The sequence below is a fragment of the Labrus mixtus genome, chromosome 10, assembly GCF_963584025.1.
Source record: "Labrus mixtus chromosome 10, fLabMix1.1, whole genome shotgun sequence".
Taxonomy (NCBI): domain Eukaryota; kingdom Metazoa; phylum Chordata; class Actinopteri; order Labriformes; family Labridae; genus Labrus; species Labrus mixtus.
This window is the reverse complement of record NC_083621.1, coordinates 9,259,516-9,527,559: the sequence shown is the minus strand read 5'-3', so window position 1 is coordinate 9,527,559 and position 268,044 is coordinate 9,259,516. Positions and strand designations below refer to the sequence as shown.

Below are 268,044 nucleotides of genomic sequence, written 5' to 3'. Positions count from 1 at the left end.
GCCCTAAGATTGGTGAAGCGCATTCTTGTCTCATTACGTTGAGTGAGAGGTATCAGACACATCCCATCTGCCTGACGCCTTCCGCACACATGCCGCCATGCTTCAACCGCACAAGCTGGTACAGAAATACAGCATGAACCTTATCTGAAATTCTACATCCCTGCTTTGAGAATGGTATTCCTCTAAACACTGCTGCTGACTAAAACACTGAATGCTTAAATCTCACTGAATGCTGGCTTACTCTTGATTGCACACACGGCTGATTTGCAGTGCCAACCGTCGTAGAGCCAACTACTGTCAGACACGCGTCTAGTCTGCTACTCTTATCATCATTAATATTGCAGCGTAACTTGTAGTTTACTTCTTAATGGTTTTAAACTAGTACACAAAGCCCATTTATCCCCCGGCAACTGGCTGCAAGGCTTTTTCTGGTTGCTTCTGACAAATGAAAAGAGAACAAAATTCTGCAGTCCCTCCCAATTTTCCACTTTGCAAACCGTCTCTGGGGTAAAGGAACAGCACTGATAGAAAGAAGAAAATCAGAGCACATTACAGAATCACACACTGATGCAACAGCACCGCATATTGCATCAAGAATGAATATGAAAAGCCGTATACAGTCGCTGAAGCATCCTTTTTTAATTTTTCAATCTAGACATTCAGTATAATTAAATTCAGGGATAATTTTAGGCCTTGGTTGACTATTCTTATTGTGCCCGAAGCCAAACGTGAACAATAACTTGTGACAGAAACACCAAATTGGTCCCAGTTTCTCTTGACTGGCTTTAACAGATGTCATGGGCCGATTGCCAAAGCATCTTATCGTGGACACAGTAAAGTGAAACCACAACACTGATCTACATGATGGATGTCAGATCAAAATGAATCCAGCCATGGTTTTTACCAGCTTTGAATTCATGCATGGGGGAAGCCTGTCAGGGGCTAGAGATGATGTGGACACTGGCTCTCACTGTTTGTCAAGATTTTACATCCCTCCCCCTCGCTTCTCGTTTGAAGCTAAGCGTCTGCCGTCTAGCAGCTTGCTGCCAATACGCCTGAGAATCTAGATCCAACATTTGTGGACTTCATACGGGAATGAATGCAATTAGACTGTTTTGTGGGTGCTCCGCATCCCTTTGCATACACCCATGCAATCTATCATTTTAATGGGCCTCAACTTTGCCAGGCAACATTGCTTTAAATTGGTAACTACACTTGTCTGTTCCGAATTTTATGTGTCAAATTCAGACAGGAAACTTGTGACCCATCAATGGTGCATTTTTCACAGCAGTTTTGCTTCTCTGAAAGGCTGTGAGGAACAAAGAAACACAAAGCAGACTTTGGAAAGCATCAAACACTGTTTTGACATTAAATGGAATAATGAGGAGGCATCAAAACCTGAAAAGGATCACCTACGCAAACTGCCCAATACTTTAAATGAGATCTGTTGTTCGTTTTCTGATGCAGCTGCAACTCGCAAAGTCTCTCTTGTTCAACTTGCTTGCAGCCTCCATAATTTATAAAACATCATGTCCACTTTAATAACACAAGATCTGGTTTTGTGAAGGACACACACTATATATGTTTTATAGCCTCATTTTTTCCGGATAAATCTTTGCAATACGAGAAAAAAACATCTGGTTGATTGTGTGTCACCATTGTGTGTGTTACACCTTTTACTCCATGATCTTTCTCTCTGCAAATTAGTGACCCTGCAACACCTGCTCACAAATTACCTCTCGAATTATATCACTTCTTTTGTCAGACACGACTGCCTTTCTTTCCCTGAGCCACTGCTTACCACTATCGTTAGTGAAGATGAACAGTCCACGACAATTAAAGGTGTGGACCATTACTTCTGTTGGAGAGAACGTTAGGCCTCATGCTTTACAGCCTGCGGGTGAACCCTGTCGTCTATATCTGTCATCCAGACCAGAGCCATTATGGAGAGCCTTGGAACGGATGAAGAGCTAACAAATATCCATGACTCTGAATTCATTGGGTCCGGAGGTCTGAAGAATGCAGAAAGAGAATACAATGGAAGGTAATAAAAATTGGTAAAAGAAATTAAGCTTGCGGTAAATAAAGAAGACATAAGCAAAATGCTGCATTGTCTAGCAGATTACAGATTAACAGGTGACTTTGTGCGATTAATAAATTAGGCTATTACATAAAAATTTAAAAATACTTTTGATTGCCAACATCCACCAAAATTTCTCACAATTAGTGGACATTTCTTGGTTCTACGTATTATTTGGTGTTAGTAACAGCACCATATTTATTTGTTAGCAGCCTTCTGCAAAGACCAGCAGAGGGCGTTCTGAGCTAAGACAGGTCAGTGCGCATGCTAACAGGCGCGACTAAGAGAACAGGTGAAAATGTACCTTGAGGGATTACCTGTGTGTACCAACCGTGTTTACACAGGTAAGAGTAAACAAATAGACTTCTATTGTGGCAAAACACAGTATAAACTCTTGTTAATTTTATAAATGTACATTATTTGTAGGTAAAACAGTGATTGTCAGCTTTCATGTGAGGAGGTCCTGTTTTTGCTTCTTGCTAACCTACGACGCAATTAGCATTGAGGTTGAAACTAACAGCTTGCGATGAGTTACTAGCGTTAGCGTTTAGCGTAAACAAATTACAGTTAACGTTTCGCATGAAGAGGCATATAAGTCAGTAAAGTCGGTCAAAGGTGAAGTTAATGGTTACCATACAAAGAAATTTGTGAAGTGCTATTTTATCACTTTAACAATAAACCATCTATATGTTTAGAGTGAGTGAAGTTAAGGATATGGCTACTAGACAGGCAATAAGCTGGCATTGTTAAGCCTGTAAAAAACATTTAACTGTAACAGTTTATCAATCAGGAAAGCTAGATATAGTCCATATATATATATATATATATTATTTTACCACAAGATAAACAAGGAAACAGGGCTGGCCAATTTTACCAAGGATATTCAACTACCTTTGAAAAAGCTATTTAACCTATACAGGTTTAATTCATGTTCATGAGACAAGTAGGTCTATTTTTATTTTGGTTGTTGTTGGAAAAGTTACTGCAGAGTGCAAATACTATGTGTACTTTAATTATGTTGGAAACCCAGTGGTGAAAACTAGGTCTTGTGTGAAGTTTGTCACGAGAAGGGTGATGTAGGTGTTAGGAAGCAGCATCACAGTGTTTGCCTTAATATGAATGTGTAGTTGGATACTGTCACAATTTCACCGAAATAGCAAAGAAGCACATAACTGGTGAACAGAAACCATAATGGAGCAGTTTCATTATGTGCATGGAGATTGCACTGGTGGTGTGCAGGTCACAGGATATAAACGTCAACACGCCCTCCCGCTCGCTCATGGTGAATTTTCTTGAATATTTCCTGCTGCATTCTCACATCAGCTCACCCTGACTTTACACTGTCGATTAACAAGGGGGTTATGAGGGCTGGAAGTAACAAAAATTAAACGATAAAAGTGGAGGTGATGAAAACTCGTGAATAAAAAAATGGAGTGATAAAAATTCATTGAAGTTGAATAATTCATATCAAACATGCTTAGTATTTCAAATCACATGAATTTTCATCCCCTCCTTTTTTATCGTCACTTTTTGTTACTTGTTGCACTGTTACACTGTTGAGGCCTCTTTCCTTAAATGATAAATGAAAATGTTTGTGTTGAGAATGACAATTAATGAACAAAAGACAATCAAAATTATCAAATGTGGCTCTATTATCATCAAAACACAACAATTGTTTGATTTTTTTAATTCAAATGCATTTTTTTCTCTACATTTTCTAATTCACCATTGTTTTCATCACTGCTGGTTTTATTGTTTATTTTTTGTTACTTCTACCCCTCAGGAAGTATGCTGGAAAATTCTGGATAAAGTCTAATTGAGAAATTTTTTTTTTTTTTGCGTTCACACATGCAGCATCTCATCTTAAAATTTTCAGAAAGTTTTCAGGAGTTTTGTGCAAGTGTGAAATTTTAGTGTATTGTTTATTAAAGATGAATGTTACTTCCACTCAGAGGGCTCTGTAACTCTAGATTTAGGAGTCACCTGGGGTTTGTTCATATTTGGGAGGTAATCAAACTTCTAATAGGGCTGTTAAGCTTTGTGTTTGATGGTCAGTACGTACCAGTTAATGTAGTCTGGCTGCTTCTGCTCTGTATGAATTTGAATTTATTCAAGAATTTAATACTGAAGGTGTGATGTTGTGTTGTTTTGTTGTGTAGCCTTTTTTCAGGTCTTGACAGGGCTCAGCTGAAATGAATAAAGAAACAAAATTAACACATCGCTGGTATTTAATATATTTCCCAGTTACTGTACTTTCTTGTGCTTTCTCATCCCCTCGTAAGGGCATAGGGGGAGAAATATAGAAATCTTATCACTAGTGATGTGTGCAATTAGTCAATTTAACAATTCAAAGGCACGAACCTCTAAAATTATGTGGCTTTCCATTTACCTCGGAAGTCGTAACTGGGAATGATGTCACACCGAGTTAACTGTGTTCCAGTTGCAAGTCAGAATTTCTGACTTCCGAGATCAACTGGAACACAGCATTAGTCAATTGTCAATTAGGTCCACAGTGCCAGTTAAATGCTGTGTTTAAAGGAAGAATATGCGACTTTTTGATCCAGTAGATGTCGCCCTTCAGCACGAAACCAAAACAACTCGCGCTGCATTGTGGTGTTAGCATGCTAATGCTAGTGCTAGCGCTGGAAAGGTTTTTCAGTGGGTGGACTTCATAGACTCGGGTCTAAACTATCTCCATAAAATGTTGACATTTTCATTTTGCTGAACAAAAATGTTTTGGAGTGGGTTGCCGGTATCGAAGTTGTGGGTGCACGCACCGCATGTACAGTATGGAGGCTGAAGTCCTCCAATCGAACGAGCGGGGTTTCAATCCGATCTGTTTTTTTGGAGTCTAGTAAGTACCACATAATGTGTGTGTGCTGTTTGGGGTTGTTTAAAGGGGATTGACAATATCAGGCAGGCTGTTGTTTAAAAGTTTAAACATGTTAATCCAGGCCTGTCATCATTTTGTAGGTCAAGCTGTATTTTTGTTGTCCGCTGCTCACATAAACACTGTTCCATGGCGTGAGTGTTTGTCTCTGTCACTGATTGCCACGGCGTTGTTGTGAAAGAAAATACTAAAATAAGTAAAAGTCACAATCAAACTAATCTTGCGGGCCAAATAGTATTTATGAGGTGAGAGCTTAAATTGGATGTGTTTCCTGGTTTCAGAGGGATATTTTTGGCACAGATTTTACAAATTGCATAATTTAAATTTGTTGGTTCTGTATTCATAAGGTTAGGTCTGAGCTGCCTACAGATAGCATCTGAGCAGACACATACTACGGCTGATATAGTCAACTTTTTCGAACATTATGTTTCTTGCGTAACCCCAGGCAATCAGCATCACAAAGACAAAACCCACAGGGCAGCCATATTGCCAGGAGGATTGCCCACGGTGGACAAAAACTGAATCTTTCTTATCCTCCTATAGCCCGGTGTCTGAATCTGATAGCATACGCATGCAGATAACAACTTGAAAAGATTAATTCCCATCTTACTACACTTTTTTTTGCAGGAAAATCTCTTGTACTCAGAGTAGCCTAGGTCTCTTGTAACATAGCCTTTGGCTTGATAAAGAACTTTCCCTCCAGATTCATCCTTTGGCTCATGCCTGATGCTGCTCGACGTGCAGAGGTGTTAAATAATGTAGGCCCAATCTGTATTTTGTTACAGGATGGAGTTTGAAGGAATACTAAACTGCTAAACTAAAAAGCTATTAAGGCTGCTTCAGTATATTAAATACATGATATTTTACCATGTAAATAGTTGGTTTGTACACCTGATCATTACATAATGTAATGCTTTCCTGCACTGCCCCTAAGCACATCCCATTTCAGCAGGTGTTCTAAAGAAAAATAAAATCTCAAGTGATTACTGCATGTGAGCTTGATATTAATTACTCTAAAGCCAATATCCACATCAGCACTTTCCAGATTTTTACAAAATTGCAAATGAGGTTATGTCAAAACATCAATGTTTGCAATGTAACACTAGAATCAGTCTTTCAAACATTTAAAATGAAAAAAACAGGACTAAAAATTACATGAAAATACAACTAATAAACACAAATATTTACCTTATATGTTTTCAGGGCAAAAGGTGAATATCAACTTTTTTATGAATGTGCAGTCAAGCCCGTTTCCACTTCTGCTATACACTGTATGCCTTATGTCCTTCACAACATAGCAAACCATGCATAAAGACCAGCCTTCCCAGCATGCCTCTGGCTTCCCAACATAGTTGCCAGTAGGATGCAACACTGTGAAAGGTGCTGCCTCTTTAAGTCTCCTGTGTGGCATGTTAAGCAATGGTAATCTGCCGCAGTGCAGACAATAAATTCCACTGCATAACTTAGCGTCGCCATGACATCCTACCTGGATGGAATATCATATGGGCAGATGGAGCGATAGGTGGGTGGATGGATAGAGGCCATGCCCCTTGCAGAATAAATATGTGTCCTCAATGTTGACACAAAAGGGACAAAATCTGACTACTCACCGCCGTGTCACCACTTGTCCATGTTCTGAATTAGAGTGAAAAAAAGGACTGTGAATAAATTATTTCCCCCTGCTTAGAGACGTTTTGGTCAGCATGCGATTCATCTGTTCAGTGCAACAATGGAGCTCAATGCAATGACAAATCTGAAGGCATGGGCTGTCTTCCCAGCTCCCAAAAGCTTAATAGTGTGCCATGTGGAATGATGTAATGCTAAAACACTGCAAAACTTGAGTGCTCAACAGCTTTAGTGAGGGCAGGGAGAAGAGGGAGAGACAGGCTGGAGAGAGAGAGGGAGAGAGACAGAAGGAGACTCAAAGGGCCTGATTACTGCATATCATCTAGAATACAACTTGTACCACACAAATCTCCAGTGAGATCCCCATACTGTTGGAGGATGATAACAGAAATGAAAAGCTAGTTTGTGTTGGGGCTCTCTTAACGCTGCCGCCTCGCAGTGTTGAGGAAAGTGATCTTCGAATGTTCACTGCATGACTTAGACAGCGACTCTGCATTTATTTGACAAACTGAAAGCCATTTCAGGCTGTCGTAAGCAAAATTATTTGGAACACCCTGAAGCAAGGACCTATAATCCCCAACAAAGAAATGTTATTATTCATAACAGTGTGAAAAGAGACACACCAAAGCTGCCCTGCACTAACTGCGGCTTTTTGCTACAGGGTTTAGATATTATTTTATTCCCCAAATTTTCATGAAAGATATTAGACTGGCTTTTTATTCTTTTCCATTCTTGTAAGTACAGAAGATTAAATGGTGGTACTCTATAAGCAAGCACAGTAACACTTTATAAAACAGCTCTTTGCATACATATTGCTTCTTACGTAAAGGAAGCCAGTGAGTGTTATTCCACACGAGACAGCATGATGTCAAATGTAATGAGAAAGACTTTATCAGATGCAAAAGAAATAAAGGCATTATTGCTAAATTGTTCCTATTCATTCATGTTGGTTCTTTCAGAAATGAGAAATCCAAACCTCACATGTGGGCGGCTGTGGCTCAGTTGGTACAGTCGTCTCCTCTTAACCGGAAGGTTGAGGGTTCGGTCCCCAGCTGACCGACATGCCCAATGTGTCCTTGGGCAAGACACTTAACCCCGCATTGCTCCCATTGCTTCAGTGGTGGTGTATGAATGGATTAGTGTTGTACTTACTCTAAGATGTACGTCGCTTTGGATAAAAGCATCTGCTAAGTGAATTGTAACATTGTAACAATGCAGTTCTGATCAGGCAGATAAGTAACTAAATTACAGCATTTTTAAAGAAACAATAATGAATAGTTCTTTCAATTGAGCTTTTTAAAATTGTAATTTGGTTGGTCTCTCTACTTCTATGAAGCTCACATCTAGTACTGTGGACAAAATAGCAGATTTCAGGGTTTCTTTTGAGCATTGGGAAACATTAAATTAAATTTTTCACATTTTTCTCACATATTTATAACCAAAGAACAATTTAATTAATCATGAAAATAACCTGTAGATGAATTTTCAATGAACTAATCATCAGTTGCAGCCCCGATGAAATGCTACACTTACAGTTTTCAATGAGTAGATTTAAATCAGTAAAAATTCAGGCTAAAAATCTCCATCAGGTTCACCACTTATGGGATGCATTGGTGAGCTGTTAAAATAATAACATTTTGTTCTAAGAAGTTCATGCAGCCCCTGTTACTGTGGCATTTAAATCACGTAAAATGGAAATCTGATAGAATTGTCTTTATGTACCACTGCAGTCTGGGACTAATTTCACACCGAGCAAAATATGCACAAGGAATACTTATCAGGTGTCAATTAAAGAAATACAGACAAAAAAAACCTCTCAACACATTTCTACATTTGCAACAAAATGACATTATATTATTTAACAACATAAAGGCAGTTTGTTATTTAAATGATGATTCAGAGAAAAACATTAGATCAGCGGTGTAATGAGGACTGCTTCTTAAAAGGTCTCACAGGAGTCGTTTCTTCATGGTGAGTCTTTATTATAGCTTGGGACTGAAATCAATTACACTTTTAAAGGGAATCTTGATCCCTTATGGGAAATTCATCAAGGAACATTTTGCATTTTCACAGGTCTTCAGGGTTGAGAGAGCAAAGCAAAATGCATGCCTGTACAAGACCTTTATAGGATAATATTAAAAGTAATGATGATCATACTAATGAAAAACTAACGCCAGTACAAATCCTGCATCTGACCAATAAAGATCCAGCCAGTAGTACATATTTAAATTCCCTTTTTGTGTATTTTTGGTTGCTGTATGAGTGACTTGGTATCCCACATTCGTGGTCGATTTTCTATTTCATTTCAGATCCCAAACCAATTTGTTGCAGCCCGTAGAAACACGCTCTTTACTATGCATGGCGTTCTAATACCCTTGGCCCTTTTTGGACAAAAGGCAGAGCAGAGAGCCAGGGGGCATTTCATTTCATGCTCTGCCTCCTCACCCCCAGATGTTCACCTGGAAAACATCTCCACTGATACAGGTTGAAGTTTAATGGCCTGCAAATTGCCCCAAGCTCAGGTAATGAAATGCAACCTCTGTATAATTTTAATTGAGAACTCTGGATGGAAATCAAATGATAATGTGCTCCATGCTTGGGAAGTTTTCAAGTAACAGTGAAATTTGTGCCTGGTGTGTAAGTGCAGCTCGGGCTAAGGTAAATGGCTTTTTCCTTTTCAGCCTCTCCATTTTAATTGTGGATTGCACGGTGTAATAAACGGGTTGGTCATGACTTAGCATCTGGTAAATGAAGCAAAGGATGTACACACCTCTGGATGCACAATGGTGCTCCATATTTACAATTCAATCTGACAGGGTGCCTATTAGAAGCCATAAAGCTGCTCAAGTGTTAGATAAGATACCCTCAATAACCTCCACTCCCCTGGGCACAGACAGTGTGTGTGTGTGTGTGTGTGTGTGTGTGTGTGTGTGTGTGTGTGTGTGAGACACTAATTTCTTGCTCTCAACATTGATCCATCTGTGTGTCGTCATTTTTTTTTTTACATGTTTTTGCTATGTTGAGTAACACAAGTATTTAATGTACTGTGCCCCTGATTTTAGCCTTGTGTCAATAGTTGCAGTTTACAGCAACCCCAACAGCCAACAGTTGGGAATGAATTCAGCAGATGGGTTGAGTTTCTAAAAAATGTTGTTATTTTAGCTTTTTTTGAGGGGAGCTTTAATACCTACAAGTTAACATTAGCTTCCATTTTTAGTTCAGTCAATTTGCCGGTGTTACATTTGGAATTTGCCATGTTGTCTCCTGAATTTACCCAGCAGTTATTACTTTTTTTTTTTTTTACGATTTAGGCATCTTGCATTATATCATCATGGAAGACATAGATGGCTTCTAATAAGCACCCTGTCAGATTCAATTGTAAATATGGACATAGACAGCAAAGGCAAAGCAAAGGCAAAGCTTTTCAAAAGACAAAACATCTCTAGAAACTGCTGATACGACCAGGGTTCCAAAGTGTAAAATCTTTATATTTTGCATTACAAATTAATAAAGTGAGCATCCTCTGTGTTGGGTTTTAGAAAGTGTAGCCACACCTTGGCCGCTTTTCTTTCACTATTGCCCATGGCACACACCTTGAGTGCATCAGTGTAAGCAGAGCACACACAGGCTAGTTATCCTAGCCTGCAGATACACCAGATCTGAGGCTAAATATGAGCCCCCTAGGCTGACATTGTTGTTGATTTTTTTGTTAGGTGACATTTATGTGGTTGCTGCCCCTGGCTGAGAGATTACGGCTCAGTTAAACAGTTATTCACGTCCTCGCCTGTAGCAGTGCATCAGTGAACCAAAATCCAGCGGACTAATTGTGACTTGAATAAACTGCAGAGGTGACTTAGTCTCACTCGCCCTCTCTCTCTGTATGTGACATGCTACAGGTATGACATTTGTCACCATTATATATAAAGGTAGTCTGTACTTTGTAGTACTGAGAAAATACTTCTGTATGTGTGTCAGAAGACCTCACAAATGTAAGTCCAATATTCACTCCCTTTTGTACCCATTCGGTGACAGCTTCTTGAGAACATAGTTGTTATTTTTACCTCCCAAATGCTGTACTGTGGCCACTAGCTAGTCACTAATGCTGCCTTACTTCCTCATGCTGGTGGGCAAGCTACTAACTGTGTCTTTATCAAACATTTTCACTTTAAAACTTCTACTTGGAACAGTGTTGATGGGAGTAATCAGACTGAACCAAAAGATTCCAATTGTGAGCTATTAGACTGAAACACTAAGGGCCAGATTTACTAAAGGTTTGCGTGTCTTAAAACGTGTGCAAACTTGATACCACCAGCAAAAAAGTGCTATCTGATCTACTAACGGCGCGCAGTGAGGATTGCGTCTTTCAAATGAGCAAAACAACACGCATTGACTACTTAGTACGTTTGCCTTAATGTATATGCAGTATGGGGCGTTTCTGCCCTAACGTGCAAAATACTGGGAGGAGAAAATGCAAACAAGTTAAGTTAGTACACGCATTGCGATTTACCAAGCCTGACAAAAATTGCGGTGATTGTGACAGTGTCTGTACACCTTTAACACCTTTGAAAAGAACGTGCTAACCCAGGAGACAGGCTGCTGTTATTGTAGTTAGGAGGAGACATAGGCACAACAAAAGAAGGCATAAAGATTGCGTTTTTCCCCACAACTGTTTACATGTTTCAAATGACAGAAAAATAAATGGCATTTGATTCAATATTCTAATCGTTAAGGAAGAGAAACACCATGATTAATCTATTGTTGCCATAGCCTACAGCCAAAGAAAACTGAACATTCACAGCCTCTGCATTCTATAGAATTTCAACATTTACATTTATGTCTTCCTATTTCCCTCTTTTCACCAACATCACATTTTAAACTGGGGATTTCCTTTTTCTCTCCCCCAGCTCGTGCCCTCTGGTGAGCTCCTCTCCATAGTGCGTGCGTCTCCTCCCTCTACGGCCCGCTGCTGCTACTCCGTAGGACGCTTGGATTGGGGGACCTCACCACTGTTTGTACCCCCGTCTTCGATACCTTCTTCCAGGGCATTTATGTCCGATCAGACGCAGCGCTGGCCAGCTGTCTGGTGCGCAACAACGGCGAGTGTAGAGCGCCCGTGCCACAGAGGACACAGCTCGCACCTCCTGCGCAATGTATGACACTTCATTCTTAAGATTAAGGGAAGAAAAGAGAGGCCCTGTTTAATGCCGATGTTTTCTTTTAACCAAAATGTTCTTTGTAATATTCAGATTTATATCCTATAACTTGAAAGTATTGAGCGTTTATTTGCCTCTCCCACTAATAGCTATTTTGCGCTTGCAGTCATCCTGCTTTCTGTCCAAACTCTCCGTGATGTAAACCAGTAGAACACACAAAAGCCTAACTTAAATAGTACCGCCTCCACAAGGTTTGCGCCTGGTGTCATTCACGCAAATATTCTTAGTAGATCACCCGCAAAACGCCCATCAACCAAACGTGCAAACTTTTGGAGCGAACACGCAATTTAGTACTCTTTAATTGGGAGCTTAGTAAATCTGGCCCTTAGTATTAAGTGCAAATTTATTTACTGTAAAATAATATAATTGTTTTTTATGAAGTACACATGAGATTTTTCATCCTCCTTTATGCTAAAATAAACAATGATTTATACCACTTGGTTGTTTACTGAAAGCTGGTTACAGTCAACACATGCCGTGGGTGCACTGCACTGTGGGAATGGCATAATAAACCAGATGTTGTCAAACTATCATTTGAAGCCCAACTGTTGCCACAGATATAGTATTTGAAGTTTAGTAACAAAGGAGTGATTGAAAAAAAAAAAAAAAAAAAGGTATGTATGTTTAGCTCCAGTGTGTGTGAAATAGTAACTTGAGGCAGCCTTTGAACAGTTTACCAAAAAGTAATCTAAGAGAGAAATTTATATGTCTTCTTGGCTGTCTCATTTGACATGAGGTGCACAAGTGCAAACTAACTGAAGTACTAGCATCTTCTCCAGACACTACTGCTTATTTGTCACCTGTCTCACCTCTCCCAGATGTTCACGGAAGCCCTAATGATGTGCACGCTCTCTCTGTCTCCTTCTCTAGTCTACTTCAAGAAGAAGATGGAATTCATGCCGTGCCTGAAGTTGACTCAAGTATTTTTTCCACACAAACAGGCACACAAACACACACATATACGCACACATAGGTACGTACGCTTAGAGCGTGGATGGACCTTATTCGAAAGGTTTCCGACAGGCAGCAGGTGATGGCGCCAGGGCCAGCTGCTCCTGCCCCACCTCTGCTCAGCTGTCCGAGCCCAGAGCAGCCTTTGAACAGCCTATTACCCCGACACAGGACCGGGGGAAAGCAATCAGCTCCAGAGGTTCACCGCTCTCACACCAGATGGTGTGGGAGATGAATCGAGCCATTATATTAGTGCTGGATAATTCCTCAGATGAAGCTAATTAAAAAGAAAAATAAGTGCTATCCTCCCTCTTCTTACCTCTGTTGCAGTCTGAACGGAAACTCCTCTGACAATCTTTCACTTCACGGAGAAAAAAAAAGAGAAATAGCCGTATTTGAGATTATGCTAATATCTGCTCTCAACGTCAAGAAATGAAACGTTTCTTCTTCATAGCAAGTGTTCAGAAAACACCTGTTCTTAGGAAAAATGATTGACATCACAATCTGATGCTGCTTTTTCAGGGAATAAAGGATGCTGTTGACAAAGTAGATATGCTTTAAAGCCTGTATCTGCCATGACAATTTTAATTAAACTGAAAAGATCCTTATCTGACAAGATCATCTGCTCATGATATCCAATATGTTTAAAATGCTTTTAGATTTAAATCTCCAACTGCATGAGCAGTTTGATTATGTAGGGACATATCTAGACAGAAATGAAGCCAATTTGAAAACATCAAATTCTTTTGATATAGGGACACTTTCTGCTTCATTTTTTTTAAAGTTACTTATTTCTGATTTACACTGAATGTTAAAGGAAACAATAATAGATCACTATTCAGTATTGCTTACATGTCTCTCATTTTACAAACGACTGGATGTAGTTCAATTTCACATAGACAGCTGTGAAATTAGTTTTTCCTACAATTGTTTGTAGTCGCACCTTGAAAACTACAGCTGAAAAAGTATGTCAAAAAGCTCAGTAAATATGGTACCTGCATTGGCTTAAGCCCAGGCAGACAGAGACGTGCGACACCGGAATGTGAATTTCAGTTAGCTTTAAAGGATTTAGGTAAACTCTGAAACAGTGCTTATTGCTCTCTTATCCACTTTTGTGTTAATGAAAAGCATGTCCTGAATCTGTCAGGGGAGATTAGGTGAATATCATTACTATTGTCCTTTTGCCAATGTAGATTCACTGTATTCGCAGGGATTACAGTCCAAACCATCCGAACGTGTATTACCTCTCTCTGCCAAGGAAACTTGAAAAATGGTTGAACTGTTGATAAGGACTGGAAACCATGTGTGACAGGAAATTCAGACTTTATCAAATTCTGACAGGGGGATCTTCATTCAAAGAACTGAACTTCAAAAGGAAGGAAATCGTTGAGGATTGGTCGTGATTTGTCATTGGTTTCTAATGCAGCAGCAATGGTGTTGTTATGCCCCCAAATACTTGATCTCACTAATGATAAGATTTGTGTTTTCTGAGTTGGGATTTGCTGCAAGTAGATCTCTGTCATTAAAAGGCTTTGACTGTTGTTCATCTGTTAGACCTTCTCTAGTCTTATTGACTGAAACTTCTCCTTTAACGAAGGTGGCTTTGTTTGTAATGCATGCGTAAGATGCAGTCTGCCGTGTGTTTGTTATGGGATGTGAGTTTAAGATGTGTGTAAATTTAATTTAAAGTACCAGGATGTATCACAGACAAAGTGAAGCATGCTTTCTTTGAGTTGGTGAGTTAAAGAGGTCAGCAGAAAGTTTGGAGGTAAGCTCAGATCAGGTGTCGTAGTTGTGAGGTGGCATTGATGTGTTAGCTTTCCTGTGTCACTAAAGCAGTGGATTTATGCAGTGTGACAGTGGTGTTTGTGTATGGTTGTCAATTTAACACACAACATATATTTATTTTATTTAATCTCGATACTCTTTCAGTAGTAATTAACATTACCTTACCTAATATTTCTTATGATGTCATCTTTTAGGGATACTTAATGTCTTGATTTATTCCATGAACTTTAACTCATGTCCATTGTTTCCTCCAAGCAAGAACCCGCTTTTTTATTTTATCAGGCATATCAGAACAATTTTAGATCGATTTTCCACCCTTAATGTTAGATGTCAGTTCTACCTCTACTATAGTCACTGTGTCCTGGGCTTACTTTTGTGAGCTTTAAATGTAATAAAAGTTTATTGGACGTCAGCTCCCCACAAAGAAATATGTGCAGATTTCCACGTTCAGCCTTTCAGCTGCTGTGGAAGTTGATCTCTCTGCAGCCATGAAACACCATGAAACAGACTCACTGCGTCAATGTTTTCTTTAAGTGTGCCCAAAATCCATATCAAGGCAAAATTATTGGAATTATTTGTATAAAGAGCCATGCTGTGCTGCAGCTTACCTCTCATATTGGGCACAACATCAGAAATATTTAAATCCGTCACCCCTTCTCCTGCCCCATAGCTGTAGATATCAGGGGCAAAAAGCTCTTGGCCTTAATTCCAAGAAAACAAACAGGTTAACCTGCCAATGCCCGGAGATACCTTGATGCTTTTCCATGAAACAACAACAAATTAATTCTATTTTTTAAATGTGTTACATTATCTCTTTGAATTTCTTTACATGGAACCATATGTAGAGCACACATTCAATACATTTTCAATTATCGATCTGTTTTCTGGTCTCTTACTTTTCCACGGATTAAAAATACCCTAACAGTTTAATTTTCTTTTGAAATATATTCAGAAAAAAAAGTCTATCCTAAAATATTTGATGGCAGGCACTCTAAATATTTACAAAATGATTGCAACAGTCAAAAGTATTTTCCAGAGCTGAAGGTACCTCAGTTCCAGCAGAAATAAATGATGTCACCTGTCAGTTCCAAGGACTGAATCCCGTTTAAGAAAGGTCATACTGTGAAGTCGGATGTTTCCACCGTAGCCAAAACAACGTTTAGAGTTGAGAGAAAATGTTCTCTCCACATGTGCAGCATTTTAAAAAAAAACAACTCGATGTTGTCAGCCCAAAATAGTTGAAGTCATCCCTAAAATGCAAAGCAGCCAATTATGTAGTCTGTGTAAGGCTGTGTTAGTCGGAAGAAAACATCACAGGCATGCCACTTGCTGTCTGTGAACTGTTGCATCACAGACTTTATTTAAAGGCAAATGTTCAGTGGTCAGCAGTACAAAGTACAAACCTGTGCCCTGTTGCACCAGCTATGCATAAGTTATGGTTTAAAGTCCACACACTAAATCTAACGTTGAAACTTTATATGTTGAAACTTAAGTTTTGTCTTTGTTTGGTTGCACTAGGGAGACATAGGGTTGGTCTTAACTAGTGGAGCGTAACGTCCAAACTTACCAAAATATTGTAGCAGATATGACAATTTCACTTTGTGTGACCGATGAGTGAAAAGCATTTTAGAAAAAGGAGCTTTCATTAGAGTGCTGCCTCTTTTACGTAATTGTCTCTGAACTGACGACCGGCTGCAAAAAAACTTCTGTTAACCACCGTTAATCAACAAACAGCGACAAAAACGTATTTCAAATATGACGAAACCATCATGAAAAAGTGATAACAACAGCTACAACCTTAATCTACAGCTAGTGTCAAACAACAACAGTGTCATTGAGTGGTGGAATCTTTAACTAAAACACAAGGTTGTTTAACAGAAGGCTACTAATTACAAATCAAAGTCATGATACATTTCTGAGGGAGAGAACACACTGCTGATGCAAAACAGCTGGTAAAACCCTCTGCTCCCCCTCATCCTCCAAGTTATTCCACCTTTTAAAACAATACATGGGGTATTGTTTTAAAAGGTACAACCATATTTTACGGAGGACTTCACACCTACTAGGAGCTAGGTTTAAGAATTTATAACTTATGCCTCATCATAAGAACTATCTCTTCTGGTGCAACACCTAAAATATAAGTAGTGCGTAAACTCTCTAGGTAGAACTTACGTTCAAACAAGGCTACGTTTAAACTTACACATAGCTGGTGCAACCTGGTGCTGTCCTTGGCTGATGATCTGCAAAGCCTTGACCAGCAGTTTGATTGTTTTACATTTAACTCAAATGGAACAACATAAAACCAAATCAAGCCTTCTGCTTTGCTGTTTCTTATTTTACTGACAGGAATTTAAAGAATAAATACAAATATTTCTTTGTAAGAATGTCCACATGTTTCCATCTGCAGACAGTAATTTGTTTTAATCCACAAATTAAATCAGGAGAAAGATGATCTACTATATTTATAAAGAACGTGTTACATTTCTTTAATAATTCCTACATTTTTCAAATGATGTGTGAAATCACTCGCCACACCAAGGGTCACCTGCCTGCATCGTGTTAAGATAAGTTTGGTGCTTCAAACTCAGTCCAGAGCTTTGTAGAGGACTGAAGGCACAAATGAGAATGTCAGTGCCACAGGTTATAGGCTATTCCCTCGAAGCTAAGATGCGCTTAAAAATTCATAGAGTATCGATCTTTACACTCGAGCAAAGTAAAATACCACGTTCAAAGGCAATATTGATGTATACAGTACCTGAAGTATGATGTTTTAGATATAAGTTGAGGAGAACATATATCGTAGTTCCAAGGGGAGGTCTGGTCAGGTCGTAGCTATTACTCATGATGTGAAAGTTCTCTAACCTGTGTACAACCGATTTTTAGATGAGAAAAAAGAAAAAAGGGCTGAGCTAAGATATGAGGGCTGTGAATGCATGATGGTGTTTTGAGTGGGTTCAGTTTGCACATTAGTTTGTAGATCAATTGAGAAAATATTAATCAAATCATGATTGAAAACTTATTCTTTGAATAGGTTTAAAAAAGTACAATATTCATATTTTTTTAACTTTGGTGTTAGAAGAAACCCGTTAAGCTGGTTGTTTGCTTTTCTCTGCACATTTGTAACAGGTCATCACTCATCTATGTTAAACAATAAGAACTAATCATGCAAATGGCATCAAGAGTGCCACTTTTGTCTGCTCACAGAGAACGCTCTGTGCCCACACATCACGCATGTGTATCTGTGCATGCACATGTCTGTGCTTAACTGTCACATGCACAAACATACGACTATATACTGTAGACGAACATCAAATACAGGTGTTGTTATCAGCCCTTCCATCATGGAGGAGATGTCATGCTACATGAGTGGGGTACAATCAGTAGAAAAAGTAATCCATAAAATAACCATGCACTTGTCCAAGGTGTTATTTCCATTTCAAGATGTGATTGCAGTTTCTAAGATTGCAACATTGTCACCACATCACCACACACATACTGCATGATTGTAACCATAGACTGTGCATACATTTGGACAAAGTGTCGCCATCTCCTTCCTTTGTCCAAAAATAAAGTCAAAATACCCCCAGTGACAGGTGCTGCAAAATAAATAAATGAATAAATACGAACCCTAAGATCGGTAATGTCCACAGCAGAACAGATTCCTATGTAGGTTTGAAGCAGACACGTTTATATTCAAAGACCCTCGTGTTAGTGTTCGTTATGTTTCTTCTCGCCACTCCTCCGCTGTACTGCTTCTTTGGTAAAGAATACTGCCGGAGCCGCATTTGCACAAGCTGTGAACCATGATGTCATGCGCTCTTCTTCCTATCAAATAATGAATTAAAACTAAACTTTGAAAAAGTGGAGCATTGGACATAAATCAGCATGATTTGAACTGATGATGACAGAAAGCCGGTGTGGGAAAAATGTATTTGATGTGTATCTGGACAAAATGCTCTCCATCCTGGACGACGCCCACCACCCTCTGCACAGCACCTTCACCAGGCAGTGGATTGTGTTCAGTGGCAGACCGCTGTCACAATCCTGCTCGACAAACAGACTTAAGAACTCTTTTGTCCACATGGCCATACGACTGTACAACACCTCACTGGTATGGCGGGGGAAAAGCAAACTGTGACTCATAGACTAAACTTTCACTTTTTTTTTTTACTTCAGAAGGTCTACACTTTTATTTATTTATATGCACAGGTCTAATTTTTCCAATGTTCCTTAAACAGCTTCCACTTAAATTGCACATAATATATTTTTATTCCTGAACAGGGTTATGTACATTTTTCTTTATATTAGTCTAATGTTCTAATTAGTCTGTATGTTTTTAATTGCACAGCTTTCAGTTTATTTCATGTTGGGGCTTACTTAAATCTTTTTTTCCCTCGGGATTGTTAAAGTATCTATCTATCTATCTATCTTAATTTGAACATTTGCCCCATGTTCCTTATGTTAAAGGCTTTATATGCGATTTGTCACACTTAAATATAATATAAATCAAGTATATCCTCTGAAAATAACTCTGTGAGTAATGACTGTCTACAATGGGTGTAACACCCGAGTCCCACTGTCTGTGATGCTTTCCGTATTTTCCGAGTCCTATCTTCAGTTTGTTTACATCGCCGGGACGGTCAGCTGACTCCTCCCCTCGCGTTGTTTAATTGAGGGACTAGAGAAAAGAAGAATAACATACTGTACTCACTGCTTAACTGCGTTTCTATGCAGTGTGAAGACACGAGCATAATAAAGATCACTAGCATTAGCACGCTAACACAACAATGCACCGCGAGTTGTTTTGGTTTCATGCTGGTGCTCAAGGGCAACATCTGCTGGATCAAAAAAATCGCATATAAAGCCTTTAAGCTGGAGGAGGCGGGGTTTATGAACCTACACTGCAACCCGTCGGCAAGGGGAGCTCAAAATTGTTTTTGACTTTGCTCCTCTTGTGCCGGCCGTTCTCTTTACAGTCTCTAATCTTAACACACATGCTACCAATTTATCGATTGTTTCTGTTGAACATGTAAGGTGGTGTTGCTTCACAGACTCAAAACTTCCATTGCTAGTGAATCAACGATGAACTCATATCTGAAATCTCAACACTTTGGTTTCGGTCAGAGCCACAAGCAACCACACAAATATAAATTAAGAACACACAAAAATAGTATATGTAAAATAGACATGAACATAGTGTAAATGTAACCTTGAAATGCTAATATTTTGCATAGTCTCAAGAGTTTCCCTGACAGATAGTCATAAGCATAGTTTGATGTTTATGTAAATCACATCTTGCTGACAGATGTAATGCTGTCTTTGGAAGTGCAAACAAAGAAAAACGGGGAAGCACTGAAGAGCATGTCTATTGTTCCGACAGCTTGTGTCCCCAGCATCTGGCATCAAACGGGAACAGCATGTCAACATTAATGAAATGTAACTTTTATTGATCTACAGTATGCAGTATATAAATATATTCTTCTTAAGAAACAGCAAGCACTCTTATAGTACCCAGCAGCGAGTGCAAGCTCAGTTTGCAAAGTTTCAGAAGTTTTAAGGCTGCAAACTCAGAAGACAAGAATTCAGCCATACTGTACTACAATTTAAAAACAAATGTTCGGAACACGGTTTAGGGAATAGATAATCTTAATGTCTTCCTCGCTATATTCGGGGGCTTTAAATTCCAATCAATGAAGTGAAATTAAAGACCATGTGAATGAGTTTCAGTGCGAGTCGACCGAGTGGACTTGTTAGTGGGAGCAGGGGCTGGGTGACAAGAGCGTGGCAGAGACTGCTCCCTCACTCTCCTCTCCCCATTTAATTTTCCAATCCACTTCCTCCACATAGTTAGGAGAAGTGAGTTTTGTTCTGGTTTGATACACCATCTAATGAGAGCTACTAAGAGCCTGTTGAAATCATTCCCTAATAACATATTCTGAAGGCTGCAAATGTGGAATATTTTTCCTCTATCTCTCCATTCAGGGTTTAATATATTCCCTCACTCACCTCTGTCCCATTTCCCTTTTTCTACTGTGTTTCTTCACTTTCATTAACTGTACTTCACAGGAAAAAAAAGCTTTTGAACAATCATTACACTTTGATTCTATGTAATTTTAACAAGCATCAGATTTTGGTTTTAAACTATCCAGTCACTGGCGCCTAAAAAAAAAAAAAACCCTAGAAAGAAGTCTTTGAAAAAGCACCCGACCACAAAATGAGTACCACATAGTTTGAGATTTTCTATTCAGAGATTCAGAGATACCAGTGTTGTCGTAGGCATAAATTCTTATCTCAATGCGGACAGCAGCTTGACTTGTTAGCCTTGATTTGGTCTGAAATTGGTCACACGACTGCCATGAAAATGATTTCAGATCCTGTTTAGAAGCAATGTACTGTGGAGGAAGGTGATGTGTTCTTCAAATAATTAATTATTCCATTTCTATATAAACTGAGGCCCCATTGAACTTAATTGTACATAACAGCATAACCTGTCCAGCCTTATTCCATTCTACTTTCTTGACACACATCCCATGTAAAGAGAACAATGACCTGACCTGTGCTGCTGTATAGAGCTCTTATATCTCCTATGTGGTTTAAATGTTATCTGTTTCAGAGATAAAGCGCCCTTCACTTCCTTGGGCTGAGGGTATTAGTTACAGCTGAAACACTGGTTGGCATTTAGCTTTGAATCCTGGAATTGAGTTGGCACCTTGACGTTTGATTGGATCTGTGCAAATACATGTATATGCAAATTTGCCAGATACCAGCTTCTTGCTCAGGGCGAAACGGGATACAGCGGTTGCTTTCTGACGAGCCTCCTGCACGGATTTTCCCTCTCTCTCTCTCTCTCTCTCTCCTTAGAGAGTAGCATTTGGCGATCTATAAATTTCGAGCAAGTCTCAGAACCTGGGTGCCTTCCCTGACATTTCCACGCTCCCACATAGCATATTTTTAAGAAGGTAAAATCCATAATCTGTGTCAATGGTATCACACGGTGTATTTGCAAGGAGCCCCATGCAAGATAAACTGGCCAAGGATGCAGTACAGAGGCTCAGAGGAGGTAAAAATGTTTGTTCTTGAACCCCGTTGTCATACTGGCGCCTCAGGGCCTACACCAGTTACTCATACCTCAGCAGAGACAATCCAATATTCTGCTTACTATACTACAAAGCAGTTCATGCAATGAGACTAAATGCAACCATATTTATAGAAATGACGCAATTATTGATGCACTGAATAGAAATTGTGCAAGTCTATAAAATATTAACAGGGGAGGGTAAAATGAGATTTAAAATGGGTCTTTTTTTACATTTTGTCTTTGATGATACACACTAACAAAACACAAGTTACTCGCACTCTGAGGGCTTTTGCATAATCAACGTCCTCTCTTCAAAATCACACACTGCTGCTTTAATTTATTTCCAATCCTCCTTTCATAAACTAGACCATCACTCTGGGTTAATGCTAATAGTTTAGTGATGTTAAACATCAGTGTACAGAAACATATAACCTGTCCCTAAGAGATGTTCCGATACCATTGTTGTCTAGCTTTGACTGAAATGAAACTTTCTACCAGTACCACACGTGATTTATTATTCTCACAGGATCATTGAAATTAAACCAGTTGAATTTTTGGGTCTAATTGGTTTTAGTTTGAAATACTGTGATGACTGGCAGACTAACTAACCGTAATAACCCTATGGGATGTTAAACTATGTTTGTCTTTATCATCTTCTGTTACTCACATCTGGATTTGTTGACAGTTTCTATGTGCTGTAGTTAATGACGATGTATTGCATCACCCACTACATTTGTAAGCAGAGTAGTGTAACTCACTGTGTGAGTAATTCAGTTGAATATAAAAGAGCTCAGTAATACTTCCACGCCGGGGTCCCATTATTCTGTAATGATGGCTCAAAGTCTACACATCCTAATCGTTTGTGGAACTTGGATTTACACTCGTTGCTACTCTGACATTCATTCTTGCAGAAAAGAACAGATAATTGTATATGATACCCACTAAAACGTGGTTATGCTGCCTTGTCTGTGGGTCTTTGCATTCTGACAGTGGTAATCATTAGTCTTTCAGCGATCTTTGCTATTAATCTATCTTGACATGATAATTTGCGTCAGTTCTATTTGAGGTGTTTTTGTGAACCTTTGCTCAGTAGGATGGCTCGGCGAAGCGCGTCTGTAGAAGAAACAAGAGGCAGATGCATTCAGTGTTCCAGTCTGTCAGCTCTACACAGGCTGTTAACACCCGAGATCAGAACAGAACAGGCCTTCCAGGTTTTTGTTCATTGTGTCACCAAATTACACTTGACAAGCGGAGGGAAAAATGACTTGATTGATGAACAAAGTAATACCCTACATGTAATTAATACACTACTAATGGCTATCCATTTGTCATCCATTCTGTGAGGTTAAACCTAGAGGAAGGTGGGGAAACAAATCCTGCTGAAGGCTCCAAACTGACCGCCCTGCGATGTGAAAGATTGGCTTGCCTTTGTGAGATTTTGTTACCTAATGGCCTGTTGGGAAGCCTTGGGGACGATGTAATGGACCATGTAATGGATAGAGGATTGCATTGATGGGCATGTGTTTACTTAACAATATTGATCTGCAGGATTTATATTGATAAATACAAAAAAATTGTATGATAAAACACTAATGCTGTTTGTGTGAATGAGATAATAAAAGCTCAAAGCTTTTGCATGAACACAAATCATCTGTGACATTTCCATAGAAAACAAATATGAGTTCTGTTTACTGTTATCTGTACACGATTTATGATAATGTTGAGGCTTTTACATGTTCTGCTCTGAATGCAAGGGTCTCTCCTAAAAAAAAAAGAAATCTCTGGTGCATAGAATTCGATGCTTTGCATTTCCGTAAAGAGAGACACCATTTGTTTGGAAGATAAAAGAACTAAGATGCAATAATGAGCAGTGAAGCTCACTAAGGTAGGGCACCCTCCACACAGTACCACAAAAACAGAAATTCAAACAATATAAATAGAAAATCAAAGTAAAATGAAGCAATAGAGCTACTGTTTGATAGAGAGGATATCTCCTAGGAGCTTAGTTCAGCAATAACACAGTGATGAGCACTAAGCAACACATCAGAAAACCACCATCACTATTTGGCATCCTTTGGTTTGAACTTTAGGGGGACTTGGAATGCTCCATCAAAATTGAAGTGGTCAGTTAAGCAGATAAATAGATAAGGGAGCACCTTATCAAACAATGTTAGCCTGGTATGATGTTATAGAGGGAGACAGAGGAGAAGAAGAGGACAGAGATTGTGATGGACGACACAACATCCAGCATAGTTTCATATCTCTGTGGATTAAATGCTCTGGGAAGCTGGCCCTGGAGTGTGCTTGTGCATATCATTAAGCCCCATGAAGAGGAGGAGGGCACGCCGGAGCTGCTGCCAGGCCAAGTGTACGGAATCGGCCACATCTCACAGCTGGAGCTAGTGAAACTCCATAGGCAACTGTTTCTAAGAAGGATCAGGTTTTAGAACTTATATATATATATATATATATATATATTTTCTGAGTATTTGAGATGATAAACATTTCAGCTGGACAGAGGGAGAAACATAGCCCTGCAGGTCCTGGTGGTTGTCTGTTTGTGTGTGTGTGTGTGTGTGTGACAGCATGTATGGGTTGTTTGTAAGCATCTGCGAGGGTTTGCACATGCACGCATATCCTTGTATGTCGTTCAACTTGTGTGCTCTCCAAAGTGTATTTACCTGTGTGCGTTGGTGTGTGTGTCATTCTTCCGGAAGGCAGTTTTAAAACACACTATGTCAGATATTGGATGGCTACTGTATAATTTGACGGGTCTGTGCACAGAGGCCGGCTGTGGTATGAGTCATTGATTACACATCAGCTTAGTATGCTGCAGTGCAGACCCCTACATTGGTGGAGAGGCAACCTGAAGCCCCCAATCAATAGCTGCAGGCCTGTGAAGCTTCCATCAGGTCCAGAGTGAAGAACCCCCTCCCTCTCCTCTGGGCCCAGGCCTAACCTTTTCCAAAGAGAGGTGATGAAGAAGCTCATCATTTCTAATGAAGAATTAGTGATCGGGCCAGAAGGAATGACTGTCAGCACCGCATCGCGGAGTCCAAAAGGACTGGGAAGGGTCAAACAGTATTCATTAGGGACCTGGAGGTTTTCTTTGCTTTAAGCAACAGACAGCAGGGTCAACTATTGAATGATTATATATGTGTTTTCATGTCAGGACATTTTTTATGTAGGGATTACATAGAAATCCCATTTTACTTGAAGATAAGCCAGTTTTCCCCTCTCTAAGAGGAGTAAAGGGAGCAATATCAAGAACGACTAAAGGTTTTATGACAGAACCTTTCCGAGCACAAAGCATACACTTGTTCTGAAAATCAGACCTAGTTTACCCTTTCTGAAATCACGTGATACATTTCATGTAAAAGAGATGAATCACTCCAATTGACAGAAACATATTCACAGCTAATTAAAAACGTAATTGCGTGCACTTTAGCCATTTAGAGTAAGATGAATGTGGAATCATTAGACATCCCCACAAAACCAGATGTTCATTAAATTATGTCAGTACAAATGCCATTGTTCAATAGATGGCGAGAATATATGCTACAGTAAAATGTGGGATAATTCATCCCTTAAAGCGCTTTGATTGATTTAAGCCTGCAGAAGTACCCCACCACTGCAGCACAACATTAAAAGCCAGAACCGGCATGACAGTTCAGTGTTATTTTCTCTGAGTTGTTCTATAGCTCATCTATTATTAAGATCCGTTTAACAACTTAATATGAATTGTGAATAAATAAGAAGTCTGATGAATCTTAAGAATGTAATCCAGTAATGTTGCTTTTTAATAAATAATGTTGGTAAACCTAGAAATACTCACGCGTATAATCTGCTATTGTCACACGCATGGTAATCACAGCAGCGATAAGGCAACATTCCCCTTCACCCCGTCTCAGACAAAACCATCTCTGGAGAATGCAACAATTCATGCCTCGGTCTCTCTCTCTTTCTCTCTCAATTAGCCCCCGCTGTGAAATTCATTGGGTTTGCTGTAACAGCCCCTTAACAATACTTACCCAGGCTAGTCATTACTCAGTCCTACAAGACAGGGACTGCTCTCTGCTTATTTAGAAGACATAATGTTCAGTTTGAGCTAAACTATCTAAATCTGATGGCTCTGACTGAAACATAGGAGACATAGAATTATCCAGTTTCATCAAAACTAATTGGAAATAGTTCTTTTTTTTTTGTTCAAGCCACCTACACGTTATTTATTTCTTGTACTTTTTGGGAAATTAAGCTGTGTTGGCCACAAAACACAAAATCTTTGTTTGGCCTGCCAAATGGCTGTGACAGGCTTGAAACAAAAACTCCTCACAATGTCTCCCTTGCATTTCTTTTTTTATTTGGATTCCCTTTTCAGATTTAAAAAAAGATACAAAAAAGTTGGACCAACTATTTTAGTTTGCACAAACTGTACTTCCTGAAAGAAAGCATATCCAAAGTTCTGCTTCAGTGGAGGGATATTAGATATTTTACTGGTGGAAAAGGGGTCCCTGACCAATCACATAATATTATTTTATCCTGCTCATATACTTTCTTTTATTGTATACAAGCACTGAATCCTTCCTTTTTGGGGTTTTTAAAATGATCATGATCATCTGTTTGGCTGGTAAGGAAGCAAACTCCCTGTAGTTTATGTACCTGAAAGCTATATTGAGTAATTTTAACTCATCTGAAGGCTTAACAACAGCCGCTGCCTCTGCCTTTTTACATTAGACTACTCTCCCACTTCCAGCAGCTGTGGACTGGACTAATGGAAAGTGTACTTTTGCCTTTTCCTTGGAAAGATGGAGGTATGAAGAAAGAGTGAAAAGTGGGGGAGGCTGAGGAGAGAGTTAGATGTTGAGGGTGACAGATGGGACTGCAGTTCTAATTGGTGTTGAAACAGCATCATGTTAATTAAATACAGATTTCTGCATATTTAGCTCATATTATGATTAGTCTCAAATAACAGCCAAATCTTTCACTTTGTATTAAAACACCTTACAGTACTCTCTCTTGTTCATTTCTCATTTTTAAAAAGTATTTGAAATGTCTAGCAAAGCAGCCAGCTGAAAACAGTTTGGACTCCTTATTGATATTTACAAACCTGCTATTCATTTTTCTGTTACTGCTGTCAGAAGCTTAAATGTGTTGCCATCAAAAGGATTCTGTTGAAGACCGGCTTAGACACATCGCTGAAAGCAGCTGCATCTATCAGGCACTTCTCATGTGGAAACCAGATGGGGCCATTTTTAGAGCATTCACTAGGTGGCAGTCAAGTAGCACAAAAGCTATGGACTGGCATTGGCCTGTACACATACATCAAGGCAGAGTGAGATGAGCTGATAATATAGATTAACAAGAGTTGGCTATTTTACAGCTGTATCAGAATATTTTATTTGATGTTTGGTTTGAAAAAAAACTTGACCTAAAGGAGGAAGTTTTATACATGCAGGATGCGACTGAGCATGGTAATCAGCCTCTTTCTGTTTTCAATAGATCACTGTGCCTGTCGATGCAGTTGGAAGGGATAGAGGGTGGGGAGTGGTGAATGTTAGGGAGGGTTCATTTTACTTTAAGGATCTGTAAATTGTCCAAGCTGTGTTCTTTCCTCTGATACCTACCCACCTGGAACTGCTGTTCCTACACTTCACTGAAGCAATTATAGAGAAGGACTTTGGAAGATCAATGAAATCCCCTTTAGATGAGAGAGCCATACAGGCGTTTTGATCAATTCAAGATCAATTCCACTGTTTTCCCCAAACCTTGGCCAAATAAAAAGTGGGACTCCTGGTTGAGGAGTTGTACAAGCCAATAACGATAACAACGTCTCTGTCGATGGCTGCCTGTATCTGTTTTCTGGCTCGTGTGTGGCTGTAGTATATTGTCTACACTGTGAGATGTAGCTCACACCTTTCTTCTCTCTCTCTCGCTCTGTCTCTACATCGTCTTCACATCTCCTCTGTTTCGAATGTGGAAAAGTGACAGGTGCTTGAATACAATCTGAGTTGGCAACTCACATCAAAGCGCTCAGTAAATTCTAAAGAGGAGCTGAAAGTCGTCATTAAAGAGACTCTGCATGGCTAAATCTGACAAGACTAAGTACTGAGTGTAATTGAGACAGCAGGAGATTGAGTGATAGAATAGCTGTAATTTCTCCTGAAATTCACTGTCATTGTACAGTATGTTCATTGTCAGAAAATACAGTCCGTACCATTTTTATGGATCCCCATGATGCATCCCATTGCTCTTGATTTATTGTCGCACATTTCCATTTTAGGAGTAAAAGCTGCTGCTCTGCACAGCTCTGCTGCTGTGTTTCTAGGTGGCTCCTCGCAGCAGCTCAACATAACTGTCTGAAAATTATAACCCAATTTACAAATAAAAAACAGAACAACATCTGAGCGTATATGTATAATTAAACTAGCTTTAAAGAAATATAAAAATGCATAGAAATAGCTGCAGATTTTTGGTCTTTCTTTTTCTAGACAGATTCCTGGTTACTAGAAATATTAATAATAGTGCCAGAGTTTCATGAGGGCAAATATAGGCCAAATCAATGTTTTTTCAATTAGAGGGGATGGGGCTGTCTTCTCTAATGCAGCCTCACTCTTTGATGAGCCTGGTAAAATGGGTGTCTTTTTACATTATAAAATGCCTTATGCAGCTTAAAAAATATCGACAACTACTGCAGGACTTTTTTTTGCCAACTGAAAACCGCTTGGTAAGCTGACAAAATATATTCGTCTAATCCATGTTTAACCACTCCCATTAGATATTTGTTTTCCCCCTTTCCCTTACATTTTTAACCCTCTGGACACGTGAAGCTCTGTGCTCTTAACAGAGTGAACATAGCAAGTGGGAATGATGATTTCATGCACTTATAATACAAACTCTGCTCTGATCACCACACAGACACACAGATTCGCCTCTTCTCCTGTACACACAGGGAGCAGAGGCAATATTTGTAGAGTCAAGCATACTTATCCTGTACTTTGCGCCAGCTTTGAGCAAGTCAGGAGCTGTTAATACATTTTCTGTGCTGCACCGGTTTTCCACAGCTTCATGATAATATATTTCCACTAGTTGAAAACAAGAAAAACACATCTGAGGCCATTAATAATGTAGATGGAGAACCACTTTGCTCCACCCGCACAATGCATCCAAAAATGAGTGTCAAAAGCATGCATCTTCTCAAATAGCTTAGCCGCCAAAGCAGTCTCAAAAATAAATATGTCAAATATATTGGCGTTCTGTATGAATAATGGATCTTTTAATACATCAGCGTGTTGTATTGTATTACTAAAGAGCAATATGAAATATACATCATCTAATTAGACGATGTTCTCAGACGTGGCACAGCCTGTGCTTGATCAATATGTAATAAGATCTAGTATCAATTAGTGATGGTTGTGGGTAGAGATTTAGCAGCAAAAAATGGCTACTCCAAAGGTAAGTAAAATAGCAGTAAAATCACTACAGCTCCAAGAATAAACAAATCACACAATAAATGTCTAAAAGTACCATTTTGAAAGCAGAATATTGAAATCCCTAGATTTACTGCATCATTATTCTGCAGCTCAGCAGTAACTACTCTATTGATCAAAGGAATTATGTCTGCTTGGTTTTCTATTTCACATTTACAGTGCATGTAGACTTTTCCAATCTGTCAGAAGATAACGGAAAAGTCGAGCTAGCAGTGAGAAAAAGCATGCTGGCATAGCAATAAATCCAGTCATTTCACTTATTGGGTTTATTCACAACCTCATCGTTTTTACATGCAAAACCCTTATTCTTTGTTATATAATTGCTGTACAAATACAGTTTTATTGCCCTTTTAAAAACAAAACAAAACAGATAAGATTATTTTAATGGACAAAAAAACACAGTGTCACTGGATGACAAATCGATGAACTTGTCATGTAGGGCAAAACGACACTAAATGAACAGTGTTATCGTAGAGGTTATAGATACAATCCATATACCAGTTAATACTTGTTCCTCAAATCAGGAGATTAATGTTGAGTTAAATACACTTCCATCAATAACGACACTCATAACGACTAGCATCTCAAAGCGGGGGGATAGTAAAGGAAGATAGTGTTTTGACCTGCTCTGCGGCTCATGGTTGTGGCAGCCAGCATATCTGTAACACGGTGTAGTGTGTGTGCATGCCTCTCTGTGTTGAGGGAAGTCACTGAAGCAAAGACAGAGCATGCACTTGAATGATTGAGGTTACCTGGCTGACCTCATAAACCAAAACCCATGGCAGTCTCCCAAGGTGAACGCTGAATTATGCCGTCATTAAAGGACAGGCCCAGTTGCCAAGGTTAGTATGTAAAGTATAATCATCTTCCTCCCCCTTCTTCCAGTCACTCATTAGCCCCTCTCACGGACCAACAGAGATTATACCTTGAACTTGCTTGACTATCGCTATGTGCCCAATGGGAATGATTCCGCCATGGGCCATTTATATCCCCTCCTACCACCTCGCCGAGCTAGCCATGCCTACAAATTCTGCAGGTGTAGTGTGTGTGCGAGAGTCCCAGTGTACTTGAGTGTGTGTCTTCTAGCCCACACTCGGCACCCAGATCATCGAGTTTGTTCCATTAAAAAATGAGGGATGCCCTGACTTACAGACGCATTATGTCCCAATTTATAAAAGAACCACTGGGAAGAAGCCCAGTGCGTTGCAACAATTTGTTAGTATTAGGGCCATTTGTTTCGTCTCCTCAGTGCTGATTCAAATCCTTTGCTTTCAAATGTGTCTACGTCACAATTTAAAGTGCAACTATGTCACACAAATATGTGCCAAACATAACCTCAACCCTTAGCAGGAAAGGAGTATCTATTAAAACAATTAACAATCAGCACAGCAGGACCTCACATTAGTGTGTACTCAGAGTAGCCAAGTTGAATTAAGCCCTGAAGAGCAAAATGTTTAGATTAGCAGCTAAAGTCAATCTGACCATTTTCACATTATTTCTCTTGTTGAACTGACTTCCACCACTCAGAATCAAATGCCATTCACAAGAAGCTAAAGTATACACAGTGATTTAAGTTATTAAGTGGAGTTTTGCCTAGTTGTTCCTTTTTTTTAAACATTCAAAGGTACTTAGAGATGAGCTGTACTCTTGTTAAAAAATGATGGCAGTTATTTGAACAGATTGTTTATGTTTGCATAAAGTAATAGATAATGTTCAACCACTTTCCCATTTACTCTAGCCAATTGCCAGCTAATGTTGGTGTCGGACGATAAGAGAGGGTATTCATTTCAAAATTGGCAGCGACGCTAAGCACACTTCAAGCTCAGAGTACTTCTGGTTGGATGTACAGTACAGCTGCTAAACAGTAACACATTTTGATGTGTCTCCTTTGAGTAAGTTAGCTGCTTTGTGTGAACGGTTTTATAACAATAGAGAGCGTGCGCATCAGGTAGCTATTATATTGTAGGATTATAGCATCAGAGTGTCTGTCAGCACATCTCAATCCCCTTTAGAGATTAAAGTGCCGTTTTACGCCTCTAAAGTTTGAAAAAAAAGAGAGTATGATCAAGATAACTGAGGGTTTTGCTGGACAATGGTAGAGAACTAAAGGGGAGACAGGAAAGGTGTGCCACACACTATTAAGAACACTAAGCTTCATTATCAAAAAGTAGACTTTGTATTGTCAAATAGTGCTTTGTTATTGCCTTTTTGAAAATACTGTCTTGTGATGTACTTTTCTTTCAAATGGATTAAAGCAAACTGACATGTGCTGTAAGGCAAAGACTAGTCTTTTCATGGTTCCAACAGGCTTTGATGAACTGGTTTTTGAATATGAGCAAAGTCCTAGAAAATACACACATCACTACGGCATGTGAAGCTGAAGTATTAACCCACTTTCCCATTTTTATACAATGATAGTGTAAGAATAATGAAATGCAACACGTTTGTATTTTAATGACCAGCGGCAGGACCCAATACAGCACCAGCAGCTGCATCCCCACTAGTTCACTGCGTCTCTTTGACTGCTCGCTAGCCACTTTCAAAGTCACCATATGAGAGCATTGTACCTGTCTGTTTGTGTAACTCAAACAACATACAGTAACCTATTACAGTATCTCTATTAATACAAAAAATGGAGGCATAAAAAACACAAGATGGTTGAATTTTTCACTGGAGTTGAACCATTGACAACCCACCATGAGCAAATATGTGGGTTTTTTTGTGTACATCAAATCCTGTTTGACACACGCATCACATCAGAGAGCAATAATCTGGTCAAAGACATCAAGGTTGTGCTGAACATAGAAGCTCCACTACACTAGACAACACTTTAAGTTCTTAACAGTGCATTAGCACACTAAGACTCTCTTGCTTTGATGCTAAGCAGAGCCCTGAAAACAAGAGCCAGACACGTCCAGCAGGTAAAACTGATGAACGGACAGAGGAATCAACCACAACCCTCTACAGAGGCTGCACTGAACGAGGTTTTACGTTTGAACACTTCTCAAGGAGCATGCATGGACAGCTGCAGGAGGATCCTGTTCTGATACTTTCCCATTACAAATCTTGCAACCTCTTTGCATCTGTCCATGTCATTCTTATGTAGGAAGATTGAGTGCATTGTGGTGATGCGACAGAGTTAAACGCTCTCAGGCAAGAGGGACGAATTCTGTTTGAGGCACCATTTAAATATGTTCTTTTAAATATGCAGCTCAGGTATTCTGAAAGGTACACAAATCACTCGCTCTCTTTGTATAGGTGACAGCAAGTAGTAACACAATCTTAAATGCCAGTGACTTGAGCAAGTGACCAAATGTGCTCAAAGATCTATTTTGTATTGAACTGAAGATATAAAGGCAAACCATGCTGAGGGAGGATCTGATCAGCTGAAAATCCCTCAACATCTTTTTATGAAATGCTTCATGACTGATTTCTCCAAACTCCTTATGCAATCAGAGGATTCCTAGAGCATGCAATTTTACCTGAACAAGAAATCAAGAATTTAATCAGAATGTACCAGCCATCCTTCTATCAGAGGCTTCATAAATGGCACAGGTTCTGTGTTTTGAGACTGCACAAAAACCAGCCGATGCCGAGAACAGGGACCGCCAGCAGAGGGTGGTAGGATGTCTCTAATTGGTTCGACGATGCCCCCTGGGGGGATTTGAATGTTATGGCTTCAAAATATTTAAACGAATAGCCCTGTTTTTGCACTTTTCAATTGTCATATTTATAGGAAGCCACTTAGTTTTCAGATAGAATCAATATGCACAATTCTCTCGATCTGCTTGACTCCCCACTGTTTGCTGATTCTTGTTTGATGAAGTTTTTTATCGGGTTTGGCACCACAAACATCACCTTTCCCAGAATCAGCCAATAGAAAAATTAAATCGCAGGTTTCACCTGTAGAGGGCAGTTGCTATGCCTATTTCTAACACAATATTCAATACTTTGTACTCAAATGTCAAGATTTGGACCCTAACAACACTTCTAAATACCTCTAAATGTAGGTTTTAAGCTGATATAAAAATGGTCTGGATGATACTCTTAAAACATATTAAATGCAAACTATTTAAAACATATTCATGTATAGAATTTGTATCCATCCAAAGATTACAACCATTAACTGTCATTTTCGAAACAGACAATACATTTTTTATTATTTTTATTATACATATGTTATTTGTCTCATAGTATGGATTCACACTAACAGATGGAACAATGAATCCCTGTCTTATGATTTGTGTTAATTGTTTTCAAGTTTAAGTTTAAATCATTATTTTCTGAGGCCGGACATTTTTTTCCATTTGGTTTGATAAGGGTACAATGAAGCCTGGACACCCAGCAGAAATCATGACATATTTTGAGGCTGACCAAAATGAAAATGACAGCTCTTTCCCTACACACCCTTCAAACTCTTTCACTTTTGCACAAACAGAATAGTTGCTCTATTGATAAGGTCAGTGTCGGCATGCAAAGTGCTCTGCACATGCACTGTGACCGATGGAGAGGTTGCTAGTGTGACTGGATTTGTACGAGTGTGGTGGTTGATTGTCCTCACCCTGCTTCATGTTTAGACCTATCTATCCTTTTTTGATTCTGTATAAATATTTTTGTAGCGCAGTGTACAAACTGTTATAGGTGACAGATGTTTGTAAAGATCACTCTATCTGATTTAAAAAGGCAGGAGCCATAAAATGTTGTGAGGCCGTATGAGAACTTTTCAGTGTGTCATTTTAGTACTTTGTCAGAAATGGATTGACTTTAGCTACACACTAATAAAAAGCACTTTTTTTTACAGTGATGGCCAAGTGCATTGTTGCTAGACACTTGAGAATAATTTTAGGAGTGGCAACTTGAATTTAATTGTATATATTAAACAAAGTAGGCATGATTTTCCTTTTCTCATATAACAGCCTGTCTCACAGAATGTGACCCAGTAAGCTTTGCGACAAAATCAGGTTGATGTAATTATTTCCTATTTGAGTGTCCTAGCAGCGAGCAAGTGACACAGCGCGAAGCTTTACCTCGATGCCCTGTTTCTACTTTCCTCTCAATCACTTACATGGACGAGGCACAGAGAGAAGGGCTTTCTATGAGGCGCTGGCTTTTCTCAGAGTCAATCAACAGAGCTTGTCAACTTGTTTCACAAAGTGGAGATAGTGGTACATTAATAATATCCACATCTGTGATTGAAGGCTTTTGTTTTAACTTCTGTCAACACTGAATAAATATAATGTAGTATGAAAAGCTGCATCGTTTCAATAAGACTATTTGTTGCCCCCCATCAGGGACTTCAGCTGAACAAAAAAAGACAAATACATCTTTCTGTGACTAACCAGTTTGCATTGATTTACAGAGACACGTTCTTTGTCTTCTATGAGCTTTAACAATGTTGAACATTGAAACACCCACTGTTCATTTAGCAGACGTGTTTGTGCTTGTGCACTGGCTGCAGAGCGTTCTGTCTAGGCAGACACAACTTGCATCTGGCAGAGCCTCGAAGCTTAAACCAATAGCGAAGCCCGTTAAAGGGCTACGCACTTACTCACAAAACTGGAGTAACAAACAGTATCTATCAATTTTTGTTTTTTTGATACCTGAATGATAGATTCAGACAGTTAGATAAAATCTAACTGAATTTAATAATGAATCCCTTTATTTGCTCTGTGTAACTCTGACTTCTATCATTGAAATGAATGAATGAAATCCACTGTATTCTGTAAGCAGTAATAACGGTGACCCCCGTCTCATGAACGATCGTTTCTCTGGCTGAACATGCATCCAGAGATCTGAGTAGAATATTTACACTTTTGGGCACAATTTTTGGTAGAGACAATTAAGTGGTAGCTTGATATTTGTAGAGGACAGTGGTTCCCAAACTGTATCTGCCAGGCCTTCCTTTGGAAGATGAAAACATTTTCAAGCCGCTCCTCACTCGCTTCACCATCCATACATGCGCAATGAGCTATACACAAACAGACACACGCTACTCATATAACACTAGGTAAGAGTTTGTAAATACAGACTGAACAGTTCGTATATAAACGTAACCAGATCCAAATGTGTTTTCAATGAAAACTGCATTTCTGAATCTTGTTTTTTTACATGTGGATTTTTTTTACATTTATATAAAATGCTAAATATTTGTGTGTGCAGTGAAAAATTAATTTGTCTTTTTTATATAAATCACAAAATACATTTGTGAATCGTTCTGTGTGCATTCATGAGTATTGAGACTGATCTACCTTCATACTAGTGAGGGTTTGTTTTGTCCTAAAGATTTTCTCACTCGGGGTGCAGCTGTGAGACCGACGCTCTCACTTCATTTTCAATGTCCAGCTTTGATCTGTAAGTTGTGTTGATTGGGCCAGCAGCAGTAAACCTCTCTCGCACAGGTAGGATGCGTCAAAAGGAAGAAGTGTGGCTCTCTTCATTACCCACTGTTGTACAGATGAAGTCGAGGGCAAGATATGACTCATCCTAATTTCTCGTCTTTGTTGAGTAGTTGTGACGTCTGGTGTAGATTAATTGTCAGCCATACGTTTACCTGGAAGTCCTCTGACTTAATTTGCCGTGCTTTGCTGTCAGTGCCAAACAGTGTGCAATGGTTTTATTTAGCTTTGCCACAGGGGGTTCCGTCACAAAAACACATGGTCAGTAGGGGTGTGGGGAACAGTTGATTCATATCAGAATCAGAATTAATTAGTACTATTCTGAATCGATTTAGAATGTCCAAAAGTTGATTTCACTTTAACTTTATTTTGCCTTAAGAACATTGATGAATCCTCAATATTACCATCACCTTACTAACGTATTGTCTGTTTTTTTTTACAAATTAAAATCTTAATTTGAAGCGACTCTTGATAAGCACATTTGTCATCTGAACTGAAACTTTTCCCTCCTTCCAATCTGCTGCACTCCAGAGTTCATGTATTGACCACAAAAGGTATTAGAAACCGGCATTTTTGCGTTGGCTGTCGGCTGACTGATGGCATTATTTTATTAATGATTTAGCACTGAACTTTGCATTGTGCTGACACCAGAGATGGGGTAGCTAAGCTGCGAATTAAGCCCCAAATCCCTTCGATTCCCCCTGGCTGGCAGTATGCTCATTACTTATTCACCAGAAATGAAAAAAAAAAAAAAGGGACTTCCAGTGTGGTAGCAGCCCTCTACATACACTATATTCTCCAAGTCCTACCTACCTGTTATAATCCTGCATAATGGAAAAGTGGAATGTCACCTTGTGTGAGAGGCAGCTGATATCTTTCAGCGAGCTGAAAAAAAGTCATTTAGCACAAGTGCAGATCACATTTAATTAGACGAGAGGATTTAAATTGCCATGCATCAAACACTGTGGATGACCAAAACGGAAAGAACTTGGGCTGAGGGCCAAATTCCATGAGCTCCTCTATAACCCATCAAAATCCCTTGAGCTACGGGGGTCAATAAGTCAGAACACAGCCGCCTTAATTAACGATGACCATAGCTGGGAGGTGCTCAGAATTTCAATGCCTGCCACCTGCATTCCTGTGAAATATGGAGAAAAAATACAAATGAGCAACTTTAGCTACAAATTGCCGTTATTATCTTATTCAGTGCAGGGTTTAATTTCGAATGCGGGTCCAGGAATGTGCCATTAAAAATCCTCCCTGCATGGGCAACATCGTCAGAGGATTATTCAGCAGTTACTCATTACATGCACAAGATGAATATCTCCATGAGGCATCTCAGATAAAATGAGTTTGAGGTCCCTAGTTCTCTAATGACTGCAGTCTTGGTGTGGTGGTAATTTTTTGATACATGTTAACTTGTCATAGCTGGCGAATATTTTCACCATTTAGCTGCCACCTATTGTCGGGGAGTGATTTCACTTTCATTATGCTTCGCGGGGACATCAATAATAGCCACACAGCTGTCAGAGTCCATTAAGACACATCTACATGAGGATGGGAGCAAATATTCATAAGCATATCAGTTTTCTGGGAACTGCTCGGTGAGATGGATTGGAATGACACCAAGATGAACTCCCTTTTGAATCCATTGTGAGACAGGGAGCCACACAAGTGCCACATTGGCTCAAGGTAAAATATCACCCACGCATGTATACAGGTAATGAATAGCACATGCATATGTACCATACACATGGAAAATTATTCTTATATAGCTGATCTGTCAAAGAACCACTGCAGGCATATGGAGTCACAGATTCTCTGGGTATTTTTTTTACTGTTTAAATTTGATTAGTGTAATTCAAAACCAAAGTAAAAGATGATGTGTACAGAAATATTTATCTAGTGATCCGTATCCAATCTCTGTGTGCTCTACTGACCAATATTTAATGATTATGCAATCAAAAGTCTTTTTTAATATTCACAGCTAAATTTACTGAACAGTTCTTCAAAAAATGATTCACCAGAACTTCACTATTATTTTTTTCCCCCTGCTGTTGGGTCTCCCGTTTAAAATACGGTGTCCCACCTAAACATTTAATTTCATAAAGGAATGTCCGAACCCCAGAACTTTAAAGATGAACAGTGAATTATATTTCATCACAAGGTTTATGATGGAGAGGATCTGGTATGCTACTAAGCATTACCTGCAGTATAAAGAAGTCTTTTCTTGAACATAGGAAAATTCAGATCCAGGGCATATCTCAGTCTAAACAAATCCCCCTGCTGGTCTGAGGCAGCTTGGAAAGTTCATCCTCGCCACACTCCTTCTCTGGTTTATAATAGCAACATCATACAATATGTTAGCATCAACGAAGAAAACGATTAAAAAGGACTTCAATATTGATGGATCATCTTTGTATCAACTGTCATGTTTTGATTTGTTGCTATGAGAAACCCCATCTTAACAAAGGTTTTGCAACCAACACTTGTTATTTTCCAATTATGGCAGTTGACTAAAAGCCCATTTCAGAGTCATTATTAATGTCAAAAAGAAAGCATCAGTCTGGAGTGGACTAGATAGGAAAGGAAAGCAGATGGGAAACAAGGAGAGGACTGAAAGGTACAGGCTAGAGAAGAGATGAAAGAGGAAAGTGATACAGGCCATGAGAGGAAAGGAGGAGATTCAATTAGAAAGACAAAATAATTAAAAGAGAAATGAATACAGAAGAGTAAAGGAGAGAAAATAAGAGATGAGAAGAATAAAGAGAGAGGAATGGACAATGCAAAAGCAGGGGTTGACATTAAGTTAAATTTACCACCGGGCCACTGGGTTTTTTAAGATCACTGGCCCCACTCTTGTAACCGATGGTCCAGGAACATGACATCATTTCAGTAACGGTAGCCTATTTGTAACCCCCGATCAGAGACATCAACTTTACAAACATAAAACATATCTTTCTGTGAATAGTTTGCTGTGGTCTTCAGAAATATGTTTGAGATTTGTGTGTTGAACATGTAACATACACTGCTCATTTAGGGGATGTGTGTGCCTGCACACTAACTGCTCCTGCAGCGCGTCGTATTTAGGTCCAAAAAACAACAGACAGGGTGCGTGCATATTGGAACTCTATCTTTCGTTTTTGGACGTAACATGGTGCTCTGTAATGGAGTTTGTTTGGCTTAGTTAGCAGCAACAGGAAACTGCAGGCTTAATCATTCCTAACATTAAGTTTGTGATTGATGTAATATACAGACACCGGCTGATACCTGCATGATAAATATGGACGCGGTGAGATGAAACGGAGAAAAGTGAAAGTGAATCGAAGTAATCAAACACACTGTATGATCCACGCTTTATGATCTGTTACTGTGTGAAACTGTTTGTAAAAGACTTAATTGTCTTCATGTTAAAGCTTCCTCTGCTCACAGAGAGACCCGCGAGAGAAGGAGATTATCTGTTAAATGAATTCAAACAGCTTTCCCCTCTGCTCACTAACTGCTTTACTAATTCACATGCAAAATAACGATTGAGAAAGTCCTGTGTCCTGACTCCGAAGTCAACTTCTGTGTCTATCGGATCACTGGCCGTTTTTAAGCAGTCAGTTTCCCAGAGTGCCTTGCGGTCATGACCAAAACTCAGTATAGCTTGAATGCATTACTCTTAAACACATTCACACACTCAACTATATCTACAAATAAGTTGTATCATTTTTGTAGTTTAAACAACTTTTTAAATGAAATTTTCAAGTATAGTGCTATGAAACTTAAACAATTTAGTTAGAAAAGAAGTACATTTGAAAGTGTGGTTTACAGTGTAAGTGACTTCGGTCTCATGGAGCCAGCCGTCGACTAAAAGTAGAGCTTCAGTTATTGAAAATACTTTTAAGTTAAATAAACACAGTCTGTTATTCATGTACAGATTTACTCTTAACATATTTAATGAGAGCATCAACCAGGGCCATGTGCCACTGATAAAGGAATACACACAGTTTTACTGACAGTGGCATGTCCTGCACTGTGACTATGACACACATGCACATTGTGATGTTGATCCTTAAACTATATATCATGCAGATTTGTTAACGTTCTGATTTTGATGTTTTTCATGTAGCATATACATCATGGTTAGATTGACTGTCACTTCATCTGATATCTAAAGAGAAAGAAAAGTCTGAACTACCGTGCAAACTGACTCTCATGCAATTTCTCCTCGAGCACAAAGCCATGTGTTTTCATTAGTAGCATAATGCTTTGTACAGTTAACAAGAACTTGCCTCATTGTTCTTGATTCACATCTGTGACACATTGAGCAAAACGGCCAAACGGAGCATTCACTGACATTATTGCCTTGATAGCCTCATAGCCCCCAGCAGTCTCTGCATAACGAGAACAATGTGCATGATGGTCTCACGATTGCTGCTTATTGCTTTGACTACACAAGGCCTCAATTACACTGTAAGCCTACATGTAAGTTTGTATGTTGTACATAAACATTCAAAGGGCGGCTCTCTTTATTGCCTGAGCTCAGCAAGAAAGTGATAGAGCGAGAGAGAGAGAGAGAGAGAAAGGAGGAACAAGAAATAAATAATGCTCTGTTTCAGTATTACACAGGATCAAATCCCAGATGAAACACTATCCTTACAGTGAGCGACTATCCTAACCCATATCCAGGTGTCCAAGCACTGGTATTGACCATCACAACAGTGGCGGAGCGAGAACAAGCTTCCCTGTGGGGCCAAGATGAGTAAGGAGCTGTCAAGTTTGGCTCCCCTAAGCGTTAATAAGACCCCCTGCATGCACCCATCTCCAGGTCTGCACCTAGCCTCCAGCTGAGTTCTCCAAAACTCCAACTATAGAACCTGATTACAAAGTCCCATCCATTTTATTCTGTCTCACAGATGACAAAAGAGATAAAGATCCTTCACAGTCGATAGGATGGATGGTGACGGCTGCAAAAGAGACCCTTTATTGTCATAAGATTGACAAATATAATTTAGTGAACAACTTTTAATTAAAAGCAGGATATTGTATTTTAATATGGGCAATGCATGAACAACAAATTTTTTCAAAAGACACTGCTGCTGTTGACTACTGCACTGCATAATGTATTACATGGTGTTATTATTCTTAGTTGTAAAACTATTCTGAAAAGTGACTGAGAGCATTTTGGACTTCAGCATTATCAGTTTTGCTGAAGCAGACATGTTGTGAGTTTGAAGCTGCAGTAGCTGAATACACATTGCCTAACATTGGCCACACAGCAGAGACTTTGCTTTAAACCATTCTGCTTTTTAAAAGTGAAGTATGTCTCACAGCTTCTCCTTACTAAAACACATTAAAATGTTTAGAATATATTTTATCTCTTGGAATACATATATATTCAGCATTGAGAAAAAGGAGAAGTGTTGTGCTTAAGATATTCATGTTATGATTAGTGGAAGGTGGACCAGGTGGAAGGAGACAACCAAAAACTGTTTTTATACTCTAAATTTCAAGATTTTCATAAAATCAAAGCCTGTTTTTATTCTTACAATTTCAGCCAAGCCTGCTTTTCATCTTATTTTGCTCTTTATTGAAATTGTCGTCCTGTGTGTGAGAATTTCACTGTTCACTCTCTTGCTGCTGTTAGAGCTGTTTAATACTTCATGTTTGTAGCATTAAACCAATGAAACATATATATATATATATATATGTATATATACATATATATATATCATTTTGAATGGGGGTGGGTATAGCTGTCAGTAAAAATCACAGTTAATTTATCTCGCGTTTGAATAATGATGAATAATAATGAATTTTGATTGTTGGCATGTTTTTCTCAAGCAGACATGTTTTAAAGAATGCAGGGGGTAATAGAACAAGACGCAGTAACCACAGTGAGCTGTCACATGAGCTGCAGGCTACAACCTGCACAGCTCCGCGGCGAGGTAATCAGCTCCTGTCATTACTGCTGGGCAATACTGCTGTTATGTAGACAACTGCTCATAATCCTTTTAACAGGTTAAATGTTAGAGTCCTGATTTAAGGGAAGCTAAATGTTATTTTTAGAGTAGAGTGGGAATCTGGTCATTGTTAAGTTGCTAGAGAAACAACAGGTTGTTTTCTTGAGTTGAGCTGTGAGCAGGAGAACATAAAAATAAACCAAGTACAGTTGTACAACTGTTCAGCAACCTGTTCCTTATACATTTGATTTGTAGGTTGTGTTATTTAAGACCTAAAATAATACTATAATGCACAGAATCAATAATTCACACATGAATATATGAAACGTTACTTTTTTTCAATTATATGACTTCTAAAGGGACACATTTTACAATAAAGCTTTAGTCCAGGTAAGGCTAAATGTTTTCAGTAACTGAGTTAGGGCTGAGTTTTCTTGGTTTTTTACCCAGATACTCTTCAAAAGTCTCTCTTTTTCATTTAATTCTTGGCCTTAGCCTTGACGGATTTCTTTTCCTACCATACCTTCATTAAAACTATCCCGTTTTCTCTTTTCTCTCACCAATCCAGATATTAATTTGAACAAGGCAAAGAAGCTGTAATTGGGATAACAGTGATTTTGGCGGTTTTAAAATAGAGGAAGAATTCTGCTGCACATATTTGAGAAGTCTTCCGTTATATCCACATTCATAAGATGCACCAACATGTCAGTTAAGGTTAATCTAAACGTAACATAGTGTTAAAAGTAAAGGTCTATGTATGGAGTACTCTTTCTGGCTACCTGTCGTTTTAAGTCCAGGACATCATCTGCCAACCCATACGATAAATTAGCCTTAGCCTACACCTACTTTATGTTACAGCAAGATTTGTTTTAGCTTGTATGCTAATATAGCTTAACTATTTAATTTCAGATGACAAATAATGAGCCACAAGCTGTCATTTTCATTTTGGATGTTGATTCTCAGTGCAGTGAGCGATAGTTGTAGCTCTTTCACTTCAAGAAGTCATGTAAGTTATAACGTCCTTCCATTAATTTTACTTCCTCTTTATGCAGCTTTAAACTATTTATTACAATGACATTTCAGTTAATAATTTATCAATGCACTGATTTCTTTAACTAGTAAACTAACAGTCTGTATGAGATATAAACTGAGGGTATGACATGAGCCTATGATATGAGCCAGCTTACAACAGGCATTGAGATGGTTCAGAATCAGAAATACTTACGATCGATACAGTTTCTCCAAAATATACAGTATAGCAGTAGAAATATAGTAATGAAAACATTTACAGACATATTTACTTCAACACATGAGGCCATTTCCTCAACTGATTCCGAAATTTCTTCCAGAATTGATCTTGGAAATTCCTGGCAGAAAACAGGAGACTCGGCCGGCGGCGGCAATATAGCAATATAGCCGCGAGACAGTTGCTGCCGACAGGCCGGTCTTGTGTCGCGGCCAGTTCCCGGGGGACCGGGCTCCCGGGGGCCGCAGCAGCCATAACACTAGACCAGCCTGTCGGCAGCAGCCGTCTCGCCGCTATATTTATATTTTTTCGCCATTATCAGCTTTCTCCATAGAGCCTGTTAGCATAGCTTCCAAGCAATATGGCGGACGTTAAGTTTCGATTCTAGGAGTGAGTTCCCACCCACTGATCTGTGATTGGTCTGTAGCTTCAGTGGTTGAAAATATGAGGAACTACCGTTGTAGTTTCACCCTGCTAACCGCAACAGTGACGCAAAAATCATCATTTTGCGTCACTGGAAGCTCCTTTTCAGACTCAGAAATACAAAGATTTCCCTTCTCAGGGGAAAACGAGGGCGGGATGCACGACCATTCAAAAATACTACCAGGTTTCTAATGATACAAAGCTTAATGCAAATGGATGAAGTATCCCTTTAACCTTTCATTCACATATCTTAAAATGAGGGCTGTCAAATGATTATATTTTTGCACTATTAATGACATTTTGCGATTAATTGTTACATTTCATTAATAGCGATTAATCACATTTAATTGCATCTTTGAAATTCCATTAATTCCCATTTACAAATAAAAAATGTTAGGCTTTTATTTTGAAATAATGTGAGGACCTCCTGGTAGCTGAGCTGACAGTTTATTTTTAACATGAAATGAGATACTGTATTTAAAGAGCATCATGGTCGTTCTTTTCTATCACTGTGAGTACAGGGAGACACTGAGGGGGCTCATCCACGGTGCGCCTTAAGGGACAAAATAGCATTCGATTAACTAGTTAATGCTGACAGCCCTTCTTAAAATATATTGAACCCAGACTTTTTAACTATGAGATTGGCAGAAGCATTAACACAAGTTCACTGATACATCATTAATCCAGATTTTTTTAAATATCTACTAGTAGGCTACTTCCACAATTGATGTGTAATTTAACAAGAAAATGATGGGTCACTCAGTTATTAACAACCAAAAGCTCTGTTGAATGAAATGAAACTATGTTGATGGTCAGACTTGTGTTTTCACAATGCTTTGTTTTCTCAGAGACTTTTGTTAAACAGTTACAACATTGGATAGATGGATGAACTGAAATCTCTCCTGACAGCTTTTAACATGTTTTAAACTGGATTCCCAGAGAAACCTTCAGAATGAATACGCTGTAAACCGCTGAACCATTAAAGAGAAAACTTAGTCTATTTTGTTTTTCTATTAATGTTCTGAAAAAATGAATCCTCCATTTATGAAATAGTGTATGATGTGACAGGATGGCATTGACTGGATGTAACACCTTGGAGCTGTCAAACCTAATGTGCAGCACGTTATGAAAAGCTCTATATGTATGAATGCATATTACTTTACCGCATTCCTATTGGATCTCCCGTTGAATCAAGGTTAAAGTCCTTGAGCCAAGGTCCCACGATGACTTGCTCAATGTATAGATCTGAGTTCATTAGCTCTTACAACCCTGTTGTAAGTGTCTCGTGTTGAATACCATCAGAACTCTGCCTCATTGAGATGGACAAGCACAAAAAAACACAAGTGACAATAGGAAATGTAAAGGGTGAAAAGTTTCCATGGAAACAAAGAGAAGGCTTTGATACCTCTGGGCATGGAGTGATGAAGACAGAGAAAAAAGCCTGCATGGATTTGCGCCTCAGTTGTGCACCTTGTGAATAGAGCTCAATTAAAATTCTTGTCGTCTGTGATGAAACCTTCAACCTGTTGAATTTAAACTTCAACATTACTTTTTTTTTTTTTCATCTGTTCAGTTGTGCCTTTTGAATTTAGAGAATGGAATAACCCTTAAGATAATCTTTTCACATAGAATCTTGTATGTGCTGCAAACACAATATCCTGCTGAGGCCTTTCTCTACTGGCTTATCCAAAGTGTCTGAAATACATTACTGGACCCCCTGAGCTTTATTTAACACAAGAAATCATGAACAGTTCAAAGACTTCTTTTTGATTTTAGTTGGTATCAACAGGTGTTTAGTTTCTCCCCCAGTCTTGAAAAATGAAGCTGATGCAGAAGTGTGAAATCCTTCAGTTCATCAAGTGTCCTCTTGAGGCTGGCTCCAGGAGCACGAGCATCACATACAGTACACACCACAGCCCAATCAGCCTGTTTTTACAGTAGACATTAACATGTTTACAGCCTGGTACAAAAAACAAAATTGGCCTGATTAGTTATTGTCATCATGAGCACACACTGTACGAGGGGTGATTTCTTCAAATGGCTCCATTTTGATTTTATGAACAATACATGTTATTGTTACAGTTGGGCGAGTGTCTGACCTGATTGACAGGTCGGCGCGATGTAAAGAGGCTTTTAACCCGCCTCAGCTTCAGTTCTCAGCCTGTCCTTTTGTTGACTGAAAGTGAGGCTGAGACAGCATTTCCAGAATGGCGGCTGCTGCCGAAGAGCCTCCGGTGCCCCCTGCCCTAACAGGTGGCTGACGTCACTCAGGCTTCGTCCATTAATATTATGGTATAGTAGGGTAAATAAATGTCAGAGTTTTTTTTTTCTATTCAGAAAGGATTCATACTTCCATCACCTAAAATAAATTGATTGAAAATGTATTTCTTATTCAACACCTATCTAAAGTCATTTGAATAGATTGTTTCTTTCTCTGAAAGAACATAGTATGCCATGCTGAGATGTAAGAGTGACTGCCCTTTTTTTTTATAGCCGGCCTGTCACAGAACATTATTACAAGCCTTAGTGGTTCCCTGATTTTCATTTAATCTGCCTCCGAGATGCATTATTGCTCACCCTTTACTATCTCATATTGTTTTATTGAACATGCATTGTGCTTCTCTGATAGCGCTTGCTTTTATGGCACTGCAGTAAATTCCACTCTTTTTAGATGAAATCTTCAAATACTTTTTAAAAGTTGGTGCTTAGGAGCACAGAGGGCACAGGGTAAATTTGGAAGCTGCGGTGTGGCAAAGTGTGGTTTCATGTCAGGTTCATGGGAAAATTCAGAGCCAACTCTAACTGATAAACCAGTTGAGCTTCACAACAGGATCCAGCTGCTCTCCAAAAGTTGTCTCCATGACTGCTTCATTAGAACTGATAAAGCTGCGGCCCTCATCGCTTGTGCTGCTCTGGCTTGAAGCATCCTATATAAAATCCTGTCTAGAATGTGCCTATGTATTTAAATGACTGATGAGGCCTGATGACATTTCACCTGATGCCATAAATGAACACATTTCAAATTCTGATGATGGCGGTTTTATAAAGGACAGTAGTTAATACGTGAGAGGGCATTCTTTACAATGGGTTGTTATTGGCAGCTCATCATGCCTGCAGCATCATTAAAAAAAACCTTCATTTTCCATTTTAAACAGAAGATCAGACACCGCACTGAGAGGGCAGCAGATCAAAGCACAAAGATCCTCATCTTACAAAAGTGGTACAAACCAGTTTTGATGTAATCTGCAGAGAGATTTTTATTTGATCAATTAGATTTTTTTGACTCAGTAAGTTTCCAACAACTGCTGTTAGAACTTCTCGATACAGACCCTGACTGTTTTGGAGGATAATTATTCTAGAGTTGCTTTGAGAACAGAGATCACAATTAATACATTGTTAAGTAAAATTAGACATTTAATTTGTTGCTTTCTTGTTATTTTTTTTGTTGTATGCTGGTGTCCTCTCACACAGCAATTGCATCTAATTGCCCCTGTATGTGTCAGCCTCACTGTGTGCATTAAAAATGCATGTGATCATTAGTAGTCCTCCACGCAAACGACATCCTGTGAGCTCCAGCCAACATATTTAACAAGAAAGAATAGATATCCTCACTTTGCTCAGGGTCCCACAACACCCATGACATTTTCTTTTTACTGCAGTCGGCTTACTTGAAGTCATTACTCCTATATAAAGTACAAGACCAGAAAGCAGGGCCTGAATGTAGCAGACCTTGTGTCCAAATGATCTTTCTTTCTTTCTTTCTTTCTTTCTTTCTTTCCTGTCCAAGTTCTTCATGATAACTTGAAATTCCTTCTTTTGTTCTTGTTCTTGTTCTTGTTCTTGTTCTTTGATAATAATTTTAAATTAACATCCACGTTAAAAAAATAAATAACTAACAAAATGTGCATGCCCAACTCTACTTATATTACACGAGAGGTGTTTGTGTGTATTGGTTGTTCCAGGTTACAACAGTCAGAAATGTATCGTCAGTAACCTGCGTTTGATCCGAAAACTGAAGATATGATAAATTAATCACATCATCTTCTCACAAGCTTAGATTCTATCTATATGTTTTTTTAATATTAAGTAAAAATCTAACCTCCTTCCACATTATGTAAAGATCGAGGCCGTCCTGCGGAGCAGTCTGACAGCCTGCATGAAAGTCAGCATCAATGGCCCACCAGTGGCTGACTTAAATTACAACAGAACCCTGGAGCTGTTCTTCTCACAACCACGCAGGATAGCATGTAGCCATGTAGCCATGTTTCCTGTCAGCTCGGCCATAAAGAGGAAAACTACTAACACAAACAGTAACTACAGACACATACTCAGTGGATAGAAACACATTTTTATGTATTTATTTAGTCTACATTTTGTGTCATTTACTTAACTCATAAATTACTCTTTCTCAATGAATATGTGCGTGACAAGTATGTCCAAACATGTAACGAGTGAAAGGTTTCTTTGAAGGAGCACAAAAACAGAGTACAGACCAGGGAAGAACAAAAAAGTTAACTTAGGGAATACTTCCATAAGAACTGGCCACACTGGCAAAACAGTAAAGCACGGCTAGTTGTGCTTTATGGGAATCATCGGCTCAGTTGGAGCGCGTCTTTGACCAAATAACTTGGCCCAATCCGCACTTTATATCACGGTATATTAACCACAAACAATGAGTCAGCAAAAATGTTATCGCATAGATGTCTTTTTTAGCAATGAAACGTAAAAGGTAGTACATTATTAAAAGGTATGAGATTGGTTCAGTCAGAGATCTAAAACATCCACATTTACCTTCAACTCTGTGTTTCTGAAACACGTTTGCTGATAGAACAATAAGCTCTCACACTGTCGACCTTCAGATACAGTACGTTGTCTAAATGCAAATCTGAGTAATATGCATATGTTAAACAACATTTTTTTGTCTCAGCACAAAATCCACTGGGTCTTAATCACTGATACTGAAGTCTGCAAGAACAACGTAGGTGATGCTGTGTATGTCTGTTATGCAGACATCCTGTTGATACTTACTTCATGTTATAAGTCTCAAGTATTCCTTGAGACTTATTCTTCATGCTCATGACTTCTAGCCTTATTACTTTGTGCAGGGGAATTCTTTACAGTGAGAGGAGTCATATGGACATATAAATCAAAAAGTGCATTCTGAACCAATAAAGAGGAAGATAAATAGGCCCAATCCAATAGTGCCTGTGGAAGGAGCCGAGAGCTTGAGGCATTCAAAAGCAGCCCACCCCCCTTCAATAAGCCGTGCGCAGATGAATGGACTGTTCTCCCATTCCAGGCTGATTGGTGCTGACAAACTATAGATCACCTGTGAGCGAGCAGCACCCTATTTCACCAGGACTTGTCTCACTCTATTCCTCAGCTGCTGGAATCACTTGACTCAGGACTCAACGACAACTCAGGCCTTTTGTGTGACTTTGACTTTTTTTTTTTCTACCCTCAGAGCCAGTTCAGTTCTGATAGAGGCTTCTAGGTGGATACAGCTCATGTTAAATAAGATTTTAATAAGGTTAAATTATTCCCCCCTTTTAATCCCCAGCCAGGCAGTTATATTTTTATCTGAACACTGCAAAAAGTGGAATCTAATTAAAGTGAAATATTTTGAATCAAAGCGATATGTGATCTTTTCTTTTCTCACTGAGGTTTTTTTTTTCTCTAGATATAAACATTTCCTTTTCATGACAGAGCATTTCAGTTTGCTCAAGGATGTTTTGTTCTTTTGTTGTCTGAAGATGTTGTCTTTGTTGTCTTATCTGAGATTTTAAGTCTGGGTAACTTAAGGCAGAATTGTATAACCATTTCATCAACACTGACAATTTAAAAACAGCTTTAACGAAGTCCGATTTCCTATTTCAAACATTTCAACATTTTCTCTTTAAATACGAAGAAAATGGATTCCAGTGTTTTATTGTAAATTTTGCACCACAAACTCCCTGTTGTATGGACAAACCAAACAAAGACAGTGCACCTGTTATATCTGCAGAACTCTGTGAATCATTTGACCCTTACTGTAACATCACTAATGAAAATAATTTGACTTAAACATGCGTTTGGTGAAGAGATCAATTTGATTTCTTCACTTCATTTAAGGGCTGCCATAATCAATTATTTTAGTATATCGAGTATACGATTATCCTGTCGACTAATCCAGTAATCAAATATGGAATATTAATCATAAAAACCCTTTTGCTTTAATCAAGAGCAAAAGTCATATACAAAAGAGGAAATAAGACATGTCTCTTAAATGAGCAACTAATTTAGTTTCTCTTGTTTTTTTAAAACTTGTTTTCATGCTTTTTTACTTTGTTTTACTGCTGTAATCATAGCCGCGGGATCGTATTTTGAGCGGGGGAGAGAATAAAAAAGAGGAGGTGGGTGGGGTCGAGTTTAGCCAGGATTGACGTTGACTGTGCATTGCCTATAGCTTAAGTAAAACATTGATAAATGACTAGAATGCAGTATTAGTTGCTGCTGAGGGACAAATAGACAACCCCCCCCCCCCCACACACACACACACGTTATGGGCCCTGCTTTTCTATGCTTGTACGCTGTCCATGGTGCTGAACATCAACACTCATTTATGCATGCCACATTAAAACCACATCACCACACAAGTGCAGACTGCTCGGCGGCAGCATAAAAAAAACAACATTTGTATGCCTAAGCACAATCTCCAAAACACTTCTGCAGGGTGCGTATTCGGAGGTGCTACAGCTGCTGCTGCTGGTAGGATTACTCGGCTCCAAGTCTGCTCCCTCCTCCTCCTCTTGATCCGCCAACTTGAGGCTCAATCTCTTTTTGTCTGTTTTGGGGTTTCCAAAAAAAGTCAGACATGCGTTTTTTGCGCCATTTGCACTGCTGTTCAGAACATATACTGTATTAGACACTTGATCTGACTGAGTCACCGATGGGTGCTGTCATGAGACAATTGTTGCTTATTGTTATTATTTTTACTCTTTAAAGTTGCACTATTTAGATTTGGTAGTGTCATTTGAAAGTTGGAGAAGTTAAACAATTTTCTGAACTGAATACACAAACTTTACTCGAAGAAAAATTGGGTCCCTGGAACACTGTTTGGAGCTAAAAAGCTACCAGAAGCGTTAATGTTGCAGCCCTCCACCATAACTTCTCTTGTAGCATTGTATCTTCAAACAGTGTTACAGTGACCAAATTTTCCTCTGAGGACAGTTTGTGTTTAGAGTTATGAACATATACCACAGAATCTGTACACTTCTCCAACTTTCACATTTCTCTACCAAAACTCCATAGTGCACCTTTAACAGTTAATTTACTTTATACGTTTTTTTTACTGTAACCTTTTTCAGATATGTTATTGTTAGGAGTTGATATGATTAGTGGGGCCAGTAAAAGTAAATAAATGATGAATCAAACTAAATGCCTCCCCCGCACAAGTCTGCGCTGTATAGTTGTTTGGATTTTAAAGAAGCCTCCAGGAAAATGATTTGACTCGAGGCTTTTTAGTAACTGATTGGAGGAACAGTTTCAGGCCTACTTCATTTCCATCTGTTTAGTACAGTTTATACTGTAATATTAGGAGAACTTATTTGAACAACTAGTTTCTGTTGTAAATTCATAAACATATACCCTTTTTGAAAGCTTATTTAAATCAGAATGCCTGACATGCTGAGAAAATAATTCATAAATGCTTTCTTACTATCAGAAATCCAGTAGCAGTTATCTGTATACTTTAAAAAGTATTTAGTGATGGCTAGTGCTGCCACAACAAACCGATAAAAATGAATATTTAAAAGGTTGGCTTTGATTATAAATTCATTGTGTTGCACGATTATTACATTATTTGCTGTGGTGTGGAGGTCTTTACGTCACCTGCAGATAGTTGGGTGTGCTACAGCGTTTGGTCAGCTAAAGCTGCGTTTAAGGCAACATTCACACGACAGATCCGCTGTAAAGGAAAACATTTTTCGGTTTTAAATAAGGTCCACGTTCAGAGAGCAATGTTACGACTAACCCTAACCCAGGTTGGTAGTTGCACTATGACTTTGTAATGAATAAATATGCGAATGCACACATATGATCCTTCTGCAGAGCGGTGAGGTGTAAACATACAAAAATGCTAATGCAGAAACATTTATGTGGATGGACGATGAGGTGTGTTCGCTTCTCTAATACCCTTAACTCCAAATCGAGTACATTTCAAGAAAACGTCGACTGGCCGAGAGCAGACTGTGAGTGTGTCAGTGAAGAAGAGCAAAAGACACAGCACGAGCTGACGCGATAACGAACTCCCGATATCCTGAGTGACTCAGGTCTGTACGGTATCACAACGTCAGTGACCTTTGAAGGCTAAGGCTTCCCCTTATAAAGACGTATAAAACAGTCTTTTAAGCTACATCAGGTTGCTGCTTGAACGTTTGTGTTCTGTTTTTGAATAAATGGAAATCATCGATTAATCAAAAATAATAATCCAACGCATTATCGATTATTAAAACAATTGTTCTTTGCAACCCCAATGATGAAGTGACTATTGCTGTGATGTGTGTTTTAGAGGTTTAAGTTGTATATTTTGAATTTTATCATTTAGAAAAATAATTTGTACCATTAAGGTACGTCCTGAGGTGGCCGTTTCATTTCTTAATCTGATCTTTATTTTGAACACAATCTGTTAAACATTGTCTCTGGTATCGCCTGAGGCCATAAACTACATTTTGCAATAATCTGCATGTCCCAAATAATTGATCAAACATACTGTTATGATACCACAACAGAGTTTTGCATCAGTAAAAATATCATTTTTGAGTAGCTTGTTGTTTCCTAAACATAAAGCATTATTTCATGTATACTCTGATACTCCAGTTTCTTAATTTCTAGCACACTTAAATTAAATAAAAACATTGTTTTTTTAACTTTTGAAAGCTCCTGTTGTATCTATAAATACAAGATTTTACAAGTTCTGTGGGCTTCTTAATATTTAACATTTTTTTTGTCTTTTCTTTGTTTCTGCGAGCTGGCTTTTTAACAGTGACAAACAAATGTGATATTAGGCAGCTTCTTGTGGACATGAGTGTGTGCTAATTAGAACAAAGTCTCGTTACACAAGTGAGAAACTCGCCACTGATCTCAGCTGGTTCATGTCTGACATCACTCTTTGTCCGTGTGGGCGATGAAAGCACTCAAATTAAAAAGTCACCCCATGCGGAGACTGTAGCCAAATTATCCTAATATACAGTCTAAATGAATTTCGCATGTATCATCTAGTTGAGAACTTATGACAAGTGATGTAATGAGCCCACGCCATCAGTGACTTTTACTTTGAAAAACAGCTCATTAGAGACAGGAAAGTGTAGGTTTCTAGCAGAAGCGATGAATTGTTGGTTTCGTAATTATCCAGGAGATTTATTTGTGAATGATGAAAATAGTCTGTGAACTACAGGCAATGCAGAACTTATCAATTGAATGAATTGCAGGATTTTTATCCTGTTAATATCCTTCAAACTCATTTTTAATACATATTTTTATCGCCGGGGGCAAAACTCAGTTCCTTTGATCCTCTGCAAGTCTGTGCATAAAGGATCATAAGGAATTGTGCTATTAGGATTAGGGGAACAGCTTCTTTTATCAATTACATCAAAGTTTCAACTGGGGCCCATTAATGCTCAAACACACATACAAACACACATGCACACCATTTAATTCACTGGACATCCAAAAGATTGTTGTTAAAAATCTAAGAAGCACATATTTTGTACTTGACTGGACTCAGTGTCTGCATAGTAATTAGCTTGTAAATTTGGGTTGAATCACAAGTCAATCCTCAAAGCATCATGCTTGTAAGACCCGTAGGCTGCAGGCTACGAGCTTGGAAGAAAGCCAGGGGCATTTTAAACAGTCTTCTATCCAAAGAAGGGATGAAAGCTACTTTTAACTCCTGCTATACTGCCAGTGTTGAAAGCACACTGTTGTCACTGTTACTTTGTTATGTCCAAACATGCAGATGACGCTAATGATAATAAAGCAGCTGGGAATATCTTGTTATAACCTATGCTTAGACTCTCTGATTAGCAACAGAAAATGCGGCTACCGCTTAATGTAAGAGGAATTTTACAACAATAAAAGCATGACTTGTTTCTGTTCTGTTTCTGACAGAGAACATACTTTGGTATTTACAGTCATTACTGGGAAGACACCAGTTGAATTAACAGTCAGTTGCAGGGTGTGAAAAAGCACAACCTCTGCAATGCCCTTGTGAGACGGTAAATTTTATGATGGAGCCCTCTGTGTTGGGCATTCATTGAATATAATCCCTCATGACTTGTTATATGGCAGCTAAGAGGAGATGGATCACCCGCTCAAAGCAGATGCTGCCACCACACACTGGCCCCTCTGAAAACAACAGTGATCCTTGAGGACCAACTAAAGCACACACAGAGGCAGACAAACAAAACGCAGAGACACACTGATCTTAATATATTACATGGATGTGCCTCCTGCGCTTGTAGTATATGTAGACACACACACACACACACACACACACACACACACACTAATGCAAACACACCGCTTTTATATGCTTTATAAGTACACAGAAACACAAACCCCGCCACAGATACACAATGGGATTTGCCAGCCCACGAAACACACATCAGCCAAGCTTTATTTGTTTGCGTTTTATTCTCAGAGCCGCTATAGCAGAGAGGACATCACACAGAGAAGAGCTGTCGATAAAACCTGCTCAGCATGCCCTTTAGTGTTTATTTTAGTATGAAAGGTAAGGTCATTCCTGGTTGCAGACAGCCAGTTCCTATAGAGCCAATACATCCTGAACATTGAAGTCATATGTTTTCTAACTTTAAAGCTTTATTCTATAGTTAATGTTTTACAGATTTGATGTACTCCAATCTTGTTTGTTGAAATGTTTTTCATATTCAGAAAACAAGGCAGTTCAATTGTCACATGCTTTAATAACTTTGCAAATCTTTGGAGCTTCTTTCTAATGAAGAAGCCCCTCTTTTGGGACCATCTTTAGTCCTCCTTAATATCCCCTTTTCTTTTAGAAATTCAGATGCTGGCATGTTTTGTAAAGTCACCATTGTCATGGGAATAGGAATGGAGTGTGTGCACACACAGAGCTAAATGTCAACCTGCCTCCCTTGAGTAAATGACTCATATGGAGCTCGGAGACTGAAGCAGAAAGGTGTGTAATAGAGCCAAGCTGGACCAAAGTTAAGAGAATGGGTCTAGCTTGGCCTATTAAAAAACACTGCTGTATTTTTTTCCAAAGCAGTCTTTTTTTTTTTTTTTTTAGCTATTCATCATATACTTTATCTTAACCTTGCTTTATCAGCTGCAATTAAATTAATACAAAGAGAGATGCAACATGAGCAGACATGATGTAAGCCTACAGACCTTTTTAATCTAACAGTTTCAGGTGAAAGTCCACGTCTATCCAGCAGGAAGGACAATGCTACGCGCCCTGTGTTCAAACTTCTCTCATTGTCTCCTTTGTGTGATCTGTAAATGAGAGACAATTTGCATTACGTGGCATTGGTAAAGGGATTAGGAGACATGATTTATGCTCCAAAGACATTTATCGTTCAAAGCAAATGAGTTTCTTTTCTCAGCGGAACAATGGAGGACTGCCTGACTCCTCCCTTAATCTTTGTGGACAAAAAGGGCTCACTAAACTGGAACTGAGGGTCCATGTAATTCAGACCCTGATTAAGCCGTTTCTCCTAATTTTACATTCGCCTGGCATTCTATTCCCCAAGTTATGAGCATTAATCACGGTTACACAAGCTAATCGCAGGTTAAAACAACCTGATGGGTTACTTTTTTAATGGTTATTGCTTAGACAGAACCAAAGGTTGGATCAAAGGTTTTCTTTGTTGTAGAAATAGAAAATTTAGAAAAGCCAAGGTACAGAATAAATGGTTTTCAGTTCTTTGTTCTTTCTTTTTCTCTTTGTCCAGAGAGCCAGTCGTAGACCACGAGCTGAAGGTGCCTTTCCTTTCTCTGAAACAAGCAGTTACAAAAACAAAACCCTCTACTGTTTACTACTGTCCCCTTTGAAAATGATTTGTTGGAATTGGGCCCTGACACAGCTCCAGGATATTTTGTCGTTAACGTCCCAAATCCGAAAATGGTTTTTAACCTCCTCCTCCTCCTCTCAATCCTTCTGCAGCACAGCACACCTGCAACACAGATCTGAAAACACAACTCCTGTTTGAACCTCGGCCCAGGAAAACAAACAGTGAGACAGGAGGGCTTCCTGCACACTGTCCATAATCACGCCGGGCCTGAGGGGACGTCAGAGTCAAAGGAGTCAATATGATTGGCATGACTTTCAACCTTGGTGGTGGTGCTTGGCGGTGAAGCAGAGGCGAGGGGTGGGGTCTTGGCTGTTAACACATGGCGTGGTACTCAGCCAGGGAGATTAATGGTTCTGACTGCATCAGCCCAGTGACTGGGGATCAGAGGATGTAATTGGGTTGAGCCCAAATATGGGCATTCTAGACAGCTGCTCATAGCGGGAGCCAATCGCACTCCCATCCCTGCTACGCTTCCAGTTGTTTGCCACCTTTGGTAGAGATACTCAAATCTCTTACGCTCTGAAGGATTTTGCTCTTGAGTACTTTGTCTTATGATTTAAGAGGTCCTTTTAAAAATTAAACATCAATCAGTTCAGACCTTACAAGGAATAAACTGTCATTATATTCACAAGGACCTCTCAGCAGAGAATATCCATTGAATTATTTAAATTGTTACAGTAAAAGCGCCAGATGTTACCAATTTCAGAAACTTTGAAAGAAAAATAAGTGTGGCACATCTTTCACATCTATCCTAAAGTTAGGTGTCCAGGTGGTTGAGTAGTTTAGGATATCTTTTGTTTCCTCCTTTACAGAAGATACAGGTACATGGTGTATTATTGTCTACAAATTGATGATTAAAGAGTTTTCTATGCATACAAATTTCATCTAACTGTACCTAAATGGAGTAATAATCTTTACTTCAAAACAAGCCAACTTGAAACGAGCCGGTCCTGCTCCTTTGACATTGTCACGCTCCCCTAATTCCAGCAAAGTCCCCACTCTGATCCCAGCTGTAGCAAGGGAAGAAATCATGTAAATTTATTGGTGACATTGAGATGGTTCTTTGCTATTCAAATGAGGTATGCCTTGTCAGACGCTAAACGGTAGTGCGCATTGGCTGGTAGCGGTAACCTCCCCGCAAACAGCTGTGACCCCATGCAGGAAGTCAGACATCCCACTTCCTGTGGCAAGCTGTGCCGCTGGCTCTCTTGGCCGAGGATGGCTTTCTAATTGGTGTCCTCTCACCCCTTTACTCTGAGATGCTCCTGCCTGACAGGTCTTGGCAGGGGAGAAGATGTCCTTGGGGAGAAAAAAAGTCAGATCTGAGAAAATGCCAGAGTACAACATTTTAGAAAACGTCCCTCAAAGTCTTTTTCAGAAAGTAAACTGAGGGGGAGTTTTATAAAACATAAAGAACAATGAAGAAAAGAACTGAAGCGAGCCCCTTGTTCGCAACCTCATATTGATGCAATTATCTCGCTTTGGTTGTGGATTTTAGAGCAGCTAATAGCCTGTTAGTTCAAGAGATGGCAATCAAATATTTTCTTTGTATGAGAGGCTGAATAGGTTGGCATGTGTTTGAGTTAATTGATAAACTTATCCAAAGTTTCTTATAGGTTTAACATGGTTATGAGCTGTTTTTTTTTTCATTCTTGAAGGTATAATGCTAAAGAATTTCTCAACTTGTGTGAAAAAAATATTATTTGTTGTTGCAAAATGGGTTGCCACAATGGTGATCAAGCTTCTGTCCCACTTTTTAAAACATTTTCTGAGCGCATCAACAGGTTTTGGGTTCAAGTACTTCAGAGAGAAATCTCAAGCAGCAATTAATTAGTGCTTGGTGGGTCCACCAGAGAGAGTAAGAAAATTTAACAAACTCTTCAGCTCCCTTTTTTTTTGTAATAAAGAGCTGTATTATTTTGATTTGTCTCTGCTAGGTTTGCAATTCCCTAATAAACTCATGAAAAACATATAGGTTGCTGTGACCAGACAAAGAGAGGATATAACACTTCCAATATGATGATGCTGAGTGAGGTTAAAAAAAAGTATATTATAAGTCAGTTACTTCTTATCGTAATCTACTTATTTGTGAAAACAAAGTCTTTGAGGTTTTGTACCTAAGGTTTGAATTAGTCATTTAAAATAAAAAAAGAAGCAAGTATAGAAGGTTACACTATTGGACATTCTTTGATTAGTAATATATTTATATATATTTATTTTTTAATATTAACGAAATGTAAGTATTATAGGAAAGTGGAGGCAGAGGCAAGCTGAGAGGCGCATCAGTGCAGTATACTATGCTGACCTACTCTATTCTCAGAACATCCTTTGCTTTGTAATTGACTGTTTTCCAACACACTTAGTCATATGCATCGCTGCAGAAACAAATACTACCCACTTAAATTTACAAGGGTCACTTCCTTCATGATTCACATGCTGCACTTTGGAACCACAGGTTCAGTTCCGGATCATGCACCCTCCAGCATTTCTTTGATGATTCTGTTATAGTGGGTGTCTGATGGAGTAAGAGAAACCATCTGGGGCTAAATGTCAGTAAGATCAAGGGGCTGGTTGTGGATTTCCGACAGAGGGAGAAGCTACTGACACCTGTCATCATACAGGGTGAAGAGGTGGAGATGGTGCAGACCTACAAGTACCTGTGCTTGCACATCAACAAACCAAGCAGAGCTCTCAAAAGGGAGACGCTGGACAAGAGAGGGCAACACAATCTCCTTTAAATGCTCCTCTGAAGGAGACTTGTCTATGCAGCAGACTGCTCTTCATGACTAATCCAGCCACTGAGCCCAGGGCAGTTTGGTTTGTGTCTCTACATTCAGGAATTAAGGTTAAAGGTTTAATCACAGGAACCAAAAAAACTAAACAAGACTGTACATCTTAGACAACCCATGGTGGTCAGCATGACTTTTAAGCATATAACAATACACTATATTCATAGCTTTCACGTGATGTCACACACTTATGAAACCCCCCCAACTGGCCGGAAAAAAAGGCTTCCTACTGCTGAATGCTTCAGAGACGTTACTGGTCTCAGTTACCTTCATGCTCCAACCAGTTTTATTTATTTATTTATTTTGAAACAGGAGACAGTTGTTTTTCAATTGGATGGCTTAACCGACGAGGAGACAAGCCCAGGTTGTACTTATCCACAATCCCTTCAGAGAAAAAAACCTCAAAGAGGGATAGATTTATTAACGTTCGCAATATATCACTGCCCTTTAAGATTACTGCCACAACACTGACTCAAAGTGACAGCTGACAGTGATCCTCATAGTAACGATATCTTGCTAATGTAAGCTAATTAGCACTTGACTATTCTTTGATGACAATTTAGCCCCTAACTTCCCAAACGGCAGCATTATTGACCCAGCCACATCGAAAACTCAAAGCTGTCCACATTTTGTATACTTTCATCAGGAGGAATCTAAGGCCACATTCAAAGGTAAACCAACAAATATGACAACGTGTTAGCTACTGTTAGACAACCGTTTACATTAGCATTCAACTCATTCCTAGCTTACCATGCCATGTCAAAGTGTTACATGATACCAAATAAAGGTGTCATTTACTTGCTATCACTTAATGTTAGCTTAACAGTTATTTTAGCTAGCTAATGTAATGTTGTAATCTAGCATACAGTCGGCTATTGTTAGCGAGCTAACAGTAACATAAAGTATGAATGCTAACATTTCACCAATATAACTCTTCCTACATGTAAGAATATTTTATTTAATACACAAACAAATCTTAATAGTCATACAATGAAATATTTTAAGAAAAAAATAGTAACTATGTCTACATTTACACAAGCCTGTTTATTTATTTTCATTCAGCCACAAAAGGGCCGAAACTAATCATTTGTATTCTTTGTGTGCACTTGCATAATTTTCTTTTGCTCTATGTGTGTATTTATTAATACTTTTCTTCTTCCTGTGGCTATTTTCTTCTTTGAGCCAGTCCCTGTGGTGATTATTAAATATCCATCTTATCTTATCTACCTATTGACAGAACACAATATTTTCGACTCAAATGTCTGCAACCTATATGAAATCCAATTGTGTGTGTAGAGATACTGCAGTAAGAGTTAATAGAATAGAGGAATGCAGTGTGTGGAACATACAGCTTCCCTGATATCCATGGTTTTGATATCGAGTGCACTGGCTGAGCTTTCAGACTTTATCTGATGATGCACAGAGGAAAGAAGCACTATCTATATTGTTAAAGCCAAAGCCTGTGAGCATCAAGCATCGAAATGTCAGGGTTAGGCTAAATTCAAAGAATAAATTATTCATATGGCCCCAGTAAAGGCTGTGCATGAGGTCACCAGCAGGCCTCACCAGCAAAGGAGAACTTGACAGGGAGCAGCACACAAGTAGTCTTCCAACCCCTGTTGGGGTGGGGTGGGGGGGTTAGGAGCAGCTGTTCAAGCAAACAGGGGAAGTGACCTGCTCAGTAAACCATAAACAAGTGTGAAGAATATGCAAAAAAAGACTTCTGCAGTGAGCACTCAGTTGGATCTGGAAAGATAGCTTGCTCACCTTGTGGAAGTGATGAATTGAGATGAGAGAGGCACGCAAAGTCAAACACACTGATGTCACCGCCGTTTTATGAAAGCGTTTGATCCCACTGTTGTTCCTCAAGTCCCGACAGGGCCCTTTGCCACCATCTATCAGACGACAAGAAAAAAGATCTCAGGTCAAATGAAACACAGCGTTGTTGATTGACTGCAGGTACTTTATGTACATGTCAAAGAAAACAGCACATTCCAGTTATTTCCTCTCAACTTCATTTAGATAGCAATACAGCTTAGAGGCTTAAAGACACAGCAGGAAATAAACAATAAGACATGGAACAAAGATTTGATCTAACAGTGTGTTGATTGGGGATAACTCCAAAAAGATTTGTAGCTTATGAAAGATGATTCAAAAGAACAGACTCAACCTGAGGGTAAAACACCAAGTTATTATTCATATCTGAGAACATTTAGATTGATCACATAGCCAGAGAGGGCAAAAGTGTTGCAGACATGAGTTAAAAGTTTGAGTCTAATAATATTGAGCTTACAAAAAGACTACATTTGATAAAATCAATCACCCATTTATTTCTAGCGCCAGAGGTCAGGGCTCTCATTTCTTTGATACCATGCACTTTTTTAAGATCCATTTTCTTTTCAACAGTCCGATATAAGTGTCACAAATGATACTAAATTCTTTGAGTGAATAGTATTTATCTTCAGCCACAGTCTTTGTTTACTTTACCAGCGTATGTAAGAGAATAGGTTGTTTGTACTCGGACATGTGTTCACATTCAGGACATACTGACAACCGTGCTGCTCTAAAGAGAAAACCTTTCTGCAGCCAATTAATCCCTAAAGACAAAAGCAACCTCTTCTCCACTTGCGAGACCTTTTTCTTTCAAAAACACGGATTGCTATATTTCTATCGTGCATCTCCGTCGCAGTGACAAGGAAACCAATGCTGACCTTCATTTAGACTACGGGATGACAATACCGGAGGGGAATAAGAAAGTGAGGGAGGAAAAAGAAAAACGGAAAATCAATAGCTCATTTTCTGCTTTTTTGTATAGGGATTCTGATGTTTGCTGAGATAAAGGTCGACGAGCCTGAGAGATCTCTTGCGCCTTCTCAACTTGAACAACCCTGAAATTGCTACTGTGTCCACAGCAATTTAAAACTGAGAAATCAGATTTAGACCATTTAAAGTGTCTCATGAAAATAAGGCTCAGCTTTGTGTGTATTTTGGAAAATGTGTCTTTATTTCTAAGAAAAGTCAAGGTACACTATACCACAAATCTACTTCTGTTCATCTGTGACCAAACCAAACATTGATTCAAAGGCAATTCAAGCAATTTAAATCAAAGATCTGCATTGGATAAGTTCTTTTGATGAAATGATTTTATTCACAACAGTTGTTAGAACATCATTTTTTAAGGTAATCCACTTTTATAATATGAACACATATGGATCAGAGCAGAAGAAAACCCACATCGCTTCTTACACAAGCATCCACACAGCTGGTAAGGTGTAACTTTATATTCAACATTTGATACGTGACACTTAAAGCAAAACATCAAACACTCAACAAAAAAAAAACCCAGCTTGTATGAACAAGAAGATGTTTGATTCAGTATTATGAATCATGTTTGATGAAAGATTGTCTGTTAAGTAATTCTATGGACCAATATGAAACCATTTACCTTTAGAAAGATGTGTTACTTAGTGATTATAAACAGTGATCAGATAGAGAGTGAATGAAAGTAAGAATAATTGCAGAAGACCTTTGATAAAACATTGGGAACAAAGGAAGATGAAAATTCAGATGTTTTTTAAATCATTGCAACAGAACTTTCTGATACGTACATATCTGTCTAAAACAGAAATGAAGTAAGCAGTTAAACATTAAATAACAATCTACTATATTTTAGAATCCTTCTTTATTGTGTTTATCAGATAGAATGGCTTTAATTCTTCACTTGTACGGTAACGATCAACAAACTAAATGTGAATGTAAAATGGATTCCTGCCTCACATGTCAGCAGAGCTGTCCGTCCCTTTCTTCCCAGTTGTGTGTTCTCACTATAATTTGTCGTTTCTTTGGATGGTGTGATTACATCCACAGGAGACTTCCACAGCCAGCCTCACTTCCATCATTTCTCCCATTCCAAGGGGACAGGTGTCAAGTTCACAGCCCTGGGTTATTACAATGTGTTTTCTCAGGAGAAAGGACATGTCGTCATGGGTCAGGAACCTCCAATGCAACTTACAGCAAGGCTAACATTTATTTTATTTTTTTTAAAGTAGGCGGAATCTTAAATTAACATATCTTTTGCATGATTGTGCGCTCGTCATTACAAAGCCCCGGCACTGCAGATTCATAAACTGGATATGAGGTGTTAAGAAATGAAGTCATGAATTGGAACAGTTTTGGATTGGCCAAAACATAAAGACAACTTTTGTACCTGCAAGCTACTCATGACTGTAATTGTGCATTTTAATGCAACATCTTAATAATGAGAAAAAAAAATGTAATGACATACTTCCATGAACTTTCCATCGTGATGAAGGCTCTGATGAGCTGAAACGTGTTGAGTTGAAATAATTAAGGCTTTTTAATTTTTGTAACACATCAGAGGGCCGGATTGTGTTTATCATTTTGTGTTTGCCTACTCGTCACTCAAGTGACAAACACATCAACGGTTTTCATCTTAATAAGGTATTGTGTACACGGTTTTCATCACTACACGCATACACATTGCTTTATTTCCAATAAATAAAACAAGTAGTAAGATAAACCTGATCTCCCTTTTTTAATTTAGAGAATGCAACAGTTTAAGCACTGTATGATAGAGGAAATGCATTTGAACATTTTTTTAAAAGTGCTAAAATAAAATACACAAATTTGTATTAACAGCCTCATCCTTTACAATACAATCAATCAAATATAGTTATATTTGCATGTTATCTCCTTCAAACCCTTTAATGTGAAGCTCTAAATAAGACTCTCCTTAAGTGATACATCCTCCACTTCGAATGAAGCTCAATCCTTCAAAACCTTAATAACATTTGTGATAGGATGTGGCACTGTGCCAAGGTCTACGCTTTTAAATCTATTACAACACAGCTAATAGATAAACTATAACAACTCCTCCTAAAGCAGGCCATTCTCATTCATCTTCAGTAATGCCAAGATTGTGTTCAGGCCCTTCAGAATGGTGAAACCGAATACAGCAGGATGGGTGCTAAAGTACCTGTGGCTGTTTAAACCACCTGTTGTATGTGAGTACTTGTGACATTGATGGCATAAGGACGGGAACCAGATAACAGATGCTCCCATCTTACCAGTCTGCCGGGCTACTAATGAATCCCAAAGCCCTTGAATGCTAAGTGGCATGAGAAGTCCCAGGGTACACTTGTTTTTTTTCGTGTGCATGTTTTTTGTTTTTTTTTAAAGTCAGAATAGTTTTCCCAGTGCACCTGCTCTATGAAAGCCCAATGCCTCCCGTCTAGTGCCTCATATGGTCAGCCCGTAGAGTGAGTGATGAGGAATTTAATTTACTAGTCGGGGGTTAGATTTTTAGCTGGTGAGAAATCCAACAAAGTTAAAATCAAGCCGTAACAGGCCTAATAGTCACATTTTAGCTGGAGGATGCGTGCCAGATTTCTTTCCTGTCGGTTATTGCGCCTACCTTTCAATGAAGGTGACTGGTGGGAATGCAAGAGATCAGCTCTCCGAATGAGCAGCATCCCTTTGCCCCCCTACAATTGACTTGCACACATCAGCTGTTGTCTGCTGTGATCAATTACCTCTGATAAAAGTGACAAGGCTACTGCACCTTTACAGTGCAGCATTTCCTGTGCAAGCCCCAGCACAAGGAGTGATGGGACATCTCTGTCAGCAAATCTATCTCTTGAAATTCAAGCCTCTCAGCTGTGACACATGCTCAAACAGCAACAGAGATGTGACTACGGTATGGAAGAGAGGTGTCAGTTATTGAATGACCCCCTCGTATATTGGTGGAAAAGAATGAGGTGTCAGAACAAAAGTGGTAATAGACTGGAATACATTAAATGATGTGAAGTGTCCATCGGACTGGAACCAATACCGCCCGTTTCTTTAAAGCTCAGTTGCCCGAGAATCAGCAGCTAGGAGAGTACTGTGTGTGTGTGTGTGTGTGTGTCTGTATGTGTGTGTGTGTGTGTGTGTGTTATAGTTAGGGATTATGGGGAGGTAATAGTGATGTGAAATGAAATGTAAACAGCCTCATGTTAGAGCTCAAAATACGTTTTGCATTTTAGTACTTGTGTGTTGATTTTTTTTTTCTCTTTAAAGAACTAAGAGTACATCTGAAGTACTTTATTTTCTTATAAATCTGTAGCCATGAAAAAATCAAATAGTGTTACTGATAACATACTATATATGTTCTTTAAACTGCACAGTGTCAACGTCGATTAATCAAATCAAACACGGTTGTTTAGCTTTTGAATGTATTTTAATATTTGCTAAGAGCAAAAATGCGATGGTAATTTGCAGCAATTGATGAGCTTGACACTTCAAAGTGCAAATGGTGAAGAGGGGAGAAAAAAGCCCGTCATCCATTCCTAAGCTTTTTAAAGGAAAAAAAACAAACAAATGTCACCGGTTTGTTATCTTACAAATTTGCATGTTGACGCTACCCTTAAGCTTCACCGCATCATCATTATGGAAAACATAATGCCTCCTGTGACTCTTATTTGTTTGACATTTCAAAAGATTTCAAAGTACATCTATGCTCCTCCCCTTCCCGTCCACACACACACACGCACACGCACACGCACACACACACACACACACACACACACACACACACACACACACACACACACTTCCACCCTCTCCTCTCTAGTCTTGTAAATCTCATAGCATCGGCTATGAAAGCTGCTGGGATCTGCTATTTTGTTCTCTTTGGGATTGCTGCCTCTTCCCACTTGATCCAAACAGTCAGCTTAGGGAGCTTGTGGCACACAGGCGTACAAGTTGCCAAGGAGCTGTCATGGAGATGTCCGCACAAAGGATTTCTGCTGCAGACTAGTGCAGTTTGATATACAGAACAGCACTTTCCCCCGGTATTTGAATGTACGTAGCGGTAGGGGGTGATCCAATTGCAGCCCCAGGAAATGCTGAAGTTTATACCAAAGGCCCAGTTTAGTAACAAAATGACAGCTTGAGAAATAAACGTGTGTTGATGAGGTACAAGATGCAGCTTGACAACATTGACAACGGGATTTATTTCGCAGGAAATCGTTGATATCTGATGCCATCCACATGAAAATGGAGCAGAAGTAGGAGGAGGCAGTTGGGGATGATAGCATGGTAATCATGTATTTTTCAACCCAGCACAAGAGACAGGGTGAGAGAAAGTAAATAAAAAGCAAGATGACAACAACACAGAAAGGCAGGATTTGAAATACACAGAGATGCATAGTGTTGTCGTGAATTTTGGATTGCAAACAACAATCTGGACTTTTTTTTTTTGTTTCATTTTTTAACAGAACTCAAAAATAAGCCTTCTTCTGTCCCTTCAGGATTCAGCAGGCTTTTGGTTTTGATTGTTGCAACCTAAAGTGCTGTTTTTTCTTTTTTCAAGTTGTACTGCAAGTTGCAAAGTTTTGAGGATTTTTTTTTCCAATGAAATTGCTGGAGCATATGACTGTTACAAAAATAGTAGTAACAGAGTTTTCTAAGAAACCTGAAGAGATAGATAATATAATTGCAATTGTGGATAAATAAGCACAACTGTGAGGTATTACTCAAAGCACAAACATCTTTTTAATCCCAAATAATAGAGAGAAAAAATACAATTAAACAAACATTGTTCTTAAAGGAGAGCGTTATTCATAACATTTACACATGCTTTAAGAGAGCTGATATGCTAAAATAAAACGTTTCATAAGAAATGGGGAATTGCCAGGCCACTCTACTGCGACTCTTTTATGTTCAACACAAAGCATCGGGGAAACGATAAGTGGATGGCTAACAACGTTTAAAAACAGTTTTAGAAGTAGGGCTGGACGATGTGGCCTAAAAAAAAGAAATGTCAAATTTTTTAACACAGAATTTGAAAAAAACAAAAAAACTACTATAAATGAAAAATAAATGACTTTTATTTATAACTGATTCAACAAAAGCAAATTGAATTTCTGTTTAGGGTTAAAAATTAAGCTGTAGGGCGCTGGTGGCGCAGTGGTTAGTGTGCTCGCCCCAAGTATGGCGGCTGTAGTCTTCCAAGTGGGCGGCCCAGGTTCGAATCCTGCCTGTGGCTCCTTTCCCACATGTTTCCCCACTCTCTCTCCCTGGTTTCCAACTCTATCCACTCTCCTATCTCTCCATTGAAGGCACAGAAGCCCAAAAATAACTCTTTAAAAAAAAAAACGAAGCTGTAAACTTGTCTTTAAAAGTGCAGTTACATGGAACAGCAAAAGAACAGATAAGGCAGGGAAACATCAGCAAAATACAAGCGGCTAGTTAGCACATGCTTGGGGCAACTTAGCCATGTAGGAAGTACACGGGGGGCAGGATGTGAACTATGGGAACACAAGGGGAGTGAAGGAGTAAGGTGAGGGGAATATCTCCATCTATGTTTTTGGAAATCGTGATATTCCACATAACAGATTCATTGATAAAATTGGATTATCGCTCAGCCCTAGCTAGAAGACATTGAGTATTGGATTCATGAGAATGGTTTTACTCTTTAGTCTCTGAAAACCACTATAGACTCAAAAACAGGATCAGGAAGTTCCTGTAAGAGAGACGATCACACCAGAAGTCAGTGTTGCCTATCTGTTTGCTTGACAGCAAATTAAAGACAAATAAGAATGAAAATAAATGCTTGTACGCAGCATTTCAAATATATGAATTATACCAAAGATATATAAAGATAAGATTCAAAGATAATAAATAATACAACAATCGAGTTTGGTACTGAACACAGTGACATGAAAGGGGGAAGTGAAGAATTTTGGTCAAATTAGATGAAATCTTGCAGTGATTGGACTAGCGCAGAGTGCACAGGACTGGGTTGAATTTCTGTTCTTTGTTGAGAATGGGACATCTTTACTTCCTGGAGGGATTTCGTCTTGCCCTGTGATTATTAACCCTGATGATTGTTGTTGATGTTGTTTCCGTCAGCATGGGCTTGATGATTACTGGCACACTACTGCCCTTCAGTTTGGACAGGTTCGGTTCAAGTGTTGGAAAAACTCTGGAGTGAATCTTCAGCTGCTGTCCATCTAATGGCATCAGAGGCTGCAGCAGACTCCCCGACCACAGACAGCACTCAATCAGTCTGAGCCTTCAAACTGACCTTGCTCTGCAATCATCTAGCTACAGGGGATTAGGCAATCACTCAAACCACCTGGAAAGGACTGTTTGTTCACATCCCACAGCCTTCATTATATCACGTATATACTGTACGTCATAGCCAATTTTTTGGAAAAATTCTTTTAAGCTTTCAGATTGATCAATATCTCTCTGATGAGAGAGCAGCCCCACAGTGTCATCCAAACAAATTCACAGTGTCAATTGTTCATTTATCCCTTTCATTTTTGAGATGGAGACATGCCTGTGCAATCCTAATTGGACATTGTTGCTTGATTATATCCATTATACAATCAGGATAATGAGGGACTTCACAAAAGACATTCTGCCTCGACTGCTTTTGGCAATAACACGAACAGAATATCAAGTTTAGCTCATTATTCTACATCTCTCTCTCTCTATCTCTCTCTCTCTCTCTCTCACTATATTTTTTTAAACAATTGTTTGTCTTCATAATCGCTGCAATTGTCAAAAGCAATCCCGCTTTTTGACACTTATTCCCACCAGGGGAAAGGGTGTCATAGAAGTCCCCCCCCCCCCTCCACCCCTACCTTCCCCCATGACAGCATCATCAGGTCGCTTTGTGACAATTATTCCCCCTTCTCCTCCCAGTGGCTTTCATAGTTTACAGTTTACTCTTTTATGGCAAACGAGAAGATCAAAGACACGCCTGAAAGTCACTGATATGGTTCTGTTTTTCTCGCCTTCACTGTTGTGTTTGGTGTCATCAATATTATTAATATATTTTTTGAATTCATTATTTAATTTCAAGTAGCCCTCTGAGGAGTTAATACAGAGTGTGCAATGGATACATATTTATATTAAAACACAAGTAAATAGTTTCCACTTGAAATCCTTAAAACCTTTACACAGTAAGAGTTACATTGGAGAGTTAGTGAAACAACATCCATGATCAGATCCACGTGTGAGAATAAACATGTGTCTTTCAGTTAAAGCACTTGGAACAGATCAGCGTTTAATGAAAAATGTGGCTGTGCTTTTAATTCATTCTTTTCATTAGAGCACTTGCTCACTTGATGTAGCCTTGAGCGAGGCATCGCTGAATAGCTGAATGAAACGACATCAGAGCAAAGCACGTAGCAGCGCAGCCCGACTAATTGAGGAAGCACCTAAAAAACACGCATGTTTCTACACTCTAATGTGGGAATGAAGGATGAAGAAAAAAAAATACCCAGCGCTTTGATACAAATCAAATTTTAGAGTTAAATTGGCGACTTTATTTCCAATAAACTTTAGTCTTACAAAGCCATTTCTTTTGAAGTGGATGCCCTTGAGAAGTTAAAGTGAACTCGCAGCTCCAGTCTGAACACTCACTGACAAATGTCAGTGCATAAAATCCGTTATGCATATTCATTAAAACCTGATGCCAGCTGTTTGAACGGAGCACCTAGAGCACCTACTCAAAGTCAAGCCTTTGCGAAAATGCTAATACATCTGGTGCTCAGGTCCTAATGCGGCATCCGGAGATAATGTTAAAAATGCGTCGACACTGGCGTCCTTTCTTTGGTTCGAGATTTGGTTCGAACCTTCCGCTGTAACTTTTTCAACTCAAGACACCGAACACCGTCTCACTGTTATTTGTCAATGTGTTACAACAAATGAGAAGCTTCCAACCAAGCCTCAGCGTCTCTCTTGTCATCTCTGTAGTGTTCTCTGTAATAACACTTTGTCTTAGATGCATGTACTGATACTTCCTTCAACCAACTGCAGGTCACATGAGGCTAATTTTCTCCCAGCGCTCCATTTGCATTCTGTACTAGACAGGCGACAGTGATGTCAGTCATTAATCATGGCCCAATGAGGGCTGTCAGAGCATTGTCATGCTTGTCAAATGTCTGCTCTCTAAACTCCCTCCAGTTATCAAATCCAGATCTCTGACCCACCTGCAAAGCTTGACAGGGCTGGAGGTGACCTCTTTTTGAGCAGGTAAAAGCGTAGAGGAGGCCTGTGTGTGTGTGTGTGTTTTTATCTGTCTCCTTGTTCTTCTCCTCCTGCACTTGGCCCACATCACTTTTCTTTTTTTTTGTGTGTGTGTGTGTGTGTGTGCATTTATATGTGTGGTTTACATTGTCTCAGATCTCAATTAGCTAATAGCTGTGTTTGTTGCGTACGCTTTCAGGGTTTCTGTGGGCATGATAAAAACATAATAGCGTACTAAGTTTAAACAGAGGTTGGTGATTGTGTGTAAACATAAAGAAGAGCCCAGTGATTAGATCGTGTTAAATTATTCTAATTCAGCCGTGGCGATGCAGGGGAACAACACAAAACACAGTGTTGGTTTTCTGGAGACTGGCGACACTTAATCCATGCCAGAAGCGCCAGATGCGAGACAATGAAATGTTTGCACTATTTGAATTGGCTTTATGTCACTTCTTCTTTTCGGTCACTCCAAATAACACCTTGATGTCCATTATCTGTGCACATAATTGCTATATTGATTTTCCCTGTTGCTTCTTTCTTTTCAGCCCACCATGCTTTCGCTTGCCATTGTTCAATAGATGTTCTTGAAAGTAAAGGTTGATTGGAAAGAATAATACTGCTTTTGGAACGAGATTCAAGGACCATTACCAGTACCTTTTGCATGCATAAATTGGCCCTCGTACTCGGAATCATATATTTCATGTCATTGCTGTCCAGATTTCAGAGCGAACAGCACAGGCATGTTTTACATTTTTAAAATTCTATCCTGGTTCACATTGGCTTTTGAGCTGGAATTCTGTTTTACAATCCATCAGAGGTTGAGTTTAGTTGTTGTCACAAGGTTATGAACAGAAATGAAGAGCCAAGATGATCGGTATGGTATGGATAAAGGGTAAGGGTAGATTGATAGATAGATAGATAGATAGCACACAAAAGCTAAGTCAACAGACTTTATCTTATTATCACATTCATTATCAATTTAGTAATCTAGCAACAATACAACAACAAATAGAAACCTCTAACCATGGAAATGGATTATATATTCATACCACAAACACAACAGGCCCTGCGTCAACACTGTTGTTCTGTTTGATCTTCTGGATTTCAAAGAGGGGAGCGTGGCGTCCTACCATCGGAGAGACTCTGACAATAAACTCCACGGAGGAAGAGCTTCAGGGACTTGCTGCCTTAACTGCAGGAAAGCTGCGTGTGTGCCGAACGTGAACAGACTTGTCAGGCACAGTGGTTGCCCTGTGATACTGTCTTTAGATTTGCACAAAGAACTCGCAGTAGAAGCACTTTCTCTGATCTACTTCCTTACTGCGAAAGGGGCATGGTATGAACTTAGTTTCTCTTTATTAGCTATCAGGAAAGCCAACACTATAAAGTACACGTATCATCTATTTATGTTACAAAGGCAGGAAAACCCTGAGAGGATACACCACAGTGATAGTTGTTATTAAATCATTTTTAAGTAGCATACATACGTTACTCTTTCATTTTTTAATTTGGCTTTATGGTTGGGAATTGTATTCAGTCGTCCTCCCAACACAGTGACCAACACTTAATTTATTCAACACTTTTGAATGCTTTATTTAATTGACATTTCATATAGCCTTTGAAATCAACTTAGGAAGGAAATTTGCTACAGACCTTCAACATTTCTTGAGATGATGTTTTAATGACTTTAGTGGCCCTTTGAGTTGTTGGAGCTCCTACCAAGGCAGCATTGGTCCATTCAATGTTTTACCAAATAGACCTAGAAAATCCTCAAAAGTTTCCCATCAAAGTCAGCTGTTCTTTGAGTTCAGTACTCATAAGTAAATGTTAGCATACAATCTGGAAACATTTAAATACTTGACTTCAAGGTAACTGTATGAGAGTTAAATAAGGTAAAGAAGTGAATTTGAAAACATGAAATTACTTTTGATGTTAGAAATAACTTACATTGACTTTTGGTCTAACATTTACACCCCCTGTCTCCTTGGTGAAGATCCTGTTTGTTTGACACAACTATCCAACTCAACCTCCTGATTCCGACTCTCTTGCTCTTTGTTTCAAATCATTCCTCTTTTTGCTTTCCAATTATTACAATGACCACTAAGCACTTTATTTAGCTTTGTAGCCTTTTTCACGTCCAACTCAAGTATGGCTTGCACAGAGGCCCTAAGCTGTGGCATATGATGATCTTGGTACCACTCTAGCCAGTGGCGGTTTGAGTGATTTGGAGGCCCCAGGCAAACACTTATATGAAGCCCTTCCCTATTTTTCAAAGATAAATCATAGCGAGTGGACTCAACATTTTGAGGCATCTCCTTTCAGGTAACAAAGCCAAAAACTACACAAAAGAGCCAAATGTTCCGTATAAATAAACACTCACCTTACCTCCTGTACTACTCATTACCTCTTACAAGAGCAACAGCATAACTCAGTCACAACATTGTACAAGTTAAACATGTATGTAGACATTTATTGAATGGCATGTGGCACCAAAAAGCAATCAACTAATTAATTTATTGGACATTTCTATAGCCTATAAATCTTATTTAATACAATTGGATATGAAGACATTTTGGGAGTTTTTTTAGGGGGCATGAACATAGTCCGGGACAGGGATCATTACCCAGGGGAACTTTATGGATAATCAACATCTATTATAATACTTTTTTTATGCACTCTGGGCACCTTATTGACGTTCTTAATTTGAGGTATGTACCTCTCATTTGATGCCTGCTATCATTAAATATTTAATGATATGTGTTGGAGAAAAAGCTGAATGCCGCTCACCTGCTCGCTCCCTCGCTCTCTCTCTCTCTCTCTCTCTTCTGTCTCTATCTATTGCCTTCTGGTGTTTCTCTCTCCCCTCTTTATTTTTCATCTGCAGCTGTCAGTCTCTGAATGGATCGCATAAAAGCATACAGAGTGTGATCACAAAGTAATGGCACGCTAATTAAACAACAGCACCCCCGATTATGATTAGGAGAAACGTACATAATCTTTTTAGTCGACTTTTGTGGCGGAGTTCTCACTTCTTACCCTCAAACTCCAACTATTTTTGGATCAATCAGGAGAGGCTCAGTTGTACTTTTAAAAAAAAATTGTTTTACTTTTTCTGCAAGGACTGAACTCTTCTACATGTCACTTCTCCTCCTGTATCTTGAGTCAGGGCGTACATAGTGTGAGTGGTTAAGCAGTAAGTGTGAGAGAGAGTGTGTGCAGCAATGTGACTCTGAACAAGCTGAAGACATGGAATGGGGCGGGGAAATTGACATTCTGGTAATAGATTTTCATTTTACGTTCATTCTGGGCTAAATCAAAACCTTTCAGGCTCTAAGTTGCCTGTGGTGGGTGGCATCCAGGGCGACAACATTTCGGCTATCACTTGAGGTCCACTAGGCGTGGGAAAGTTAGCAAAATTAAATATGCAATATGTAAAGTACTTTCAATAAGAGCTTACAAAAAAATTTGAATTGTAAGGCATGGATGTACAACAATCTTTTACACAAGGTTAACAAAGCTAAACAGTAAAGTGTAATAAATCTTATTTAACATAGCTAATGTACAGTTTTTAATACTTACATATGTTATATACCTTTAAACAATCAATGGCTTCAACAATTTGCTTCATCTTGGAATCAAACCCTGATCCCTGTATGAAAGTCCTATTTGCTTGACTCATCCATCGCTGAAGGATGGACCTTTAACCTCTTTCTCATTGATTTTAGCAACACATGATGCTGCCATATTGACAGTCATATTGAGTCACTGAGCTGGCTTATTTGATGTCTTGGGAGTGAAGAGGGACTGAAAAAAGGGTTCTTCCGCCTTAGACAATAACAGTCTACTCCTAACCTTGGGGCGGCTGTGAATTAGTGGTAGAGCTGGTCATTTGATGGCCGGAAGGTTGGGGTTTGGATCCCTAGCTCCTGCAGTCACATGTCAAAGTGTCCTCGAGCAAGCCACTGAACCTGTGTGAATGTGTTTGTATGGGTTAAAACTGTTGGACACTTAACATAGCTGCCTCTGCCATCGGTGTGGATGTGTGGGTAAATGTGACACGGGGTGTAAAAAGCACTTTGAGTAGTCTGAATACTAGAAAAGCACTAGACAAGCTCAAGTCCATTTATCAGGAAGTAGAGTTGGGCCCTCATATCCATGCTAATGACAACTGATAAGGACCATTTAATTGGATGATAACGCAGAATAGTCTGGCATTTAGCTCAAAGCACCACTGTACAGACAGACAGAGCTGCTAGTGTATAGACTCAGTTAATGAAAGTTATGTGCTGTGGGTCTGGTATCTTGTTCTGTGCAGAAAAAAAAGACTCTGGTTCACAGAAAATTGTTTGCTTTTTGGGCAACGTGAATGTGTATGAACAATACAGCGAGTCAAGTTAGCATGCTAACAAGTGCACTGAATGCGGCAATAATATTTAAGACATACTTTTGAGGCACACTTAAGAAGAACAGAGCTGCGATTATTGGTTTCATACCAGGCAACAGAAGATGGTAGGAAACTTCATCTTGTTTTGTTGGGGTAAATTAAATGATTATATCCTAAAGGTTGGCTTGACTTTAAATAAATAGAAATCAATGGTGACATTATTATTTAAACAATTGACTCCAATTTGTACTGGGTAACATAGAATTATTATAAAGCTTTCTAATTTCCCCAAAATGTAACTTCTAAGACTGCTTCTTTAAAATATTCTCCCAGACCAGAATACTCAATCATAGCTGTTTGCATTGTTTGAAAGTAGAACTACATTTAAAAGCAGCCGGGAATAGGACAAGGAAGAAGAAAGCCCATTACTGCAGAAGTGACCATTCAACATCAACAACACCATTGAAATAAAAAAGGGAAATCTAGCAGTTTAATGTTTTTGAAGTATTGCATTAATGAGATCTATGACCTTTATAACATTGCAAATCTTCTCACATCAGGTTTCCAGAAGAGTCCACTAAGCATTTCAATATAACAACCCACACAGCTGCATAGACTTTATTTTGCGGTACGGTCAACTGTCTCCTGTTGGTAATTGCTCTATAATGACAGAGGGAGATTTTCTGGCAAGGCTTTGGTTCTCTAATGTCCAAGAGGACAAGGTCAATGTTAATTACTACCAATTACACCAAATATTGAGTAATCATTAGAGTCCTCTATGATGGCAGTGAAGAGGGCTGTCTCTGACCCTCATTCAGAACCTCCCATAAATACTCGACTGAGATCATACTGAATGCGGTTATTCAGAGAGCAGGGCCATATGGTTAACATCATTGTCATGGTGCTCTGTGAACACAGGGACTACTTATGCCTCAGTTACAGTGACAATGCCATCCTGGAAGAAGCTAGCCTGTGTGGGAAAAAAAATGGATATGCAGCCACATATCACCCAGATATTTCATACACTAAAGTTCATCCGTTGTCACTTGAGTTGTTTTTTCCACCAGTGAGTACTGCTGTTTATGTATTTATGCTGCATAGAGATGTGGAGAGCAGCAGTGTGCAGGGTCCCAGGAGTGATTTCTGCAAAGTATCCCTAAAGGTTGTGCAGAGATGGAAAAGAAACTCTTCAGGACCTCTGCCCTCTCTGTGCAGAATACCCCACAGAAACATTTAAAGCATGGGGGAGTAGACGCCCGTTAGTGGTTTTGAAAGGCACCGCAGGAGGATGAATCTGTTGAAAAATGTTGCCTCTGCTTCATCGCTCTACTCTTTTTCTATTCCCCATTGTTTTAAATCTTAGCTCCTCTTCAAAGGAATTCATTTCTCATTAATATTTCTTTTGTTCTTCTAAAATCCAGTTTTTTAAAATAATATATCAAAACTCTACAGTATAGTCAGTATGCAGTATAATTATTCCACAATTACCAACATTGATTATGATTTCTTGTTGCAAAGTCATTTCTTGACTATATTCTTCATAACCTTTGAATCTATAACTAGGCATTAAGGTGTAGTACCTTTAAGTACCAAACCATAATGATAACTGTTTTAATGTTGTCCAAACAAAATAATTCTAATTATGTTTTCATCATATTTTGCTATTTATTTATTTGTTTTAAGATTTATTTTTGGGCTTCTTGGGCCTTTAATGGAGAGACAGGACAGTGGATAAAGTCAGAAATCAGGGAGAGAGTAGGGAATGACATGTGGGGAGATTTTGCTAATTTAACACGCAAATAATACTGATACATTATTAATGTACGTCATGGGCAAAAAAAATCATGTTTCTGAAATAACATAAGGTTATGCATTTGTATATATGAGACATATGCTCATTAAAGAATAGGATACAAACTTGTCCGGCCTGCCTCATTCGATAGCTTTGTTTTTTAAGTGTTTCTGCTCTTTTCAAAATGTTCATTAGCAGTACGCTAAAGAAGCTCAAATAAGATTACCTGCATTTTTTAAACATTTCACTCTATATTCCGTTATCACTTTGTTAACACAACAATCATCATTAACTACGAGTGACGGACAACATTGACAGCAAAAAATATTGAAAAGAAGGCAAGAGAAGCTTCAGTTTGAAAGTAGACATCACGCTTAATCAGGACATTTACAGGCGGGACATACTAGTGGATTTCTCTCTGTTTTTCTCTGTCAACCCACCCTCTCTCACACCGGTGGTGATAATATACAGATTAAAAAAGATTGATAATTATACTCCTGTAGCCATAACTATACCTGAGTATACCCGAGTAGTAGATCACTAAAGGTGTCCCTCGGGTCCGTTTTTGAGCCTATTCTGTTATGTATTTTTATGAATGACTTGGGTAAGGACATCAAAGCAACACTTACATGCTAAAGACACTATCATCTACACACATGCTCCCTCTTAAGCAAAAGCAGTGCAGGTGCTTCAGGTAGATTTTTATTCATTACAAACTGCTTTACTGAGTTTAAAATACACAACAAACTAAGTCATCTCCAAAATGCACTTACAACAGCCAAATGATTGTGTTGTGTTAACATATAAAAGAAGAAAAGTCATTAATTGTGACATATTCAAAGTGAAGGAAATAAAGCCTGCTTTGCTCTTAGTGCTAAGAAATAACTTGTGGAAGCAGCTACATTTCTGATTGTGATTGGTCGTGGTGACATGATGTATGCATCACTTCACTTAACAATCAACGCAATATTCCTCAATCACCACTGCATTCTTTATGATTTTGGATTTTGCACAAATTAAGATTTTACAGGCAACAATGCTGGTGTATTTTTATTTATAAAACAATACTGCAAAAACTCCTAGATTACCCCTGTAATCTTCTTTATTTCAGTCCTACTGGTTACCAGTTGCACTCCTCACATTTGTTGCTCTTCACAGTACCCAGAGTGCTGACATCTGGGGAGAGCTGCCTTTTCCTTTAATGCATGATCAGCATCGGTCAGGTCTCTCTTGTAACAGAGATTTTTAATCTTAATGGCACCTTCTAGTTAATTAAAGACATAAGCATGTTTATATACATACATCAATCTTTTCTTAATTTGTATAGTTAACTAACTATGAAGCACTTTGTAAAGAAACATACTAATTATTTATAAAGATTATTCAAATAAGGGTTATTGTGAAAAGAAAAGCCTTGGTTTTCTGTTGGAAATAAAAGTGATGTTTTTTAGCTTCTTGTTTGGATCCATTTTTTCATGTACAAAATGATCTAATAACCTTCATAGTGTTGTCACACCTTAAGTAGCCTACAGTTCACTGAATTAAACATCATCATGCACGCTCTGGAAACTAATTTAAATGAAAGTATGGCTTATTGCTTTATCGTATCATCGTAATAGAGGAGGACATGTTTTTTTTTTTGTGACTGTCAGCACAGCTGATTCAAGTTTAAAGATCCATGTCATCTTGCAGCAGGACGATATTGGTTTTTAAGCCACCCTGAGACAGTTTATTGTCACTTTTCAAAACACTTTACATTAGTTTTACACAAGTCTGGTTTTCTGGTTAGAAACATTCCTCTTTGTGTTGGAAAACAAGTAATTTGCTTTTCAGGGGTTTATCGCAACCATCACATTTTCTTACACTAAAAAAGCTTTAGTTTCATCCGTGTGCTGACCTCATTTTCATGGCGGGCCGAAATCTTTGAATGGAATTTTTTGTGTGTACACTCAGCTGTCCCTTGGATGTCGTTGGCATGTCTCCGAAGCAATTTTCTCAACTATGAATAATTCACCAGATATTATTCCAAAGGTCATCTTATAGTAATTAGTACCCTGCTGTTGACTAAACAGCCTCAAGGTACCTGATGGCCAGTTTAATTACAATTTGAAATGAGCGTACTGTTTGACAATCTCTATATGTTCTCTTGACACTTAGACAGACGACACCTTGAGAACTAAGTAGGCTTACAATAAGTTGGCTTGTTAGCACATGGAGAAAAGGTGTGTGTTTGTGTGTGTGTGTGTTGAGGGAACAACAACACCATGTCCTTTCTGTTCAAATATGCAGCAATTACTGGAAATGCAGATTGGTGTAGCAGGGTATGCATGTGTTTTGACAGCGTGGACATCCTCTGCACTGTCACTGTCTCATTATTAACCAACTACCATGGAAAACTAATGGGCCAGGTCACAGCCGGGTCTCTTAAGGAGATTGGGGACTAAACATATGCTGAAGATGCCGCAAGATGACACAGTCCAGCGAGCCTTTGGCGCGTTACGAGGGACATGACACGGCTCTCTGTGTCATACAAGTTAGAAGTCGGTAGCAAGAGATCCTGTCATGTCTTGTTGTCCTGAACATCAACCCCGCTGCCCTATACTGTACGTTTCCTCTCTGAGGGCTTGTGTGTGTTCATAAGAGAACAGTGGATGAAGCAAAAAGGCAAAAGGGTGTCAGGTATAGCCCAGGGGGAGGCTGTGTGAGTTGTTGCAGAGTTTGCCTTAAGGGTATTAAAGCTCAAGGTTGGATGGATACATGAACTGTTGGATAGATGGAAACATGGATGGATGGATGAATGCATATATGCATAACATAGAAATGACTAAAAAAATGGATCCTCCTGATTGTTGTATATGAGGCTAAATGGCCACAGGTAATGTAGACAGCCTCTGGGCATCACTGAAGATGCTGAAAGATGATGATGCACAGTGAGTTTAAATAAATTAAAGTAGTCATTCTGAACAGCAACAGCACTTAAATAAAAAAAATACCTCATTCTTCCTCATCTGACTTCGACTTACATTTATTTCTTGGCCCCAGACAAAAAGACTAAAATCAAGCTTAATTGTGTTCTATTGATTTCCCTCTGAAATTTATAGGCCGCTTCCTTAAGTCTTTGGTCTATGCGGATATGATAATGGCCGGGCAGTCTAATGAGTGGAGGAGTGACCTTGTGACGGGAAGCTCATCGGTTGTATTGTTGGACCAAATCAAAAATGTGGGAATGATCGATGAGTGCTCTGCCCTTCCTAAACAAAAACCATCAAAGTGCCCATTTACACTGAAATGGCCCAAATCCATTGTGTTTGCACTGCCAAGATTTTGTCATATTTTTCTACAAAACAAGGCATTTAAATTCAAGATTACCATGCAGCATTTTAACAGTTTGGCTAAAAAAAACAAAAAACACCTTAAGTGGTGTGAAAATGCATGTCGGTAAATGCAGCTAGATGTAATGTTCACATAATGTGGGATGGAAGATAATATTCTAATGGTTACAGCTGGCACATGTCATGATAAATTACACGTTATGTTGCCATAATCAATAATTTCAACAAACAATGGATCACATGACTAATTGCATGGAGCAGCAGTCGCTGTCGATAAAAACCCACAGGAAATGATCACCTGGCTCTGCAGCTTCCTTTTGCTCTTCAGATATCTAAAGTGTCTTTTAGCTCAGTTGTTTTCCAGTATAGGACGGGAAACGCAATGTACAACACAGTAAAAGGACATAGTTAGCATCTATAGCTGGTACATATAGTGGAGTTTTAACTAGCTGAAGATGAAGATTTTTCAACTGCTCATCTGTTTCATTCAGTTAATGTTTGACTTTCATCCACCAGGTGGCCGAGACTGTCTTCCAAAAATGAATGCTTATGTTATTGTGTATCTTTTGGATCTGAAAGTTCAGCATATCAGCATTGTACGTTGACCTGTATGCACAAAAGTGTGTTTTGGGTGTAGCATGAATGAAACCAATCAGAGAGTCAGCTCTCATTATTTCTCATTACCTTTGAGAGCCGGGTGTCTGCAGGCTGCCGTGTTGGTATTAGCAGAATTCAGTCTTTATTCTTAGAAAGACCGGGCTCTGGCTGGCTAATCTAATGTCTCTCCATACATTGTGCCCCTGAAACACACAGAACACGCACAGGACATTGTATGAGATATGTCAATGGATGACTGATTATATTTTGCTGAACATTGCTACAACATCAGTTAGACACGTTGAATATTTTTGCATGATGCATAAAAGCGTAGCTTCAATAATTATTAAATCTCCATACACCCCGACAGGATAAGGCATGGTCTCATAACCAATGCTCACCATCGTGTAACGGTAGGCTTTAAACATTAATTTACTTCTTTTCTCTGCTGGAATCCTCTGCTATATTCTCTAACACATGCATGATCGACAACATATAGTCTGTATTAATATCTTTGGGCTCAAGCGTCGATGGCACTCATTGCCATTTACAAGAACTTGTATGTATCCAACTCTCTGATACATGAGCATGTGTGAGTGTATGTGCTTCTGTGTGTTTCTTATTGTATTAGACAGAATGCGCACTGGAGTAAGTGGCCTTGTGCAGCACGGGCAGGACTCTCCCTGAGGTGTAGCAGACATCCAAGAGTAGCCTTAGGGAGTGCGATATGATATCAGATTGTGAAGAATTAGAATGTGACGATTATCTGACAAAGCAGAGCAATCGTACAATCAGGTTCAACGACCCAGCGTTGAGCCTGGCCACACCTGATTTTTAAGACAAACCCTGGGGACTTTTTTGGGGCACAACTTTACCAGCTATTTGAGACTGGGCGAGAAAATGACAACTGTGTCAGGTAGAAAATAGGTGCTGTAACACACCTGGAGTACGATATGGCCGTATGCCAGTGTTACATTGAGGTTTTTTTCTTCTTCTGGCCCTAGTGGCAAAAAACATTTCGTGAAGTCTTGGATAATTCACAATCTTGAATCATGGATTTTAGGCATCCATTTATTCTACATTTCTGACCCACACTATTTGTTCTTTGAGTTTATTTATTGAGAATGTTGGAAAAATTCAATTTGCATACATTTTATATACCACACACATTAAGTGAAAATGATGCCCTAGAGGAAGAAAAAGAAAAGCATTTGTTTAGGGAGTCATTTAATGTTGTCATTATTTAACCACACTCAGGGGCAGTTCAAGGCAGTGGCTTGGGCCACCCTTGAAATCTGATGGGCCATCCCAAAATCCTTAGCTATGATTGACTATGCTCCTTGTCAGAGGCAGGACTTGTGTAAAATCAACTATTTTGGGCTGTGTTGCAACAGGCTGCTTGTAGCTTTCAAGCATTTCAGTGTGGCAGGTTTCCTTCTGTTAGTACTTTGTGACAGTTGACATAGATCTTTGATTCCATAAAGAGTTAAGTTTATATGTTGCCATTCTCTATGTTATTTTTTATAGTGATATAATTCAACTATAACATATGTATTCTGCACCTGACTACACTGACAAATGATTATTGGAAGAGCAGTGACAAGAACTTTGTAGCGTCCAAAGGTAAGTGGCAGATGACAACTAATAGACTATTTCTTCCCTTTTTTTGTCCCCTAGACATGTCGATGCAACATGGCCAACTCCATGGATGAGACCAGCTCCCCTGTAAATATAAAGAGCATATCCTAAGGTAAGAAAAAACAAACAAAACACTTTGTCTTTTCATGTGATTATGCCCACAGAGAAACATACTTATGAGTGCTATTTTTTCATTTCTGCCAAAAAGATTGCACATGGATTTCCAATCTTACAAACGGAACCAATTACCACAAAAGGGCACTGCTTCCCTCGTTTGCAGGACATACAAGGCAACAGATTTACTAAAATGTTTGCGACAAAAGCAAAAAGGTACTACATGTATTTGTCTCTTAATATCCTCTTTAAAAAATCACAACGCATGTTTAACCATTAGCTGCCTTATAACTGAACAATGATACAGTGGGAGGAAATGGCTCAGTACTTTAGTTGAAGTGTAAAAGTAAAACTGTTTAATGAGCCTGCTCTCCATGGCATTTCCGTGTTTAATAAGGGATCCATTTTTTTCCTTTTCCCATAAATATACAACTATATGTCATAGGTTGAATTGCTTCCCTGGGGGTATTCATTTCCACAAATGATGAAGGTGAAATGCCTTGTCCAATTTGATGGGTCTTATATCATTGCCTTGTAATTGCCATAATTGGAATACAGCGACAGTATGCTCTCACGTCACATCTATCACTCATGCGACAATGCTCTCAGAATAACCCAACAGCACAACAGTGTAGAGTGAAGGACAAGCATGATCCATGGATACTTTGAGGACTCAATATTTAATGGCTCAAGTAAAATTCAATGACAAGAAAAATCATTTCACCATATGGAAGGTCATTTTTTTCATATATTTCAATGGGATATCTTACAAAGGCATGACAACACAGACTGTATAGCTTTAACTGACCAATACAGATTTTCTGGCAAGCATTGAAGCCTTCTCTCAAAGCAAAACCTCACTCCACCTCACTTACTGGTGACTATGTTACAAGCATATACTTAAGTCTTATATTTTGATATACTTTTTGTACAAGATAACATTTCTGTACATAAAACATTCTGGCAAGGTGCATGCCAGGATACACAAACACACTCACCATCTCACTCATGCAAGGAAACACACACACACACACACACACACACACACACACACACACACGCACACTCTTTCTCACAGTCATACAAGTTCACCTATAAACACATTCAGACACACTCTCATCAACATAATGCATATGTATCCATTTACATTACCACAGAGATTGTCATCTCATTAACCAACGTGTTTTCCTTTTTTTTTGCTTTTTATAACTTTGCAAATTCCAGTAATTAGCCTGTAGCCATTAGACTCTTCTGTATGAGGCTTTCCAGTTTGGAACCATTGTTGTACCTTTTTAGGGGAACTGCTATATACAGTTTAAAATCCAGTTGACCTGTCAGTTAAAATATTTGAGTGTATGTAGAGGCATAAGTGGTACGCACACTTCCACAAAGTTTGAATGTGTACACTGTGTAACATTTGTTTTGTTCCATAAGACAGACAAACAGGTAGAGCAGTAAACATCAACACTGACACTGAATCTAACGATGGATGCATGAACTACACAGTCAAGTGTCATAAACGCCTTCTGAAAGTCCAGACAGTTCATGCAAATTATGGAAATCATGACACACATTTGGAATAGTAAACGCCTGATAAAAAAAGAAATAAAAGCAAGTCTTCAGCTTTCTGGTAACTATCATTACTCTTCGGGCAGAAGGGATTAGAATAGTATGGAAAATAACAGTGAGAGCAGAATCATGCAAAGTAAAAAAACACCTATCACCCTTTTCATTTTGTCCTTCCAAATACGGGTTTTGTAAAAGATGAAAAACAAAACTAAACCAAACTCACACGGGTATGCTCTTTGTCTGAAAATCAAATAAATAAAACAACACTAGCTTAGCCTCTCAGGGCAAATCAAAATAAAAACAGGACTGCCGTCAACAAAAAAAGTCATGTTAGTATAAAAAAAAGCAACATCCTACTGATACATTCATGCAGTTCTTAAACTATTCCCTCCAGAAGTTGTTTTCTATGAATGCGGCAGCTGCAACATTACAGTACATCAGAGTTATATGAGCATAGAAAGTTCAAACACAGTGTGGGTTACAGGTAATATTGTGCTTACTGTACACATGTGATTGTATAAAATATTTCAAACAACCACATTCCTATTTACGTGTGACAGTGTAATATCCCATGTATGTCCTGAAAATGTATTAAGTAGAGAAGGGCAAACATCCCACTTCAGCTGCAGGTAGTGTCTTTACCTTTTTAATGGCATCATTCTTAAAAAAAAAAACATATCGTGTCGTTTAGAATTGTGTCTTTGCTAAAAACATGGAATATTTTCCCTCCTTTTTCTCTCGACTTTTTAAGTTGGATTTAACAATTTCAATGCATTTTCATTGACATCATAATATGTGTTCCCTTTGATATTTGATCCTTTGATGAAATATGAATTGTTTATATCAGTCGCTTTCTACCATAATAATGGAATGAGATGAAGAGATAGATGAAAAGAAAAAACTCTTCCAGTATCTGAGATTAAATTGTATTTCCAAACAGCGAACATTTCATCCACCGGTGTGTATAGTGGGATTTGTCTAAGTTGCTTGTTTTGAATTAATTTCATTTTCGTAATTGACTGAGGTGAAATTGAATTGCTCCTTTTCCGTGTCCTTGACACAGTGTTCCTTTAAGTGATCATTTCTTTGAGTCTCAGATAAATCCTCTCTATCATGATAAGAGTCCTGACCCTAAGTATCTGGGAGAATAGGTGTGGTAAGAGCATGCAAACACAATTTGCCTCGCACCTTCCCCAGAGAACGCCACAATGCATTATAGATTTAGGCCTGTTCCCAATTTGCAAGATGGTACAAGAAAATGAATCGCATGAATCATATAGCTTCTGATGTAGACACCGGGCTGGGATGTTACTGGAAAGAAAAATGGATATCAGCAAAGTCACTTATTGCTGTAGCAATAGATTATACTGGGCCCAATCTGTTACAGAAGCAAGTTAGTCTGAAGCGGTTATCATCATCATCAGTGCGTTGTACACATAGAAGCAGAGAAGCAGTGTGTGTGTATGATAAAAAACCATGGTGAGGGGCAGCCTGCAGGGAGGTCCTTTCAAACAGTGCCAATGCCTATTCTAATGATAACTGCAAAAATAACATTAACATCAATAATTTAGTTAGACTCGGAGCCCTGCAGAAATTCTTGCACCCTGGCCTTTTATTTCAGTGTCAGTGGTAAAAAATGAAAACTTAAACTTTGCAGCCAAACTGATTTGCATGAACTCACACAAAAGTAAACAAAGCAAGAACAATATGGGTTATTAATGATATAATGGGAGTAGAGAGAGTGTATACAGCGCTATAACTGAGTCACCTTTTCTTTGTCTTTGTACATGCAGAGAATGTTTTTTTTTACTAGCAAGGAGAACCAATCCAGACCTCCAAACCACAATAAGGATCGCTACAGAGATCACGCATCAAAGAAATTAGATTTAGAGTTTCATAATTGGCTTCATTGCTGCTATCGTGCGAGAGTTTCTAAGCAGCAAAATGTGAGAGATAGAAAGAAAGAAGGAGAAACAAAGGGTATGTTTCTACAGCACATCTGTCTACGCCTTTCAAGGCTAAGCTACAGAGATACTGAATGAACATTTTCTTAATAGAGTTGGCAGAGATGGAGCAACCACCATATGGAACCCATCTTTCTTGGGTACTCGTGTGCGTGTGCAGTAGATAGTGTTGTTTTCGTGTTTAATTTGTGTACTTGTCCATAGTGAGAATGTAAAATGCAAGAGATTACAGGTGTTGTCTACCATTGGCCTAGATATGCTTTTAGACTTTTTTTTTTCTCATCCTTCTGCAGTCCCCTGACCAAAAAAATACTTCTGAAATGTGTTCAGGCAAGACTAAAGAACCATCTTTCACCACCAAAGGAGTTTGTGCTGCGTGTTATATAGAGCAATATTTCACTAGAACATGAACAGAAACACATCCACCCAGAGCTCATAATTAACATTTAGCCCAATTTAGCTCACTCCACACAAAGCACTGTATTTGCATGTTTTCTGCATGTGGAAATGGTCTTTTAGGATATGGTTTCACTAAGCTGGGTCCAAAGAAGGAAAAGTGTACATTGCCTTTTCATGTCACTAAGCAAACATCAAAAAACTCAAGCAAAATGTATCTTCTTCAGTGACAGAACTACTTTGGTATAGAACTACCATTATTCATTATACATGGGCCTGCTGTGTTAAGAGCCATACATTTCCTTTTAAATGCTTTAGCTGTCAGACTGATCCATTGTGATTTTGTCTGCGCATCATCACAGTGGTGGAATCCATTCTCAGACGTCTTCATTAATGAAACAGAGCTGGAGCTGGTCAAAGTAATTCAAATGATGCATACCCCCGCAAGCATACATACTGAGCATAAAGTCACTGACAAAAAGCCGTCTATGGATCGAGTTCACATTTATGTCGGGGCAATGAAGGTCTGTCTTTTTACTCTTACAGCTGGTGCTCATGTAAGAAAGACCCGCTGCCTACTCCAGTAGGCGTGTGCTGCCCGGGGGCAGAGAAGCTCGCCAGGGGGATGACCTTGACGGGGTCCTCCTTCTTACTGGAGTGTCTATCCAGGGTGTTGTAGAACTGCGGCCGGTTCATCCCTTTGTCCAGGTCTTCTTTTTTGGGCACAGACCTGCCCAGCGTATGGCGACCATCCATGACCCCCATGCAGCCCATGTTAGCTTTGGCCCCCCTGGAAAAGCTCTGCTGGAAGCCAAAAGAGGACATTGTAGCTGTGATGGCGGCGGTGGTCGGGGTGGTGCTGGGGCTGTTGCTACCAGACCCTTGGAACTGGGCCAGGGCTGGGGGCATCCAGCAGCTGTCGGAGTGGCCCAGTATCAGACACTCCTGGGTGCAGGTCTCAGAGGCCTCTGCCAAAGCTTTCTGCAGGTTCACCTCTATGGCTGTAAATAAAAGAGAAGAAAACAGAAGAAAAACAACATGGTTAATCCAACAGTTCAGGAAATACAGAGAGTAAAATGAGAAAGTAATTATTTTACATGATTGCTGTAAAACAATTGAATGAACTCATAAATCAAAATGTTCACAGAAGGAAATTGTCACCTTATCAGTAGTTGACCCACAAAATGTCAGCCTTTTAGCAAAATGAAAGTCAGAGATAAATGTTTTATTTCATCTTGTAATGAGAAAAACAGCAGCAGAGCATTTAATTTCCATTGGTATTCCCATGCCTCGCTCTGTTTACCTACAATATGCAAGGAATTCCCTGTAGCTTAATTAGAGTTTGAAAAAAAATGTCTTGCTGTTTGTGTCTTGCATTGGCTTTACTGTGTTAAATATTTAATGAACATCTTAACAAAGTATTGTTTATTTTAATCTCTGTCAGTGTGGCACACCTTAAACCCGTCTGATCTTTGAGAATACAAAATAATTCTTGTCAAATAAGAAAACTCAAATACAAAGAGCTGAGAAAAATCCAATCATCCCAGGATCTTGTGAGCATCTTTGGAATATTCAGAGGCAATTAACATACGTGGTTAATTGTGACAGCATTTAGGTTGTGAGCATAGAAGAGGAGGAAAGAAAACCTGAGAATTGAATGAGGGTGCATCTGGCCAAGGGTAAGCACTCAAACTATCTTATCTCATTATCCTGGCACTGACATCACGTGTGGAATGAGTCTGGGATGAGGCCTCAGCATTGAGCCTCAGCAATAAAGCCTGTCAAGCCAGATAATTAGAATGTAAAACAGTGGGCACCAAGGCAACCAGGAGCCTGCAGTATTATGTTTCCTAGGCCATGCAAAGGAAAGACGGTCCTCATTCAAACATCACATAGCTCCTCAAGCTCTTAGCTTCAAGCTGTCATGTAGAAATTATTTAGTATATTTGCATAAGTAAGAATGCTATAAATAATTAAGCGTCCTAAGACCCTGGCACACAGGGACTACTATTCCCTTCGTGCACACAAGTTCTGCTTGCTCAATGTTGTCTGCCGGAATACGCAAACTGTCCTCACCTTGTTTATTGTTCTAGTGCATTTAACACTCACAATGTATAGTTTTCGTCGTCCACACAAGTGATACTAGTCAGATGTCCAAAAACGATCTAGATTGAACGACTCAAGGCACTCACTTTTTTTTATTTTGTGACACTGCAGATTGAACAGCACAGCGTCATCTTTAATTACGAGCGCAGTGTCTGGAAATGAATCACTGGGTATAAATTGTGAGGATATATTTGGAGGGCCCACGTGGAGTCAAATCTGTCCTCTCCATATTGAACTGGAGCCTTGGAGCAGGAGTGTATAAATCCCCCGGGCGGTAAATGTGTCACCTTTCAGAGGGTCACTAACTTCATTAAGGCAAAAATGGATGCTGCTTTCTCATTCTCTGAGCAAGCACAATAGGACTGAGCCAAGTCTCAGCCGTGCCCTGACTCAATCTCTCTCTTCAGGCTTTTCTGCTGTTGGTAATGCCTTTTATGTGACACTGTCATTTTTGACGAGGTAATGCTGTTAGTATGTACTTTTTATTCTCCAACTTGCACAAGGACACATCTAAGAAAGTGGCCGTGTTCCCAACAGAAACATTCAAAAGCGCTTCTTTGCCAGATTTCCTGCCTTCCCTCCAAACTTTAAATTATCAGTGCAGCCAAGGGTGAAGCTGTCTTTAACCTAGCGTACTTTCAGGTAGTCTGTAGCTCCGTGACTTCACACAGCTTGAACTCACAGCAGTTCCGTGTCAACAGCCCTCAGTGCCTCCAATTTTTTATAAGCAATATTTCACATCCAGCCTTTCTACAAGACATGGGCCTGTACTATTTTCTATTCCGGGGGGATAGTTTGAAAAAGCGGTGGCGGGTTTGGGAGGGTGGGAGCGCGGTGTGAGTGATGTCGCTGACAGCTCTGGCTGCTTTCGTCAGCTCGAGGTACTCCGCAGCCTGCTTGTGATGCCGCTGTCTTTTGTATTCAGGGGAAACAACTGTACCCTGCGGAGCTTTCGGGAGGAATCACACATCACTGACGCCCCGAATCCCCTGATGCTGAGAACATTCTTTTCTACTTTCCTTCAAGGAAATTTGAATGGCAGACAAGTGGGGATAATGGCAAACAATTGGGTGTAATAGACAGCACGACTCGGATCAGACCTACTGTTCTCATTTGAGATGTTTCATCTTCACGGTGATGCGGTTGAAACAGAACTGTGATTCCTGCTCAGCTCCTCTGTAGAGTTAACAGAACATCTAAAACAAGCTCACCTGCCATCACCCTGCTAAACTGACTGCTGTTGACACCGGAAATGAAGTAGTATTCAAATCATGTTCCCATTCCAAACAGCCTGCGGGTTAATTTGACTGCTCTGTCATAAGCTAATCTATTATCCATGGTCCAAGTTGTGCGTTTCTAGACACCCCGCAGCGGCACACTTCTCATTTTCCAGTTGATCTTTTGGTCATATGCAAGGTCAATACCAGTGTTACAGCCTACAGCAATCTTGTTCTGCAACATCAACACATCCCTTGGCCAGCGAGAGATCGAACACGGCTGCATCCACCTTCAGCTGACCTTCTGCTTGTGCGGTCAAACATTACAGCTTGTATAAACATTGAGCATTAAAAGAGAGAGCTGTGAGAATGCTGCATGGCATGCAATGCACAACAAAAATATGTGTTTTGCACAGAAAGAAAATACTGGATTTCATACAGCGTGCTGTTTGCCTTGACACAAGGTAAGGAGAACATTTTGAAAATGCATCTTTGCAATGTGAGCATGAAATCTTTGAATTTAAAAATATAAAGGTGTAAGAATGAAGACTTCCTTATCAAGTCCAACTCATAATACCTATAAAACCCTTTTAGGCTCTGATTTATTTTTACACTTGTAAGTATTTATAGTTCTTAAGTTTTTTTGTTGTTGTAAGCAGGGGACATTCAAAGGAGCACCAGGATCACATACACATCTTTCAATCCAATGAAGTGAAGTACACTCCCAAAAACATAAGCCAACTTCTGAAAATGCATCTTTTGTATTGGTTCAATTTACAGCGTATATGTATTCATGCACTTCGGGGATGTCTCCATCAGCGGGCGTGCAGATGATTCACTGATTATAATGTCTTTTTTTAGTGTAGCTTTGATACCGAACCATCCCAGAAAACAAATTCATGCTCTACTTTAAAACAATTAACGGCCCAACAGGGCACACCTGTGCCTGCACTATATTTTTCTATAACAGTGGTGTATATACTGCAGGAACACTCTGCTTACAGCTGCTGTGTGTGTGTGTGTATCACCATTCCTGTTTTGGATATGAATTCAGGTCGCAATGCTAGAATAATGAGTACACGTTTAACAGGCTCACGCTGCTGCATGCTAATACTTTACAAAGTTCGTAATATAAAGATAATTGGTAACATTTTGTCATTGAGATCATTTTGTAATGATTTGATTTAACTATAATAAACAGTGCGAGGCTCAATCCCGTGAGGATGCTCAAGCGCTACATAACCCAGCTTGTATGAAGACATTTTGTGTCTTCATTATTATTATATTTTTCTTTTTCACTGTACTAGTATCAATCTCACTTTCCCCCCTCGATGGTCATTAACTCAACTAATGCACATACATGATTTGACAGGCAGGAACACTCACACACAGCCAGGATGCACATTAGCCGGCTGATCAGGACCTCTCGGCACAATGGCATGAGATATTTAACATGACACTTGATGATATTTACTGACAGAGCTGGTTACATCTTGATGAGCTTCACATTAAGGTCTGCACACATATCACGGTTCCACTTATTATTTCAGCATGCACAAACTCATTATTGCTAATTAAAAGGATAATTGCATGCATCTAGGCCATTAAAATCCTCATACAGCCATCTGAAAGGTGGACTAGGCCCCTGACTCATCCTACTGTGGTAATTGGTGCAGTCTTTTCAATTTTTTAGCCTGAAAATGAAACGCAGCCAACTCAAGTGCAGTCTAAAGCGAGCTTTATCATGTATTGCAGGATGCCTCCATGTAGACATTGTCATCAGAATATTAAAAATATTTACTTTTAAAGGTCTTATTTATGCAGGCTGCAGTACGGCCCCCTCTGCTGAAATCGTGTAAATCTATATCTTTGATCTATTGGACTGAAGGTTTTTTTCTTTGCTTTCTCTTTATTGTCTAGTGTCGTGATACATGGCCTGTCACTATGCTGCATAGTTGTTTTCTTTAAACATTCCCTGCAAAAACTTGAAAGCTCAAAAGTTTCTTTTTTCAACTCACAAAACCTTCACAAAAGTGCAAAAGTTCAAACAAAATCCACAATGTAACTCTGCAGAGAAAAATAAAGCCTTTCTCCACCCAAAGCACACTATCACCTGCAGCCCTGCCCCTCTGAGTGTCAATTAATTTAGACTCAACAGGTTTATTAGTAACAGGAATCAAAAGAACCAAATATGCAAAGAGGCTTACGCTCAGCATGTTGTTTAAAAAATGAAGAACTCGTCTCTTATCGAGAGTTTTTCGAGCCGTCAAGGAGAACTACAAGTGCTTCAGCTATCATGAGTGCAAAAATATGATCATTATTATATTATGCGTCTGATATGGGCTAAAATGAGATGGAGTGTGGGGGGGGGGGGGGGGGGGGGGGGGGAGACACGAAGGGTACATGAGCACGTGTCTCACGTCTGGAGGGAGACCAAAAAGACAGAAACACAAGAATATGGAGGATTCTTTCAAATAAATAGAATCTCAGTAGAAATAATTGGGTTTGTAATTACCCAGACTTTATCGCTTCACTCGGCCTTACGCTCACTCCAAACGTACAATCTGGATAAGCAAATGGATGGCCATTAATAATAATAGCACTATTAAAACCCCTTGGTGTTGCACTGAAAAAGAGAGATGCCATTACTTTCATCACAGCTCTGGCAATCATCATTTGAAGGAGAGACTAATGTCCCGCTTTCACAGAATTACAAATACAAGACAGGCCGCTTAAACACATGATGCATTTCACCATTCTTCCTGCTTTCTTGGGGCTCATTCTTATGATGCACGCTTATGACTGATTCATAGCCTTGATGATGTGTGCTTGCACATGAATTCATGTTCTATTCACAGCATCACAGAGCTCGTGAGAGTCTGCTCTCTGCCGGAGTCAATACTATATGCAATACTTATAAGTGCTGCATATACATGACTTTGACAATGAAATAAGAATGCGCAGCCTAGAAGACAAGGTCTGCCACTGCTCCAGGAGAAAAAAAGCCTGTCTCTATGGCAATGAGTCTGAAAATGAACTTTTCTCTGCCTGTCATACTCAAACACTATTTGGTTTTCCTTTACTTTTATCAGGAGGAGGTACAGTATAATCCCTTGTGAAGGCAATAAGAGCTGTCATAGTCACAGCTGACAAGGGCGTAGGGGAGGAAGTAAATATTCTATTGTAGCAATAAAAAACTTGCTGTGCTCCTTAGAAGGCAAAGATCAACTGTGCTGCAGAGGTCAGGGGTGCTCTGTAGGAGGCTGACGTGTATTCACTTTTATAAGGAGCCATGCTGGGTTAGACAGCCAGTGTTGAATGTTATCAACAGGACTTTTTTTGATAGAATGTGGGGTGAAACACTCCTTTTACCGCCTGTCTTCATCTAATGGCTGTTCTCATCAGCCAGAGAATGGTAATGAACTACCTACCATAATGGCATAATGGATTTTTTTTTTCCTGCTGAAACATAAATTCCTGAAGCAATTCAAAGTGAGATATAAGAAAGTGGCAATGCCATAGCTCCTCTTTTCAACTTTTTAAAACAAACAGTGCCAGATGTTATGAATGGCCTTTCTGAAAGGAGACAATGCCATGCAGATAAGAGGGGAGCGAGGTTGTCCATATATGCTCAAGCCTAATTACTTTTGATGCATTTACTGAAGTCGGCGAGTCTCCGAGCCACATACGTATTTATCAGCACTTGCGGGACCTATACAGTTTCTCGGCTGTAATCCATCTAGCCTTGTCTCCTCTCGACCCCTTTTGCTTTCCCAGTGTTTGACCCATTGTAGCTGAAAGTAATTGCAGACAGAAAACAACATCTAATGATTACTTTATCTGGGAGTCTGAGAGAGAGTGAAAAGTCACAGACAGGTACTTTCAACAAAAGGAGGAGGCCTTTTTGTTCCCGACACACAATTTCAGACAACAAAGAATATTATTGACTTGGCTGAGATTAGAACACCAAAACAAATGACAAAGCACAGAGAGAGGACAAAGTGCACAAAGAAAGAGAAAGGATCCCTTGAACAGCCCTGAGCGAGCACTTGCTTTTTTTTTCTTTTTGTTACCATTGATTAAAAGTAGGTTGAAGTACCCATTTCTACACCTAGAATATACAACACCAACACAATGCACTGATTCAATTTGATGTAAATTCCTTTATCTCCAAGTCACCTTTGTTGTCTGCGGGAGAAAAAAAGAAACACCGAAAAATTTCCATTCTGCCTCGGCATAAAATGTTTTCCCCGACATCAACAGCAGCACTTGTGTTATTTCCATCAACAGAGAACACAGTCGGGAAGGTAGAACACAGAATAAGCTTTCTTCCCGACACTTGACTTTTTTGTTTGTGACATTGCTTGATTACATCTCCTTCATTATGTGTGGACCACTATTGGGCCTCCCCTCCTGAGGACAAGACGACAGTGTCACCATCAACACAATCAGGCTTGGCCAAATACCCAGCATGGGCCAGCTAGATGAGAGGTGCAAACACCATAACAATCTGCAATCAGCGCTCATCACTGCAGTGACACACAGAGGAGAAGGAGGCACACACTTTGTATGGGGGGGCAGAAATGCACACACACACACACACACACACACACACACACACACACACACACACACACACACACACACACACACGCACACACACACACACACACACACACAAACACATTTTCACAAACACATTTAAAATTTAAAATATCCTACAAGGAACACCATTCCGTCTTTTCTTTGTAAGTCTGCACAAACGCTGACAATACTGTGATATACTGTAGCTGTGCTGTCTCCGACAAGGAAGCAATACATAAATGCATATTTATAAGATTAAAAAAAAAACTGTGAATCCACCTTAAAATTCATTGCACATGGATGGATGTCTGAAAATTTCCATATTGTGTAGATAATGTGAGGCCTGGGAAAATAAAGTAAAAAGAAAGCAATGAAAGGGGAAGTTACATTTTTTTAGAAGGATTTGAAGAGAAAGAAAACACGACTGATTAAGTGCGACCTCACAAAGCTCTCTGATATTTGCAAGAAGATTGGATTGTTCCAGCAGGAATACTTTCTAAACAGGCATGATTTTTATGAAATGACTCTGATCTCAAAATGTAAATGTCACTTATGACACTCTTAGCTCCCTCTTTAAAATGGAATTAGAAGCTGATTTGAGGCATAAGCAGCTCCTCCAAGAATTGAACCTGTTGCATTAGGAAGAGCTGGATGTAAACGATAAAAATGAGGCCTCTGCTTCACACGATGGAGGGGATACTGCAGAAAGACAAACTGCACAGCAGCCACCAGTGTGCTACATCCCGTGTCATGTAACAAGCAAATTCATCACACTGACCCATTGCCCCCAATTATTATGGAAAACAAGAATGAATCAAATTAACATTGAAGAAGCTCTCGGATGTGGCAGCATGTCTGTATTGCCGATGGATGCAGCAGCAGGAGAGGAGAGGGTAATAAAGAAGGTGCCACTGCATATGCCATATATCTTGCAGTCATTGATGATTAGCTGTGTTTTCCCTTAGCCATACATTACTGTTATTGCCTCCATGGCCAGGCAGATAGGAAGTGGATACAAAGGCATCGTGAAGCCCATCTTTCAACGGATAACTGGCAGGCTGAAAACCACTCAGCACTGGCGGCGGCGTGATTTCAGTGCATGAGTGATCTGGTCATGCTGGAAATTGTAATCTCTTATATGACAGAGCTCAGAGGGAGACCTGCTGTACAGTTTTGTGTGCGTGTGTGTGTGTGCGTGTGAGTTTTCAAGTGCGTGTGTGTGTTTATTGCACAGCAATGTATTTCTAAGTGAAATCATTCAGTCTGGTCTCAAAAAGAGAGCCCCTCTTCAGATGTCAGCAGCTCAAGTCTGGATGTTTTGTCCCTCCAGGCAATCCTGAAAATGTGTAATCTATATGAGGTGTCAGTGTCAGGAGCAGACACGCACACCATCCTTTTTCTCGGTGTCCCTTTTCTTCCCCCATCCTCTAAATATTTTGAGGACGGCTTAGGCATGAATGCAGACTGTGTACGGTATTAGTCACAGTCATTAGTGCTGAGCAAACTTATATTTGCAGTATCAGTGTGTAGTGTAGCATGGCAAAGGTTTTAGTATGAGGGGCACACTCTCCCCAGATCCCCCTGTGCATGTACACTTTAAAGGTTTTCCTTTTCCGGAGCGCCACAGAGCCTCCTCTGGGGACAACTATTAATTTTTCACCGAAACCTCCCCTGAATAATGAATTCTGTCCTATTTATACGCTGTGATAAGTCTGCTGAATGTCTAAAAAGGGGTTATCATGAAAAGGGTAAGGCTTTCAGAGAAAGACCTGTTCCTGCTTAACATGTTTAATTCATCCGCATCGCCATGTTCCTGAAAGCACAAGAAAAGTCAAATAATGTATCACCGGCAAACATGAAAGTGGGCGCAGGCGGCACTTTCAATAAATCACGGCTTTACTTTTACTGTTGTGATGTTGACAGCCACAATCCTCAACCCAAACACCAGCCACTGAAAGTTCAGATAGATGCCTTCTACTCCTTCAGGCCCATGCTGACAGATATACTCGAGCTAAAATCACAGAGGTACTCAGTGGCTTGTGTTAATGTCTCTGTCACTACGCACTTCATTTGGGGTGTGTTGAGTGCAGGCATTGTCAACTAACATTTCCCACAGCGAGAGCGACAGATACCAGGGACACACGGAGTGATGGAGAGAGTGTGCAATAAGGCAGCTGCTGGAACATAAGCAAAAATAGCAAGTTAAGCCCATAAGTAGTGCATTGAGACTGAAATATATCACAAAATATGTCTGGAACAAAAACTGGAAACTTAAATTGATTAAGAATTTTTTTTTTTTAAATACTGTGATAATTGTAATTAACCAAAGTTCACCCTGGGAAAAATAAAGTCTGATTTTGATAACGATAATAACTGTTGTAATGACTACAGTTTAGCTAATTCCAGTTCATTTTAGTCATTTTATTGCTGTTGGTATCTACATTAAAACAGGATTACTTCAGTTTTTTTACAATCAATTCAAGTTATTCCCAGTATATACAAGAACGCCAAAGTGTTCACAGTACAAATGATCTGTGGCATGACGTAATGGTGTGGAATTATTCAAAAATATAACTCAACGACTGCAACTGAAAACATTAATTCAGTTATAACAGAATGTAATTACAAGTTAATCCCCATGTGGCTCAGTTCAACCTGTATACCGAGAAGTTGCATAAATAAAAGTTTTGCTCAGAATTTCCTTTTTTAAAGAAAAAAAACTGTCATATTTAGAGTTTTGAAGTTGTCTCAGCTAATTCAACTATTATTTTATATTTAATCAAACGACTTTGTCTAACAGTATGCAAGTTGGTGTCTAAACACTCTCAATGTGAAAAATAATGTTCATCAAATCAAAGGGTAGAAGCAGAAAGTAGGTTCTCTGATTGTGTCGTCTGACTGTGAAGATGAAGAGAATCCTCCAGTGGCTCAGGCAGTCCGCAGAGGAGGAGTCGGTGAAAATAGCCACGGCACTACTTTGCTCTAGAGACTGCTGGCAACCCATTGACCTCAATGTCTTTTATGCTATTTAGCCTCGAGCTCTAACTACCAGATATTAACATCCCATATCTTTGATTTTGTGCGCCTGTCAGGCCCTGAGGACACTTGTATATATTGTCTGTCCCCGGGTGTCATCCTCTGTGTCAGATGTTTGGGCCTGCTCGAAAACGACAAACACCCACAGAGAGGCAAGGGTAAGTCACATTTCTTCTCCCTGGCATGCAGTATCGACTCTAATGTAGACATGTCATATCAGAGCCCTGGGATGGCATGGAGAGAAAGGAATTTTGGCGGAAATAAAAGCACTAAATGTCACTGACATATCCCAGTGTTTGTAAAATTGTGGGAGAAAATTGCCATCCGTATGATGACATCATTGTGGCCAATTTTACCCCGCAGTTTATTTCAAGCTGCTGTGTTTGTGTGTGCATGGGCGTGCTTGTGTGACAGAGGGAGAAACAGGCTTGCTCTCCACGTAATTCAGTGTGTGAAGGCACCAATACCCATCTCTATGATAATTTCCTATTCACTATGAGCAAAGATAGCAATGTTGATACAATTCATTTCCCTTTTATTAACTGGTGCAGAAATGTTGGGCCAGGCCAAAGTGACTCCAGGAGTTTTACAGGGCAGCAGGGTGGTGGAGTTTGTTTTACGGGTGGGAGGCGAAGGCTAGTTGTACAGGGTGAGGGATATTGCGAGCCATGCAAGCACAATAGTTTATTTGCCAGATAGTTTACATGACCCTTGTCTGACCTTTGCAAATGACCTTAGGTCAGAGCTTATATGTTTAAGAATATCCATGTTCACCTCTCCAAACTTATGTCAGCTTCAACAAGTTTCAGTTTCTGGCGTCTTGTTTGCAAGAAGTTTCAGTTTCATGTGTGACAACCAGAGACAAGTCCAGTCAATCACACTGACACTCAGTTCTCTAAACCTGACGACAGCTTCTTCTTTTTTATTCAGGGCTGATGTCCACTTTCTCTTTCCTCTCTTCCCCCTCTCCACTCTGATATTGCTAATTATTCCAAACTATCAGATAGACGCTTTCAATTTCAATTAAATCTTCTCCGCCGACCTTGGGGTTGGGGAATGGTGTCGCTCTCTCAGCCCAGAACAGTCCCTCCTGGCATTATGGGTGTCATTTAAGAGGAAATTTAAACTCCGTTTTTTACCAAGACTTCAGAGAATACAGGCTGAGTTCACACTTGTCAAGACTGAAGTGTGCTCAGTGTACGTATTCCAGTAACACACTTAATGTGATAATTGAAAGGGGTCCAATTAAAGCTTGAAGGCATAACTGGCTACTCTGATACACCCTAGGGTGGCTGTGAAGGACAGATTTACAGCCATATGCAGCTAATCTAGCCGTCTAGTATGGGCTATGAATCTTAATGCACTGATGTTACGATGACATATTGGCTGGTGGTGGCGTTCAAATATATATTTTTTCGCTCGCTGCATCAACAAGAGGGAACATTTTTGCCGTAAAAACATCACTGTGAAAAGGAAAAAAAAAAAAAGAGACCAAAAATAAGCATAAAATATCCACAGAGTAGCAGTATAATATCATCGAGGCAAATACAATAGTCGACCCTGCTGCAAAAGAAAGCAAGGGCACCATGTATGTAAGAAAAAAACAATTACATGATATTGACAGCTTGTGCAATCAAAGGCTCCCCTGCCAGACTCAATGAGGTGCCAATCAACTGAGTGTCTCTGCCTCCGCCTCTGCCACCGCCGCCGCTGCTGCCTTTCATTTTAGAGTCAGAGGAGATTCTGCCGTGGTGAATCATCAGTCAATAGCTCAGAGCTGATGGTTAATGCTGATTGATGACATTCACCCCTTCACCCGCCTCTCTTACTACCCAGCGTTATCAGCAAGACACAGTCAGTGGGCAAAACAATATTTGGAGGAAAATTGAAGATTGGTGAAGATATTTTAAATATTTCTCTTTTAATTAGTAGCAATGATTTTGATCTGTAGTAGCAGCTGTTTTCTAGCGCGGAAGCCTCTTGTCACCTTGTTTTGATGGCTTCATTGTTTCACTTTGCGAGGAATGTGTTGCTCATCGAATGCTACCAAAGGTCACCTGTGATTGATTCAAGCCGTAATTAAAATGATTATTAAAATAAACGATAAAGCACCAGATGCTTTCTCTTCATTGTCCCATCACATCACGTGAATTAGAATGTCACTCAAAGCATGGCACTAGCCAACACAATGTACAGGCAGCGCAGAACAATTTAGAACAAGTGTGTAATTAAAGTGATTCCATCAAATGTGACATTTCTATCAGAGCGCTATATTCAGCTTCTCTTCACCTGTGGCGGCTCGCTAATGACCGGAATAAAAGAAAGGGATCACTCTTCAACAAGGAAAAGATCATCTTTGTAGAAATAGCTTCCTGTGAATTTATGGGAAACATGGCAATGGTGAGTTGTAATAGGTACTTTTTAACCCAGAAATGTCAAGCTGTTGGAGGAACACTGCAACAAAACATAGTTACAATATTGAATTGGATAGAAGTGTCACCCCTTGAAAGAATATAACATTACTTTCTCTCCTTCCTCCACTCTCATTCGCTTTTTATTCTCTCGCTTATACCTGTTCTTCTAAATGTTTATTTTTTAGACTTCATTCCCATCTTCAGTCGACAGTTTGAAGTATTCTGCTTTATTATTAAAGCATGCTTAGCAGCAGGCTACTTCCTCTTTAACTTGTCTGCACAACAAGAAAAAGGCATTATGGAACACAGGCCAGAAAACAGACTTTATGTTGGGCATCATCCTCGGCTGCTTTACAGTACAGCAGGATTTGTAACATTTCATTCATTATCTCTCACTTCCACACATCCGCTCTTATTTACAGTGGCTCTCAGGGAGTCGGCATATTCCAGTCAGACCTAAGGAAGGCCGGGTGTGAACCATCCATCTCTCTGACAAGGAGAATAAACTCATTTTCTAATTTGCAGGAATGTGACCCCAGTCTCTCTCTTTATTATTCATTAAGGAAATAGAGTCTGACATCATACCTTTACAAAGACAACAATTAGAGTTTGAGAAAAACACTAACATAATTCTCTAAGAGACACTTCATGACAAACTATGTGCTCTGCTGAAACAATCAAATTAAAGCATTTCTGAGATTTATATACAATTAAATCTGCTTCCCATTCTATTCATTTACATTTTTTAGAAAAAACAATTATGAAAAACCTGACCTGCGATGAGGACAGCAGATGTTTATTAGCTACAAAGCATGGCAAAATGTACGTTTATTATTGTACATAGTTCCCTTACAAATATCATAAATTAAAGAGAAAGGTGGGATGAGGATTTCAATTTTTAGGTTGTTGACAAACCCTTGCTGCTTTTCTGCTAAACTATAATTTACTCTTATTTTGAAACTTTTTAAGAGCCATTCTTGGAGATTGGTTACATTGTATTCAGCCTCTATTAGCACTAAACAGCCTTAAAGCTTGCAGACTTGTGTGGCAAGAGGGCATAAATCGTAAAGAAATTGTTTCTTAGAAACACTTCTTGGTCAAATTCAATTATTAAGAAACGTTCAACCATTAGGAACACATCACAATGATATTTTTATATACAATACTTAACTCCTTGTCTTTTCTTTCATTCCCTCCACACTTCACAGAGCGCACTGCAAAATAATCGTAAACTCTCCTGGCAGAGGAAGAAAGGGTATTAATTTTTCCAACCTGGAAACTGTAAACTGAAAATACCCGAGAAGTGGATAATTCTGTCTGAGGGAGACATGCATTTCCCCCCTTCCTTGTGTCAACACAACTTCTTTTGAGGTGTGCAGCGATGTCTGTATGGGCCTGATAAGTCTCTTATTCTCAGCAAAGAGTAATTTGCAAAATGCAGACGGCTGTACACAGACTCTCCACATTGTTAATTAAATCACTCTGCCTTTGATGTTTCCTCAGGTTTTAATGGGAAAATAACAAAATTAAACAGGATGCTGTCTTCCCGTCTTGTGAAAAGAATGATCCATGGATGGTGCATCAATTATTATAGCTGAAATACTGTAAATAAATTAAATTATCCGTAAATAAAACTGCATGGCTTTCATGTGAAAGCAAGTCATTGTTTTTCTTGAAAACTGTCAAGGCACTGGCATGTGAAAACAGGAACATATTATTCACAGTTGTTAGCACCTCATACCTGTTGCCAAAGCAGCTTTGACCATATGGTCATGCAACAACAGAAAGGTGTGATGGATTTAGGTGATGCATGTCCTGCCATTTTACCTTTATTTTATCATGAACATTTATCTAATGATGCTGGAACTACTTTTCAGCCTTTGTTTTGAACCTAATCTATATTACCCTTAGGCAGTTTAAGTTTTCAAACTCATCCTAATTTAACATTAAACCAGCCACTGAAAAATAAATTACTCAAAATAACTTGTGCATGTTTAAAATTAAGCAATCACCATTGTGGTCTTGGGGAAAAGGAAAACTAGTCCATGTGCTGTAAGTCTGTAGACAAAATCAAGATTTGGCCAAATCCACTCAGTATTTATGTTAAACTTACACTTTTAAACATTAAGTTGGGTAGTCAAGGATGAGAATTAAAAATAAAAAAACATTATTGTATTGGATAGAATATGGTTAATGAAAACAATCTAATGGTAAATGGACCTCAACTTGTATAGCGCTTTGAGTAGTCGGAAGACTAGACATGTCACACCTACACATTCACACCCTGATGACGGAGGTCTCTACTTAAAGTGTCTATCAGTGTTAACTTATCCATTCAAGTGTCTTGCCCAAGGACACATCGGACAATAGCTGGGGATTGAACCGCCAACATTTCGATTAAGAGACAACCAACTCTACCAACTGAGCCGCCCCACGATCAAAAAGTAAACTGGTTCAGACTTTTGTTAAAAGTGCAAAACAATATGGAATAGGATAAAATTTGATTGATAATATAAAACCCTACAAACATTATAAATGTCTCATGCTTAATCTGTAATTTTTAATTATTAAATTACTTCAATCTTGTCTTTTGAAAAATCCTTAGTGTTTTTTTTTTTTTTAAACATTTGTCTACATTGATTTCTCCACAGAGTAGCAGTATAATATGATTGATTTCTCTATTTAAGCTTGTCCAATTGTTGGTTGTTGTCGTCTGAGCTTAAAAAAAAAAAAGAGCTAATAATTGGAAATGAAATGAGGGGTTTCTTGGTTTGAGACGGTGGTTTGGAGCTCAATGCTTGTGATTACATCCCCCAGAATACACCTGTCACTCCCAATCCCACCTCCCCCCTCTCCTGGAACCTGCCTCTAAATTTGATCGATAATGATGACTTTCTCTCCATAATGAAAGTCACACTCAATCACAAGTTTGTCAATGGCCGCCGCAAAAGATCAAACATTAAAAGTAAACTTAGTTTCAGGGGGGGGGAAAAAGATACTGCCTCGTTCATTTACTCTACTCGACATTTGGCCACTAAACAACAACAACAACAGCTGCTGAAAATTACTGTGAGACGCCATCCGTTTTGTTGGGGTCAATAACTTCCTGGACCACATATATGCTGTGAGTCCTACACTGTGACCTTTGCACTAATCAATCCACCAAACACTTTGTGTCTAAAGAGAAATGTCTGCAAATCAGGCCGAGAAGAGAGAATTGTTTTCCAAGAAAGGGTCAAGCTGATAACAGAATACAGCCCCCAAGGTGTTAATGGCATGCTGATTATCTAAATGGTTAGTGTTTTATACTCCAACCTCTAATTACTTCAAGGCTAGTCTTTGAAAAAGCAATTATGAGCTGGGCCGAACTGTACATCTCACTTTAACGGTTCAATACTCTTATTCATTTGTTCTCATTTGCAAAATATCAGCATTGTGTAGATGGAAAATACAGGGAATCTAATTTGAGTTAAACCCTGCACATTCCATTCAAAGTAAAACACCTTTTATAATTCAAATAAGCAATAATGAAACCTACTGAACCTCTACACATTTGCTCCTATAATCATTCCTGTAAATACAGTTAATTTCAGAAATATGCAAGGCTTTTTGATATACACCTGTACCTTTAATTTAATATGAGTTAAATAAAATACAATTGTAAATGCAAAATATAAAGTATATTATATCACTTTAGGAAGTCTTAACCAAGCCCCCCAGAATTCTGTTCTTTAGTCCACCAGTAGAGGGCACATGGTCTCCCTCAGTGTCCCTCGTCTCCTCTCTGTCCTGCTGAATTGAAAAGTTACTTAAGACCTCACTAATGCTGCAGCTAAGCCCCCTTTGGGTCTGAGGTAGCTCTAAGGGGCTCTCTGTTGCAGCCTGTTAACAGCAAATACCTTCACACTACAAACATATGCAGCATTGCACCAGAGGGAGCAACTGACATACATAAAGCCCAACATCAAGCAATGTGCAATGGCTTTCTTTAGTGCTCACTTGTCACAATGTGGAGCCTTTCTCTTGCTATACTCCTTGAACAATGACTATTTTCATTTCATATATTGGGTTTTTCAACTAATGTGCATGTACTGAGAAAAACATGGAGCAGGGTTTTCTTTTATTTATCATCCTCACTCAAACAAAAAAAACATTTGATGTCTTTCAATTAACTTGGACAAGTGGGAGCTGCAGGTGAGGTCAGATTATTTGAAGCATGTTTTGTAAGATTGGGAAAGGTGTGAAGTGTCGCTTAAACGATGTATCCTGCTTCTGTCTCGCCACAGATGTCCAAAAACAAGTTGACAGCGTGGCCCCACAGACAAGCCCCGAGATTAACGATTTGTGACAGCTTCAACGAGCCAGGATATGAACAGTCATCCTGCAGCCACTACATAAGTAGAAACAGCTGTTGTTTTGAGACCGGGCTTTGATTTCTTACTGTACTTGCTCATCATAGAAGAGTGTCGGGAGAGAGGACCTCCCGTCACACACAAAAGGCCTGAATGATATTGTAGAGGCAGCAGGTTTTTGTACCGGGCGAGCCACTAGCTGCCGCTATGGGTGCAATCTCAATAGGGCAGAAAAAAAACTTTGTGTGTCCACTCTTTGCAGCTCTGAAATATTGAGACGTCAATACAAAAACATCTGACTGTATCCATGCAGTTCATATTTATTGCTTCGGGGACTCCTGCCAATGCCGTTGTGTAATTCTAACAGCCTTGCAGTAATTCTATGGCTATGTTGTGATTAGCATGAGCATGAATGGAGCTAGATTAAACCCAGCCGTAGAATATAGTGAAGGAACTGCAATTAGACACAACATTATTCCTTCTCTATTTGATTGTGTGAACATTGCCTTGTTCCGCCACAATAGAATTTAGATAGTGCCATTGTGATGAAAGCCTATTCTAAAAAAAACCTGGTGAATGTACAGAACATGATGAACCACTTTGTTTCAACAGGACAAAAGGCAGGCTTGGCATGTGTTTTCCAACAATTGGCATTGCTTGCCTTTTTCAAAGTCTTTTCTTTTTTAGATCACCCCAAAGAGCCATGCACAGGGGCTTTGAATGGGTGTCCTGAAAACAGGCAAGAGATTGTCTTTGTATTGACGGCACAAATGCCAGACTGAATCCCTTTGAATGACCATCTAATCTTTTTTTTTTTTTTTTTACATCATCATCGCCCTTTTATTATCCCTTTTATTCATTTATTTTCATTCAGAAATAAACACTACTATTCAAATTTCCATTTCATAAAAATTGTCCGATTTAAAAGGTTATTATGTAACATTATGATGTGCTGCTTAGCCATGGCTAAAGAAAAGCTCCATAACACATCCCGACAACAATAATGTATTCATCCCATTTCACCTTTTGTATAATTCTACATCAGGCTTACAAGATGTCGGTGTCTGGCTTTGCATGTCTGCATGCACTGTCCTTGCTTAGGATTCAGCAGATGGAACCATGGGATGGAGGTTATCAGCCATCCCATTCCCCTCTGGACTCTAATTCGTTGTCGACAATGTGCTATGGACCCTAAAGGCCCGCCATCTGCTTACTTTCTCTCCTTCCAAAGGTGAGATATTTCAAACCACCTGGTTGATGTTTTAGCCACTCGTGCCACCTAGTTACCAGTGTCCATGTTGGAGTTGATGTTTACATGGAGATAAGGACTCAATAACATTACAATACAATAAAAGTAGCTCTGTAATTTACAACCAGAGTTGTACATGCTCAGTGATTATCAGATAATCTTGACGTAAACCCCATGAAGGTTTACAACACATAAGTCAGATTTATATTCTTAAAATACCACTATGATTGGAAATTCAAAAGAAATAAAAACCATGCTGTCATAGTTATGGAATAAGATTATCGGGACCTTGGTCTGCAGCTAGACTGTCTGCAAGTTTGAAGTAACAGAAAGCATTATGTCTGTGGATAATAACACACACAAACACACTAAACATATTTTTTTAGTACAGGTATCTACCTTTTTAAATGTTTGTTAATTCAGAGCAACATTGAAGTTAAGCAAGTGACCACATAATACATGCTCACTCACACTCTGCCCATTCATAACATGCCCAGTCATTCACGTTTTGCTCAGGCCTCCTCACAGAGGGAAAAAGGACATTTTCAGGCTGTGAATGGATGTCTCCTTGCTTACCGATCATCACTGTGTGCAGAGATTGCGTTTTGACAAGCAAGCCATCCTTAATCCTTGGTCACATCCAGTTGCCAAGTCAATGTGACCAAATTCCTTCTCCCTGTGTGCATTTGTGTGAGCACATTTATTTGTTGGTAGGTTGTAGATTTTACAAACAATATAATATATTCATCCGCCTGGTAAACTGGATCTTTTACAGTACATTGTGTTTCCTTGTAAACAAACCAACCAAGAAATTCTCACACTTTAAAGCAGCAATTTCAAGCAATTTGAGGATGATTATCAAAAGAGACTTTTAGACACTTTGTCTAAGGCAGTTGTTATTGCAGCTGTTGGACTAAATTACATAAAAATGGAAAGAGAATTACTTAATCACTACTTTTATAGTTTTCCTATGTCAGATGTTTGGAACAGACAGTATTTGTTTACATGTCGGGCCAAACAAGTATGAACTGATCACTACTACTGTACATTTATAGCAGAGCCGGGGTGTTTCGCTGATGCAACGCAATGCCACTTTTCTTTTTGCTGACTTGTGCAGATGTAAAATGTGCACAAATCAGAGATGTGACTTAAAAGATCCACACTGTCCCTTGTGTCTCTTTATGCTTAGATATCGAGCTCCTATCCCAAGCTTAGTGCCTGCCCCTCTATACATCATCAAATTGATCTAGTGAGGAAGATTTAAGCCTTAGCCCGGAGACAGAAACCTTGTTCCAAGGTCAGGCAGTGGGAGGCAGAGTTCATGGGTCACCTGTCTCCTCACACCTGCCCTTGATGTATCCCCACCCAGAGTCCCTGAGGACCTGAATGATTCCTATTCTGCTGATGAGTTAAACCTGCCTGAGCCATAGAAATCCACAGGATTTCTATTGGCCTTGTCTGCTGCTGTGTAGGACAGCGATTGCACTACTTAGCTACATCAATCAATACCAACGCAACACGGACACAGCATGTCGCAGCTGATGTAGCCGATGCATGACGTCCGAAGTTAGTCCTGTGAAGCAAAGTTCATACTGCAAAAAAACTTGAGGCAATTCATCATGAGATGGATTTTTCGAAGAAACTTTGACTCTGCAGGGCACATGGATTCCTCAGGAGAAATAATCTCATTTCACTCAATCACTCATTCCGTCCTTACAGACATACATAGATGGATAGATAGATAGATACAGGAGCGGTAAACTGTGTATCTATACAGGAAGAGTCGGGGTTACTAAGTTTAGTGCATGCAGCAAAAAGAAGCTGTGGACAGAATGTATCCTCTGGGCACTCAGAGAAATACTACGCATTAAATGGAGCAGCAAACGTTCTATCTTTTTTTTTCTTCTTCCAAATAAGGGCATTATGTATGCATGTGGGGATGTTTGTTAAAAACCCTTGTCTGCTGCCAGGCTTCACCTCCTTTCCCCCTAAGCTCAGAGACGGAAATGTAAGCTGTTTACAAATACAGTATGACAGGTCGGATACTGCTAACTTAAGTTTTCATGTCAAAACCTGTCAGTGACATTTAACAAGAAGAAAAGCATGTCAGATCTAAAATGCTTCCCGAAAGTAGACCAAACACAGCTGACATGTGCATGAAAATAGTGCTCAACCTGGCTTGCACTAAAGCTCAGTGTTTTAATGCTTACAGTATAATTATATGTTGTGATCAGTGTATTTAGACTTGTTTTATGTGAAAAAAAAGGTATGTGTATAGTCTTTTGATTACTCAGAGGAGAAGCAAAGCAGACACTGTTTAACTAAACGAGCATTTTTAGAGCTATGAACTTATCGAGGACCATGTCTTCATCTTATATGCAAATCTGCAACCCAAACCACAATCTAAGTCTTTATGCATTCCTAAAAGTTCTGTGAAATATGATTGTGCCTTGCTGAAGGTCCATCATCCTAGCTGTTAACATATGTCTGTATGAGCATTTTCACATGGTTAAAATACAATACTAAAACCAAAATATATATACATAAAATATTAGTTATCTATATAAAAGGCCCACACTGAAAGAGCATCATAGACATTGAAGCTTTTGTATAGAAAATAAAATACATTAACAGAAAGCTTTTTATTTTTCCTCTAAGTCAGATCTGCAACTTATTTCACACCATTATCACACTTTGGACTTTACTGTTGATGAGTGAGATCTTGTTCTGATTCAATATTTTCTTGCTATACCCCTGTTACACCCTTTCATAAAAATGGGACCATAAGTTCTTCTGTAATCCGGCAGACAAACATAGAAACGGACAAACAGACTTACGAGCGGAACAGCAACCATTACCTCCTCTGCAGAGGTGGTAATGACTTATCCTAGAAGCAACAGGATTTTCTTTGTATGTGGCTGTATAGAGTATATTATACTGAAGGTGTCCTACTGTTATTCAGTGTCACAAAAGCATGTTTCTTGTCCACCTATAGCAGAATGTATACAGGGAAAATATTGAGTTTGGCGAGAAAGGCTCCGGGCTGTTTTGGGTTCAACTGGGAATAGAATTTTTTTTTTTCAAGGGCAGCATGCAATCATGGAGCTGTGTTATTCCCTATGATTGCCAGTCCACTGGCAAAATACACGTACACACAAACCACACATGTGCATGTGACATTCACAACATCAACAAAATATTCAGAGGGAAGATCAGAGTGAGGAGACATCAGACACCCAAGTCTAGGTGATATTACCATTTTGTGAATCAGCCTGCCCTTTTCTGCGGCCCAGCAGCTGTACCCCTTGCACTATGGATTAGCCAAGTCTGTTGTCAAGGCAACATGGTGGACATATAAAAAAAAAAAAAAAACATTAAGAGGCTTTTACAGTTACAAGAACTTCTCAATATGAGGCCAAAGCAACTTGGTTCACCGTGAAAGTAAACAAAGAGCAAGTGGAGAGAGGGGTCACAGAGAAGGAGTCAGAGTGCAGCCGCCAAGGTTATTGTGAATGGTGGGAAACATGTCACATTATGACTTGATAATGAGGTTAAAAGACATTTTAACCATGATTTTTTGTTCTTCTTTTTTTGTGAGGAAAATGTTGAACTAACAAAAAAAAACAGCTCATGAAACATTGGTGACCCATTCTCAGAAACATTGTCTTTACTTATTTATGCAAATAAATGAACAAATAAGGTATTATGTTATATTAACTGTGTGCTTCTGTGTGCAGGAAAACAAGTATCCTTGGTACATCTGGTGAAGAGTGTACTAAAAACTAAATATTTTCTTGTCCTATGAATGTCATTCATGCATATTGCTAAGCTCTAGAAGTCAAATGAATTTGTTTATTATTTAACATTTTTCACATTTTTAATTTTCCTTACTTTTTTGACTTGTGTGTGTGTGTGTGTGTGTGTGTGTGTGTGAATGTTGCCTGTTGTGCTGTATGGGCTTTAGTAATGAAAGGAAAACTACTTCAGTGAGATTAACTCATCAGCGTTGTATAATAATCAAACAAAGAGATAGCGGGGCATTGTTTCCTCCTCCTGTAGCAGCCACTGTGTTAGAAATCATGAAAAGTATTTTGTGTCATATGAATATGCCTTCTCTCTCTCTGTCTCTTTTTTAGCCTGATTTTATTCCTATGAAGAATTCAGGTCATAGATAGAATAATGGCTAACAGCCAATAAACCCAACTGTGTTTTTAGGAAGAGAAAACCCACTACAATTGAGCCTGAGATCAGAGGCTTTCGTTCTTCCATCACTGAGAGCAGCAGTGGAAAAAGTCAAGGTGCAAGTCAAGGCAGATCATGAACTTACTCATTGTGAGAATGATTTGCTTTCCTCTGTATCTTCCAGGAGCAGCCAAGTTTGTTATTCAGGAACTTGGCCAGTAGCTTATCGGGGCAAAGTATATTACAGAACGACACAACTGTGCAGCTTCCTCTGTGGGTGTAGAATGGCTCGGAGCTTGTTAAAGGGGCCTGGTCAAGTTATGTCAGACTTTAACAGCCATTCGCACAGATTGACCTCTCCGGCATCCTGAAGGCCCATAAAGCCTGATTCATCGCCCCCTTTCCCTGGCAGAGGGCACGACGAAGCAGGGAAAGAGCAGCACTCAGGTATGCTAAAGTCATCCATGATGGAATCTGTCAACTCTGCAAATGGCTCCCTTTCACCCTGCTGCTGTGTGTGTTTTATCAGCTGAAGGAGCCGATGACAGAAAGTCTATTGAACTCTGACTGTCTCTCCATACAAATGATTCCTTTTCCGTTGAGCAACGTTTGTGTTAGGGCAGAGCCTGCTTATCAGTCAAATTTGGGCCCGGCATGACGCTAAGAGGGAGAACTAGAGAGGTGTTGCTGGAAGCATCTTTATTTACCTCACATCGTCTCTTCTTTTTCACCTTCCCTCTAGTAATCATAATTATATTGGGAAATTCTATTTGTTGCAAAGACTGCTGACAACCCTTGAGGATGAAAAATACAATTTAATAATTTGCTGCTGCCGACACATCTTCAAGCACAGCGGGATTTGTGGGATGAAAACGACGGGTGGGCTTTAGAAGCATTATGAATGCTATTGGATCAGTTCTTGAGTGACAGATAACAAGCTCAGAAGCCCAAATGAAGTTTTCCCCTGATAGATACTTTGTGCTGGTAAACAGACCTGTTTATTCTTGTCATTAAACAACAGAATCTCCAGACTGTTGATTTAGAAATTAGATTGACTGATGGTGAAATCAGTGTGAATACATTTTAAAAACACTTAACTTGTTGGTTTTGGTTGATCAATAAGTAGGCTTTGCATATGTTTTTTTTTTTAAATATTTATGAACTGTAAATCATTCATTCTGTCTTCTAAAAGCCATTCTGCTTTCTTAGCCTGCAGACGCTCTGATATGTATTGCAAGTATTTATGCCGTTGATAGCAAGGAAAACTCTCAAAAGGTAGAGTAGCCTCAGGATTTCTTCTGTCTTTTTTTTTTTTCTCCTGAAAGTCTCAGCCCGTGTTGCTGTGCTGGAAAATGGAGTGTTAGATTTTGGGCATAAGGAGTGCTCGGCTGCCTCCTTACATTTTGTTTCCCTCCACTAGTCCAATTTCATATTGATGAGCTCTGCAGCAATTCAAATTGCATGTCTTCTTTAAACATTTAACTAGCAAAGAGAGCAATCACACTCTGTGCTCAAATCCTGCCTCTGCTGAAAAATGCAAATGCTATTGCCGTGAAAGAGAAATCAGAAAGAGGTACCTGAAGGAGTTCAGATTTCCCAGCTAATCCCGGCTACAGTAGGCTTAGTTTTACATGTATGACCCGGACGCAGGAGGCTGAAAATGCAACCACTCCACATGACGGAGCCTTTGTAGTTCCGCTTGCTCTGAGGATCAATACTAATACTTAACTGTATTTTCAATATGAAACTGCAACTTGCTCTCATGGATTTGCCCTGCTTCGTGTGTATTGCTCCATATATGTCAACTGCATAAAACAATAAAGTGGAAACCTCTCTGATATTTGCACAGAAGTCTGTGGAGAGATCACTGACACTTTCCAACAAAAAAAAAGACAGACTCCTCACTGCGCCTGCAGAAGCTCAGTTCTTGAAATATCCTTCAAGAAAAGAATACATAATTATTTGCATCGGCAGTTCTTATAATATTGATATTCCCTCATCAAAAAAAAACATCCACGGCAAAAATGCATTATTCTGATGACAGCTCTGCCTCTGACTTTATGAAATGCAAAGATAGAGCAGCAATGTGCTGGGGCTATAGTGGTAGTTTCAGCTGGTACAACACAGCTCATAATACTTTTGCTTTTGGGAGAAATCAGTGAGAAAAAAAAAAAGAGAGAAAGCAGTAAATTTCGCAAATCATATGAAAGGAAGTAAATTGGTGAAATAACTAAATTGGTAAGGTCTTTTTTTTTTTTTTACCCTGACTGCTATAATACTCATTCTGCAAGCTCCCAAGGAAGCTGCTTAAAAATGATAATCCGGGAGAGGAAAGGAGAATCTCAGCAGACCTGCCTCAAGCCCACTTTCAACCCTATTAAGAAATATTATGCAGCCTTCTAAAGAAAGCCAACTCCTGCCTTAAACAGTGCTGCCTGCATGCCCTCCCCTGGACTCATCCTCTATGGCCGAGCCAACTGGAAATCTCACAGTGCTGTTGAAATGACTTATTCGTCGATTATTGTTCTATGACATGAATAACGCACATTGTAGAATATAATGTAAACTTAAAAATAAACTATGAAGTCATTTTTTTGTTTGACATAAACATTTAATGTTAGAATGCAACAATAAGACACACAAAAAGATCCCCTTTCACTTTTCAAATGTACCTTTTTCAGTTAGGTTTAACTTTGATTTACAAGATCTGCAAAATGCCGGAAAGTTGTTCTAGTCCTCGATGTACCTTCAAGAAGGTGAAAAATACACATCTTAGGTTTCTCACGCCGCTGAACCAAATCCCAAAACTTTGCCGCTGTGCTCTGCCAGGCTGCAAGCTAAGTACATGAGGCTGCCTCAAGGCAAAATGTGGGACTGTGCCTCATTACACGTAGCAAACACTGCATGCTGGTTCAGAATACATTGCTTATAAGGGCTTTACTTTTGGGCTGGTTGGTGTATAAAAAGCTTGATGCTCTTCGTTTTATCAGTACGCTTCAATCTGAAGGTAACCTTCATTGGGCTATTTTAAAGGACATTGATGAAAATACTCTTTATTTAAGAAGTCAACATTTATTTATAATGTAATGTTAAGAAATTACAGTTAATCAGAACCGAATCAGAATCAGAAATATTCAAACTTAAGGCTGTGTCTTTTTCTTCTCTCCTGCACAGTAGGTTCACTGCTTGTTTACATTAAACATCTTTTGAGCAGCAGTAGCTTGTAATGTCAGTGATATGTACAAAAAGAAAATTATGTAGAGATACGATCAGGTGAATAGATGTAGGGATATAACATCTAAGCCCATCGGGGGGTCTTGTTTACCCAGCATGCGTCTCTGTAACTGGGTGAAGTCAGCCAGGAGGATCTCCAGAGTTCAAAACTCGAGTATCAAGCATCTATGCAACCTGAATACTCATTATTTAGATCATAAAGAATTCAATGAGTGCATCAAAAGTGTTATATATTTGATTTGAGGTCTTAGGCTGCCGTCTATGGGCATGCACAGCCAGTGGCCACCAGGCATACAAGTATAGTCCCTTGTAAAGTTTAAATTCAGTGCTTTGTCAATATCTATCATGGCCGAGATTCTTATAGTACACGCAGTGTTCAATGACTCCTTTGAAGACGATCTCTCCTGTGGCATATATGTCAATTTGTCCTGTGATTTATTTGTTGGCTAACTGAGCTGGTATCACTTAACTTGTTCAGGTAGGACAGAGAGTGTGTGTGTGTGTTTGCGTGTTTGTGTGAGTCATGGCAAGAGACAATGAGCGAGAGAGAGAGAGACAGAATGTGCAATGCAATCATACTTGGCCTGCATCCACTCCCGCAGTAATGGGCGAAGCAGTGTGCAAGCAAAACTCTCCTGAGAAAACAGGGAAAGATGAGAAAATAAGTGGGTCAAGCGCTGGGTGTGAGGGGCAGGACTGGTGAAGAGGACCCCACTGAAATCAATGCACTTTTGCAGGCCCGCTTTGGTGGGATATCGAACACCAGAAAAGTGTGCTGTGGTGCTAAATGACGGGCTGAAAGCTGGAGGAGCCCTGTCTGACTTTGATTATATCATTCCCAGGGCGTTTCTGCGTCATCAGATATTGTGAGATAAGTATCATAATAGTTGTGTATTTTTGCTGTTACAGTAAAAGCTACGTAAACTGTGGCCATTACGGTGTCTGTCTCAAGAGATAGAAGCAAAGATACATCACGTGTGCTGGTGTTAAAGAAGCTAATTGTTCTGTCAGTCCCCGAGCAAATACACAATGGTTCACAGCAATTACCAGGGGCTGTGAAGGTGTAACAGCAAACACTCACAAAAACAAGACATTTCTAACTTTTTAGTTTGGCCTCTATATATTGTCACTGGTGTTGCTTTGTTTTTATTTGTTGCAGTGGTCACCATTTGGAAAACACCTGACAATACTCTTTGGGCCAGATCCACTAAGAATGGATAGCGCCCGCTGTTAGCACCATGAATGAGGCAGAAATAGCACCCACCCGTCTTAGCACCCTGTCCACAAAAGACAAAAGACAAAACACTAATGATATGCCGACGCTAACACGCCCACAGTGTTGTCCTGCTCTGTGCAGCTTGCTCCTTTTTTGCCGGAGATGAGCTCTCATGCTGTCGGAGCTGTTTTGACAACAAAAAAAATTGATGAGCAAGGAGGGGAGGGGGAAACCTTTTTCAGGGTTTATTTTGATGCCAGACTGGAAAAATGTAAAATGAGTTTCACTGTTTCGAACAAAGCTTCTTCCACCGAATGACGCAAGCAAGGGCAACTAGAAAAAACAAAACAAAGAAAACATTCTCGTGCGTAACTGCTCCAAACCTCTCGACAGAACAGATGTGGGTGAAGTGTCTTGATTTATCCGCGGGTTGTATCAATAATAGTGCTGTTAAAGTAATATTTGCACACTTTGTTAACTGATCTTTTGAAGTCGTACAGAGGCAGAATAGATTTTCTGATCACTGGAAAGTTTGCGTGTGTCATCTCTTAGAAATACTGCGCCTCATGATACCACCAGCTAAAGTGCAATGTGCCGACCTTTATTCTTTAGTGTTTATTTGAGTGAGCAGAGAGAGAGAAAAAGACAGAAGGAGAAATTTTGGCGATTTAATACGCGGCTCTCAATGGCGTGAAATAGCACCACTGTAACTCCCTGTGGCAATTAGCACTGGTCTTTGTGGATGAGATGGTATTTGTAACAAAGCTTATTGGCTAAAGCAGGGGTCCCCAAACTACGGCCCGCGGGCTGGATACGGCCCACATTTGGCCCGGCCCTCAGAACAATTCAGAATGCATTTTAAAAATAAAATTGTAATGTATATATATTTTTTTGTCATAGGCCTATAAAAGTTTAGCATTTCAAATAAAATGTTCTTTAGCTGTGAACTTTTATCATTATTAACTCACATGTTAGGGAAGAGAAAATTTGATTCAGAATTCAGGGTATTTAACCAACAGTGGACTAATGATTTTTTTTTTTTTTCAATGCAAAGAAAAGGCTGTTAGCTCTGCAAACTAAATTTGTACGCCAAGTTCAACTGAACCAATCTCCTGGGATAAAATCCATCTCCACGATAATACCGGTAGTCATGCCTGCACGTGTTATTTTCTGTTACATACAGACCCTGGCCCCCCGTCATGGAAAGGTGAAGTTATGAGGCCCTCAAAGAAAAAAGTTTGGGGACCCCTGGGCTAAAGGAAGGGGAAAATTTTGCACTGAGTTTTTTAATTTTCAGCAATTGACATACATGTTAATGAGACAGGCACGGCCACAAAGCTATCTGTGTGCAGTCTGCATGCATTTTACCCTTTGCGCGTGCTTCATGGATTCCACACATTTTATTTTGCATTCACTTTAAACACCACTGTATCCCATAGCAAGTTCTTTCATGTGTTTACTTCATGTGCCAACTTCAGTTTTGTAGATTTCTCTGCCATAGCATGCTTTTCTTTTTAATATCTTAATTTCATTACTGTTACTGTCTCATTCACTTTTTACCCTACAGTAAACTGACTGATGTCAAGGTAACTGATAACAGTTAGTCCTCCTGATGGAGTCTCTGATAAGAGCTGCGTCCATAGAAACCGTCCGCTCTTCTTAGTAACACTTTGTTCTTCCTATCAATGTGCTATCAAAGGATAGCCGACCATTGCTATGTGCAATTGGCCAATCAAGTTTTTAACATAGCCAAGTAACAATATAAGAATAACTCAATTCGTAGTTTTTGTAAATTTTAATTGTTGCATGTTCTCTTATGAAGACAACAGTTTGGCATAAGGAGCAATAACTGATCTTCTTTCCTGCCGGTTCCCATGCTATCCTAATCTGACCCTTTACTACACTGTCTTATCCTATCCTATACTTTCCATCCTCTCCTGTTAGCCCTTATCCTCTCACAACTTACTCACTGTGAAGGTCTGATAATAGCTTTAAATTTGCAGACACTGCACTCAACTATAAATGTTTACGTAACCTGGCTGCCGAGGTTTTCAGTGACATGTTGAAACCTTTTTGGGCTTTTGGCTCAATTACCAGGCCCGCTGCTGAGGGAAATTGCATAGTGCTCCGTCACAAAACCTCCTTCAGACGGAAAGCCTCCCCCCCCCCCCCTTTCTATAAAAGGGGATCAACATATGGGATCCCTTACGCACACAACGCTAAATTGACCATAATGGGGAGCACTTTAAATACAAAATGGAACACTTTCTGAAGTGCAACCAGGCTTGATGGAATCATTGCTGACTTCAACGCCGTATCTGTTCGCTGAATCTCTGTTTTCGATCTCACTTTCTGTCTTTTTCTCAGACTAAATTGCACTCTGCATATTTTACATGCTTTTTTTGAGGTCAATCACCATGTCCTTGTACTGTAATTTAACTACTGTATTGAATCTATATCCACATTGCACTTAATAAATGTACAGTACGTGCACTGTGAAATCAGAGGGCTTCTTTAGTCAACTGTTTGTCAAACTTAAATATAGACTTAAAAACTGTATAAGTCTCATTCCATTTTTCTGCCACTATGCACAAAATGTAGCCATCAATGCCATGTGCTGCTTTTACACTTGAGCTTCTTTGAAATGAGGCGCATGATGAAACAGACACATAATAAGAACCTTTCCTGATTCCTCACAGGAGAATGTCATATCTTCACACAGTATAGTGTATCAATATGATTTGGTGAGCGTTTTAATGTGGCATAAACACCACAGGTCTAGATGGAGGGGGGAGAAAAATCCCATTTTCAAATTGTGTCCTCGTTTGTTAGTGGCACGGCACCTCAATTACCCAGTGAGCAGGTTTTTATTTATTCATGCAGACAAAGTCACGTATTCATGAGGATTAACCCGAAACTCGCTCATAGACTGGCAGGCACAGATTGCATATTTTACCATATGAGGAATAGCTGACGCGTTTACCCTCAGAAGATTGAGAGAAAGCAAGATGAGAGAAGCAGGAATGGCTGAGTGAGCTTTTGGGTCACTGCATGGTCAGTTTCTCCAACTTTATTCCGATTTGTGTTTTTCAAGAATGTATAAGAGGGTATTTTTAATAATGTGTGTGCAGCAGGGAGCGTTCATGTTTGGGAGAAGTGGGGGAGCATATGGCGCTATAATACAAGATAGGAAGTAGTGTTAGACTTTGGATTTGTAATGCCTGCTTTATGCTTTTCCCTCTGGAATAAGAGCTTTGTATCTTAAACTGCAGGAGCTATTTGAAAGATAGAGATATCACCTCAGCGAATTCTAATGCAACATCCACATTCACAATCACAAACAAGCTGAGAAACAAAACAGAAGATATACTGTAAATATCAATTCCTGTTTAAAAAAAAAAAGCCGTACAATGTTACATAAAACTGTAACAAAAGAATATCAAATCAGCCTAATAGCCAAACTTCTCTTCAAAAATTGTTAGGGAAATCCTCTGTCCCCTGTCATATTACCCACATTTATCAGGATGCAGCATAGCCATTACGTCTGGGGGTTTATCAAATTATCTGCTCGCAGAATGGCCGAAAAGGGACACATTACAACCAGTCGACTTTGTCTGAGCCGCTGCAGAGCAATATTCCGGGATGCTGCAGCAACCAAAAGCAAATTATGGTGAACATAACGCAGAGTTCAGTGGAGCGTTAACAGAATGGATGGCCCTATCCTGATTCTCTATCTGTTGGGACAGATGTCCCCAAGTCCCTGTGACTCGTGAGGTGGACGGGCCTGTAAGCGATGGCAGATGCTCCAAAGGTAAGACAGATGGATTTTGCCAGAGTTCTGTGAAAGTATGCACATTTTTAAATAGGAAAAAAAGTAATATTAATCATTTACAACACAAGAATAATGACTGTAAGCCAAGGTATGAAATAATAAAAAAATGTCTTCAATCTTCAAGAGATTTTTATGCAACAATAAACAAGATATACCTTCACAAATAATGTACAAATCATAAGGATGAACAGAGGCTGGGACCTTGAAGCCAAAACATGTTCTATAACACTGAAGACAGGATAGAAATTCGCAGTGAGTGTGCATCCGATGTGTTGTTTCTTTTTTCGAGAGCCGTAAAAAAAAGCAGACAGAAAGTCATTCTTCTCCAAGCAATAAATGAAACAAAAGAAAGGGAATTCATTCAGTGATTATGATGTACGGTTGTCTCTCTGACTACAGTGTGTGAGTGCAAGGACGTGTGGGTGTGTAAGTTTATTTCAGTAAATGAATGCCCGCTTCAGAGCACACAGCTATGTGTCTGCTGCTGCACATGCGATTATGCATGCATCTATGCCTGTTATGTTCAGATCCAGGCAGCTGCTGACAAGAAGCCCAAACAGCAATATTTCACAAGCACCATGCCTTCTAATACACTGTGATAGCCAGCCCTCATTGTTGGGTAATTGCCACTGATGCAGGGGGAAAAAAAGAACAATGTTTCATTCAACACAATCTGTGGTAAACTGAAATCAATGAGGCTAAATGGCATATTAAAATTTGATCGGATCACTGATGACCAACAATGACAACAAACACGGAACAGCCCCCCCCCACCCCTCTTTTTCTGTAACAGACGAAAGCCGCTCAGTGGCTTAAATGTTGTTCAGTGTGGCCTGGATAATGGCAGCCTATTGATCCTCTCGGGATTTATTCTGAAACCTTAACTTTTCCACTGCTTCACGTTATTTTTTAAAAAGAAACAGTGACAGTGTTTGAGCTGAGTTTTTGGAACGTTCTTGTGTTGGGCGGCTGTGTTTATGTTTGATCTCCTGCAGCAGGAGAGAAGGATCAGCGAGTGGAGGCTTTCAAAGACCCTTAGGTTGTCAATGGTAGTGTTTTGTGCTCCAGATTTGTGTTCGAGTTGTACAACGTGGGAGGTTTGTTCTGCTACCACAGATCAAGGTGGATGTATGTGCTTGTTTATGGGTTTCATCTTTGTGTGCCTTGTGTGTGAAGTTTTTGCATGCACTGCGTACGTGGGGGGAAATAATTGTGATTAATCAAATAAGCAAACACCAAAATAATACTTTTAATTGATGTATTTTTGGAGAGGGAGAAGATTTAAAAAGGAAGGGATAAAAAGTAGGTCAGGTATTAGGCTCAAAGTACGATGAAGTCGGACTTTTAAAAAGGGAAATTCCTGCAACCCTTTCTCCTTTATTCTCCACAGAATCATTTAAATGAACCATTAGGAAACAAATAGCTCTTCTTTATACGGAACATAAATACTCTGCATGTTTGGTCCGTAGGCTCTGTTTTTACACCGTCTACACTGAACTGCATCTCTTTTACTTTAAGACTAAAACGATCCCAAATTGAGATTTGAGCATCTGCCTCCTCCTTTTTACTCTTTATATCTACTTTTCTCCATCTTGCACATTTATTGCTTGTGCTTTTTCCTCTCCATTGTATGTTTAGACAGGCATAATAACAATAAAAGGTCTAACAAAGCTTCAAGGAAACAAACATTTAAAAGAAAGCTTTTAGTAATCACATTTATTCAGCTCCTTCAGGGAATATTTCAGCCTTACATTCAACCTGAATAAGAAGTTCAGGTGCAAGAAAAGCTTTTCTACGGTGTGTGATATGGACCTGTATTCCTTCAATCAAACCTTTATACCACATGAAATAGAAGCCAGCATGAGACCCCATGGCACCTCTGTCCACACCACCATGTGTTGCATTAAGGGTGTATTACGGCATGGACCAGTGACTCCCAGATGCGACAGCAGGGCTGATCATCAATTATTATACCTCAGTGGATCAAAATGAGCATGTCTGCTCATTCCAACGTCCCGGAGCTGGCCTGTGGCGGCTGAGCGACGGCTTAGTGCACCTCCAACACACCCCCCCCCCCCCTACCCACCAGCCCACCATCCCCTCTGCACCTGTGAGCTGAGCAACACCAGCCGGAGCCCTCACAGAGGCGATGGGACATGCCTCGAGACAACATCTGCCTCCCCTCGGTGACCCGCCGAGTTAAGCCAACTACAGAATCAAGGGCATGCTCGTGGAGGTCCCTGATTTTATCATAACAAAGGGTTTGCTGCCACCGCTGCCTGTAAGTGGCTTCAGGAGACGTTCCAGTCTATTTTTCTGCTAACACTGTGCACTTATTGAGTCCAACACTCTTGTCTCTTTCACTCTTTTGCCTTTCCATCTAAAACAAACAAGGGACTTAGACACAGATGTCTATGTGTTAGGATGTGAGTCCCTACTGTTAAAGTGGTTAGGTCACACTCAATGTATGGAGGCTATAGTCCTCCAAGCAGACGGCCGGGATTTGAGTTCAATCTGCAGCTCCTTTCCCGCACGTTATTCCCCACTCTCTCCCGATTTCATACTCTATCCAAGATTTTGGTCAGTCTGAAAATAATAATAGTAAGAGTAGATATTCCTCTTTGTCTGAGTAAAGACAAGAGGGAAATGCAAGAATTATTAGAATACATTTTTTTATATTGAGTATTCCCATTCAAATACAAAATCTCTTTACAAGGGGGGATTGGCTGGAACGACGGCCACATGTCACAATATGATATTTCAGTATTTATATTTTGTAAGACAAGAAAAATAAACAATAGATTTTCCCACAGACCATTTTGAAAAAACTGTTTCCTTTTGATCATGCACTTGTGTTGTGTATTCACAATCAGTTCCGTGAAGATTTAGGCCCTATGAGCTAAATTAGCCTGCATGAGTGAGCCTTTGTATGACAGATGTTTGACACTTGAAATCCAGTGGGACCCGTGGCTGAATAGAATCAGGACAAATCAGTGCAATCACGCAGGTGTCTGGAGGGAAAACGAGGACAAAGGGACACGGTCTGGCTTCCTGCTCGCCGGGAGCTCCTAGCTGGGGCTTGTGCCCCGGGTCTGCTTCTGCATGGAAAAGCAGACAGCTGACTGACCTCACGAGCGCTACATCGCCTTGAGGTCCCCACAGATGCCTTGCAAAGAGCCCGGGTGGAAGCACCTTGCGAACTCCACCACGGCGAATGTGATGAAAGCCTCAGCTCTCTTGCTGAGGAGGGTACACAACAGCCAGGTTTATGTGTTCAGTGGCGAGCCCCTGAAAAGCCCCCCTGTCATTTTCTGTTAGGCCAAACATGTCTTGCAGGGCCGACGTGAAAATCTGCTCCCTCAGCATGTCCCATCTGAAAACCTCATCCCTCTTTCTTACTTCTTTCTTCCTTTTCTTGCCACACTCTTTCACCATTTGTCACAGTTACCCACCAGTGAGTGGGTTCTGATGTGATCCATTTGTTCGTGAATACCAATTTATCAGCCAGGCAGTGCATACATTGATCCGTTGGGGGATAGTGTCCTATACAGTATAGTGGGAGATAATCCTGTTCATGTGCATGCATAAAAAACCTGGATTACATCCCAGCGGTTGCTCCTAATGGAGATTAAAAAAAACATACTGTAACCAGCATGCTTCATTATATTCCACAAAATGGAATTAACTGCTTGTAACTTTATCAACATTTCACAATGTGTGTGTGTGTGTGTGTGTGTGTAGGTGTGCGTACTATAACACATGAGATTTATTGCGATTTTTATGCCCATGCTTGTAGAATTAATGATTTCACAGGAATATATTGCATTTCTGGTGAATGACACATTTTACTTGAAAGATGCTAATACATGAAATATAGGCAGATGGCATCATAGCTGAAGCTGTCTGTCATCATATCATTGATGTCATTGCAGCAATACTGCAGCCATCATTGTGAATTGCATCTCATCAAAAGTGCAGTTTATCTCACAGTGATTTCTTATTGAAAAATAAGGCACAGAGAAGCAGCGAGCAACATTTGCACATCGGTCACAGCGTGCTGTTCTCAGATTGCAAATTTCTCCTGTTTTTGTTTCTCTCTTGTCTCTGTCTGCATACTGGTTGCGTTCATTTCGCTCTGATGCGTCAATAAACATGCTCTTTTTAGGACAACAAGGCTTTAAGAGGGCTGTATGTTTCCAGTCTGCCTTTCTGCAGCGCATCAGGACAAGCCAGGTCAATAACATTAAAGGCTGAGAGAGTTGGGGAAAATACAACCCCCTGTGATGCTGTGGTCGGCTCAGCCTTCAGGAGACATATTGATGCACAGTTATTTTGGTCAATAAGTCCTTCTGAGCAGAGGCCATCCTTATCCTTGAGACTAGACTGCATGTGAAAAATGAGAAAGGGATGAGACCATGCATTTTAATCTGTCTATGGTGCTATATCTTGAAGTGGGGAAGAAGGGATGGGAGTATTTGAGAGGAGAGAAAGAAAAGAGAGAGATGCAGAGAGAGAGAGATGCACTTCGTCTCACCCTGTCTCAGCCCCGCTAATGCTGTTGTTAACAATAAAAAATACCATTGGTTATACTGAAATACAACACCCCCAGGCCAAGGCATAATGGCTTTATTGAATTACGGAGCAAACTGACCTCTGATCTTAGGACAGAATTTATTGACAAACATAAAAACTCAAATGAGAGGATTTGGCCGTCATACATCTTCAAATAGAGATGTTACAAATTTTAACCATTTAAAAACCCAAGTATAAGACAATAAGAATAAGAATAGCACAACTACTGTGACTTTCTATTAAAATGTACTAACTCACATACATGTAGAACATTTGAATGGCAGTGGAAGTTCTTATCGCCTCAAAAAAAAAAAAAAAAAAAGCACGAGCACATATTTTGGGAATTTCCAGCAACAAGCCATGTCATGGACAAAAAACACAAAAATGTAAATACCTTTTCATTTTTGCAGTTTCTCCTTCTTTACAAAAGTTGATCACTTCAGTTTTTACTTTCTGTACCTTCTGTTTATGTGGTTTTGCATTTTAAAATGTATTAAACTGTCTCCCAACATGCCAATTCCTGTTAGTGTAACCACTCGCCTATTTTCAAAGAATATGTATCAATATTTAACGTTTAATATAATACATAAACACTGTTCTCTGTTAGTTGTTCTCAAACATCTTCTTGATAAAGAAATAAAAAAGAAAAGTAAAATCCACCTCAGTTTCAAAGATATTGATTAAATGTTAGTTTTCAAAAAAGAAAATGAAGTATGGCATATAAAGCATTATTCTAGGGCTCAAGTTTAAAACTTCTGATGTGGACGATGTGTATGGAGTGTGTGTGTGTTAGTGTTCAGGTCAGTGGGAGGGACAGGGGCAGTTGAAATGCAGGAAAAAATGCTAATGCTAACACAAACTCTCCAGCTTCAAATGAAAAGGGAGTGGGACATTTGTTAAAAGCTATCTATAACAAATGGCCGTGCATAAAACATTAGCACATCTATATTTCATGGCTTCCCATGTTTTTTTTTCCTCGCGCTTCTGAGGGGAGGGAAACTTTCTGCTCCTTCAGGCAGGTGTAACCTCAGCTCATCACACTGAAAAGGACTGCATGCTTCCTTAGAAATGAGGAGAGGTTTTCTTTTTTGTTGTCCAGATCTGTGGTGAGATTTATTCAGTGTTTAAAAGAATAAGTAGGGGGGTTCAGACTTTGAGGTTAACTTGTGTTCTGGCTGCTTAAATGCTCCCAGAAATGAAATGAGGAAATGAATGCCTTTTGCACAATATGCCAAAGAAACTTTTAGCATCCCAAAAAATAGCTTCCCTGTTTTGGATGGCAAGTAGTTTGTTGTTGTTGTCGTTGTTTTAAATTGTTCCTGTTACGGAGATCGTATCAGCTAGATGGGCTCAAGGACCAAAGTAGTTCACCTCTCTGGAACCACAAGCATTTCACAGGTTTAATATGCAGTCCGAGCCATATTCCACTTTAAGAATCACAGAGTCAGTGAAATGGAACAAAGTGAATCGCTGGCTGGGGCCTTTGAGCCTCTACGTTTGTTTGAAGTCTCTCTCTATCCCTGCCGAGTTCAGAATACATCGTCCAGAGACACGATCAAACTTGGCAGCTATTGATCCCTTCCAAAATCAGACACAAGACTTACTGAACATGTTAACAACTTCGGAATGAGCATTTTAACTGTACATGTCTTTGAAAAAGCCCACTCAAGTCACTGTGCTGCTGAGTGAATCTGAAGCAGGCAATTTTGGACAGTCAAACACTGTGTATTCAGCCAATGTTCATATTTTTCTCCCAAAAATCTAAAACTTTGAGCAGTCAAGTTACATCTTGGCGCACGAGAGCATTGACAACTGTTGAATTAAAGTATTAATGCATTGATACCAAAAATGTGTTTCTGATTTAATAAGTCTCATCCGTCCTTGTCTTTTCGAATCAGTTTGTAAGCCACCTCCAACGGCACGAGAGCTGTAAATACACCAATTTTCCAAATATTTAAATGTCTTTTTTTGGTTTGTCTTGTTGAGATCTGAATGATTGTACCAGACGTCTCACATCTCAACTTCGCTGAAGCCTTTGGCACGGTAACAAAGGAGAGCCCTAATACTCTGCAAAAGGAGGTTTCTAACATGACACTTTCCAGTCGTTTGAAGGAGGATGGAGAGAGATTTCTGCGAGCTGAGTTGACTCCTCCAGATCAATAGCTCGTCTCTCTCTGAGACGACTGGTGTGGCATTTGAACCAGATAAAACAAGGGCTCCCCTCCACCTCACCTCCGAGAACTGAGCACTCCCACCAAATCCCAATCGGTAAAGAAGGATACAGACGAGTCCATCTAAATCCCCTTCTGACTCAGCTTTAGACCCCCGGCAGTAAAAAAAAAAAGCCAAAAAAAAAGGGGGAGATAGGAAGAATAAGACAAAATCTAAATTCATCTTGAAAGGAAAGGTCCAATCTATGTAGGTTAATACTCAATGTTGCTTCATTTAGCTCTGTTGAAGGCCCACTGGGGCAGCTGTAAAAAGTTCTGGGAGCCAGAAGGCACAAAGGCTTTTATTTATTTATATGAGGGAGAATATATAGCGAGGAGCAAACTGGTGCAAATGATGTGAAAAAAGAGGGAATTTGAAGAAGTTATCTTGTAGATTGTTGGATAACTGCGAGAAAAAAGGAATGGGCTGCATTACCATTTCATGTGTGGCATGAATTAAATATACACCAGGCAGCTAGAATATCTCTGATATCATGACAATATGTAAGGTCATGACGTGAAACGAATGTAAAACGCTGGACAACCATTCAGCACTGTATCCTTAAGCGAGGCACTTCATTCTTAATTACTGTCGTGGAGCTGCTCATTTGTCAGTGCTCAATGACCAGACAAAATGGCTCAAGTAAAAGGTTGCCCCTCTAGATCCTTAGTGTGTACATGTAGACAAGGGCATTTCTATTAAAGAGAATGCCTGCTCAGCTAACTCAACATAAAAAAGGGGAGAGAGAGAGAAAAAAAAAAATCAGGCCCAACAGTCTTACAACAGTTCATCCTCCTAACCTGTGGTCAGCCAATTATGATCTCGTGACAACGTTGGACTTTTAACTTTCCGAACAAGGGTCCCCTTCTCGTCTTGCATGTCAGCTTAGTCTTTCCCCCTGGTCGCTGATGACATTGTAACACTAATTACAGCTAATTGTTCTATGCTGAATAGATTTAGTCACATTGCAAATGATATGCCATTGGTCAGTGTCACAATGTTTCCACAGAAAACTCAATGGGGAATGGAAATTTGCACAAATGAATGTAATTAAGAAGCACATTCATTACTTCTAATTGCATATGAGAACCCTCAAAGTGAAACTGAGATTGGACTCATATGAATAATTAATGCAGCTAACTGTACTGAACACTATGGCGTTTGTACCATCACATAATGATGTGCTAAACGTGTTGGTATGAATGACAAAATCTTGCACCAAGGCTTAGTCGTAGAGCTCCAATCACAATTCCAATCCAACTTTTTTTCCCCCTTCTGCTTCCTCATGAAATCCCTTCATTCATGGGCAGATTGTGTCTAGACAGTTGAATTCCAGGCTTGGTGCGAGCTTGGCATTGGCCCCTAGACATACAGAGTAGGGTTTAAGGTTTCAGAAGAAAAAAAAGTGGTCACAGCGTGTTAGGCACGCAGAACCAAGTCAAGTGGCCCTTTCCAAAGACGAGTTGTTAATCAGTCAACTGGAAACTACTCGGAAGGCTGTTATGAAAATGTAGAAGTACAGAAATGAAAGAGTAGAGAACGTAACCCCTGCAAAGTATGAACTCAGCGATCCTTTAATCAGATTATTTGTCTACTGGCATCAGGAATTATCTAATGTGCTATAAAAGCCTTGGACACAACATTGCAGAAAATTATAGAAAAATGTATATGAAACAAAATCATTGATTGAATTGTGTTATTTGATGAAGTAATTCCTTTTAGTGAAAAGTCTGCAGTTTTATAATACCTTAAGCAGAACATTTAAAACTATAATCTTATTATACTTGCAGTGTTTAAAAAGGATTGGCTTATCTTAATAGCAGATTTAGATCTTAGACAGACAAGGTGTAAGCTGGTCATTTGAAAGCCATATGCCACAGATTAAGATACGGCACTATACTGTACAGCTTTTCCCTGCTTCTTCTCCCAGAGCCTAATGCACTACATCAAAACTGCCTTTAGTGAGCTGCTTGTCAGTGGGCAAAAGCGCAAGCCCTTAAATCCCTCTACTCCACCAACAGGAGAAAGAAATAAGTATATTACAGAACGCCAAGAGAACAAAAAAATTGTGTATTGTTTGAAAAATGTGAAGGATTTAAACGCAGGGATTTGCTCCCACTTTGCTGCACTTTGTCTGAGGGCTTAGCACCATTTGTTGTTCGTGACATGATGATTCCCATCATTCAGCCGAAGCATTTCAGGACATTATTGAGCCAACATCAACTCTACAGCACCGAATTATTAAGTAGGTGAAAGTAAGAAATACAGGATTGTATTGTTTGATGTCTTACAAGCACAGTCACATCACTCAGAACAAGGCCAATGGTCGATAGTATTCAAAAAAAAACACAAACAACAAAATCCACGGGATACAAAGTCTGAGCCAAGATGGGTCAGGAAGAACATTTTCATCAACTGGATGCTTTTAGTTTTGCGTGTAAGACAGTGCTCTTAGTGATTTCAGGACAAGTTGGATGCCTGGAAGGTGAACCTGTGCAAAACTGTGCTGAAAGCATTGCAGCACTGAGTCACTATATGAAAGGATGTCAGCTGTAACAGTGGCCAACATCCCTCTTATGCAAGGAAAGAGATGCATCGTATATCATTATGCATTCCTGTTTTTTGATGTTTTGATGAAGTGTCGCTATATGGCCAAAAGGGACAGGTACGATTCATCACGCCTAATTGTTCCGGATGTGTCGTTCTGTACTCGCTGGCTGTCAGATGTATGGGGGTTGGACCTAAAAAACACACATGCTGATGATATTAATCCGTCGCTTTTATCTTTTTGTCGAGACAGAGAGGGAATTATCAAAACCTTTGGAACAATGTGTGACAAAAGGAGGTGACAGCAGATGAGTGATGGCGGGGCGGTGAAGTAAGCCTGGCGGGGGGAAGCATGAGCCCATAAAACGAACAGCCGCCTAACTCATAAATAATAGAAACATAAAATGTCATATGAACTTTATTTCAAGAGTGGGTGGTCTAATAAAGATGCAGGTTTAAAGAGGAGTCGAGAAATTCATTGTCATAAGAAGGCCACATGGCTCGCCTTTGGCACTGACAATTATTCAGAGCAAGCTGACATTCAGGTCCAAGCTGTGGCACCTTTACGAAACAACGCGCCGTTTGACTCCTGAAATTCTCTTCCCACTGCAGCTCGAGTCTTTCAATCTCCAAGCTTTATTTTTTCCTCTTCAACTTGGAGTCAATCCTTCTCTCCTCTCCCCTCTCTTTCCACTTTTCCTTGTTCTCTCTGCTTTACAAATTGAGACGACATGATAAGAGACTTGCCACCGCCATGCCAGCCTGGTGCTCATTGATAAAACCATATCTAATCCATCTGAGGCCCCCCTCTGTCGCCGGCGCACTCATCTCTGAGACGGTCAACATGCACAGGATCCATCTTTCTGTTTGAAGCCAGCAGCACAGAGTCAGAGTTTATCTTTAAACTTCTGGAAGGAGAAAATGGAGCCGGATGAGTCGGGCGACTTTCACTTTGTCTGCAACTGATGTGAGATGTGCTAGCGTGTGTTAATCGGTAACATCTAAATGCAAATGAAAGAACTTAGGGAAAATATGGTTTAAAAACTGTAATGACTTAGATTATTTACGCACATTGCATATGGTCTTCACACTGTGGTAGAGGCAAAAAACAAATATCTTCTAGCTGGATAGTTCTACATATATTTCACAGGAAACTGTATTTGACATAGAATTAATCAGATGATTTCAGCCTTGGTGATGACATAACTCTCGAATATAACCAAGTCCTGGCTGCTTTCACCCTTTTTTACTGACATGCTGCAAGACTGACATTGACTTTAATATCATTTGGTGTGATAAGGTTACAACAGAGCATTACATGAGCTTTGTGGTCAAATAACTGAAATGGCTTTTTTATTATCCAACTACTCATATTAGACTCAGATATTACACTCTGAGTTATTCTCCCAACACTCTGGCTCTGCTGTGATTTTTAATGCAGCAATTTGTAAAAGTACACATGCATTTACTACATTAGCATGGCCCTGTATCTAAAACTAATGCACTTCAGCAAATATTACCCCAGAGGGAAAGTGGGTAATAAGTTCAGTATTTGAGTAAGTTTATGAAGTATGAGATGTTTATGTCACTGAATATTAATGAGATGATGAGCAATTGCTTCTGTGTGTGAATGAATCACATAAATGAATCACAGCTGTCATCGCGGTGAATACATTAAAGCGACCAGCTGGGAAAGAAGGAGAGGTTTGATCATTAGATGTATGCGTTTGTGTTTTTACACATGTGGTGTGTTAATGTGTGTTTGTGTGAGTGTGATGGAATAAAGAGGTCAGCTAGGTGTGTAAAAAAAGAAAAAAAAAGGCTATCGTAGAAAAAATAAATTATCCGGCAACTCGCAATATCTTGTTATCAAAAATAGAAAATCAGGAATGGGACGGGCTTTTGCATGTAAATGAACATGGAGCCATTGCAGGGATGTCACCCATCCTGTTCAATGTCTAACAAATGCATTCACAATCACACTCACAGTGACACCCTGGCCCCGGACCTGTCAGCACAGCTGCGGGGAGGCAGAAGCACCAATGACTGTTGTCTCACTTACAGCTATGACACAATAGCTATACTGCACGTAGGTGTATGCAAAGGATTCTATTTCTACCTGTCCTGTACATTTTCAGTGCTGGATAGGGGGGGAAATACTTGTATTTGTTGACAGCTAACTCTGTGCAATGGCTAAGGAATTACACACACACACACACACACACACACACACACACACACACACACAGGCCATGGAAGGAGTGAAGGTCTGCAGCGACCTGAACCTCAATCCAGCCTGCAATATACAAGACAGGGTTACCTCCTGAAAAATAAAATCTGATTCAAGGGGGCGAGAATATCCAGTGTGAAGTGTGTGTGTGGGGGGGGGGTTGTTGGTATGTGACAAGGACACTGTGATAGGGGGCTCACAACAGCCTTGTTCATGTTAAGGTGGAGCAAAATCATTTCACCAGCATCATTGGCATGCTGCTGATGCACCGGCTTTGAATCTTCACTACCAGTTGAGGTAGAAAAAAAATATACCAGTGGTCCTTGGTGGTGTGTCTTAAGCACTCTTCTTTTCCCCCTCAGCCAGTTATTTGAGCAATGATTTCAAAATAAAAAAATCTGTTGTATATGTATGAGGACGGGGTTGTGCATCCCTGCGTTCACTGGAGCTTTTTATGGACAACAACATTGGGCAGTAAACCATGCAGTGACAGCTGTCTTGTGAATCATTTGAATAAATTCAGCAACAGAGTTTCAAACTTCAAAGGTAAAAATTCCCACTTGGTTGTAGAGCTTCTGGACAACATTTACAAAATTCTGCCTTACAAAATCCATTGTCAATAATGAATGCAGCTCTGCGCAAGCGATGCCCTAAATATAAATTTGCACTCCTTAATCCAAATCCAATACATTTTGGATGTCTAATAAGACTTGAATCTGATAAATGATAGAAGGAGCAGGGGTTTCGTTCTCTCCCAGCAGTGCTTGGGTGACTTCTGGTGTTGTTTTGCTTGTTTAAAGAATGACCTTATCAAAAATAACATTTTTAGCAAAAGAATTTGTATGTGTAGCTTGTAACCAGTTATTAGACATAAATGGTCTCTTGTTAAGTGTTTGCCAGGCTGCGTTGTTACTATGACAATCACAGCTCTCAGTACATTTTTTCACTGTCTGGCAACACAGATGGCCACTTGTAAGACAGCCTAAGAAAACAGAGAAAATAAGACAAATGGAAAATATGAACAACTTTTGCCTGCTGCAGCAGCAGAACAAAAATAACATGAACACTCACTAGATTCTGGGTCTGAGTTTCCATCTCCCTCCGTGCGGCTGTTGGGTGATGTTTGCTCGTAGTACTCGTCCTGGTGGAAGCTGAGGGGGAGAGGCTGAGTGTTGCTGGCCGTGCTGCTGGGCTCGGGATCTCCAAGCCCGCTGTCACTGCAGCTCTCCTGGGAACCGTCGGGAAGATGGAAGGTCACACGACGCTGGGTCTGAAACACACAACAACAACCAAAAAAGGGGGGTCGGTAAGAAACTCTCGCCCTATTTCTGAGGCCATAAAAGAAAGAAAAAAACACATTACATCATGAGTCTGAAAATCACGACAGAAGGGAAAGATGGCGGAAAAATTGGTAGAATTTGCTTCCCTAAAGTATTTAGTTACTCTGACCCTTGCAGATTTTTTGTTATTTCACTGTTGAATGAAATCTTTTTCATTTTTAAAATCCAAAAGAATGGAGCTCAATGGAATCTGAAGGTGCTCAAGGCATTGAGAAATGAATTTCTCTATTGAAACTCTATTGATTGATTCCTGAAAGAAACATTGTCCAGAGCTTCTGAATATCACCATAACTCAATGACACCAGCCTTTATATGGGCTTTTCTTAAAGTATAAAGCAGAGCACTGTCACAGTTAGGTCTGTATAGAAGAACAAGGACAAATCCCATTGTTGACGATTTAAAAAAAAAAGTTATATTTCAGTGCTCTGAGCAACACAATCTGAACGCCTTTCACCTGCACTGTATTGAGGTGAAGACAGGAATCTAAAAGATGGATATCTCCAAACCAGAGCACAGAAAACCACAACTATATCTGTAGATTTATCACTACAGCTATGAGAGAAAATAAGCCGTTCTACTTTTTTGTTTGTCTTTATTTTGCTGTAGATCTAATCTTCAATTTAAAGTTTGAAGGGTCAGAACTTGAGAAGATGCTCCCTTCTGTTTAACGACTCACTAAAGCTTTTTACAAGGTTAGTCATATGACCTCATTTACCACTTGGATTAACCTTTACGGTATTGTCTCAAAACACTGACTCATTTGTGACTAACCAAAATTGTATATATTTAAAGTCCCCTCCTTACATAGCCTCTCCTTCCAGGGATGTAAGCAATTAAGGATCTTTTATAGGTATTCTCTCTGCCCCTAAAGAGCGCCTTGGCACACCACCGCTGACAAACAAAGATTATTAATATCATCATCAGCGGTGACAACGATGCTCGTTTATGGCTGAATGAGTACATCGAGACGGCATTTACGAGGGAAATCATCGCCTAATTGTACCAAGTGTTGTTGTTACATGGCCCAGCACTGCATCCATCATCTTTACCTGCTATAACTTTTTTTTAAAATATGCCAACATTGTGTCCTATCGCAGAGGGGGAGACTAATTGAAACAGTGACCTCATAACCCAAAAATGATTTCTGGTCTGTTGAGCATTGTAAATTACTTTTCAGATACTTAAGTGACTGTAAGATCTATAATTGAGAGTTGGTCTGATATGAGATGGGATGTGTATTAGCAGGTTGAGAAACGTCCTAGTTTCCCCTCTCGACCAATTTAGGAACAGAAGAGGTGGAGATGTGTGTGCAGGCTTGGACTTTGATTTGTAAAGTCTTGGGGATCACAGGAATGAGGGCTTTTGCGTCTGAAAGGTTCAGGCCTCTCTGATTTCTCTAGTGGTCTACACAAGTTCATGTTGGGACCATTCCTAGAGCTTAAAAACAGAAGAAAAAAAACTCTAAATATGGTGGAGTCTGCTTATATGTCCTCCAGAAAACAAACCATATTCAGAATCATTCATTTTGTGAGGCATGCTGGGTAATCTATGGGCACCACTGATTTTTTTCCCCCATATTTTTCTTGGCAATGGACAGAAAGAAAATATGGCAACTGCAGAGACCCGACTAAAGCTTGAATTCATGTCTTCCCATGATTCCCTGAGTAACATCACACAGTATAGGGGCATAAAACGCATAAAAAATAATTACGCCCTCAGCTTGGGTTATTGCTGTGAATTTTATTCTCCCCATTATTCAAACTGATAAGAGATTTTAATTTTTTTCCAGCGCAAATACAACCCGAGCACAACTCACTAGCTTGATCTCCTTCCGCGCTAAAGCAATAAAAGCAATAAACAAGTCCTGAATTAAAAACATCATTAGCACATGTTCCTTTAAGCTCAGGAGGAGGAGATGTCTCTGTGCGAACACATTTTCTCCGTCGTCACTAAAGTGCGCAGATAAAGCACTTATTGCTCTTTGATAAGACTAAATAAGGCGTGGAAATAGGAGAGAGGAGAAAGGACAGACATCCGAGAAAAAAAAACAAGTGCACAAAAAGCTTCATTTAAAAACTATCAGAGAGGGTTGACTAACCTAAATCCACAAAATTAGCACCCTGAAAGCACAACCGAGTGCCTTTCCAATGCTGTGATGTTGAAACAGCAAGCTAAATATTCTATTTACTCCATTCATCTAGATCCTGAGGCCACACATTGCTCCTCGTGTGAGTATGCTGGAAAGAAAATGAGCAGAAAAGAGTGGGAAAAAAGGGCATGCAGCCACAGAAACAAACAGAAAAACACACACAACCTTCAACTCTTGTGCGAGATAACTCCAAAACAAAAGATTTATGTTGCTCTATTGAGTAAAGGAAAGCTTGATCTGCACTGCTTTATTTCTTAAACCACAGGGAGATATGCATACGACGTACAACTCCTTAAAATAATCCTGTTTTTAATGCACGTGTTGGGACATCTGCAGCCAAATGTTTAGGTATATTTCTTAAGTTCTGTATACAAAAGACTATTTTCTACCAGTCCTCATTTTATTCATTTTCAAAGACACTGAGGAGACAAATACCTTGTTGGCAAAGTAACATAGTCATGTGTGCCATGTTTGCCCACGCTTTCAAGTCGTCTTAATATCTACTTGTTCTCAAACAGCTTTGGCAGCTGTTTCTCAAATTACTGGAGGATGTGTGCAAAAAAAAAAAAAAACAAAGTCCAGGTTCCAGCAAAAGAAAGAGCCCATTTACCCAAGGTTGGCAGCTCGACAAGAAAGCGTGCTTCCTTTCCACATGACTCTAATTATTGGAAACTTGCTCCAACAATGGCATCCAGGATCTATTAGAACAAACAGCTGTCCGTGACAATTAGGGTGCTATCATTTTGCATAAAGGGGTGTCTTCATTTTTTGAAGGCTGTTTACTTAAACCAATTCAAGTTGCTGCCAGATGCTGAGAAAAGCGTACGTTGTTTACCACAATACTAATTACGATTAAATTCCGTTAATAGGGCTTAAATAAATTTAATTTTTTGCTCTCAGTGGTAATGTGAATTAATATTAATGTTGGAAGACAAACATGACAAACAAAAGCAAACATTCGCACAGGAGTCAAGGTGAGTGTTTTGCTAAGCATTATCACTTATTTAAAGAAGCTGCCAGAAATCCATAAAGCAAAGACAAGCTGCGGTAAGAGATATCAAGACCAAACAAAGCCCGTTCAGCCAGATAAAACACTGCCTTGAGAAGTATGTACACAGAGATAAAATGAACAGGAGCGACGCATGCCAAGTTCTGCCTTGTAACAAGCCGGCCAATCCTTAAAACCCTCCCTCTGGTAACCAAACAGACAATGGGCAGATTGGGCCGGATTCACGGGTTACAGGATTAGAAGTCCGTTATATTTAGATATAGAGGAGGGGAGTGCAAAGCGGCTGCCACCTTGTCCTTCTGCAGGCCACAGCTCTCTGAGTTTTATTATCACATGTACTTTCTTCCCCAGCTGCCGTTCTCTAGGTACAGCAGAGAAGTCAGCGCTGCACAGAGAAGGACTTGGCTGACAACCACCTCACTTTGAGTGATAAACAGGGACCACTTAGGAGTGAATCAGGGGAGATTGGCTCTGCCATTTCAGATAAGGATCAGCTTGCGGGCACACCTAGACCTGCATAAATCTGCTCAGAGGAGATGGTGGTTTGTCATTTTGCACATGTCTCACGTGGAGGGGGAAAAGTAAATAGAAAAATAAAAAACAACAACAGCAGCGATGGCAAGGTATTTAACCAGAAAACACTGTCCCACATGTTCCAATATTCAGCTTCATGTCAAGACCATGCAAAGTCCAATATAAGCTATAAATGCTTTCTGTCTGCGGTTGTGCCCTTCTCTTTCTGAACATGCTGTTCCAGCGTTGACTATTATGTGTGAGGTGAGATGTCACTACATGTGAAATGATGAGTTAGCAAGAACATGCAAAAAGGAGCTGATTCTAGCAAGTGTGAAGGGAGATTACTGGGTGATTTTTGACAAATCAAATGCCCTTTTTTGCAATTTTGCCTGTTATTGACTCATTTGCAATAAAGACTGTCCGTGCAACATGTACTGTGACCGAAATATGATGTTCTCCTCAGTCCCGGCAAAGATGACACAGAATACTAATCAGATATTTTAGCACTTACCAATAATATGACTTGGATATGTCAAGAAAATATATATATCTGCATGTGATAATATTACAAATAATTGAACATTTTAGCTAAAAAAAAATATTCAACTAAAGTTAGTGTAAGCCCACAGCACTTTACAGCAGCAACATTGTCTGCTGAATCTAAAAAAGTTTTACTGGCTTGTTATCGTGCAAGAGGAGCTCTGATTTCTTTCTCTTATTAGACAAAGGTTATTGAACTATGCACGCCTGTGTGCAGTCATGAACCGCAAACTCAAGGGTGAACAGAAAAGAGAGGGTACAGTGGTCAGAGTCCACAAAACAATTGTATTTAAGGTTATTGTTGTCTTTAATAGGAAGTGTGAAATGCCCTTGAGCTTAAATATTTCACTTAAATTGGCAACAATACAGACCATTGAAGTAAAGGCTTTTTCATTTCACTCAGTAAACTTTACAGTACAGCTGCCTTCGCTGAAGAAAATAAATCATTTAAAAGGATGGGAAGAGGCTTACAGCCGGATGTTAATGGAAAAATATTAAGTCTGAGAACACATTTGTGCTTTTCCAATAAAATACTAATTTTGAAGCCTAATAAAAAAAAGAGGAAAAAAAACCTTCAGTCTAAAGTGTTTGTTCATATTCATTTCTTGCAGAAAGATATGTAAATGAACAGCTTAATCATTCACAAAGTGATTAGATTGATTATAGATGTTGAATCAAACATTCTTATTTTTTCTGTTCAAAGCTTTCAATGATTATTTTTATTTTCAATAAATTTAAATCTGCTAAGGATGTGGTGAGGTTGAAGCTGAGTTCTATACATTGTAGATGGTTAAGGTTCCATCTGAGCAAACAGAACTGCTAAAAGTGTTAATAAATGTCCATTAAATGTTCAATAATATCAGGTGATGTTGGTAGATTGCCATGGCTTTGGGTTCCATGTTCCTATTTCTATTGTTGAGGTATTTTTATACACAAGTATTTGCTTTAATCTTCTGTGGAGCTGCAGGACAGAGGTGAACAACACATTTTCCAAATCTCAACATCTGACCCACTCCGCTTAAGTTCAAACTTAAGCCCTTAAACTTTGGTTTGAAGGTTTCGTATGGCAACAAGAGTTCATATATTTCTGGCAAGAAAGATTCTCTGGTTAGCTTGACTTGTAGATGTATTGTGGGTGTAAAGTTAAACAAAGTAGAAGAGAACAAAAGTCTAAACAGTGTCATGCTCTAATAAGGCTTGGAAATGCACATGCAAGAAGAACATTAAAAGAGTGACTTACATTCACAGAGGTTATCTTGCTAAGTTGACAGGCCTCCTGCAAAGACAGAAGAACAGAAGTTTGACATCATTGTCTGACTCTGGCTCTACAGATGATATGCTGCAGAGATGATTATTTGAAGCCTACAAAGAAAACCACACTGAGAACTTTCTATTCTTCTCAAAGTCAGTCAGAGTTCACAATTGACAACCTCATAGATTTTTACGGATTAAAGTCTTTTTTTTTTTTTTTTTTAAATCTGAATTGAATTGGGGAAACATATTGATTTCTTCCCCGGTTGCAGAGTTTGAACAGCATATTTCCGTGCTCAGTTGGCACTGCAACAAAAAGGGGTTGCAGAGTACACACACCCATTCCCCAGAAATGTAAAGAATAGGGCAAACCTGACACCCTGACAACACAAGATATACAACTGACACTTTGATAAAGACGTTTTCTCCACATGTCAGGGAGGACAGTGAACAGAATATCAAATGATGCATCAAAAATTAACAATAAACAGCGACAAGCTTCTAAATTGGGAACAAAAGACACCCGCAAGCCTGCAAAATAGCATCCTCTCTCTGGGGACTGAGATAACTCACAGAGAGATAAGAGTATTTAATTTTTAATCACCAATTTTGTTTTCTTTGTACTGTGTATAATAATCTGAGTACATGACTTGATTTGCAAAGAAAATAGAAGAAATCTGCTGGTGAGGAGGCACTTAGACGGGGGGAGAAGAAGAGAGGACTGCTGGGGTGGAACGGTAAAACAATGAACAGGAAACAAGTTCATGTCAACAGATTATCCTGCCATAATTGTTCACCAAGGGATGCTGCTACTGAGTGAGCGATAGAGCAGCGCAGCCAAAGCTATTCATCAAAAACAAAATGGAGCTTCATGGTGGACAACTAGACTGAATTAAAAAGAAAGGGCTCCAAACTTCTGACAAATCACTGTCTAGAACATAAAAACGTAGCTACAGTGATCATCGTTTGTGTAGAGAGATTCATGTTGAAGACATTTTCAATTAAATAATTTGATATTCGGGTACCAGAAAGCATCTACTGTAGCTGCTCAAGCTGAAACAACGCATTCTGCCTTGATTTTCAAATCAGTAATGTTTTCTGTGAACATTAACAAAATGTTTCCATTTGGTCACTACTTCAAATATGTCAGGTAAAAGAAAACTGTTCAAATCGATGTAACATGCCAGCCGCCTTTTCTCCAAGCTTTGCTTTGAGATTTATTTTTTTTAATGTGGTTTCTCATTTGGGTATGACATAGGTACAATGATTTAACGTCCCACTTCAAAGTTGTTACATTGGCAGACTCAACTAAAAGTTGCAACCTTAACATTGAAAAAGGTGACATCATTTCTGAAACTACTAATTTTGCCAAACACAGGTGTGTACAGCTTCTGTGCTTGTTTTAGAAGCTATAACAGATAATTCTTTTAAATCTACAAAGGATTCTCAATTATTTTAAGTCTCTCTTTCCACTACTTTTCCATTAGCAGTGCCAGTTGTTTTCATTGATCTTAAACTCAACAAGTTAACATAAGCAGACGAGTAAAGCACTTGCTGGTGTAGATAGTGAAGCATTTAGCAGCAAAAGAAACAGACACTTCCGCAAGAGTTGGTGGAGACCAAAACTGAGCCAAATGATAAAAACTACACAAACAGTTGTCAACTAGACAAACATTAGAAATGACAACTACACTTCCAAATTGGCTACTGTTTGTTGGCATGTTAACATTACACAAATGTAGGCCTATATGGGGAGAAAATGACCAAATATGTTATCGATATTGTGCTTGATGCTTCTTTTGATACCAGTAACTTGAAAAAAACGACATACAATTTAAACATTTTGGATTTCTGAAAAGGCAAAAGATAACTTAAAGACAATATGAAGACATTCTGTGGGTATGTAGGAATTACAGCTGATCTTAGTCAAACAGTGCTGCTATAATACCCCTGCCAACATCTGGTAAAAACATTTTAAGATAGTACAACAAATGTATCCTTAAAGCCAATGTACCCTACTAAATAATCATAGCAATTCAATAGATTTCAAACTATTCACAAACACATTAGTTTAAAATAGATTGCTACATACAGTATATACTTTATGCTGTCCAGATAGTTTCCATTTAATATGGATATACATAATACATGACTCCTCTGCACATGAACATGTAGGTCATGTCTGAATGGATTTTTTTGGAACTTGTCATAGGCTCGTGATTATACTTCATGCTGTATTGTCATTACATCTACACCAGGAAGACATTATAGTGTTTACTTATGTAGCACTAACCCCAAGAAATTAATTGGTAAGGATGTTGAGATGGCCAATATTTCTGCCAAAGCACATTTATTTTTTTAATTAAAGTCATTAAAAATAGATAGCTTCCTTTTTTTCTTAATCTTTTGCATATTCTAGCACACCAACATTTGTCAGGTCTGTTTGAGGAGTAACTCATTTGCATCCACTGACTGGTCATTTAAAGCTGGATTTGACTTGAGGCTGCCATCAGCCAGTTGTTTCTTCTCTAAGTAATGTTTTATTCAACATCTCGTGACACATGCTTCAAGTTAGAGACCTTGCCTACCAATTAAATATATGATAATGTACATGAGGGATCTGAGAAGGTGACCCGTACTTGTCTCATATATGACATTCAAAATAGTGGTTGAACATGGGATTGCTGGAGAACATAAATGTGGGAGTTTTCTCATTTCAACACCCCCTCCTCTGTATGGATTGGTCAGTGACCTTCTCTCTCGATGTACACCTCTCAAACAGTTTCAAAGCACCCACATACAAGCCTGCAAGAGAGTTATTCTCAAGATAAGTGCATTTGTTGGTGAACCACATCAAAGTACAGAGGGATGTCTTAGCGAGCAAAGGCAGTGGAGCTCGAACCAAGCCTTTGATCACCCCAGGCACTCTGATCATTAAAATATTGGATAAATAATTGATTAAAAACACCAGACCTCATTGTGCTCTGCTTCTGTATCCCAATTTTTAGACACTGTGGCTGCACATTAAAAGAGTGAATGCAGGTAAGAGAGAAAGGAACCAATACACAATGTAGCATTGTATGACATATTTGGCCATTTATACAAAAAATATTTTTGATATTCTTGTAGCGTATAAAGCAAATCCTGACTACAGTGCAGTCTTTCAGTTCTCCAGCACTTTGTTCATGTATGAACTGCAGACAGGTTGAAGTGCAGCAACAAGCCGTTTCCTTCAGTGAGAGTCTTAGCTATGGGATAGCAGGCTAGCACAGAGGTAGAAGGACTGTGTAATAATCAAACGGCATAGTCAGAAGCCAGGTAAGAGTGCATTCCAGCTGTGCTTAGGAGATAGTGTGATAGGAGAAAAGCTAATATTACAACTGCAGTGCAATCTAACTCTGCAGTGCAATCTAACTCTGCAGTGCAATCTAACAAGAGAAACACAATGCTCCTGCTGTGTGCATATCAAGGATATTAAAAAGACAATTTTCCATCAGCTTTGGTGCATATGCTTGTAGATCAATTTCCCTAAGTGCATTTAAGTTTACATTAAGAGGACAAACATTAATTACAGTAAATGAATGAAGATTTATTCCTGGATCAACACAGGACAACAGGCCATCAGATTCTTTGTATATCGTTGAAGAAGCTTCAAACATATTCTGATAGATTTTTCTTTCTCACTTTCTGACTCACATGTTGTGAGTTATGTGGAATGTTCACTGTGGGTAATGTGCAGTAAAAGTTGTTTGTGTTTTAAATGGCAAGTGCTTCTCTTAATAAAATTGGATTGTTGGTTGGTGTTTGTTTTTCATTGTTTTTTGTTGGGACATAAAGTAAATTGTATTGTGTCATATCCTGTTGTACTGCAGTATATTGTATCACATTGTATCATATCACATTGTATGATATCATATCGTGTCATTGTCAACAATTGTAACAGAACTTGGGTTTGTAACTTGTACTTTCTGTAATGTAAAACTTGTCATTAAAGTAATTTTGATGCTTGAAACAAAAGTAACATTTCCCAGTGTTGATCTCTGTGAAAGTATTCATCATACGGGGTTAGAAGGCAATTGCAATTAGGGCAAAACTATTTTCTGTCTAACCTGAGGTTAATTGTATGAATTGAAGCATTGGTTACATCCTTCACAAAATTCAGGCACAATTAAAAACACAGAAGCACAGTGGGCAGCCATCAAAACTAATGAGTGCCAAAACCAAATAACCAGCAGTGTTGTTTTCATAGACAGACATCTTTGGGAAATAAAGACAAATCAAAAAACTACCTCTGGATTGCCAATGTTTTTTAATTTTTTTTTTTTAAATTTGTATTTACAGATGATCTGATGTGGTTCTCTCCTGACCTCTGTGAGTTCATTGACACAAAGGTCCCTTAACAGGAGATTACATGGGTACATCAATGAACTTCAAAATTCAAAAAGTTGTAATATTTTTAGTAAATGCAGCTGGTGTCAAAATGTTCTGCTGGCTTTAAAGAAAATATTCCCTTATAATCGGGGAAGGGAATAAGAAAAACACACGCACTTTGTTCTTGTCCACACTGAACGGCTGAACCCTGCAAACTGAGTGATTGGACAGTTTCACCATACAAAGCTTTGTTCCTCCCGTTGGCAATCAGTTCAAAGTAGTGAAAAAGATGGCGTCTCAAGACCCCTTGCTGCAGTTTGTGAAAATAATGTTAAAGACTTTATGATGTGATAACTTCAAGCTACACTGAAAGCCTTAAAACCCCCCTCATCCCTGGGGTCTCCATGTTCCTAATAGTTTAACACTAATGAGATCTGCTGCTCCCATCTCTCCAGCCTCCCACATCACAGTTTATTTCATAGTGTAAATACCTTTGAAGGTGGTGTGAAGCGCACAGCCAGGCAAAGAGACAGGAAGCATGCTAGCTAGCCACAGTCTCTCCAGCTGCCAAAGCCCGTCCTTGCGCATTTCACATGTGCTGTGACTCAGGGGTTCATTGGTGGAGCTCGCTAAAGTGTGCTGCAGTTCAGCTAGTTTCTCTGCATGAAGCCTGTGGAAATATTGGTCAGGCAAGACTTGTCAGGACTGCAAAGTATTCCAGAAATGTCAGAGCAGTGCCACAGTTGATGGCTTAAGCTTCTCAGAGAGAGGGTGAAAGAAAAGCATGTGGTTTGCTCTCAAGTGGTTGCCCTGAAGGATGAGATGAAAGTGTCTGGTGTTCGTCAAAAAGAAAAAAAGGCCAAAAAATGTATCAGGTGGCCAGGCACAATCACAAACATGCAGACATATGCATAATACGCACACTTATAATACAAATATCCTCAGTGGAAAACTTGGACATGAACACCATCTGCTCATGTGCTCAGTCACCAGAGACGTGGATGTCTCCGCCAAGAAACAGTGGGCAGAGTTCAAGTTTACATCCCTTGTATTTCTGGCGACCACAGCATGTCTTAGACAGCGTGATAAAAGTGTTGCAAACAAAACACCTTCTCATCAAAGGGGCTAATAAAGTCTTCAATATACTTAAGTGAAGCCTTAGATAAATAGAATCCCAATTTCCCTGTGCATTGGTGTTCAGTTGTCCAAAGTGTATTGATGTACTTATTGACATTCAATAAAGGGAAACCCTCTCAGCAAAGCACACGAGCTGGTGTAAATCCTGTACACGTCTCAAGTGTGCAGCAGGAGCAACTTTGCTTTAACACAATTACTCGACAGCAATAATGTCTCAGTGTGTTCGAACCAATTTTGATTTACAAGTGGACAACATGTTGCCTTTTCATCAGCTTATTATTATTAAGTGGTCCGTATATGTGTGTTTCCCCTGGACGATCCCCCCTCGCTCTTCGCTCTTAGCGAGGTATTGATCCTCCCAGTGTACCGGCCCCTCCTGATTTCATTAGGCTAGCTGCTGTTAATTACTCCACACTCTAACCTTTTGCTGTTTCATTTGGACCGACAAATTGGGTGAATTAAAAAAGGGGGAGGTAGGAAGAGGAAAAGAGAGAAAGGGCTGAATTAAGCTCCCTGGCAGCTGTAGTCGTGGACCCCTCCCCTTCCCTCTCTCTTTGTGGCACTGGTGTCAGAATCCCAAGCGGCGTAATAATTAAAAAAGTTCATCAATGTTCTCTTTGCTCATCAAATTATGCAGAAGGAGGCTACTCCGGTTATTGATGCAGAGGATTAATTTACGAAAACCATAGCAAGTACATCTTCCAAGCTTGTCTGGGGAGTTATGCCTTTTTGCTTCTTTATGTATTTGTAAAAGGTTTCTAAGCTTCGCGCAGGCACATCATTAAAACACATTAGATTCATTTATGCAAATTTATTTACAAGGATAATGTGAGAGACAGAACTAACTTCTAAATTTGGTTTCACACTGGATCAAAATGCAGCACCTCTCTTTCCTGACACACCAATTTGTCTTCTTAGGCAAGGTATTAAAAGAGTCTGATATGACACATAGCTACAAAGTTATAATTAGACCTCATTTAATTCCTTATGTCGTGAGATTACATGTGCAGTGCATGGCATCTAAAGCACACTTAAATCTCAGGGGAATGTAATTGATTAACCATATGAGACTGGGAACCAGATGATGAGGATGATGCTCTAAATCCATGCTTAATCAATATAGCCACTTCCTACACATCGAGGGATTATTGAGAGAAATTACTACCAGCTGTAACTGCTGACTTACAACACATCAGATTCTTTTTTTCTGGACGTGTGCAGCAACGTGTTCATGTGTACAAGTGAGTCGAAAACATTTCGCTGCTCTTAAGTAATCACCTGCTTTAAAGTGGGACAATGTTTCAACACGGATACATTAGCAGCCAAGCAAATGACATTTATAGGATCTTCTGGATCCTTAATATGAGAGACGCCCTTTCCTCAAGGTTGAGCACATTCTAGTCGAAGAGATTCGACATGATGCAGAAGGAAGGAGCCATTCAGAGTACTCCCTTTGGCTGAGATAATAACTTCATCATAATTAGCTTGTGGTGCTCGGGAGTGTTGAATTGTCGGTTGCACTGGGATCTGGGCTGATTTATTGCTTGATTTAATTACGTATCAAAATTCAATTAGACATGCTTTCAACCAAATTCAAAGTGAGTTTTTGTCAAGCTGTCCCTTGAAATCAGACGCGTTTTGAAGGACATCCTTCACGACACAGTGACATCTAACTTGAAAATTATCACTTAACTAAAAGCGTTCGTGCGCTCAAAGATGAAGATGGGAATAAAAACAACAAAAAAGCTGCTCTGCCAGATTTAGAAAAGACATGCCTTTTTTACTCCTCTTCTTATTTCACATCTCACCCGACATCAAACGGCATCAAATAGTGTGAAACAGACCTTGATTCTGCAGTGATGTGAGGAGGGTTGCAGGTACTTTACCAAGTGAAGATACATGACAAAATGCTCTTTGAGGTTGACTTCAGCTGAGGAAGTGTCTGACTTTCTTTACCCACATCACTCACTGCCTGCTCACCCCCTTTTGCTCTAGACTACACCAGGGGAAAAAAAGGGGAGCTGTTTTGAATAAGTGTCACACCAGCCTCCAAGAGCTACATTGATCTTTACTACTATGCAAATTCAGGATGTCATGGTGTCTATGCTAAGAAGCCAAGGAAGGGAAGGAATATTTTAGCCGCAGGTCTCCGCCTGAACTGTATTCCTTCACCCGCATTGTAAATACACTCATTGACAATTTCATTAGGCACACTTTGGTATAACTGTGCAGTGTGGACCTGGACCCTCAGAACCAGCAGATCTTTCCTTGACACATTGCTTCAACAAGGTGCCAAAAATGTTCCATAGGGGATTTGATCTATACTGACTTGACAGGTTAGTTTTTGCAGTTTTCCAGCGGCTGTGAACGTACACTTCACCACATCCCAAAAGTGTTGTATTAGACTGTGATCTGGGGACTGTGCACATCATCGGAGTAAAGTAAAGTAATTTCCTGGAACCATCTTGAGACAGCGACACATTATCTGGTTGGTAAATCTTTTTGGTTTGCCCCTGGTCAGTAACAATATTTGTTGTATTTATAGAGGCAAAAACATCATACATACACCAAATACTGGCAGACACGAGGCGTTTTCCTGCTTTCACTCAGGCTCCTTTCTGATTCCTTTCCGGTATTCATTGCATTGCAGAAAGAAACACCTTGCCCTGCCTTACAACAGCATGCAGAAAGGTATGCAACTAATGTTTTAGCATGTCAGCTTTTTACTTTTTCCAGTCTTTACCTCGCATGAAGTGCAACATCCTGCATTAACAGCTACAATACATATATCAAACCAGCTACTTTACTGTAAAAGGGAATAAAAAATGGCATACTACTGCCCTGTTTCCCTGCTTTGATGCCCTCTGATTCAACAAAAAAAGCACAATTTCACTCTCTTTGTTTTGTAAATTGTGTGGGAATTCCATGTTGAATAAAGCTGTCACAAGCGTTGATTCTAATCATATTGATGGAAAACAATATCCAGACCTTAACGGGAAAATAAAAGTTAAAATTAGCAATGTTTCCTGTTCCGCTGCAGAGGGACAGAGCAGAGAAATGCATTGATACTGCACACAAAAAAGACTCTTGCTAAAAGTGCAACTTGATGTTCACTTTGTATACCATGCTGTGGTTCATCTGTTTGCTAGTGGCACTGCTTGCGTGCGTCTAGACAAAGTGAAAACTTGCTGCACTGTTTACTTGTTGCTGCTGGCTCAGATATAAACAGTAAGGAAGGACAGGAAGAATAAGTGCCTTAGAAACAGTACATTTACAAGGCCCTAGTGCACTTAAATATTATCCACGATGTAACTACTTGCTGACAAAACACTTAAATACACCCACAACCTTTTGCTACACGGTTGGACGCCGGTGGCAGAGGGGAGGATTTTGTAGGTTTTAATGTCCATGCTACTAGGAGACCTTAGATTATTCGAGAAGGGAAATATATTTTTCTATTTCTCTATGTGCTGATCTTTTCCATTAGGCAAAAAAAATAATTACTAGATTGCAGTTTTTTGAATAAAAAAATAACTCTTGATATCTTTGGTCTAAAAGTGCCAGTCAAAATACCCTATTACGACAACAGAAGATACATTCTTGCATATTGGATTCAAATTTTAGCATCTGCTGTGTAAGGGGGGCTGCACTGGACCATTTTCAAATCGGGCCTTGCCTTGCCCCGTCGTTGGGCGGGGCAAATCAGGCCCAAAATCTGGCCTAAAATGATCTAGTCTGTAGCCGGTTTAAGATAAGCAGAGCAACTTGACTCTTTCGAGAGTTTTTCGAGATTTGTTTTTCGAGATCACAAGCCTGAAAATGTTGTGTTCATTTTAGAGTCAAATGTTTTTCCACTATCTGTCACAGAATGAATATTTTCACACCAACTCAACACTAAAGCAATAACTTTCACTAATTAGGCCGCCTTGCATCAGATCATTTAAAAAAAAAAAAAGAAGGAAAAAAAGGGTGCTGCTGTTGATAGAAGGCGACATACTGTAGCTGTCTGTGACACATGCGAGAAGCCTTTAGGATTTAGCTGGACAGTAGTTAAATCTCACAACCCGCTGCATGTTCTGTCTGCCTGCACAATGACTCACAAAGGCCTGACTCACTGTCTGGAGGAGTGAGCTCCATTTATGGTGAGGTGCGTGTAATAAAGCAGCCATTAAGTGTACTGTTAGAGAGGAAACACAGAGGAAAAGGGAACGGAAAGCCCCTCGATGTGTCAAAACTCCACTCTATCAAGATTTTTTACTAATGTGAATTGTTCATCCGTTTGATCTCCCTCTCACTGTAACGTCTGACAGCTCCCTTTTATTTAGACTGGCAGAAGCATTGTCCATAGATAGTGATGTGCGACGACAAACTGTATGGCAGCCCCGTGTTTGAAGCAAAGATCATTGTCATTCACTGAAAAAACACTGAGCCCGACGAGGAAACTGACTCGTGATTTTACAGCACATTTACGGTAAATGATCTCCTGAAACGGGGAGTTTCCTCTGACTTGAATTCAAAAAGCTAAACGGTTAGCAGACAGTGATGTCATTCCGCTTGTTCCGTCTGGGTTTCAAAGTGTACTCAGAGTCAGTCTTCACATATCAACACGAGTAGTCGCATTTCACAAAGACGCTTGTGAATCTTTAACAGACCAAAGGACTTGTGCGCTCGTTAGAAATTTCAATTAGAGCCTTAGAACAGAAGTGATAATACTTTATTAATGTCTCAAAGAATTAATAGCCCTCTCTCTGCAGGAGTGTTGGCAGGTCTCACTTCAAAAAGACAGTATTTGTTGCTTTTCCATTTATAAGAAATCTGATCTCAACACAGGGATCATTTGTTATCTTAAGAGATCAAGTTTATCAGAGAGAATACTGTTTTTGTCTCTCTGGAATGCTTGAATAAAATCATTTGCTGTTAGTTGAAAAAGAAACATTTCTATCATTATCTACTGAGAGGATCATAACCTTAACTTCTTAAGATGCTGCTGTTTCATAGAATAAAGAAAACCATATTTTCTATGCCCGGTGTGATGAATAAATCATCATATAGCTTTTACTATGTGATTCCACTTACAAACAGCAATCATAAAAGCTATCATTACACTGAATAAAGGAGAGGGAATCTTTCTTAGATGCTAAGAAGTTTTGATTAGTTTTGATTATGATTATACTTACTCTCTCGTATACCCCCCCCCCCCCCCCCCCCATACCTTTCACACCTCAGAGGTATATTTTGATTCCCCAATGATGCCTTTAATTGAATAAGAAATTAGGACTGTCTGTGATGTTGAACATACAAGTCCAAGACACCAAGTCCATTTAGTACGTCTACAACTGAAATGCTGACACAGCTAAAGAACAGACTTGATTGCTTCAATAGGATGACAGTATACAGAAAAACTGCACCTGCATTCAATGTTCCCAGAAGACAAGAACTACGTTGACTACAGCTACAAACTGTGAAATATTAAGAGTCAATATATTCCACAGTCTGTAATATGTAGGGCAGTGCCCTTGCCACTGTCTTGCTGCAGGTGAATACAGTTATTATGATTAATTTATATGGAAATCTATTTGCAACACAACTAAAGAACAACATCTGTGGTTGCAGCAAATGTCTTGTCTGCATAAACTCTGTTTGTCTACATATTATTGGCAGATGTACGCTTTAAACACACAGTCAAAAGGAAGCAAAATGAAATACTAGTTCGGGACATTATTTCCCCTTCTATATTCCCTATTGGTAAATTCTATGTAAAGCATATTTTTCTCCATCTGACATCTTCTTTCCAATATGTTCTGTAGCTGTCAATGCTGCAGAAGAAACATAGACAATCCTTTGTGCAACACCAGTGGCACAGCCTTGATAAAACATTGATAAAGCACAGAGACAAGGCTCACAGTCATATCCCCATTTGCTGCGCGCATATCTTCCTCAAATATGTTGATGTCAGATTTTCTGGCAGCGCAGTCACTTAAAAGTGTGCCACTGATGCAACTCAACAGCCATCGAGTACGGAGCGGTCTCTGTTGCCCTGCTTCTTACGATTGCGGGCCATCACCAAAACAAACTTCTCCTCACTGCCAGGGTAATTTCTCCCCATCTCCTACGATATTAGTATCTTTGTAGAAGGCAAATGTGTGCTCCAGGAGGTCCGTCCCAATTGTTTTTTTCCCCAAAGGCTCTTGCTGTTTCTGTGGCCACAGCCAAGTGCATTAACATATGTTCTCACGGTGCGCAGTGCTACTCTGCATTGGTAAATGCCTTATTACAGCAATCCAGCTCTTTGCTCTTCCATTGAATATCCATAAGTAGTAAAACACAGCCATATCTGCCCACTCAGAACAGTAGGGATGTGTCTCACATGACAGGGGGCTCCTTAACATTTAGTCTGAGGCCCTCTTTGTCAAATTGATATTCCGCCCACTCACAGTAATGGCAGGCGGTAATAATAATAACAAATAAAGGCAATATTGCTACTGCATGGTACACACTGAGTGTAATAAGGTCATCTGCTGGTTATGTTTTTTTCCTCCATCCCGTATTTATGCCTTTTTAGCATGCAGAGTCAAATTCTCTCAGTATGACTTACATCTCCAAAGACTACGCCAGTGTGAAATATTCAAAGGCAGGGAGGGTGAGAAAAATATCCTGAGCAATGCAGCATGTTCTTGCCTAGAGAGCTTACACGCTTGTAATCATTACCGAATTGCAATTTCCGCTTTTTATTCCATTAGTTTTTATTTGGCTTTTCCTTTCTGTCTGAGGTGACACAAGACATTTGAGAAATCAGGAAATCGGTTTCATGAATTCAAGACATTGGAACTGAGTCCAAAACTCAGAAAAGAGATTCTCCATTATCTAAACAGTCTGTCACCGTGGTTCGACTACAGTGTGATGAAAAAAGCAGGCTTAACAGGGTGAAGAATAATGAGGCACATTGAGACACCTCTTACAGTATGCGGGGAGGTTCTTGACAAGACATCATATGTTTGCAGTTAATGTAATTGATCTGTGGGCATGTAGCGGTTCTGTTCTGAAACCTAAATAACTGAGGAGGTGATGACATCCAGAGAAACAATTAACATATAAGCATGAATTAGAAATGCAGCTTGATTAGCACCTTCAGTCAAAGTGTTGCTTGTTTGTTAATATAAATTGTGAAAAAGAAGAACAGACGCCACACCCACCTGGCTATCTTTGTGAATGTGGATGATAGTGCTGTTTGGTGCTAAAATACGCCGTTGGGTAAATACGCTCATCATGCAGCCAATACCGTTAGAACACTGAGGTCATTGGCTCCTTGGGAGTTTTGTCAAGATTTATTTTTCATATCTAATTTGGGCGATCTTTGTTCCCTCTGTCAGAGGCACAGTTGTGCTGTGTTGATCTGAAGACAGATTCTAAGAGAAAAAGTATCAAACACAACAGAGAACTTGTCTTATTCTAGCTCAAAGAACCAAGGGCTGGCATCCATGTCATCCCACAGCACTGCACTGATTTATAATGGTGAGAAGAGAAAAAATAGGAGGCCAGGATACATCAAGAAAACATGAAGATATTGAATAATACTTTGCTCATGAATAAAATCATTGAAAGAGCTCTTTTATAGACCATAACCATGAATCTGGAGCGTTTTATGATGAATGTCTTATCTATAAATTACAGCTTTTGGATTTCGAAGGTTTTTTTCTATAAATGTATTTATGCTTTCAGTTATTATTTAATATTTTCTTCCTGTTTTGACAGGGTGGATCACCTGAGGACACAAGTTTTGTTTGTTTGCTTTAACTTTGAGATCTATTTCTTAGACAATCTAGTTTGGCCTGCACCACTGTGCAAACTAATGAAGCCTCAAAGGCTTTGTTTAAGTCATTAAACATGGAAATCTAACTGCAGCGTTTTCTTCTAATGGCAAACAATTACATGACGACAACCTGGCCGAGAAAGTGAATGTCAGTGAGAACAAATGTAGATGCATTGTTTATGTTTCAGCCAGGGGAATTACATTTCCGTCCAAGTATTAGAGCTGCTTGACTGGTCATTCACACCAAGTAGATATACAAATCAATGCATAAATAATACTATATAACTTAACAGCATTTTAAACCTCTGCATTCTGAAATAAACCCTGACACATCTATGAGGAAGTTAAAGTTTCTCTTTCAGTTGGGAGAAAACTTTTTGTATCACTGTTTTTTTAACCATTACTGGCCTGTGTACATATGTTAATGTACATGCTTATACATTTAAACGCCATTCAAGTCTAAATTAAACAACTTTCCAAAACTGATCAATAGGGATTTTTGTTTTTGCAAATGTAAGTCTTGTTTATAACATTAAAGGACAAGCACATGTTTCTGATACTCACAATATTTAGGTGTCAACCTGCAACTGTCCTTAACGTTTCTGCAATGCAGATGTTTGTGTACAGCAGCTTGAATTTACATACAACACAATTCAAAGAATTCTTCCCTTCTTCTGGACACAAAGTAGGCCAGCAGTTTCAGGTGTTATCAGCACATTAAATGGACATTATCAGTTGTTATCAGAAGCCCAGATAAAAGACACTTCCTAGTCGGCAGTGTAAACTCTTATCATCTATTAGGTACAAGGACATTACTACATTAACATATATAAATAATAACCCGTTGATCGTGATGAAATTGAGGTAAAAAAAAACAATGCTTTCATTCTTTTCAATCGCATTAATTGGATGCTTTTTTTGTCCCTTTGGGTTCACTGTAGGTGAACCACTGCAGCGTCTCCATGTGGTCACCATGTAAAAGAACGACCCTACTGCGACTTTTAATCACTCATTTCAGTAAAAAAGAAACTCCCAGACAGCTCAGATGACAAGTCAAAAGTAAAATTCACCTTGTGACATCAGACCTTTCACTTTTTTGGTTGTTCCCTTTAGCTGTTTTAATTATTATTATTTTTTATCCGTAACAAGTTCCTTTTTCCTTTTTAAAAGCATAACAAAAACTGTTTTGAAATGCAAAAGGATGGCATTTCAAACATGCTTTAAAAATGTGATGAATTTCTATCTAAAAGCCCTAATAATCATAGCGGTATTCATTAGGTCAATAGCTAACACAACCCATAGGTAACAGAACATGACTTTACTTTTACAATGGCTCTAATTCAAGTGAGGACCCCCTGCTATCTGACTTGGTAGGTCAAAAAGATTATTCAATAAAGTTTCTATGGTCCATATTGCATATTGGTTTGTTTGTGCAGGAACCGAACACCTGCTGAATTTTTAAAGCATGTTTTATTTGTAGGTGTTCTTAAGTGATTTGAGTGTTTTCTGTTACACCTACTACTTCAAACCCTAGTGTATTTTCACAGGAAGGAAACTGAGAACATGTTTTGATACTGTATAATAAAACCTTGATTTAATATTTCAGAGGAAGCATTTCTCTATAGACCAAAAGCCCCTATCATATAATGCTCCCTGGAATGCACAGAGCCGCCGAGTAGCACATCTTGATGAGTAGCACTATGTGATAGAACACCGGCACAGTAAGGAAATGTGGAAAAACATTTGTATCTCCTCTAAGAAGACCTTTATTAACCTTGTGAATTAAGCTTCAACTTCAGTCAAGACAAAGTTAGATCTGCTGTGTCCTTTATTTCTATTCTAGTTTTGTCCTAAAGTTCCGTCAAGAAGAAGGCCACGTAAATATGCAAATGACCTTAAGATGTCAAACACAAAATGATGCACCTGGTCGCAGGTGATAGTTGACACACACTGGTTCATGTTCAGGACAAATCAGCGATCAGGATCCCACAGCTAAACTCAATGTTTGAGACAGCGCAAGAACACCAAGGTATAAAAGTTCATGTAGAACAGGCTTGGCCACAATGACCCATAATATTGAATTATATGCTTCAGGGCCTTTTAATTTTAATGTGATTTATTTTGTATTTTGACTTTGATGAGGTGGCTTAGAGTTTTTGTGGTAAAAAGTTCAACAGTGTAAAAAGAGTTTACATCTAATGTTCCCCCCGGTTCTCAACGCTTCATCAGAGGTGGCAAATTGCTTCTCTCCCAAGCCTGGTTAATGAATGAACCAATCACACATTAATGGCACAATCTATGGAGGAGTACTACATGTTTGGAAACTTTTCCAATTCCAGCTGCAGTTTGTTGATACAGAATTGCCTGTTGACATTTTGAAAAAGGAGTGAAGAGGACTTATGACTTATGATCTATGTGGTTAACAGTAGATTTCAACACATGAAGCATCTTTTCTGTTGTCAACAAGATCTGTTTCAGTATTTCTCCTATGTGCTTTCATTGTATCACTTAAGATTTGATTTAAACTATGACACAAACGGCATAATTGTATTTATCTATCTGCGGAGCATCTGACTTACAGTAAGTGTTTCGTTTAAAATCTAGACACATATCAGCTTAACAAGTGGTTGGGCTGAAAGGAAAAACAAGTTTTCTCTTCAGTTGTGTTACCTCTGTTACTGTGCTATCATTGCTTGCACAATTTGCATTGAATTAACTCCCTTTGCTTTTTATGGAGGTCTATTTATTTAGATGAATTCACACACTGTGTATCTCTTGTTTGCCCACTCTCAATCTGACTTTGTGACTGCAGTCTTTTATTTTGATGTATCCTCATCTTGTCTTATCATTTAAGATATTAAAAAATGATCTTAATGTTTAGTTGAATATTGAAAAGAGAAATCATGCTGCAAGCAATCAATCACATGATTAAAAATCAGAATTTCTGCTGGGTTTTATTGGGTCCTCTGCTTGATGGACTCATGTAATACGGTATATTTTATCACGGTAACCCTGGCACACTTCCTGCAGCTTTTGTGCTATCTATATGGGCACCTCCAATAGGATCTGTGAAAGTCATATTTTGACTGCCTTAGAAATAGGCTAAATCATTATGGCAGAGCCTGGGACTTGGTATTATCCAGCGGTCAGGCTAAGATGCTTATACATTAGCAATCTAGGGAACCGGGCAGCTGGACTGGAGTCCTGGAGCACACAATGACTTGCCATTAATAGGTTGTGGAGCGTCGGGAGAGCCCACCCTGAGCAGAGATTTCCATGTGGATATGGCCTATGGCACAGGGGTACCTGCCCCCAGCCATCTGCACTGATTTGACAAATTATTCTATATCAAAGGCCTCTGCACTGATTTGGGTGGTAATTGATTGGAAGTGAGGCTCTCAAATCCCTGATTGGTTTAGCTGGATGTGTGGGGAAGATATGCAGTGGCAAATGAGAGGGAAGGATAGAGAGAGAGAGAGAGAGAGAGAGAGAGAGAGAGAGAGAGAGTAGTGATAGTGAAGGGGATACGGGAAATCTACTGCAGAACTCATTTGCACTGTGAGATATTTGAGAATGAAATTTTGTGAGACAATGTCTACACACAATATTCATGGTATATTTCTTAACAGAACCACCCATGTCCTATCTTTGTTTCTGTTACTTTTTTCTGATGCAATTGTCGAGATATCCAATTTGTTAGTGTGTCCGTGAAGATTGGATTTCACCATTCAGAAAGAGGAATTTGGTTAGAAATGGAATATTATTGATTTGTTCCACATGGAGGTGTGGTCTGATGCAGATATATGAGCATGGCAGGCTGGCAGGGAGGCATGGATTATACATCCCTTCATCAATTTCTCTTGAATTTTTGATGCTCTTAACCCTTGTTGTGGAAATCAAGTGACAAGAGAGATAACGTCAAACACGGAGGCCGGCCATTGTCAGTGATTCCCCTGGGGATTGCCTCAACCTCATAAACCATTACAGGATCAGGGCTGCATGAGGGGACAAACAGGCATGAATGAATGATGTGCTGAACACTTATCATATTTACAGAATCTATTTTGTTACCATCTTCATGTTTGGCCTTAAACATATTCTTCAATTGCATAAAATCTCTGTAAAATGTCATGTATAACAGATATTCATGTTTGGCAGAAATCTGGAGGTTTGAACATGACATTGATGAGCACATTTGAAGCGCTAAAGCATGCTCTGATACAGAAGCAGTACAGAGTAGAATGGTCAATGTAAATATGCATCTTTTTATATTTTTGTAGAAAATATTCCATGTTTAATACTGAAGCTTGCATGGTGTTAGCATATAGCATGTTAGCATGTTGTCTTCGACATTCCATCCTGTCACGTACAGTATGGCTCATTGTGTGTTCTGCAGATAAGGCAGAAGAGTGTAAAGCCCTACAATTGCACCTGTGGCAGTGGATGCTATGTACATACAGGCCCTTTATTACACGGCAGGCTGGCTGCACCGCATACCTTTTGCCATTTGACACAGACATGTGGTGCCTGCTAGTGACAGATGCTGCACAGTACTGGTCCCAGAGGTCACAAATGACCTTTCGAGTTGCCTCTTTTTTCTTTCAGTCACAAAGAATTATTTGTTTGACGATGGCCACCGATGTGACCCCAGGCACCCTGATGGTTGCCGCTTGTCTTCTGAGATCACATTTACCTGAAATGAATTGTAAATGTGTTTGTACAAGACAGGTTGAGTGAGTGGATTTGTGTGTTTGTGCGCTTGGATGTTCATGCTCAGTAAGATGCCTCACTAACAACCCCATTCTCTTCTTGATGCATTTAACGTAGCTCAATTGCTGCATGACTAGCCTCTTGTTTGGATGCCAGAGGGATTGTCTTTTATCATACCGAATGAATCATCATTAAGATGTGCTTGTTCAGTGGCCTTTCCTTGACTTAAAAACGCTGCTGCTAACACGGTCTCTTTAGCAATTTCTCTCTTAACAATCAGTGTGTTTACATTTACATTCTGTTTGAGCCTCGGAGGATGAACTGTGCTTCAGAAAACAACATGTCTACCATTTTCATCCCAGACCTTTTACATTGTTAGGTATTATGTCACGGGAGACGTTCTCATTCTGTGTGGAAAATAGAAACTGTGAAATGGCATCCTGGAGTTGCACGGCGTTAGTTTACCTAAGCAATTTCAGAGCTGGCAGGAACAGGGTGCAGTGCAGGCCCCATACTGTCAGAGGTGCTTGATCCCCACCCCCATCCTTGCCCTCTCCATCTGTCACCTTACTAGATTGCACTGTTCACATAGACACATAACATGTAGTTATGCATGCACACGCACACACACACACACATTCTTACACACATACAGGCACAAACACAATCATATCAGCCAGAAATCTGCCCTACAACAGCAGAGAAAAATAACTGTTTGTATTTTATAACGCTGTCAAACCAAAAAAAACACACATTTTATGGTGGGGTTTTAAAGGTTCCTGTTTACCATCTGTGCTACAAATGTCGTTCTACAGATGTACAGAAGCACATGTGTATGCTCATATCCCTGTTCTTGTTTCATTCCCATCCTGTTGTGGTATAATGAAAAACTGCTATTCATGCTGTAGATTCAGAAGTGAAAAACTGACACAATTTTCTAACGCCTGAAGCCTAGTGTCAGAAATATGATCTTACCCTCACCTCTTACCCTGACTGCCGTGCTGTAATGATGCTCTGAGGTGAGCCCACTCATCAATTATTCACAGAATGCAAGATTTTCACTCTTTATCTTCTCGCCAGCGAGAGGAAAACCATTTAATAAAAATGGAGGTGAAACTAAAAGAAGAGAAAGGAGGGGGAAAGGCAGAGAGCAGCTTGGTGGATGAATAAGAGAGTTTGCGGTGGACAGACAATGCTTTCGATGTGAGTTATAATTGTAGTTTAACAATGTGCAGACCTCTGGGATTTTCAGTATGCAATGTATGGCCTTTAGACTAGGATCTCTATGGAAACCAAAGGCCCTGAACGACCTGCAGTGCCCACCCACTCGGACAGCCGTTAATCATCTTCGCTCAGATCCTGGCACTGCAGAATTTTGCCAATGTGTCAAGAAGCAATTATATATACTTAGTGCTCGGGCACCCGATCTCCTCCCTCCCTTCTCCTTCCTCGCTCTCACACTCTTAATATAATCACAGAGCAGTCAGTTTAAAAGCCCTCTGTTCATTTCACTATCTGTCTGGGGGATGCACACAATGCAGATGAAGAGAAGTGTAAAAAGACAGAGGATATTCTATTCTGAGAGCCATTATAATCTGAATATTCTTCTCATATAAATCATATCCAGCCATTTACTCATTTTACCAGCCTACTCAGCTGACTGACATACCAAATTAGCCCAGCTGGCCCATTGCATTCGCTGCACATATTGGGTTGGTACAGATCATGGAGACTAATGTGAGCTGACTAGAGGGAGATTATGTTCCACTGCTAACAGCTAAAACGTGAATAACACTATCCACAAACCCACGGTGTTCCCCCATTACATCAGCCTTGATCGGCTGTGAAAAAATGGTTAGAAAGCAAGAGTGAGGGAGAAAGTGATGGAAAAACAGAGAAGAGAGCGAGGAATAACAGGGCATTGACTTATACCGGGTAGAACTGTAGAAAGTGCACTGTCAGTACAGACCACTACTTAGTATAGCTACATACTTCAAGAGGTTGGATAATGTTAGCATTTTTGTTAACGAAACACCAGTAGGCTATATAAACAAACACATTTCATACAAGAATTAGTTAGTCTGTAATTTCTTCCCAACAGCATCTTAAATACCAGGTGTTTTGGTCGTATGTGAAGGACAAGTAGTCTTGTTTCACATTGAAGACTTAATCAAATGCACTGGTGCTGGGTTATGTCATGGCCACAAAGACGGATCCTTAGCAGGACTACTGTCCAAATGCGTGTGTTTAACGGTGTGTTTGTATGGCCCACAGCATTAACCAACACCGTGGCGTCTGGACCATGTAACTTACCATTAATGATCTATGTGCTCCCATAGCGTTTACCAGCACCTCCTCGCCTGGTGATGGTTAACGCTGTGGCCACATAAACAGCATGGATGTCGAGGAAAGTCTTGACATTTTGTGTCCATGCCTGATGTGCATAATCTGAAGTCTTATGTGAGTCACTGCCAATAATTGGCAGTAAACTGGTCTCTCACATAACTCTGAACATTGTTAGAAATGGTTGATGATATATGAATAAGTCACAATTCTATTGGTATGAAGTTAATGAAGAAAACGTTTTTTTCTCTTCATCCATGGTAAACGCCCCTTGTAAATGAAAAATAAACTGTGAGATTCAAGACCAATTCACATTCGCCAGTCTGTCTGCTGATGTCAGACTTGACCTACCACCATGGGCAACTTTTAATGCCACCAAAGTCATTTGGACTGTAAGCTGTGTATTAGTGATGAAGAGCGGAGAGAGTCTTTGAACAGTTGATGACAGGTTGTCAGACAGCTTTTCTACATTGGGCTCCTTTTACCAAGGTCCACTCTTGAAATAAGCCACTCTCCCCAGCACCGGCCACTCATCCAGAAAAGGACACAGGCATTTTTGACACGTTTGGTGCTAAGTGAACTGAAATTGTGTGAATTTCACTACATAGCACATTATCACATTTGCAAGAGCTTTGCACCAGGAGTAGGAAGTGACGGGGGACAGTAGAACTTCAGTGTGTTGAGATGACTTTAGACCGTCAGATTGAAGTGATGACTTCGACTGTGCATGTACGAGACTAATTAGCATTGAATAAATTTGCTGTTCTCGCCTCATGTCAAATAAGTCTTGAATCATAATGAAATGGAAACCAAATAGAACGAACAGAAAAAAAACACTCCTTGAAGAAAGCGATATCTATGAAATTGAACATTTTCTGTAAATAAATCTGTATTTAAAATACAATAATGTATCCTTCCTTTTAACGTTGTAAATATCAAACATTAGATGCATGAACTGATGAGAGGGGTCTTGGGCAAAGCTTTTAACAAATTTGAGATGTTAAGAGACACACACAAAAAACATTAAATGCTTAAAAAAATCTCTTTTACATAATAATGTTTGTCCCTGGCCTAAAAGAAAGCTGGAGCTTACCTTATGAGGACAAAGTGGGGGCGGTGAGTTAAAAGACTTCTCTGGTGTCTGGCCCAGGTTCTACAAGAAAAACACATTATCAGGGACATGTTTTCAGTGGAGGGCATCTCCTAGCAAATCTTCAGTGAAAGAAGGTGGAGCTTGTTTTCTGGTTCTTGCCATTATTATGTTTTGTCATATATTTTAGAGGAGCTAAGTGACTCTCAATCAACTAAAAGTTCTCTACTGCTCTGTAATCCAAGATCACAGCTTTTGTTGACAGCCCTATTTTAAATCTTTATCTTGAAAATATATTTTTTTCATGTCATGTGAGTGGGAAGTGATTTTGTTATGTTTTCTCTCTTCCCTCTATCCCTCCACAAAGATTATAAATCCTTCTTTGTCAGAAGATTTCACTGAACATATGTTCAGACTTTGCATACACGCCTGAATGCATTTTTTGAGGTTAAATGATTATCACATTGTTAATACACCAATACATCACTCAGATACAAGAAAACACCATTAAAAAGCAGACGCAAGGTAAGTCAACAAGCCACCAACAGATGGTCCTGCTGCTTGTGATTATACAAAGATCCAAAGTATTAGCATATTCAGAGTGCCATCATACAAAAAAAGAGAGAAAAAAAAGGGAGCCATCTTGAACTGACCTCAGTGAGAAATGAAAAGAGCAATTGGTGAGTGAAACTCAGCAGGGAAGTGGATGCTTTCTGAAAACTTCTTTGGGAATCTACCAAGGGTCTGCCTCCTGGGAAGGCACTGTTGATTTCTAAGCAGGTGCTTTCAGTTATGCCCTCACATCCAATTATGTGCCTGTGGTACGTCTGATGCTCCCTGACACTATTAATGGCTGCCTTATGGTATCACCAGGACAGATGAGACACTCAGCTCTCCCGACTCTTAACATCTATATTTCATTGGAACATAGAAGGGGAACACCTCACTGGCCAAGGCAACTAAGAAGGAAAAAACAGGCAGGCTTTCACTGCATGAACACCACTCCATGAAATATAAATGAATCAATGTGCTTTAGAGAGATAAATGGAATTCGAAGACAAAATTTTCCCTACAGATTGAGCGGGCTTCATAACTATGATATCTTAATTGATGTGACAAATAAACTTGAGTTATTTTCTTAAGGGACAAGAGCAGCTTCTGTGTACGTTTCATGCATGCATGATATCTAACAGTAAGAAAAAGACACTATGACCTTGAATCCAAATTGTGACTCATATGATATAGTGCCAAATTAAGCAGGGATGGATGAGAATATTGCGGAAATCCAATTGATTATGGACTGAACCTCAGCTTGACAGATAACAGTGTAAAAACACTAGAAAAAAATAAAAATAATAATAAACATTTCAAGTTTAAACTTCACCTAATGGACAACAATAATAGTTTGAGTTTCTATTAAAAAAATGTAAAAATATTCCCATTATCAGTGTACAAATCAAAGCCAAGTATGCCGTATTTATTCATAAAATGTTTTCCCTTTTCTCAAGAGATTTATTCATCATCGGAAATTGCAGTGCATGTTGAAATTTGCAAGTAAAAACAGAGTTTGTATTCCATTTTGAACAGCCATTTAATTTGAAAACACAATTTATGTTGAAGTAGCAATATTTACAAAAACAGACGTAATATGTGGCTAAAAACTCTGCCTGGATCCAGTGCCTTAATTGAAAAGCCCTGTTCATGCTTGATACCAACCATAGATAATCTAAATCCCTTTCCCTTTCTTGGACGCACACAACAACACAAACACATAGCAAGATCTCCCCAGGCTATAATCACAGAGGTTTATTATTTTCATTTTTTCATTTTTTTTTTTCTCATTACAATCTCATATTATTCTCTGAGCAGATCAAAACATCACTTTTCATAGATGCCATGTTCCTTTGACACACAGCCCCAGTAAATAACAAACATGTAAAAAGTAATTATTAGGCATTAATGTTTTATCAGTGCGGAAACCATGCTGTTTTGTGAGCTTTAAATCATGCTCCATGGTTTTAAAAGAAAGGAAAATGTACTGCTGTTCATGTAACCAGAAGAAAAAAAAATCATACATAGAAAAATATGTAAGAAGAAAAGAACTGACATTTTTCAAATCACCTTTGGTCTGGAACATTTTGCATCTGAAACACTATTGACAAGTCTCGCAACAGAGGGTCTTGGATTACACCACCTATCGATGTTTTTGTCTATTCAGAGTGCTGGGGGTGGTTATTGTAACCTGATGAGGCCCAGAGAGAATGATGCTTGGATATAACAAATTTTATTTTCTGAGGAAACGGAAAGAAAACTGAAATATGATGTTTCTTTGTCTGACTTATTTGAGACATGCTGATTAAGCGTTTTCTGCTGTACCTAAGCTTTGTTTAAAAACCATAATAGTACACTCATTTTCAAACTTTGAACTTTTTGCTGCATAACGTATAGTATGATGAACTCTTTGCACTTTCAATAACTATCCAGGAGGCAACTTGTACTGTGTTTCTAAAAGCCACTGAGCAAATTCTGACACAATTGGTCTCTTAAAACAATAACAAAAGCCGTTGCTGGGAGCTGGATCATGAAAGCTGTTGTTCTGCACATTATTCATGTGCAGATATCATGTTCACTGACAGATTCCAGGTTTTGTATTCACATCATTTCCTTCTTTAACGCCACAATTAAGGCTACTTGATGTAATATTACCTTAAATATATCATATTTAACTCAACATAGGTAAGACAAATCTAGGTCTTAGACATTTTACCGCAGAAATGTATACACATTTTATCTTTTAAAGAAAACATTAGCCCAAATGCAGCTTGCACTCTGTGTCTATATGTGCCAGATGATATATAGTAGTCTGGTCACATTCAACAAGCCAACTTCCTCAACAAGCCCTGTGAAAGTAAACAAGAGCACTATTCAGTGCTGAGTGGAAAGGGACTTGTGGCACATTTGTGTTTCTAGCCCCATCAGCTCAGCCTGCATTCTCCACACACACAGGGAGGCTTTATACTGTCGTCTTCACCGGCTCTCTCAAAGTGCAATGATACATTAGTAAACTGTGATCACATCAGCTAGTTAATGCTATTCGAGATCTGCTGCAACCCCATCATATACCCCCCCCCCCCCCCCCCCCCCCCCCCCCCCCAAAAAAAAATGTAGTTCTCTCACTAGGATTATAGGAGCCATGTAGTTCAAGGATTACCAAATGCCTTTGATCATGTGACTGCCATGTTTTTGATCTGCAGCACATAGCACAAAAATATATTCTGTTTTTTTTTTTTTTTCTCTGTCTCTATCCCTCTCCATGGATTTCCCTTTTCTTGATGGTTGTCTGCAGTGTGAGAAGACCTCTTGACAGGCAGTGAAAGTGTAACACATGTAAGACACAAGTGCTATGCAGCATAAATCTGCCTTGTCTTAAAGTTCCATTAACACGTTTTGGACACATAAAAAGAAAAGGATGCATCTATATTTTGGCTCCAAATTGTTTTCCTGTGGTGCACATTTCACCGCTACTTCTTTTAATGTTATCACAGGCAATGGCACAGATGTTTTGAGTAAAAAGAAAGCAACCATAGAGTATTTTGCCTTTGAAAATAGGAAGTAAGGTTTCAGATGCCTCTACCCCACCATTGCACCCCCAACTGCACCCCGCTGCTGTTCATTAGCGATTTCTGAGCCTTGGGCTATTTTGCAGTGTTTCAATCCCTGCATTATTATTATTTAGTGGCTGACTTGGACATGCAATCAAAGGGACACGCAATATGTGTAACACTTGTATCCCACAGCAATGCCTTTTCCGTGATGCCCAGACAGAAACCCTAGATCTGTGAGCCAAGGGAACTGTGGCTCAAATTTAGTCAACATACCTCAAAAAATGTTCTTTATCCTCATTGTGCGATCACCCCCTATTAATGTCATTGCCAAGAAAAAAAAAAGGGACTTATCAAAACAATTATTTTGATCTGGCTTCAAGCAACGCAGCATTTCAACGTGAAAGGCACTCGAATCCTGAATCATTATGAGGCGTGGTTTCAGGCAAAAAAAGCCCATCAAAAATGATTGAATATCATTTTAATGGGTAAAACCCTGCAAGGCTTTCATACTGTCTACCTGCCATGTTATTAGATAGACCATGTCAGTCAAGCTGACGAACACAGAAACAACACACAGACAGGCTGACAAGACATAAGCATGCTGCCTTCCATCTTCCACGCAGCTTGGCATGTTTATCTAGTCGTCCATGTGAGCTTAGAACAGGCTCTGTGCATATGCATACAGAATGATGAAGGTTCAGAAACTAGTGCCTGGAGGAGGCTGCACATATAGCAAAAGCTCTTTGAAACTGTGCCAGGGTGGGCCTCATTTGCAAAGCAATTTGACAACAAAAGTAAAATACTCTACAACTTCAAACCAAATTCTAGAGATGCCAACTGGTCGTGCTCTGCGGTTTGCTCAGAGAGCGGATTCAAGAGGGTTACATCCGGTGGCTTGTGTGTGCTTCTGACATGGCTTATTTGCAGACCTAGCATAGCACCAGTGCAATGTCATGATTGCTTTGGCAAGGAAAGAGGTGCCTTATTTACATGAGAGGGAGTCCTGGAGGCACACAGGAGCTTGCCTTTGACCAAGGTGCCAACAAGCCTGCAGAAAAACAATATAATTACAACCTACAAAGCGGCTGTGTTGAGAACAAACTTCTTAATGCACCAGGACCACATTGACAGTCACTCTTCAAAATGGGCATGACTAAAATGATTAGTAATGCTGTAGTATTCTGTGTCATGGTCGCATTTTACTAGATTTCACCAACTCAAATCACATTTGAACTGCAGATGCCTTGTAGGAGTGCTTCTTTTAATAGATGTAGTGTTATCTGTCATTTTAAAAGGACTCTTATTCCATGGATTGTTTCTTTGCTATGGATTAACAAAACAAATTATTTCCCATGCTGTGGGTTTATGATAATCTAAAATATGTCAGGGAAGCTTAATACTGTTTATGTTGCCTAAACAACTGTTTTGGCTTAACTCTAGGAAATGTTGTTTTCAGAAACCTTATGGTAGAAAATTAAAACACAGAGACAGAATGTGCTATAGCACATACAGTTCGTGGTATATGTATTAGTTCAGCAAAGGCTTTAGTATGAATGCTTGACCCATTATTCCATTAAAAACACTGGGTCACACAGTTCTGTTTTTCGAAGTTTCAGGCTTTTCAATTTCAGCTCAATGTCGTCAGGTACAGAGCATGGCCTTTGGGTGAGAAAGGGGCCGACTTGATTGATTTTTTTTATATTTGACCTCCAACAAAAACCACATGTCCACACCTTGTATGCAACCTTTCTGAAGTTCAGACTTTTTCTGTAGATACTGTAGAGAAAATCGTGTCATAAACACAGTATATCAAGAGTTTTTCATTTAAAGACACTTTTTTTTGACTAACTGTAAAATATAGCGTTATTTCCTGGCTCTAATAATTAAGCAAGATGGGGAGAACCATTCAAAAGGGTGGTGACAAGGTAAATAAATGTATGTATTAAAACATCCCTCAGAATCATGGAGTGTCATGTTTGATGTTAGTGTGCTACTCGAGTTGTGTTCATTTCTTGATTTATTAGGACAGATGGTCTATTTGGATGAAATGGGATGTATGTTTGGAAATATGTGTCTGTTACACTACTATCAGAGTCTGAAACATGAGCTAACGGAAAAACACTGCAAAGTCAGTGTTGCTCTGATAGTTTGGAGAGGAGGGGCAGTTTGATACAAATTGAGGCCATGAGACAAGAGACTGCGCACTGAAAAGCTCTCTAATCCAGTAATATTTTGGGTGACTTTCTAAGATAAATACTTTGGCATTGTCTTGATGAGAGCGCCTCGCCTCATTTAAGAGTCTTTGGGATCCGGATCAATCCACATGGCAGGAGTCACACTTGTATACTTGACCATATAATGCGGCATGCTTGTCACAACCCGGAATGCATTTCTCTCTTCAAAGTATATTTCTTGGCCTGCTCTCGTCACTCACTCCCTCTAACCAATTTGTCATTCTAAGCCTAGCCTCAGTGCTGCCAGCGCCTAGATGATAGCAGTGGGCCTCTCTGATCCAGGCAGTGGCGAGGGAGCAGGCCAAGTGTTACGCGAGCCACTCTGGGACACGGAGCGGGCGCTTCTGCCGGCTGATGCACGCCTCCACGGCCGAGAGGAACTGGCTTTGCAGATGCTTTCAATTCGACACAGAAAGGGGCTCATCTACTTTATGGGGACGTTTGCTTTGTGTCTGTGCACTGCATTTGTGCTCGTTTGTGTTCATTTAGTGCGTGTGACTGTGCATGTGTGTGTGCGATTAAGTGAGGTCCGTGTGTGCGCATATACACACATTTATAAGCGAGTGTGTCTGAATATATCTGTGTGCATGCATGAGAGGGGAGTGAATCAGTTTTTTTATACAAAGAATACAATTATACTGAAATGGGGCTTTTTCCTTTTTTTTTTGTTTTTTGCTTGGCAATTACAGTATTCGCTAAGTTCTGATGACCTACTAGTACTCTGCTGATCTCCTTTAGAAGTCACCCTTTTTTCCTCTTTTGGCAGACACTCCTCTCAAGAAGCAAAAAGCAGCAGAACACAGTCACCAGCAGTTCATTATTCCTGTTTTAAACAACTATTAATGCCCTCGATTGCTCCGTTGCCGCTCTGCTGTTAAGCTTATCAGCGTCAGTTGACCAATTTACTACTGCAGTTCTCTCTCCAGTCGGGAGAACAGAGCATTGAGTTTATTCAAAATGGCATTAGCCGCACATTGTTATTGACTGCTTCCAACGGGTCAGGCATAACTATATTTTGATAAAAGGAAATCACAAACATCTTATCAAGTTATAATACACAGTGCGGGTGCTGTACACACTGCGAATCCACACTATGACTATTTTATTGAATTTTTTAGAGAAGGTGACAAACAATAAATATCTTCAGTAGCTTTTGATTAGGCAATACATAACAGTACCTTCGAGGAAGTAAGAACTCAACACTTTTTGGACGTTGTATGCTAAACAGCTTCTGTTTGTTAAATTGCACAGAAGCTGCTGAGTTTTGATCAGCAACCTACCCTGCACTCTGCTGAGGTGCTCAACATTGACCTGTTAGACCCTTATGTTTTCATGTTGCAGCCATTTTTCAACTGTGCCGAGGATCAAACTCTGCGTGGATAATGCATTGCATCTGGAGTAGATGTATTTATCTTTAGAACATAGACTGTCACCCACTATTCACACCCAACAATCAGCTCCCTGAAAGTAGACCCCTTATTCGGGTGCATTCGTGAAGAATTGTGACATAAAGTAGCTTGTTAAATTCCAAGCGTGAGCTTTCGCGTTAGACATTGATGCCCATCTCACATAGAAAAAGCAGCCTTTTATCAGTCTGAGCCTGATTCACTATTTGATTGGGAATGAATCTGGAAGGTTCCAATCAGTTCCCTTGTATGAGCACAGTTAACATGTGTGCGACTGCTCCTTGAGCACTGATGGCAAAGACATGGGCGATTAAGGCCAGAGCCCAATCAAACCAGATGTACGCCATTCCCCCCTTGGCGCTGGTTGTGCCAGGTCTGTGTTCCACACGACCAGCAGGCAGATAGGCCTCAACCAAACCCCCAGTCCAGGGAGCTAGGGCCACACATGAACCAGAACATGTAGGCAGATTGGGGTTTTAGCTCTACAAACATTTTTCAGAGACAGAGCTGCTATGCAAGCAGAAATAATCCCATTGGTTGCATTAAACCTCAGTGGAGAGTTTCTCTAGCCAAGCTGCAGTAGGCATCTGAAGCCTTAATGTAAGAGGCAGACTGTAGGTAAGGAATATTATGAATCCCAGTGCTCTTCCTCTGTGAAACAATGCTATTAATTAATTCCAATGGATGCCATAGCTATGTATCTTCTCCTCGTTTATATTTTATATTATGGATCAGAGCATTTTAAGTCAGCCAGCTTGTGCTCTGTAAAATAATCCATTACATAAACCTTTTTTAAAAGCCTGTACCTTGAAAAAAAAAAATCAAGGTTCACATTAAATGACATCTCAAATCACTTTACATTAGAATTAAAATTAAATGAACTAATAAAAAAGGAAGCACTCTGAGAGTACAGATCTCCACCAAGGCCAGTAGTCCTGTTTGGCATGCAAATCTGCAAGGGTATGTGTTATATTAATGTTATATATTATAATTGCATACAGTCGATCTGAACACAGTCAATATTGTAAAAGGGAATTTTCTATTCCCTTTCCACCATCCTACCTTATTCCATGAAAATTAAGAGTGAGTAATGTTTGCACCGGCCGCCACTGACTGTAAGTAAAGTTCTTTAAAATGTAATCTCCCATTCACTTTATAGCTAGAAATCGCTAATATAATATAAAACAACATGCTAACATCTTTACCAAAGCTGTTACATTCTGAACAGCTCAAGTGAAACTGAACCTTGTTTTCATGATAAGAACTTCCAATTTTCCAGTCAGTGTTGATAAACCCTGCCAGGCCAGCTTTCAAAGAACATATCATTTCCATGGTCAGAATAGAGTTCCTTTTTCTTTAAAAAGCAATCAAACAACTCAACAGTTTCTTCACAAACACATACTACAGATGTGCTCCTCATATAATCCTGTCTGAAATTGAAGATAATGCTCTGCAGCCTAATCATGAAGAATATGACCTAAAACTGAACATGCCACAATGTAGGCTAAATACTTGCCAGCGTTCAACCACAACATCTTCTGGGGCTTTATGTTATAGTTGATATTAAAAACTACCATTGGGGGGCCCTAATACAAATATGCTATACTTCTATGAATATGTTTTATAAAAAATAAAAACAAGTAAGTAAATACGGGTTTCGCAAGGTTAAACACCTGAGCCCCGTGCCTCAAGGACTTCAACCTCTGAACATGTTTCGCCCAACCAAACTGTTAGGCCAATAAGGGCCCCACATTGAACTGAGAGTCAAAACAGTTATTTTTCTAGATCAAATTTGCGGTTGTTCGACATCAGTATGCTCTTACTTGCATTGCATCAAAGTTGCCAGGGGAAACGATAAACTCAATGCTCAGTCATTTAGAATGAAATACAGTCTCAGAGACATGTTCATAACTTGTGTTGAACAGTAATCAATTTGTAACCAGAAGCTCTTTAGGCCGCCTGGTAAATCCTCACGTGTTTAAAACACACGATGGAATTGCAAAATGATTTTTTTTTTTTTAAATTGTTCAGGTGAACATACATGAATAATGTAAATGTATGTTATTGGAAATTGTACTTGGATTGGTTTTGAACTGACATTCTCACTCTGCAGCCCAGTCTTCCTCAGTGGACCTCCTCTGAAAAATGGGTACCCTGCCCCCTCTACACAAACCATTTTCTCTGAATGACATGCGGGACCATTAGCCGGCCATCAAACCAAGGCTTTCTAAACACCTATTAGAGCCATCGATGGCAAAGGCAGAGGTTATGACCATGGAATGGGGAGGATATTTGTGTCTCTCACTCCGCATTACTAGCATCTTTGGGGAAAGCTTTATAGATTTGGACAGAGGCAAAGGAAGGCTTTATCAGCACCAACACAGAGAAACACATTAAGGGATCAGAACCCCAAAGGTCAATTGTGGCTGTGGGCAGTGCTTTGTTATAAGGGTCCCCTCTGTTTATACGACAACACGGGAAGTGAGACATGTGCAAAAAGGAAATCATATAAAGTCTGTTTTTATAGAAATCCTCAAGATAGAATCTCACAGAATCTGAATATTCTTCTCATCCTTATTGTTAATATATGTACTTATTGCTATCTTCTATGTATGACAGGATCAGTGCTCTGTGTTTGTTTCCTTAATCATGTACATGACGATAGGATTAGAGGTTCTGATATAACACATAGGAAAAGAAAGGATGAACGTGTAAACAACATGTCAGATTACTTTTTTAGAGTCAATTTTTTAATTCAGTTTTTCATCTTTGACGGATGAACTGATATGTGACAGAAGTACGCCCAAACACAGTTTGGTTGTTATTTTATGATCTTCTTCTAGAGAACTGTAACAGGAAATGTAGCTGAACTCTGCTGCCAGACGTCATTCCGACATTCATGTTTTTCAAAACCCAACTCTGTGTGACGTGCTGTCATTAAAACAGCACACTGCCCTTGTTCAGAGGATATAAACCTCTCCTTTTCAGGATTTAATGTGTCTTTTTTTTCTTATTTTCAGGATCTGAACAATAGACTGTGCGACTCCGCGTTGTGATTTACTTGTATTTTTCGGGGGCAACACTCAGTGGTTGAGACAAATCCTTAATCCCTCACAAGATAATAATAATAATAATGTAATCCTTATTCCCAGATGGAACCATTTTCTGAAAAGAGAGTTTTTTTGCCCCGCAGAGGTTCCATTCGAGAAGAAGAGCAATGGGAAGTTATTTAAAATACACGACAATTAAAATAAGACACACTGGCCAATCCTACCCTCCATGTTAATCCTCTCTGCTACAGATGTAGCTATTGTCGTGCAAAAGTTCCTCATTTTGCTGTATCTATTGTGTATCAGTATAAAATATCTCACTCTTACTCTATCCCCGAGTGTATTTTTCAGAAAATGAATTATCTTCACACACCAGTAGGTGCAACCAGTGATCTGACTACCTGCCAAAGAAGAAGATTTTACTCTCAAAACACCAAGTTTAGGACACTTTTGGGGGGAAAGGCAGAAAATATGGCTGCAACAGCTGCTGTGATGCTTCTGAAGAATAAATGCAGCACAGATGAAAGATGATGAGCGCCTTTTTTTTTCTTTTTTTTCTTATACTTCTGGACTTCACAAGAGCGTCAGAACACATGCGCAGGCGTGCACACAGAGACACACATCCACAAATGCAAAACACTTGCAAACACAGGACTGAAGACATGCTGCTTAATGTTTCTGCCTTTCTAATGCAAAAGACAACCAATCACAGAAACAGATGGAATCATTCCTCACCGTGCAAATCGCTCATGACCACAATTAATGATGGCGAATAATCCTAATGAATGCTACACCATGTTCATGATTGCCATCTCACTATCTGCATGCAGGCTTGTGGAAATGTTAATTGTTATGCTAATCTTTCAGACAGAGATAAATATAGATGAGTCAAAAGCACACGCAGGAGACATGTTGAGCTTATGGGCTGTGTATTTTTTATTTATTTCTCTTTGATTTGCTTGCTTTATTTCTTTTTTCTTTCTGTTCTATGTTTTACTTTTTTTTTGTGTTCCATTTCTATTTTGTCTTTCATTCCCCGCCTTTTTGAAAGCAGTCTCTCTAAATCCAATACAGTTTCTCTCAGCGTGAGGCAGCTTCAAAGCCCTGCTCTGTGGTCAGGCCCGTCGATCCTCTCACCCACCTCCTGGTTGTTTAAGAGAGCAAAAGCACAGCAGTGCAGTTTCTTAAACACACAGATCCAGCCCAGCACCAACACACAGACCGCTGTTTGGCAAAGGAGCCTCTCTCTCTCTCTCTCTCTCTCTCTCTCTTCCACTATCTTTCCTCACCTTGGACTCTGACTCTCCCTCCCCTCTTTACGCACCCTCCTCCATAGACCTCATTATACCCGTACACTCCTCTCTGTCTCTCCCTCTCTCATACAATTTATCTATCGTTGCCTCTCTCACACTCACTCACCCTCTCCAATCCCTCCACCACCATCATTTACCTTTTTCCATCCCTGTCTACTTCAGCTGTCCTCGCTCTTCACCCGACACTCCATCCCCTGTGTCCCGTGCCTCCCCTCTCTATTTCTCTCTCTCTTTTGCTGCAACTCAATCCCTATCGCCGCCTCTGCCTTTTTGCCTCACTCTCCATGTAAAGTGATTGATGCCAAGCCTGGGCTCCAGGCCATCCCTCCTTTACCACACACGCAGGACATCATCACACTGAACCCAGAGGAGAAGGCAGTTCCACCTCAGACAGGCTTGTTGAAGTTGAGTGTGGCTATATGGAGTTTTTTTTTTTCTTTTTTACGAATGAGCCGTACCCACCCATGTTTGAGGGGAGGCAGGCTTGGGGGGCCCCTTGGTGGGGAGCAAGAATTGGTACACTGGAGTGCTCATTATGGCTCTGTAGGGACTGTCCTGCAGGGCATCCACAGTGTCTGTGGCTGTGGAGCTCATTACACCACGGAGCTGGAGGCATCCAGAGGCAAATATAAGGAAGGGGAGGGCTGCTCAGATTACCCTTAATCAGAGGCACCTGTAGACAGTGAGCGCCTCCCTCCTCATCGCCTTCCATTAAGCCCCCTCCCCTCAGAAAGCACACGCACGTTCTTGCCACTGTAATTATTGCAATTGCTTCACTTGACTTTCTTTCCCAAGCACGGAGTTGCACAGCTTGCCTTCTAATGAGAAACCCGAGCTATGATCCGGAGGTGTTATTTATTTATTTAATTATCTATTCAACACAGCATGTATAATGTCAATTATTTAGATTAGTGTGATTTTTAGCACGCCGCGACTCCGCCAAAGTTTCTACCTACTGCCTGTTATCTGTATTCGACTCACATCGCACTTCTTATAACGGTGGATGGAGAGTTAATTAAGTTTTAATGTGACATGTGAGGTTCCAAAGTGAAGGGATACGACTCAAATCAACTGTTACTGAAACAGGAGGTGACACATAAAGTTCAATTACATTAAAAACCTTCACCTCTGCAACGTCTTGTAAAATGAAAAGGCTGGTTCAGGCGGCACCCAAAACAATACACCAAGTGCATCCAAACAAACGTGAATGGATTATAAAGTCCTGGTTCAATATGAGTCTGATACAATCATGGTTTGTCTCTTTTTAAAGCAGTGGTAACGGAGTAGAGGGAGTCAAATTTCCGCAGTTAAAAATGACATGAGGCAGACTACTTCAGATTACATCATTTCAGTTTTTTAGGTCAGCAGGAAATGTTGAAATCAAATTTATGTGATGATAATCACATTCACCTAGAACATCACTTCTCTTCCACCTGTAACCCGATGTGAAACTAGTACTTCCCAATGCTGTGAACAGCACAAACTCCTCCCTGCCTATTTGCATAATAAGACATGTTACTGACAGTTGTTTGGGCACATGTCTATTTCTAAGGAAGACACAACAAACAGGTGTAGACTTTGATGTGAGTTAGAGGTGTGCTGGCTACAGTCTGTTTTAAGTGCTGCAGTGATGTACAGTAGGGATTAATAAAAACAAGAACATTGTGATGTGCATGACTGAACCACTTTTGTGATTCTCTCCTTCCTTGCACACCTCCCTTCAGGTGCTGAGACGTTCTTTGAAACCAACTGTCAAGCTGTTGTCTGTGCAGGCAGCATACAAAGAGTTCATCCAAAACCTGCACTTTACTTTTTGAAGCGCTTGAATAGATATGTGGCATGGCTGTTCTTACCACACTTTTCTTCATACGTTTGAGACAAAATCAGCTCCTTGTCTAATTTTCTGCTTCATAATACGATGTAGCACATCGAGCCCAGTTGTATTATAATCTTTGTGTTGTATTGCTATTTAAAAGAAAATACACAATAATCACACTATGAAAAATAAGACTCTATATTGGAGTGCTTCAATTATGTTTCATCTGTCAAATTACATTATTTCATGTCACTAAATGGGTATTAAGAATTCTAAATCTAAAAAGCATAAACATTTAAACTCCTTAGCAGAAATAACTCCCCACCCACACCCCTCTATCATGTCACCCAACAGATTCTGCCTCAATTAAATTAATACGCCTACTTATAAATCGGTTTTAAATTTCCTCATGCATTCATGTTCATATTTTATAATAATAAAAAATAGTCAGACCATGAGGAATAGCAGTGTTGTTTTGCAAAAAGCTGTAATTTCCTGCGAATTCTAAAATTAACAATACAAAAACTGTATCTTTGGTAAATAATCACACCAACTTTTTGACAAAAAAACACAGCTTATCACCACATAAATATCTAAAGAGTTTGTCACTAATCATGAAACGTGGCCTCATTATTTCAGCTTGATGAGCTGCCACACCTGACAGAAATGTGACACGCCAAACAAAAACAAAAGATTTGAGATGTTCAGAGGCTGATCAGCCCGGTCCCTCGATGCCCAGTGAGAAGGCTTACTTCTTGGGCTGCACAGTAGCTGCAACATGGGGGAAAAAAAATCAAGTTCAAAGACGCTGTTGTCTCACAAACTGGAATAAAGTGGTGAAACATTTACAAAACATCCAGTTTTATGCACGTTTTATCTCTGAGTTTAGTTGATGAAATGGAACCGCCACACATTTTGTTTTGCCTGCAGTGAAAAGGCAAAAGGTGAAGCAAAGAAGCAGAAAGCAAGAAATAGAAAAAAGGCACTTTCAACGTAGAAAGATGTATTTTCAATCTCTGTCATGGTCACAAATCAAACTCCCCTAAGTTTCATGAAACATGTCGCCCCACGAGCCTTCATTTGTTCTTCTCTATTCTGTTTGTAGTTATGCAACTGTGAAAAACTAAAAGCTAAGGGCTTATGACAGCATTACCGAAAGTAAATTGTCACAAATTTCCGTTGCTTACAACATGATGGATTACATTCATCAGTGTGAGGCCTCTAATCTAATCTGGAGCTGCACTCATCAAACTCCTCTCAGAGGAGGTGTGCTGAACTGGGATCACTAAATATGTCCTTGTTTTTCTTCCATTTTCAGTGTGATCTAAAGCTAGAACTGATGTTAGATCAGCATGGGCACTTTGGAAATAATAGTCCTGATCTCATTTGTGCACTGATGAAAAAGCTATAAAGACACTTATCTTTGAAACAGCGCGACGTGATATCATAAAATGTGTAACACTTTCTGCTGTTTTGACGGATAGATAGATAGATAGATAGATAGATAGATAGATAGATAGATAGTTAGTTAGATAGATAGAAAGTTGTTGCTGTTAGAATAAGTGCCTTCCAGCTTCCACTTTTCAGCTGAACTCTGCCATCAGAACACTTTTTGGCTTCTCCCTCTGCCCACACAAAATGACACACTTGACTTGTTAAGCCTGCCTCTCTGCATACTGCAAACCGGGGCCACAGTCCTCATACCAAATGACACTGGAACATGAACTGTGCTGTAGTGTATTTCTTTTCTTTAGCCCTCTAGTACATTTGTTTTCATTAGATGGGATTGGTCAGCAGTCTAGGCCCTTGTGTCCAGTAATGGAGCGTACGATTGCAGACCCATTACAGACTCAAAGTGAAATAAATGACGTATTGATCTTAAATATTCCACACTCTTGTGCCTCTCTGCACAGCTGTTCCCGCCACCACACAACAAAAAAAATCTCGTTAGGCCTCTTCTTTGGGGAATATTTGATGTTCGGTGTGCATCTCACTCATTCGGTGTTACTTTAGCAAATGTGATTCTGCAGGTACATGTTGTGTGAAGACCTAGAACAATAAGGCGACATTCTTGGTAAAGCAATCAGGGCTAATGTAAAGCTGTAATGAAAACAAACTGTACACAGAGGTGCGACACTGAGCATTAATGAAATTACAGAGCTGGAACTCAGCAGACTCCTCTCTGTGTTGTGCAATGAAACAGAACAGGACAGGAAAGCAACTGATGCATGCAAGTCACAGTCACAATTACTATTTCATTAAGGAGCTGCTAACATTGGCAGGCGTTCTCTGGCATTGTTGTGGGGAGGCTGGCACTGCACCGGAAGGAGGGTTGGGAGGGGGGGGTCGAGGGTTGGGGGTGGTGGCAAGGGGGGTTTTGAGAAGGAGGAAGGGGGAGCAGTGGGTGGGGAGGAAACATGCTTTAATTTGGGTCATCTCCCAGTCTGCACGAGGTCGGGTGACACAGCCTCCAATGCACCTAATCCGAGAACACATATGTTGTACTGGGTATCCACCTGAATTAATTGCCCTAATTATTCTTGATACAGGGAGGAGGGGGAGTTAAAGGCAGAAAAAAAACATTTTTTAAATGGTATGGCATGTTAGTCAGACTAAAGCTTATTGCAGGGACATCGCATGCATTTAAGGAGCTAGAGGCTACCCGTCAAGATGACAGGTTAGCCCTTTAATGCTTTAAAAGGGGGGTGGGGGTGGTGGTGGTGGTGGTGGGGGGAGGGGGTTGGGGGGGGGGAGGGGGACACACACTTAATGCTTAAGTGTTGAGTGTGGTAGTTTGGGGGAGGGGGGGTGGGTCATTGTTGTTACCACAGACATGCAAGCACACAGTGATGAATACAGGCGCCATGAGTCTTGATGCTACAGGATGCCACATTGCACTGCACTAAAGCAGCTCTCATATTTGCATTGCAACGTGTCATACTGGACCAAAATTGACTAGAATACATTTATCAGCAACACCTAAAGGTTCTCTATTGAGGTAAAATATGCAAAGACTACAAAGGGGCTTGACAGGTTCTAAATATATAACTGTTCCTCATACAGAAATTACACTGTTTTTTTAGATAAAACATACTGGTACTACAATGCCATCAGATAAAGGTTGTGCAAGTAGAAACTCATTGCACAAATAGCTGGAATTATACTTCATTACTGTTTATTCCTAAATGGCCCCCAGTTAGCCTGACCACTTCAACCATCACAAACCGAGGCTGATGGTGGCTAATTTTTGCAGGTGTTATACTGCACTTTATTCATCTCACTTTATGTGTAACTGGTTATGTTAATAGGATTTCAACTCAATTTATTCAAGTGCTGATCAATGGCACGCAATCTCGGCGCTTCATGCATTATGTATTTTAATGGAACTCGCTTGCTTTATAGCTGAATGGCTAAAGGTTAACAGTCCCAATAGGTGGGACTCCCTGAAGACTAATCTGAACTTCAAACACAGCCTTTTTTCCCTCCCTCTCCACAAGGCAAAAGCGCACAACAACAGAAAAGTTGTTTTTATCACCACTTCGTATGGCTCATTGGGAGAAAGAAAGCGATTTATTACCCCACATCCTTTGCTCATATTAATGTGGCTATAAATGCCCATAGACATTTTACTCTCTGTAGGAAGTGAGGCAGAAAAAGGAGGAGTTCGAGGTTGGGGAATTAGTAAGACGGGTACTGGCGCAAGGGAGGGAGGAGAGGGAGGGTGAAAGAGGAAGATAGGAATGTGTAGGTGGGGTGGAAGAGAAATGAGATGAAGGGAGGGAGTGGGAAAGCAGAAGAGCGATAAAATCTCACACCAACAACAGACATAGATATGTCACAATTTTCCATAATTATGCTGCTTTAACTGGCATTTTGATTTCTGAAGTGAAAGTCATTTCACCAGTGAGATCTTAAGCCTCTCTGTGCAGTTTAATATGGAAAACATCCAGGCGTCTCTGAGGGCCCTCGTCTCTCTCCACTGCCACTCCCTGCTCAATAAAACTGGCATGCTATTCCCAAGATGAGAGTCCCACTGGACTATGGGAGGACTGTGAGGTAAAACCCCCTCCAGTCCCTACTAAATCTAGAAGTAGAAGACAGAAGGTGCTAGAGACATATCCTGTGAGGGTCACTTGGCAGTTTTCACCTTATTGTATTCTCTGTCATCAAGATGTGCCTGTGGCTTTTGGCAAATGATGTTAAGCTGAACATTTTATGATTTCTTTCGTATTCCTGTTGAAACTGTACATTTGAAGGTGCCATTTCTGTAACCTTGCCAAATAGGGTGAGCTCTCTGTCTTTATAACAGAAATATTAGAGGCACAATGAAATGGTTAAGAGATGTAAAGCTTTAATCAGCAGTTATTTAGAGGCAATTAAACGAGGAAAAACAAAAAAATGAAATGTGCCTTTTTCAGAGTTTAAATGCTCTGCAGTGAACCTCACAGCTGGCCTGCATGAATATGGATTGCACTGCTGGGACATTTTGCACTATTGCTAGGTAAACAAGCACGAATGCATGAATCAATTCAGAACAACTTAATGAGCTCAAATCTGACTTGTGCAATCAAAATTTGGCTGCATTAGGTGCCATTATCATTCTGTCATTGTTTCAGCTTCACATGGATGAAAGTGGATTAATGCTAAGATGTACGATTGCTTCGGGGATAGGGGTATTTGGAGAGGCAGGCAGAGGCTTAAAGCTGTCAGAAAATCACTTAGTCGACAAAAGATTCCAGTCAGAAACACGACGTATAACCTGTAAAGAAGCACTTGCCTTCGACACAGGCTGAACTGGGGCCAGCCGTTTTAACTGGCGCCATCAGTCTCCTTCAGGTAATGCAATTAGATGCCACTAATATCTTGGGATGCTCTTCAAGCTGCAAATGCACTTTTGCTAAATAGCACACGCTGTAATAACTAGTGACAGCACTCAAGGAGGCAGATTGAAAAAGCTTCTGCATGTGATTGGTTCGAGTAATTGCACATACAGAATGCTCCCACTGATAGAATTCATGAACTGAAAACAGATGTTATCCAAATCTATGCTGGCTGCTTTGTTTTGTTGCCAGGCAATACACATCACCTTCGGTTACAGCTTGCATAGTCAATTTGTCAGACAGGCTTGGGCAGTGCTTAGGTGTAATTACACCTATGTGGTCTGTTTGTTGGAGTTCTGCCTATAGATCAAGTCGCCAAGTCCCTACTACCTCAGAAAAACTAATCCACTCAAGACTTGCTGGTTGCTATTTGGCTCAGGCCTGAACCTGCAATTAGGGCACCATCCATCTAAACAGGAAATCTGGTGTCTTGAAAACCAGTTTTCTTCCACTGCTAGCATAAAGAACGATCAGACCCTTTGAATGTAGAAAAATCAAGCTCTACCAGATAGTATCTAAGATTTCTCATTCAGGTTTCGAATACGTGCAGCGCGTGAATAGCTTGAGGGAAGCTTTAGGGCTGGCAGACCATCCGTGGCAGGGCTTTAGCTATCTTCTTCTAGTCAAAGTCCCCCACACAAGAGACGAAGACAGCCACCTTGCTTAATGTACACAAATGAAACACACACAAACCTACAAATTGCTATAATGTGCAACGCAAAGAAAATGCCCGAGGGCGACATACAACAAGAAGTTAATCATCAAAAGTTCATTGAGTCACTGTAATCTCGGGCTAAATCTCTTCACTTGACGGATTAACCGGAATATCAAAGAACACAATGCAATATAACTAAACAGGGCTGATCAGGAGCTGTGATAGTTATGATGTATCCAGAGAAAGAGAGATAGAGAGACAGCAAGGGAAGGAAAAGGATCGGCTTCTTGCTCCCACTATTCCCCTCAAGGCAATGTCAGGGTAAATCTTCTGAGGGATTATCCCAGCTACACAATGTTCTCTGTTCTGCCCATTGTATGCCTCTTTAAGCACAATTGATAAATTAGTTATTTATATTGTGGATGGATGAAAGTCAAACACTGGATTTTCTTTTGATTCGTCTTGTTTGGAAGGCATTACAGACAACAGGCTGTGTGTGTTCTTCCTCTGCCAGATTCCTCAGGAATCTGTATAAGATTACAAACTGGAGTGAGGTAACTTTAGCATGACAGAAGTGTGTTTTTTTTTAGTGCCTATTTGTACCTTGCCTTTGTGGTTTTCAAATACAAAATCTTCAGCTGTGTTTCCAAGTTAAAGACACGGCACAGAGCCAGCAAGAGTTAGACAATACCAGGCAGTTGAGATGCTCTGCTTGCCTGTTTTCAGTTCGCCTGCCAACTCAATAGGGGCCCAAATCAGTCTTAAATGAGTTACACATGGGATCAGATATCTCTGTGGGAACCCCTCTGCTTTTAATTTAAGGTAAAGTAATAGCTTCATTTATTTGTAATTAGAAAAGAAAAATAATATCCGGCTTAAAAAATGTATCTCCACTTACTCCTGGCAGCTCACTCTTCAATAGTTCATGAATTTTAATTCATTTCAGGGGTAAGGCCAATCCCCCTGTTGTATGAAGAGACAGAGAGTTTTTGTGAAAACGAATTACCCTCTGTGTTTCACTGGTCTCAACCCTCAACCGTCCTCATTTCTCCTTCTCCTCCTTTCCTTTCTCTCTTTCCTTTCATTTTACCCTTCCTCTGCTTCCTTATTTTAAACATCCCTTACAACTTCCTTCTTCTCCTCACAGACTGCCTCTAGACAGCAGTAAGTTGTATGTCTGTGTTTTAACTCTGGTTGCCCCCAGCACATGTAAATGACTTTGGTACTTGATGTTTGAAGAGAAAAGATGAAGAAAAAATCCCTAAGTGCAGAATCAAACAGATAACAGGCAGGATTTTTCACTTTGCTGGGGAATGTGTGTCTTGACATGCTCTGCCTTTAATGTTTTTTTTATTTCTTTTAAAGTCGTCAAGGACAGTTCGTTTTGGAGGCATTCTAATCCTGAATGTTAAATATAAATTTATGGGTTTCCATTTCTATGACATAAAATCCCTCTCATAGAAGATGTAACTATAGCTTTCAAACTGAACCGACTTGATGTGTACAGGTTTTCACTTGTGTTATCACCAAACCCCACATGTGTGGCCCCGCACTCTGGAAATAGTCCACACGGTGAGCATACATACATAAGCAACCAGCCGGGGTCATATAATAAAAACCTGCTAGACAGGAAATATCTCACATGCCAGGAAGTTCGTCGCTCGGTGCATTTAAGGCTATACGGCTTTATGACCCACATTACACCAAGTCATTCAAGTGACCTCTGAGGTGTTATCTCTAAAAGGCAAACACGGGAGCATTTACTGCCCCTTCCTCTTTGCCAAGGATGCAAGAAAATATCTGACTTTGCAAAGATCTGGTCTCGCTGCATCTGCAAATTCACATTTTCAAGGTCAAATGTTGTATCGAGAATATGGAGGATAATGGTGTTACAATAAATTATGGGAATGCATCTCTTACGCAGCTCCAGCCCCCCCAAAAAATCGATGCTTGGGCAGTTCTCAGTAATAAAAGCAGGGACTTGAAAGTAGGGGTTTGAAATCAGACAAAGTTGAGATTTAAAAGGACAAATAAAAGGGTTAAGATGTAAAGGAGTTAAGGCTAAAGGTAAAGTGTCAATATTATACACATTTAAACTCTGAATTATTGAAGGGTAAGGATCTGTCTTGTGATCCCTCTACAAAGCTTTTCCTCTATCTGTTGCCGTGGAGCTTTCTGTCCTTCTCCGACCTGGTTCATCAGCACTAAAGCCATTAGAAAGAGAACACCAGATGACAAATACTCCCGGATCATGCTGAGTATTCATCTGCCACATTTGTCTGTGTGACAAAGCATTTCCTGCTAGCAGGAGGGGTCATCTTACAGGGTGACCATGCATGTGGCCACTGGATATGTACTGTACATGACTCAAAACCAACCCTCTAGAGCTCAGTGGAAGTGTCAGTAATCTATTAGGTGTGTAAAGAATGACCATCCATGGACACATCCATCCAGTAAATTCCACTGAGGCTTAATTGACATTGTCTGGAGGGAGGCAGAGGCCTTTATATCTTCCCAGCATGTGTTTAAGTCCACAAGCAGGACTCACATTAACAAGAGGGTAAAAGTCATAGACTGTAAAAAAATAAAAAATAAAAAACTTGGATGAAGCCTGAGTGACATCACCCATCAGTTTCTGAAGGAAATGCTGTCTTAATCTAACATTCGGTCAAACTCACAACAGGCTGAGATCTTGCACAGGGCCGGTTTTGAGCCTCCTGACAAACAGATACACTGTGCCCGTCTGTCAGCCAAGTCAGCCACACGCCTTATTAACAATAACTCTTATCATTCATGAAATCAAAACGGATGAGTTCTTATTCTTTAAATAACCTAGTGTGTGCCAATAGAGAAATTAGCTAATCGGACCAATTTCCATTTTTTTTGAACCAGGGTTGTTTATTTCTGCTTTAAAAACACAAATTTGTTTGTGGTGTGCATGTGACTTCCAGGGCTTCTGCAGCCAGCCTCAAGAGGACACGCAATTAACCGAGGTTTTTAACTTCCGCATTGGCTTTTTTTTTTTTTTTTTACACAGGAGGCTGCCGCTTGGTAATACTCCGTACCTTAAACGGAGAGACTGGACACCCCTGGCAATCTCTTTGTTGTGTCTAAAAATAGCGGGTCCCAGCGGTCTCCCTTGGAAAAATAAGGCAGAGGCATACTTAATTATTTAATTATTTCTCCCCTCTTTGATTTACATGCAAACCAGAGGAAGAGTCATTTTTATCTGAGTGTCATGGCTGTGGCGAGGAGCTGTGTACTGATCCCCCAGCAGAGGAGCAAAGACACAAAAAAACAAGCCTAAGATCCACTCGGTGAATCCCAGCCTCCAGAGGCAGACATGATCTCATGTTATCCGTGTTTCCCCTGAAGCATTAAGGCATGTATGCATTATGTCAGTGAGACCTGTACTCAGGAAAACTCAGCCTTTTCAGTCACAATGTTAAATAATGTATCAAAGAGTTGAACAGAGTTTAATCTGAGGCGAATCCTGGATTCTGTGTAGCATCTTGTGTTCTCATTCACTTAGCCTCATTCACTTGATGTTTTGTTTGCCAATATGTGATGCATACTTAAATACTAAGATGTATTTGTTTAGTCCCAAAGGAACTATGCATGATGCTTTATACATCGTATGCATTGACTCCCTCACATTGTTTTTGAGTGCACTTTCATTGATGGTTGCCAATGAACTATTTGTGACTGCAGTCAGCACCCGTAGTGAATATGTTGCAATATTGGGCACAAGTGCAGCAGCATGCTGTGCATCATTCATCAATAACAAGATTTCTAACTGAGGCATAAAAATATTGAGTCTTTGGCTCATATCTGCTAGAGCTGACTGAAACCAAAAAATAGTGTGTATGAGTAGCTACATATGAAGTTGAACTTCTCTAACAAAAATATAAAGACCAAATTTCAATTTGGGAGGGAGCAATATGCACTTAGACCTTGCAGGTCAATAAGCTACCAAAAAATCAAGGTCTGTTTTCACAGGTGTATTTAATCATCCGCACACGTTTCCCAAACATCAATGCTCAATGTTTGCATCAAGGTAGAATCCCACAAAAGACTCCCTGAGGATTTGTAGACATTGGTCGATGTGAGTCACTGGGGGGTCAAACAAATGTGGTGTGCCTGTGTGACCTTAATCACTTCCAGGTTCATCCAGGCTCGGATTTCACTTGTGCGCTTTATTTCAGGTCACTGCCTCAAAGTCAAAGTAGGGCACAGTCATTATCTGAGGGAGCATAACACAATCATCCACACAATACAATAGGGTCGGCACAATTCACCCAAGTGCTGTCCATTACCTCTGGGCTTGAACACATGTGCTCCATCACAAGCAGTGCCCTGTCTATATGTGTGGAGCAAAGGTAATATAAGTCGTGATTTTGTCTGTAATACATGTACAGCTCTCCTGGATGTTTGTTTCACTTCTGCTGAGAATGTAACCAATCACAGCAAAACATAGGCAGAGGAAAAAACTGATTTGGGGAAAACATAGTGGAAATTCAAGAGTATTGTCTGGGTCCATAGACTCTCTTATACATATAGAAGAGTAAAAAACAAGGTCGTTGCTGAAAACAATTGGATTGAGGTGTTCTGATACGACTGTTTTATTCACATTGAACACGCTACATGGTATTGCGAAAAGGAAGACCTTAAATTAAATGATTTTGATGGCGGCCCAATCCTTGTCTCATTGATTTTACTTATAGAAGTAAATAGAAAAACTGCAAGAACCTGATACAGTACAAGAAAGTATACATGGAGCCAGCATGAAGCCTTTTTTTTTTTTTTTTTTACAAAAATGTACTTTTATAACAAGACATAACTGCAAAGGGTTGTTAAAAAAAAGGGTGTCTCAGGGGTGTGTGAAAAACACCAATTTCCCTCTAAATTCATGGCGCAGCAGGACGTGAAGCCGTATCACTTCATAATGACTGTCTGACCAGTCAAGCAACAAAGACCTCTGCAACAAAAAAAGACTGTCAAAATGACATGTGTTAATGTGTCTGACTGATCTTGGGAATGAGTTGCTGCTCTTTTTGAAGACTGCATGCACATAAATTCTTTATGGCCATCAGTGAATATCACACGCATTATTTAAGAAGACTCTTCAAAATATCTCTGATTCTATTATCCTTTCATGTTTCAAGCTCAAGCTCTCCCTCCACTTTATTGTGGACTATGATCCGGGCACTTTAACTATGTTTTACGGCGCTACCTGTAAATGTTACAAGCTATTAAGGTACAGGTATAAGTGCAGGAAGAGTTGCTTCAGATGGTGAGAAGTGATTAGGTTGAAGCCTTGTTAAAGGCTTAGAGATGTTTTCTTTTGTTTGCTGTGTAAGTATATAATGTGGCTTCCACACAAAGGGTAACAGTATCATTTCTTTGGTGCACGAGAAGGACCAAGGTCTTTGGGTTGAGCTATAAAATGTGTGCCAACACAAACTAGCATTAGCTGTATGTGGTTCACCAGCTATTATTCCCCGCTAATGGCACTCTGCATACCTCCTGGCTGATACACAACCAGTTTTCAAACACATCTCAAGAACGTTGCGATGAATTCCTATTATGAGGGAGCACTTATATAGCACAGCAGTGATGACAGGAAAAAAAATGTAATTACTGCATTAATCATAGCAAGTATGACACAAAGATATCAAGCTGTGGATGTAGCTCCAATTATAAGTTATAACGTTCGTGGTCCTCATACAAACTGCTTTGAATGTAATCATATATTCACATTTGCCTCAAACGCTCGTTCCCCACTTTTTCTTAAGCATTCACTTTGAACCCCCCTTGCTTGTCGCTGGAAGAAGTGGGAGCACAGAAAGTAAGAGAAATTGGCATGTTATTGTGTACGTGTAGATTAACTTTGCTCTGTGTACATGTTTGAGCGGCATGCATTTGGGGCCTCTGCTTGTCTTTTGTGTTTCTGCCCCAGATTGGGTTTGACAGCTATGCACAAATATCCTGTTATAGAACACAACTAACTCCACAGACAAAGAAAGAAGAAACAGCAGCCAATGCTTCAGTTCGACAGTCCTGCAGAATGTGCAAACCTTTCCACAGTTATCCTACTTATGTCATGGGAAGCACTAATTAGTTAATGGGCTGATCTCATTAGACAAATGCTTTTGTTGCAGGTGTCCAGGCCAAGTTGAGAAGATTGCCCAAGGCTTGAGGTTAGAGAGGTGGGCTTAGGAAACCAATATAAACGACTTAATGGCTTATATGCAGTCAAGCTTACACACTGTATATTGGTTTATTGGAGTTACTGGCATTGTCACAGACACTAAAACGGCATAATACTGGAAATTATGTAAAGGCAACTCCAAACATTAAGACAGCTACATATATCTCGAAAAAGGCCAATTTGAGCGCATTTTGATATAAGACTTTTCTTCTTTCATTCCCTCTCTCCTTTGCTTCTTCTTTGACTTTACAACATGAGCGAGACAAGGCTTGCCTCTGTCAGTAGTCAGAAGAGGTCAGCACACTCACTGTGTCAGCCCTGAAGTGTTACAATTACCCTGGAGTAGATTTCTGGGTTTCATAGTGTGTGTGTGTGTCATCACATTGAGAAATAGGCAGCTTCAAACATTTATGGAGATATCACTCATGGGAAGTCTTCTCACGGCTTGATATAGCATGTCCACTGCGCCAGAACAGGGGGTGTTTGAAATGCAGTGATTAGCGCAGTGTCCAGTTAATTTTAACAGGGTTTGCAAAGGGACTTAATCAGGAATTAAGAGTCGGCATCTCTTTTAAATCGCCTTCTTTACGCATTCGTTGGGGGGATACTGTCAGGGAGGAAAAAGGCAATTGTCTGCGGTTTCCCGATTATCCCCTGCAAAAGCCCATAATCTGGCTGAAAGTACTTAAAGAGTCAAGCAGCAAAATAAACAACATTGATTATCATCCCACTGTTCTTTTTTTTCCCCCTCCAAAGTGGACCATGCAGAGAGGGAGGGGTTTGGAGGCTAAGGTTGCACCTTCCCCCGTCAGCGCCATCTGCTTAGGCAAATGTTAAGGCAGGCTAAATACCCCTTGAGTCCTCTGTTCAAACCAGATTATCAGTTATTCTAAGGAGGCGGACGAACATCTTATCGTCTCCTAATCTCTTTTACAAAAGCAAATCAGGAATTCTGCACAGGGATTACCAGGATTAAGGAGGACACAGACATGGCCTTCCTCGGACAATGTCTTAAGTTGTTGCCTTTGGGTCAGCTCGGAAACATTGCACTGGAACCTGGCAAGACATTTGTTTTTAACTCTGGGGAATTCTCTACAGAGATAAAACATTATGTTCAGCAATGGTTATTTTTTAAGAATGGGCTGCCACAAAATACAGCAAATGTAACACTATGTGTGTTTACTGTTGGAAACTAGTCCAAAAGAGCCCCGGCTTTAGTTAACATCACTGCATCACTAAGTGTTAAACACTGACCCACAGTGGGATGTGTCTAGTTTTGAAAACTGCATTTATTAGCCCCAATGGCATGTTAGATGCTGGACAGGTTTCCCCACTGTATGTTTCAAAAGGATAAAAAAGAGGGGAAAATCTGAATAAAAAACAACCTCTGTGTGGCTGCAGCTTAGTTGCATTTGTCCACAGAATGCCGATGCACCACCAGTGACCTGAAAGCTGACATGATAAATACATTTTTGCTTTTTATTAACCGATTTATTTTATGTTTTCGGTGAGGATTACAGATAAATCTACATGGGCGAAACTAAATGTTGGAATGATGTGATTACGTCAAAGAAGGGGTGGATTCGGGGGAAATGTTGAGAGCGAGTGTCTCCAAAAGAATGCTTGTAAAGTTCACTTATCCCTACTGTAACAACCGTAGTTACATACATCAAACTAAATAATCAAGCTCTGACAAAACCACATCAAAGCACCAGCAACTACATCTCCAACCATTTGTGTGGCTGTCAAAGCTAAAGGCATTATTAATCCTGCACAAACTTATACAACAGTCTCTCCAATGTTGGATATTTTAGGGAAGAGGCACACTAACTGTCTTGCAGACAGCAGCAAACCATATGCTTCTTGCACACTATCAGCAACAACTACTGTTTTAGATCACACTTTTAACAAGGAACAAACAATTGTACAGGCAATCGATGCTCCTCAGATCCCCGCTCCACAGTCACACCTCGTTTAATCAACAGAATTGTTTTCAATGAAAACAATCTCCGGGCTGTAGAGCTACTCAGTGTTTCAGAAAGAACCACTCGGCGGGCTTCCACACTGATTTGATTGTTGCACACACAAAGGTAGCAAGACCACCGCAGCTATGGGGGATGATTGAATTATTCAGTTTGGCAGAGATTTGGCAGCAATTGTGTGGAGTGTTGCCTTGAGTGGAGTGCAAGAGAGAGACAGCATCTCCTTGTTTCCTGCACCACTGCACAACACATGCATAAATAGCCCCTGCTTAGACAGTCAGTTTTTGCTTCAGGACAACTTCACACCGAACGAGCTCACTGCTTGGCTAATTGACCCACACCTCTACCCAAAGACAGCCTTCCATTTTTAAAAGAGTCATATAAAACATTCATAATCTTTACACTTGAACATTTAAATGAAATGCATGATTTTTTTTTTTTTAAATTGAAGAAGTACAAACCCTCAAAAGAAAAGACACCTTTATGTGACTGATGTCATAACTAAAACAAAGATGTCAGTGAATGTGATAGACGCATTAAATAATCAAAATCGGATTCAAAACTTGCATAGAGAAAAAAAAAAACATACACACTGTAAATCACTGACATGTCATAAAATAATCCTCATCCTGCTTCGATTACTCAATTAAAAAGTTATTTTACAGAGCCACTGCAGCAATCCGTAATCCTGAAAAATAAATTATCATTCTACAATCGTCATTCTATACTGTCTGCAGCAGATGAGTGACTTGCAAAATCAATGTAATATGAAGGAAAAAAGGGCTTTTGCCATCTGGATTTCGTCTTTGCAATGTTATCCACACAAATAACAGATATGTTCCAGTTTTATGTTACATATCAGAGGAAGAGTCTTGTCTTATTGACAGAGGAATATTTGATAACAGGGGTCTGGTACTGATTGCACTGATTAAAATCCCAGGGGTTGTGCAAAGTCACATGCGCATACACACTTTGTTAAAAATGAAGACCTTTATATTTGTGGATTGCCATCACATTTAATTCTATTTATTCTGAAATGAAATTAAGGATGTTTGCAACGTAATTGTAGTGCATTTAATGGTTCATGTATAGGAAACTGCTGCATAAAACAGGCTGTACTAAAAGAAGCCTGCTAGCCATCTTGTATCTGGTGAATAAAGAAATTGAAAAAAAGAGAGAAAATAATACAATTAATGAACGCCATATGGATAGCCTCACTAGCACAGTACAAAGAATTTCCTCATGTGTGTCTCTGTAAGCTCCTGTTTGTGGGTCTTTCCTTCGTCTGTGTGCAGATGTATCATTGCATTAAATGTAATCAAACTTACTACTTATAACTAGCTTCCTGGTCGGTTAGATGAAATTGAATACTTCAGGCTCATAAATCATGAATCAATATGTCAGCATAGAGACTGTGGGAACACTTTCCTCAGCGACACACTGTAATACAACCATGGGACAACCTTTAAAAGACATTTTATAGATGATAAAAAACCACCGGGAATGCACTAAATGTGAGCTGACCAAAATCACAAGCCGATAGTCGCCGTTACAACTACACAACTCTGTGTGAGCAACAACATTATGTTCCAAAGGCAAACCAAAGACATGTTCTGTTATAAACCACAAGTGCAACTCGTGCGTCCACTAAATCTTTTTTCTTTCCTTTTCTTCTTTCTCACCTTTGACTTTGTACTCTGAGGCCTAAGAAAAATCCAATATCGCCTACACTTTATCCGTGCACAAATGTTAAGACTCATTAAAGCTGTGACTTTGCTGGAGAGTGTATTTTATTTATTTATGGCTTATTTGAAAACATTTCATTAGCTAATTATGCAGAACACGAAAAAAATCAAATCATAATTTATCCAGCTCAAAGAGAAACAACTACCTTGTGATCCAGCCAAACTCTGTTTTTTTTTGTTCAAGTGAGAATGAGGCATTTACAAGGTTTACATTCATCTATTTATAGAAAGCTGACATTTATGAACTTTCTATATGAGACTGTTCTACTTGAGAGTGCATCATCGTCTCAAATCACCAAGGACGCTTCCCCCAAGGGATCTGATTAGCTCTTTCTCAGTTTTAAAATATGAAGTAACTTTGATAAGCAATTAAACATTTTCTGTTGTCTCCTCTCTGGCTTTGTTTTATGCCTTTCAAGTCTGTATTTTTGGATCAAATCCGCATAAACACCGCCTAACACAATGTTGAAGCTGCGCTTATTGTACCCTCTAGCATCAATCTTCCCCTCAGATGTGTAAAAACCCCTGTGTTTGTGCACTACTGTACATCATAATAGCAGGGTTATCATTATCAAATCATCATTATCAGCTCTCATGGAGGAGAAACAACCGCACACAAACAGAGGGAAGGAGGGAGAAAAAAAAGTTCTGTTGTTCCAAAAAAAGCTTCTGTTCTGCTGTTTTCTGTCTGCGCACTTCAAAGGATGCGCTCCCACCAAATTTCCATAACTTTTTATCTGTAATCTGTTCCTAATGAGCGATGTATATCGTAACCATTTCTAACTCTCCTTTTCCTGGTTCAGAGATATACTGTTGCAAGCTGTAGAAGACTTGAGGTACGGCGAGTTCTGCAGGGCCGAGATGAGCTAATTAAGGGTGTCCAAACCAACACAGCCACACATGCTTCTCTAGGGCACAGTCTGTTTGACATGCACTATATGCTACTGGCTAATTGTATATGAGAAAAACAAATGATTATTCTACAACCAGTGTTTTGCCTTCTTTGAGTCCTGTTCCTATGAAGCACATGCAGTCTAGTGTGCAGAAAAATGACTGATTCAGTAATGCAGACTTACGTGGAATGCTTAAAATAATGAATAAGAAGAGTCGTCAAAATATGCAATACAATGCAAAAAGACTTTAATAAATTTCAGAAGCGCACACATACATAAACAAAACATTTACAATTTTCTCCACACTGGCAAATCAAAGTCAGTTACAAAGATCATGTAAGGTGCATATTGTACTTCACATTGAATAAAAGTGAGGTTTGTCTGTCTCCCTTACATGGACAAAAGCTCTCCCCATGTATGAGTTTTTTTTTCTTTTCCCCAAAGATCAGGCAAAATCTAATCATTACACAGTGCTAGGATGCTATGTATACTTCATACTGTGGCCCCTACGCAGTAGTGAATACATTTGATATCATAATTACATGAATATACCTCCTTCAATAATAACAACCCGCCTCACAGTGAGGCGACACATAAAATTAAAAGCTTCAAAATGGACATAGTCTATGGAGGTTTGACATATCAAGACTGGAACAAAATGAAAAAAGCTTTCTGGTCTGTACAGTAATTCCATTAAACTATGTATAATCCTTCACAGGAGGAGAAAGAGCCTCCAGTCCAGTCCATCTGTACATTTCCAACTGAATGCACAGCCTATGTCCATCTTAATGACTCTAATTTTATGGTTATATGTATGTACTGTAGATGCCTTTTTAAGGCCATACCTATCAAAGCAGTCTTTAGCGTACCAATTAACAGGACTATTGAACAACAATGCTGCTAACCCATCAAGCCAGTTACTGGTGATTACTGCAGAAAGTATTCTAGTCAGGACATACTTTACCATAATGATGCTATAGGTGTAGAAACAGTAGAAGCTAAATGATGCTTTAAACAAAACCATAAAAGTAGACGTAAGTGTACCATAGTGGATCTTCTGTCAAATGGTAACTTATTGCTGTTTTTCAACCAAAGCCTGGATTACCTTTTCATTTTGGTGTTCAATGTTCTTCTTATCACAAAATGTATTTTGTCAGTGTAAATAAGTGTAAAAAAAAAGAAAATCAAGTCATTTTTGCCCTAAGCCAACTCGCATTAAAGAATGCCTGAGGATTATTATATTTTTTTTTTACCATCTGGAGTCATTTTAATGTGGTTCTCACAGGTTAAATCACTTCTGAATTGAAAGCGACATACAAAAGGTTAGGCTTAGCTCTCTTCAAATCTGCCCTACATAAACAGCTTTTGATTATAACCCCAGCAGTTAGTCCCCTGTGATTGTGGCTTAGCTCAAAGTATTAAACTTGTCCGACCACCTCGCCCAGTGTAATAACAGCGCGGCGATCAGTAGCACGCGGTTGCAAAAAGCACCACAAATATGGTCAAAATTGTGGGGCCATGCAGATTTCTGTCACATTAGCCACACTCTCCACTAGCAATGTGATCAGAGGCCTCGAAAGTGTGACAGTAAGAGGCGGGAACTTGACAGAAAAAGGTTCACTGAAATGTTGGCTCGATACTTCTCATCTAAGCCTACAGGTTGTAGATCTTGCAGCATAAATACATTAAAAGTCATTTGTTTCATGAGCTAGCCCAAATAGGGTGAAATAATACCAAAATTCAGAACGTAAGAAAACTAAATGGCCACCAGGCAGTTTAAAAAAAAAAGCAAATCAATGGATTCAATAAATATAAACACCATCAACTCTGTGATAGTTATACATACATACATATAAACATACTTTACAGATCTACTGACTGTATTTGACACCTATTTTACAGAGTGGGTGCTGGAGTGGGACATGTTTTCGAGGAGGGTTCAGGGCTTACAGTATCATCCTCACCGACACAGGTAAGTAACAGCATAGGACTCGATAAAGCATTTCAAACTTCCAACAGATTCACAGGAGGAGCTTTGTCAAGATTCAGGCAGGCAACATGAAGCGTCTTTCTTTTTCTGTCTTTTTTTTTTCTTTCTTTCCCCTCCTTCAAGTTCATCTTTTCTCTCGATTGTATGAAGAGGTGGGGTTTTGAGGCTGTAGAGACAGTAAAGTACTTGTTTCCCCTCTTCACTTCTCGCCTTCTTTCCTTCCTCCCTCTGCCCTCTCTCTGTCTCTTTTCTCTCTGTTTCTCTCTTTAGGTAGTGGGAGCTAGAGATTGATTTTAATCCTGTGGGAGCGAGCTGTACCTGTGCCACAGAGTGTGCCATAGTGTGGTGGTTTCAGTGCCGTCTCCTGAAATATAGAGAGACAGACAGATATAGGGAGATTGTAGTTACAATATCATCGAGCTCTGAGCAGCCTGAGCTGTAGCCTTATCAGTGTGAGGCTACACTGAACACTGAATAAAAAAAAATCTCTGAAGAGAGTGTAGAAGATAAAAAAAAAAGCATTCTTCAAGGTACGGCTGGCAATCAAGTCATTATCTTGTCAGGTTTCCTTGAAGAATGCTACAATCGTCACAAGCTTGTGCATTTTTCCTGTACTTATCAGAGCATGCAATCTTATCCAATTATCACTCCCAATTTGTCTTTTTGTCTCCCACCACACTAGTGCAACACTCTTCATTTCCCCCTAAAAAAAAAAGCCATTTGGATCAATTTAGGCCCACTCTTTCTTTCGGACCCTTGCCAGCAAGTCCTCTGATATGTACAGAACGTGACATTTTGCTGTTCCTAAATAGGTATCTGAATCAGGACACATATGACCTGATAGTGCTTATATTTGCAAGGCACATTGATCACAGATGCAATGACTCAACAGAAGAAGAAAAAAAAAAAGACATGAAAAATGAGAAAATGAGAAAAAAAAAAAAAAAACATGACCTAAAATGTTATTCTGGTGTCGGATTTGATTAACATGCCTAGTTAGCCTTTTAAAATGATAGCCTCTTCTCTTTGCTGTGCACCCAATGAGTCAGCGCCAGCACTTTGTCATCAGACCATGGGTGGCTAGTGTAAAGAGCATGTGCCTTCACCCACACAAATACATGGTGATATGAAAAAATGGAGTTCGCTGCTGCCCTTGTTATCCAATGAATTTATAATATTAACTCTTTTAAAGATAATACCATAAATTGCATTATGAATAAGGTATTAGAACAACACTTGTGCTCTAAGGGGTGTTTAGTCAAACTGTAATGCATGCTTATGCAAAAGCACAGGAACCATAACAGCAGTTTTTTTTCTTCTTCCTACGGTATATTAACTCATATGAGGTTGGTTTTGTTTAGCAGTGACCCTCTGTGCCCCCCCCCCCCCCCCCAGAATTAGGTGCAAGACAAAAAAACAAATGTTTTAGCCTGTTTTATTCTCTGCATATTCATGATGATGTCTGAGATCACTCAAGCAGGGTGGTATACTTATTTGATATGCCTCAGCTACAGCACATATTCTCACATGAGCTCCTCATCACTGGAGGCAGATTGACCTCTAATATCCTGGGGTAAGGGTTAAAGGAAAATGATGAGATGCGTAAAAACCGAGAAGACAAGGGAGGGGAGGGAGGAGGTTTTCATTTGCAAATGTGGCTCGCGCTGTATAATGAAGCCATATGGTGGCACAAATCTGTAGTCTCTGAAGTATTTTTACAAGCTTTACTCTCTATCAGCTACATCTGTAAAGTCCCTGAAAACATTTTGGTGACCTTAAACCATAATCGTCTCCTCCTGCGTGCCCTATCAATTGTTATTTCATGGGTGGGCTTTTTGTCTGCTTTATTTTCAGCTGCTTTAGGTGTGTGGGAGGGTGTGGGGCAACGAGAGATCACTGTAAAGGCACCAAAGCACCATCTGTCACTTTGATGAACAAAAAGGAAAACACGAGAACCTGGCTGTGATCTTTGCTTTTTGGACTTGTGGTATTAGGTTTTAAGGCTCAAGGGAGACAGAATAGCTGGCATTGACCGACAAAAATGCAGCTTTTCTTTTAACAGCAACACTTGAAATGATCTCTTGAAATTCAAGAGTGTTGAAATAGTCTCTTTTTTGCCTCTTCAGATAAAAGCAACAAGGCTTTTTTTGTAGGAGTGGCTTTTTTTTTAAGTGTTCTTCTTTAGACTTTGAAAATAGATTTTTCTTTAAAGGAGCACAAAGATAAAAATCAAGCAGAGATTAACTTATAATGGTGCTTAAACAAACAGTACAGCTGGTCATCTTTTGTCTCATCGCTTTCGATTCTGAGAACGTGACTCACCCAAGGATACTATGTGGCATCACTGATAATCTTAAAGGAAGGCTGTCTTTTCTCCTCTTTCTTATCAGTCTCATTCGAAACCTAATTACGGTGATTTTAATCATACTGTATTACGAGTGATTAACCCTTTAGTGCATTTAATTAACCTTTGCAGCCACTGATTCTCATCAGGCGAAGCTCCATGCTTTTTCTTTTCCTTGACACAGGCTTTAAATAAGCACTCTTAAAACTGATGGGAAATCTAATGTCTAAAGTGGGAGGCATCACTTGTCAATTGCTCAAGGGGACAAGAAAAAAAAGATGTATTATCAGCTTAACATCACTGAAGATATGCTTGGTGAGGAGAAGCAATGAGGACAGATTTTTCTTGATAAAAACTGAAATTACTGGCGTGTGTGAGAGTCGTGTCACCAAAATGTGAGACTGTTATGCTGAAAAAACATAACCTTTTTTGGAGAAATGAATACAAACAACTAAGAAAAAAACTGGTATAAAGAGGGCCTCAGGATGTGGAAGGACGTTTACTGATCATAAATTCATTGATTTTAAATGAATCCGACAAATATACTCCGCTCTGATCAACAACATAAGCGAAAATCAATTTAAATCCTTAAAGCATAAAATTCATGGCAGATAATAATTCAGAATAGTAGAACACAGTCTGAATATTTCTGCATATTTCAGGGCACTCAGTAGTAGTTAGACGGGAACTCATCCTGACAAGTCGTCAGTGTGTCGTATAAACACATTATGAATTAAATCTTTCGTACCAAGGGCATGTTGTAAGCTTATGTATAATGTACCGTGGCAGAGCATAGCTTTTAACCAGGGTTTTGAATAGAAGGTGGATGAAGGGAATGACTATCAACTCTGTGTGGGTGTCTTCATGAATTATACTTAGCATATTACTTCACGGGATCAACAGTCATTTACCAAAACTATGCCATGAGGAATTTGAATGCTTGCTAGATGTCAAACAGAAGCGTATTGTGAGCCAAAAAGGCAGATATGAACCACAGATCTGAAAACTGTGTGCAATGTGAGGCTAGACACAAACAAAAGCAAGCACCTCATCAAACAAAATCAATTATTGATGCAATATCATGAAATTGACCCAGAATTGGATGAATGGCAGTTGTGATAATTATGATCAAAACAATAACAAAAAAGAAAGCCAGTGCAACCTAGCAACAACCCAACTTTCAAAAATATATACATGTGGGAAAAAAAAACACAAAATGAGAAAAAAGGAAAATGGTTTAAAAAAAGCAAGCAAATTCCACAGAAAGTTTGACACTTTGTGAAAACGTCGTATAGCCCCACATTTTTTTTTTAAATAAATTGCAACCTTGTGCACAGACTAGTCAGCCTTGATTAGTTCCATTGTGCTTGTGATAGTATGGACATACGCAAACTAAACCACACATCACAGCAAACCTTTGTTGTGATGTTATTGCATCCTCTCCAATGTGAGCTAATTTAAAGGATGTGAAGAATGTGTATCTACATATGCCATTAATAACAATAATTGGGGTCATTAAAGTAGAGCATTTATGGGCTAAATGCAATGTCGGCCGGGCAGGCTCTTTTATGGACTACTGCTCCCTTGGTGTTTAAGTATATTGGTCTCAAGGCTCTGCGTCACCTTGATCTCTGTGACCCCCTCCCCCCCGCCTGCCCCAAGCAGTACTCAGTCTTCCCCACAGTGCTCGGCTCTGGCTGTCAGCACAGAGCAAGGCCACCTCTCTTTACCTCTGATTTACATTTATTTCCCTCGCCAGCTTTTATTTATTGGGGCACTTCGCATTTGGCACATATCTCTTAGGGAATCATAAGCCCTTTGCTGTACCTTGGCATTTAAATGAGGCTCTCTTCCACAAAGCCTCACTTGTACGGTTAAGGCAGCACTTAATTTTTCAGGCTAGAAGCAACAAAAAAACAGGATTATTTATCAAGTTTTTTTTTAGCATGTCAAGATACCTTTTTGTTGTTGTTTTGTGCGTCACCTTCACACTTTTGTTTAAATGAATACCAGATAAATTGCTTCTCTTGGTGATGCACTTGTTTTTTTTCTGCTCGCCTCATTTAAACACGTCAGTCAAATATATTAGCACACAGCATGATTGTCCCTTGACCTTAAATACATCAGTAGAGAGCCTGACAGAATCCGGCCTAACCCATGCTCTTCAAATCGAGCTTTGTTGCCAGTAACCTTTAGTTTAAAATAACGAGTTGTTATAATTGTACTGCTTCCATTACCCAAGCTTTCAATATGGAACTAACCTGCCCATGTATTTTTGAAGATGATAATGCAATTATGGTTGCTCTTATGAAAGGGGTACATACATACATAAATCAAAAACAATCACTTATGGGAAACGTTTGCTGTTTTTAATGGAACTAATTATTTTAAAATTTTTATGGCAAGTCTTGGGCACACTTTTTTTTAAGTGCAAATGACATTCATATAGTCATGATCATGGTCAGAGTGGGAATATCCCCTGGCTTCATGCTGCCACCCTCTCCCTTTCAAATCACCTACCATGGGACACCAAGGGGAGTGTGAGTGGGGACTAGTGTGGGAGGGTTTAAAAAGGAAGTCATGAATTACCTGTCGGGTGGTGATTTGCCCCGCAGTCTTGAATCCCCCCTGACAGCTGCACTCTGAGACACTGTATGGGTCGGAACTAGTCGATGAGCACTTGGAGAGTGAGTCACAGCCCACCACAAATGTGTTGTCCAAAGGGAGCTCCTGGATCACGTGGTGTTTCTTTGGGGCCACTGGGGTCTCCGGTTTGATTTGAAATGTAGGCTGAGGGGAAGCTGACTTGTAATGCTTGGCTAAATCTGGGCTGTCGGGTTTGAAGGTGGTAGGCGTGGTGGCCCAGTTGTACTTCCCCATGGTTTGCTCCTCTAACTCCACGGGGAGATCGAGTGTACCATTTACATGCTCATGGGTAGGGTCGTCAGGCTTGGATTCATCTATGGTCACAAAGTTCAGGAGGAGGCTTTTTGGGGATCGCTTCTTTCTCTTCTTCTTCTTTTTGATCTGACGGTTCTCTTGGTTAGGTGAAACCCATTCTCCACTCTGTTTGCCCTTCTGTACAACTTTGTGTCTGGGCGTCTGTCGGCACCGCACCAAGGCAGTCACAAAAATCACCAAGATGACAGTCATGGTCCCTGCTATGATAGCTATGACAACAATCACATATCCATTGGCCTGAGGTGATACCTCACTGTCCCCTATGTTACGGTCCAAAGGTGTCTCCATGCTTTTTCGTAGCTGCTCTTGGATAAAGGTGGCATTTGACACAGTGTCATTGACAAACAAGTGAATAAGGGCTATGGCATGTAATGACTCAGGCTGGCCTAGATCTTTGACCTTGACCACCAGCCTATGCAGCCCCTGGTCAGCTACTACTATTTTCTCCTGCAGTGTAATGTTACCCGTTATTTTGTCAATGGCGAAGAGACCTCGAGGAGAGACCCTAGATGTGATGATGATGCTACTGATAATACTGTACTGCAGCTCAGCATTCATACCTGTGTCATTGTCAATGGCAAACACTCTGGTGACCACAGCGCCAGGTGTGGTGGTGGCCCGTACTAGGTCATATGAGTAATTGGATGATGGGATGACAAAAACTGGGCGATTGTCATTCACATCGACTACATTGATAGTGACCTTGGCGTAAGAGGAGCTTGGAGGTTGCCCTGCATCAACTGCCTTGACCATAAATGTGTAAGAGCTCTGCTGCTCCCTGTCAAAGGTGATATTGGGTTTTATCACACCAGTTTGGGGGTCGATGATGAAATTGTCTTTGCCATTCAAAATGGACAGGGTTATAACAGCATTATCTCCCGCATCTGCATCAGTCACTGTGATTAAGCCCACGGTTCCGTAGAGGGGCAGGTTCTCAGGCACATAGAAGTTGTACTCTGGGTGTGTGAAAGCTGGGCTGTTGTCATTAAGGTCCTGGACGATTAGCCTGACAGTGACATTGCTCTGCAGGGATGTGGAGCCATTGTCCTTCGCTATGACAGTGAATGAGTACCTCTCCTGCTTCTCTCTGTCCAGTCGTTTGCCAACAGAAAGGATTCCTGACCGCCTGTCTACGTTAAAACCATCAGGCGCATCAGGGCCAAGAGTATAAATAATCTCAGCATTATGTCCGCTGTCTGCGTCAGTGGCACTGATTTTTATTAACTGTGTAGAAGGATCATTGTTCTCCGGTATGGAAAGTTGGATTTCCGGCTGGGGGAAGATGGGTGCATTGTCGTTCTCATCCTTGATTTTAATTAAAACCATAGCTGAAGTGTTCAAAGGAGGCGTCCCTCTATCCGAGGCCACTATCTTAATTGCATATTCTCGAGTCGTCTCATAATCTAGGGGGGCAGCCGTCTCTAGTAGGAATTGATCATTAAAGACAGGCTTCAGCCGGAAAGGAACATCATGGTCAGTGTAGCAAGCTACTTTACCATAAAGATCTGCATCCTTGTCAGTAACAGTAATTAGGGCTATTTTGGTGTTTAGAGGTGCATTCTCAGACAGAAGAACAGTCCCATTAACCAGGTTGATAATGTAGCGAGTGTCTATGGTAGGAACATTGTCATTAACATCTGTTACATTAACAATCACTGTGGCTCTGGAAGGAGTGGAGCTGCCATCACTGGCCAGGACAATGAGTTTGTGAACAGGAGTTACCTCCCGGTCAAGAGGCTGCTTCACTGTGATGAGTCCTGTAGAGCTATCGATGGCAAAGTGACGCTTGGTTGAGGCAGAGATCTGGTTGCTGAAGGCAAAGTGGATCTGTGCGTTGGAGCCCAGGTCTGCATCCGTGGCATGGAGCTGAGCAACTGATGTCCCCATGGGGGCATTCTCTGGTACTGTGACCTCCAGCTCACTGTCCTTGAAGATGGGACGATTGTCATTGACATCAGAAATGGTGACTTGGAGAATGGCAGTGCTGGACTTGGGAGGGTTGCCACCGTCCTCCACCTTTATCTTCATTACGAAGGTGTCCTTCTGCTCGCGGTCAAGGTTCTGCTGAACAATAAGCTGTGGCCACTTGTCCCCTTCAGGAGTCTCAATGATGTCTAAGCCAAACTCGCTGACACTCTGTAAGGACAAGAAGAGATTTTGAGTTACATTTAGTTTGTCAATTAATGATAATAATATGCATGTATCAATATAAATGTCAAATTCATTCTAACAAGCAGCCATTAATTTAGAAGCATTGTTGTTTTTCCACTCTTATGTAAATTTTGTTTTTGTTTCTAGGAAAACTAAAGCTTTTGATGAGATTTTTTCCCTTGGCTCCTTCAGATTTATTTGTAACCCCTTTTGGGCAGTAATAAACGTCAAAACTAAACAGCTGGTTCTTTGATTCTCTAATGATCTAATTTGAGTAATAGTTCATCAATAGTATCTTGTGTTACTATTTTTTTAAAATATATTCAACAGGAACTTTATCAATCTTTTAAGTTCATCAAATCCCCTCCAACTCTCCTAGCTTCAAAAGCTTGAAGCAATTTGTATGACTCTTTAGCCTCCCATCCCATTCCTTTTGCCGTCACTCAAATTATACATTTCAACTTATTCTAACTTGACACAAGAAACCATAAGAAGGTAAAGCAGGCAGTGTTGCAATATCTCAACTTCATGAGGAGAGAGAGAAGGCTTGAAAAGGAAATTAACAAATAGCTTCCGATTTTCACAAACACTGCAAAACTAGATCACCATAGATTAAGAGAAGGAAGTGAAAACCCAGAATATTAGAAAGGCTTCTTGCTCAAGAAAAGCTAAATCTAGGCACAAGTAAAGCCAGGGGAAAATGAAAACAAATGTAAAAGTAATCCCCAAACCAGAGGAAATGGCAGTTGCTGTTAAAAGTAATTGCGTATTACTCAACAAAAAAGAAGCCAGATGGGGTGTACTACGGATCCCTAACTGTTTCAATTTAAACAAGAAGAAGGAGAAGAGGACGAAGGATGGAGAGAGACAAGTGACAAAAAAAGAGGAAAAGAGATAGTAGGGGGAGGAAATAAGGAGAAGATCAAGCTCATGAATGAGCTGCATGCACATTATGAAACAAAGAAGCCCTTTGAAGCTCTTTCAGTCAGAAGCAGTTTCATGGTAAAACAAGAAAAAGCATCCTCTTTAAAGAGATAAGCTTCATGCTGCACATAATGTTGGAAGAGATTACTCTGTCTAGGCACAGCTATCAAATAAGATTAAGATACATACATGCTCCTCTTTCAAGGAAGGAACATTTCTCCCAAATTCTGGGAACAAGAGACCTCGATAGGTTTTAAAACATGGGACTATCCTTGTGCCAACAGTGTTGTAGCCGACACAAGAAAACGTGCAGCTGCAGCATGTAAATTACTGTGTACTCTGAAAAACTGCTTGCCGAGGGAATGTCGTCAACATGTCAGTGATTGACAGAACTACTTAAACCAGCCAACGCTGCAGCAATGATCTTTCAGACCTTATTTGCAATCCTTCTGGACAGCTAAAGTCATATAGAGATAAGCAGACAAGTCATATAAGAGTATATGTGAAATAGCAGAGATAACGCCTTATGGATGAACTGTGTTGAATCTTTATGCACATTGCAGAACTATTTCTGTCATATCTAAAAGGTCCAAGACAACATTCTTGGCGCTCTATAGCTAAGCACTACTCAATCCGCACAAAGCTCCGCCATTCTCAGTTGTTTGAATAGTTCACAGATTCGGCACAGTAGCTGAGTATCTGCACACTGATATTTGGCAAAGCCTGATGTTAATAGTAGGATGTTGAGTTAGGATGTGTCAAAGGGAATGCTGCACAATGATTTATGAGCCAGCATTTCCTCTATGCTTTTGTCTTGGTTTCGCACAATTTTACAACTGACAAGACAGCACTCAATGCATTTCAATAAGTTGAAGAGAGCTATCTCACAGGCGGTGCATCCTCCTGAATGCAAAATTAGTCTGGTGGATTGTGATAAGATCTAGGGCAGGCTAAGAAAAGGCCAAATACTAGCATGAATCACTCACTGGAAACCCTAAGGCTGAGTGAGAAGGACAAATCTGTCTAAACAGCTAAGTGTGCACATTGTATGCCTCACGCTTTCAACACACAAAAACTGAGCAGGTGTATGTCTTCTTGAACTCTGATGACATGCCTTTCTTTTTATAAAACATCACCAGGTCTCAGCAGTGGGAAGAGTACAAAACAGTGCTTTGTTTATGTGGGAGGTACCTAGTTCTGAATTTAATCAAGGGTTGGCTAATTTAAATGAAAATGATTGAGGGACACTGACAGAAGCAGGGGTGGCAGATGCAGAGGGAAGGAAGACTCTGAATCCCGTTCTGCAGGCAGCTCTTCAGATTATCAATGGATGCATCTTTCAGTCAACTTGATGACCTTATTAAAACTAAGAGGAGACTGAGATTGGGCTGTGAATATATCAGGAGGACTCCAGTCACGGTGATGCCCATGGATGGGGCTAACCAGGGAGGGCAATTCATCACAAGCTATAGCACCTCTTTATAATGCTGATAGAAACCCTCTCTCTCTCTCTCTCTCTCTCTGTCTCTCTCTCTCTCCTTCTCTACCTCTCATTCTTTCTTCATTCTTTTCCTCAATCCCTCAGCCACTCTTGCCCCCCAGCCATGATCTCATGCATATAATTAAGACAAAATAAGCTGGGAATTGTTTCTCTTTTGGTCATCCCTTAGAGGATGAAAATGTGTCAAAATAGGATGCTAATGAAAACTGGAAATGCTTGATAGTGAGCTCTCTGACCAATAGTCCTACTCACTGCTTATAGGCAGCAAGCAACACATTGATCACAACTTTCTTGCAACGTGGGATTGAATCTTGAATTCATTTTGCATCTTCAGATGCAGAGTAAGAGGCAGTTAAGGAATGGAATGATTGAAGCTGAGACTTGGAGTACAAGCTAAAGGACCACTCCAACTACTCAAAGAATGTTAGGTGTATTTCAAATAGACATGTAGCAACCAAGTAGATTCCAAAATACCCTGGCAAAAATGCAAGAGATGGCAAAAGGTGAAGTGTAAGTGCTCTCCAAATTGCTCAACCAAAATACAGACACCCACTTCATTATCCAGATTCTAAGGGAACATAGCTTATCTAGCAGCAGAACATTCATCTACATTAAATAAGTAGCCAACCACTTTTAATGTGTCTGAAGATAACGACAAAGCTTCAACTTGGATTTAGGAAGTATGTGCTGCAGCAAATTATATATAACTGGTATAATAGGAAATAATAGGGGGCCAAAACTCCAACTTAACCACAAAACCAAGCAAAAATAACAGAAGAATCTCCTTAAGTCATGACCATGTGGCCATTTTTGTCTTTATTGGATAGAACAGATGAAGAGAGACAGGAAATGTTGGGAGGAGAGAGTGGGGGATGACATGCAGCAAAGGGACAAGGGCAGATTGTAACCCATCCCGCGGCGACGAGGACCATAGCCTCTGTACATGGGGCTCATAGGCAACCAATAGGCTATCTGGCACTCCCATGACCATGTTTCTGAGTTGGTCTCTGAGTAATCCTGTGAATATGTATAATGATCAAATCTGCTTTCACAGGAGATCCTCCTCCATCCATGCATGTGATTGCTTTCCCTAACCTTGACCATTTCTTAGGACGCCGTCTCTGCAGTTCAGGTGACGCAACACACCACTGCACTACCCTGATGGCAGAGTTTCACTCAGAGTGTGATTACCACCCATTAAGTGCAGTGCCACAGCATTGTGTAGGATGTAATTACCGGTTGTCCCTCTTAGCTTTCGGAAAAAGGACTAGTGGTACAAAAAGGGGCTACCATGTTCCTCTCATCTGTTTGGTATGTTGACATCTTAGGCACGCCACATGTGGAGTGTAGAGCCATTGAGTATGTCACACTGTGCCACACAATGGCATCAATTTCAGTCCTCTGCCCTCCACAACACAAGAAAACTGGGCAAACTATCCTTCTGAGGGAGATTCTGAGACAAATCTCACAGGACCAAACAAAGATAGTCCAAGGGTGGCTTAGTGGCCACGAGCTATTCTTGGAAATGCTTGCACATTCTTTCCACACTAAACCCTTTGCTTTCTACTCTTCTTCAGGAATAAAGGACTAACACACTAACAGTTGCAAATGTTTCTGGCTCCCTTAATGCTTTTCTCCCTGTAGCTCACTCTTATACAATTAATCTGGAGCACAATATAATGACAAGAAGATAATCAGGAACGCAGTGCTGAGGATGTTCTAAAAAGAATTCCCTGCAAAATATAATACCACTGCAGTCTAGGCAAGAATTTTATGTCGTGGAGAGGGCAAATTATATGATTGCAGATGATCATCATAATGAGCAGGACATTTGGTTGATGATTTTAGTTATAAACAATTCAGAACACTGCGCTGGAAAGGCCTTGGCAGTGGGAGTCTTTAAAAATGCAAATTGGTATTCAAGGCAGACACGGACAGCCACAGTTCTGTTCCCTCCAACCAGTGTGAACTTCATTTGAGAGTCTGTGATGGACTTGTCATTTCTGTCTTGCACCATGCTCTCAAATCCAGAACCTCTCTTTACTTATTATGTTTAGGGTTTCCTCCAGAGTGCTTGCATCTCCCTCTTTAATTACACTTAATTTGTAAGAGCTCATGTCATCTCCGATATTCATCTATCCACCGAGCACAGAGTGTTGTCTGGACTATAAATGAAGAATGCATGATATTATCCTACATGTATAAATTTAGGGCTGACTCCATTAGGCAAGGGAGAATATTGCACTGCGGTTTAATAAAGCATCAATTAGATGATGAAGGAAAGCTTCTCCTAGGCCTGCATGAGACATCCATTAACATAATATAGTGCATTCATTCTCACTTGCTTAAATCTACCATGTTCAGCACATGTAACCTGTTGCTGGAAATTGGACATACATTATATGCTGTGTGTGCACTTTGTACTGTGAGATATTACTATACATGGAGAAAAGCTCCCCTTCTTTAAAGCTTTCTCTCATAATGAAATAGAACATTTGGGCATATTAATACCTAGTATGAAACATTGTAGGCTTCTTAGTATTTTCCACTCTATGGAAAAGTAGGTCAGTTTTTCAATATGCACTTCAGTCCTATAGTAATATAGCAGTTTTACAGGAGAAGCTATAATGCAGAGCTGAATAATATTTGATGAAAACCATATGGGATAAAAATGGAGCAAAGACAATATCACAAGGACTTGAAGATTAAAAAATAGCAACTAATCAGACCTCATATAGAAGTTGGCATACTGCAGACACAGCAGTGTGTAAGAGATTCATCAATAATTTGTGTGCAGTTTGTTATTCAGCTTGGATGTGATACATCCCTTCATTGGGGCTTTTGAAAATAAGTAAATTAAATCAAACTTTCTGTATCTTTATTCCTGTAAGAAATTATTTCTCAAAGATCGATTGCTATGGTGGTCTCTGGTTTGTCATTGTTCTGATCATCTTTATTTGACTAAAAGCCATTTTATGTTATTAAGTCTATGAAATAAATGTGTTTACTATTGGACTTCCAGTATCATAGGGCTCCTATCTTTCACTTCCAATATCTTTCATTGATTCACAATCAAACTAAAATGCTTTGTACAAGATGGCTTTTAGTTTAGACATGAGACTGTAGACACACAGTTATATCATCTATCAAAGTCCATTTTTAGTGGAGTGAGTCTTTCAGGATCTTTACTTAGATATGCAGCATCAGATTATCTTGATTATTACTAATCTAATTATAGATGACAGGCATGAAAATTCTAAAGGGATAGATCATAATATGAAAAAGTATGTCCCCGACCTTGAGAAAAGAGCTTTAGATCCACAAAAAAACACCCAAGATTAGGTAGAAAATGTGTAACTATGGAAAAAGATGTGTGTGAAGCCTAAAGTTTCAAAAATGTTAATGATCAAATTCACATAGGACCATAGCTCTTGCCCTGTGGCACATTATCAATGGTAATTGTCAACAATCTCCCCAAACAGTTATAGCGTTCATTTACACCAACACAAGTTACAATGAACTTAAAACCAAATAAAGTCCCTGTTTTTTTTCAAAAGAGTCTCCCCTGAATATCATGGCTAGTATCAATAGCAAGTTAACAGAGGCAACCTTGGAACACAACTAAGCACATTTTCAGTTTTGATTTTCTGTGTGTTTGTTTGAGAAATGGAAGAGGAGACAGCCTCACCTTGACCAGCTCGTAATGTTGGATCCCATTGATCCCTACATCAGGGTCAAATGCTGAGGGCACAGGGTATCGAGTGTTGATGGCTGTGTTCTCTGGGATGGAGATGTTTATAACAGTTGACTGGAAAAGTGGTGCGTTGTCATTTACATCCTCGATCAGGAAGCGGATCTTGACCAATCTGAAGATCTCATCGGGCAGCACGGCCACCTCTATCTCATAGTAGCAGCGTTTCTCAGCGAAGACCCCTGAGCACAGCTTCTCCCGGTCGATTCGGTGATTGGTTGTAAAGATCTCCCCCGTGCTGGCCTCCACCCTCACTAAAGGCACGTCACCTGTCTTGTACACAGGCTTGAACTGCAACGGAGAGGACAGCCTGATGTTAGGGTCTAGGCTGAGGTCCAGGTCCCTGCGCAGGTTCCCGATGCGGACGTTCTCCGGTTGCTCTTCCTTCACCGTGTAGTCTCTCTCCTGGGCCAGACACAGCAGGACCACGCTGGCGAGCAAGACCACCAGCACATGAGCCTGACCTGCTAAGTCCATACTCAAAGGTTGATGGTAGCTTCCCTTCTACAGCAGCAATTCTGCCTCAAGAGAGCCAAGAGAGTAAAGATAGAGAAAAACAGAGGACACATGGTCAATGTAAGAATTATAAGGCATTCAAGTACTGCGATTATTATTACTATTTTTTCTCAAGGACAGTTATCAACTTGACCTATTCATCCTAACTAGCTCTGAGTCCATGTCCTTCCCAGTATCTTTGAGGTCAGATTAACTGCAGTTTTACACAATTAACCTTTGATGGCGTCTATTGAGCAAGCGGACAAGTAAAAGGTTAATAGTTCATGTATTCCATCTATCCGTTTCATTCGTTTTCAAGTATAAAAGCTGTTCAGTTTGCTGTTTCGAGTTTGCTATTGCTTCAAAAATCTTTTCCACAAACTAGTGTGCAGAAAAAAATTCAAATCTGAGTCAATAATGTGCAGCGGTGACTTCATAAACTGCACCTCACTAACAGAGTTGAGCTGATTTGAAAGCAGCAGAATTGAGCCTTAAGCATTGGTGCTTCCATGCATGAACACACACAGACACACACACACTCTCGCAGCCGTATTGCTTGACAGCAGCTATTAATGGACAACCTCATTTGCTCTGAATGTAAACAATTGAGCTCGCAAATATTTCATGAACGCCCATGTGTGTAAACATTCGCAGTGCGATAAGAGCACTGTTCAGCCTAACTGCCGTGGAAAGAGACAACAATGTGGAATAATTTATTGCAGGAGCAGCCATCAGTCAAATTAGTGAAATTTAATCATAACTTCATTACATCCTGATGAATGTGTTTTTTCCAACATCAAATTTAAATAGCATACAGTTTACTGCTTGTCCTGAAAGATTCCTCTGATGAAACCCTTAACAGAAAATGCAGAGCAGATGGGCTCACCATCAGTTAACATAATTCATTAATAACACTTTGTGTTTAGTGCCACTTTCTTTGATGCTGTTGTTCTACAAAATCGTTCACTGTTTTAAATGTGCGAGGTCTTGCCAAAGGGCGATAACCTCAATTGCCAAAACCCAAGTAGGTCATTGGAAGATGATGAAGGAGTCATATTCTGCAATGCCCTCCCTGCCAGTATATGCTAGCATTAAATATTGACTGCTTTCCACCGGCTAATTAGTAGGTTATTTAGTCAGTTGTAAGGGGAGCTATTTCATGTGGTTTGCTGGCCGACTTCTTTGACTTATTCATTTTTTTTAATACATTCCTGCATATATTGCATATTTTCATGGCTCTCTGTAAAAGGCTTGGTCACAGGCTTTATGGGCTTTTTTAAGAGCGGTTGTAATGCAGCGCAATTATAAAAGCATGTTTGTGTTTAGGAGATGTAATAAGTATGACAACAGACTCGCATCACTAGTCTTTGAGTTGTTTTCAGAGTGTGGTGACGTACTACCAGGGCAGAGCCACCAACGCACAGCCATATTTATTTCTCATTATAATACCAGTGCCCCATGTGTATTCCAGCGCAATATATTTAACGACTAATATAATTTCATTGCTCATATCCCCCTGTGTGTTTAGGTCCACCAACCCTTTGAGTGTTTATCAACCTCATATGATTTTCCCCGAGATACCGGCTGGTATTTATTAGGCAGCTGCCTTGAAATTTAACGTCAATTTCCTTCAACGTATGGCAAAAGCGTCTGAGAGCCATCACAGAAAGCATGTACAGCTGGTGCTGAAATTGCATACATACCTGCAGTAACTAGGGACCTTAAATATCTCTCTGGGAACTGTAATATTTCCTGCTTTATGAAATTTCCATCCGTCCATTTGCAGGAGTCAAACAATAGAAAAAGGTATGACTACCTAAACTGCACTACAGGGGTCCTCTAAATTGGCAAGGCAACAGTGTTCATAGCCATTGAAGCTCCTGGCCTGCCGACAAAGGGGAATTGATTAAAAATAAGAATTTAATTAAGCAGGTTTTGAATCAGCAACAATTGTAAGGCATTCATGCAGCGTGTAAAGACAGATATCTTTTCACACACTTCATAAAGCAGTCACATGAGACTCATTAAAGAACAGTGGCACCAAAATAAAAGCATGTCTGACATTGTGTCAGTGTGAGAGTAATTCATTTTAGACATATAACGCAAGAAGTGTTGTGGTGCCATGTCAAAATATTGATGAGATATATGACATTAGTCATTGTGACACACTTTGCTTTATAGTGTGCCTCTTTCTGAGTGAGCAGCGATTGCTTTACTGGGATGAGCGCAGCACAGTCCAAGGCTGAGCACGCACAATGCATAATGTAGTTTAAATTACATCCTTAAATGGGATGTGATTCGCCCAAGTGTAAAAAACAGAAAAGATCAAAGCGTGATCTAGATTCCCTCTCTTCCTAGTGAGTGACACTAATGTTCAGGATGAAGTGGTGGACTAGCTTTGTGGCTCAGAGAACATGCAGGAGAAGAAATGTAGCAACAAAAGGAATACTTTGACAATGCTAAAGCCATGTTATGAAATCAAATTGAATTTGTATGTGACATAAAAAAAAATAGATGTATAGGAAATGGCTATAGCGACCTATTTCTTCCAAAGAGGAAGCTAAAACGCTACATTTAGCAACTTTGAAATTGTGTAGGCATAAAGCAGGTGTTAATGTTCAACACTAACTTGTTTATTCCTCTTGTTTTTTACCTTAATGTGGGTTATTGTTTTATATCAGTGGTTTTCAACATTTCATGGCTTTTCACTTGTCACAACCCTTTATAAACCTGTCCATGAGGGACAGGCTAGGTGAGAGAAGGGATTGTGCTGGAGGGGGAAAAAAAGTAAGAGGGAGGGAAAGAGAAATCCTAGGTGTCAGTCAGAGTGTCTCCTTTGCTTACATTTCACTAGTCTCCTGAAATGCTATTTTGAGCCCCAGACAGCAGGTTGAATCCAGTAGGCAAACTCAAGCCTGCCTCTTGGGAGACACAGAGTGAAGAGGAGCAGGCCGGCCCAGGATCACTTTACACAGCTGTGTGATGGACAGGCCTTCCCGGTGTTTGAATCGGCTGAAGGTAGCAGTGAGAGAGGAGACATACAGCTGCTGTCACCCTTTTCCTTCACCCCTAAAGATACCATCAACTGAACACTTTCAGTGTAGTTAGTCTGAGGATGGGACCCTACCACTCAAAGTCATTTAACTGTCAAAAGCTGGTTTTCACCACTGTTGTATCTATCAATATTGTCTTTGGATCCAACAGAGATTTTCAAAAGAGGGCATTGGTTGAAATAATACTTTCGATTGTCTTGGGCTTTTTCTTTTTTATCAGCTTTAAGGATCGCTGACAGCCTGACAGACCAGGTTTCTGTCAAGATCAGTCAGTTCTTTTTCTGTCCACACAGCCTGAACAATTCTCTTTACAAGGCTGAGGAATGAAAGTTGTTTTCTCTGGGGAAACTTCAACTATGACTTTATTACCTAAGTTACACTGGAAAGTCAGAGAGTGCAAGAAAATGCTGTTCAACATAAATGGCCTCTTTGACTATGTTAAAAATAGAACTAATAGTGATAAAAGATGTATATTCAAGTTCAGATATTACAGAGCTAAAATAAGTCTTGAGTTGCCCGGCTGCTCTTTACAATTTGATCAGTTTTTATACTCCTTGGGTATACTACTAAAGTGCTGTTGTTGTAATTTTTGCTGGGAAATATTTCTAACCTCCCCTGCATTAGCAAGATGATGAACTAATTGACAACGTTGTAATCGTGGACCTCAAGAGGGCAGTCCACACATGCGACTGTAACTTGAATGCTAAATATGTGTGATCTTTGCGGTGAAGCTTTACGTCATCTTTAACTTTTATTTTAAAAGCAGGCATATTTATAAAGATGTGACCAAATCTAAAATTGTGGACACTTTAATTAATTGCTTTAATTAGAGCTCTTACAATGACTCAAAAACATTTCACTGTAGCTTAAAACTAATTACTAAAAAATATTTTCAAATTTAATAACACTTAAACACAACGACAATACACAACACGGAAATAATATTTTCTATTAGTGCTGAATTTGAGCTTCTTAACATAATGGATTTTGAAATACAGAAATTTAAAGTGGGTTGTCATATTTTATAAATTATCCTTTGTAGGCAGTGAAAAGTGCTCTTCTACCTCTGCAACACTGAATGGTGAATATCAGACAGATTTTCAGGACAAGATCTCTAAACTCAGGCTGGCTTTAAAGATGTACAGATTATTTGAGCAGGACATCGTTTTTAATATAAAGTCAAAGTGACCGTGGAAGAGAGGATTTGAAAGGAGTTTGGGTGTGTTCTAATAGCTCCAGTGTTCAGCATTTGAAAGGCTAAGACTAAAAGTAAAGTAAGAAAGACAACAACTTTGACAACTGAGTAGCATCTCTCTGGCTTTATGTTAAATCTACAAACTCACGAGAATAAACAGAGGTTCTATAGGACTGAAGGAAAGGTACAAGTGAAGTAGAATTTATCCATCTAATTATTTAATAAGTGGAGGTCTGGTTTTAACACGTACTGTAGTTCAGGGTGTTGGATCAATTACCCTTTATCAACTGGTGGTTTTTATATGCTAATGTGCAGGAGTGAATGTTATTATTGCAATTTTTGTTCTTTTTCTATTTTTATTTCTATTACAAATCACACATTTTTAGCCTGCTTTCACAGACTCACTCTTCCTTTTTCTCATACTAATGCTTCAGCTCACAGCAAAAATATATCCCACTGCTCACCTTGGGAAGCTTTACATTACTATTTGATTTAATTCTCCAGCAAATATTGAGTGCAGAGTGCCTTGTGTGTGGGGTGGAAATTGACCCAATAATAATCTCTTGCATTTAGGGCAGGTATAACATATTAGGAAGCCAAGCAACCAACTGTGGCGGCTAATCTCCCGGCCAGCGGGGACTACTGAAGTACTCCTGGTGGAAAGCATCTATTTATTTTTCTTTATTTTTTCTTGAAGTCTGAGCGTGAACAGACTGGCAGACCCCGAGGTTGTGTTCTACTGTATGACATCTGAACCGCTTGACCAGGAGCGCGCTGTTACCGCGCACCCACGCACCGAGCCTCAGCGGCCAAGCTGCTGAGAAACCTGCACCGATAAAGTCCCTGCAGTTGGATGCTCTTCGAAAGTAGGCCTATCTATCTAGCGATCAGCGTTGAACAAGATTAAATGACGCCCGAAGTCGTGACCAACCGCGCAGTTCATATTCATAATGCGACAACTCAGCTTACAGTCTCCAAAACGCACCATGTCCATGGGTAATTCCTATTTACATCAGGTGCATGCGTGGGGACGCCTGTTATCTTTTTTGGAGCAGCTCTAGGAAAACGCACGGAATCAAAATGACCCACTATTGCAACACCCTGATTTATCCAAGTGCCTTCAAGACTATCACTTAATTCTCGCCAAGCTTATGCTGCTCTCAGTAAATATAGCACAGGTCCTCGCCGGTTTTGGACGTCAATTTGATTTTTTACAGACCACATAAATTAGGCTATTGGGCGCTCTCCAGCGTTTCTGAATGCGCACAGGCGCCACACAAGTAACGGCAGAAATATGCTCAGAGAACATTCAGTGAACACACATTTACATCTTTACAGTAAAGTGATGGAAAATAGCATTATCTTACCTTTTCCGCTCTAATATGATGAATAATCAACCGCTTGTGCCGTCGCGTAGAGACATCACTGATTTACAAAAAAGTGCCACGAATTAAACTGAAGTCGGGGGAGAAGGGGGAGAAATGATCCTCACGAGAAGCGGCAACAGAATGCAATGCAAGTAAAAAAAAAAACGTTATCCACTACAAAAACTTATCCATGCGCTTAAAAGACAGTGGTCCACATGTGCAAGAGAAAAATATCACGCACATCGATCAACTTAGTTTGAAAAGGACGCTGTAATTCCTGTTCAGATGTCTTGGGCTCGCAATCCCACGGGCGGAGATACGCATCGATCCAAGCAGTTTTTTGTTTTGGTTATTTTACATTAACTTTGTATCCCTAGCCTATTTGCCTTTCAATTACTTTATTTCTCCCAGCTTTAAAAACGCTGGGCCGAAATGTGCACATGTGCGCTGAAGGCGTCTCGACCTGCGCGTAAAACTTCAATCCAAGCGCAAAAAAATGGACTTCTGTTGAAAGACGATAGCTTAAATCTAATTCATTTTATCAGCACTTGATTTGACTGAAGCAAGGATGTACAAGCTCCCCCCAAAAAACTCTTAAAGGTGGGATGCAGCGAGCGCATCTCGCCCCCCCCAATGGAGTTGGATCAAAGTGTGCCTCAGTGCAGCATCACTTACAGGAGCCGGGATAGGCGGTTCAGCGTATCTGTCTGCTAAGCTGTAGATGTCTCAGTAGTATTGTATGAACTCAGTTCCTCAATACTGCCCACCTCTCTCCCTCTCGCTCTCCCTCCGACTGACATCATGGCGGAAGGAGGAGCCAAGCACAGATTTAAGAGCCCCGGTCCTCTTAAAGCCGCACTGCGTTGGAGAGAAGCTTGCACTGACATGTAGGTGGATGGCGGTTTGTGTGTGAGTGTATGTGTTTCTGTAGCCAGGATTGCTTCAGATATCCGCCTGAGAGCAGGAGGGGGGCACTGTTCACTTTTAAACCGAGCTTTGTTTCTGTTTTTCATTCCCAATTAGGTCCACTGGCACCTCTGAATGGAGATGACGTTCAAATGTTTTTCATACATTCCTGAGAGTGTCAACAGGCCATGGCTGAGCTCTCACCAGGGACCAGAAGAGAAATCAACCCGATAATGAGTTTTTTAAACTTTTTATAGTTATAGTTATTACATACAAATGAGTTTCAAATAACTCCTGAGTTGCATGAGACTATCAGTTCAGTTTATGCCCTTTGAAATGGTGAATGGAATTTATTATTAAGGTGAAAAATGTCTGGACGGAAGATAATTTATAAAACTTGACAAGGTATCTCCAGTGTCTCACTAAATGATACTAAAGTTTGAATCCCTTTGTCAGAAATGGGCTAAATGACGTTTAACAGTATGAATTTGGGCAATAAAAACCAATGGAGTGGAAAAATCAACAGATCTGGTTGCAGCTGAAGGGCAAACAGTCACCCATCAATGCAAAATATTGATCCTCTCCAAGATCACTGATCACAAATCATCATGCTGTCACTTTCCTGCTGTTGCAAATTGAATGGGAGTTCCCTCCCAGAATACCCTAAAGTGAATTCTAACAGGTGCTTTTATGAGGGTCATAAAGGGTTGTGGTCGCACAAAGGTCAAACGATCACCACCACTGTGTTCCAGCTGATTACTCCTGTCCTGTTGCCTTCACCTCACACAACAAATGGCTCTAACATAGCATTTTAACACATTTAGCCCCCGGCAAGGTTTCATAAACAGCATTCTTCACCTGTTCAGCAATTCTTTCCACATTATTTCATGCCACAACACTCATCCCTGAAGACAAAGGGGCAGGGGAGGGTCAAATGATTGTTTCTGTTTTGGCCAAATTATAATTCGATCTAAAGGTGAATAGTGGGGAAATGCAGAGCCACCCTTGAGTCTAGAAAATGTCACGTTAGTTTTTTCAATGAGAAAACACAGCATATAAAAATAAATGTTTGACTACATTTTGACTATTGTTCCTGCAGGATTGGTTTGAATCTTTTGGAATAGTTAAAATGATTTTCTTTTCAGCATACATTTTGACGTCACAAATTACCGTATGAACTACAGCTATGTTTGTAAATAATAAACAGTGGTGGAGATGACTGTTTTACCATTTATTTCTTATCTGTGACAAAATGTCCTTAGCTGTATTGTTGCAGCAGCCTAAATCAAAGCAGAAGAGCATTAGCTAAAAGATCCATACTGTCTTTCTCACTGATTTTGTGCTATAGGACGACTAACAAACACCAGATTTCTACCAGCGCAATCTAACTTTTCTGAAAATAGGAAGCTGGGAAATTTGGTGATGTCACATCCTGCTCGCACGGTGCATACTTTTAACTAATATTATTATGAATGTTTCCTTTAAATCAATCAACGAGAAGCATGATCCTGTTTTTAGACCCTTGTCAAAAAAATCATTTATAGTTGCATTGTTTGGCTGTGTCAACTCACTAAACTAATAACACAAATATGATAGCTTGTGATTTGTGTTTTAACTGTCCGACTATAGGTCATAGTTTACTTCATGAAACATTACTGGCACTCGATATAGACATTGGTAGTATTAAGCTTATGGAGGTTTTGAAGTAGCCGAGAAATGATAAAAGAAAGATTATTCGACCTTTTCAAGCTTTTAGAAATAGTTCGGCAGTGAAGGCTCTGCCAAGCACAACCAGCACTGATTCTTCTAATGTAAGTCCTTCTAGCATTAATGTGAAGATGAGCTGCAGATGACTCTTCCATCGCACCTACAAAAACACATGGACACTGTCATTATGATTCTCATAAGTACTATGCATGTGTCCACTGCTGGTGCTGAGTGCTCCTTCACCTTTTTACCTCAGTAAAAGTCAGATATCAGGAATACTGTGATGGACAAACTACTGATAGAAATAACACTGATTGGTCGATCAGTAATTATGTACAGGCTGTTCTGCAAAAGTTAGACAAACAGATGCCAGATTCACTTAAGTAAAAAACACTGTTTAACTTTCATTTTTAACTGGATTGGGTTAGGGTTAACCACAGGGATCCTCCGCAAACTGTTTATTATGGAGGATATGTTTTTCCTGCCCTTACATAATAGTTTCTTTCTTTCTTAACAGCCACTCTGTGCGTTCAATAGTGTTGCTAAATAATAACATCATTTTCCTGCTCAATACAATGCTTTTTCAGCACAAACAAAATGAAGTTAATTGTTCAAGATAATTTAGCTTGCTCTTTGTTGGTCTTTCAGATACATTTATGAGGAGTTTTATATTTAATGTTAATTTAGATGTGTTAAAGCAAAGTCAATATGTAGCCTGCTTACTGTATGTGCACATGTTGAAACCTAGACACAATCCTTCACGTTTTACTGGGACATTTAGGCCATTAGGACTGGGTCCTGTCTGAACATTTAAATACAGTTGTTTCCAACAAACTGTGCCGACTTAGAAAATCAGAGCCAGACATGTAGAAAAGCACGGCATGCCTTTGTTTTTTTAAGATCTGATCAAATAGACCTTTTCTTTAACATTGCCTTTCATAATGCTGCTGGTTGGCATCCCACTGAATCCACGACTTGTTAATGCACACACACAAAAGAAATAATTGTAAGAAAAAGCACATTTACTAATATACCTTATCTGGCTGGCACAGCTGGGCAGGGGAATGTAAAAGGAAGGGGTTGCAGAGCTAAATTGGAGGTCGCCATGTATTAACATCCAGAGGTTTGGAGAAAGGATAGCTTCTCTTCCGACCATTCTAGATTGAATGCAATTCTGTGGTTAAGTAGTATCCTTTCAGCTCAAATGGCATAGCTTGTCCAAAGAGATCACAGTGATGCCATTGTCTTTGTTCAGCAATCCATTGCATTTATGAATACTGGACCTTTTTGAGGAGAAAAAAAAAAAATATATATAAATATATATGCAGTACAAATATGACAAAGCAACATACTTTACAGAATACTTTTTTAAAGGGTCAGCTACATCCTTACAAAACATTCTTCTTTCTTATCCATACAGGCTGGGTTTGTATCCATGGCAACTTTCAAGAACCACTGAGATTTACCGCAATGAGTTGAAAGTATGACTATTGCCACATTTCTCTCTTTCTGTTTCTTTCTCTTCCACTTTCTCAAGGATCTCTGGAGTAAGAGAAAGATTTGAGTAAGATGGAGTGGACAGAGCGAGGACAGTACAATATTTGCTTTCACCTTATTGGCAACAGAGGAAGACTTTCAGAGAAATGGTGTAGAAACTCTAGACAGACAAAAGACTCCCTAAAATGAATAATATTTGACTATTTCAGAGTATGAATAAGCAGCATGCATACGATCATCAGGAGCAGGAGATGGGGACGAGGTTAGGGAGGGAAGAAAATATTTCGAGCCAGAGGATTACAGTACGATGTGAGATGGCCAAAAATCATGCATCAGGGTTCCTCTTATCACTATTCTTTCATTATTAACAGTTGTTTGACATATGAGATCTTAAAAGAATGAAACTTCTTGCCCTTATAAATGTTTTCTTTTTCCTGCATGAACCAAGAGGGCCAAAAAGCAGATATTAAGGAAGAAGCCAGAAAGTACTGGAAAGTAGAACTAGATTGCAGACTTGTGTTAGTGTTTATAAGACACTTTGCAGAGTCTGCATGGTAGGAATTTGTCTACTAAGTATCAAAATGCGCATATTATGTCTCACTAATGAGAGATGTTATGTGAACTACAGTTAACCCACGTTGACTTGCTGTACCCGACAGCCCTTAAATAAACCTTAAATAATCAAGAGAAAAGTGTAGTTGATATTAAACAAAGAGTATGTAAATTCTGCCACCAGGGGTCTCTCAGTCAAAACAGTAACAAAACTCGAGTTGACCGAAGTCAAGACGAACGTGCGAAAGCGACCTGAGAAAGATAATATGTTCACAGACGAACTAATTTATCCAAGTATAGTTTACATGACGCTTTTATCATAGCAGCACATACAGCAACATCACTGCAGCTTTTAGTAGCAGTTACTGCTTCCTCATGCAGCTGTCTTTGATGTAACATCTGGTGTTTCCTTGGCAACGATAAACATGTAGTGGCTGTCATGGCGGCTGCCAGAAAAAAAGGGGCGTTACAACTATGAAATTAATGATTTCTCTGGCTTTGATAACTGTTGGAAACATTTTAGCTAACATAAGTACTCAACAAAATATATATACAGTGTAACATAGGTTTATTCCACTTTTTATTCATTTAGATATTATGCCTTTAAAAACTCATTTCATAAACAAAATACTGCTAATGCCCTTCAAGTGCCACGGTTTTATTAGTGAACAGAACATAACAAATTCCCTGTTATTTGGTGTCAATCAATGACTGACTCTCTGGTTGGCAGCATGAAAAGTTCTTGCTGTGACGACTGCTGTCAATTATATTCTGTCAGATAAAGTTGAAGCATGGCTACAGCAGAATGAGGCTGAATTCATCACTAGGCGCAGAAATCTTGAGGCTAATGAATGGTCTGAATGACATGTATTTGCAACACACCAATTAAACTACAGCCAGCACTGCCAGCCACCGTTATTGTCAGTTGACTTGTCCTCACCTAATGTTCCACTGGAAGATTAATGTGTGAGAGGATATTGTAACAGTAGAGCTTTTCTTAATGTGTGTTAATATCTTGTAGAAAAACTACTAATTGCATATTCAAGCATTGCACATGTTTCTTTGACTAATCTGTTGTTTTGTCGTGTGGCGTTTGTCCTTGTGATGTGCTAGGCTGCTAATTACTTTTGGTGAGCTAACAAGTAAGGGTACATTATTATCACTATACTTTGGCTGTTTGCAAGGAAAATAAGACTTTCAATCTGAAATCAGCAATGTCGATAAATAATTTATGAGTCCTGTATTTAAAACCCTGACATAATGAGGCCTATATGCTAGCACTTGACGATATTAACATAAACTACTCATATGCTCATTGCAAACTCAGTGTGATCATGCTATGATGAAGCCATGGCTGGAAAAGTGTCAGTTAATGACAACACGTGTTGGTGTGGTTTTGCTTTGTGTGTGAATTAATAATGAAACAGCAGCCGTGTGTTTCTGTTCTGCTCTGTTTCATGTACATCACACGTCTGCCTTCTGTAACGGTGGAGTACAAGATCAATTTGTAGTGCAAAGAAGAACAAATGTTTCACCTGCTCACTTTTATCTGTCACTTTTGGCTGAAAATAAACACAAATATTACAAATGCTCAAAAATACATGCGGAGCATCAACGGATATCAACTTGACAGTGTTTCCCTTTTAAGATGGATTTCAAAACCATACCAATTCTGCTTTTTGGAACGCTTTCTCTCTCCTAAGAAGTAACTGACTGTTAAAACAGCTTTTGTCTGTTGTTTGATGAAGGCGATTGTACATGCTGTGGTGATGTTTCCTTCCATCTGTCTACTGTGAAGCAGAGCCTGAGGCAACACTGTCAGATGAGAATGGTTTGCTTGGCTGTATACTGTACATTCACTTGAATAATGTCCCACCCTGTTCTCGGCATATTATTATTCATTTGCGGAAGAGTTTTAAAGTTGACATGAAATAGAAATCTTCTCTTACTTTCTTCTGATTGCCCTGCTTTCTGGGAGTCTGTGAGCACTGCTCATACAGCTGACATATTCACTTCAACCTTTTGCTATATTTAAAAATATTACAACAGGAAGTCTTTGTTCGATAATGGTTAGCATCATGCCCTGCTCACTATGCAACATAAACATTCATTTTGTTGGAACACAAGCCTTAAACAGAACTATACTGGCCAGTATCTTGTCCAGAATGTGCTTACAGTAATGCCATAAAGTAGAAAAAAAACATCTGCAGTGAGGAAACGACAAAGGTAACACAGCTAGTAAAGAAAGTCGTAACAGGTTGTGATAAAACTTTCTGCATCGCTAGTTATTTTTATGTTGTAGTAAATTCCAATCAAATGTATACTCAGGTAGACTGTGTTATGAGTGTGTGCACAGAATAGAAGTTAGAAAGGATTTATCTATGAGAAGAATCTTCCATGTTAAACTGAGCCAGATTGCCATGTGAAGGACCCCTTCATAAAAAGCAATTTTGGCCATTGATTTCATTACTTGTACATGAAAATATTTTGACCTTCATAACAAGTGTTACCAAACAAACCAAAAGTGTAAAACACGACAGTGTTCACCTCATTGGAACTGTTCAAAGAGAATATTTAGTACTTGTTTAACACACAACCTCAAATAAGGATGCCTTTGTATGGTGAAGGTCACTGAATTGATTTTAAATAAACATTTTATGTGGCAAAGATTTCAATCTTAATGTTGAGCCTTTGCGAGGACAGAAACAAGACTGGCCCTGGTGGCAGCAAAAGCAAGTCGAAAATAAATTGAATGGGAGTGAGTTAATGGTGGGAGGAGGGGTTTAAATCAATCATAGTCTTTGGATTGGAAGCTCTTTTACTTCAATGTTCAAAAGTCCTTATGGTTTTTGCCTTTTCAAACCAGAAAGGAGTATTAAACCAAGTCACAGGAATGCATGGTCAGATCAATACTTGCACACATTTCTCTTCTCCATCCACTATCTTTTTAGGGTGTGACAGGAGAGAAAAAGAATAGGGCTTCCATAATCACCAAGGAGTAATTTTTTGGCACTCTTCCTTCCCAGATGGCAGAATGCTTGAAGTTCTTGTCACGTTGTGTTGCGTTTTCCCTGCCTTGAATGGGCTGTGTACACAACCATTGTTTGATGAGTAAAATTGAAGGCAAGCCTTGTAAACTGTGGCTGCCCCTTGCCAAAGACATGGCACTGCAATGACAATGTGTGCAGACATCTCTTTTGCACTCTTGAGACTTCATGCTCCTTAGCTTGAGGCTTATGAGAGGTAGCAAGCTTTATTGTAAAAATGAAACTGGCAGCCTCTACATGTAACAAAGCTTGAAACTTTTATAATTGATCAAGACAACTTTATACCATAATGCTTTTGTGATAAGTTGGCAATACTGTTTATGTCTAAGGGCCCTGTCGTACACCAGGCAAAAAGTGTCTTGGCACACAGTGCAGGTGTCTTTCTTATTTTTCCTCCTGACGTAGTTGTCAATTTAATGCTCAGCGCTCACATTGTTTAAATAGCAAATTGACTTGCACTACTGTTAGCACCCATGGGTGTGGTCAGGCGCAAAGCTGGCCCGTTCCTATCTTGAGGATGAGAAAAATGACTGCGCCACACACTTTAGACTAGGTCTAAGGTGGTCATAGGCACAGTCATGTTTCTGCTATTTATGGCATATTAAAAAGATGGGCAGACATCAACAAGATCACAATGCACTTCCACTGAGCTTGTTCCACACACACAAGAAAGCAAAACAGACAGTTTAATAATACAAGTGCATTCTTTTTTACATTCAAATTGAGATTTTTTCACAGAGTAAGCACAGGAGGCAGTTAAACCTCAGATATTTCTGCCAACATTGACCCCTAGATTGATGATTTTGGACATCTCTTTCTATACTGGAGTGCCTGTCCTCACATGTGTACATTTAAAGCTTAATGCAAGGCTAATAAAATAGAATGTCTATGTCCAAAGTTTTGGTGGTTTAAAAGTCAGATATGATCGTGTTTGGATGTTTACATCATTTCTTTTTGCAGTTACACATGTTTTTTTTTCCAGTGAAGTCCACTTTGGTTCTAATGACCTCTCTGACTGCATTATATTCACAAACTAAGAAAATTCAAGCGAAGTCCGAAAGACAACATCATCTACAAAAAGCAGACATATTGATCCAAACATTCAAACAACCCAGAGATACTCACCAGATCTCAGGCTTGCTTTGATATTCTGTCCATGAAAATCCCACACTGGTTCCAACAGCATCTGAAGAATATCTGAAACTTTGAATACATGACTCAAAACACACAATGAGTAAACAAGCTCAAAATGGTGCCAGAATGAATGTTTAACAGAGTACTGAGTCATTCATGGCAACCTTTTTTTAAATAGAACAATATCTTGTGCTTTGGAATTTATTTGGTTTGCCATAATATCTTGCTATACATGCTCCACCACCTCCTGCTGTTACAGCCTATCAAAAGCTTGGATTTTTTCTTCGGCATGATATCCAAGTGATTTGAATTTACTTGAAAAATGTCTTTTTATGATTTCAGACCATTATCTAATGTTCCCTTTGGAGAAAATAGCTTGCTCCACTCCACAGTATGTTTCCCTTTATACATCTAACGGTCTGCAAGACTAATGTGTATTTGTTCACAGCCCTTTTTATTTATTATATCGATGTAAAGTGCAAGTGCAAAGTCTTGGTTTCTGCCACACAAGGATATTGAAATATAACAGTCTAGTTAAGTTGATATTATTCAACTGAAATAGTCACATCCATTTAACTGAGACACAGACATATATGCCATAGAGAACCTAGGTTTTTATTAAAGGTGTACTGGTGGGGTATAAAAGCTAATTGACAACAAATCAGTTTTAGAAAGGTTGAGCTCGATAGGTAAGGTGGTTAAGATAAAATCACTGTGTTTAATCATCAGTTATACCAACTTTGCAACATTTCTTTGGGATGAGTGTCAACGTGTGCTGTCAACTTACCAAAGACAAAAAAAGCTATTCCTTTTGGCATCTTATTTTAATACTTGGCACTTTATTTGATCACATGTTGAGAACAAAAAACAAGCAACATTTACAGAGTGATTATCCAATTGAAACAAAATTGGATGAAATTTTGTACATTTAGATTCAGTGCTTGTATTTTGATGTAATTCACGAGTAATTTGATAGAGACTATAAAATGTGGGTGAACAATGCTTACAGTACATATTGAAATGTTTTCCTTCCAAATAAAAAATGACTTTGTCCATATATTGTCCTTAGTGATGGATGTTTATGGGTAGGGACAGCCCATTACACTTGCAGACTTTTTTGTAACTTGCCAGCAAACTCCTCAAGTCAGCAACATGGTGGTGCATGTGTCTGTAAACCATTGGTGAACAATCAATTTATTTTACCAGTCTTTTTTTCCTTCCAGCACACTCTGATCTTCCACCTTTAAATGTAACATCTATAAGCTACAAATACATTTCAGTAATTTACAAACATGCAATATTGTACATCAGGAACCTTTTGTCTTAATTATGCAAACCCATTGGCCACATGACCAACCTGTGTCTTTTGTTAATGTTCAATTAGCAACAAAAGCTTATATGAGTCCTACAGATATTGCACCTTGCCTACTGTGCGAGAAATACAGATTTCTAGGCCTGGCAATTATTCCATGTGATTTTTTATCAAAGACAGATTTTTTATTTTTTTTTGCATTCTTTTGGCTAATGATACATGAGAAACATGGAGGAGACATACAAGGATACTTTTCAAGGGGAAACGAGACAAAGGTTACAATAGACACAAGTTCACCAGCAAATCAAAGACAAGCAGTAAACAGTTGAGATTCTTGGCCAACGAACAGTTCTAGCTAAATAAATAGATGCAAGAGGGGGGTTGCTGAATGGAGAGCCCAAATGGGATTTAACAGACGGAACAATGAAGGTACTCACCACTAGTGCTCTGAGGAAAGTTTCCAAGGATGAGAAAAAACAGAGCCAGAAAAGGTTGCCAAACAAAGCTGAATCCTATTACAGAAAGGGACACACGCATTGCCTGTGTCTATTTGTGTTCTGACTGCTGATGGCCACAAATGGTAAGAGATGTGTCTGCTGAAAAATGCTCTAGATCTGAGTAGTCCTCTTTGTGATACATTCAGAGGGGTGTCACTCTGCAGTTTGGAGATTTGCCTGGGAGGAATCTGCTGTAGCTGGGGGAATTTGTCATGAGAATGCAGGGCTTTGGACAAAATAGATGGGTTCACCTGCTCTTTTGCCAACTGATGGTAGCACAGAGTGGGGAGAAGAGCAGCTACCACCACTTCAAATGCTAACTGTTGCACAGCAGGGGTGCAAAATAGCAAGCCACTGGCAGACAATACAAATTCCAGAAATGTGAAAGGAAGGACCAGCAGACTACAACTAACAAGGGTGAAACATATTCTATCAATGCATATCCCTGTCCAACAAATGGTTGAGCCTACATATATTGTTTCTCTGATAATACTTTGAGGATTGGGTTGAGTTTTTTGCATGGACAACAGAGTCCAAAGCCTAGACTGTATAAAACATGGACGTAGTATCAGTGACTTCACCCATGGGTTTCTGAAGAAGTATTTTGAAGCCTTTTGATGGCAGTCACCAAGTTGAGAATGCCATCCCAAGATGACTTTCTATCAGTCTAGCAACAAGCAAAGAGGTGGAGTGGTTGCGGGCCTTAAAGGGATACCTCACCCAATTTGCATTAAGCTTTGTATTATTAGAAACCTGGTAGTATTTTTGAATGGTCATGCATCCCGCCCTCATTTTCCCCTGAGACGGGAAATCTTTGTATTTCTAAGTCTGAAAAGGAGCTTCCAGTGACGCAAAATGAAGATTTTTGCGTCACTGGAAGCTGTTGCGGTTAATAAGGTGAAACTACAACGCTAGTTCCTCATATTTTCGACCACAGAAGCTACAGACCAATCACAGATCAGTGGGTGGGAACTCACTCCCAGAATCGAAACTTAACGTCCGCCATATTTCTTGGAAGCTATGCTAACAGGCTCTATGGAGAATGCTGATAATGGCGAAAAAAATATAAATATAGCGGCGAGATGGATGCTGCCGACAGGCCGGTCTTGTGCTTTGGCTGCTGCAGCTGCCGGGCGCTGGCTGCCGCGAGCCCGAGCCCAGGCCTGTCGGCAGCAACCGTCTCGCGGCTATATTGCTATATTGCCGCCGCCGGCCACTGCCAGCTCACCAGCCGAGACACAACATTACATATACGACCCAATGTCAATACAGATTCATGTTTCAACGGGTGAAGTATCCCTTTAAGCCTACTGGTTAAAAGGTACAGCTTTATTATTAGTCTTTAAATACTTTTTTGAGAATTACTATGCTGAAAGCGTAAAAGACAAATATTTTCAAAAAGGTTAGCTGTAATTTAAAGGTGTATATTGTAATGCTTGTATCTGTCTCTAGCAGCATTTTAGTAACTTTGTTTTATTTAAACATCTGTCTCAATGGGGTGGATGTATTGAATTAGTTTTTGATGTAGCTAAAAAAAACATTTGAAATGTACGCATGTATAAGTTATTCTTACTTTGATTTCTTATTTCAGCTGTCACAGCTGAATCTATAGTCTTGACAATTAAATGTAACACACTATAGAATTCCAGCATTTTATCACTGTTAAAGTAATTAAGTGTGGTACATGATACATTAGTTAAAAAAGGTTAATTAAATGTACAAGTTTTAACTTACTGAATTTCTCATTTTAAACTCAGTCTGCTGTTGCACTACAACCACCTGTTGCTATGATGATCTTTATAATATAATCAGAGCTCCATTGATGATGGTTGTTTTTTAAACACCTTGCACATTCTTACCTCAGAGTGAGGACAAAAAAGGCAACAGTCTATCAAGCTGATTTGATTTGTTTTATTTGACTTCTTTTGTAATGAATAGGAATAAGAATAGCAATGACTCAAAATGTTGGGTTATGAAACATATCAAGGCAAATGGTATATCATGAGCTTCTGTGTTGGGACCTTGGTTTAAATTGCTATTGAACCAAAGGCAGAATCTTCTAGTCTTAATTTCAGTGTGACAAAAGAACGGAGGACGCTGGAAGACTGGATAAGAATGCCAAGACACTTATGACTGAATGTGTCTCCAAAAACAGCATTTTCAGATTATTGTTGCAATAGACAGACATTTGTTTCGGAGGTGGCCACTCCTGCCATCTGTGATGCTTTCCTTCACAGAAATTGATAACATTCATTGTAATTGCATAGAAAAGTCCCAATGAACAATCATCATTTCACTTTACTGTTTATAGATTTATGCAACGTTAAATGATGCAAATATGGCTCCATTTATGACTGTGATAAGTTTGAACAGAAAGTCATGATACTGTCATGGTAAAAAGAAACAAAGAGGATACCCTTGTGCAGAAAACTAAAAGTATTAACAAAAAGACCAACAGGCAAAAATCATGGTTTATTTCTTTAAAGTCCAATTTATAATCCAAAAGGAGGAACAAGGGGGCCACCGGGGAAGAAATACATGTCACAGGAGCCGGGAACGAGGAAGAATGAACTGAGACAGAAGAGAAGAAACACAGACACTTAATAGACAGGTAATCAAACACAGGTGAGACTAACAAGAGGTGAGGACAATGAGGGCAATCACAACTGGAGGGAATCACACAGAGGAAGGAAGAAACACTATAAACATGATACACAGGGGGGAATAACTACAAAACAAAACAGGAAACTTTGAAAACTAAACTCAGGATTATCAACAGAAAAATACACAGGAAACAGAGAAACACAAGGATGCAGTTGACAAATCACAACTACGTAAGAACAACAAGGGATAAACAAACTAAACAAGAGTATATCATGACAGCGACACGTAGCATTTTGTATATTGTGTTGTGATCCTAACCTTTAACCAGTGGTAAAGAGTGAAACAGCTTCAAGCCTACACAGAAAAATCATTTGCTTTTGAATAACTAGTAAACAAAAACAAGACTTAGTCGTTTTTAGGTATGGAAAGTGCAGAAAAAGTTAAGACACTTAACATCAGCCAGCATGCTCTCGTCAGTAAGAACATGTGTAGTACTTTTATTACAGCCAAAAGAAAGTATCCATAAATGCAAGATGTGCTAATTTTGACTGTTATAACTACTACCCATTCATCCATTAGCTATGCTTACTTCTGTTTCCAGAGGATTTCAATTATAAACATTTTTTTTTTTCAGACTGTGTTTTTCCTCAACGTATTAAGTTGCAGAAACATTTTATCTCGCATCAGTCACAAAAAATAGAACACACTGAGTGGTTACAAATTCAGTCGATATCAAAGTGCTTTCCTCTTTTGCGTTTGGTAAAACAAAAAAAAAAACAATTGCAAAAGCACAAGAAATTGATTTATTAATTCGTAAAAACCTAGAGCTGACTGATAAATTCATAGACAGTGTGCCTCATCCCACACTACCAGATGCTGAACGTAATGGATTCCTCGAACAAAGGGTTGTACTCTGCAATTCATATTCCACTGCGGGGATGAAAACCTGCATTGTTTCTCACTGTTGTGTGCAATTACTTCATTGTTGGACTTAAAACCAATTAGACAAAGCTCAAAGTGTTCCCTTATTAGAGCATTTTGTCTTCAAAGTCTTTCGTCTTAATGTTACACTCAATTTAACATGAGCGATGGTGAACAAATACAGCTTGTAGGATGGCTCTTCATATTTTGGACAAGTCGTCCATCTTTTTCGTGATGTGGACCATCGAGAAGGAAGGTAGCACAAAGCAAAGAGCTTTTAACAGTTGGAGATGAAAGCACAAACTTGGTCGAATGCACTTCCTCGCTGTCAGCGAGAGATCGTCACAATAGATCACACAGTAACTTCCCGTAGAGCTGTCTGTGTCACTCCATCAGTCACATTAGCAATCTAAGTGGGGCTCAATCAAGTGCAGTCCTGGGAAGGGGAATCTGTCTGTCCCCAGTATGTGTCCATCACAAGGAAAATGTTGAGTATTGATTTCATGTCTTGAAAGCCTACAGACTGCAGCTGCAGTGACAGTCAGTGACTCAGCTCTGTTTTGGTGACAGACACGAGCTAAAAGAGAAGCAGCTTTAAGAAGGTGCACAGAGACACTATCCAGCAGCTGTTGACTGTACAGACAGAAATAATTTAGCTTTGACAGTGTCATATGAACACCGAGAGCCAACTAGTTAACTCAAAACAATCTTCTAGCTTACTTTTTGATAAGAGGAGTGACAGTAGTATACCAGGTTTGTGGCAGTCTGCCAATCTGGGATGCCAAGACAACAGCGCTGTGTGAATTCACATTTATCTCCTCGCCAAGAAAAATACAAAGAAGACTTAGAATAATGAAAATGATGGTATCAGTTTAGTCCCGTGTTCATGTTTGGTAAGCTGCCATCTCTGTTGCTCATTGACTGTTTGTGTTTACTTTTGATTGTTTTCTATGTGCTGGCAGGTCAGACCTTTATAATGAGGGCAAATGGAGAGGCCAGGGTGCAAAAACCCCCCCCCCAAAAAAAACACAGAGCCAAGTTTGTGTTCCAGTTGAAGGCTCAACATCGTCTGCCAAAAAGAAGTGATAAACAAAGCTAACTGTGTAGTGTAGAATTAATTTAATGCTACTATCGGCTGTATCAGTTAGTTCCAGATATTACTGAACATCTCACATCATGGGACACAAACATAGTTCTGTTTAATGTAAGTTTTGGCTCTGCAGGAAGCTTTTCAATGTTGTAAAAAGTAACAGTCCATTGTCTTCGGAACTTGAGACACACTAAAACTATGTTTTTCAGGGCGTACATATTTCTCTTGTGATTCCCCAAATCACATGGGAATCCATACTAAATATCTGGCATTCCCCTTTAAAATAGTTTCTTCATTTTTCTTTCCACTCATGTACAGTTTGTTTGTCAAAGAAAAAAAGTATCTCATGACATCTTCACATCAGCAGAAGCACTGTGTTGTTGACTAACTTCATCAGCAGTGAGAAGTTTCTTCCCTGAAGAGCTGCGTGGATGAGACAGACACATTCCCCCCTTGTTGTCTTGTCTGCGGGTTGTTTTCTTTATCATCAAGAAGCAATTCTTGGAGACAACAATTTATTTCCCTCTCCCAGAGAAAAGTGTTTTGTTTGGGAATATCAAAGAGGCAAAAAAAACAAAAAAAAAAGAATAAAGAATAGTAAAAAGTATATTACAAGAATTGCCTCCTGCTCAAACTCTTCAATCGTGAATGAATGACAAACATCATAAACATGTTCTATTTGGAAGAAGACTGGAGACATTTTTACTCAGGGAAAATGAGGCTTGTATTCTATGTTTATTAACAAGCTGCAGAAGTCCCTCCCTCCACTTTGTCAAAGCAACAATACAGTCCCCCTTCAATTCTGTTATTTTGAGACTTAAACAATTCCGTTTGAAGTGTCTCTTTTTTTTCTTTCTAAGGATGCAGATTTGGCTTGTAACCATGGCTTCACTTTCTTGTGCCACAATATTTACATAAAAAGCCTGCAGTCTGGAAAAGTTTCTAACAGATTCCGGCGAAAAGCAGACTAAGGATGAGCGACAAAAATGAAAGCCTCAAGGACCAGCAAGTGGGGGTGTTGGGGTTTAGGCTGGGAGTTTTGGTGATGAGGGCAGGAGGGAGGGATACTGGAGGGGGGTGCTGGGTAGCTGAGCTTTAGCCTGGCTGTGTTTGAGAGCAGCAAATCCAACTTGGTTGGTAAACAGAGGCTCCAGGGACACTTCTTTTGCATGCAGGCTGCTGCGGACGAGATGGAAGCCCTCTGTGATTCTAATAGAGTAAGCTCATAGAAATCAGCGTAGAAAATGCCAATAAGGCCGCCAGCCACCACTGCTGCACAACACAGACTTGCTCAAACACACCAAATCACACAATGCACAAACACCCACAAGCACACAAATATGCATTTGTTTGTGAGCTTTCCCACATGGGTATAACATTCCTTTCAGAAGAAGAACTCAGTCTTAGCTTCAAGTATCATAAGGGCATCATCTCTCTTTAATTTAACCCCCATTGGCTTGGGCTGCGAGAGTTTAAAAGGAGGCTTTTCAACTTCACACGCAGCTAACAAACTCATTTTATGGTCGTGCTTTTCAAAGGGAATGCCACACATTACAGAAATATCCAAACCGCATGTTTTTCTTTTGCCCTTGGAGTGTTCAGTCAAAAGCGGACTTTGAATGGGATGCCGACTCGATGCAGATCCTTTTGAGTTTTGAAGCAAAATTAGGTCCACATTATTCTTCACAGAGGGAGAATATTAATTTTATTTTGGTAAGAGCCTAGTCAGCATCCACAAATCAGCAGCCATCTGATTTCACACTCCAGTGAAATCACAAATTTAAGGGTTTCAAGCTTTTAGAAAGACTGACGCAAGTTCATAGACATCGCTAGAACTGTCTTGGGACACCAAATAATCTATGAATGCTTAAAATGCCTGGTAGTACCTTTTAATTTGAGGTTTCTTATTTTATTTTTATTCCTTTATTACATCCTCTGTGTACAGTTTTGGACAGTCTTCTCTGAATGCAAAGAAGATAAGACAGTCATCCCCTGAGAACCGTTTTGGCCTCCTTTCCTTTCCTTCCCTTTCATTTCCTTTATAGTGAAGCACCTGTAATTTGTCTTCATCAACTATTATGGACATCCTCAGGAACAAAACCCGAACTCGAAAAGTATCAAATCAACAGCACATTTTTCAGAAAATGGCAGATCCAATTTTATACATGTCCCTGAGGCCTTCCCCTAACTGTTGGTGTGCTGATCCTTCACTCATTGGATGCTGCTTCTCACAGCCTACAAGGAGCATTCAAGATTGTTTCTGTCTCCTGCAACCTGTGAGATGGGCTTCAATTGGATAAATGCTAACAAGATGTCCCAATGATGTGCTATATAGCACCTTGAAGACATGCAAAGCTCCCTAGCCAAATTGCAAATAATCTACATGAGACAGAAGAAACGGAGGATCGTTTTCATTTTGACACCTAGCAAATAGCGTTGTCTTGTTTGTCACTTAACTTGATGTGGGGTGGGAGGAAAACGCTGAAAATGCTGATTTGAATCTCCACAAAACTCCAAAAGTACTTCAACTTAACACCTTCCATTTACCTGCTGCATTTAAAAAAAAGTGGCTGAAAGGAGACCTGAACTTAAATCTGAGGTTGACCTGCAGATGGTTTGTAGCATTAGAGAACCGACCATAATCAAGGTTTTATGTTGGATTGAAGAAAGAAGAAGAAGACGTACTTTTATATTACCCGAGTGGAAATGTAGTTTTTAACTCTGTTATTGAACATATTATATACACATACATATAGGCAAGAAATACATAAATATACATGCACAAACTATGGAGATGTCAGACCGCCCAAGCAGTTGGGGTTTGGTGCCTTGCTCAAGGTCATCTCATCAGTGCTCAAGAAGTGAACCAGCACCTCTCTAGCAACCGGACAAATTCTTCAAGGACCTGAACCTGCGACCCTCTGCCTCCCAACACAAGTCCCAGCAGACTGAGCCAGTGCCAACCCCTGAATTGTGCAGTGTGTTTCTCTATGTCGTTTATATTTTGCTCTTTAAATGACCGGTGTCTAATGTTGCCGTGTTTGTTTTTAAACTTTATAGCTTTAAACTAATGTACAGTGTCTTTGAGTCTCTCATGCGTTACAATTAAAACATATTATTATCATCATAGTTCTTGACTTAATCAGCTCATTTCATGTGAAAAACGTTTTACATGATCATTTTCATTCTACACACAGCAGTCTTCTTTTGCTGCAGATTCACTTGTTATGTCCCAGGAAATATTTCAGATATATATCAAGATTTGAATTCTCCAAAATTAAATTAACTGCATTCAATCATATCCCATTTGAAATGTCTTTTTTGCAGTTTAAATGTTCTTTAGAGGAATATGACTGAAAGTTAAAAAAAAAAAATAAATGTTGTGAATCATTGTATTGTTGAAACTACTGAGCTATTGTGTTGTGGCACTTAACAAATGTTGCACACTGCACCAAACAAACTGTAAATGGAGGTCAAAACAGTAAACAAGGAAAGTTGTAATTGACCTTGATTTAATGCAGTAAAAGTCATTGATTTGATTTAAAAAGTCATCATGTGGCTCTCCTTGTAGGTTTCTTAATCATGTAGATAATGCAGATAATTCTGCAGATAATTCTTAGCTCTGTGTCACTGTTTAATGTCTGTAAGTAATTAAATTATAACATTAAGAATGTAATCATATTTCCTGTCATTAAGCAGGCCACTGTAACATTTTTCATGCTAGTAGAAATTGATTACTACTTGCTCAATTGCCTCTCTCATTGATATTCTATGTAGAAACCCAACAAGTGCATAAACAAACGAGGTTTTCCTCTGACACTACAATCACACTGCAGCACCTCTGATTGGAATACTTTATGGGTGTGGGCCAAGTGTGGTATCAAACAATATGGATCGGGTCCACTCAACACACTGCAAACTGTCGGGTTCAAATGATAAAACCAGACTGAAATTGGCCTACGCGCAAAGGATTGCTGAGGGCAAGGATTATAAAGGTTTTTCACCCACCACCTTGCCCCCATATTGATTTAAGTATAACCGGGAGATTTATCAACACACAATGTTTGACAGGGAGCTCAGTAACAGTTAGAATTAAGTTGCTACTACAGGGCTGAAATAAAAACGCTGCCACAGCAGAGGCTTAGGACAAGAACAGCCTGGTTGTGAGGCCTTCACCAACTCTTTACATAGTGTTCATATATGCAATGCTCAACTGTTTTAGCCTAAACTGAAACAATTTTACATTTGTGTTGGCAACAAGCTATTTCCTGGGGGTTGACCCAGTATTATGAAGACAAAATATAAGCGGAGAGTGTTGTTAACCTCAACAACAAAATCGATGAAAAAAATTATACTAACAATAATAACAATAAATTGGTTTTATATAGCGCTTTTCTAGAAACTCAAAGACGCTTTGACAAGGAAAAGAAAACAACCAAAAAATATTTTATATATTGTATATACTATTAATAACTTTTGAGGTGTCTTATCTGTTTGCGTAGGCTTGGCATGGTATGGGAACAGAACTAACAGAGAGTTTATTGGTATCATATTTTTGGCAGCTGTTTACATTTTCAGTCTTTAGACACGAGTGCTTCTTGGTTTTAGTCACATTTGAGTCAAAATTTCCCTCTACAGTTCGAGTCAATAAAAAGTAATTAAATGTTGGTCATTACAGTTAGTCAAAACGTTTTCTCTCTGTTAAACTTATTCAGTCAGCCAACATGTAAAATGTAATACATTAGTAAACAAAGGACAAACTACTGCACTTTAGGTACTTAGGACGATGAAAATGCTGACATCATTTGAATGCAGGACTTTTACCTGAAGTGGGATACTGTCAGTGTGGTATTAGTACTTTGACTTCTACTCATGGCATACATTTTAGCACAGAAGAACTACTTATTTAACCAATCAAAACGTTTTTAATGCATCTCATCAAAGGGAAGTCTTAAACTTACAAGATCACTAATATTATGATACCGAACCCATCTTACTCACTTGGCCATGCTATCATTAGCTCGTTAATACTCGTTATCACGTCAGTTCATGCTGTCTCAGTCCGTCTGCTTCACTGCACACACACATGCATGCACAGGCAAACACACACACACGCACACACGCACACACACACACACACACACGCTCTCTGCTTGACAGCACGCACACACCTCTCTTCTCTTCTGCTTGTATTTTGACCAACAGATAAAACGCACCGTGCTTTGGATAAAATATGTCTGACAGCAACTGCTAACATTTTAGTCTCGTCTCATCACTTTAACGAAAGGTACACATTTATTATCAACGATCTGCACAAAACATTAAAACTGTTAGCTATGTTGCGATGGCTACAAGCTTAAGAATAAACACATTCATAATGATGTACATATTGCACAGTGTGTGAAAATAATCACAATGCAACATGTGTTACATGCATTGTGCACACATCAAGTCACCAACTGTACTCTCAAGATTTCATTATTTTTTTGAAAATTCAAGATTGTATGCATAATCTGTTGGTGTATCTTAGACTACACTTATCGCTGAGAGAACATTTATACTCCATCTGTTTAACTCTGCAATGTTATCTTTATGGAAAGCCGAGTGTGAGCCTCGCATTGCCTGGAAGCACATGTGGGATGAGATAGGAGACAGATACAAGAAGATGGGAGACAACACAGTGCACAGAGCATTGAAGCAAAAAAGCAGCAAGGGAATATGTCAAGAAATCAAAGCCCAGACAAGTTGAAGGGGAGAAGATTCAGATGCGCAAACATACACTGTGGTTTTTTTTTCTCAGACCTGGAGGTGGAAGAACACAGCTCGAATCAAATTCCACTTAGCTATTTTCAAACTTGGGTCTGCTCCCAAAGTACAATAGCTTTTCACAACAGCTTTTCTGCCTCAAAGTGTGCTGGCCGAGCCTGTAACTGACCCACTTATGTAAACATCTGATGTTATCTGCCTGTCCCTCTAAGTTCCAAACAAATATTATATAAGGGTAAACACAAGCTACCAATGAATGCTTTTCATTAGATGTGTCATTAAAAATGTGAGTATGCGGAACTTAAAGAAACCTGAAAATTGTCAGTGAGGGCAAGACCCTTTTTACAAGATTTTTTTTTTTTTTAACATTTTCAAAGTCCAGGGCTTCTTAAGATATTTTTACTTGAATAGCATCTCTGATTTATTGTTTTAGCTTTTCTCCAACTGATCAATTTATATTTCATAATAAGAGTCAATCTCAACCAAGCTGCAAACTCTGCTGAAACTGAAGCCAATGTGGATGTCCAAATAAACTGTAGTCCATTGAGGGTCCACTTGAGGCTGGTAGCAAGACTCCAAACTCACTATTTAGGTCCAAGGTATAAATGCCCATTTGCACAGCAGAAGTTAACAGCCTGGCACAGAAGAATGGTTTAAGTCACTAGTGATTATTTGTCTAATCATGACAACTGTGCTGGGGTACATTTTTGTAAAAACCCTCCTGTTTTAATTCTATTAAGCCGTAAAGTTATGGGTCGTCGTCTATTTGAGTGACAGTTGAATAATGCTTTCTGACTGCGAAACATCAACTGGCCCTCCAAGAGGACTAAGCTCTTCTGAAATTATTATATTGTATTTTTTAAAGTTAGAAGCAGGTACACTGCTCTTGCAATAACTCAAATACGATACGATACGGTACTGTACTGTACCTATGATATGATATGAAACGGTACGGAAGGTACAACGCTACACGTTGTCTTCCCCTTGGGGAAATTTTTCTTGGACTCAAAGTGCTGCCAAACATTCAGCTTCTTCCAAATGTTAGCTCATTCATCCTTGATCATGCGTTCATGTATTTTTCAGCCAGACTCATGGTTGCTGACTGTTGTTGTTGGCTTTTCCCCAGAGAGATCACAACGGACGTCGGACGGTACTGACAAAAGACAGCTAGCTGTGCTCAGACTACAAATAAAATACTTTTGGAATCAAGAGGTGCAGATCTTTTAGCTGTGATTTTTTTGCATTTGCCTCTTCTCTTTGTTAATGAATGGCTTCAGAAAACCAACATGGCAGGGGCCAATTGAAAAACTTAAGGCTACATGTATAGAGTCAGGTAACCAATCGGTGACACCACAGCTTTGTCCATTATTTATAAAGTCTATAAGGTTAATTTGGTTTTGTGGTTTGAATATACTATGGGGGTTGTATTCATACCTTTAGACATGTTTTGTGATCATGGTATTGTGGTAAATATGGAGGACCACCTCCTTTCTAAGAGCTTTTGCAGCTATTTTTCTCTGTTGTAAGATTCATAAATCGTTGAGTGTAGAATTATTCAGGATTTTTTTCTAAGTCATGCAATCATGACCAAATGAACACCCTGCCAGCATTGTTTAGAAAGAATAACATTTAAACGAGCTTGTTGTACCTGTTAGGTCTCTTTGCTGTCATTGCACTAAATGCTGCTCTGCTCCACCTTCAGCCTCCTGTCAGCTGTGTAAAACCTAAGGCCACTGCTCCCTATCAGGGGATCTTTGCATGATTCCATCAGCGACAGTGATGCCAAAGACATTTTAATTATTCAAAGCAAACATCTGCATTGTTGTTTACTTGTTTCCTCGTTGCTTATTGAAAATTAATCTCTTAGAAATGCATCGCCTCCTAATGTTTTGTTTTTTGCCTTCCGTATTTTTTTTTGTTTTTATGTATGAATGTGTTGCTTTTCTTTTTATTGATTTCGGAGTCAGCCTTCAATACCCAGAGGCCAGTGGAGGAATTGTATGAAAAATATTAATTTGCAGACAGACAGCACCTGCATGTCGTGTGAGAGGATCACGTGATCGTGCTATACTTGAGACTTAATTTCTCGTTTCGGCTTCAGGGCAATGTGTGTCTAATGCAGCAGCAGCATTGTTGTTTGAATTGTTTGTTGTACCCTAAATACATACTATAGTGTGTATCATATGTGCAGCTACAGTAGTCGGTGGCTCTGGCTGTACACTAGCTCACATTTTAATAATATACTCAGTTTGATGACTGCATGGAATAAAATCCTTCATTTGTGCTGTTTGATTTATTCATGTTTTGCATTCTATGTATATTTAAACGATATAATGGAGCTTGCAGATGTTCACATCCTTTAAAAATCAACTTGTTAACCTATTCAGCTCCGCAGCTGACACAGCTATCGTAAGATGCTATTATGGAAACATAAAAAAAAAACCTCAGTAGCACAATAATAAATATGTTGCTAAATGCAATACTGGTAATTGTTCAAGGAAACAGTCAGAAAAGTGTAACTGTCAGTGAGCTAAAAAAAAAAAATTGTTAAAAAAAAGAAAATAATTAACACATTTAGGGAGGTGTATTTTTCCCTTCAGCTGTGCACCTTGCACATCACTCAAAAACATGTTCATTTTTTTTAATTTTGTATTTGTTGAAGGTAATTAGATGCTGTGACTTCTGAATCAATCACTCATCACTGCTCCTCACAGATACTGTCAATATAAATTTGATATTTCAACTGATAAATAACATGGGATGCGAAGGTCAGCGACACTCTACAAAGTACATCTCCAATTAAAAGCCACAGACAGGTATTAGAGCTTGCTTAAATGAGAGTTATCTTTGCAATTACCCTGCGCTCGCTTATCTCTGGCGATATTGGCACATGGCAGCGCAGAATAATGATGAGACAGGGTGACATTTGGCTATCCTTGTTCTGTCCTTTCCCTTACTTCAATAAAAATGTAAACAATGTTTGCAGTTTGTCCTTAAAGGCCCAAAACTCCTGACACAACACTATTATAATTTACATAGATGGATGGATGATAGAGGACAGCATGTCACGTTTGATTATTTAATTGAAAAAAGGAAAAAAAAGTGTTAAAATGCAACTATTACAGGACAGTGTTTGGCCAACTGGCATCAGAACATCAAAAACATCTTTACTAGCCTCACTATATACTTTTTTGTTTGCTCCATTATAATAAGTTAAACCCATATCCGCTCCCTATTCCCACACTTGAGCTGTATTTCAAACTGAATGTAAAGCTCCATACTGCTGCACAAGGACACCACTCCAAAGGTTTAGCAGCAATCTATCATGGGACTTCAGAGCACCTGCTGGGACCCAGATGTGCTCTGGCACTTTTTTACAGGGTGGCTGGTGGAGCTCTCCCTCAGGGACTGAGCATACAGCTGTGACAGTGGCTACAGTGTGTCTGCCTCATCTACACACCCAAGCTCCTTCCCTGCTGGTTTACATACAGATGTGCAAAAAAAAAAAAAAAAGCAGAAGAAAAAAAACAGTCTGGAGCACTCATGCATATGCCTCAGCCTTATGAATGTAATATGCATGTAGGAGGATAGAAATCTGAAGCACATTTGGGAAGAGGCGGCAAATAGAGAGGGCAAATCACCCACACTGTATAAGACTGCAGCACGGTGTCATACGCTTAGGAGCAGCTGGCTGCTGATGGGTAATTCTCTATCCAGCTACAGCAGGCTCCTACCATACTGATGAAATGAATGAGCTGACTGATGGCTCATCAATATCCCTCTACTGCTGCTCATATATACTGCTACTGATGAGTCCGTTTCTTAAGAATTCATACAAATCTATGACAACATTTTATTTTAAAGACATGAAGCAGCAATATGTTGGCACAATAAATGACCCAAACATCCATTTATGAGCAATAAAATACTCACTACTCGCATGCCACTGTAAAATAGGATCTTCTTTAAGAATGAAATAGTTTCTTCACATAATAAGCAGACGGAGAGGCTTCTAACACAATGCTTCCCTATGTAGATGTACATTCTTTTTATGATTACAGATAATTACAACAAAGGACATATGTTGCTGCAAACACTACCATGCTACAGGATGTTGTTTATCCTGTTTATTGCAGACAGACTGGGTATAAGTGAGTCACTGGAGGGAAGGTATTTGCAGAACCTTTGCCAGGTCATAAAATCTAGTGTTTGTCCCCAGAAAGCAGAAGCACAGGAGCAGAAAGAGTTTCTCTGAGGAACAATGCCTCGCTGATTCAATTTTTTTGCCAGTTGATGGTCACTGTGCTGCCTTCAGTGTCCCATTTAAGAGCAGCTATTGGCTTTATATGGAGTTTTCATGCATTCGGCTGTTTGTGCATGCAGTCTGATGCATCCTTTGTGGCTCTTTAGTGCACCATATGCAGAGAGTCTATGTTGTGCTGCAATCTTTAATGTTTGTGGAACTGATTGAAATATGTAATATGATGTTTTATCTGATCTTATAAAGCATCTGTTCTACTATTTGTTCATTGATGATTACAAAAAGGTCTCTCGGGATTTCTGTACCAGAATCACAACGCAACCTTCTGAATTACAGACTTTCTTTTTCTCCAGATGGAAGGTTGAAGTGTCTTGTCTCTATATTTAATTTGCACAGAGTAAGGCCCTGTAGTGTTTAATGCTATTGAAAAGCCCTCATAGTGAAGACTGGCAATCCAACATCAGACCTGTTGTTGACCTGTAGTTGACCTGAAGACAGCAGAACAGAGCTGAAAATGAGACAAATACATCCAAACTACAATCTGCAAGAACGAATCTGCCAGAATGATCTCGCGCTAATCCGACACAAAATAAAAGTTTGTAGTAAGTTGATTCCTAAAAACGTGGTGACAGATACACATACTGTCACATGAAGGAAAATGGCCTCGAAGCCTCTAAACAACCAACCAAGCACTCTCATTTGTCGAGTTTCTTGCCAGCAGCCACCCAGAGGCTCAGCCTGTGTAAAACAGATATTTGCCCAGAGGCTTTTTTTGTGTTTCTTTTTTTTTTTTTTTTCTCTTCTACTTTTTTTGTGTGTTATTTATGTTCTGGAATCTACCACTACCTTCACACCTGGTACCTCGCTGCAGATTCTCAAGGCATCAGCTTTTGTAAGAAAACCAGGGCAAGATGAGCACAATGAAGGATGACCTCAAGTTCTCTACAAGTCGACGTTAGGTTTCAGTTTCTATGCCTTCTTTATCCACTTCGTAAAAACAACTATATAAAATATTCAAAACATAAAGAAAACACACAACAACTCCATAAATAATGAAATAAGGAAATTTACAAAACTGACATGAATACACAACCCGAACAACTCTGCATCAAAATGTTCCTCTTACTATGATGCCTGTCACATCCTCGCTGCATGGTGTCCTACTTTGTGTGGCACAGACTCTTTTCTTCTATTTGTGCACAAAAGTCAAATACATCTGCAAACCAGCTCATATAGTAAGGACACCATGCTGGGAATATACTATAGCTACAGTACTACAAAAACAATGCACTTCATTTTATAATGTAAAGATGATTCATATGTTTTTGAATCTTGTAGTCTAGTATATGCACATATTATAACTTGAATGGACAAACATTCAGAGGTTTTTTTAAATGGACTAGTAAAGGACTGCTTCTTGTTCTGAAATGATTCCTCAAAGACTATTTAATTCTTCTAAATTTGACAGTCCTTAAAGAGCCCATTTGTACAAAGTTTAACGTCATATTTTCTGCTGCTGTCATGAACAAAAAGCTTGAATGTTGTCTTTATAAAAAGATGAACAACACTCTCCAGGTGCACTTAACATGATTTATAATGTACTTGTGAAACACTTTATAAAGCATTTTATTTGTTTTACCTTTTGCATTAGTTTTGTTATGAGTACACTTTTTTTGCAGGTATCTATGGTAACAGATGCTGTATGAGAACACTACTGAAAGCAAATTGCGCTGAGACATGTTCTGTTAGTCTGCGTCTATTGTTCAACAAAGAGGGGCCAATTACCCCTGAGCTTCATTTCCAGTGCTTGTAATTGGATTACCAAACTAAGGTTTGGGGATTATCCATGTTTCATCAGAGCATCTGAAGCTCATTTTATCAATGCAGCGATATATAGACTATTTTTTTAACTCCTGTTTTGTTACTTTTATTTCAATTTTGCTAACTGAATTATTTTGGTAATGTTTTTATTTCTGAAAAATAAAAAGTCACCTAAGCTTAAGTGACTGTGAGTGTTCGTGTGGCTGTTGTTCTTTTGGAAGTGATAAATAAAAATGTGCTCTTACTGTGAAACTCGAGTCAGCTCACCACTTTTTTATTTCTGCTCTGGTGACACATCATCTGCTCCGATGGGTGCATGTACTCACATGAGCAATGATAACAGCTAAGAGTTGACTCAGTTCTCATGACTGGTGTTAATTGTGTCTTCTCTTGAACTAGAGAAGAGCCAGACACAGCTCAAGTGTTAATAGAGTGGTAATGTATTTATTGCTGATTAGTGTTACTAGTTCACATGCACTAATGGGACTGACTTTTTCCCCTCTTGTAGCAAAAGGAAACATGTGCAGGATGCAGGATTCTCCTCAAAAGCTCCAAACACACTTCTGTTAATCCAAGCACTTAACACATCCTAATATCCCATATGTTCCATTTCTCTTTAAAGGCTCATTCGTCTTCAGGATATGGCTGGTGAACAGATGAAGATTGGCTGCACACATGCATTGGGCAGAAGGTAAAGATACATCCCTATCATATACTGAATATATCCAATGGCTTTAATAACGACAGAAACATATGGAACAGAAGTGTCCAAGTGATGTATGAGTTAGAAAACATATTCATTCATGGGAATAAACAAACATCTTCAAAAAGGTAAACTCAACACATTGTAACAAAGTGAAGTGTATGTGCAGAAATGTAGCGTGTGTTGTTTCACTCCTCTTACAACATGGAAAAGAAATGTACATCATATTCAACATGATGTTTTTGTATCATTTGATGTCAGAGCACTTGGTCCCATCTCTTGCCAAAATTTGTTAAGGTGCTGATGTTTTATGCCAACTTAATGATTACTTAGTATATCAATGACTCCTTTAAAACCTGTCCAGATAATATATAGGATGGAGTGCACATGGTACTCCAAATCTGGAACCCAAATGGCAATCTTAGAAATATGCTTTCTTTTAAAAATGAAGATTTAAATGGTCTGGGAATGTGAAAAAGTGCTTGAATCTTGGGGTAAAATAACCTCAATAATATCTGATTTGATTACAAATTCCTGTTGACCCAATTATTTTGTTTCTTAATAATGACTCCAAATTGAATTTATCTAGAAACAGAGGAGAATTTGTCTAGCTGGCTTCACTGCAGCTAAGAGGATGGATTTATAAAGCTAAGTCCACAGTTCTCAATCTTTGGGGAGATGCAGCATCCTAGATTTCCACCATAATGACCGCTTCAGCTTCAGGAGTAAAGTGTGAGATGTTCAGTCTATGTTCATTTGACTGAGACCATGAGGGGTGGGGTGGGAGGGGTTGAAGGGTTGTTCCAGGAGACGTTAGCTGGGTGGATTGGAAGGGGGCTAGTTCGCACCATCTCTTAGTAAATGTTGTACCTTCATTGAAACAATACTGTCAATAAAAGCTTGATCAAAACAACAACAAAAAAGATTTATTCAGCAAACGTCATGGTTTGTTCCTCTTCTATATCTAGAAAATGTTCGACATGAATTGTTTTCAGGGCTAAAACAGATACGACACATACGAAGAGTCCATCAGACACTGAGTTCACTTCAGCTCTTTCCAATGATCTGCATCTTAAAGATATAAAAACCCAGACAATGTGTACATTAGTCATTAAAGATGGCTGAGTTTAATGATAATGGCATTGGATGTGCTTGCCAAGTTCAAAATTAACTTTTTGATTAACGAGCCAAAAATGTGGTAAACTGGAATAGTGCATGCCAGGGAAAGTGGCCAAAAAGATTTTGTGTTAATCAAATATTTGCATATTTAGTTTTCATAATGAAGCCTAACACATGTCAATAAAACCAAGAGACTCAAAAGTCCCGTTCTCAGATCGCAGCTAGACTGGCAGCTGACTCTTATTGATTTCCCCCCTTATTTAACTGCACTCAGCATTTTGCGTTTCAGACCTGCCCCACTCCCCCCTTCGTCTTCATGTCACTGTTGCTGCAGTCAATGCGTATAGGAACATACATGCTGTTTAACAGCCTGAAATAACTCAGAGGTTATAGCAACGATTCCAGTATCCAACACTTCATACAAAAAGAAAGACAATATTTTAATTGCTTGTATTTTTACATAAGATGTTGGATTCTTTTACTGAGACTAATTGGACTCTCAGTGAGGCAGTGACTCAGATATAGAGGGGAATTGTCAGAATCTTTGATATGATGGCTCAAAGTCAGCTAACCATTCAGCTGAAGTGGACGTTAATAAGGTCTCCTTGAAGACTATCACTAGAGACAAAAAGTGTTGATTTTAAACTATGTTTGAATCTTATTGTCAGTAAATGACTACATGTTAGTTACATTAAGACAATGTGTCATTTAACTCAGAAGAATATTGTTTTTAGTGTTGAATAAAGTTTGTGAATGTGTTTGAAATAGCAAGTAAAAGAATCCACCAAACTAAAGTGGCACTGACTTTAAAGATGTATCGCCAAAGGCCATGAATCATATTTCATCAAAAAGAGGATGTCTTACACAATGTGGGCAGGCATCTTTAAATGTTTGACTTTAAACACAGTTGTCATCATGACCTTATCCAGTTTAATCACAGGAGGAGAACAGTTTCTTTGAAGAGTAAACACGCTGTAGACAACATCTTTTGCTTTTCTTTTTTTAAGTGTATAAATAACGCGAGAAAAATAGACTTTTAAAGGAATTAAATAAATAATGTTCTAAAAAAAACGCAGTACTTTCATCCATCTTTGAGCTACTGCATGGCAAATAAAAAGCCTAGCATTCCTGCTATTATACACCAGCAAAAAGTCTTCAAATGGATTTAGAAGCCTTAAAAAAAAACGACGGTTCTTGCTGCCATTTTAATGGCAAATTTACTCAGAACTTTACCAACAACCACAGAGAGGAGAAGGGACATAAAAGTGAAGGCTGCTTTGTTTCACAGGCTGCTGCTCTCATGGGTTTACCGAGACATATGGTTACTGCTTTTTTGTCTGCTGGAATCTTCTGTGTGGGCCTCCATCATTAGAGCTGACATGTGATAGAAAACAAGCACAGGGATTTATACCAGAGTGTGTGTCTGTCTGTTGCGTATATAGAATGTAAGATGAAAACTGTGTATGAATGATTGCAAAGGACCAAAGTTTTGTAGCAGCTGTGTGCTCTGTGAATTCTGTGTGTTGGACGATTATATGCGTTGTTGTGTCAAAATGTGTGGTGAACTCCGGGATCTTAGGTCTTAGTTAATCTATCACCCTACTAAATGTTTTGCCATCAATATACTAGCAAAGGAAAACAAAGCAGACGAGAATAATGTCTCTGTTTTCTTTGGTCCAATTCAACACAGAAGCCTTGTCACTGCCCTGGAGTAAACCTCTGTGCCACATGTGTCCTTAAGGATAACTTTTCACTCTTGAATTCAATTAGAATCTCTCAGACGGTAAAGCCACAGAATCAAGGGGGAATACGATCACCGGATCCAGTTATTCTTATAATGCTCGGGATAAAATGTCAATGGGCATTAGCTAATTTCATCAGTGATGCTTTTTATTAAATTCTTTTAAAAGCCATTCTGGTTCCCCTGCCAAAGATGTCATATTAATTTAAAGCTTGGGACCTTGAAAGAAGGATAACCCAATTGTACATTAATATGGTAAGTATGTGGTACATTCTGAAGGAATTAAAAGTACACACACACACACACCCACGCACACACACGCACACACACACACACACACGCACACACACACACACACACACACACACACACACACACACACACAGCAAAATATTGCCCCTCAAATATAAATACTGGATGCCTTTAAAGCCCAAAATGAATGCTTATTTAATTGTATAGCTTTTGTTTTCCAGAATAGCAATTGAACGATATATATAATTATACATTTGTCTCTTTGTTGGGTTATAAAAACACTGTGCCTCGAGGATACTGTCTTTGAATGGAGGCTATACTTGGCTACAGAGAGTGATGCATGTACCTGTGTGTTCTTGCCACTCTGTAGATCTTATGACTTTATAATTACAACCTGTTGTTATTCACTGTGTTCCCCAGATGTTAGGTCAAAAAGTACATCCTAGATGGGTTTAACAAAGCCTTTGCATCATCCCCACCACACACACACACACACACACACATATGAAACCTGGCAGCAGCAGCAGCAGCAGCAGCTTATGGTGTCTTGTGCGCGCACGTCCTCATACATTTCTATAGATTCGTATTAAAAAGGGAAGATGAGATGAAGTAAGAGACTTTGCTTGTTCCCACTCACTTCCTCAGCTCTTTTCTGTTTGCACCGTTGCCGTGGTAACAAGTATAGTGCCTTGCTCGCCCTGATTCCAGTGCCTAGATGTTGCAGCAAACTCGTAGGAAAAAACGTAATGTGCTGCACTAGCAATGCCGTTTAATTAGATTTTCTTTTTGTTTGAATGATCTTTCAGCAAACAACCAAACTTTATTCACAGTCAATGGTGGTATTTTTTCAAAAGCACATGCTGCAGATACAGTTAAACGTGTCTGAAGTAACACTGCAAAATAAATTAACTCAATTCAACAATGTGACACATGAAGTTTATGCCTCATGAACTTAATGAATTTGTTTTGTTTCATGATATAATCCCCACTATGTCCTTCTATACACCTTGGAGTTACCTAAATGTACTGAATCAGACAGGGAGCTAAAAGCAGATAACATTTAAGTCATATGTATTGATATGAGAATAATTGAACTCTAAAGTGACGGTGAGGGTTAGTGTTATGACTCGGCTGTAGGCGTGTAGTCCTGCTGTGAAACACCAGCCATGTCACTGTCATGTCAGTACGCTGCAGGTCACACTGTGTGGATGAATAGGAGCTTAAAGGCCACGAACACATCACTGACCAAACTTGTGAGCTGTTAGCCGACATGGATTCTAACAAGCTCGGGAGGAACACTGCAGTACATATACGTACAGAGGAAATAAATTATACTTAAAGTCAAAGTGCAATTCTGTCAAGTCAATTGCCTGAGTATGTTTGAGGATATATGTTGTCGAGAACCACAGAACTCAGACCACAGTCTAATTAATGCAAAGTGATATCGGCATACAATTGCCATTTAATCCCACAGAGCACCACCAGGGAAAAGGGTGCATCTTCACTTAAAATAGTTGATGACTTCATGGCCTTGAGGCAAAAACAATTGCTTGACACTCAGATTGTGACTTTTAATTTAAAAGAAGTGCCAGTAAACAGAGAAGGCTGCGTGATACACCACTGAAATTATGGACCTTCATAGAGCTGGAGGGTGTGAAGACAGCGACAAAAAGAGCAGACAAGAAAAAAAAAACTCTTTACTCCTTATTTCCTTGGGCTGAGAAATTAAACAAGGAGGGCAATAAGGAAGCTGGTTTCAACAGAGAGTCTCTGAAGATTTCTGAAAATGCCCCAGAGCAATGCAAGAGAGTGACTACTGATATGACTGCTTCTTGATATTTTTAGCTGCTTTTCATTGTTGCAAGTTCTATCTTATTATATTAAAAGTACAGAGCCAGGCAGTTATTATTGGTAACCCTTTTTTAAAATGTGAGCATTGGTGTTAACCTGTACATTTACATTTCTAATAATGCAGCATCTAATCAGAAAATGTGGGAATACATGTGAGAGTAACTTTACATAAATAACCTGTTCAGGGCTCAGAGTACTCCAGTGCCGGATCTCCATAATAACAACATTTCAGGCTCAGGATTATTTTTAAATGTAAGCCCTCCCTCTTAACCCTAAAATATTATAGACATATTGACATTGTGTCAACTTAAAGAGGGATTTGTTGTTCAACATCTCCAGTATAAAGCTGTTGGAACACAAGAGCTGAGAAACAAAGTTTTACAGATTAGTATTTGAGGGAATGAGAGAAAAGTGTAAGAGAGAAAGTAAAAGCTGATAAATCAACATAAGTAGTGACAGAAGGCTGAAGGCACCATTAATGTTTTTGGAGAATTAAGAGGATCTTGTTTCTGTCTGTTTTTCATGAAACTTCTTACCACAAATAAAAGCTTGTTGGCATCGCACCTAGTTGAATGTCTTAACCCATTCCAATTGTAGACTTTTTTTCCTTTTAATTGGATATATATGAACCTATATGAACCCCACCAACGAACGCATTTAAAGCTGCATGCTTTTAAAAAGTATGGTGAGGTCAGGTTTCAATTAAAAGCTGTCAAAGCAGATGTTCTTGCAGGTTAACAGATGATTTATTAATCCAATGTGTCAACACTTATTAAGTACCCTCCACTTTATAGTCTAGTTAGAAAACCATGTGAATGTGTCTTCAGCTTCTCTGATGTGCACATTTATCAAAGGCTCATTCTTGAAGTGTTGGGAAAAGCTATCCTAACATTTGGTTTACAGATGATGAAGTTAAGTTGCAGTGGATATTCCCCACTTTTATTTCAATAGCTGTGTTTCATTTCAAACCAGTGATTACAATATTTTACTCATGTCATGTGCTAGTCTAGTCTATGTTATCATTGAGGCAATCATCTTCCCACATGAGCCAGTTCAAAGATCATCAAGCAGGTATTACTGAATGGTGGACCAATCACAAAAAAGATTGTCTCCAGACTAGTAATTGCAGCTCTAAACCAGAACCATTAATTGCCACTGTACCCACTGCCACTGAATATGTTATCGGCAAAATCAAGATTGCAGCACTCCATTAAGGTTCTTAGAAATGTTTTCAAAACTATTATCAAAGCTTCTTGCTGACAGACACACACTTAAATTAACAATATGACTAATTAGTACCAAAAACAAAAAAGCTATTGTATGCGCTCGGCTGTTTTTCAAAAGCGGTGTGTTTCCAATGAACAGAAGAATACTGAAGCTAGTGAAATCATTGCCAAAATGTCTTCATCAGTTGCTTTCATTATCCAATTTTCATGGGTTCAACGTTCTAACATTGATATGTTTCTGCAGTACCAAATTCAAAAATGCTTTCTTCCCGATGGTTCCTGCCTACACACATCTGGATGTTGCCTAAAAGTTGTCTCCAGCATGCTTAATGACCTCATTTAACTAAGGGGAGGTGAAGGTGCTCTTAGCCTGCCACATTTTACTAATTGTTTTTTAATCACACCTCAGACTGTATCATCTGCAGTAATTTGAGACAGCCGGTCAGTTTCCTGATAGTGATTAAAAATTCATACAAATAGGGTGTAGTTCATTTAAAGCTTCCAAACTTCATCCATTTGAAGATGCTTACATTAAGGATTTACATTTTCTCACCACCAAATTACACTGACTTGATGGTTACAGAATTAACGTTTGCATTTATAGTTATTGTATTTCTAGTCTGCTAACATATTGGATACAGCAAAGGTCTGCTAGCAGTTTATTAGCCTCCATGCTAACACAGTGCTAACATAGTAGGTTATTTCAGTCCTATTTCACAGAGGTTTCACTCTCCAACTTGCTCTGTTGGTCTGTCTGTACAGCATGTATGTCTGGACAGGAGAGTGAGAGACTTAGATGCAGCAGTGGGGAGATTCTGAGGCTGGAGATCTTATGGCATACTGATGACGACACCGAGTTCCCTGCTAGTGTGCAAGCTGGCTGGCAACATCCAGCTGTTTCTCGAGCAGACTTCAGAAAGCGATGACCTTGAAGTAGGAAGCAAGCAACCCTTCTTCTCCTGCACCCACTGAAGACTTCAGGGAGGTCCCCCCCAACTGTCCATGCAAAAAGACGGCCTACTTAATATCTCAAAAACTCCAGAATGCATTCACCTCCCCACACACACACACACACACACACACACACACACACGCACACGCACACACACACACACACACACAGATCTCCCTCCAAACTTGGCCCCATGCCTCTGAGAATATATGACTACAGACAGACTTCAGAAATGCTGGTGTTTCATGCTTTTTTTTCAAGAGCAGGTTTTGGCATTGGGTGATAAAAACCTAGCAGAAGACCTTGTAGCTGAAGCCCCAGGTTCTAAATGTTGTCAATCCAACAGACTGTCAGGCATATCCGTGTAAGTCTCTGATGCTGGTTATTTGGATAAAGATGTGGTAATTTTTGATGCAGAAAGCTGGTCAGGAGGTTGATGCTGTGCTTCGCCCTTACAAGTTTGATAAAGAGATGTTGAAACATCTTATTAAAATCTACTTCCCAATTTTTACAGCCTGTAGCAATGTGGCCATCCTAGTTAAATCCAGATAAATAAGCCATGTTAGCAGGCGCATTGAAATTGAATTTATTTACTCAGCTGCCATTTTATAACAAAGGTAAAAAAAAAAAACGAATGTGTTGACACATAATCTACGTGACAACAGCTATCATTACCTTTGAGCCACTTCCTAGCTAGCATTACTGTTTGATGCGCTAACCAGATAGGATAGGAAAGGTGTAACTTCTCAGTTAAGAGTAATCTAAACCAAGGAGTGCTAACTTCATTTTGGTGTCCATTGTTCATGTCAATTTATCTTAAAGTATGGTCACAATTCCCTCAAGACTTTCACCAGCCAGTGTCTTTTTAAGTACTGATCCATGAGGAAGCAGTGAAAGATGTGCCATATTCCCTGTTGAAACATAGCAATACACCATTATTTCCAGTGAACAGAAGCTTCCCACCCTGAGTAAATCTTCAGAACGAACCACTCTGAGATACATTTTTACAGACATTTTTTAGGAACCAAAATTTTATTTTGTCTCAACCAAACCTTGTCATGTCCTGGAGAGCTTAGTCCCTGTTTTCCCGACTTAAACTTATTGACATGACAAGTCAAAACTGGAGAGGTTTGTAATTGACTGGAAGCTGCTCATTATAACGTTGTTTCTGATGTGATTCTGTGGATGTTTGTTTGAGATTAAAATGTGTATTTTTACATAGAGTACCATTCCATACTGTAAGGTATATCATGATTAGCCAAACAAGAACCTGCACACATTAGTCTGCTGGCTTGAAGAAGCTTCTAATGGGCTCTAGCTGTGCGTACTGACCAATGGTTACAATTTTAAACCATAGCTGCTGTAATGGCGAACGTATACAGTTAATGGTGAGGAAGTCAGATGTCGGAAAGCCCACAGAAAGCATGTATACTAGCTCCTCGTTTTCACATCCCTGCTGTGCTTTCATTATGTGTCAATCTCCACTAACTCCAGTGAAGTGGAATCAGTCAATACCACCCTGTTCTGTACCGTGTGACGGGTGAACTCTAATCGTAGACTGCATTGGGTGCATCGGTTCTCTAAGGGATGGCTCATCTTTCAAATGACATGTGTTTCAGCGAAAAAGAACAGGAACCTTGATTGCTTTTAAAAAAGAGAGAGAATTAACTCCCATAGAGTAGAATGTTTGGGTTCTAAGCACAGAAAAAAAGGCACCTTATTGTAAATTTGTTTTAATTGTTGGGAAATGTGATTCTGCCAGTTACTTGTTCTGTTAAACATAATGAAAAAAATCCACAGTTTTGTAAAAATAATATTAGACTTAACAATTGCAGTAGAGTAGCTTTTGTAGTTTACCAAATAATTAATCATTGTGTTTACTCACAAGCTGTGTGCAGTATGAGAATACTACCAGAAAACCAGCTGCTTTGAGCCCTATTAGTGTGTTATTGTCACTATATGGGACTTCATTTATGATCTGTTCTTATTTAAATGCCTTTGATATTCTTAATTCACTAAGTATTCAGTGTAGGGAAACAAAGTTGTCAGCAATTGCCTTAGTGAGGCAGCATACTGTAGCACAGCTACATTGGCAAACCCATTAGACTACATTGTTGAATGTAATAACCAAATGATGGTTGCTGCTGGTGGTAATAGTGCCTTAAGGTTATTGCTGTCAGTGATCATCTCCAGCAATGAGCATTACAGGCAGAGCCCTCCCCGCACCCGTCCTCCAGGACCCATAAAGGCCACCCTGCGCTTTTGTTCAGGCAATCAAGATATGCATGGACATTAGTTTCGAAAGCCAAATGGTGCAATTCAACCCTGACCTGCCTTCAGCGTAGAATGAATTGAGACTGAATTATTCTCCCCCAGTTACTTTCCTATGCAGCACCATCATAAAGAGCAGTCGCTCTAATTTCCTTTGACAAATCGTTAAAGAGCCCCGGCACTAATGTGTCAATTCGTCTCCACTCAGACTACTTCAGAGTAGTACAGCGTCCCCACTCGCACACACTCACACAGACACTGTTTCAACCATTTCAACTGCAAAGCAATATATACCTTTTCTGTTTACAATCTGCAAAATGTCTTCATTACAGTATTTTCCTTTAGAAAAATATAACCCCTTTAATTTCACAGTCAGTTTGTTGTTGTGTTATAGCTACTAGTTGCAATACTTAAAAAAGTACACCACTAATTCAAATTATTGTTGCAGTAAACCCAAAATAACTCAATACCTGTTCCACAGGGTAAGTTTAGGCCTTGGAATAATGTTGTGCCTTAGAAATTAAGATATTTCTCTCTGGTGTGCCACACTAACTGTATTATGTGTTTAGTACATGTGGATAAAATTGTCTTCAATTAAATGTGAACAGCTTCCAGCCCTTCATGTTCTGCTCTGTTGTGCTGCTGGCTTACATTATACAGAGCAGCACCTGTGAATTTGTATTGATCAAATGGAGAGACAGAGGCGGCCAAAGCCAGTTGAAAGCTGACAAAGAAACCTTAATTTCCCCAGGCTGCACAGATAGGTGCATGGACATGACAGAGCCTGCATAGCAGTTAAATAAGGACTGACATAGTCTTTTTGATCTACCCGCTGCTTAATTGTGTTCTTTACAAACCAGGTGCACCTCTGAAACTTTAAGGAAAACAGCCCATTGAAATATTTGGGAGATTTTTGTAATGCAAGCTTTTTTTTTTCTAAACTTGTGTGCAAAAATACATGTAAGGCTAGTAATCATCAAAATATGATCCCGAGGACTTCACAGCTAATACATATTTGCTAAAAAAGCAAGAGCATACTTACAAATTCACAATTTATTTTAATTTAGCATTCCCTACTTTTAGCGTGTACTTCAGTACATGAACATCATTAATGATCATCAGTGAATACATCTGATAAAACTAGCAAAGAGAGACAAGAGGCTACTTATCATTTGCCGTTGACTCTACATTTATAAAATGATAAGTGAACACATAATATTGGTCTTACAGTTTATTGATGATTGTGGAACTTTTGCTTTTATTTGTGTCTGTTGCTACTTGCGTCTTTGGAATAATTTCAATTTACTTTGAAATAACTTTATTTATTTAGCACACATATAAGAATACATCAAATATGATTACTAAAATATAAAAGGTGTATCAGGAGAGGTCAAGAAGCCAACAGGCTTATACAAGGGACCTCACCTCTTAAGAGACAAACAAATCGATAATAACTTTACAACAGGACATTTCCTCGGGATCAATAAAGTATCCATCCATCCACTTGTTACTATAATACATATGTACCGCATGTTCTTTATTAAGATTTGATTTACAGGATAACTGCAGGTCTTGATCAATTCAGCTTATTGTTCATTTGTCCGTCCCTTTGGGATTTGTGGCTTGCATCTTGTCTTTTTCTTTCTCTCATTTAAATATGGTGGTATTGGGATATAATAGCTTTTGTAATCATCTGGTCCAAAATCAGTGAGCTGAGGGTGCTGTACAGCAGTCACTCCAGCCTCTTGTTTATCTGGCTTCTTGGGATTTTAAAATATATTTTGCATCATACATCCAGTGAAAGTCTAACATATTTATTCATTCTCTGAATTTGATCTAAATCTGGCTCCATACCTAAAAAGGTGCCTTTTTAAACAAGTTAGAAAAAAAGGGCAGTAAAAAACATGTCGCTTGAGAACCAGCTGTTAATGTGACAGAGAACCAGCTTTGATCTGAGATTTAACATTGCATTTACAAGCTTGGCTATGTCGTCAGAAAATCAAACACGAATCTCTCGATAAGTCTAAGAGTCAGGTGAGTTACTGGAATAGAATGTCAATGTCATTACTCGCTGATAACATAATCAAATTACATTTGCTTAACCAAAAAAATCATATTGTGCACAAAATGGTGCCATAAATAATAGTCCTGGCACTTAGCAAAGACGTTCAAGAAAAGAAAAAGTTTAATTTCCTATTTTTCTATTTGTGATGATTTCCCGCTGGAGTTGAAAAAAGTGTAGGCGATAGACCAACGAAACACATGACTGTAAACTTTGATCACATCAGAACATAAAGACATGTCTGTCTGAAGAAACATGCCAGCATTATTTTGGTTTGAACTTCCTCTGGTCAGGAAAGCAGGCACACTCAGTATTCCGCCCATGTCATAAACATGCAGTGGATTTCAGGCATTCCTCTAGACTTGTTTTAATTGTGGGGGAGGGAAGGATTGATCTTCCTTTTGTGGCCACTCTCACTCTACTGCTGCTAAGACTATTAAAACCGAACCATGGCAAAGGATTTGGGAAGTCTTTTGTTGGGTAGATGTTGTTGCATAAGTGATAACAAGATTGAGTTGCTTTCATGGTCAACAACAAAAGTTTGGATTATCCACTGACAGAGAAGGGGAAATATGGTGTGGCATGAACGGGAAGGGCTCCGAGCTCATAATCTCCTCTAACCTGTCCCTGATGGTTCGGAAAATGAAAACATTACCTCAGTGTTAACTGAAACAGAGGTGTGAATATATACACAACCAAAGATGAAACAATTAACTTAAACCTTTTATAAAACAATGCCATGTCATGTGATGTTTCTCTGAAACATTTGGGATCCATAACTTTAATTTAAAATAACTCTTATTTCATGACCTCAATGGAGCATCCAACATTCAGCACTACCTCCTGTCTTTCCTACTTTGTTTTTAGATATTTTTCAGTCTCAATAGGAAATGCTTTTACAGCCAGGCTATGAAAAGAGACGAGACTCTCAGAGGCAGTGGATGAGATGGATGAAGAAAGATGTACATCCATCATTGATAAATGTACTGACTTTTACCTGGGTGAAAGTTGAGTTCTTGTCCTCCACATGTAGCCCTCTCTCGGTCTCATTGAAAGAACATTCCTTCCATACTGCTCAGAGTAACATGAGCGCTCCCACATTGTTTTTTTTTTTTTTTTACCAGACTGGTTAGTATAAGATGGCCTGATTAGATTTTTTCAAGAATTCACATAGATAGCTGCATAATAATAATGTCTATATATTCTTCAGAGGCTATAACTGTATTCTAGGTGTAGCATTGAATTCAAATATCAAAAATAAATCTTTAAGATTGAGAGTAAGGAAAGTCTATCGTCTACCAGTCATTAGGGTGGGCCAACAGTACAGGTGGGTGGGCCAGGGCCCCTTAAGCAGACCCATGACGCCCTGCTAGCTTTCATGGATAAAATATGTTGAGATAATACTGTACATGAATAGAACCAAGATAACCAGCCAATCGCAACGGTTAAAGATAAAGCATACTGTCTAAGTATATGAAAATTGAATCCATAAATGATTTAAAGAGCTGCCAAGTAGTAGGGAAAAAAAACAGATTGCCCTAGTCCATTTTGTTTTTAACAACTTGGTACTAATGTTTTTTCACACCTCACAGTGTCAGAGTTAGTTTCACAGTTTTTGTAACAGTTTGTAAACCTAGCAACAGGTGAGTGGAGCAGAGTGCATACACTGGTGTAAAAGATTTGTTTATAGGCAATTAACATTTTCCATGTTCATATTAGCAGTCAGCACCATGGAGGGCAGGAGGAGCTCAAATAACTCAGAAAATTAACAGGACGTTGGTGTCGGAGCTGCAGGTCATCAGAACTTGCTTGTTTTTAGGAAAAAAAGGACTGGCTTGAACACTTAGAAAACATGCTGACAGGCATTCTAGCACAACAAAACTTCCTCTACACAGACACTTATTTGATAGTATAAGCAGTGTGGAAGGAAGGTAGCAAATGCATGCTGATAAGACGAGGTGATAAGTGACAAGTGATAGGTGATAGGAAGGGGGGGGGGGGAGAAACTGTTCGCTTAGAGGAGAGGTGAGGATATACCAAGCAAGAAAAATCAAAAAGTAGTAGACAAATCTTAAATAGCAGGAAGAAAGGATTGAGGGCAAAAGGGGGAGGAGAGAGAGAAGAGGAAAAAGCTGTGGCCCTAATAACCATTTTTCTATCTTTGAAGATATTGAACAAAGTCTATTCACTCCAGTTCTAATGGGTTCACTACAGTAATCTTAATGAGATACATTTTGGAAATTTAGCCAATTTAAACAGAAATGAAAGTATATGCCAGGAGAAACTGGGCACCATGCTTAAATGTACTAGGGGTGTAAAGGTGAACCAATATGGATCAGTAACTGATCTCATGTTAAATATGTGAGTGCATGGTGTATGAAACCCTGGATCTGTAAAGATGTAAAACAAATTGGTATATGACCCGGTTTTAATGTTGTAAATTGTTTTACTTTGCCTTTGTAGCTTGTGTTGAAAACTGTGCTCATTGGCTTCAGTCTCATGAGACTCTCACTTTGTCCTTTTACTTTTTCACAAAATAAAGTTAACGGTATGGTGCTCACTATTTAGCTTGGTGTCTTATAAGACGGAGAAAACAATATATGAAATATTATGACTGTTGAATTGTCTTTCATTTGTGCCTCTTGGGGGATTAAACGTTTTGTTTTTTAGTATAAACTGGATTATATTAAGCCCATGAAGTGAGATGTGTAGAAGAGCAATATTTCTGTGCCAGCAATAACACATTTCATATTTCCCCCCAAACTGGCATGATCTGTTCTTATTTAGATTTTTATTTAACTATGTCATTGTTCAGACCTCATTTTCTTTTTTGTCATTTACTCTAGTCCATAAACATAATGTCAAAATATTTGTGTGTACAGTAGGCCTCGTCTTTTGTCCCTCTTAAACACACACAAGCACGTTATTTTGAAATGTTACATTTATCATCCCCTTTTTTTATCACTTCTGATAAAAAATAAAAAACAGAAATACTTAAGACTCTATAATCAATTTGTAACCAAATCAAATCCGACTGAATGGTTTTATATTTTAATGAATTATCCCTGGATGGAATTGAGATTTGAATATCATGTAAGGGTGAGATTCACACTGATAAATGTGTGTGTGTGTGTGTGTGTGTGTGTGTGTGTGTGTGTGTGTGTGTGTGCGCAGAGCAGTTTTTGGACTCGCTATTTTCTCTTCTATTTAATATGTCCCTGACCCTGAGTCTATATTATGTGTGATCTTTTTGCAACAAAGTCCTTGTAATAACACCCCCCCCCCCCCCACAAAAAAAAGAACCCTGCTGCCCTTAGATGTTTAATGATTTCAGACCAGTTGACCTCACTTTCATCTAAAGCTATGAGGGCAGGCCTTTTAAGAGAAAAGCAGACTCTTAACCCCTGTACAGTTTGATTAAAGATCAAACAGAGGCCTTGGGGATGTTACCTTCGACTTACGGTGTATCATGAGTATACACCTGGAAATTATACTGTGTTGGATCTTCACAGACATTTAATCAGCCTATTAAATTATTCAGCTGCAAATTATCATCAGTATCTTCGTAGAGTGTTTAACACCGTCCTGTTTTTTTGTTGAAGAATGTTCACAAGCACTTACAATGGCTGTTTGCTTTCACCCTTTCTTACACAGATATTGTAACACTAAACACTTCATTTTGAGGATCATTTAGTGTTTTTGCAGTCAACTCGCAGGAAAAGAGTTGAGTAATTGTGCCATTATTAAAGACTTAATGGGTTCACAGCCGTGAAAGGCCACACTATTGAGCAGGAGGAGAACTACAAATACTTTGAAGCATTTTCTGCCTCTGATTTGGCTTTTAAGAGCAACGTTCAGAAAATATCCGTAAAAAGGGACAGAATCACTGATTGTAATTAACTTTTTCATTATTCAGTCAATTCTGAGATATGGAACTTTTATTATTGGGTGCACTTTAACTTTCTCTCTCTCCTTGTATTTGTTTATCACATTTTTTGAACAACATTCTTAAACACACTTCATCTATGTGTCCTTACTGTAACCCTTCCTTCAATGTTCCCAATGTTCAAGCTATGAGAGAATTCAAGGTGAAGAGATCCTGAAGAAATGTCACAAGTATTCTATGTCTTCGACTTTCACACAGAAGTTATTGGAAAAGCTGAACCCTCAGGACAATCAGGTAGAGGTAAAAATCTGTCTTAATTCACAACTTAAATCTGAACTAAGTAAAACAGATAATTATCCAGGTGGAAAAAGACTGAATATTTGATCAACTTGATATTTCACTTAGTCCGAGCAAATCAGAGAATTGTTATCTGTTCACTAAAAAAATGGACAAACCAAGAAACCAAGTACGCTGACGGAGATGATCATGTAGAGCCTTGGAATAGTTGTCAAAACACTAAGTTAAATCAAGTAATGTTGCATTCAGTCCATGCACACTGGACCAAGGGAACTCTGATTTGGTCCAGTGGTGAAATTGATCCAGAGCCCAAGTTTGAAAACACTGATGTTCTCCTCCTGGTTATAGACCAGGTCCAAAACTAAAATCACTTCCCCAAGCTTTGGATTGTCTGTATCCCCGAAGCAGAACCTGGGTCCTAATTGGCTTTTGTGATTGGCTTATTAGGTAGCCAGGGTCCTATCCTGAAGTGTGTGTGGGGGGGCCATTCATTTTCACTGAGCCACTGAGCCTTGACGAGATGTCCAGTCCTGCAGGCAGGCTGCTGTGATCCTCCTGAGGGCAATCAGTGGACTCTCTCACCTCCTGTGTCTTACAGACGGACTCCCTGAGGTAATGACCCAGGCCAGGGATCAAGGAGCGGGTCACTATAACATGGTTAGTCCAACCGACTAATTACACTTGATGCTCGGGAAGAAGCCTGACTTCAGCAGTTGTATGAACCTCAGTAATAATCGACTCCAGTGCCAATAAGCCACCTTACAGAAGCTTTAAGAAAACAGCTACTAGTCATGGTTTGGACACTTGTTTGCCCTTTCAAAGATATTCAGCGAGTTTCAAAATATCTCCTTAGGGACATACAAAACATTGGTTTTAATAATATTGACTGTGACACATTTGATCTTTTCTAATATCCAGTTTAACACATTTTCCCCTTATTGATTGTGTAATTGACTTTTAAAACGAAATGTTAGGAGGCATCTTGGAGTAAAATGTTGAGCGGCTTTTAATAACACAGAATTGATTTACAAAGATGCCATAGAGATCTTTATAGTGTTGTTATAACTCAAGAATTCTACCAAGGTAAAAAAAAAAAATCACCAGACACGTTGTTGGTTGGATAGTGTGAAGCAAAGAATTCCTTAACAATGTGTTTTGTGGTACTTTTTGTGACTGACAGATTCTATAGAGAGGTGAAGTCAACTTGGAACTTTCCTACTCTGAAAATTGTTTCACAAAGTTAGAATGAAAAGTGTTTACAGAAGACTTGTTTCTAATTAACTTCGGCTCAGCAACAAGAACTACCTTCAGTGCACAAAAATAATTTCCCTGCAATCAAGACAGCATAGCATGTGAACAGCAGTTGTTTAGAGTGCATACATCTTAATAGTGTTTCTTCTAAAGTCTGAAATGAATGAACCCAGATACATAAGGAAAGTCAGTTTCAAAAGACCGCTCATGGACTCTGTTTATGCATCAAATGTTTTGGAAAATTGTGCCCTGTTCATAACAATGGCAATTCACTTTGTTTTTGTATTGGAAAACACTTTTGTCCTCTGGGTAATTGCCTAAAATAGCAGGTTTTTCCAGACAGGGGAGAGATGACTGAAAACAAGTGATATGTGACGAGCCTCAATAAAGTCAATTAAAGTCAGGGGCTCAGGCTGCTTCATAAGTTTGATTTTTTTTCAAATCATGGACTTCGATTTGATTATAAAAGCACCAGAAATAGACGTTTACATGAAATAAGATTGAAAGATATATAATGCACAAGTCAAATAAAGTTGAACAAATTGTATTGTTGTTTTCTTTGATACATACAAAGCACACAAACATTAAGATCGTATTAGTTATGTGTGTGAGTATTATGTAATCATGTCAAAGGTTTATATAAAAATTCCAGCCAGCAGACATATACGGTAAATCCTCAAATAATAATAATTGGGGTTGGATCGTAAATTTTATAAAAATTATACATTATTATATAATCCATAGATATTATTGGACTCCAGACATACCTAAACAGCTTGGTCTAATTGAGAGCTGGAAATGTAAAGGCTCCATGGGAAGCTTTTTACACCTCATGTGGGATTGCCCAATGGTTTCTCCATTCTGGTCCTCAGTGGTCCGGGCAATCAAGGAGTTGTTGGAGTGGTTGGTGCCCATCAAACCATGTCTTTGTCTTCTTGGAGACAAACCCATTCTCCCAGCTGGAATGACAAAGGGACATTTTGGGTTAGTCCCTGTGAGCCTTCTTAATGCGGTTAGGATTATATTGAAGAACCAGAAAAACTCAAGCACGCCAAGGACTAGTTTGAACTCATGACTGTGACAGCTTCATATGAACTGATGTTAGCCAAGCTGAAAAAATGAAAATCGAAATTAAAAATAATAACCATGTCCTTTATTTACTTCACTGCAAGTACCAGGCCTTTATATGAAGCAGGCTGGTATTAGGAGGCAGGCCTTAATTTAAAATGATTTCTGTCTCAGAAGTTTAAGTTTTCATATTTTAGTACAAAGTGAATAATTTTGAACCAATACCCTTTGCCCTATCACAGTGACTGAAAATGTACTGAAACTGCTGCCATCTGCTGTTATCTGTGATTTTAGAATCCTATTTTTATAATATACACTCTCCACACATATTAAAAATTAAACAGTTTTAACATCTGCTTCTCTCTCTCTTTATCTCTAATGTCCCACTCTCACACGTCTCTTTTAGAGTGAGAGGAAATAGCTTCAGTTTGACCTGATTCGATTTTAAATCCGAGCTAAAATTATGTCAGGTAATTCCCGTGTCAGCAAAAAAAGGATTTTTATGTTGACCCAAGACAAAAGTACATTGGTGGCACGTCGTTGGTCAAGTGAATGTGTCAGGATTCTGGTGGATCCATCTTATTGGGCTCTTAGTTTGTTTATTTCCTGTGTCCTCAGCTCATAATTGAGTTGGTACGATTGCTCAAAGATGTGTGCTTTGTCTAGTATAGTGATGTTATTAACCGAATGTGAGGGGGTTGAAACTTACGAGTCATGCTGTTTAAAAAAAAGAGTCAGTCCGTGATGAAAATCTCTTTCTTTGCTGTCTTGGTTTCTAATTTCAGAGCACACTATGTCTACTTTTCCCTGACTTACTTGCTGACTCCTGCAGGTGTTTCTGTTAACTTGCAAAGCCTGGTCTGAGTAAAGAATTTGATTGGCTGAGTAGTATCACCTGTGACGATCTTTACTGTAAAGGCAAGAAAAGCAGTGCAGTCAAAAATACACTACAGTTAAAAAGCATTTAAAGCTGCACTATATGTATAAAAACACATGTGAATTATTATGATAATAGTTCCCCAGCTTGTAAAAGTAGGCTTTCTCTTATTTGTTCATGTGTGCTATTTGAGGATTTACGGTAATAGGCAATACAAACATACAAAATGACCATAGAGTATATAAATTATAGTCATAGCCACATATGCTAAAATCTCTCAAGAGCCAACTACAATCCTGACTCCTATAGTTCAACAAATAAATACATGCTTCATAAACACTGAACAAGCTAACAACCTAGTGCAAACAACTGAAGTAACCGAGTATTTTAGGTCAGCCAGTAAAAGCCGTTAACAACACAGAAAGCCATATAGTTTTTATTTTTTAGACAAATACTGTAACATAGTTTGGCCAAATAATCAGTTCAGTGACCTAATTGGCTGTTTAGTTCATGCAAACCTCCAATTGAGTCTTTCACAGAAACAAAGCCCCATAACTTTAAGGACTAATGTAATTAAACCAGTTTAGTGTTAAGAATCTGAACTTTCCCACCATGTACAGTATATTAATACATTTGAGTTTAAGATATGTACCATAGGAAAATCAAATAATTTTAGTTATAAAGGAAGGGTAGATAGATAGAATTTTCACCACAGAGTGATATCAAACTCATAGGTTAGTATAAGACTTGTTTTGTTTTTTTACTACTCCCTCCTGTCTTCCAGCTCCAGCTGCGTGTTTTAGGAGAGACTGTTGATCATTAGCACTTCCCCCACATTGTGCAGTCTCTGGCATCACTCCCTGCACTGTCATTGGCACACACTCCCGTCTTGTGTCTTAAATTGTAGGAGGCAAAGAATGGAGCTGTGTGGGGCTTGTTTGTTAACGACACAACACCCTCATGAGTTGGTGCTGGCAGCATGCCTAGCCACCAGAACTGTGGCGCACTACACTAGAAAACTGGAAGTGAACCCACTCTCCATCTTAAACGTTGCATATTTATTTAGTCATTTACCCAGCAGTCATTAGGGCGATGTGTGCAGCCTTTTCTTGTGATCTACTCAGATTAATTATATCAAACTTTCTCTTTGGGTTTTAATTTGTTTACATTAGATGATTTAAACGAGGCCTTTCCCCCTGTCGGCTGTGCAGATGATTGAAGTGTTGCACTGAACTGCAGCTGTACTGAGTTTACAGCTCGACCCACACCTCCAGCTCACTTATTATTGTACTGCAGCCTAACAAACCTTGACTTTTACACCTTGGAAGCAGGTACCTGCAGGAGGATGGCCTAAATGAATTTAACAACCAGATAGCTGACCAATATTGCACACACAGGAACGCACAGAGACCTTGCTCCCACACACCCACTCAAACTTGGATAATGATGATGGACGTAGACATTTACATCACGACCAGAGGCCTTCAAAAGAAATAAGAGTGGAGCTTTAAGGAGAGAACTTTCAAAAAGCATTTAGCCAACAGATTTCTTTTCACTTTTGACTCTACTTTGCCTTTAATAGAATGTCCTCATTTCTACCTCAAATTGACCCAAAATTGAAGCGAGACATTTTCACATACTGTCTCCTTCTTGGTTTTCACAGCACTCAGACATAAAAGATGCACAGATTTCAGTTGGCTCTTGCTGGAAACTTGCAATAAGTCTATTATAGGCTTCCTTCAATATTTCACACGAGAGGGGCTTCAGATGGACACAACACAACTCTGTGGAGTGAAGTTGGTCTTCCTGGCTTTACATTGCTCCCTGGTGCTGCTTAAATTATCCATGGGTGCTCTTAAGGTGGCCACACACACAGGCTTATAAACCTTTAATCATACGCACAATGATAGTGTATTACCCTGTTGGGATGCTGGAATCATACATTAATGATTAGGTCATAGTCTTGTTGTGAAACAGTTCCTAGCAAGTAGCGTGTGAGGCTTTCAGTGAAGCCTACCGAATATTCAAGCTGAGAATGGGTGAGTCTTGTCATGCATATACTGCCAGCACATTCTCATTCCCAAGTCTTTAGATATGGCAGAATGGTCAGTGACCCAACCCATGACAATGTGTCACTGTACAGTAGGAACCCCTTTAGTGTCAATTCTGTCCACTAGTTTTTTGTTTTGATGTAAAAAGAAAACATAAATTTAACGTAAAGTAGTATAAATATCACAAAAGGGTTGCTTGGGGTGCAGGTGGGGGTTAAAGGTTCAAATAATCATTTGTCCTAAATTCAGGAGACCAGAGGTCGTAGAAAGCAACTTGTTTTGAGGTTGACTTTCTTAAAGTTATGAAATGAAAGTAAGTAGCATAACTGCATATGTTATTGTTTTAAAATCTGTGTGCTAGTAAAATAAGTATGTTACTTGCCTATGTTAATTAGCAAAAATGAACCAAACCATGGTGTTTGTCCAACAACTACTTTTGGTGCTTAAACCTAACCAAGTTGTGTCTTGGTCATTAAACATAACCATTTGTGACAGATTCACATGGATAAACTTTTCTTCATGTTTATTACAAACACAAAAGTCAAACATGCAAAGTAAGTGAATGTAGAGCAAAACACGCTTATTTGAACAATCTGAGAGTTCTGGTTTCTGTGTAGTCCAAGTTGTATAGTCTACTAGCTTTTCAGTGGGCATATGTTGTATGCAGGAAAACAGTTTGTTTGGAGATCAAACGTAGTCTCACATAGGTGGTCAACGGATGAAGATTTATCTTGAATGCATCTATATAAACTCTGATACCTGCGTGCAGTTACTGCAAACAATCTGCTCTTCGATGTTGTTTCTGAAGACTGACTCTATTCTCGCCTCACAAGTTTGCGGTTAGACTACGATGGCAATGCTTGGAAAAGGAAGTCTTGGCCAAAAGTCTTTTAACCCTGACCGCTGGCTGCACTGGAAGCCAATAAAAGTTGGTGGCTGGCTTTATATCCACCAGAACATAGCCAATGGGTTTTGAATTGGAGTGGTGCCTACATCATCAGATTTTGAAGCTTTAGGCAACAGACCAGGCTGACCATTCTTATGTTGATTTATCACAATATCCTTGTGCATTGCTCAAGACAAAAGAAAAGCCTTATTCATCACCTTATTAGCACTGTCAGTATATTGTCTGAACACACTCAAATATGAATCAAGCAGCCAAAAACAAAATGCATCAAATTATCAAGAAACTGCCAAGGGTATTCATGTTTGTACAAGGTTTAGCAGTGGGGGTGGAAAACAGTTGTAGGTTGTCAGAAACCTTTGAGGATGAATAAATATGATGAAGGGCCTTAATTATGTGATTGCTGGCTTGGAAACGGTATCACTGAAAATAGACAAGAGATCGGCGGGGAGGGAGAGAACTCCCACACCCTTCATACAGAGAGAATGACAGGTATTTTCCAGCTGCTGTTGGTATGTGCACTCTGCTTTCTCAATACACTTGAATGACAATTTGATCTGTTGAATAGATGCAAACACGTCTTTAAACTCTTTTAACGGGTAGAGCTCAACTGAAAGACGGAATTTGGGATTAATCTGAGGCAAAGAAGATTCCAGTTGGGCTACACCTTATGCCTCAGATATGAGCTCATTGTTGCTGCTGCTACCTTATTTACACGGAAAGTCCTCTCTGAACCCAGTTAATGCAGAAGCCAGCAGTGGTCATAGCTCAGAGTTGGTGGACGTTGGGTTATAGAAACATAGTTTAGATGTCCATCTCTACATGATGAACTGCTAACAGTGTTGTGAACAGGCTTATTCCTCCCACTTTGTTTTTGTTGTCTTTGTAGAAATCTGATTCGTGCAGCATTATGAGCACAGCTTAATGTCAACAAAAACACTGCAGCAGCAATTCTTACTTTTACTTTTGGGATTATGAATTTAATAATACAAGGGTTATGCTCTTGAACAAAGAGTCTAGCTCTGAGATGAACCTTTTCATACTTTTCTGCTGAAGCGCTGTATCCACGGAGGGGACACCTCAGGTAGAAATGACTACCCTGTTAATTGGTTTATTCATAGCACCAGTGCACTCCATCACCGGATATCTGAGGCACATGTGTGTAATTAAACTTGAATGAGACTCTAAAAGTGTGGCCGATAGCCAACTCTGTGCATTGAAATGCATCACTTAGTGCTGTGCATGGTATAATTTACGAATAACAATAGACAAAAAAACATATGAGCAACTCCACAGCATGGGTTTGCTAGACAAGTCGCTAAAAAAAACAAAAAACTGAATACACAGCTTTATTTTCATGCAGGCACTAAGATTAAGTTATTATTGTGTTGGATCTATAACTTTCAGAGCTGTAGTCACACAGCAGATAGCCTTTTCTTAGCCACAATGCTAGCGTTGATTAGTACCTGATGAGATAATGGTGGAAGAATACTTGTGGGGCCATTTTTCTTCAGAAACAAATATGCCATTTCTAAAGTATGTTCACGCAGAGTTGACTTAACACGCAGCTCCCTATTGATTCCTTTTCCCTACAGCTCTTTCACACTCTAATCAGACTAACAAAACAACGGGACAGGTGCGCCTTGAAGATACTGGCAGCACCATTAAGTATTTAACAACAATGGTGCACCGCAGAGGATGTATTCCTATTCTAGGGTAACCTACTTATCACTGCAGTGTGAATGCAAATGCTGATGTTTATTGCAGTGTGTCTGCATGTTTAAAACATTAGTGGGATTTCGCATGCTTGTTCCCAGCACATATGGTTTATTGGGGAAGGTCCTAATGAAAAAAAAAAAGAGAAGAAAATAAACCAATACATGAAAAGGGTGTCTAAATGTTTAACAATTGGTTGTGTTTTTCATGCAATCTGAGAGATTTTGTTTGTGGTACTTGCATGTGTTGTGGTTTCCTTCTTCTTATCCGCATCCACCAGCAGAATTTACCCAGTGCAATGCAAACACTGTAGGACACATATTGGTGCATGTTTCTTTCATGGAGAAAGAGCTTCAGATCATTCCATCTCCATGCACCGCACAAAAGATGAAAGTTGTCTTGAAAGCCAACGCCAGAGTGTGTGCAGTTGTCGCCTTGTTACAATGTGTAACCTTGCTCTGTGCTGTCCGTCGGCAGCATGAGCCTTCAGCACATGGAACAAGCTCTATTAGCCCTTTTTGTTGGACAACAATACCTCAGGGTGAGAGTGTCAATGATGCAGTTTTGCTTTTTTGTCTCTCCCAAGCCTGAGGAAGAAGTATAATTGAGAAATCAGCGGGGCCCTTTCCGCCTCCTCAGTCATTTGCTTACATACTGTGTTCCCACACCAATCATGAGCTTAGCAGCTTAGCTGTATTTGTACTTGAAGATTGTATGTTGCCGTCAGCCATCTTATCCTAGCAGTCACAATGAAGGGGAGTAGAAACTTTTGCTCTGTCGTGAACATTGCATTGATCCATTCGTTGTATAACTCTGTCAATGAAATACTGTGATTAAAATCACTATCAACGTCACAGTAGGTGAATGACCTTGAAACGAAAATAAAAAAAAAGCAGACAAAGTAAAACAATCTTGTGAAAGTCGGCGCGCTGAATGACTTTGCCTTCTCTTGAATAGATGTTTTCACCATGGTAATTTTTGTTAATGATTCTGAAAGAGCGATTACAAAAAATAGAGAAAATGACTCTTTTTGTTGATGCAGCGAGCAGTTATTTCACCCTGACCAGAGAAAGATTTGTGGGAGATTAAGCTCGGCTAATCACATGTCAGAGAGCAGCCATCTTCACCTTCCTTAAGGCTGAGATGCGTGATGTGAGGATGAGTAGGTGGAAAAATGATTAACAGCATATAGGAGTAATTGTAAAATAATTGTATCGGGCTTTATAGAACGCTTTATCAACCTTTTCAAACACTGGGGTAAGGCTGAGGTTTTATCAACCAAGATATTTTGGATGCAAAGGTTTGGTATTACATCATAGAGAGGCCATTACTTCCCTTTTTTCCTCACTGCTGTATTGTCACGGCAAGAAAGGCTACCATCAAATTCAAGTTACACTGAGAAAAATGCTGAGCTCTTGGATTTTCGATAGATTACTGTGTCATCATTTTTGGGGGTTACGGCGAGGAGTCAAGCCCTTGGAGATGTGACCATTCTCCTCTTTTTAAGGCGAGCAAATTGTCTTGTGAAGTGGCGCGGCCTCGTCTGGCTGTATCTGGCCGTGACTACATTCTCAAAGTGTGTACATTATTCCTTTTAGTTATCTCCGAGCCAAAGAATACATCACACAAAGATAATTCACCCTGCGTCTCCTGAAAAAAATGTATCCATGAGAAAAACACTATAGCAGGACATACTGGATGCGTTTTTCTGACATCATTGCATTGAATTACTTCCCTTGGAATCAAATAAATCACCTCCCATTACATATCAAATGCTGAATTAACACTTCCTACCACTTGACAATATGAGTGATATCTCTTTAATAACCCACCAACTCCCAGCTGAAACATGACTCCCCTGTCAAGATCTTATATGCTGACATTAGAGGAACCTATGTGAATTAATAAAAGAGACGTATACTGTAATATTAGAGCGGCTCAAGCTTTGAGAGATGACTAATTAAAACCAGGGAGGGGAATTGATGTGTTCATGTCAGCAGTTGATGAATAAGTATCAAAGAGCTGCATGTCTAATTGTTAAATCACAACTATTCAGCACTAGAAGATCTTGCTAATGTGACATCCACCCTGACCTCCTACAACAGAAGTAAGACAGTTTTACCTTTTGTGATAACGTTTTACTGCTGCCACCTTTGGCTCTCTCACGACGTTATTCATCTGCAGGATGGAAACTCGAGACACTTTGAGCATCGGAGCAAACGATCAAAGGTGTTTATTCCTGCAGAAATCCGTTTTGAAAATGATCTTAATGAAACCAACTTTTGAGAAGTCATTCGACCTCTGTAATGTCTCGCCACAACACAGCATATTAAGCTAAACCAGTAATGCTAATTAGATGGCTGATCAAGCTAATTATTGCATACATTACCGAGCATTTCCGTCAACCCCGCTGACCTCACATTGCACACAAGAAGTGCACTGTGGAAGTCCCAAGGATACTCTTCTCTGTTGGAGTCTGTGTTTTGTGTACACAGAGGACACTATGGCAACACAGTGCACCATGGTGATGCCTATTGATAAAATACACGAAAATGATTTGGAATTAGCTTATTTTCAGTTGTTTGCTCTCCATCAGATATAATTAAATATCTTAATATCAAAATTAAATGAGCGGTTGAGAGGTGCAAAATAAGTTTAGAAAATGTCCTTGAAAGATTTCCATTAAATTAATTAATCTTAACTTTGTCCCTCTCTCCATACAAATGAATGGCAGCACATATAGCTCAGTTAGAATATTTTTTTAAATTTTAATTTAATACAATCCACTAAGTTTTCATAGAAAACATAATAATGCTGAATAACAGAGAAAAACAATACTGCATAAACTTCTGATATGATTATTTGGTGATAAAATATACATGTATAAGCATGTAATTCCTTCCTAAACCCCTTAGAACAAGCCAATGATTATGAGGATGATGGCTATGGCCATTCCCTTGAATATATCTAGTCATATTGCTTGTAAGTCATTGATTTAATAGTTGCCCTTTAATAGCAAAGCTGCACTCTCTTTACCTTTGCATCACTCAATACCTCTTGTTGTGTAGGAGAGGAACAGTAGTTCCATGCGGACGAATGGCTGCAGACAGACAGAGAACTGCTGATGGAGCACTGACTGTAATCCTCCGGCGTTAACACACTAATCTTCCCATCTGAAAGATTTGAAACATGGCAGCTGTGTTTCCTGAAGTTAAAACACAGTAGCTTAAGGCACTGAACAGCCAAGGTGGTTGTACATTAAAAAAAAAAAAGGCAACAGTAAAGGTGCTTCGCTTTACACATTCATGGGGCGGGTGATATAAGTAGCCTTAGTAGCCTCGGGGTTTGGTGGCTGTAAAATTTGAGTTTGATTTTATCCACCTGTCAGGCTGAGCCCCATGTAATTCTGTTCATTTTATGATAAGCAAACGTAAATGTTAAAAAATGCACAAAACAAACAAAGACTATTTCTAATACTGTTCTTGGATTTTGTTACTTTCATTACTGCAGTCTGATTGACATAAAGAAGCATTTTATTTTTTGCACCCCTTCTGAACATTTTTAGCCTTTTGCTTCTCAGCTTATACAAAGGATCCTTCCTTGTCAGCTGTGTTGATATCTGACTACTCCCATATTTGTAAAAGTGACTCATCCAAAATTGGCTTTTCAGTTATAATTGGGAAGCATCTTATTTGCATGTCGCCTGTGGTGATGTAAGTTCACTATCAAGGTTAGATCAAAGTGTGTATCCGCCACAGCATGCTTCTAGAAAAAAACCCAAAATGTGATTATTGTCTTCCGTGCTGCAGGTGGATTTTACAGATGTGTTGTTCCTCTGACTCGAGCGGCTTTTCATTACAAGGGACAACGGCTGGGGTTAAGAACATGATCAAATAAAGAGAAAGACTTTGACTTTTTTTGTTCATTTATACTACATTTATGCAGTAATATAGTGTATACATACTGCGCTGTATATTCTCTAGTTACAAAACCTTATATTACAGACACACACTTTGAAACTAAATGGTGTTTTAGTTTTGATCAACTTTTCAATAATCACCAGAAGATCAGAATGGTTGATTGGTAAACCCATGACTGTGTGTATGCCAGTTGTCAGTAGCCATGACAACCGATATACCAAGCACACTTCATTACTTTTACCTTAATGGAAGCTTTTGCAAAGCTAACAGGAAAGCACTTTGAGTCACGATATAAGTGACCAAAGATTTACAATGGCTAAATGTTTTACTTGTAAAAAATATTTTACGTTTAATATATTTTTGATGATGAGAATGAGTGATATATTTTTTTGAAATTGAAAACTGACAGCAAATAAAACTATATCTTAAAATCTAAGAAGGAAATATTAAAAATGATGGCCATAATAATCATTTAGCCTACATTGTATTTGAATTAACATGAAGATGTTTGTATTTTTCATGGATACATGATGTATCATTGAAGTAAATAATAAAAAGAGTATTGACAGCGAGGACGTCATCTCTACTGGGAAACTGATGCCCACATCTTATTTTATAAATATTGTAAATCTTATCCATTTTTAGAGCTGTTTTAAATCTGAAACTGTAGGTTTAGGTGTAAGACATTAGTGACTGTAATGATAAAGGTAGGTTCAAACATTTATGACTGTGAAAACACTGGCTTAAGACAAAACCCACTTGCAAAAAAAACACCTTCACTTCCTGGAAGTCTCAACAGGAGAAAAACAACACTCATTCTGTTTTTACAGAATATTTACCAGACTCCTGAGGTGGAAGCTTTTCAACTTGAATCAGGAGAAAAAATCTGCTGAGACGTGCTGCTTGTCCATTAAGGGCTAATATTTCCATTTGCAAAAAGGAGAGCGTCTTTTCCTCCACACACTTCTTTTCTCTGAAACTTATTTGATGTCTACGTTTTAGAGCCCGGCCGATTCATCTGCCAGCCTATCATATTGGCTGATATTAGCATATCCAAAGGTAGTATTGGCTAATTATATCGCAGATAAGCACCGATATTATTAGATTTATTCAACAGTCAAATAGCATTTCATTTGAGTGATTTGAGTCATTGAGTTAAACTAGTAGTTTTCCTTCACCAGCAGAGTGGACTGTATGGATTACAACGAACATTATCACTGTCCAGAGTGTCAACCTGTGATTCACGTACATGAGCAGTTCCAGTGTTTGATAACTGCATTTGTAGGATCAATGCAATAAATGTGTATATCTGTCTCTACAGATTGAACATCGACCTAAGAAAGATATCGGCTGGTATATCGTTATCGGCTATATGTTTTTCTCTCCCAAATATCGGTCAGGCTCTATGTTGATATGGTTTGCACTTAAACTTGTTAGATATTCTCCAAAAATAAAAAATACAGATTTAAACTTTCTTTAACCAAAAGGCAATTCAGAGGTTGATACTTTGATGCTATCAGAATGACTTCATCAATAAGGTCAGTATAAAAAGCACTTCTTCCAGCGCCAGTTGAACTACGTCTGTGCATGCCATAAATGAAACTCTTTGTATCTTCTTTTAAATTCAAAAGAAATATTATATGCCTCACACTCTCTTTCTGGTAAAGAATGTTTGTCTTTCTTTAAGAGGGTATTTGTGCTCAACTTTCTACACGACTGCTTGCTTTGGACAAAGCATGAACCTTGAGAAACTGAGAGAAGCACTAAATAACACTGGAAATTATCCCAAACAGAATTTGAACAAAGCAACAGAAGATAACCAGTACACACTCCAACAATCCTCAAGTTGTTCAGCCATTCTTTGAGAAATGATAGAAAATAAAGTCACACACAAAGGAATGTATAGCAGGAATAAACTTTTGCCATGCATTATTTACTTCGGGTTCACCTTGGCAGCTTGCTGTAAGAGATTAAAAGAATAATTTCAAAGCTGTAAATAATCTGTGCAGGCACATATTACATCCTCTGAAGGGCAGTGAATTATTTATTGTAATCTGGCAATGCAAGGTTGTTTATCACATATTAATGTGATACATCAGGGGAGTAATTCTCCTCTGGCACACCACAAGCAGTTTCACTCACTAGGCGTCGGGGTACATATTCCATCTATGAGGATTCATGAGGCTGTAATCTGAGTGGGAGCTAATCTACACCTGCAGCACCCTGTCAGGGACTGATGCTGATTATTTGACTCGTGTGAATACGTACAGATAAATTGCTCAGGTGTTGATATTCCCAACACAGACTTTGAAGCTAAGTTGTACAGACGAGGATGTTCCTTTGTAAATTGTTCTTGTTTTTGTGCACTGTGATGAGGGAGCGTTGCCTTTATAAAGACAATGAGGAACAGGCTGATGCAGCATTTGATTTGGGAGCTTTATTCATGCTTTAACTTTATAAAGTGATCTCACTGATGTATGAAAACCTCTAAATTATTTTGGCTTTAAGGGACTGTGCTCTTATAGAGTCTTAAGTGTGCTGAGATGGGCCGTTACACACTGTATAAAAGTCAACACATCATTAACTTTTTCTGTCCTGCTGTAAGTGATTACTCTGCAAAAGTCTTGTGTGCAGAATAGTTTCGAACAAAGGAGAATAGAATTTTGCCTTCGAGCCAAACTACATTTATTCTGCACTGAAAGCTGAATGTATTGTTACTTAGGTAAACAAATGAAATTACACCAAACAAAGCAATGGGGAAGTCAACAAAACAAATATGACAAAAAGGAAAACCTGGAAAACTGAAAGCCCAATATGATCGAGACAACACAACCAAAAACAGAAATGTGCTGCATTTGCAACTTGTTTGTATATTTGTATACATGTTTTCTCTATCTACAATACCAAATCTCTGTATAATGCAGTGTAATGTAAATACTTGTTTTATTTATACCTTATAATTGAAAAAAGGAATAGAACTGTTTCAAATGACATAGCCCACATGTCTAAATTAACACATATATCAATAAATTGACACTGTTGGTTCCTTGAAGTCAGTTTCTTCAGAGCTTCAGTTAAACTCAAGTATTTGGGCAAACTGTTGGTGACAACAAACTCCCTTTTTTCTCCTGGTGGCTGGTCCTCACTCTCTGTCTGGGCAGACACATATGTCACCAGTTGAATGAGACCCATGGATATAAGAGAGAGAGACTGCCTTTAGGCTAATTAGGAACAACAGCTGGTTGGGTAATGAAGAGGAACCAGCATGTCAAGAGGTTTCCTCAACTTCCCAAGAGATGCATTTCCACAGAATGCAATAGAAAAGAAAGATTAATGTTGATGCATCATCACTTTAACGCACTTAAATGACTCTGAGAGCATACTCTGTTATAGGATGTTATTATAATTATAATAAGTTCAGCACTTATTGTGGAGATAATGCAGCTGTATTCTGTTCACTTTAGTATTTGAGTAAATGTTGTTATTGCACAAGGTGGACTATTGTATGAATTACAGATATAAATTAACATTATCAATCAAGAAAGCTGTCTGCTGCTTAATGAAACATTCAAAGTAGTCGCACATTATGGTATAATAAAAAGCTTATTAGTTTAGTTGGCAAAACATGATGTACCTTAACTTGATGTACCTTAACGATTACGTGTAAAGATGGCCATTTGTTCTTTTACAGGGGTTATGGACTTTTTACCTTTTTTAAATTAAAAAATGTTGTCAAGAGCTATACCTCAAGGTTGATACCACTGGTGTGATTTTGGGTGAATATGAACAAAAATTATACAAAAAAAACCCAAGTTAAACATTGGTAATTTGTTGTTACTAGCTTGATGCTAAACTAGGCTAATCAGGCATTGTCTCCAGATACGTTTGAGTAGAGTTAAAAAGCTGAGTAAGTAACACTCAGCAAGACATTTTGTAACTTTTTCCCTGGGCTGATTTTACTTAAGTGCTCATTATATATCAGATATCCTATACTTCACTGGGGATTGTACTTGCAGTTATAAAGCAACAATAGTTTAAAAAAAACTCTCTTTTTTCTCTTTTTGTGTTTCCACCTCCTGAATGACAGATGGTACCAACACTTCAAAGATATATATTTTTTAGAACATCCCATGTTTTCCCATTCACAGTGTCAGCTGTTAGGTAATAACCTCCACAATCTTGTCAAAAGGGTCTCACAGAGACGCTAGCCAATGTTGACTGCAGTGCTTTCACAGTAGCATCAAGTTGACTGGAAGTAGATCTCTGCTCCAAATGTTCAATCTCATCCAGCAGATGCTCAATTGGATTGAAATCTTGCGACTGGGCAGTCCTTTGCAGAAAGCCGAATTTACTGTCATGTTCATGGAGCCGTTCCTGGACATTTCTGCTCATATGGCACGGGGTATTACCCTGCTGAAAAATCCTTCCACAGCGGTGACTCCATGCTGTTATGGATGCACCTGATTGGCAAGAGCACTCTGCTGTCCTGTGGCATTGAACCATCGCTTCTCTTTTATCAAGGGTCCAAATATGTGCTACAGAGAGAAAAGTCCACACATCACCGTGCCATGCCTGATGTGTGGCATGATTGATGCATGTACCCGTGTGGATTTTCCTCCATACTCTTGTCTTTTCATCAGTCTGGAACAGCAGGAACCAGGATTCATCCGTATTTCATCGTCAAGAGGAGTGTTTTTGCTCCTTAGTCCACTGAAAACACAGCAACCTTTTCAGATGGAAATAGTAGATCCCTGTTGAAAAGGGCTCTGATTGCTGCCAGTCCATAGAACATTATATGTTGAGTTCACATTTAAACACAGGATCCAATGCAAATGAGTTTTCACAATGTTTATTTTCTTAAGGCAGTGTGGATGATTTAATCTGTGTATATACAATCAAAGAAATGGAAATATTACAATTCTTAATAAGTTATGTAATTTTTTTTTGAATAATATCAAATAAGTTCCTATCTTAGGTTTATAAATATACATCATTAATGCATCCACTTTTGGTCTACTTCACTCTCTCAACAAAGGTAAATACAAACGCCAAGCGCTCAACTCACAAGGAGCACAGTGTATATTAATTGAAAAATGCGTATTGGAACGCTTGTTTTGATCGATGTGTTACACAAACAAACCAAAAATGCCTTAAAAATCATCTCAACTTGCATTGAATTG

At 39.4% G+C, this 268,044-nt stretch overlaps 1 protein-coding gene across 3 annotated transcripts; it reads right to left on the bottom strand.

Moving 5' to 3' along the window:
* Positions 1 to 81,564: 81,564 nt before the first annotated feature.
* Positions 81,565 to 208,357, bottom strand: pcdh11 (protocadherin 11). Of its 3 annotated transcripts, XM_061047980.1 has the most exons (7): positions 207,603 to 208,356; positions 201,430 to 202,010; positions 192,794 to 195,301; positions 156,084 to 156,143; positions 134,609 to 134,644; positions 128,886 to 129,084; positions 81,565 to 85,833 (listed from the first exon to the last, which is right to left on the bottom strand). In XM_061047980.1, exons 2-7 carry the CDS (start codon positions 201,967 to 201,969, stop codon positions 85,373 to 85,375), a joined length of 3,804 nt encoding a protein of 1,267 aa, XP_060903963.1. In that variant the 5' UTR covers positions 201,970 to 202,010; positions 207,603 to 208,356; the 3' UTR covers positions 81,565 to 85,372. The 3 variants fall into 3 exon arrangements, with proteins under 3 accessions (XP_060903963.1, XP_060903964.1, XP_060903965.1); XM_061047981.1 differs by lacking the exon at positions 134,609 to 134,644 and having other exon boundaries at positions 207,603 to 208,357; XM_061047982.1 differs by lacking the exons at positions 81,565 to 85,833; positions 128,886 to 129,084; positions 134,609 to 134,644; positions 156,084 to 156,143 and adding an exon at positions 186,101 to 188,224 and having other exon boundaries at positions 207,603 to 208,354.
* Positions 208,358 to 268,044: the final 59,687 nt, after the last annotated feature.

Excerpts from the sequence above, each read along its gene's own strand:
- pcdh11 (XM_061047980.1), bottom strand. The coding sequence starts at position 201,969 with ATGGACTTAGCAGGTCAGGCTCATGTGCTGGTGGTCTTGCTCGCCAGC. Across the intron at positions 134,645-156,083 it reads CCCCACTTTGTCCTCATAAG|GAGGCCTGTCAACTTAGCAA; the intron begins GTAAGCTCCAGC and ends CTGTCTTTGCAG. Across the intron at positions 129,085-134,608 it reads GCAAGATAACCTCTGTGAAT|ACCCAGCGTCGTGTGACCTT; the intron begins GTAAGTCACTCT and ends TGTGTGTTTCAG.